This window comes from Hermetia illucens, chromosome 5, assembly GCF_905115235.1.
Source record: "Hermetia illucens chromosome 5, iHerIll2.2.curated.20191125, whole genome shotgun sequence".
Lineage (NCBI taxonomy): Eukaryota > Metazoa > Arthropoda > Insecta > Diptera > Stratiomyidae > Hermetia > Hermetia illucens.
This window is the reverse complement of record NC_051853.1, coordinates 24249201-24537558: the sequence shown is the minus strand read 5'-3', so window position 1 is coordinate 24537558 and position 288358 is coordinate 24249201. Positions and strand designations below refer to the sequence as shown.

At 43.2% G+C, this 288358-nt stretch overlaps 6 protein-coding genes across 15 annotated transcripts; 3 read left to right on the top strand and 3 right to left on the bottom strand.

Moving 5' to 3' along the window:
• The first annotated feature begins 22370 nt into the window (after nt 1–22370).
• LOC119657573 (short-chain dehydrogenase/reductase family 16C member 6) lies at nt 22371–43882 on the top strand. The gene is made up of 6 exons (XM_038064539.1): nt 22371–22639; nt 42531–42714; nt 42778–42929; nt 43076–43253; nt 43314–43496; nt 43558–43882. Exons 1-6 carry the CDS (start codon nt 22626–22628, stop codon nt 43816–43818), a joined length of 972 nt encoding a protein of 323 aa, XP_037920467.1. The 5' UTR covers nt 22371–22625; the 3' UTR covers nt 43819–43882.
• Nucleotides 43883–49463: 5581 nt separating this feature from the next.
• LOC119657319 (EF-hand calcium-binding domain-containing protein 1) lies at nt 49464–72366 on the bottom strand. The gene is made up of 5 exons (XM_038064179.1): nt 72229–72366; nt 60989–61284; nt 60791–60914; nt 49802–50161; nt 49464–49729 (listed from the first exon to the last, which is right to left on the bottom strand). Exons 2-5 carry the CDS (start codon nt 61264–61266, stop codon nt 49616–49618), a joined length of 876 nt encoding a protein of 291 aa, XP_037920107.1. The 5' UTR covers nt 61267–61284; nt 72229–72366; the 3' UTR covers nt 49464–49615.
• Nucleotides 72367–78396: 6030 nt separating this feature from the next.
• LOC119656696 (ubiquitin-conjugating enzyme E2 H) lies at nt 78397–97213 on the bottom strand. 4 transcript variants are annotated; one of them, XM_038063201.1, is made up of 3 exons: nt 90453–90693; nt 88836–88898; nt 78397–80311 (listed from the first exon to the last, which is right to left on the bottom strand). In XM_038063201.1, the coding sequence occupies exon 3, from the start codon at nt 80307–80309 to the stop codon at nt 79758–79760; it is 552 nt and encodes a 183-aa protein (XP_037919129.1). In that variant the 5' UTR covers nt 80310–80311; nt 88836–88898; nt 90453–90693; the 3' UTR covers nt 78397–79757. The 4 variants fall into 4 exon arrangements, with proteins under 4 accessions (XP_037919129.1, XP_037919130.1, XP_037919128.1 ...); XM_038063202.1 differs by lacking the exons at nt 88836–88898; nt 90453–90693 and adding an exon at nt 90129–90433; XM_038063200.1 differs by lacking the exons at nt 88836–88898; nt 90453–90693 and adding an exon at nt 96970–97213 and having other exon boundaries at nt 78399–80311.
• A 5233-nt stretch (nt 97214–102446) lies between these two features.
• LOC119656803 (putative uncharacterized protein DDB_G0285119) lies at nt 102447–224004 on the top strand. 3 transcript variants are annotated; one of them, XM_038063413.1, is made up of 7 exons: nt 102447–103522; nt 179729–179753; nt 208327–208437; nt 215341–215749; nt 215812–216367; nt 222484–222657; nt 222722–224004. In XM_038063413.1, the coding sequence occupies exons 3-7, from the start codon at nt 208389–208391 to the stop codon at nt 222830–222832; spliced, it is 1299 nt and encodes a 432-aa protein (XP_037919341.1). In that variant the 5' UTR covers nt 102447–103522; nt 179729–179753; nt 208327–208388; the 3' UTR covers nt 222833–224004. The 3 variants fall into 3 exon arrangements, with proteins under 3 accessions (XP_037919341.1, XP_037919342.1, XP_037919340.1); XM_038063414.1 differs by lacking the exon at nt 179729–179753 and adding an exon at nt 132826–132855; XM_038063412.1 differs by lacking the exon at nt 179729–179753 and having other exon boundaries at nt 102448–103522.
• LOC119656802 lies at nt 223999–239151 on the bottom strand. The gene is made up of 9 exons (XM_038063411.1): nt 238853–239151; nt 238697–238790; nt 238439–238641; nt 231503–231685; nt 231230–231439; nt 230987–231163; nt 230540–230835; nt 230336–230481; nt 223999–224427 (listed from the first exon to the last, which is right to left on the bottom strand). Exons 1-9 carry the CDS (start codon nt 238991–238993, stop codon nt 224111–224113), a joined length of 1767 nt encoding a protein of 588 aa, XP_037919339.1. The 5' UTR covers nt 238994–239151; the 3' UTR covers nt 223999–224110.
• A 5785-nt stretch (nt 239152–244936) lies between these two features.
• Nucleotides 244937–286912, top strand: LOC119658507 (nuclear pore complex protein Nup153). 5 transcript variants are annotated; one of them, XM_038065971.1, is made up of 9 exons: nt 244937–245628; nt 246109–246378; nt 255424–255737; nt 255870–259216; nt 259457–260409; nt 273167–273283; nt 273695–273772; nt 274945–275003; nt 284328–284541. In XM_038065971.1, exons 1-9 carry the CDS (start codon nt 245548–245550, stop codon nt 284404–284406), a joined length of 5298 nt encoding a protein of 1765 aa, XP_037921899.1. In that variant the 5' UTR covers nt 244937–245547; the 3' UTR covers nt 284407–284541. The 5 variants fall into 5 exon arrangements, with proteins under 5 accessions (XP_037921899.1, XP_037921900.1, XP_037921898.1 ...); XM_038065972.1 differs by lacking the exon at nt 273695–273772; XM_038065970.1 differs by lacking the exons at nt 273695–273772; nt 274945–275003 and having other exon boundaries at nt 284328–286912.
• Nucleotides 286913–288358: the final 1446 nt, after the last annotated feature.

Genomic DNA, 288358 nt, shown 5'->3' with positions numbered 1-288358 from the left:
TTGCATCCTTACGAAGGATGCTCAGATAGGGCATATAATAGACTACCCCACCACTGGTATGACTCCGGAGCTCCTGAGGAACCTCCTCCATGTGTCCTGAGTCTCGATATTCAGACATGAACTCGTTCGATTTTTGCTTGAGCTCGGAGTTTCTCATTTGCTCTCTCACTGCTTTACTAAAGGAATCTCCTAGCTTAATATCTTCCTGTCGCCAAGGGATGGGTACCACATATCGCCCATCAGCCTCCCGGTAGTGCTCAGTTTAAAACAGGTCCTGGCACCTTTCCTTCACCCTTATCTAAAGGCATGTCCCAAATGTTTCTTAAATTTTGCTCAAACTCCTCCATAGACACATAAGTAGTGGTGACCTTGGAATCTCAAATCTCTTCCGAACCGGAAATCACCCAACCGAGACGCGTGTTTTGAGCTAGGAAGTGATTTCCACTCCCTCCAAGAACAACTGTGGGAGGATGTTTGATTCCAGAACCACCGGAACATGAGCAACATGATCCGTAACCGAGCCAACACCTTACCGGCGAACAAACTATCAATTTTTCGTGGTAAGCGGGGGAAGCCCCCTTTGGTCACTCGTCTCACAACCAGTACCTTCGTTTTTACTTTCGACCCGTCCCCCAAATGCAGAGTCACAACTACAACGGAAGATACTTTACCAGCAGAAATTCCTCCTATACCTGAAACGAGTGTTGAACGTTTTCTTTTTGAGTAGCCTTAATTTCTGAACCAGATCCTCAGTTATATAACTGCTCTGGCTTCTCTGGTCTACCAAGCAACGAGCTGAGACTGACCACCCATCTCAGGTGTTATACCTTGAGTGACAGACCTGTTGCGGTGTATTGAGTGTCATTGCTGTATCCCAGTTTTGGGATGATAGGCAGGTAGGTATCAATGGCCGCTCCGAGGAGCCCAATTAGCGCTTTGGTGCGCCGTTTTGATGCCACAAACTCCTAAGACCGTGACTGTTGTTATAGGAACAGGGAAGCAGAGTCCAGCTGGCTCGGATCTTCAGAGCCAGCCCGTAGCATTCACGAAGGAAAGCAGCTCTCCGACCCTGCAGCCAGAAATCTCACTAAGGTCCCCAAAGAATGGTTTACCCAGTGTCCGCAGCCTGACTCGAGCCAGAGCCGGGCAATGCAGAGAAAGTGCATGAGGGTTTCCCTTCCTTCTCCGCAGCTTCGGCAATGCGAGTTGTAGGGTAAGCCGAGCCTAGCGGCATGGTCCCCTATGGGCCAGTGCCCCGTGCAGACCGCCGTAATCTTGAATGCATTTGCACGCGTCTGGCACAGGAGCTCTCGTGATCGGGCTATGTTATAAGCAGGCCAAATTCTCCTTGATTTGGCACAGCTTGTAAGCCTTCGCCATCTCAGGCCCGCGGCTGCTAGGTAGTGCGAGTAGACTCGGCCCCCGACAGCCGCCAGCGGAACACCGACTGTATTCGCCGAGGGACTGCCAAGAGCAGAGCCTTGCCTGGCCAATCTGTCAGCCCGCTCATTCCCCTCTATGTTCCTATGCCCGACAACCCAGAGGAGAGTGATCTTGAGCGTGCCGCCCAGATGGTTGAGCGTGTCTCTGCACTGCCCCACCAACCGGGAAGATGTCGTCGTTGAGTATAAGGCCTTGATGGCCGCTTGGCTGTCGGTCAGAATGGCTATGTTACGCTTGGGGCTAGAATCACGCTCCAGCCATCGACAGACTTCCAATATCGCCAGTACTTCCGCCTGGAATACACTGGCGAAACCTGGGAGACCATACGACTTGGATACACCGTGTGTATTCGAGAAAACCCCCGCGCCCACTCCATGGGTCATCTTTGATCCGTCCGTAAAGAATACCGTGTCATAGTCTTGCAACACGCCGCCGGTCTTCCACTTTGCCCTGGTTGGAAGGTCCAAAGTTCTCGTGAAGTTCAGCTTGCGTGTAACATAGTCCTTCATCTAGAATGTTGCTGTGGCCGTAGGACTTCGCTGCCCAGCATCCGGACTCACGTAGTCTGACGGCACTGCACGCTGCAACATATTTGATGTGGAGGTCAAGGGGGAGGAGATGCAGGAGTACATTGAGAGCATCTGCCGGGCAGGACTGCAGAGCCCCCGTAGCACCTGCACACGCGGTTCTTTGAATCCTATTAAGCTTCGTTCTATTGTATTTCTTCTTCAAAGCCTGCCACTATACAATAGATCCGTACGTCAGGATCGGACGCACTACAGCGGTGTACATCCAGAGAACCATCCTCGGCCGGAGACCCCATTTCTTGACAAAGGTTCTCTTACAGGCATAGAAAGCTATACAGGCCTTCTTAACCCTCAGTTCTATGTTCAACCTCCAAGCTTAGGATCCAGGATTACACCCAGATACTTTACATTAGAGGAAAGAACCAATCTTTGTTCATTCAGCCGTGGTAGATGGAATTCAGGTATCCTTGTCTTGGTGGTGAATAGCATCAGTTGCGTTTTGGTTGGGTTTATGCTGAGTCCGCATCTTGCGGCCCACAGGCACACCTTTCGCAACGCTCCTTCCATGATGTCGCTCATAATGGACAGAAACATCCCTGATACTAATATCACCAAGTCGTCGGCATACGCCACCACCTTCACCCCGCTGCTGTCCAATGTACGTAAAATTTTGTCCATTACTATTAACCAGAGCACCGGTGAGATAGCACCACCTTGGGGCGTGCCTCTGTTCACAGCTCTGGTCAAGTGGTTGCCTCCCAGATCGGATTGGATTATCCTGGTACTCAGCATGGATATAATCCAATGCGTGAGATACCCCTCCAATCCAATACTGGTCAAGGCTTCCTTGATGGCGTTGGTACTGACATTGTTGAAAGCTCCTTCTATATCCAAGAAGGCAGCAAGGGTATACTGCTTGTACTGCAGCGACCGCTCAACCGTGCCAATTACCTCGTGGAGGGCGGTTTCTGTGGATTTTCCTTTGAGGTAGGCATGCTGGGACTTAGAAAAAGGCGTTCTCTCCATAATCGTCCTTAAGTGAATGTCCAGGACGCGTTCTAGGGTCTTCAGCATGAAAGAGGTCAGGCTGATTGGCCGAAAGTCCTTCGCGGACTCATGACCTCGCCTGCCCGCTTTCGGTATGAAAACCGCCCGTGCGCGCCTCCAGGACTGCGGTACGTATCCTAAAGTGATGCAGCTTCGGTAAATCTCAACAAGCCACGGCATAACCCTTTCCTGCTGCTTCTGTAGCATGACTGCCATTATGCCATCTGGGCCTGGAGATTTGTATGCGGAGAAGCTGTTTATAGCCTAGCCGATCCTATCCCCGGTAATTACCGATTTGATAGTCTCGCACAGCTGGGGTTGCCGCAAACCCTCCAAGCGAGGTTCTGACTCACAGTCCTCCTCGCTGGGGGGAAAGTGCGTTTGCACCAGCAGCTCCAAGGTTTCACTAGAAGATTCCGTCCAGAAGCCTTGGACAGAATCTTATTGAGCCTCGCGGATTCACTAATGCTTTCAATGTTCTGACAATAGTCTAGCCAAGACCGCCTCTTGGCGGTCCTGACAGCCGACTTGTACTTCTTTAGGCAATCCTTGTATGGCTGCTAGTATTTTTGCCTGTAGCAGATATTGAAGATTTCTCTGGTCAGCTTCCTGAGACTAGAGAGATCTTCGTTCCACCACGGTGGCAGGGTCTTTTTGCTGTACTTAGCAGGGCACGAGACTTTGAAGGCGGTATCAAAAGCCTTCTCCAGAGCCCCGACCTTTGACTCCAGTTCGTCTGTCGTGCCAATCCTACCAATTTGCGCACCGGAGAGTTTGTTCTTAATTACCTGACCAAACTTTCTCCAGTCAATCCTCCTGGGGTCTCTAAAGGGCTTGGAGACCTCTGCGGCGAGATCTAGACTGAAGAGTATCGAACTGTGGTCAGAGAAGGATCTCTGGTCAGACACTCTCCAGTCCTCCACCCTAAGAATCCCGTTGTCGGTTATTAGGGTGATATCAAGGACCTCCTCCCAACCGTCACAGTTCTCCGAGCAGGGGAAATGAAAGGTTGGTGTACTGCCCCTGTTACACACCGATAGATTTGAAGTAATAATAAAATCAAAGAATGACTCACCTCTTTCGTTGATTTCGGAGCTGCCCCAAATCGTATGCCTTGCATTTGCGTCGCAGCCTATCAGCAGGTTGGCTTTCTTTGGTGTTATGGTGTTCGTCAGATGTTCCTCCAACAGCTCGTTGGCGGCGTCGATTGGGTCAAGGTCGTCGTCCGGTTTTGCAGAGCGGAACACTTTTACTTTGGCATTCCTGACTTCGAACCACACTTTATAATCAGCCTTTTTCAGTGCCTCCAGGCACTCCTCGTTTATGCGGAGTAGTACGGGCTGGCTGTTTATCTGAGGTTCCTCCTCCCTTATAACAACCCAGTCGTCCATGGGAATCCCGGGGTTGTGAAGGCGCAGGAAATGGACCAGCTTGTCCTTCTCCATGCGGATCTTCGGCAACCAAATGCGAGCGACCGGTCTCCTGGGAATCTCGTCGTAAGGGATAATCTTGAGCTTAACGCCCTCCCAAGCGTCGCTGATCTTAGCGACGCACGAGCCGAGAAAGTCCTTAGAGAACTGGTCCATGCAAGCTATTACGTGGAACCCACGGACCACCTGAGATGAATCAAAGTGGGGAGTGAGTCCCGGGTGTTTGCCTCCGGTTTCCACGAGATGTTCATAGACCATGCCCGACAGCCTAGCCTCAACACTGGTCCACACCTCCAGCGTTAGTTTGCCGCTAGCAGAATTGCCATCCGCCAGCGCCACACGTAAGTGACTCCTGGCCACATCGCTGAAGGGCTTCGCAGTACGTGGCCCGCCGGCTGACGGTTGCTGTACAATTTCTTCCGTATGTTGCTTGGCGTCTGCGCTCTTGCCCACTCTGCTCCGCTTCTTATCTTGTTCGACCTCGTCTTGAGATCGGTTGCATTTTAGAGCGATGGGCTTCGCCTTCTGCTCGTCAGCCCGGCGTTTGCTGTTATATTCATCAACAATCGCCTGGTATTTAGCGAGGTCTTTTTCATCCCGCTCGTCGATAGTACCGGCCTCCTTATTCTTGGCAATCTTGCCGAGAATATGCATGCCTTCTGGTACTGGCTCTTGAGCAGGACACCCGTGGACCTTCGCTTCTTAGCCGGTTTCCGGCGACCGACATTCTTGTCGGTTTTCGCTTTCGAGGGGTCCCTCGACGCTGAGGGCTTCGGGTCAGGAGTACTATGTCTGGTACTCGCTACACCCAGCCTGACGGCAGTGGGTTCCAGGCTTGAAGCCACTAGTCCGTCTGACGCTTTACTCCGGGAGGTCCCTGCGGTTGGTTTCAGCACAGTTTTGGGATACTTTCTATTTCCTGCTTGATTCTGATTGACGTTCATGCCTGGCTTCTTCAGTTTCTTGCATGTATTCGCTGTAGTCCCTTCCTGTTTTGTACGATCTATCTCAGAACTTCACTGTTGTGTTTATTGTTTTTGCTCACTATGTGTTGTAGATGTTGTTGACCTGTTTCCCTGCTGATTGTAGATGTGGTCTTTCCCGATTCCATGTTGTGTGAAATTGTGTGTTCCCTGTTTTGTTTAGTAATACTAGTGTTAGTCTCGTTTTTGTCATGTCTGGATTGTGCGTCTTGAGGATGTCTTGTCTAGTCGTTCCTATTTATGTTTATCTATTTGTTTAGTTGATGTGTGGTACAGCCTCCTAGCCTGCTCTAGAGAGTCAGGTAGTCCCTGTATGGGGTCAGTCCGGATGGATATATAGGATATATACCCACGGAATACGTTGATCCATTGGTGCCTATTTTACTCTCTGTCCATGAGCTTATTTTGACACTGGTAGAGATGAGTTTCAGGGGTACCTCTACAGTGTGCAGCTGGGAGAGTGGGCTAGATTCAACGAACCAACTTTTAGATTTGGTTGCGACGTTACCATGCTACAATGGCGCGGTCTGACCCCCATCAGCCGGACTGCTGGCTACCCATATCATCATATTGTGCGTGCGTGGCTCGCCTCAAGCACACGGACGGATCCAGGTCAGCTCAGCAGGTAGCCATCCTGGGTGAGCTGGCGACCCAATTCTGAGTACTCCCTACCCACCTTTGCCAGGCGCTTGTCTGCCGACCCCCGGCTACACGCTTACATTGGTGCCTATGCTGGGCGTTGGCCACAAAAGATGTTTTGGTCTTACGCTTCTTGCGCGCATTACAGACAGAAGAGTCTGGTGCGTCCAGGGTGGATCTCACCGGGGTTTCCGGAGACTCCGCTTCCTTGCGTCCGATTTCTCTGGCCCGTTACCGCCCCTAGCGGTACAGCCACGTCCATGTCCTCATTCCCAAGGTGCTTCATCTTCCTTCGCAGTACCTTCTTCTGTCGGAGGCTTGGGGCCTTTCCAGGTTCACGGTGTCCGGGCTGCTTGGATCCATTTCCACATACCGGCGTTAAACCAGTAACGTCCACGTTACCAGCTTCCCTTTCTTCCGCTCTTCCCGGTAAGGGTGAAGGAAAAGGTTCTGACAGGCAGGATTCAGCCTGTAGTCCCCCCTCCTTAGTGGCCGAAGTTCCCTTTTGCTGAGCCTCCTTCTTCCGTTTTCGGGAGGATTTGGTCAGTAGTAATGCGGATTCGAAGTCTGTGACTTCTTACCACTTGGAGAGTTTATATCCTTCGTTTCCATATTCATATTTTGGACACCCTTAGTGTAGTAGTAAACTACTACAGGCTCCGAAGGGGAGATGACACATTATTAGTATTATATATTCTTGAAGTCGCAGGAATATTATCGGTTTATTTTTCGGTCTTATCAATGGCGTGTGTCTATATATGGAATTGCGATAATTTGTAATAAATCATGTATTTACTGAGTTAAAACTCAATGTGCAAAGTATTATACAATAAATTCTCTCTCAATCACTTGCTCAATCTCGTTTACAGTTTCTAATCGCATTTTCAAGATCAAGTACTTTTATATGAGCAATTTTTTTCTTAATTACAACCTTCTTGCCTTATGCCTCACACAAAAAGATTTAAAATGCTCAATCACGATCACTAGCGATTCATCAGTTGCACCACAAATCAATTCTATTATTTTTATTTCCACCCAAATAACCTTCGTTGAAAATAACATAATGGAGGTATCTGCGAAGGTATAAAAAGGTAAAAGTGTTTGTTATCAAAACGTATCATCGAACCGGCATGCAATATCTGATAAGATAAGTTCGCATTGAATGTGGTTAATCGTGAGAATCGTTAAATTTATATGGCGTATCTCCAGTTCCAAGTCCGACACAGAAAGCTGTGGGTTACAGAATTTAGTAGATAACGCACTTTATTGACTCATTTTGTATTTGAACAAACCAAACTAGTGCAATCGGAATGAAAATGGTCCCACCTGCGTATGGGGGTTGATTTTAAATATTAATTAGTCATGAATGAGGTAATTGACTGAGAACTATGAGAAGTTGTCCTGTTTCCCAAGTGCGGGTTCAATGTGCTTCCAGGAACGATTGTTTTGACTGGAATGTCTGCTAACTGGCATATATTGTCCCCTATGACATGCTGTATGCTTCCAGTACGTATGAATTAACAGTAGCTATCCCTTACACGATTGTATCTTTCTGCAAGGCTGGTTAATTTCAATAACATATGGGATTTGTCTCATCTAGCTGCAGATAGCGTGTTTGGCTTCAACTAATACATGCTAGCCTTCCTTGGATCGATCGTGATTATGAATTTTTAAAATGAATCAGTCATTATCCATTATTTGACTCATATTACAGGCCAACGAGGAAAGTATAGTGAAGCATAACCAGACTTGTCTGTTGTTAGTTATTCAATTTCAAAGATACATTTGATATAAGCTCCTCCGATGCAAGTCTAGATCTATGCATATATGCAAGTGGTTCTACTTCTATTACTTAAGAACATGTGCGCTGACTATTGCGACTCGTTTATAATGAATACCATATTCAATGTTGACCCAAGGAAAACTTCACAGTATTCTGATTAGGACGGAAAATATTGCATATAAATACCATAAGCGAGGCGAGTGAGGATTCATTTTGCAAAGGACACGCGAATCGAACAACTTGTAGTTGAGGGACTTTCGTCAGTGCTAACAAGTCAGCTAGAAATGGTGTTGATTTTTTTTTGTTGGCTTAATACTAAGCTACTTTCATGACCCTAGAAGAAAAGAATTCTGACTTTATGGTTGCACAGTAGATATTTGAGATTAAGTACTTAGGAGCCCATTTTTATCGTTTTTCTCGGTGGTTACTAGCGATTTTTGCTGCAGTTAGCCTCGCATATTTTAATAATATAACAAGCCCGAGGACGGAAGCTTGACTTTTAAAGTTTTTTAGTATTGCGGTTTGTACTACGGATAATGCTGCTACTAAACTCTGTGTCTTGAAATAAATATACCACTTTGATGAAAAAGTGACCAGAATTTATTTACAAAACAAAACCTTATTAAAATCGGTTTACGGTCTGTCTGTCTGTCTTTTTTTTTGAAGAAGTGGAAATCTTCAAAAGGCACTGGCCTAGACACGCCAACATGTGGGATTCTTACCCACTAAAACCACCCCCGACTCCCCCAAGCCCCATGGAATCACCATAAGCCTCGTGGAACCACCATCATGGGGCCGAGTCAGCTCTCTTTATCTTAGTCACCATTCGTCTCTACGCGGCGTACATAACCACGCTTTTCTAGTCTGCTCTGCCTTTCACAGTTTGCTTTGGATATATGTGACCATGGAGTTGATCGCATCCCATCGCATTTTCCTGACATGCTAATATTCTTCACACCACATTTTCTGGTACGAGCACCTTTCCTAGGGTCTCCTCTAGGTCCTTCCTTTCTTCCATAAATCATCTTCTTCTTTTTTTTCAGCCTTTGTCCCGTTCACAAGCGGGGTCGGCTCGTCGTGATCGGCTTCGCCATTTGGCTCTATCGAATGCCTGATCTGGGTGCAATCTCGAGGCTTTCAAATCCCCATCCAGCGTATCAAGCCACCGTTGCTTAGGTCTGCCTTTTGGTCGTTTACCATCGACTTCGATGTTCAGACCAATCTTGGCAAGTGAATTTTCGTTTGCACGAATTGCGTGACCATACCATCGAAGACGCCTCTCTCGCAATTTTTCCGCGATCGGTGCAACCCCATAACGATCGCGGATATCCTCATTTCGGATGTGATCTAAACGTGTGACGCCACTAGTCCAACGTAGCATCTTCGTCTCCATTACCGCAAGACGCCGTTCATTGTCTTTTATGGTCGGCCAACACTCCGAACCATAGAGAGCGACTGGACGGACGACATTGCGGTAAATTTTAGATTTGAGACGTTCGTTGATACGTCGATCACAAAGGACACCAGTTGTGGAACGCCACTTCATCCAGGTTGCGTTAATGCGTGAAGCAATTTCATAACGCAGCTCTCCATTGGCTGATAGCGTTGACCCGAGGTATTTAAATCGCTCAGTTCTGGGCAGATCACTGCCGCTGACAGTGATTGTGCCTGTTTCATGGGGATCGGTCGTCAACAATTCAGTTTTGTTTAAATTCAATCTGAGACCGTGTTGCATGAGGCGATCATTCCATTTTTGAACAAGTTGCTCGAGATCATTTTTGCTATCAGATGCTAGGAAAACATCATCTGCATAAAGCAGTGTGTAGGGCGCTGGACGTTGGATATCCCGTGTGACGGTGTCCATAACAAGGACAAAGAGGAGTGGTGAGAGGGCACTTCCTTGATGAACTCCAACAGAGACACGAAGCGATTTTGATACACCCGCCAGACTTCGAAATTTACTTTTCGGATCGTGGTAGAGCAATTGAACCCAGCGCACGAGTTCTTCTGGCACGAAGTGTTGTCGTAAAGCATACCAGATGAGTTCGTGTGGTACACGGTCAAACGCTTTCTCTAGATCCAGAAAGGCAATGTAAAGAGGGCGATGCTTCTGACGGTGTTTCTCCATGAGTAACCGCGCAGCGTGTATTCCGTCAGTAGTTCCGCAGTTCTTGACAAAGCCGGCTTGATTCACGGTTATTTCAATGATTTCGCGAATACGGTTGTCAAGAATGCGTTCAAAAATCTTCATGGTATGGGAAAGTAACCGGATCGGACGGTAATTTGAATATTCTGCTGGGCTACTTTTCTTTTTCCATATTGGAACAGTGGAACTTTCTTGCCAGTCAGATGGTGTTCTTCCTTCCTGAATAACCCGGTTAAAGAATTCACTGAGCCACAGTGTTGGGTCCCAGCTCTTCGCTTTCCAGAGCTCAGATGCGATGTGGTCAGGTCCTGTTGCTTTCCCCGATTTCATTTGTTTTATTGCCTCCTCGACTTCAGTTGCGCTGACTGGTGGAACTGCTCCAAATGTGGAATGATTGTGGAAGTGGAGGATGAGCAAATTCTTCAGTTGAAATCTGCTCGAAGTATTCTCGCCATCTATCCGTTGCGGCTCGACGGTTGGTAAGCAAAGTACCGTTCTTGTCATTAACACAACAGAAGTGTTCGATATTCTGTGTGCGTTCATCACGGCTTTTAGCAAGTCGATACAGATCTCTCTCGCCATCCCGAGTGTCCAGTTTATCGTAAAGATTTTTGAAATGGTTCGCTCGGGTGACAGCGACCGCTTTCTTTGCTTCCCGGTTGGCATTCTTATAAATTTGCCAATTAGCAGGCGTTTTATCGTCGAGAAATTTGTGGTAGAGGCGTTTCTTTTCATGGACCTTCATTTCAACATCATCATTCCAAAGCCAAGTATCTCGGTTGATGTACCGCTTACCCGGCTTGGTGACCCCGAGGGTTGCAGAGGCCGCTTTGTGGATCGTGTCTTTCATTTGGTTCCATGATTCTTCCACATTCGTAATGGTTGGCAATCGTATGAGTGAGACCGTTTCTTCTTTCTCCTCACCAAACCGCCACCATTTAATGCGCGGCGGGCCAGTGCGTTCCTCACGCTGTTTTATCGGTGGCTTAATTCGCAGGACGGCAATCAACGGCCGATGTTGAGGTGCGATGGTCTCATAGGGAACGACTTTGCAATCAGTGACAGTGGTAAAATGTTGGCGTCTTATGAGAATATAGTCGATTTGCGTTTTATTGTTCTCACTATAAAATGTGGGAAGGTGAGACAATCGTTTGATGAACCATGTATTCATAAGTACAAGGTCATGGGTGTCCGCAAAATCGATTATACGCTCGCCACCTTCATTGCGCGCTCCGAACCCCTTTCCCCCATGGCACCTGTTACCGTCTGCCTTTTCACCCACATGACCATTAAGGTCGCCGGCAATGATTATGTAATCGTCAGCAGGCACGTGACAAGTCTTTTCATCGAGAAGTTGCCAGAAGGCATCTTTCTCGGCATCAGGTCGACCTGTTTGTGGTGCATACGCGGTGAAGAAGTGAATAGTGCGATCAGCTGATATAATGGTGAGCTTCATCAGCCGATCATCAAATCGTTCGACTTCTTTAATAGCATCACGGAAACCCTCTGAGATGGCAATGCCAACACCATATTGAGTGTGTGGGTTACCAAAATAGAGAAGTTTGTAGCCATTTTTACCGCGTTCGCGTTCAATGTCGCAGCTTTTGGCACCAGACCATCGGGTTTCTTGCAGAGCGCAGATGTCAATGCACCTTTTCCGAAGGGCTCTTGCAAGTTCCTCCATCTTTCCAGTTAGGGTACCAACATTTAGCGTGCAGACACGTATTTGTTTTGTTCGTTGTGTCCGGACTAACTTGCTTACGTCCTGACGCCGTCCATGCGTCAAGAACCCTTGCCCATTTCTCGACAGGACCGGGACCCGTCTTGCCGCGTCGACTGAGGTGGACGCCCTAGCATTTCTCCGAGGCTTGTGACTCAATCCGATCATCATGTTTGTAACGACATTTTATGCATTTTCTTGGTCGACCTGTCGCGGGGCCTGTCACCAAGAGAGATCAGGTAGGATTTAGCATAGTAGAATAACTCCAACTATACTCTATTTATCTCTTTCCCTGATCTTCCATAAATCATGAATTGTATATATTCGCCATCTCATCTGCCAAGATTGTCAATCGGCATCATTCCAGAGTTGATGAATGCTGCATCATCTGAAACAGTCCTGAAGGCAGAGCATTACCTCAGGGCTGTCCTCCTGTAGACTGCACTCAGTTTGTTAGTGTTAATTAACATCTGCAAAGCCTCCCTCCAAACTGGAGTGGCATAGAGCATGATTGAGGTCACCACCCTGGCTATAAGTAACCTCGAGGTATGTCGTAGCCCTCCCACGTTCGGCATCATCCTCGCCTGAGCTCCCCGTCTATCACCACCCCCAAGTATTTGATGGCCGGCTTGGAAGTGATGATATGATTCCCGATTCTAATACAGGCGTAATTTCTCTTCCGGTGCTTAGTGATGAGGACCGCTTCCGTTTTTTCCTCCGCAAGTGTCAGACCAGAGCTCTCTAGCCAACGTTTAACACCACTCATTGCCTCGCTTGAGTATAACTCATCATCTTCGAGATGCTCTGCGGCAACAACCAGCGCTATGTCGTCAGCGTAACCCACCACTGTGGCTTCCTCCAGAAGGGGAAGGTTAAGTACATCGTTGTACATAATGTTCCACAGTAGTGGGCCCAATACGGAGCCCTGCGTTAAATAACTATCGACGATAGCAGCGAGACAGGCGGGAATATCAACCTTCGCTAGGGATTTCCGTATTAGATTCCAATTGGCCGAATTGAATGCATTTTTCACGTCCAGGGTTACTTCCACGCAATATTTGCTGGTACCACACTTTCCGTGGATTGCATCTTCGACCAAGTCAGCAACCAATTTGATGGCATCAATGGTTGGTCTGGCTTTACGGAACCCATACTGCCGATCTGAAAGGCCGCCTTGGCTCTCAACAACCGGGAGTAATCTATTATAGATTACCCGCTATAACATTTTCCCCACAGTGTCCAAAAGACATATGGGTCTGTATGAGGATGGTTCACCTGGAGGTTTACCAAGCAGAAGTACCAACTTCTGCCGCTTCCATACCGCTGGAAATATTCCCTCGGACATACACGTTTCGAATAACTCAGCAAACATGTCCGGCCTGGATTTCACTGCAAGTTTAAGGGGTTTATTCGGTACTCCGTCTAGGCCTGGCGCTTTATTGACTCCTATTCTACCGCAAATCTCCAGCAGCTCGTTTCTGGTGATTGCCGTCACATTCAAAGGTGGTTGGAATGTGTTGGTGCTCCCCTCTTGCTGGGGGAATAACCCTTAGACGATTTTTAACGAGAGGGTGGGACACGTGATCTGCAGAGATGAACGGCCTCTGAATCTTCCCATCACGATTCTATAAGCACTCCCCCACGGGTTTACTGCCTTATAGGCGCACTCTTTCTGCCCCTGATCGACTCTACCTACTGTTCTCTGAGCCGCTCTTCTGGCTCGGTGGCAGGCTGATGGAAGTCCGGTCAGTTCATCATTCCACCATGGGGGTCTAGTAGTAGTTTGGCCAACAGCCGAGCCAAGGACAAGATTATCAAGCATTTCTTCGAATTCAGACAGTGTCAAACTTGGTGGGGCGTAGCAGCTGTATATATATATATACCGCTTATTTTGGCCCACACAAAGCCACTGGCTGGCTGACTTGCAGTACATTGTATAGCCATTCGACCGCAAGCCCATATTGCCCCTCCACCAGTCGAATCTGTGACTCATATATGGTGGTTATTGCGTGTTTGGCAAAAAATTATGGTATTGTGCGAAGGCACGTTATCAAGGTGCGAAATGCACGAGTTCTCTGCCCAAATATCCTTCTTTTGTTACGGATGAAAACACACAGGCTACCATTCTCCGGAGAAAATTTTCCGGTGATAGCATTTCACCTAGAGTTTCCTTTAGGTTCCTCCTTTCTTCCATGAATGTAGGACGCTCGGTCCTCTGGGACCCTGTCGCAGTTTAGACAATTAGGTGAGGTGTCCAATTTAAACGGTATTGGAGGATACCGTCAATACCTGTACAGGCCGGTGAGAAACTGGGTGAGATTATAGTTGATCTCCCCTTGCTTTCTCTCCAGCCACTCCCCGATGGAAGGGATCAGCCTGTAAGTCCAACCACCCTTTTCTGACTGGTCCCATCGCTGTTGCCATCTGCTTATTGATCTCTCCCTTTCGGTTTTTTTCACCTGCGATAAGGGAGAGATGGACCTGGTGTTATAAATGTTCATCATTTCGGTTACCAGGATGTCAATCGGCATTATTCCTGAGATGACGAACGCTGCATCGTCTGATACGGTCCTGAAGGCGGAACACACCCTTAAGGCTGTTTTTCTGTAAACCGTACTCAGTTTATGTGCATTGCCTAAAACCTGCAGCGCTTTTCCCCAAACTGGGACTGCCTACAGCATGATAGAACTCACCACCCTGGCTATGAGCAGCCTGCAAGTATGCCGCGGTCCTCCTACGTTCGGCATCATCCTTCCTAGAGCCATACTCATGGTGGATGCTTTTTTGCAAGTATGCTCTATGTGCTGCTTAAAATTGAGTTTTCCGTCTATCATCACCCCCAAGTATTTGATGACCGGCTTGGAGTGATGATACGATTCCCGATTCTAATGTAGGCGTGGCGCGGCGCTTAGTGATGAGGACCGCTTCCGTCTTTTCCTCCGCGAGTGCCAGTCCAGTAGTCTCTAACCAAGCTTAAACAACACTGATTGCTTCGCTTGAGTCCAACTCAGCATCCTCGAGATGTTTTGCGACCACAACCAGTGCTATATCATCGGCATAACCCACCACCATTGCCTCCTCCGAAACCGGAAGGTTAAGTACATGATTATACATGATGTTCCACAGTTGTGGGCCCAGTACAGAGCCCTGTATGACACCCGCGGAGACAACGTACTCCTTGGGTCCATCATCGGTATTATACCAGACTGTCCACTCTTGCAAGTACCTATCGATAATAACGGCGAGGTAGGTGGGAACACTAATCGTCGCCAGAGACTTTCATATAAGGTTTTAATTGGCCGAGTTGAATGCATTCCTCACATCCAGGGTCACCACCGCACAATATCTACTGGTACAACCCCTTCCGTGAATTGCATTTTCGACAAGGCCAGTAACCATTTTGATGGCATCAATGGTTGATCTGGCTTTACGGAACCCATACTGCCTATCTGAAAGGCCCCCTTGGCTCTGACAATTGGGAGTAATCTATTATAAACAACCCGCTCCAACATTTTCCCCATAATGTCTAGAAGACATATGGGTCTAAAGGTGGACGGTTCTCCTTGAGGTTTGCCAGCCTTGGGCAGCAGCACCAGCCTCTGTCGCTTCCATGGTGCAGGAAAGATACCCTCGGACATGCACGTTTCAAACATTTCCCCTTACTCCGCTGGATGGCGAGCTTGAGGTTCTTGCGAGCTTCCCTATAGGAATGCTCTTTTTGCCCTTGATCGATCCTACCTATTGCCCTCTGAGCCGTATGTCTGGCTCTCTGGCAAATCGATCGGAGGCTGGCAAGTTCACTATTCCACCAATAATTGGGTCTTCTAGTGGGGAATGAGCATCTCCTAGGCATTGATGTGTCATATGCTTTAAAGATGCTTTGTGTAACATGGAGAGCTCTATCCGTGGAGGTGCCTGCTTTGCTAGGCAAGTTTAGCTACACCTCCATGAATGTTTGCGCACCCATCGCTTTTGCAGACCATCCTGGTGTTCTTTTGGATTTCGGCTTCCGGGGTGCGGGTCTCCTACCTTGTGACTCCGTCCTTAGTTCAAAGGTGGTTGTCGCTGTACGTGAAGTCCTCGCTAACATGCCAGGACATGTCACGTGCTAGCGCAGGGCTGACAACAGTCAGATCTACAATTGAACCAGTTCCCCCTTTCCGATAAGTGTTTACATCGCCTTCGTTGGCTAGAACTACATCCAACCGGGCGAATGCTTCTAATGCACCTCCCCCTTGCGTTAGTCGCTTTACTGCCCCACCCAATAGGCCACGCAATAAAGTAACCGGCTATCACCTTTGGACCTCGTCCCCTTGCGTTGTGGACAAGATCGTCTAACAGGTCTTCAAATTCAGGCAGTGTGAGGCTGCTATATTATATGGTTTGGCGACGGCACGTCCATATCGCCGCTCCACCACTCGAATTTGTGACCCATACACCACCGTCAAGATTTTGTACGGTTCACTAATGATAGCAATCTCCATCGTAGATTCGTAAGTGGTCTGCGCAAGCAAATCTTGTGTGACCCTATAATGATTGAGGTTTATTTATTTTATCGATGTGGCTAGCGCTTGCCTTCGCGAAGTGTTCAAACATTAGGCATTTGAAGCACCTTTTTAAAGAGATCTGTTCCCTTCGTCGGCAAACAACTGTCCATCTGTTGTTTGTCTGTCGGTCACACGCATTTTTCTCGGAGACTGTAGCAGCGATTGATACCAAATTTAAGGGGAGGTCCCCATACATGCAAGGGGAATGTAATTTTTTTTCACCAAATATAGTCATGTTAGGTATCAAATGAAAGATCTCGGTTAGTACTTTCCAGGAATGTCGCAAAAGATAGATCGAAATGAAACGCTAATACTAAAATCTGCCCAATTAGCAGCTGTGGCAATTTAAATACTATGACAGGAGCTCTGAAGGGACTCTATCTCCAGAACTTACCGAATTTGTTAAAGGAAGTTGTTTTAAGGATCAACGAAAATATGAAAAATTATACCGAGAAAGATATGAAATAACTTATTCTGACATACGAGTGTGAAATTCGAATGATGACAAAGATATTGGCAAAATCAATTGACGGGATCAAACGAAGAGGATACTTTTACCCATCAGCCAGACAGATACTTGACGAATCCTGCACAACGCTGGACTTGAATGTGCAGCTGCAGCTAGCCGTTCCTATTGCAATTTATGCATAAAGAACACAACCCCATATCGATTATGGATGCCCTAATAACCATAGCATGCTAAGCAATTTTTCTTATGTATTATCTTCGTCTACATTACCGCGAATCGATGTTCATTGCCGTTCGCAGTCGGAAGGCTTCTGTAAATTGCGCTTTTTGATCAGTGAGAGTACCAAAATCTAGCGTACAGACATGGATTTGTCTGACTCGGATTAGTTTTCTTACTTCCTGATGGAGTACATGCGTCAAGGACCCTTGCCGTTTTCGCTTTGCTCCGTCAATTGGCGTGAATATCGTAGTATTGTACTGTTAATTAGCATGATCTGCTTTTTTAATAACGTTCAAGGACAATCAATAAAAGATATCAGATAGGATACAATATAATAGAGTAACTTCAACTACACTTTACTTATTTCTTTCCTTAAACTAAGCGTTCTGTTTCTATTTCACTAACGGTAGTACTATGTACAATAGCTGGAACCCTCCTCCCTTACAAGGGCTTGAGACCGTCAGGTTATGTAAATAACATGGAGTTTAATGTTTCAACTGATGAAATCAAGAATCTTCATGTATCTTGAATCTTCCTGAGTTTCTTCAAAAAAAAAAATTTCGTCCCCTCCGCTTAAATTTATGGGAAGTCCTCTTTAAATCAGCGAAAAACAGATTATTAGCTTTTTGAGTGGAGGCTCCGTACCAATGTCGAAGTCCGTTTCATTAGATTCAACCATTTTTGAGTAAATTGTATTTGAGAAACAAGGTTTCTGCTATAACCAAATGCTATGGAGAGCATGGTGCATGGAGCATTGGTGCTTCAAAATGAACTGGCCGAGTCTCGGAAATATAATCTCTTGGCAGCTTAGAATCATATCGAACCGGTGGTTTGGTATTTTGTGTGACGGAGGCTAAATATGTTTCAGGCCGTACCAATTATAATGTCCTCCACGTTGGGTAAGTCAGCTGGGGATGCTTCATCTGCTGCGGTTCTTGGAGCACCCATTTTACCTTTGTATTCAGTGTTTTAATTGTAAGAAGGAATTTGAGGTGGTTTCCCTACTCGACCTTTATAAGGCAAATGCCTGGAAATTTGCGAAACATTTATTTGTTGATTTATTGCTGGTGCTCACAGGCGGCAGTGAGGAAAATGGGGCAGCAACCTTGTTTGCCAAATCAAAACAAAGTGGCCGAAGAGAAACGCACCGGGAGACGCTGTATCACTTTGGTGTGGAGGTTTCTCTGCTCCAGAAGTATATGAAAGTCCTGGGGGTTTAACGTGAGTACCTGCCGTGAAGGCATAATCCCACGGTCCTCTTCGGACACGGATTGTTTTTGGGACCACAATCAGAGCCCCGCCATGCAAGCACAGCGGTCCTGGTCTATACTGATTGCAGGCTCAGCATTCATACCAGTGGATGCGAGGCTTATCTAACACCTCTGCCGCAACTAAGGGGTACGGCACTCGAGTTGTACAGCGCAACTCCGCGCTCGAGCTCCAAGGAGCTCTGCCCGCGATGTAGGCATAACCACAACCACCATGAAACTCCCACTAGGGGGCCAACCGCAAATAACCGGGCCGAGAACACATCCTCCAGGAATTCTCCTGAAGCATATGCTCTCAGAGGGCCATCCCGGTTCCCATGGTACCAGATAACTTCCGGTGAGGCTTTGTGGCAGAGCCACTTCAGATGAGTCCCTTGCAGACTCGGGTCTGATCGCCCTCCTCGAGTACGTGGGGACGGAACTCCCCAACGGGAACAGAAGTATATGAACAAACTTTCATAATTAATCAATGAATTTTTATTTCGCGTTGTCCTGCCAATTAAAAGTAATAATAATAATAATAGTTTACGGACCAAATGCTATAAATTTCAAAATCCGAACGACGAACGGTACAAAAACTGAAGAAAAAGTATTTAAAGATATGATTATTTTTATGCCAGGGCAGAAGTGAGGCAGCGTCTGACGGGTTGCCTCTGCCCTGGACGAAGCCGTTTGTCCCTATATTTTTTGATTATTTTTATATTCTGCAATTTTTTTTCTTTTTGGTGAATGAACTGCGAAATGTACATATAACAATCTAATAGAATATCCAATTGATAACAACCGGAGGTGAAAGTAACATCCGTATAATATTTACATTATTTACCTAGTTCCACCATGAGAGCAACAGCAGAGTTGAGCGCGGCCGCCGCTAATTGGCATCCCGAAGCCACCAGTACCAGTATTTCTCCTTTTCATCCTACTTAACACCGATTCTTCACGCTCTACAGTATCTCCAGTCCAATCCCCGGTGACCCGCTTATATATATGATAAATAACAGGGTTCCCAGAAGAATCAAGAACTAAACCATTCCTATCCAGATACACGAAAGCTTCGGGTGGAATGAAGCCTGTCGTTACAGTTTTTTTCAAAATACCCATCATTTGGATAGAACGGTTGCCAAACCCAAGAAGCGGATCTCACTATATGATTCCGAATCAATCTGACATACATCTAGCATACATCACCTCATTAGTTATGTACATAAGGTTCATAATTTGACGAAGCGGTCTTGTTGAGCATCATGCAAGCACGCAGACATCTCCTTTCAAACATCCTTATTTCATCCATCCGGTTAGCAATCAAGTTAAACCAAATAGGACACCCATAGGTGAGTACTGTTCTAACCAGAGTAAGGCAGCAACTGATGTTAACCTTTCAGCTTCAGTATAAAAGAGTCCTTGAAGAGCGCTTTCTAGCGCAACTTTAACGTGCTCGTTAAATTGAAGACGTTCTTCAACACGCCAGTTATTTAACGCACTTCTTGTGAGGGATGCGCTCATCCCGGTTCGCGACAATGTGGAGATTTCTCCAATTCCTTTTCAAGCTCCTACTGGCATAAGCCAAGGAATTTCGAAACGGAATCGTTTCACAATTTTGCGCGTTGATTTTCATCCGTCAGCTGTTCGTGAAGAACTCAATGTCATTGAACGTCTTCTAAAGTTCAACTTGCATTTCAGTTATCTTCTTACCAAACCGTTCTTCTTATCCAATCGTCAGCGAAGGCAACCAACGACCTCTTCAGATATTTATTAAATTCAAACAAGCTAAGTTATTCGTCGGCAAATACTGCAAAAGGTATAAGCGCAGTCACTGCTCCTTTCTGCAATCCATTCAGAACAAGAAATTCTCTATAAGTAATGAGATTTCCATCTGAGGTGATAAAGCATTTGCCGTTCAGCATTCCACACATCATCACTAGAGGGGATTGGGAAAGTCGTTTTTCAAGAGCGTCACGATCAGGCCATCAAACCAGATGGTATCAAAGTCTTTCTCCATGTCTATAAGGCAAACGCCTACGCACCCATCTTTATTAATCCGCCAGCAAATATCAGACGTTAGCTTCATTATTGCATGTATTGTTGAATGTCCAGATCGAAATCCGAATTGCACATTCGACAATAATTCCTTTCTCTTGATATGCCAGTTTGAGACTTTCAATACCAAAACCTTCCTCTAAGTCCCAGCATGCCTACCTTAAAGAAAAATCCGCAGAAACCGCCCTCCACGAGGTAATTGGCACGGTTGAACGGTCGCTGCAGTACAAGCAGTATACCCTAGCTGTCTTCTTGGATATAGAGGGCGCTTTCAACAACGTTAGTACCAACGCCAACAAGGAAGCCTTGACCGGTATCGGATTGGAGGGGTATCTTACGTACCAGGATAATCCAGTCGGATCTGGGAGGCAACCACTTGACCAGAGCTGTGAACAGAGGCACGACCCAGCGGGCTGATGGATTGGCCAGGCGAGGTTCTGTTCTTGGCAAGCCCTTCGGTGAATACAGTCAGTGTTTCGCTGGCGGCTGTCGGGGGCCGAGTTTACTCACATTACCTAGCAATCGCGGGACTAAGATGGCGAAGGCTTACGAGCTGTACCAAGTCAAGGAGAATTTGGCCTGCTTATAACATAGCCCGATCACGAGAGCTCCTGTGCCAGACGTGTGCAAATGCATTCAAGATTATGGCGGTCTGCACGGGGCACTGGCCCATAGGAGACCATGCCGCCAGGTTCGGAGAAGGAAGGGAAACCCTCAGCTCTAGCTAGAGTCAGGCTACGGATACTGGATAAACCATTCTTTGGGGACCTCACAGAGATTTCTAGCTGCAGGGTGGGAGAGCTGCTTTCCTTCGTGAATGCTACGGGCTGGCTCTGAAGATCCAAGCCGGCTAGACTCTACCTCCCGGCCACTGATATCTACCCTACCCTACCAAGTAATGCATACTAATTCTGCCCGCTGTTGTGCTGTTCTTTATATTAATACACGTCTAAGTGGTGCAAAAGATTAAGTAGGAACTGCTTTGCAGCAATATTCTTTTCTTCGAAATGTAAAATCACTCACGGGCATTAAGATTTTATCAATTGCGGTTTACGGCTTATTAATACGGTTCTCCGGCTCAAAATATTTTCAAATGAAAAATCAAGGTGACCCATGGGTCAAATATTATACTAAATAAAGATGGAGTAGGAGAAAGTAGCTACAGATAAGTCATACATTAAGCTAAGACGATTCTATTGTTGACTTTGATAAGTAGTAGAATTCCATTTTCCATACGCAAAATGCCTTCACTAAAACTGATGTTTTAGACAGATCACAATTGCTCCTAACTATTTGTAATCGTAATTCGTCACCACATCCTTCATTTCCCAGCATAGATTAGATAAGAAATTGATGATTTTTAAATCAACGTGCAACCGCTACATACTGGTGTTCTTATTTATAGTATATCCTTTTTCCACAGTACATAGAAGGCATTCCTGGATTTTTCAATTAGTGGACATCGTCTATTATATACTCTAGTTATTTTTCCCGCCCTAAAGGAGGATAGATGGCAACAAGATATAAATAAAACCACGCTCCAATAACAAATACAACTATCACGAAAGAATGTAACCTTTCTCCCAAGTCAAAGTTCTAAGATACTAATTTCCAAGTCACCGTTTCTTGTAGATTTGATTATTATCTGAAAGTACATATGTACTAATAAATATAGATTTGAATCCCCCCCTCAGTACCATTTAAAATTACAGAGATAACAGCAAAATGTTTTTTATAGATACTCAAAAAATAATGCAAACAACTTTATTTCAAGGAGATATTACGGGTAGGAATCCAAAGTTCGGAAAGCGTGAAATATTCAGATACTATAGTTGAAAACAATTGTACTTATCAAAAGAGCGTACTATAGATACGAATATTCGTGTGTGCGCACCTAGCCGAACAATCTTTTCCACCACTACATGTTCGTCTCCATATCCGTAATGATATATGCACATATAATAACTCATAACGAATTGCAGATGTCCTCGATCTTGAACTTCTGGACTCTTGGTGGTAGCAGATACACTCATAGCCTGATCCATTGATAAATCCTCAGGCCTTTGGGTGCTATCAAAGTTTGATTAGCGACACCGACTATAGTCGGACTATTATTAGTATCAGTATTGGGTCGGGTTCCGTGAAGTAGGTTCGCGCTGTTGTTGCTGCTGCTGGATTTCGTTAGATTCTAGAATTGAAAATAAATTTCAGTACATTTTACCGAGTTGACGCTAGCGGGTGCACGTTGGAAGCTAGTCCTCCGCGTTTTCGTGAGGCCGTTTTTAGTGAGTTCCGCTGTTTATGGACCATCGTGTTTTTACACGCAATAGAATATTTTGATAGTGACGCGCCCTTGTAAGGAATAAAATGGAAAATCAAGTGTAAGAAGTTTAATATTTTCTATGTTTTCCTCAGATATCGTAGCCAATGCCCCAAATTGGGTCATGTTTTACTCCAATTAATGTTTGAATTTATCCCAAACTTAAAAATAAGTTGTTGCCTGGGTGCGTTATCTGCCCGTTCAGTGTCTATAATTAGTTGCGTGATCAATCCAGAGGCCAATCGTTACTTGACCCCGGTTGCTCTCAATCGCAAATAATGTCTTCATGCGATAGTACCGAAATATCTCAAAATATTTGTTTTCCTCCATTGTTTTATATTTTGAGTGCATTTCAAATAAAACAGTTGGAAAATTGGTGGCGATAAAATTCAAATTTACTTTTGGTGGGAATGTGATTACACCGACGCCAGATACAACGAAAAAAGTACTTTACAAAATTTTGATGAAGTAATGAAGATCAAAGCGAGCACCTGTTTTAATACCCACAGAAATGGGAAGACCAATTAAAAATTTAATGAGAGATGAGTGAACACGTTTGAGTTTACGGATGTCGATGAAATGTACATATATAGCATTTGATATGGTGGATTGTGTACTCCAAAACATTGTATACTTGAAAACTAGTCAAGGACAAATTTTGGTTGGGGGGGGGGGGGATCGTTTACCCCGGTTAATAAGCCCTGATCATTTTGATATCGTAATTAGGCAATATGAGATGAACAATTTACGTTACCTAATCATTTATTCCCACAGTATTCTGCCGCCTGGGCTGTTCTCTCCTTCCACTTCCTCTTCGCTACCATTCTGGTTGTCCTTACCCTAATCTAAACTTATATTGAGCAAACAGTCTAATTGCTCAAGCTCTCGACCCTGAAGTCTAATAATGCCGGACCATACAGTGTAACATATTGTTGTTATCTCCAAAATGTGAGCCTTGATTTTTACTCAAATGGGAGTTTACTTCCGGACATATTTGGCAACCTAATTGTTCGGAATCTTGTGAAATTCTTACTGGACTGGCGCAAAGGGTATACAGCTACTGCTGAATTTTTACTTGGGATTCCCACCCCCAGCTAAGGACTAGCTTTCGGAAGTTCAGGTGGAAGAGGAGCATGTTATTCAACAAAAAAAAACTAATTTGTACATCTATACGGAGTCGTACGTTTTTCTTAGATAACTTCCAGGATTACGCCAAGGGTGAGGGTAGCCTTTATGCAATTTAGGGCCTTTCCACCAAGGAAAAATTACGTAGAGAAGAAGTTGTTGATGACTAGTATTGCAGAGTCTCCAGTACCGTAGGGAGCTATGAGTGTTTGGTTCGGATGTTGTCTGTCTGTGTGTAGGGAGCTGTAACGGTAATGCAACTTGGTTTCATCATTATTTGATCATTGTGTTCGGCAAAAGAACCATTGCCCGATTGACTATAGAGTTAACATCCAACTCAATACTTCTACCACTCCTGGTCAGATGTCAGAAAATTTGCATGAATTGCCGAGATTCGCCGTCCTCCCAACGTCCTTCAGGGCATTGAAGTTGTGGTTTGTGGAAGCTTGTCTGGCTCCTGGGGTTGGTTGGTCACTGCATAGTGCATCGCCCGTAGAAATAATGGTGTTGTTATCACGTAACCTTTTAATACCGAGATTTAGTTGGCTTGAGATGGAGTGGCCTGTTTCTGTACATACTTTCTCTTTATAACTTTAAGGAATTTCGGACACTTGCAGTAGTTGTTGGGGCAACGGCTTAGTACCTAATTTACGCATTTGGACTTTCACCATGAATCTTGCGGCATTTACCTAGCCAGTGCATGCCGTGACATTTAATATAGCGATATTGGAGATGGTAATTCGCAGTTGCATTCCCGACCAACTGGCAGTTTCTACAAAATCTGCTTATTCATAATTGATTCGAAGCAAACTAGAATGCCCTTATTCGTTTTAATTGAAATGAGCAATTTCAGTCTGGATTTTGGAATGTGCAAACGCTTCTCGACGACGGTGTCGAGGCTCCACAGCGATCCAATTTTAGCGATAGAGATTGGAGTTAAGTGAGATCAGATTCCGTTCAAGGATGAGAAACAACAGTGCAATGTTACTCACCGACGGAGAGCTCCAGTGCAAATAAGAAGGAGATTTTCTATGAGCAACTCAACGCAGTCCCTGAGAGGCGCACCTTACTCGGACTAAAATGAGGAAACACGATCTTTGATACTGTAACGATAAGATAAGAGGTTTCCGGTTTTCTCCACAATCCGCCGTCTCGTTATTGGTTGCCACCAACGTTTAAACACAGAGCCTACCATAAGGTCAATTGTCAGTAATCATATTGACCACATCGCGATAACCAGTAGATCCAGAAGTTGTTTTCTGGAGTTGGGGAGCTACCACTCCGAAACTCAACATAGTTCGTTTACGGGATGTTAGAGGAGGAAGTTCAAGGGACCATTCGCCATTCACTGCCTCCACTGCCTCTTGACTCATTTTGTCAAAAGGTTTGCCACTGATTCAGTTTGTAAAACCCAACTTGGAGGACCAATTGTTATAATTCGTTCCGTTTTTAGGCGCGGGAGATTCGCCTTCATCCTTCTTCGTCTGCAAGTTTTCATTAAGAAAGAACTTCCAGCGATCACCACGTGGAGGTGGAGATATGGTTTGGTAGTAGAGTTGTTGGTGTTGTTTCAGAAGACGTTCCTGAGGTTTTATGCTCCATCGTGGGCACCAATCCATGTTTCGCCCTGGGACCTATACTACGCTTTGCCCACCTAGCGATATTGGAGGTGGTATTTTGCAAAATTTCATAATCGTTTTATTTGAAATAAGCTGTTTCACTCTCTCCTTTCGTCAACGGTTTATCAGTGGCTTCTGTAATGTACTTCTCGACAATGGTATTAAGCTTCCTCAGAATGCTCGTTTGCTCCAACTAGAGCGAGAATTTACAGCGATACAGGCTGAACATTCTGGTGTCAAGTAGAGTAAGATAGTGGGATGCTAGGCGAGCCCTCATGTCCTGGATATCAGGCAGAATATTAGCTGCGAGAATCCGGCCTAGGAAGAGAAACATCTCAATAGTGCAGTATTATGTTTCAACGGAGACTTGCGATGTAGAAGACAGAGACAGAGCCTGCCATCCGGTCAGTTGGGTCTCAATTGGCCGACATATAATCATCATGATCAGCGACTATATCGCGATCAGCAGTAGATTTAGTAGTTGTTTTCTGGATGTGCGTAACAAGCGAGATGCTGGCATTGGCCCCGAGCGAAATTATCACTTAGTGGCCGCTCACGAATCGCGTTCGGGGGGTGGGGGGATTTTCCACCTCCGAAGCTTATCACGGTTCATTTACGGGACCCGACCTACAGAGGGAAAGTTTTTCACCAACGGAAGGAGTAAGGGAATTGTTAGTTCAAGGAACTCTTGGCCATTCGCTTCTCCGTCAGTCAAACTCAATTTTCTTCGCAATAAGAAGAACCCGAACGTAATGCGCAACACTGCCCAATCTGTCAATGTACCACGACATCTCTCTCACAGTGTTGTCCGGAGTTAGCTCCCTTGTGTATGCTCAAATTGATTACAAATGGCTTCTACTTTCTCCCGGGGAAAAAGTGTGATCGACGTCGTCCAAAACTCGATTACACAATACACAGTCAGTCGATCGTGGCTTCTCGATTTTGGCTCAGAAGCGCTAAAAGGAGAACCCTTAACGTTTGCAGTCTTGCTCACGACTGCTCGCCTAAAGCCGCTAGCTGCAGAGCTGCAATCGTGGTAATATGACATTTTGCCAGTGAGTGGAAGAAGGGCGGAGGGGATTGTCAAAACACCGGCGAAGAGTATCTGTTTTGAGTGCAACAACTGAATCCTCCTGCAGTGACCAGCGTTCGGAGTTCAAATGACTGTTTCATTTGGTATTCATCAATTTCGAGATAGCTTTCGACAGGGTGAACAGGGAGTTTATCTGGAATGTTCTATGCAGCAGGGGTATTCTTGAGAAACTAATAGCTATTGTCAGAGCGTGTTAATGACACGTGTTGCATTGAGGTAATTTGGGAATGAGGGGAATTGGAAGTTCATAGCATTCTGTCGACACTTTTCTTTTTTTAATCGGTGACTTTCTCTATGTTATCGTGTTTTGTTATGTAAAGTAGAAGACTTGAATGGGTTATGACATCCGTCTTTAACTCGACTCTAGCTTTATATTTGCAAAGAGAGGTAGGTAGAGTCGCATACAAAAGATAACTACCAACAAAACCAGTGCTCTCAGTCCAATTTGATGCCGCACTTTTCCCTTCAGCACAATCGACTAGAACATCGGCACTCTTGGTAAATTTGTCTTGGTAGCGTTGTTTTCGGCGACGATGTCACCGAGCTTGATATCACCCGACGAATTAACCGTGCCAGGTTCACCTTCACTGTTTTGTCTAAAATGTGGAAATGCAAGATATGGATCTCCTTCGCGGGATTAACGTTATGCAGACCGTAAATAATGAGTGACGTGACTTGTTTCGAAGGAAGAGTGTAGGTGAACAGCCTCCCTTGTTTCCCACAAGCAGGTTCTTTGTCACAACTTAGCCTTCTTTATGTATCAAGAGGTGTGATATGGTAAAATGGTCAAAAAAACGTTGGTTATAAACAGGGAATTTGCACTTTGTGTGAACATGAACTTTTCACTGGGCTAGAGAACCAAGATTGGAGGAAATTTGATGGTATTTACTAGCTCGCTCGGAGGTGTATGCCGCAGTTGCTGCTCCTTCATTGTTGTTGAGATTTGTTCCATTGGCTTGACTGACGAGGTGGCAGAGAATGCGATTTTCACCGTAGTGGGTTGCGGTAGTTACTGCGTATATATTATAAAAATAAGCGGTTCGAGTAATTCTGCTGATCAGTGGATGATTTCCTGCCATTGTTTTTTGATTAAATGAGGGATTAAAATTGTTTAGACTTTCATTAATAAGAACTGTCAAAGTATAGTTTAGGTGATGATTTTGAAGGTTAACTATTAGGATCACCCTATTGATGACGGTTATCTATTAAATACAAATGCCCAAGAATCGGATTTTGATCAAATTGATTATTCCGCCCTGGAAAGAAGCCTTGTTTCCTAGTACTAAATGCATGATATCCGCGAGGGAGTCAAGGCCTGGGAACAATTACCATACACTTCCTTATGCTGGTAAGATTGGCGGTAGCTAGTTAATGCACAGTTGGAGAAAATATCACATTAAAGAAAGAAGTATGAACAGATCGTCAACGTGAATTTTATTCAATGAGGATAATTCTTAAATTCTGCTATGAGCTGGTTCTAGATACTGCTTCTGAGCTTATAGTGATCATATCCATGATAGAACTTTCTATTCGAATATTATTTCAGTGAATTGGTGGTGGAGTTCTAAAAGATTCAAGGCCGCTTTTTATTGTCAGAAAGGAGTATCTTATTTTGCATAGGAACAAATTTCGATTGTTTGATAGTTTCATTGTGAGAGAGGTAGGAACTCTGGGGGAGTTGAGGATGAAGAGTTCACTCAAAATATTCCCTGCTTGTCGTAAAAGACGACTAAAAGGGATACAATTTGTGGACTACCAATCTGCAAATTTCGAAATTTTCTAGATAGTGAAACGTTATCCATACTTCGGATAAGGTCGGAGGTACCGGTAAAGACCGTCTGCTATCATGCTAGCTTTTTGGAATGCGTTTACGCTCCTCGACAACAATATCAGGGGCCGTAAGAATGCCTAGTTTTTCCAATTTAAGCAAGGGTTCTAACATTATAGGTCTTATATTCTAGGGTTAAGTGGATATAACGCAGGAACAAAGACTACAGAGTAGAAGTAGGCTTTCTATGAGCACTTGAATGCAGTCCAGAAGAGACTTCCTAAAGTTGTGATTTTGATTGCGGTGGGTAACCTTAATGCCAAGGGTTGCTCTGACAACGAATTGTTCGGTCAAGTGATGTGGAGAGATGATCTTCATGAGGGTAACAATGATGGTGAAAAGTTTGTAGACTTTTGCAATTTTAACCACTTTGTCATCGGAGAGAGGGGCTGCCACAAGGGCTTCGAAGGATCGGCTAGGAACACATAATTAGATCGGCTTTATGGATTTCGGAGTTGTCTTCTAAATATGGTTAACAAAAGAAGTGCTGACATTGGCCTCGGAAGCGATCATCGTCTAATGATAGGATGAACTTAATGAGTGGAAGGCTCGTTCGAGCTCCAGTGATCTGACGAATCTTATGAAGTTCAGCATAGCGTGCACGTTGACAAACGAAAATTTGTTATTGTGCTAGAGAGAAGTAGAAACTGAAGCAAAAAAATAAGCTGAGAACCCTATGCTGCACCACAAAAGAACTTGTACTTTAGACACAAATCTGTAGGAGTTGTTAGCACTGATGAAGGAGGGAACTAGGAGTTCCCGAAATATCGGCATTTGCAAGTTTAATAAATATTACTAGCATTTTTTTCAAATCAGTTAATCGTTAGAAACACCACGAAACTATACTTAGATATACAGTAGGTCCTAATAGGCAGATTGTGTACTTAACGTTTTGTTCTGATTTTCTTTTTTCTATGTTAGTAGTAGCATATTTGTTCAAAATTCTAACATGCGGAAACTGCCCCAAGTGACAATTTCCGTTAAATCAATCAAATAAATACTAAATTGCTTTTATTATTTTACTTTGTTTGAATTAATATTAAAAATATGTTGTTTTGCCCATCCTGTTTATATAGTTAAAAAAAAACAAAAGAAAAGACTAAAGACACTCAAGGAAAATTTACTTGATTTTTGGTTTTCTAATAATAAATATATGGAGGGGGGCATCCACGTATGTTATTGATGCTGTTATCCCCCATAATAGCAACATTGAACGAAAATACGTGGAGAAGAGGTGAACTATGAGCCTCTGGCTCGAGAAATCAAAGAAATTTGACGTCTCGAGTGGGTGGTCGAGTCCCTATAGTATTGTCAGCTACAAGTATTGTACTTAAATCCTTCACGGCTTCCCTTGATGTCCTGGGACTGTCACACAGTCTGGTTCAAATCATGCAGAAATATACCATTCTGCATACGTGCTCCTTGTTACGGGGAGTTCTCGACAGTTTTTCCCATTGACCTACCACTGGCCACCACCACCAGCGCCCCTTTATCTTTTAAGTAGGTAGGATCGTCCGAGCCTAAATGCTTGACACTCAGTGCTAGTATTAGGTAAAATCCTAGCCTACATAACGACGAAATCTATTCGCGATACCACGACCGTCTGTTTGTGGATAAAATCCCGCTCAACAGGTTGCGATTGGCGGGTCACTTAATCCGTATGGATGAGGATGATCCAGCCTCGAAAATCTATAAGGGTAATATCTACGGTAGAAAAAGAAGACTGCCTGAGATGGAGCGATGGCGTAGGTTAGGACGCCAGACAACTTTTAAGGATATCGAATTGGTGGACCTCGGCGCAAAACCGGGATATCTGGAGTTCCTTACTAAGGCAAGTCTAGACCGGATACCGGTTGTTGCGCCGTTAATGATCATGATTACGTAAAACCCGGGATCTGCCGGGATTGTGATAACTGGAAAAATATGTTTTATATTATATATGGTAAATTATAAAACAAGAAGTACTCGTAGAAACATATCTATTTTCTCCCTTCAGTGAGTATTTATAACATAACTTTTCCACACGAACAATTCTATTCGCAGATATTCTTTTGCATATCTATAGATACATAGTTTACGTATAAATTTATTTTTGGAAAACACACGTTTTATTTGAATTGCGCTTACATCAGGAGGTAGTGAATATTCACAGCATCAGAAAATAACAAAATTTATTCACTACAACTCATAATAATACGAAGATACAAAATTCTGTTGTTATTAGAAATATACGCATGCATTGCGGTTGGAACAGAAATTTTCAAAATAATAGATTCGTGCATAAATAGCTGAAGTCCAGGGAATGACAATAAAACAATCGTTTAAACAGTCATGCTCTTATGATTTCATTTGCAAATGACCCAACGTTTGTGTTTTAGTGCATGATAACTTCCATCAGTTTCCCAGCATGTATGATACTTTTGAACAAAACATTACACGTACTGGGGGTCCATTCAAGACAAAAGCCATTTATTTTTCCAACAAAGCTTTGTTGATTTCGCTATGACACGTATTCCAATTCTAAAATATAAATGCTATAGATAAGATATATGGGACAGAACTGGCCATTCATAAAACTGCCAAAACAGTTCCCCGGAAATTATATGTATGCGAAAACCTAGCGTAATGGACTTTGTCTGATTACTAGAAAATAGCAAGGAGATAGGAAAATTTATAAGAATACCGAACCCTAAAGTTGATAATTGTCAATCATGAGGACAGACATATAAGACATTTATTTAAAAAATCCTCCAGATCTTAACTATATTTCCACAGGTCACAGCAGATTGGGAGTATTTTTCAGAATTGTCCTTACATTATTGCAACAGAAACCTTGCTCACTGGTATGTTACCTATTTCGTACACCGATTTTATATAGAAATTGAAATGGTTTTGGAAGATGTTTTTATGTTTAATTCCGGTCGTTAAAATGTATCTTTGCCGATACCACCCCACCTTAGATTTTTTTCAACTTTTCATTTTTTTCTTGTTCCCCCAGGATATAGTCTATGTAAGATGGGATCAGGCTCAAACAAATTCTCATCCATGTCCATATCGTCGTCCGTGTTTACATTTTTATTTCTTCTTCTTCTTTGGTCCAAATAACTTCCTTTTGGCTGCCTTCTTCTTGGAAAGTGGAACTGGCTCCTTCTTTTCTGCAATGGCTTTCATTTCTAGAGTGTTCATAGCTGTCATACTCTTGCCGTTTTTCCTTGACTCTTGATCAGTTTTCCATTCTCCTGCTTTTGGGTAATCACGAAAATCTTCAGGAGCGAAGAAAGCGTGACTCGGACCAGCTTCTGGATCAACGGCACTAATTTCTGAATGATTTGAAGCTGCTCCTTCTTTGACTTAAGGACGGCAACAATTGGGCAACTCACTTGGCACAGTATAACCATGTGTCTTTAATGGTTGATTATCCATAGTGCCAATCGATGATCGACCACCTGGATCAGTTACATAATTCCATATGAAGTCTGCTTCGGTAATAACATGGCGATCAACTGGATGTATCCCACTTTGAATCACCAAAATTATATTGGAAGGCGTCATGGTTTTCGGATGAGCTATGCTGAGGAAAATTTATGCTGGTTTTTCAGGGTTTTGCATCATCCAAGAATCATGAGCTGCGTAATAATAATTCCTAAAAGTCCCAAAAACAGCAATATCCAACGGTTACACTTTATTGGATGAATCGGTAGGTAAAGTTAAAACTCAGCCAGATAGACAGACAGATAGACAGTGAATCGATTTTAATTAAGTTTTGTTTTACGCATAACCTTAAAAGGGGTAATTTTTTGTAACATCTTGTTGAATAGGCTTTAGTCTTTCTTACTGCTTCTTCGCGAAATAGATTCAAGTAAGTTCATTATTACATCAACCAGAGTTGTGAACTATTTGTTGGAGAGCAGCCATTAGTTCAGCTGTTTTAGAATCAAAATTCTCAAAGGTACTCAGTAAAATTCCGGTCAGGGTTTTGAGAAGGCCAGATAATAAAACAATAATACCATGTGCTTCCCCACAACGTCACAATACATTGGCGATCTCAAAACTACTTCAACTTGAATTAATGGATCAACACCATCACAAGAAAAGCACTCCCCCCCTAAATGTTGTTCGTGCCGAAAATTTCACACAAAACTAATATCATGGATGGCGATTATATCTAATTCCATCAGTACCAAACAATGACGTTCGAATGACTTCATTAAAAGCACAAGAATTGAAGCCAAGGCTGTACATGTGTTTCCTGCAGAATGGACTAGGTATAGCAGCTTAAGGGGGTCGTCCCGTTTGAAGGCCGTTTTTTTTGGCTTTTTTTAGAAATTTCTTGTGAAGAACTGTAGAAAGATACAAATACGAATTTTTCACCAACCATAGATTTATTAATATCTTGAGCGTACATGGTAATTTTTGCAGCCCGATCACATAGTTCATTTTTGAAATACAGAGCAATTTATGCACCCATCTCCAAAAAAGGTGTTTTTCTGCTGCCACGCTAGATGGCGCTGCGATCATCTTAGAAAAAAGTAAACGGCAAAATAATTATCGTTCCGATGTTTGTAGTTCTTCTAAATAAAAATAAAACTAGGTAACTTTCTCCTACTACAATATATTTTAATAGTTAGTAAATACGTATTTCGAGAGCTAGTTACTCTCTTCCTCAGTACTTAAGTATATATTGTAGTAGGAGAAAGCTACCTAGTTTTATTTTTATAAGTAAACGGCATTTTAACGTACAGACTTAACTACACTCCACAAACTAGGATTATTAAAAAATATTAAAAGCTAAATTTTTGGTGGCTTGTTAAACTTTTTTTTTTTTAAATTTGGCGTTTTTTTACGGTTTCTTCAATGAATAAAAACAAAAAACTTCTGAATGAATCGCAATTATCCTAGTTTGCGGACCGTAGAAATATGTTCTAAATAAGTCGTGAAAATTTCAAAGAATTTGGTTGGATAGATTTTGGGCTATGGTGGCAGCCGATTTTCAACATCCAGTTTCGAGAAAAATGCATTTAAAAAGTAGAATGCGATTTTTAGCCATAAAACCTTAACTGACAATTAATCTGATATACCTAGCCCATAAACCTTAGGTTTCTTGAAGAAACACATGTACGACCTTGGCTTCAATTCTTGTCCTTTTAGCGAAGTCATTCGAACGTCATTCGGACCGATAAATACGAGCTTTATTACGGCGATCGACATAAATCTAGCATGTGACTTATCACGTATTTAACACTATAATTTCCGAATGACTCCGAATATCAAAAAATCATTTTGCCCATATATTCTAAACTATATCTAGATACAATTGATGCCAAAATGATCCGTATTGCATTCCGATTGTGGCCTGCTATTCTGCTATTTCCCGTACATTTGGTCGATAAATCGCAAAATACCAAACAGTTGAAAAATACTTCAGAACTACGTACGTTGCTATTACTTACACAAAGTTTGGTGAAAAGTGGGGAACTGTGAATCCTCTTTTATGTAATGAGTAATATCGTTCTACGTGGAGTTTACGGAGGGGGCTGGGGGGAGGCCTGCATGCGACAGATGTATCGAATGAAAAGTTTCGATTAGTACTTTTTGAAGCTGACCTTAGTTCTGACATGTCATGAAAAAGGGTGGAGTACGGGTGTTGAAAATTGATTATTTCTTCCCTGCATCCATTCTCAGAAGCTATTCCCACTGTATAGTATCAAGCTCCGGAATACCCTCTATTCCAATATCTGCTCAAAGAACGCTAACATACTATTACTATATTGTTTCGAAATTGACTGCGTACCTCCTTAAGCTCACCCTGAAATCAGTGCAGTAACGTACGCTAAAGCAAGATTCTACCAAGTTTGGTGCAAACCGCACTATTTTTAACGAACAAATAATAGGGCAAAGCTGTCGTTTTTGTGCAAATTTGGTGTAATCTAAGTCTTTGAAAGTCAGTGTCACACTAAAGTGAATAATCTGACAATATATGCACAAATGGTACATTGCGACGTGGGTAGAAAAGGGGCAAATGTCACCTAAATATTCTTATATAAGAAACACACAAAATCTTTCGTTCCTAAAGCGCCGAGCTTCTGGTTTTCAGCTTGTACCAATTTGCATATGTTGTCCACTTTACAAATGATTTTTAAAAACTGAAAACTGCGTTACAAAGAACACTCGTAACTAGCTTCACTTGAACTTTATTCACTTTACTTACATTGTTGTTACTCGCATGGGAGATATTATGCAGAAACTTCCCCTTGAATTCATTAGTAACTACATACGTAATCGTGAGATCAGTATGAGGAGTCATGAAGAAAAAATGAATCTGCATAAAATAAATCTAGAAAAAATCTATTACGGCGTAATTACCAAAAACTTTATGGTTTATTGTTTCAATGCGTGTCAATGTGGACAGCAAATTACAACTAATTGGAATTAGCAAGTACAAGTACAAAATGATTCGTTTTACATGTTTACGAAATTTGCAATTCCATAATTAAAAAGTTCAAACACCCTCGCCCTTTATGCGCAGAGATATGTATAATAGTGATAATCTGGATATTTACTATGGAATATGAAACTGCAGACAATAATTACAAAATTAATTTACATTTTCTCAAAGTCATTCCATATAATTACAATATAAAGTTAGAACGATATTAATGGTTTCCCCCGCGAATTGTTTACATAATCACACTTTTTTTGTAAATTGTTTGTGCGTACGTAAACGGCGAGCTCTACAATAAGCCAGCTTCCATGTGGACCTTGATCTTCAGAGATGCTAATACTAGTTCTAGACTATAAACTACAATTTTTTTTAATTATTCTTTATTGGCTGATTGAAGAAATTGAGAGAATTTTTTCTCTTTAAATGAAATGTTCTTTGTAATTTATACTCCCTGGGATCAACATTATATTAGAACCCATAGTGTAGACTAACTACCATAACTTCGAAAAAAGTCACTTGTTGACCATTGTCTTCGCTTCTAAATGAAAACTGGGTAATAAGGTTCACTATTGCATTCAGAGGATGTTCAGTCGTTAGTCTCGATGATCTCATATCCCTCAAATTGCCCCTGGAAGGTTGACGTGCTCCCTACATGGATAAAAGTGACTACTTAAAAGATCTTTGAAATTTAGGTTACATATTTTGAATTCTTGATAAAGAATCGGGGTGCTGTGGAGTTAAAATTCACTTATTTCAGTTACTCCGGATCTTTATATCAAAGTGTAATGACTAATTGCGATGGGCGGTGGTCAAACGACCATCCTGAGTGGCCGGAGACGACCAAGAGGCGAGAGCTATTCTAAAAACCTAAAAATATAGCGAAATTGATCGTGAAGGTCCGCCCGCAAATACTGAAATTTCATCAAAGTGCTCCGTTGACACGTGCTTGAACGCTTCTATGTTAGCCAAGCTAGGGAATGTGAGGTGGTCCTTTGAGCACTTCGATCACTCTTGTGCCATTCTACCAAAATTCACGTGTCCTTTCCCGAAATTCAAAAATAAAAAATAACGGCTCGACCGCACGCATGGGGCCATAAAACTCGGATTCAATCAAGGACGAATACGATCTTAATAATACTTCATTGTTGACAAATAAGATTGTACCCATTGTAACTTTTTTGCTTGCATTGTTGTGGCACTTCCTCCGGTTAATATTTTAAATTTGTTCCTTAAGTATGCATCGCTTATGTCCTTCGGGAACATCCTCCTCGAGCAACTTGCTCCCACTCTTTATGGTCCACGGACTTCTCTTTTTGAGTTTAACACCCAACATTCAAAAAGTACAAGAGGACGAAGACGGCTACGGTTTCGTACCAGGGCAGAGGCAACTCATCAGACGCTGCCTCACCTACGTATGATATGATATGTTTCGAGTGAATTATGTTTACTTTGATAAAATACGAAGCCCTCCACGCTTCCGCAATAGCACATTCACAAGCAAAAAAAAAAAATATCGCGATTACAGTTGTTTCCTCATTAACAGCGGTTGAATAATCACCGGAATTCAAAAAGTGTCACTTCTCTCCTAATTCTAATCAATAGCCCACAGTTTTAGACCACTCCGCATTGTGAAAAATCTCCTTAGGAAAACTATTGGAAGGGCGAACCGCACAACCAAAAATTAAATCTCACGCAATCAATTTTCACGCGCGTTTCCTAAGAAACGTAATCCTCATCGTTTGCTTTTCGTCCTTAATTCACCTACCCGCATAAACCTATTAATGCATTAAACACAGACACATGCTTTCCCGAGTCCGAAAAGTATAATATTTATCTATTTCTTAGAGTGCTGCAGTCTGGAAATTTAACGATTTGCACCATCAAGAGTCCACACTTTATATTTTATCCAAACAAACATACTAATGATTTTAAATCCAACATACAGCAAAACATTCAAGTCATTCCCAATCCATTCTGGTAGAGTTTGCTACCGAACTCGACTCCGAAAGTTTCCCCTACAGTCTATAATTTCTTTTCCTTTGATCATTCCTTCACCTTTTTATTCCCTCCGCTATCAAAAATTCAACTTCCCCGGAAGACCAAAAATGATCCCTCGGTCCAGCTGTTTTGCTGTCTATCGAGCAACCGGTTTCGATAATCGTGACTGCAAAAATTCATTTTCAGTCGCCTCAACCAGAAACAAACGTTAGGCCTGCATTCCATAATATGTGACCTGAATAAGTTTAATTTCCCGTTTGATCGAACTGATAAATTTTTTAACTATATAAATGAGTTTTCGAATTTTATATATATTACATATTATTACATGCATTTCCTTTTAAGATTGTCTCCGAAAAGGGCCAATGAAATACTGTACATGTAGAATAGCTGCAGACACTACAAAAGTTGGAATTTGTTAAATATGCGTTTTATATTAATGGATGTATGTTCTCTCATCCTTTACTGATTCCTGGTTAGATCTTAGAGGTGATTCGTCCTCAATCGTTGATAAAGGTAGTGTCAAAAAATAAATCCCGGCATTGCAAGCGACAAATAAACAAAGCTCAAAGCTGATCAATTATCGTTAATTTGTGGAACTAAGTGAAATTGTTGCTGTCTCCTATCCATAGTAAACCCTATTTTTCCTGTTACCGCACATTATATGATAACGTTTAGCTTTCTCTATGTCATTGGGACAGAGAGCTTCACGAAAAAATTTAGCTATGAACAAATTCACCCACATCCCCATGTTCAATTTTCCAACTGCATTGAATAGCGTTGATTTGATTTCAACTTGTTCGATAGATTATCTCACTCTTTTGCGTATATTCGATCAATCTGTATGCCCAACACTCTTTCCATTGTTTTTGAAGACGTTGCCGACCCACATGTTCGTGCACTTCTTCAAAGATACCGCAACGTCACTACTGAGCGTAGTCTATCTTAGCTAGTTAAGAATAATGCTCAGCAACATTTCAACCTACTGGTTCTCCTATATTTTCTAAAGTGTCTCCATTATCAACGCAGAGGCTACCGGTTGCGGGGAAAGAATTCGACGAACTTCTTAAGCAGGATATTTGCAGGCCTTCAGGCAATTGTAGGTCTTCACCACATCGTATGATCCCTAAATCCAATGACCAGTGGAGATCCTGCAGCAATTACAAACGTCTAAATGCCCAGACGATTTCAGGCCGATAAACCATTCCGCTTATCCACGACTCTGCGCGCTCTATCGTAAACTGACGTATTTTCTTCACCTTGAACTTAGTCAAAGCATATCACCAAATCCCTGTAGCTCCCGAAGACATTCCAAAAACGGCAATATGCACTCCTCGGGCTCTTCGAGTTCACTAGGATGATTTTTGGCCTGTGAGGAGCTGCCAGATCTACCATCAGGCACGACCCCAGACAGCGGATAGGGGCATACCTATTTCTGACTGTGCATGGGCTGGTCTTTGCTCATCTCTGGTGCTTGGACCGAAATGGTTATGGGAAGGATACTCAAAAAATAAAACTAACATGGAAGAAGAGAGAAGAAGGAAGCAAAGCAAGACCTTGCCAAAAGTCAATCATCATCATCATCAACAGCGCAACAACCGGTATCCGGTCTAGGTCTGCCTTAATAAGGAACTCCAGACATCCCGGTTTCAAGCCGAGGTCCACCAATTTGATATCCCTTAAAGCTGTTTGGCGTCCTGGCCTACGCCATCGCTCCATCTTAGGCAGGGTCTGTCTCGTCTTCTTTTTCTACCATAGATATCCCCCTTATGGACTTTCCGGGTGGGATCATCCTCTTCCATTCGGATTAAGTCACCCGCCTACCGTAACCTATTGAGCCGGATTTTATCCACAACCTAGTGGTCAAGGTATCGCTCATAGATTTCGTAGTTATATAAGCTACAGAATCGTCCATCTTCAGGTAGTGGGCCAAAAATTCTTCGGAGCATTCTTCTCTCGAAGGCGGCTAAGAGTTCGCAATTCTTCTTTCTAAGAACCCAAGTCTCCGAGGAATACATGAGGACTGGCAAGATCATTGTCTTGTACTGTAAGAGCTTTGAGTCTATGGTGAGACGTTTCGAGCGGAACAGTTTTTGTAAGCTGAAATAGCTGTAGGCTATCAACGGTCTTAAAGTTGTAGTCTGCTATCTTTACTTTTCCCGTTTGACCAGTGCAGTTTGATATTGTTGGTTGGTTGGTTATTGGTGCCGACGTTGCCACCATATATTTTGTCTTGCCTACATTGATGCCCAAGGTCTCGCGCCAATAGCCGCCCGCTCGATCTGGATGAAGGCAGTTTGTACGTCTCGGGTCGTTCTTCCCATGATGTCGATATCGTCAACATAGGCTAGTAGTTGGGTGGACTTAAAGAGGATCGTACCTCTCGCATTTACTTCAGCATCACGGCTCACTTGTTAATGAACCACTTAGTGTAATTAGTCGCCTCCATATTTAACCAATTCGGCTGTAATTCTATCGGCTCCTGGCGACTTATGATTTTTAAGCTGATCAATTGCACGGACTGTTTCTTCTATACTTGTTGGTGGCAGCAAAATACTCAACCCATCGCTTCAATATGCTTTTTCTGTCGGAAATCAGATCTGCCTCTTCTTCTCGGCAGGATGAGTATCGAGGTGTGTAAGGCTTCATCCTGCTAACTTGTTGGTAAAACTTCCGACCCTGGTGTGGTTGCTCCCTGTACTTTTCGAGTTCACAGACCTATTAATTCTTTCAGGTTTTCTTTTTCCGTCTGCGAAGTCGCTTCTCCGCTCGACGGAGTGCGTGATAAGTCTCTGCGCGTGCCCGCGTCCTTTGAGAATGCAACATTACTCGGTATGCGACATTCTTCCGTTCCGTTGCTAGCTTACATTCATCGTCAAACCAGCCTTTCCGACTCTTTTTGCGGCTGGGGCTAAGTATCTTTGTGGCCGTAGCTATGATAACGTTCTTCAGGTGATTGTGAAGATCATTTGTGGATGCTTCATCTCCGGGATCTCTGTTGACTGCGGTTATTGCTGTGTTGTGGATGACTTCAGTATTCACTCTCATCTGATTTTCAGAGGGGATTGTGCGTAGTGTCGTAATTCGAGCTCGGAGAACCATGCCAACGAGATGTGGGTGATCCGAGTCTATATTGGCCCCCCTATATATTCGCACATTCATCAAGGTTGAGAGGTGGCGGCGTTTAATCAGCACGTGGTCAATTTGGTTGAAATTGGTCCCGCCTGGAGAGGGCCACGTATGTTCGCGGACTGCTTTCCGCGCAAACTAGGTACTTTCAACAACCATTTCGTGCGATACTGCTAACTGAATAATGCGCAGTCCGTTATCATTGATATCCCTATGTAAGCTATGGGAACTGACGTATCGCCTGAATACGAGCTTCGTGCCTACTTGACTATTGAAATCTCCAAGCATGATTTTGATATCATACTTGGGACACGCCTCGAGGGTCCACTCAACCGTAGATGATATCTTTCTCCGACTCTGCAGTCTCCTCTGTAGGGGCGTGAACGTTTATAAGGCTTATATTTCTAAACTTACCTCGCAAATGCAGAATACATAGCTTTTCGCTTATATTTTCAAAGCCGATAACAGCAGGTTTCATTTTTTGGCTGACTAAGAAACCTACTCCAAGGACATAGTTTATTGGTTTCTCCAGGAAACCGGTCCCTGTCCATCCCATCTTTTGCAACGCTGTTACATCAGCTTTATATTGGGGCAGGGTATCGACTAGCTGCTCAGCAGCATTCGGTCTGGGGGAGCGCACGTTCTATGAGAAAATGCACAAATCGTTAATCCGTTTTCGTTGCCAGATTCGTCGTTGTAGAATCCATCTTGTTTGGGGCTCCTTTTGTGGTTTCGTAACGTCGATTTTCCGTGTAGGGTTGTCAGCCCTACACAACCCCCAACCTGGAGGACCAGTTGGTAGATTTTATCCCGTTTTTAGGCGCTGGAAACTCGCGGTGGAGATAGGGTTTGGCAGTAGAGCTGTTGGTGTTTGTTCAGCAGGCGTTTCCCAGGTTTTATGCTTCATCGTGGGTACCAACCCACGTTTCGACCTGGGACTTAAACTACCCTTTGAACTACAGCTGATCTGCTAAAAGACGTGAGTTTCAATTCAAACGTACCGACACAAGAGCACACATTTTACTCGCATGGGATGACGCATCACCCCAGCTACCAACGGAAGGTTAAATATCTGCAAATCGATGATGTCTGCAAATCGATGTTTGGCTGCCATAGATTTTGTAGCCTTTCTGGTTGCCACATCAGCTCCCTTATATGATTGGTGAATCGCTTAGTAACTAACATGTTGTTTTTATCGATGTACATTTCTGAACGATATGTACAGGAGATCCTTGTAGATACCGCTCATTTGTGATAAATTTTTCGCTGGAAAGCTTGATCTTAAATTGTAATATCACACTAAATCCTTGTAATGCTTGTTAAGTGTGGTCAAATTGTTCATTTCCAGTCTACGTATTTTTTACGCAGACGGAGAACTGCGCCACGAAAGAACCTCACCTTGATGTTGGTGCTGAGATAGTTGCATTTCCAGTCCTTGGATAAAGTTGGAAGGTGAATCTAGCTTTAATATTCCGCATGGCATCGAAACAACGCTACCCAAAATTTCCAACAGTCCGTCTCCTCCGATTATCTATTCTTTGATACAGATAAGACGGAATCAGATTGGGAACCTTGATTTTATTGCTATTTATAATATCTTCACTATAGCTCTCCTTCCTTTGTTCTGAAGACAAAAACCCATCTGATTAAGATCCGTGATTCTGAAAGAGAGCAAGCAGGTGACATCAGTGTAATTGAGGTGTTTGGAGAAAGATATCAAGGGCCATGGAAATCTTCCGCGCCCTCCTGCAAAGATAGCATAAAGCTCATTGAGCAACTTCTGGACACCGAAGGCAAACACACGAGATTCAACCCCTGCTTTGATTCCTCTCATGATCGGTGGGTTGCACGTTATAGCTTTCGAGGAGCAATTCTTGAGGGACTTTCTCGGTTCGTCCGCCTCTAAAATCACTAACACTTGGGCAGACGTAAACCTCAAAGCCATCCCCTACGAGATTCCCAGGAGACCGGTCGCTCGCATCTGGTTGCCGAAGATCCACATAGATAAGGACAAGCTCATCTAATGCCTGCGTCCTCAAAACCCCAGGATTCAAATGGACGACTGGGTTGTTATCAAGGCAGGGGAACCGCAGACAAACAGCCAATCTTTTCTGTTCCGTATAAACGGGGAGTGCCTGGAAGCACTGGAAAACGTCGATTATAAAGTCCGGTTCAGAGTCAGGAACGCAAGGATGAAAGTGTCCCGCTCTGCAGATCTGGACGATCACCTGCATCCAATCAGGAGGATATATGATCAGGACAGACCTAGAGCATATATCCTCGCAAAGAAGAGTTTGCACGCTTGTGTCCAACCCTAAGTTCCAGCGACCTAGTCGTCGTCAAACAGGAGCAGCCGGGGGTAGAGAACCTATTAATAGGCTGTGACGCCAATGCAAGGCATACGCCTTGGGGCAGCTCAGAAATTAACGGGAGAGGTGATTCACTTTTTGATTTTATTATTACTGCAGATCTATCGGTGTGTAACTGAGCAGTACATTAACAGCGGTACAAAAAAGGAATAGCATGGATGACAGAAAGAAACTTTTTTGAAATCCTTTTTTGAATTTAAAATTCCTCCCAGGTTTTATGCTGATGCAGGAGCTGGCATTTATATCTCGGTGATAATAATTAGTTAGAATATCCCTCCTAGATACACTCCCGCTCCGCTAAAACCAGCAATTTCTTAAAAAATGACTAATACCAAACATTGATTCACAGACGGAGGGCACAAGCTGGCTTCGAAAATGACGTCAACAGCATGGGCGTGCGGTTATATAACTTAATAATTTTACTCGTGGACATAATTGTAGTTAATATAAAATGGATTTTATATACTATCGAATCGGTATATCACATATTTTCACCGCCGCCGGAAGTTGATGTCCGCGGTGAAATAGTACTTGTGAGTATTTGCACTTTATCGCAGTGAAGGGAACGACTGGTTGATATGCTTCCTCCTTACTAGATTACTGGAGCAGCACATGGAATTGGAAAGGAGCTAGCATTGCAATATGCTCGTCGTGGCGCAATTGTTGTATGCTGGGACATCAATGAGAAAGGAAACATTGAAACATGCGATGAGATCAAGGCCCAAGGAGGAAAAGCTTATCATTATGTGTAAGTAATCTGAGTTCATTATCATAAATTTGTCCTAGAAACGCCGGGGATGTCCGAGTAAGGTACCGAGTCAACCTCTCATCTCGCATAGTTGATTATGTCCCTGGTTTGGATCGATTCTTCAACTTAAGATATTGAACTTTCAGGTGCGATGTAACAAAGCGACAAGAGATCCTAGACGTGGCTGAAAAAGTCAAGAAAGAAGTTGGAATTGTTTCTATTCTAGTCAATAACGCCGGTATTATGCCATGTCATCCTCTTCTACAACACACAGAGAAGGAAATCACCACAATGTACCAAATTAATGTGTTGGCCCACTTCTGGGTAAGAGCCAATTAAATAAATTCCCTGGAGCTCACTTTTAAAACATCTCCAATTTTACAGATGATCCAAGCATTCCTGCCCGACATGATTGAAAAGAATCGTGGTCATATTGTTGCCCTTTCGTCCTGCGCCGGTCTATTCGGCCTTAAAAATTTGGTACCCTATTGTGGCACTAAATTCGCAGTAAGAGGATATATGCAAGCTTTGCAGGAAGAACTGAGAGCTGACTCAAGGAACCCTAATGTAAGTCTCCATGTAAATAATTTTTTATTCTCTCTCTCTATTCTCTCTTTTTTTCTTTCAGGTTAAGTTCACAACTATCTACCCATACATGGTAGACACTGGACTTTGCAAAAGGCCACATGCTAGGTTCGAGCATTTATTGAAATTAGTTAAGCCAGAGGAGGCAGCCGCATCTATTATTGAGGCCCAAAGACGTGGAATTGAAGAAGCTTCAGTTCCTAGACGTTATTACTATTTGGAGAAATATGGTAGACTGTTTCCCCGAAAAGCAATGGTGTTGGTGACTGACTTGTTAGATACTGGTGTTCATTCGGACTTGTAAAATGTTTTTGAAAAGTGTGAATTATAGTTAGGAAGAGAAACATACAATATACTTTTCTTATTGACTTCTGTTTGTTTGTTTTTAAGTAACAGAAGTGACTTCACAAATATAAAAAAGGAAACCACAGAAAGCCAATAGCTCTTTCAACCCGAGAAGTACAAAAACCAACCCCAGCACGACGCGCAATTTATGCCAACAAGTCAGTAAGATGAAACCATTTGCGACTCAATGCTTTTCTGGTCGTGACAAGAACGGAAATCAGATTTCCGACCGTATCAGCTGTTGGAGTCAGGTGTTGAGTATTTTGATAAACTGCTCAGCAAGCAGAATATCGGCGAAAATGACGGCCAAAGGCTACCACAAGCAAGCATGGAAGAAAGGGTCTGTGTAATTTATCAGCTTAAGAGTCATAAGTTCGGAGGAGCTAGTGAGGCAATAGAATTACAGCCGAACTGGTAACCAAACGATTCATCAACTTATGTTCAAGATTTGAAACAGCGAATCAATGCCAAATGCTGACTACCATCTATAAGATATTCTCCGCTATCTTGATAGGCCGGTTAGCCCAATACAGCCAAAACATCATCGGCCTATACCAAAGAGGCTTCACTCTAGCAACAGATCAGATCTTTTCTCTGCGGCGATCGATGGGAACACTTGTTATCAGTTGCACCATCTCTTCATCTCTCTAGTATTCATTCATAGCTAAGTCGACTGGTATCCGGCATCCAGTTACAATAAAAATCCCTCTGCCATCAGTGAGATTTAAACCACGACCTTCCGCTACGACGCTCTAACCACTTGAGCCATCTAAACCCTTGGCTATCGAAAACGATTTATGATTGGTTTCTGGAATATGCGCACACTTCTCGACGACCGTATCGAAGTTCCTCAGAAAGCTCGTTTGTTCCAACTCAAGCGAGAATTCCTATATTATTGGACGTTCTGGGCTTAAAGTAGGATGGTAGGACTCTGGAGAGTACTCCTTTGCTTCATGCGACAATGTGCTTCTGTACTTTGAAAAGCCAAGTGGTAGCTTTAACAAGCCGCGCTCCCTTAACCTGGAAGCCATTTTCTGTCAGGATTCTGGCTGCAAGAAACCACGGTTCAGGTTAAGGAGCGGCATCGCATCTGTTCAGTGCTATGCACCAACGGTGACTTCCAATATAGTGAGAAGGATGTTTTCTTACACGCAGTTCTGAGACTTCCTAAAGGTGACGCTGTGGTCGTAGTGGATGATCTGAATGCCAAGGTATGCTCTGACAAGATGTTTCTTGGACATGTGATGGGAAAACACTTTCTTGGCGACCGTAACGATTAGTGGGAGGTATATGGATTTCTACAGACTCTACCGCCTCATCATTGGTTGTTCGAGTACAGAGCTTGCCATAAGGTCAGTTCGGCTTGAACTGACCGACATCGGACAAGCAATCAGATTGATCACATTGCGTTCAGCCGTGGATTCAGGAGTCATCTTCTAAATTTGCGTTACAAAACATGTGCTGATATCGGTTTCGAAAGGGATTACCATTAAATGGTCGCTTGTTTCGCGAACCCTCAAGTTCAATATCGCCGGCTTATGCGATCCAGTTGTCGCTTGACGGTGGGAGAGCTATCTTGTCGATCGAACGGTAGATACCCGATTAGCAATATCGATTAGCATTGGGTCTTCTGTTCTTTTCCCGGGTTCTATGCAGGTAAAAAACTAGCTGACTGCGGAATTGTGGAAGTTATTGCGCTGGTCAGAGAAGCCCGTAGATTGCAATGGTTTCACAACTGGATATTGTCACAGGAAGGAACTTGGATGTGGTCACAAACGGTTCGATGGTCTTGTGAGTTAACTGTCGACTCTCCATCCACAATGACGAGCACTTGTGAGCATGCATGTTTCTGAGCTCCTTGCCGTCGCCAACATAATAACTAAAATAATCATGAAACGTACCAAGAAACATCTGTAAAGCATGACCGACAGAGGGCAAGTTGGTTTCCACTCCGAATCACCCTGGATTGACGACAAAACGACAAACATCCTAAGGATCATTTTGGAGCAGTGCGCAGAGTTCAGATCTTCACTTCACCTGCTCTTCATCGATTTGGAGAAGGCTTTCGGAAGCGAGAATAGGGAGTGTATCAGGAGAGCTCAACATACGCAGGAAGGATATTCCGGAGATACTAATTGGTATTATCAGAGCGACATATATCATAATGGCGCAGAACGCCACGTGATGCACCGAGGTAAATTCTCAGAGGGTTGCATCTTGTGACCGTATTATTTTTTCTTGTTATTGTTGACATTCTTCATAGTGCCTTGTCCGAAGGACGCGAAAGACTTCAATGGACCATGACATCCTTCCTTAAACACCTCACTGGGTCATGGGCCTTCGCCAATTTGCTCTAGATTTGGAAAGAGAGACTAAGTCAGTTTATCTTCGCTCTGTCTCTCGGATAGATCGCTACGATACAAGGGAGATGAAAGGCCGAAGAAGTACATTTGTTGTCGAAGCCCTGCAGCCTATTTTAATCAATTGATTGCTTCCGCCAATTTCAAAATCAGAGCAGTGATGCGCTGTCTTTGTTAAAAGAATCTACCGGTCTTCGTCCTTCTGCTCTCCCTTCGAATTTCCTTTTAAATATCCGAGTGTAGTTCATACGTTGAACGACGCCAATTCAACTTTCTTAGTTTTATTAATTTGAAGACTTCGTGGTCGTCAAATATTTGGTATAGTTGTATATGATTCTCGTTTAACTCCTATTATTCTCCTTAAGACCATCCTCTCGGAGGTATTGACCAGTTTTTTCGGAAGTTTGTTTTACAGTCGATGTTTCATATCCGTAGCAAAACACAGATCTTATTGTCGTCTTGCATAATGAGGGCTTTTTTTCCCTGTATATGCAAATAACTTTTAAAATCGGCAGGACCAAGTAAAAGGCTCTGATTTTCGCAATTTTCTCTCTCCGTCCTTGTGTTTTGTTGTATATGTTGTCTGTGGACCTCCTTTTTCTTGTTGTCAAGTGTTTCCCTCATTTTTCCGGGGCCGGTATTAACACTCAACTACTTAACATGCTGTTGTTTTCATAGCGCGTTTTAGGTCCATCCATGTGCTTCCCCGTAAGATTCTGAAAAATAGGACCTAATCGCTCTTCATTCCCCTCTCCCATAATTAAATCATTTTTAAGCATTTCCATTTTAAATTTTCGAAGTGGGTTCGTTTTTATTCTGCAGGTCTTCGAAACTCGGCACCTATAGGCGGTTTTTACCATATAGTCGTTGGAGTCACAGTTTGCTCCTCGAAATGATCTCACGTCGAGGATGATGAATGACCGCCTTTTGGTGATGAGCACGTAGTCTATCCGGTTAAAGGTAATGCCGTTAGGCGACGCCCATGCCCTTTTGTGAATGCGTTTATGAGCGACCCTTGTCAGTTGAGATATCATAGAGACTGTGTTCCCGAACGTACTTCGATGTGTCTCTCCGCTCCTAACATTTGAACTGTAATGACCGAGAAATATCTTGACTTCATTCGGAAGCAATGAGTCGCATAGTCTTTCTACGCTATCGTAAAATTGTTTTTTTTTCTGCAGTTGGGGCATGCCACATATAAAAAAACTTTGCTGGGGTGCAAAGCGAACGCGAATAAGTTTGAAGTCGATAACATTTGCTTTAAAGTCCCTATCCCCGATGACTCTAAATTCATGTTCTCTTAAAAGCTTTTCCACTTTTGGAGATTGTGTGTGACCTTTTGTTGGTGATCATGCAACAATTCCAATCTCTTTCTTGGACTCCTAAAGCCCTGGCCAAGTACTTGCTGGCCTGACCTACTTTAAGTCTGTGACACTATCATATTTATTTAGTGGTATCAATCCTCTCCGAGGCTGTTCATTCCGTTTCTGTACATGATATTTGGCTTTCTGACGGATGATGTGTTGTTGGCCCATCGCTTCGAACCTCCTATTTTTTTTCTTTCACTTTCCCTGATCATTGGGTCTTTTAGTGAGGATGATACTACTGACTCAAACCCACTTTCTTTACCCGGGGCTGGGACCACAATGATATTTACATAACATGGCGAAGGAGGTGTTCTTCGTTGTTCTTTTTGCTTCTTTTATTAAACGTGATCGTAACCGGTTGTAAAAATGAAATGCTGGCAGTTGTAGTCGCGAAGCATATCGAGGTCTTGGAGCTATGACAAAGGAAACGATTTACATCACCAAATAGCGTTCGCCAATCAGAGAAGAATGGATTTGTTGATAGTAATCAGTACATTTCCGTAGCCTACATGACGACGAAATCTATGATCGATACCATGACCGTCAGGTTGTGGATCAAATCCGGCTCAATAGGTTACTGTGGGCGGGTCACTTAATCCGTATCGATTAGGATGATCCAGCCCGGAAAGTTTATAAGGGCAATATCTAGAAAAAGAAGACGAGGCAGACCCTGCCTGAGATGGAGCGATGGCGTAGGTCAGGACGCCAGACAGCTTTTAGGGATATCGAATTGATGGACTTCGGCGCAAAACCAGGATGTCTGGAGTTCTTTATTAAGGCAGGCCTAGACCGGATACCGGTTGTTGCGCCGTTGATGATGATGATGCAGTACATTTAATATAATGTCAAAGGAATAATTCCCATTGGTCGGCTACTGATTAGGACGTACTTTCTTTAAAAAGGAACAAATCGATTGTGTGACTGAAGAAGCCACTAGATCCATACACAGACCCTGTGTTTTGTGAAACGAGGTGAACGGAAGCATGGAGACAAGTTGGTTATGGGAAATATTATATTTGCATTGCCTTGAGGGAAAAGTGTCTCGCAACTGCTATAAAAGCGTCGATATATCTAAGGATCGAAGGGCGTATACCTTTATCCAAAGTTCGTGGAGAAGAGGAAGAGGTGGCACTTTCCCAGAGGTTAGCTATCCATTTAAATGCAACACGCGAGATGCCCCAAATACTGTTTGTCCTCAGCAAGCTTACGCTGAAATGAATTTTTTATTTGGATGTGGATGGAGCCAAAAATTACTGAACCAGAAGGTACCGAGTCTGGTTTTGACCACTAAGGCTCTACTAGGAGACGGGAGAAGCAATATATTTGGAATAAACTACTAAGACCAGTGTTCTTATTCAAACAGTTGCAACTTACAATATATATTGCTTGGATATATTCATTTTCCGTGATCCACATTTACCATAAATAGGGTTTCACTTATCATCAACACAACAAAGAAACAATTGGCCTGATATGCATATTTCATTGTGATAACTGGGGGCCGCAACAGGCGATAAGCTTTAACTCTGTTGCACCCAAGGAATTCTATTGTCTTACATAAATTTAATGAAGTGCAATGGTGCATGCATGCAACCTAATGCGCTGAACTTGCACTCGATCTGCGCTTTATCGTCATAAGAATTGTGATACTTTACGCTTAGATAAATATGTTAAAAGTGGAAGATCGCTCGCAAGTTTATAAGATGACTTTATGTAACAACATGCGTTTTAGTCATTTATAGGTCACATGGTAAAGATTGGAAAAGTTTATTCATTTCCGCTGCAAAGTTTCAAGTTGAAATGGTAAACGGGACCAGTAACAAGTGATAGGGGATGAAATTAATCAACACCAACCTCTTTCGAAATAATAAACAGTTCAAACGCTATATTCAAGGAACTTTATATCCATTTTGCATCTTCTATCACAATTAGAGAAATGTATGTAGTATAACTGTATGCAAGAATCTAATAAAAAAATCTTAAAATTATGTATATATATAAATTTCTACTGGAAATGAAATTAAAATAGCTATAGCGTTGCTAAAAAGGACTGAACAGCAGTATCAGTAGGCAAACATTGTCCAAATGCCTCCATTAATAGAGGTTCCTCCCCCACGGTTTGGCAAAAATCTTGAAATGATACCTAAAAGATAGAAATCAACATATTAATTTATTCCTGGAAATTAGTTATACCTGTAGGGTACTTTTATCTTACCTTTCCGTCCTTGTCAATATCGAATTTCTTCAAAACAATTTCCACAAAGTCCTTAACGCCTTCATCGGGATCCTCGTCCTGAGGTTGCTTTATTAAACAATTACGCAACAGCGTGAACATTTCATCTTTTGTTATGAAACCATCTGAGTTCAAATCGTAGACTCGGAAGCAAAATGATGCCCGTTCAATTGGTGTGCCGCGCAGGAAAACTGAAAGTCCTATTACCCAACCCTCAAGCCGTATCGGTAGTCCTTCATGTCCTCTATCCCAACTAGTGAATATTCGTTCCATTAAAGTTTCTTCCGTAACGATGTCGAAGGTACTATGAAGTAACTCTCGGAAAACTATGCGATCAATTCCCTGGAGGAAAGTGTATGTATAATTAAAATGGGTTAGGCACTAGGTAACATTCTGTAACTATTTGATTTTCTTTAATGTATTTCGTTATCTTTTTAAGGTTTTGTTTGTAAAACAAAACCCTATTTCATTTATGTAGCTAAAAACTCATCAAATAATTCGGTTTAGTTAAAAACTGTTGAACTGCAGGAGCCATCTACGTCGTTCAATTGTTCATGGAAAAATATTCTGAAAAAGAGTGTCCTCTATACAATCCCTTCCTCTCTATAATACCTTGTCCTTGTCCTTATACTCCCTGTGAAGTATAATGATTCCTACTTTCAGAGGAGTTTTTTTTCGCGAAAGCACGACTGTGGGTTTCGTTCAGAGCAAAGGCAACTCATCAGACGCTACCTCATTCCTGCTCTAAGAGCAGTTTGACAGAAAGTGGCTACAGAAAACTTAATTATCACCAAGTTTACAAAAAAAGGCAAAAAGTTGACTGACGGTTTCGTCCAGCACAGAGCCAACTCATCAGACGCTGCCTTACCTTTGCCCTGGGAGCAGCGTGACCGAAAGTAACGATATATGGAAAATGCTCCACTTTTCCACTCGGTCCGTCACTAAGTGGGTGCGGACTTAGGACTCCAAGCATCCTCAACAAAAAATATTATTTAATGATCACCGTAATCACTTCCTTATATATACATAGTATAGCTATAAGTTCTGTCAGTCAAACAAATCTTTATTTCTCACGAAGTAATAAACCAAACCAATTAGAAAAGGGAAGCATAGAGCTTTCAAACGAAAAAAAATTAATTCAAAATGGCCACCGCTAGCACCTATATAGGCCCGTCTGTCAGGCCATGCATCGATCATTTCTCGAGCTGGACGCAAGATGCTGACCTTCAAACTCACCAAACCGATGTAAGTTCGTTTGCAAGCAGTCTCCTCTAATTTAGCCCAAAAGGCTGTAATGCAGATGATTCAAATCTGGGCTCCTTGAGGACCATTCATCCGCGGTTATGAAGTCAGGAATATGCACCGCTAACCACTGCTGAATTATTTTGGCTTTGTGAGCGGTGGCCGAGTCATGCTGGAAGCACCACGGGTTTCCAACGAATAGAGATTCACTCAATGGCTCGACTACATTGGTTTTGACACCGGCCTAGCAGAAATGAATATCAGTTACTCCGTGATATGAGACGCTCCACCATACCATGACAGAATTCGAATGGTGACAACGTTGGACTCGCGGAGCATTTTCTTCGGCTTCGTAACAATTCTGAGCTTATACTCGATCATTTGGTCGGTTGAATTTTTCCTCGACAGTAAAAAATTTTTCATCAGAAAAAAGAATTTTGCGGTATTTTTTGCCGGAAAATCGTTGCAGAAGAACAGCACACCGAGTTCGCCGTATTTATTTCAGTTTTGGGGTTAACATATGGCTAACGCACCGCCGGTACGCACCGAGACCGAGATCTTCTCGTAAAATACGACTCATACTTTGAGTTAAAACGCCCATTTCCGCCAACATTCGTTTTTGCTTGCGGAGAGGATTGCGACGAACATGCTCACGCACAGCGTGTATGATATTCGGCGCGGCCTGTTATCCCCCAGTATCGAGCTAATGTCCTAAAACGAATCGTTCGTTTACCGGCCGCTTTTTTAATAAACTATGAATCTCTTTCGGCGTATTCCCATATTGGTGCAACACAATAATTGCGATTCTTCTTTCGTAGTTACCGAACTTCATCGTGTTGTCGTTCACGCGCTACTGACATTCGGAACCTGAAATTCTGGCGGAAGTGGGGTATGGTTAGGTACTCTCCGTTCGCAGTGTTACCAGTTTCGGCGGTCTAACATTTCTCGCTATACGCGTCGATTGACAGAACTTATGGCTATACTATGTACATAATTGCGAATTCTAAGTTGGTTCGAATTATATCTAGTGTGAAAACTTCGAATTATATCTAGTGATCACAAATTAAGCTCCTTTTTGCGAAATTCTCAATATTAACGGAGATATAGGCGTTTAAAGTTTTCCCAAGATTCGTCGAAATTCCAGAAATTTTTTCGGCACACAGACCCTCTAACTAACGGGGGCGCCATTTAAATTGAAGGGATGTTTTTTTAAAAAAAATATAAATAAAAGACCAAATATTTTCAATTTTTTTACGTAGTCATTTATTTTGCTTCAGGGAGATTTGTTTTAACTACTTTTTGAAGATGATATCGCGTAAATGTTGGCCTTTGGACTTGATGGACAAATTGGTCCTTTTTTCGGCGTTTTGCATCACTTTGGCCAACGTTTCAGGCGTAATGGCGGCGATTTCGTTTCGAATGTTGTCCTTAAGTTGAGCCAGAGTCTCAGGCTTTCCAGCGTATACTTTGGATTTTAAATAGCCCCACAAATAAAAGTCCGGTGGCGTTAAATCTGGAGAGCGCGGTGGCCAGTCAAAATCACCATTTTTCGATATTATGCGACCAGGAAACAATGGGCGCAATAAATCCATTGTAGCACGAGATGTATGGCATGTGGCGTCATCTTGTTGGAACCAGAAGTCCTCCAGATCATTTTCACGAACAATCGGCATCATAAAATCGGTTATCATAGCTCGATAACGGTCGCCATTGACGGTTTCGGTAGCACCAGCACCATTTTCAAAAAAGTACGGCCCAATGATCATTGTTGCACAAATACCGCACCAAACTGTGACTTTTTGTTCGTAAAGAGGCTTTTCATGAATTATTTGTGGGTTTTCAGTGGCATAGAATCGACAATTCTGTTTATTTACACCTCCAGATAATGAGAAATGTGCCTCATCCGACATAATGATTTTTTGCCAGAAGTCACTTTGATTTCGAGCCATTTCCACAGCCCATTTGCCATAATTGACACGACGCACATAGTCGGCTGGGTTTAATTTGTGTGCCATTTGAATTTTGTACGGAAATAACTTCAAATCTATACGAATAATGCGTCTCAAAGTGGTTTCCGGGATGTTCAATTCCTTAGAACGGCGTTTGGTCGAAGTTGTTGGAGTGGCATCAACACTGGCTTGAACGAGCGCGATGTTTTCATCGGAGCGTGATGTGCGCATTCTGGACGCGTGGCTGGCATCATTAAGATTGCCGTGATCAATAAACTTCGCGTAAAAACGTCGTATGGTAACGTCAGTCGGTGCAGTTTTCACTTTCTTTATTTTTCGATATTCACGTTGTGTTTGCACAATTGAGAAGTTATTTTGAATGTATAGCTGCACAATTTCAGCACGTTCTTTTGGAGTGTATCTGTCCATGGCGAAAAATCTCCTAAGACTGACGTTTGTAACGCGGTATTTGATTAGTCGATTTGACAGTTCTGTCAAAAGTTATAGTGTTGCCAGATGCCTTCAATTTAAATGGCGCCCCCTGTATATACCATTTTGAAGCTCAGACCCTCTACCAAGATGTTCAGGTTTAACCTTGCCCAAAGTAAATTTTTACTTGAAAATTGGGGGAGTCCTGACTTCGTATCCATTTGATGACGGATTGAGATTGGGGAGTAACTTTGAGCTTTGACCCTGTGGTGAGACGTTTCGAGCGGAACAGTTGTCATAAGCTGAAATAGGCTCTGTTAGCTGACAACAACTGTGCGCGGAGTTGTAGTCTCATATCTTTATCCTTCCCGTTTGACCAGTGCGGTTTGATGTTATTGGTTGGTTGTTTTTCGGTGCTGACGTTGCCACCATATATTTTGTTTTGCCTTCAGTGATGTGCAGCCCAAGATCTCGCCCCGATTGCCGCCTGCTCGATCTGGATGAAGGCAGTTGTACAAACTCAGTCTCGGTATGGAATCCGTAAAAGTGGGTCAAATTGGTTGGCCAACATCACGGAGAATTTGGGGTTAAAGAGGAGGTCACGGTGGTAGATTTGGCAGAGGGTAGGGTGCTAGTTATCTTTGTAATCCTTGTCGAGGATGCTAAGTTATATCCATGTGCAGTAATCAACGCTGTTAAGAGCTGGTTAGAGAGATATAGACTGACATTAAAAAACCCGAAGTGGTCCTCTTTACTCAGCGCCCCGAGAAAAGTAATGACTGCATTAAAATTTGGAATCATATCATCACTTCCATGCCGACAATCACATCCTTAAGGTTAAGGTAGGTGCAAAGCTCAGTTTTAAGAAGCATGTGCAATATGCTTGTAACAAAGCATTCACCGCGAGGATGGTGCCGAATATAATAGGATGGTGAAGGGGGTCTACCGAAAACAGCCCTAAGTGTTACGTTCAAGATCGCATGAGACGATGCAGCAACTATCATTAGACTCCGAATATTGTGAGCACCTTCAGTTTTACATAAGGCTTTAACCTTGGTGGCGGCCTAGCCGAGATGGACACTTTCCCGGGATACTTTTGGGATGAAGTATGGACTGGAGAAAACAAAAACGTTAACGTTAACGACTTCGAAACAGAAAATGGTCTCCCGTTTTGCAACGCGGAAACTACTACCGCTAAAATGGCAGCAAATATGTACCATAGTAAATCCATTTTAACATCGGGAACTCCAGGTGAAAGTAACATAGGAAAAGACGTCAGATGTCTCGACCAGAAACATAAAAAAAGTCGGAAGTTCGAGGGCAGCACCAAAAGGCTATCTATATTCTTGGTCAGTACGATCGATGAGCGGGACGGTGATTGTCAATAAATACGGGGTCTGATCAAAAAGTTCGAGGACTTTCTCAATAACTCTTCATTACAAATGTTTACAATTGTTATAATTTATCTCCTTCAAAATACTTCCCTTGGGAGCGAATATACTTCTCTCATGCTGCTGATGCTGTTCAGCTGTTCTAGCGTTTTTTCTTTACTGTCCTCTATCATCTGAAACCGCTGTCCTTTCATTGGGTACTTCAGTTTTGCGAACAGTCAGAAGTTACACGTCAGGAGAATAGGGTGTAAGCAGGCGCTTTGCCGTGGTGGAAAAACCACTCACCTGTTGCCAACAATTCTGGCCTCTTCCGACGAATCTTTAGACGTAAAGTTCTCAGGGTTTCGAGGTATCGATAACGATTGATTGTCTCACCTTGTGGGAGGAATTCATAATGGATGATACCCTTCGAATCGAAGAAAACAGTGAGCATCACTTTAACGATTGATCTCACCTAGCGAGCTTTTTTGGTCTTGGTGAATTTTTTAACTTCCACTGGGACGACTGCATCTTGGTTTTCACGTCGTAGCCATAAACCCAAGCCTCATCACATGTAATTTCCAAGAGCTCCTGACAAACCTCAAGGCGATGCGTTTTTAATCTTCTGTCATCTGTCTGGCTGCAACTCTTCTCATTTCTAATTTTTGGGTCCAATTCTCTTGACATGGTCCAAATGTGCGACATATTATTTTTATCGGGTCCTCCACCGTTGATGTTCTGCCTTCCCTGAACCGTTCAAACCACTCGTGACACCGTGAACGGCTCATCACTTTATCACCAGAGGCTTGCTGCAGCATTGCTGGAACATTGTCGTGATCAAACATCACGTAAACATGTTGCTTCTCTTTCACGTCCATGGCAAAAAACGCCGAACTCGAAAAACAGGCTTCATTAAAACAGCTGAACAATCAGTTTGGAAAAGGTCAGAGCAACAAAACAAAATGGAAATTACTCAGGAAGGTTCCCACTAAAAAATAAGCGCCGAATCAGCTGTCAACGTTAATGTGAAGGTGTGCAATGTGGAAGGTCCTTTAATTTTTTCATCAGACCGTACTGTTTTGGAAGCCAGCACAACCTGAGCATAATTACCCTAAAAAACAAAGTAAGGAGCGCATGATTACGGAAACCAGGCATTCTCAACAAAAAGCGAGATGACCAGACGTCAGATATGATAGTGCTGATAGATGGAAACTCTATACGTAACTATTGACTATTGGGTACCAATTTATAACATACGAGGAACAATTCTTCTGGGACTTTTCCAACTTATGCGTCGCTAAGTGTATAAAGCTGAAGCTCATCCCGTGTGACGAGATTCCTAGGAAACCTGTTACTCAAGTCTGGCTACAGAAGGTTCATATTCACACCGACAAGTCTCGATATGTGCACCTTCGCAACCACGTGCTACCTATGGACGACTGTAGAATGTTGAAGAAGGAGGAGCCTTTGAAAAAAAATCTACCTATCCAAAAATGGAGAGTACCTAGAGGTTTTGGAACAGCGTGACATAAACTATCGCTTCAGTCGAGGCATTAAGCAACACATATCTAAGCAATCTAAACAAGTGCGTCTAGACTAACCCGCTAGTTTTCCTTAAGGAGGAAGACATCGAAATCGCCTAATATAGTAGCCCTGGATTTGAAAAAACATAAGGATAAAAGGGCTCCAAGACAAACAGTATAAAATATTCTACAGCTAAAAAGATGTCCATCGGAGGAAGCCCAAGTCCTATATTCTTGCAAGCTTCCAACGATGTCACAGTGGTTAAACTGCAACCGGTGAGAACAGAAGACTTGTATGTATCCTCGACATACATGACTTATGAGATCGCTGAAGGAGTTGTGGCAGTTCTTTCATAAATGCGGGAAATAAGTCTGCGATACCCACCAAAGGCACACCCTATGAGCAATTAAAGGAGGAGATGATGCTTGAATTGTAATTTTATTATTAATAATAACCTATCGGTAACAGGAGCAGTACACGATTTCCAACTTTACGTAATTATGGCGTCTGCCTATCACCTTATTTCCTGACAATAAGAACTTCAATTTGTAAAAACTGGTGAACGCCCACTTAGAGATCTTTCTCGGATAAAAATCTGATAACCTTTAATGTGAACCTCGTGTTATACGTTGCCAAACCAATCAGAGGCTATAGAAGGTCTGGCTGAAGAAAGTTTTTCAGGTCATTAGAGCTATCTGCTGCAAGTTTAAATACTAAGGTCTTCCTGAAATTGTACAGGAGTGTCATCAGGGCTGCAAAGAGACAGCGGCTGAATTACTGCCAAAATATTGGAAGCATCGGGGACTCGCCAAGACTCAGCTAGATTCTGGCCAAAGAACATTCTTTAAAAAATGGAACTTTTGGCAAGACGCATATTTGACTATCACTATGACTTTCTTCCATTGGAGAATATTTTGGTGTGAGTTTCCATGCGGAGTTAAATATGTTAGGAGACTAAACATAAGAGAGACGCCGGCACGATGGTCAAGGTGGTAGGCCGCCACTACCGCAATCTCGCTGCTCAGGGTTCAAATCCCAGTAGTCACCGGTCTCTGTATTCGACTTGTGTTTGTAACGCTACTGTGAGCATAGCATATCGGCCAATTGGAATCTAATACGCAAATCCCTAGCGAAGGTTGGTATTCCCGCATATCTCGCTGCTATCGTCGATAGTTACTTAACTGAAAGGAGGCTCTGGTATGACACTGATGACGGACCCCAGGAGTATGTTGTTTCCGCGGGTGTCCCACAGGGCTCCGTATTGGGCCCACTACTGTGGAACATCATGTACAACGATGTTCTTAATCTTCCCCTTCCGGAGGAAGCCACAGTGGTGGGTTGTGCTGACAACATAGCACTGGTTGTTGTCGCAAAGTATCTTGAAGATGCTGAGTTATACTCAAGTGAGGCAATCAGTGCTGTCAAATGCTGGTTGGAGAGCTCTGGTTTGACGCTTGTGGAGGAAAAAACAGAAGCGGTCCTCATCACGAAGCGCCGGAAGAGAAATTACGCCTGTGTTAGAATCGGGAATTATATCATCACTTCCAAGCCGACCATCAAATACTTGGGGGTGCTGATAGACAGGAAGCTCAGCTATAATCAACACGTACAGTATGTTTGTGATAAATCATCCACTGCTAGTATGGCCCTGGCGAGGATGATGCCGAACGTGGGAGGGCCACGGCATACCTCTAGGTTACTTATAGCCAGGGTGGTGACCTCAATCATGCTCTATGCGACCCCAGTTTGGAGCGAGGCATTGCGGATGTCAATTAGCACTAGCAAACTGAATACAGTCTACAGGAGGACAGCTCTGAGGGTATGCTGTGGCACGGCAGGATCTGCAGCATTCGAAATTTATTTCGAATGTTGCGGATGCGGACGGATAGATGGCGCGGAACTCTCCACTCACTCATTTTTGGAACGCACCAGGGGAGTGGAGAATTAGCGGTGGAAAAATGTCGTTGGTTGGGACAGTAAGCACCGCATGGAAATAAGCCGGTCTCTTCTGTTTCCAACCGCGGCGGCGTTCACACGAATGTGCAAAGATCCAATTTGGAATGCCCAAATTCAGAAAGTGATCAAGTACTGTACGCGCATCTTGTGATAAAGTTGAATAAAGTTAATTTTTTGTGTTTTAAATATACGAATTTAATTTATTGTCAAATTGGTGACCCCGACGTGATCTGAACACGCAACCTTCTGCCTTCTGGACTGTCTCAGATGATGCAGCATTCGTCATATCTGGAATGATGTCGATTGACATCTTGGCAGATGAGATGGCGAATATATACCATGCAAAGCCAATCTCTCCCTTATCGCAGACGAAGAACGCTGAGAGGGAGCGATCCATAAATAGATGGCAAGAGCGGTGGGAACGCTCGGGAAAGGGTCGGTGGACTCACAGGCTCATTCCTGCCATCAAGGAGTGGTTGGAGAGACGACACGGTGAGATTAATTATAATCTCACCCAGTTTCTCACGGGACATGGAGGATATCTTCAATACCTTCACAGGTTTAAATTGGAGACCTCACCCGACTGTCCAAATTGTCATGGAGTCCCAGAGGACCCAGAGCATGTATTCTTCCACTGTCCGAGATTTGTGGAAGAAAGGAGGAATCTAGAGGAGACTCTAGGAGAGGTGCTGATACCAGAAAATCTGGTGCGGAAAATGTTAGCACATCAAGAGAATTGGGATGCGGTCAACTCCATGGTCGCATCTATTTAAGATAAATTACGAAAGGCAGAGGAAAGGAGAAAAGCGCGGCCACGTGCCCCGCGTATAGAAGAAATGGGATTAAGCTAGAGTGAGCTGACTCCGCCCCGTGATGTAATACCTTATGGTGGTTCCGCGGGGCAGGGAGGGAGTCGGGGGTGGTTTTAGTGGATAAAAATCCCACACGCTGGTGTATCCAGACCAGTGTCTTTTGAAGATTTCCACCTCCTCAAAAAAAAAAAAAAAGACAGACAGACAGACAGACAGACACCGTCTCGATTCTAATAAGGTTTTGTTTCACACAAAACCTTAAAAAGAGCCGGAATGGGGACTTCATCCAACAAAGGTTTCTGTAGATATACGCAGCAGTAGCTCTTTCGATTTTTACCTCCTGTACTGTTGTGTGGTTGTCTGAATAGGGAGTGCAATAGGATTAAGCTTAACAGAATCCAAAGAACCACACGTGTAGATCTTCCACACACCCCTTTCCACTCAATGTCTATACTATACTATTGTATCGCGTAGACTCTGGGGATTGGGATACTGAATACCGCGGTCTTATGGCTAACGCCATCTGGAAGCTACTATCCAGAGGAATTTGCGCACATCCAACGGACTATGCTGCTAAGAGCTAGGTTTCAAAAGAAACTTCGCTCCAAGATTTCTAACTAGGTTGGGGCGGTTTAAGTTTTTACCGGCGGATCAACAATGGGTTTTTGAGTTAGAGCTGGAGTTTTCTTGAATACACGCAACATATCTTAATCGTACCGTCTTCCAGGAAATGCCAGTGTTTTTTGGCGAGGGTACTGGCCATACGCAGCGCTTGTCAGCGGATAAGGTGTGATTGGACTTCCAAGCAAAATATGATTACTTTGACCACCAGTGGAAAGATTGGACAACAGCAAAACGTTAACTTCTCAAGACTTAACACAGACACTTAAAAGTCACCTTTCAAGATTGGTCCAGGCGAAGATATAATACTTCCACTTTGATTGTAAACGAGACGCAAGATGCGGTTAGATTTCCATAAATCCGTTCTGCCCTAACTATTCCTGAATATGAAAAACTGGAAAAATCCTTAAGGCATAGACATCGATCCATTTCTTTCTAAACACTTTACTTAAAGCTTAACTGAAGCATTTTCTGAGAAGTTTACTTAAAGGGAGAACATATTCATGATGATGATTCCTTATTATTGCTAAAACTTTCACTCTCAGCTTGTTTTTCCTATCACAGAATACTTAGAAAGTTTTAACGATCGCGTGACCAATTTTGCATTTTATCGTAGAGCGAATACCACTAAGGCGCTCAATTAAAGTTTGTCCTCACTTTAATAACTTCATGCAGCTAATTTGTTGCCTTCAAAACGTTACACATATGCACTACCCCCATTAGCGCTTAATTTTTTTTTCACATTGCAAATATACACAGGATTAAGTTTAAGGACACACTAAATCACAAGAGCAGACAAATCACTATCTCCTTTTCTGTGACACTGAATTCCGCAAAAGTATCGAACTTATGAACAATATCCATATTCATGTAATCCCGCAACCACACGTTTCGTGCCAATAAATTTGCTTCGTGTGACAAACACAAATCCTTGCCGGAAAAATAACCACCTATTTCTGTTATTTCTCCCACCTCCCAACTGGTTGGTGTTAACAGGAGGAAACACTGGGAATTCCTTTGACTAAGACTCTCATGCATAATTCCGTTCACCAAACATTTCCAACCTACCTCAACCATGGCATGCGGCTTGGCTATTATAGAGCTAGGGGTGCTGGCAGCCAGGGCCCGGGATGTAAACTGACAATTTGATACCAGCTTCTTGTAGATACGGCACAAGGATTCCAGCTCATCTCTGTGGACGAAATAACAAAAGTAGTTAATATTCCTCGGAAAATCAATCAATCACTCAGTAACAACCCAACTCACTTGGAGAAATGCGTTCGCTTCTTGAGCATTTCCATCATTTTGGGGTTCAGTTTCCCAGATGCGTCCTCCATCCTGGAGCGTTTGTTAGCCTTTGACGCTCTCGTTGAACCCGTTTGTCCCTGAGTCCTAGCACCGCCCGACTTGCGATTCTGATTGGAAGCTCTTCTGCCGCTTGCCAGGAATATCGAAACACTTTTCATGATCATTGTACCCTTTTGAGGGGGAGTTTGAGCGTTCTTAGATGGGCTTCGGGTGGCATCACGTGACTTCGCGTTCATTTCTATCGCTTTTATATCCTGGGAAGTTTGTATGCAATAAAATGTTTATTTATTACAGGGTGCAGAGTTTATGGTTAGTTTATTTTTTATTAGCAAGATTCAGTGAGCTGGGCGAAATGATTTTATTTATTTGATGGGAACAGAAACCCTTAAGATTACTAGAAAAGTAAATGAGTACTATTTTTATAACTTACTGTTAAAGTCTGGGACGTTCTAACTGATTCTCGACAATTTTTAACTAACTTTACTTTCAACGTAAAGATTGTTTTACTAGAGATCTACTTAGGAATCTTTATGATATCAAAGTTTAATTTCAATGATGTGGTAAAGTTGTCCTTTTCGATGACTCTGTCCAGTGCTTGGATCTTTGAATTTACTACTCGGTCATCGCTAAGCTCTCTTTCTGACTGCGCGATGGGTTCATCAAGGCATGACAAAAACGCCAGTTAATTGGTAAATTCTAGGAAAGTTCCCTACCCGGGCGATCCCTCAGTATGTACTTTACTATCAAAATGTTAGGTCAACCCTTTGCCCAGAAAACTGACCACAGGAGATTCAACTCACAACTATTATTCGAAATTTTATAATGGAGAAAAATCATTGCGCATATTTGACCTTCTACTTCTGGATTAGTGCGCCGCCACGTGGTTCTGAGTACATGACTGCGAGCATGTGGGATTACAGGGCTGTTTATGGCTTGCCACATGGGATGCGGAGACACACTCAAGAAAACCATCTAAGCATCGTCGACACACCAGATAACCAATATATTAATCACATGGGTCATGAACCACATAGCTAACTCGTCCCTATCCCATGATTGCGCAATGATATTCCGTGCCCCTTAGCCACTTGGTTTGTTCCTCCTGTATTCAATCTTTTTGTCTTTGCGTTATCTAGGTTGATTTTATAGAATCATTCCATCTGCAACACAGGAACAAGGGTTGGTAGTGAAATATAATACAATACTAGGCTCTGAGCTCCTAAAATTCTACTTCATTTTTTGCCGCTGCGACAATTTAAGTTCACAGCCGAAAGCATCCTGATTCCGACTAATCATACCTTCCGTGTTGAATCATTTTTCCTGCCCCTGCACTCCTTTTAAATTATGTAACCTTATTTGTCTCTCCTTTTGATACCCTTTCGTTTCCGTCTCTTCCGTTTTCTCTCTGGGCCTACTTATTCTTACTTTCCATTTCTTTTTAATTATTCCTCCTTCTTCTCCCTTTTTTCCTATTTCAAAAATACTTGTTCTGCCCAGTTTTAAATGTAGCGCCCGTTTGGTTCCCTACTTCTGCCTGAATGCTATTTCTGCTAATTCCTTGAATATCCCCACATGTTACAAGCAATACTCAGCTCTCATAGCTCAATTTTTCCCATCAATCCCCACCCCCCCCCCCCCCCCTACATTTCCAATCAATCCTGTAAAATATCGGTCTACGGTTGGGGATCCAGTTCCTTTTCTCCATTCTCTAGAGTTCTTCGGGGCTCTATGTTTGCCAGTCTATTATTGCAATTTTTATCAATGATCTCCCCTCTTCTCTCATCTGCTATATTCTGGCAACCTTTAGCTATTCGTGTTTGCAATCTATCCTAGAAACTCACTTGTTATAATGTCCCGTTAATAAGTTGACACTAAATGTTAACAGATGCCACTCGACATGCTCTTTTAAATCCCTCCTCTTACTCTCGTCATACACAACATCTAGCCTCAATCTAAAAGTCGCAGGTTATTTTCGATTAGAAGGGTTGGGTTAATTTCCACCTTCTTGATATTGACAATCGTGCTCCACAAGACTCAGATTTATATTTCGTTACTCTGCATATTTTAACATAATATCCCTTAAGAGTTGTTTGAAATAATAAAAAAATTTTGAAGGCCGCGACCTGCCAGTCAATGTTATTAGCCAATAGTGAACTGCGTTATGAAATTGTTTCACGCATCAGCGCAGCTTGGATGAAACAGTGCTCAAAAGCAGTCGTTCTTTGTGTTCGACGCAATATGGTTCTAAGTGCTGACCGACTATGAAAAATAAATAAACGGCACTTCGTTCATAAAAAAATTGCGAAACAGATATCTTGGATGGTATTGAGGTGCAACTCGCGTTGCCGAGAATTCGCTTCGCAAGATGGGTTTGTATAGAGATCTCAATGGGAAATGGCCAAAGGGCCGGCAGAAACGATGGCTTGATATGCTAAATGGTGATTTGGTTCCTTCCAGATCAGGCCTTTGACTGAGTAAAATTATGCGACCCATCTTGAAGGGCCGACTCCATTTCTGAATGGGACATAGGCCCTTTCCGATTTGAGAATCTCAATGTGTGTCGATGTCGATGCTACAACGCAACACCACATGATTCCTGTGACTTTTTTTTGCCTTCCATTAAAAATGCTCTTTTATCGGATGCTACGCAGGCCGTTGGTCACTTCCCGAAGGGTTGTCATAATATCTGGCTGACTACGGAACCGTGGAAACGGACTGATAAATGGAATTGGCATGACGCGCTCGAACTCCGATACCATGCGAGCTGCAGTTCAACATAGTGTGCGCTGTGACAAAATGGAATTTGTTATTGCGCTGATCTGGGAAGCGGAGCCTTCCGTAAAACGCAATGATTTCAGAAATATATACTGCATCACGAAAGAATTTGAATGTGGTCGCAGACCTTTTGATAGTCCTATGAAGAACGTTAACAGTTGACTTCTTATCTACGAGGACGAGCAGCTGAAGAGAACACTTCACCACGGTTCTTAACCGTATCTCATCCGGTGAAGTTCCGCCTCTTGTGGATGAAATGGCAAAAAATAAATTATCTCGGCCAGCAATGAACTCAAGTCAAGTAAAACCACCGCCCGAAAGTTATTCATTGTTTCACATGCAGTTTCTGCAGATCTGCTAATTCCACTCGTATGGAAATCTTAGAAATGCCAGGACTTTCCTGGAGAGTAGAAGAAGCGGAAAATAGTTAAAATTTCAAAGAAGCGTACCCGTTTCGGGTGTGCGTGCGTGATTCCTGCCGTCGCAAAAATAATAACTCAAATAATCCTGGAACACATCAAACAAAATCTCGAAAGCTTGGTCGACGGAGAGCAGGCTGATTTTCGTTCCGAATCCTCTCCTTAGGCTCATTTTGGAACAGTGCTGAGAATTTAAATCTTTCCCTTCACCTAGTCTTCATCAATTTTAGAAGGTTTTGACATGAAAAGGGATTTTATCTGGAGTACTCTTCGTAAGAGGGACATTCCAGAGAAACTAAAAGATATTATCAGAGAGGCATATTATGGCGTAAAATGTCACGTGCTTCATCGAGGTAATACCTGAGAGGAGCTTGAGATCCACTCAGATTGCATCTTGTCGTTGATATTATTTCTTCTTGTTATCGGTGACGTCCCTAATGCTAGCTTGTCCAGTGGGCATGGAGGACTCAATGGTCTATGATAACTTTCTTCAAACACCTCTACTACGCCATGACATCTGTTTGCTCTCCTACTTGGTCAAGGACCTTGGTCAAATAGCTCTGGATTTGGAAAAAAAAGGCAAATAGAGTTGCACTATAGTCCGCATTACTAGGCAGAGCATCGAAGACACTCACGTGGTTTCTACCGATGGCGACATCGAACTATATGGCGCTCGACACGCTAACAGCGCTAGATCCGTTTTCGCTGCCTTGCCTAAAATCCGGAAAAGCAGTTATTTCAACATGAAGATTAAGTTGAGACTGTTCCGTGCTAGCGTGGCCACCCCTGTCACTCAAAGGTTCCATGCCTTCATGAACATCTGTTCACGATGTATCATCGGAATACCCTGGCCTAATACTATTTCAAACGAAGAACTTGATCGGCGCACAAAACTGTTACCCGTACGGGATGTGATCGGAAGGCGGAAGTGGCAATGGATAGGTCACACATTAAGGAGGGCGACAATTGCATTACTGGCTACGCCATGCAGCGGAGTCCACTTTCCCCAAATAGCCGACGAGTGGGTGGCCTCAAGAGCACTTGGCGCAGAGCAGTTGAATGGGAGTCTGCACTTCTCGGGAAGTCCTCGCGGAAGCTGAAGCGCATTTCAACTAATCATGAATGATGTTGTGTGGGTAACGTATATATGTACATTTCTGCTTTTCTAATGTTGAGCATTGGATAAGTTATCCAATTTCATCAAATTATTTGATTATTCCTCCCTTTTGACAAAATTAATTTTATACTAATTAATCCAGAACTATGTAAATAAAATACGGTAAAATACGGTGGGATGAGGGTTTTTTAAAACGAGTCCCTAGCAGATGTGAACCCACTCATACTTGCGCCATCCCTGTAATCGCCTCGAAGCGGCTGAGCATCCAATGTGAATAGAAACGTAGAGATCTATGTGTTGATATTGAAAATAGGTCAATGGACCTTCAAGCTGATCTATATCAAGACATCAAAGAGTAATTAAGGAAAAGAATACGCAGATAAAATATAATCCCACCCAGCTGCTCACGGCACTTGAAGGATGCAAGTACCTTCGCAGATTATTCTTTCACTATTCCTGACCTATGTACAAAGGAGAAGTCTAGTGGAAGCCCTAGTGCATTGGTGATAACAAGGAATCTAGCTCAAAGAATGCTTGCATACCAGAAAAAAAAACTAATGCCATTCACTGGCCCTGTGATTCAAAGAATTGATTAAATATGTCAAAATTTTGTAGCGCCACTACGAGATTTCGCTGCCACCCCTATATTCGCTCCCAAAGTGTCGACTAATCAGCACTATAAAAGAAATTTGCAGCATGAACTCCTTGGTAAGCGTAAATAAGTGCGGAAGTTAAATCCGCCAAAGATTGTTCAACCACGGTTAAGAAAGAAGGTGAGACGAATCGCTATATTTTGAGTGGCGTTTAGAAAAAATCGAGGACTTTGAAGAACTTGTAAATCTGGGTAGCGTTGTTGTTTTCCAACTTGCTACAAAATCTGGAAATATAGTTCCCTCGACACTAACATCAAATATTTGCTGCTAAGTGAAGGCTACACACTCTCATCGTTTGCATCGTGTCGTCGGAATATCCTGGCCCGTATACCCATCGATTTGTTTAACAGAAAACGGAAGTGGCCGTGGATAGGTAACAAAGGACGAGTATTCCCCTGCAGTTTATACCATACAACCGAACCCACTATTCCAGAGTAACCGACGAATGGGTCGCCTGAGAGCTGCTTGGCGTAGCACAGTGGAGAAAGAGGGCATACTTCTCGGAAGATCATGGGGAGTTTGATCACAATGCCTGGAACCGACAGCAGTGGCGCGTAAGTACGATCCGGGCTTTTAACTTCCCATAAGGACTTATGGCAACCATATATGTAGAGTTTTTCCAATTGGTCAAGTCCGTCATCAAGTAAACGCAGGCTCAGGTTTCCCTCAATCTAAAATCATCCCTTCCCTCAAATTTGAACGTATTTCACTTTTTCAATATGATTGTAAATAAGTTTAAATTCAATTTTATACCTTTATGTAAGCCACCCTGTTACTCACTTTCCTTCTAGTTTAATGCCAACTCGATTTCACAGGATTTCATGGAAGTTAGAAGTCCTTCATAACTTCAGTAGCAATTTTCTAACTAAACAGGGAGTAATGTGTTTAAATTAGCGCCATTTAACGCCTATTAGGAAACCGTTAAACGAACGCGTTTAGGCAAAAACTATAAACAAGGCTAGGAAGGGTTGTAAAAAAATGTTCAGTTCCCATAGTCGGGGGTAGCCTGCAGGTTATATTTTCCAGGTCTGTGCCGACATATCTCATGGCTGCATGATTTACGATTATGTTTGGTCGATTATTCATTTCATTTGTTCACTTAAAGCATAATACGAATACGATGGCTGTTAAGAATTTTTTATTTTGTGCAGAAGCCATCAATCTTTTAGTGAGTTCGATTCCTTCGCTCCGTATCAGGGATAAGGATGGTTGATGGCAAAAGGAGCAACTACACGACAGCCAAGTATACAAGGAATGCAGACAGGTGAAACTGTTGTGCGTGCATAACATGAAGTTGACTAGACAATAAACCAATTTGCTGTAAGGCTTGGGCCATATGACTTTTAGATTTGTCGCTCAGTGGAACATGCACATGTAACAAGGATAATTTATTGGTTTGCAATACATTTGGGAGAAATGTATATCGCATTCACTTCTGGTGGCTTTGCTATACCTACAATATATGTCCCAACATAACCGAATGAGCATGATTTTAGTTGGTATCTCCTCTAAAATGAAGAACTTAAACAAAATATTGGAAGAGTACATATGAGGCTGCTTAGAGTAACCAGAAGGCTTTGACCACCTTAATTAATGGTGAGTTGAGAAACTATCAGGCACACTCCATTAAGTTGCTCAAATAAATTTATTTTGAACCACACCAAGGTAACGTTCCCCAAGTTATAGCTCCTTATTACATATTTTGTCTACTTCGTCTCCTCCGTTTTGTTGGGTTTTTATTTTGGCCTTAATGACCCTCGCTCCGAATCCTGTACTTTGGCAGCAGGCCGCTGCATGATAGTGTTTAACCGACTTTGTCAAGCATAACCAAGTTTTTATCAAGGCAATATAGGCCATACACAGTCGTGACATGCCTCTGCTGTGGTTTGTAGCGTTAAACTTTTTGGTTGTCCTCAGTGGTCATCAGCGATCCTTAACGGGTCGCTTACGATATGGGAAGTGGCGTCCCCGAGGTGCCCGAGCAAGGAGTTCTGACCCCCTACCTGGCATAATACCTGCGTCCTAGGTAGTAGCCTTGAAAAAGTTTCTCGGTGAGGAGCCAACTGCTAATGACCGACACATGCCGGGACACACTGGGAATCCCTGGAGCCGTCGACAACTCCTTGTCGGCGTCGATGGGGTGATGTGAGCCTAGAACTGCCAAGGTGGTCGTTGTGGCGTGTAGCAAGAATCAGCCCCATCGGGACCGTGGTCGGGTAGTGTTCATCGAACTGGTATTAGTAGACCGCGTTGCCTCAAGGGATCGCTGATCCGTTAGTGAGTTCCGGGATCAGCTAATCGTAGGTTAGGCCTCAGGGAACTGGGGTAGGGGCTTTGTCCGCGAGGGTATACCCATTCCTGACTATTGCAGCCCGCTCCCATGCACACGATGCACTGATAAACAACTTAAATCGCGAACAAAAACAAATCAAACAAAGAGGTAATGTGAATGTAGAGTGAGCATAGCATAGCACGAAAATGAGCCGCTCGCCCCAGCGCCCAGCGAAGGACTCAATAAAGGCTGAAATACCCGATGAGACATCGGGACGCACAGACGGAGAGAAAGTACCACGCAGTGCTATAATTGCGGAAAGAGGCACAGTGGAAACGGCCGAAACTAGCCAAAGGTTTCGAAAATAAGCCGAGTGGGAGGGCTGTCAACTACTCTGGCACAAGCTGAAGAGGAAAGGCTTATGAAGAAATGCGCGGCAATTGTGCAGCGCATGCGATCTGCGACGTTTTTCCATAAAAACGTCAGCAAAGGGGTGAAAAACAGGCTAATGGAACTGGAGGAACTCCTGGACAGGATTTCATATTATAGGCGAACATAGAGAGTAAGAGAAAAGCAAAAATAACCGCGCCTCCCGACGAAAAACTACGAGTACCAAACGGATGGCAGGCAGCCCATTGCAGACCGAATTGCACTTTTCTCTATAAAAGAGTTGGAACACGTAGTCCTCTCTATGAAAAGCAAGAAGGCGCGAGGACCCCATGATATTCCAGCAGAGGTATACAAACTGGTATTCTAACACCGGCCAGACCTACTGCTCGGCGCATTCAACGATTGCCTGAAAGAGGGCACTTTCCCTGGAAGGTGGGGAGGCTTGCGCTGATCCATTAAGGGAAAGCCGACTCCGAGTTGCCGTCTTCATACCGTCCACTATGTGTGCTTGACACTGCTGGAATAGTGCTCGAAAAGCTCATCAGAAGTAGACTCACTGAAGCGATACACGCTGTCGGAGATTTATCTCCACGGCAGTTTGGTTTTAGAGCAGGGAGATCCACAGTTGATGTCATGCAAGTCGTGGATGCCGTTCGACGAGCGAAGGCACATAGCCGCCGAACTCGACGAAGAACACCCCTCATAACGCTTGACGCCAGAAACGCTTTTAATTCCGTAAGATAGAAACATATTCTAGGCACACTAGACAATACTACGGATATTGAGAAACTATCTGAGGAACCGCTCCCTGCTCTACGAAATACTAGAGGGTCAGAGGAGGATGGCATATTGATGCGACGGGTAAGCGGATGGATGACAACTTATGGTTTCAACCTTGCACTGGAAAAACCGAAGTAGTCATCCTGACCACAAAGAGAATTTCGACCCTGCGTCCCATATCGTTCGGCGAGTCGATAATCTAGTCAAAACTAGGGGTAAAGTACCTTGGGTTGACTCTTGACTCAAAAATGAGCTTTTTTGAGGAAATCAAAGCAGCAGCGAACAAGGCCGCAGCTGGAGTTTCGACGTTAAGTAGGTTAATCGCAAATATTGAGGGTCCTACGTCTTGCAGGTGACGTCTCCTGGTAAGCTCAACGCAGTCTGTCCTGCTCTACGGCGCAGAGGTATGGGCTGACGCTCTTGGCAAGGAGGTATATCGTAAGCGTCTCGCACAAGTACAGAGACAAGGAGCTTTGCGGGTGGCGTCTGCGTACCGCACTGTCTCTAAATCGGCCGTGATGGTGATTGCGGAAGTGATCGCCATTGCCCTTCTTGGCAAGGAACGTCAAGCCATATACGAATGCAAGGGAGATGAGCCAAGGGAGGTTGTTGCTCGTGAAAAACGGTAGCGCATTCTAGACGAGTGGTAGCTCTCTTGGCAAAATGAAACTAGAAACAGATGGACCACATGCGCTCTCTTGACCTGAACGCCGGTTTCTGACAGACTTCTGAATAGAAGATTACGATTCAAGTTAAGGAGCATTACAATTGTGCAGTGCTATGCACCAACGTGACTTCCAATATAGTGGAGAAGGATGCGTTCTACGAGCCTGCCACAAAGTCAGTTGGGTATCAACTAGTAAGCGAGAAACTGGTAACTTCTCCAGAATGCGCCTCTTACGTAAAGCACGCCAGATACACTTCTTGCTCAATGAAGAGCAGGTGTAAAGAAGATTTAAACTCCGCGCACTGTTTCAAAATAATCTGGAGGGTATTGATGAGGTAAATGCAGGAGTATCCGGAGCGGAAACAAGTCTGCTCTCTGTCCATTAAGCTTTCGAGATGTTCTTTAATGTGATCTAGGATTATTTTAGTTATTATCTTTTCAACGGCAGGGAACACACAGATATCCTCCCAATTGTCACACCCAAAAATGGGTGCCCTTCTTTGGAATCTTAACAATCATCCTCTTCTCCCGCTGGGGAACGTCTCGAATTCCCAAGATTTCCATATGACTGCAAGTAGTAGATCTGCAGCAATTACAGGTGCAGCGATAAATAACTCTGCGGGAAACCGTTGAGCGGCTTTACTCCGTTTGAGTGCATTGCTGGCCGGAATAATTTCTCCTCTGCTTGGAAAAACACTTCATATCTTTATGTTACGGTGGCTAGGCATTTCATCCACAAGAGTCGCAACTTCATCGGATGTGATACGGTTAAGAAGCGTGGTGAAGTGCTCTTTCAACCACTTCAGTTATTCATCGTCGTGGATGGGGAGTCGACCACATGCAAGTTCTTTCGTAATGCGGTATATAGTTCTAAAATCATTGCATTCTGCAGCATCTTCCGCTTCCCTGACCAGCGCAAGAGCAAAGTCTATCTTGTCACGGTGAACTTCACGGGATTTCGCTCGGTATCGGAGTTTGAGCACGTCACGCCCGCCATTACTCGCAGCTGCCAGTGGAGCCTTTAACCCCTTCCGATTATCGATCTGCTTTCACGACTCCGTATTTAGTCAGATCTTGATCGTGATCCCCTGGTGGCCATTGACAATGCCTCTATTGTTACGCACATATCCAGGGGACCACTTCTAAATTTATGCTGATTGCAAAGTAGTCGATCTGGTGTGGGTTAGTTGATACCCAGCTGACTTTATGGCAGGCTCGTAGAACGCATCCTTCTCCACTATATCGGGGAATCTTCGTTGGTGCATAGCACTGCACAATTGTAATGCTCCTTAACTTGGATCGTAATCTCCTAGTCAGAAATCTGTGAAAAATCGGCTTTCAGGTCAAGACAGCGCATGTAGTGGTAGCTGTCAGAAACAACCCTAAACCAGATTGGCTTTCCATAGTATAAAAGTACATTGTCACAAGAGGGGGAGGGATATTCTCCAGAGTCCCACCATCTTACTGCGTTTAGGCCTAGATTATCCAGCTTATATTGTTGGAATTCCCGCTCGAGTTGGAGAAAGTGAGTATTCTGAGGACTCTCGCTATTGTTGTCGAGAAGCGTACGCACATTCCATTGAAATTTAGAGCGTGAAGGATAATCATGTTCTGTACTTAGGTAAAATGAAATTAAGTGGTCCTAAATCCTTCTTAACAAACTGCTTGGAGTTTGCAAGTGTAGCTCTCATAATATAAATATGAAATGTCCAGCAGTTTTACATTGTAAGACATTGTGGACAGTAGCCTGAAGAAACGGCTCCAATTATAAGTGTTTCTTCCGCTAGAACACATTCTATAAGTAATAAAAAATGTATGTGACTAGAGAACCTACATCGCCATTTTTATTGACCAAACTAACTGTCGTCATCATTGCATTGACTCCACTTCTGCATACTCAGAATACTCCAGAGCGTATGCATTGCACGTAACTCTTCACCTTTCACTCATAAACCATACGCACTACAGGTATAACAAATTTCCTGTAAAGGATATGAATAAATCACATAAAACTCTCCTTCCGACGACACTTCCTTTGACCCACGCATGCTATTTCTTATGGTCTCTTACACAGGACGAGAATGCAAGATCACATTGATTATAGTGAAATGCGAGAAGGACTAACCTTGATGCCAATCGGATTATCAGCAAATTGAAGCAGCTTTTATAACGAAAAAAACTATTTTCCTGTATTTTCTATAAAAAACAACAAATTGCACACTTGTTTGGGATGCACGAAATTTGAATTTATCCTTTGACTAGGACAACGGTTGTTGATTGGCGTTGTCACAGAAACCGTTTCATTGATTTTATTTGCGAATGTGCTATTCGTATTCCAAGAGGCTTCCATTCTTTGACCTAATTATAGAGTGTTCAACTCCGAATGCAGATCTGTTTAAAACAAGTCGGAAAATCGGAAGTTTGTCGCTACAGATATAAAAGGTTTTGTGTTTTTGTGAAGCATAACGCAGTTCTCCATTGGCTGATAGCATTGGCTCGAGATATTTAAATTGCTCAGTGCTGTCAGTTTCAATAACTTGCCCAGAGCTAAGTGAATTAAATATCTCGGGTCAATTGTATCAGCCAACTCCGTTTTGAAATTGCTTCACGCATTAATGTGACCTAGATGAAATGGCATTCCACAAGTGGTGTTCTTTGTGATCGACGTATCAGTGCACGTCTCAAATCTAAAATTTACTGCAATGTCGTCCGTCTGCCGCTCTCTATAGTTCTGAGTGTTAGCCGGCCATAAAAGACAATGAACGGCGTCTTGCGATAATGGAGACGAAGATGCTGCATTGCACTGGTGGCGTGACATGTTTTGAACTGCCAATTACTAAAAATTATGGTAATGTACTATTATTAACTTTATTTGAACAGGTATCGGTATGGGGGGTATTTCGGTGCCTAGGTACCATATAGTGGCAACTTCTTGATTTTTTTCAGATTTTTCGGTTTAGTAGTTTCTGAGAATGGGTCCATTAAAGAAGTGATCACTTTCAACTTCCTGTACTCCCCACCTTTCCAACAAACTGCGTATGATGGACAGACAGGCAGACAGTAAACCGATTTTAATTCGCGCGAAATTGCTAAGTTTGAACTGCTATAACTTTGGCGTTAATGGCCAGATTTCCATTAAATTTAGCACGTATATACGAAATATTGTCCTCTATGCTGATACAATTCGGAAATCCTAGGAGGAGTTTAAGGGGAGTTTTTCAGTAAATTTCTAAAAGTTAGGAATATACTATTAGTAAGTTTATTTGAGCAGATATCGGAATGGAACATATTTTGAGGCCTAAATTTCGTATAACTTGCGGAAAGTACTAATCAATTTGATACCCTACACGACTGTATCCGGTGAAAAATTGTTTTAACCTCCCCTTTGCATATATGGGGAGCCTCTCTTTAAACTCCACCTAAATTAATGCCACTCGCTGTATGCGTGGGATTTTATAGTTCCCATCTGTCCACCAAATTTCGTTCGGATCGGTTTACCCGTTTTGAAGAAAAGTGCGTCTGGCAGACAAACAGACAGACAGTGAATCGATTTTAATAAGGTTTTATTTTGCACAAAACCTTAAAAAGGAAATGGTGAATTTAGTGCTATAATGCGCAAGGATTTCTCCGACCTTTTATATCACAGGAAATTTTATAATATCCGCATAGTAAAAATGATGCATTTCAAAGTTTAACAACAAATGTTGGTTCCAATTTTTTATATATTTTATCGTTTTCTAGTGCGAAAAAAGGATGGATGCTGGCCCAAAATGGATACCCATAAAGGCGCGAAAGTGCTTTGATGTGACAGGAGCTTAGTAGAGTATATAGCTCCATGCATTCAGGCTTATTGTTAGGCCCAATATACTATCTCCTAAAATTGCCTATTCAGTGGCCTTCCTCTAGCTGCGTTCGCAGGCTTTTGCGAATCTAAGAAGATCTTATAGAGGCAGAGAGTGCGCATATTTTCCGTACAAAAAACTTATCGAGGTATCTTCATCTTAGATCTGACGAAGTCGAACAGCAACAACATATGCAGTCCAGGGTCTCCCGTTCTCTTCCTCCCATTGGTAACCTATAGCCGATCCCGTCACTCCGTTTTTAAAGTTTTGCGTGAAAACAAATCTTATTAAAATCGATTCAATGTCTGTCTATCTGTCTGTCTGTCACACCCGATTTACTCGGCCGAACCGATTGCCACGAAATTTGGTGTAAACATGTGGTCTGCATGTCTCTTTGAGTGGCGCCATTTTGTGCTGAAATTATTTATTTATTTAATTTAATTTATATTGGACTGGAAGAGTAACCTAAGCATTGGGTAATATCCATGCTAAGAAGTAGGATAATCCTATCTGATCTGGGAGGTAGCCACTTGACCAGCACTGTGAACAGAGATACGCCCCAGGGTGGTGCCATCTCTCCTCATCACTAGTTGATAGTGATGAATGAAATTTTACGGATATTGGTCAGGAGCGAGGTGAAGCTGCTTACGTATGCCGACGACTTGGTGATATTGGTGTGTGGGAGGTTTGTTATGACTGACATTATGGAAGGAACTTTGGGAAAGCTATGCCTGTTGGCCATAAGGTATAGACTCGACATAAATGCAACCAAAACTGAACTGATGTTATTTACCACCAAAATAAGGTATCCGAATTCTACCTCCCGCGGCTAAATGAACAAAAATTGGCTGTTTCCTCCAATATAGTATCTGGGTGTAATCCTGAATCCGAAACTAAATTGAAAATTGAACTACGGTTTAAGAAGACATGTATGGCCTTCCATGCTTGCAAGAGAACCTTTGCAAAGAAATGGGGTCTTCGGCAGGCGCTGGACAAACAGTAAAATAGAACGAAACTTGATAGGATTCAAAGAACCACGTTGACAGGTGCTACCGGGGCTCTTCAGTCCTACCCGGCAGATGTTGTATTGTACTCTTACAAATCCTCTCCTTAGACCTCCATATTAGGTATGATGTAGCGTGCAGTACTGTGAGATTATCTGAGTCCGGATACCGGACAGCAAAACCTCACAGCTATAGTAACATTTTTTGTTGAGGATGCTGGGAGCACTGAGCCGCACCCACTTGGTGACGGACCGGACTACTTGGGAAGCAACTTACTTCCTCTTTCGTGGTCCACGGACTCCTCTTTTTTGGGTTAAACATCCAAGTCCAGACCTAAACTAGGCCGAAGTAAATTGAGGATGCTGGGAGTCCTGAGTCTGCACCCACTTGGTGACGGATGGGACTACTTGGGAAGCAACTTACTTCCTATTTTGTAGTCCACTCCTCTTTTCTGGGTTAAACACCCAAGTTTTCAAAAAAGAAAGAAAAAGTTGACTGACGGTTTCGTCCAGGGCAGAGGCAACTTATCAGACGCTGTCGCACCTAGTAACATCCTAGACGAAGTACCTCGGGAAATGTGGGCATTCCCCACGGATTACGCCGCACACAAGCCGAACCTGACGGGAAACTTTGCTGTGGACTTTCCAACCAGGGCGACGTGTTGCAAGACTATGACACAGTATTTTTCACCGACGTATTAAAGATTTTTTGTGGAGTCGCTGCGAGAGTTTTCTCGTATACACGGAGCGTATCCAAGTCGTACAGTCTCCCAGGATTCACAAGTGTATTTCAATCGATACTGGAAGCCTGCCGATGGCTGGGGCATGATCCGAACCCCAAGTGCAACATAGCCATTCTGATCCTCCAGGCTGACAACGCGTTGTAGAGACGCGCTGAGCAGTCTAGGCGGCACGCTCTGGGGTTCTCGGTCATAGAAACATGAAGGGGAATGAGCGGGTTGACGGACTGATCAGGTGAGGCTCTGATCCTGGCAGTCCTTCGGTGGGCATAGTTTGTGTCCTGCTGGCAACTGTTAAAGATGGAATCTATTCGCATTAATTCGCAGCCGCGGAACTCAGATGGCGAAGGGTAACGACCTATGTCAAGCCAAGGAAGATTTGGCCCGCCTATAACAAAACTCCATCACCAGAGCTCTTGCGCCAAACGTGCGCAAATGCATATAAGATTACGGTGGTCTCCATATAAAGGACCCTGCCGCCAAACTCGGCATATCCTACAGCTCGCAATGCCGAAGCTACGGAAAATCCTTCAGGCACTTTCCTTGCGATTGTCCAACTCTAGCTAGAGCCAGGCTACGGACACTAGGTAAACCATTCTTTGACGACCACAGAGAGATGTCTAACTGCAGAGTGGAAGAGCTGCTTTTCTGAATGCTACAGGCTAGCTCTGAAGATCTAAGCCAGCTGGAGACTGTCACCTTGCTCTTATCACATCAGTCATAATCTTAGGAGTTTGTAGAATTAAAACGGCGCACCACAGCGCTAATTGGGCTCATCAAAACGGCCATTGATACCTACCTTGCCTTGATAAATTAAATACGCTTGGTCCGTACGGTAATGTCTGGATACTTTAGGTTCCAAGCTAAACTAGGTTAGAAGGCATACAGCAGATAGAATTAACCAGTTGAAGTGCCGTTCCGCTGATCAAAACCCTTGTGGAATCGTAAAGGGATTGGTAGTCTTCCTACTCAGGAAACAAGTCAGAAAACCGGAAGCTGAACGCTTCAGGTATGAAAGGTTTTGTGTATTTCTTTTATGAAGAGATTTGAGTGGACCTTTGTCTTATTAGTACCAGGTAATATATGCATACATTATGTGAGAATATCCACTTTCGCGTGATATTTACATTCAAAGTTTTAAATTTGCACAGAAACGGTAATTTTGACCTGTTATAACTTTGTTAGTAATAGTGTGATTTCCACCAAACTCAGCAGAATCATGGTCCATACTATAGGCTACATTACTGCAAAATTGTGTGATTCTACAATGAACTTTAGGGGGATTTCGCAGCCAATTACTAAAAATTATAGTAACATACTATTATTAACTTTATTTAAACAGGTATCGGTACGGAGGGTATTTCGGGGCCTAGGCACCATATAGTGGCAGCATCTTGATTTTTTTTCAGATTTTTCGGTTGAGTAGTTTCTGAGAATGGGTTCGTTAAAGAAATGGCCACTTTCGACCCTTCGTACTCCCCACCTTTTCAACAAATGTTAAAACTGTCACCGGCTTCAAAAAGTACTAACCGAGAACTTTCATTTGATACCTCACGTGACTATATTTAGTGAAAAAAAATGTACACCCCCATTTTGCATGTATGGGGACCTGTGCACTCCGGGTATACAGTGCTTATCAAACAACATCAGGAGAAGGAGCATATGTACTGGCAGGGACAATCCCTATCTTGGCGAATGAAGGTCGGCGTCTGCACGACAAAATGTATACAATCGGGGAGTCTATTGTACTTCGACGGTAACTAGCACGGCGGGAATCCACCGCAAAATGGCAAAAAAAGATGGAACGAGGCACAAACTGGCCGTTGGACCTACCGTATCATTCCAAACATTCGAAGATGGATTGAAAGGAGCCATGGGGAACTTAGCTACGAGCTAACACAGTTTTTAAGTGGACATGGAGGTTATCGGGCTTGTCTACATCGATTTGGACACGACGAGTCACCATGCTGCCCAAGATGTGGTAACGTGGCTGAGAATGCGGAGCATGTTGTATTTGAGTGCCCAAGGTTTACAGCACACCGAACTAGGCTGGAGGCGATCGCAGACAGGCGCTTAACACCTGGAAATATAGTGGAGTTTATGTTGGAATCAACGGAGGCCTGGAATCAAGTGGTAATTGAGCTGAAAATGATTCATCAACAGCAAAGGTATGAAGAACTGCGAAGAAAGCAAGAAAGGGAGGGAACAATAATGAGCCGCAATTAAGAACTGATCCAGCCCCGCGATGCAATGCTTATAGCAATCCCGTGGGGAGAGGGGAAGAAGGAGGTGGTTTTAGTGAGTACATAACTGCATGGCAGGAGCCAGCAGAACCTTTCCACCTTCCAACGATTAAAAAGAAAAAAAAACGAAAAAAAGACAGACGGACAGACAGACAGTAAACCGATTTTAAACACAAAACCTTAAAAAGGACGAGGACGGGAATTACATTGAACAAACTTAGCATGAATCGAACAGTCCAGGGTGCTTATCGAAAGATATCATAAGAGGAGGAATACTCAAGGTCATAAGGCTGAGGATATCTGAAGATATTGTCTGTATAATCTCTGGAAGGAGCGAAAGGGGCAAGGTTAAAACATGTGAAAATAATGAAGACACCTCAAAATCCCAATAACGCAAAACTGCGAAAAAAGAGACGACATAAACTTTGTGCAATCCTTATCAAGTGAAGAGAGAAAAAAACAAAATCTTATTAAAATTAATTTCAAATTTTATTTCCGTTTCTTTTCCTTTCTTACTTTTTTTTCTTAATTGGTATCGAAAATAACGCCCGCTTATTTGCAATATGTAATGACATCATTAATTTTACTTATTTTTGTTTGTATTTTCTGCACCCAAAATTCTAATATTCTCTTGACTCTTAATCGATTACAAATGGTGTTTTATTCAAATGATCTGACTCATTTCGTCAATGGGTTTTGTTTGTTTGTTTTTTTTTGTTATTTTACTGAAATTCTTTACAACTGCTTTGCAATCAATGACTGGCTAACTTCAAACTTTAGTACATAACTTCATACCATCATGATTGTAACTTAAATCTTACTGTTAGTTTTACATCAACAATGCAATATCTAGTGTGGTGGATCTTGTCATTTTTTGTCAAAGCCATTCTATGTGCTTAGGTAAATGAGTAGACAATATTGGAGTTGGTTGTTCTGAGAAAGAAGGACGAGATTATTTCTCTTGCGAAATGGAAAGAGGGAAGCATTTTAGTGAAATATGCACGGCGTCCCGTTGAAACTCTTTTCAATGGAAAAGTTATTATAAATCAATCGGTAGCGGATAGCTCTACGATCTCTAATGTTAGCACAAACTTACAAATATCTGTCAAACAGATTAAACCAGCAAATATTATATTTCTTTTCAAAACTTGAATCATAGTAAAAATTTCGTATCACACAAGACGTAGATAATAAACATTTTTGGAGGACATAGAACTCGATTAGATTACATTAGTGAGGTTGTGAACGAATGAGAACTCTTGCTGCCAGCTTAGCAATGGCTAGCAACGATTGAGAGTAAAAATCTAAACGGTTAAGATTGCAACCAGTGGAAATTAGTAAACTGATGTGATCGGTCCTGCATTGTTAACTAGAGCGCATCCGTCGAAATTTCCAATGAGTAACTTTTGATTTTCATTGTATCACTTTGTGTTGATTTGAACTAATGCCTCTTGGGTGAACCTCGCAAAGTTGCCTACTCATTTCTTGCTGTCACTCCACATATCCCCCAGTTTGCGAACTTGTATAAATCAAGTGCCCCATACAGTTTTGATCTTATTACTCTGGCGAATATGAGATGTAATTAATCAAAATACCCGGTCCGTTTCTGCCTTGAGCCCTTCCGGGCCGAACAGGTCAATTCCCGTCTACACTCAACGTACGTACTCAACAGTGGACTGCGACTCGGATCAATCAATCATTAATTAGAAAAAAATATTTATATATATGCTACGAAGTAAATTACATTATTATTATTTAATATTTATATTATATATATAAAATTAAAACGACGTAAATCAAATTAAAATCGTAATTAAAAGCCGATATTATAATTCCATATCGTCAGCTTCATCTTCACTAAATTGTGACATACTCGACTCACTATCGGAACTTTCACGATCCTGTTGTGCTGCCCGAAGAGCCTTTTCTGTTGCGTACCTTTGCACATATTCCGCTACTTTCTTTTTATACTCTTCAGGTTCGTGTAAATAAAGTGCGGCGGCATCACGATTTAATGGATCTACTGGATTTGGATATGTTAAAAGTTGTGGTAGAAATGATTCGAAAATGTTTGATAGGTCATAGAGTGCAGTCCATGCTTGATTAATTACATCTAAACACACTGTCCCCGATGATTCGTCGATGTTTGGATGATAGATTTTGTTTACAAATCCTATGCTAGGTGATTTGAATGGATAGTTGTCGGGCAGATAGACACGCACTTTCCATACTCCGCCCTCATACGGTGTACCTTGTGGTCCGAAAAATTTTACATGAAATTCATTTAGTCCACCTAAGATTGTCACTTCGTGTTTACTCTCGATGAGTTTAATGACATCGTTGTCCATACGTCGCTTGCCAGCACTCGGTGAAGACATTTCTAAAATTGAAAATAGAAGAACGTGTTAGGAATCTAATAAAAGAAAGAGTGAAAATAATTTCAAAGCTCAAAGGATTACGTAAGCAAATGGCTAAGTCAAAGACTTCCGAATTGACGGTAAGAAAGTACCATTTCGACTCGGTCAAGGTACACGCATTTTCGCTTTAAGGCAGAGAGGGAAAATCTATATGCGATGCGGGGAAATTCAAAGCGAAGAAATTTGATGACACACAAGTGGATAACGAAAGATATCTAAAAGTGGAAATTAACATCAAGACTTTTACTTCAACGGGCTTTTTTTGCACCGTAAGTAAATTAGTCTAAACCACGAACATATCTGCATATTAACCGTCAGTAGACTCATTAATCAGGGGAACGAAAATTGGAAATTATGGTGCTGTACAAAAAAATTCAATGGAGTGTTGCAAAAGATACAATACAGAACTTCATCTTTCTGCTCTCCTTTGATGCCCCTCGCGCAGTTAATATGGTTTCGGCGTTGATATTTCTGAGAGTTTCTGCAAAACTGCTGAAGAACAAAGCAATTTAGTGAACGACGAGTGAACATCACTGATCCCACAACCCATTTTCACACACCCACAACTCCTTCTGATAACAGCTCAACACAAAGAGCTGTAATGTCTGCCATAATTCCGGGTGATCTCAATTGTTATGTAGGGGAAAAGGCAGATGACAGTCGAAGCTAAGAAAGTAAAGGTCTCTATACCTATGGTGTGATAGCTGGCAATTCGTCGATTTTATTAACACTCATGACCTCAAATTATTACATTTTCCAACGGTGTAGCGACAATACATTTATCATTGCTTCTGCCCTGCCTTCATCAGAAGAATATCCTACGAGATAATCTCAGCTCAAGATCGGCCAATGATTCTATACTTTGTTTGTCGAACTACCATTCGAACATGAACACATCACAACGACAAAAATAAAAAAAATGTCTAACGTGTACTGTCCATTAAAAGCATAGAAGAAACATAGGATCCAACCATGAACACGATGAAAGTTTCGCAGTCACCGATACCGGATGAACTACTAGCCTTACTGAACGTTCTGAGTTATCATACCCAAGTAGAAGACTAGTGTAAACGGGAGGATCGTTCGATAAACTGCAACAAACTCAGCCTCCTTGTGTTCATCAGATGAACTCAAACATCACCCCATCCGCCCCTTTTTTGATGACCAGTTTCAACCATGAAATGAGGCGAAATGTGGGCGGGTGATTCTGGATACGAAGATAAATGGGAACAAATACCTTGAGCAAGGCAAAAGGACACTTTTTCGCCACGAATGGAGCCGTAGGTAAGACATGGAGATTGGAACAATACATTGTAATGAACATTGAAGTGTGTAATGAACCTAAAGGAAATAGGAGGACCAGACGATCATCCTAAGTGACCGAAAACGACCTAGAGGGAAGAGCTATCTTAGAAACCTAAAAAGTTGGCGAAATTGACCGTGAAGTTCCGCCCGCAAAGACTGAAGATCGATCAAAGTGCTCGGTGGACACGTTCTTGCACGCCTGTGTGCTAGCCAGACTCGGGAATGTGGGGGAGGGAGGGTCCTTTGAGCGCTTTGATCCCTCACGTGTCATTAGTACAAAATTAATGTCTTTACCGATGCGTGGGTCCGCATTGACATCCTCAGGCCATTATTTAGAGAATGTCCCTAATAAGGTTTTCCGGGGTCAAATCCAAATAATTCATGTTTAAGTTGTCGGACCACTTCAACACAATAACTTTCGGAGTTACTGTGGAAGACGTTGACCCAATGCCTGTGCAGTCACGTGCGTCCGATGCAGGAACGTCCTGATGACTGGGGTGGGCTCTGGAACTCGTCATTTTGGACATACGGGTTTACGAGTGTTCGGGCGCCCGCAACCGAAACAAACGAATTTGCGATCCTCACAACAGTCTTCAAACAAATGTCCAATCTGCCGACAATTCATGCAGACCAAGTCTAAATCACAATCTTGAATCTCAGTCTGAGGATTTCCTGAAATGTTCTTTATGTCAACAACCTCTTCAGATTCAGCAGAATAGTTGTGTAATTGGTGAGGGAGTCTGCTTGAGAGACGCTCCTCTAAAAGTTCGCTCTGCTGCACTAATTTACGCAGCTCGCGAACCGCACTCGCCGGGAAATAGAGAAGTTGCCTCTGAACGCCGGGTCTCAGCCCATCACGTAGCAACTCTACCAACTTGTCTTCCGTTGAGGAATTTTCTAGCCTATTGGCTATCGAACGCACAGCTTTATACTAACTGTCGAAATCTTCGGATGGACCTTGTATGCGCTCTCGCATCAGTTCAAGGATATCCCAGTCATCTAGAGAATCCTTAAACTGTTGGAGAAGAACCTCACGAAAAGTGGTGCACTCGATTCGTCCGACAGAATGGTGGCAGTCCCAGTACGCCCTCTGTCCGAATAGGTTGTGTACATAAGTACATAGCAGGCCGAAATCCCCCTGTAGGGTTGTGTTGGTCAAGGCCTCCACGCGGAAGAGGACCTGGTTGATGGGCAAAGTTTTTGATGTGCCATCAAAAATCAAGTCCAAGGATGTCAAAATTTGTAAACACATTCCGCTGACATGATATTAAGCGGTCGTGCCTGGCATCCATAAGGCGAATCGTCATCATTAGAGTCGTTAAAACCGTACATATAGTCGAGTTCGGATCTGTAGTTCTCGGACCCGGACTTGTCGTCACGTTCGTAAAAATTCCCATTACGTCTATCGTCATGTCTGTAAAAATTGTTTCTATACAGTCCATCAAATGTACTGCACGAGTTGAAGCAAGCTGATGTTGAGCTGCCTGATGTACTTAGTGCGTGTTTGGGTCCAAGTCTCGAAGCGCAGAAAAATGCTCTCGAACCAATCCTTCAACCCGTATAAGGAAGGCGATAAAGACCCGTGATCTCGTTGATGAGACATAGTTTTGATATCGACAATTTGAAAATCCCGAATTCACAGGGTTCTTGTCTTCTGTGTGCCAAAAGCCGATAAAAATATATCAAAAAGTTTCGAAAGAAGGAAAATTAATTGGGAAAATTTTGACAGGAAAATATCGCTTTTTTGTGTTGAGGAGTAGATTGACTGCGAAGCATCGAAAGTAGAAAAGTTGAAAAATGTTCATGAATTGAAATCAAAAGAGAAAATTCTCGTTGGTACGAAAGGAAAAAATTTTCAGGCAACCTGTTGGTGTGATCCATTGCTAACCGTACGCTCTTCCCTCTAGGTCGTTTTCGGCCACTTAGGATGATCGTCGGATCCTCCTACTTCCTTTAGGTTCATTACAAGTAGATGATGACAAAAATGGCTATCTCGGTTGACTATGGCCTCTTAAAGAAACGTATCGAAATTTCCATCCATTGAGACACTTTGTCGGCACGTGCTTGTACGCCTGTGCTAACCAGGCTCGGGAATATAAGAAATTTTGTTGGACACTTCAATCCTACTCAGGCCATGTACAAAATCCGGTACATTGGGACCACAATAGAGTTTGAAACAGTAAGCTTGGGACAATTGTAAGCAGTTTCGAGGACGCATGTGAAGCACAAAATGGAAAACAAAAAATACTGGCTCGACTGTATGCATGGAGCCGAAACACTCGTAACTAAATGCTGCGATCGGGGAGGAAAAATTGACGATGGACCGTTTCCCCATCCGATGTCTCTCCTCCTTCAGATGTTAATGAAGTTTTTAGAGATCACCTCTCTGCCTCAGTATCTTTCAGTCATTGAAATTGAAATCTTTTCTTGCGTGTAATTGCATGAGGTGAGGCAATTGAACTGCAACTTTTGAAAACGCTATAATTATTTTATTTTTTAATCAATTTTACAGTGCCGAAGCAAAAAAAAAATGTTCAGAATTACTTGAAATTTAACAATTTATTAGTAATTTTCGAAATGTCTACTTTTGGTGCGAACAATGGCCTTAAGACGGCACATGACAGCATCACAAGCTGTCCCCAAGTGATTTGAGATAATCGATGCTTGTGTTTTTTAGTACCAACCTTCTTCTTCAAAATACCCCAGACGGAAAAGTCCAACGGATTTGCATCCGGAGAATTTGCCACCCATTCTGTGCAGGAAATGAAGTGTGGAACGTTGGTTTTTAGCCATTCTTGGTTGACGCGTGCTTTGTGAGACGGTGCCGAGTCTTGTTGAACCGACCGAAATGTTTGTCTGCCCAGGGTTTTAATACTGCCTCCAAGATAGTTACGCGATAGATTGTTGCATTTATCTTGACGCCACGGTCCAAAAATACGAGCGGAGAGCCTCAATCGGCGGTTATGGCAGCCTACACCATCACCATCGGTGCCGCCTGCTTTCTGGTGGCACTCCGAAGGAGTAAGTTTTCGAAAGATCTCTCTGATAAGTTAACTCGGTCATTTTGTTTGTTCACAAACTGCTCAATCGTTAACGGGGTTTCATCGGAAAAAAAGGAATTCGAACATTCATCACTTTCGGCCCGACGAAGCAATTTCTTGGCTCGTTCCACTCTTACTTTTGTCTGTTGGGGCTTCAGTTGAAGCACATTTTGCATTATTCTTTGCACACTTCGCGCGGATATGTTAAGCTCCGCAGCCATTTTTTTGCCACTACGATGGGGATTTCGTTCAATTCGCTTCTTCACTTTCGGAACCATTTCTGACGATGTTGCTGATTTTTTTCCCATCCCCTCCATGCCAGTGTCTTTGTAACGAGCCATGGTGCGAGATACAAATGATTTATTAGCGTTGAGGTGTTGTAGGGCTCTAAGAATAGCTACTTGTGAATTTCCAGCCAAATATAAAGCAATCAGACTATCGCGTCGGAACATACCTTCTACGAGGCAGTTGAACGGACCCTCAAAGCCTGTCCCATGATATCAAAATCATATTTGGAGATTTTAACAGTCAAGTCAATAGAGATCCTGGAGATGAAGCATCAACAAATGACGTTCACAACCACCTGAAGAACGTTATCATAAATACAGCCACAAACATTCTCGGCCCCAACTGCAAAAAGAATCGGAACTGCTGGTTCGACAATGAATGTAAGCTAGGAACGAAACGGAAGAATGATGCATACCGAGTAATGTTGCATTCTCGAAGGACGCGGGCACGCGCGGAGGCTTATCAGGAACTCCGTTGAGCGAAGAAGCAACTTCACAGACGCAAAAAGGAAGCCTGGGAGAACCAACAGGTCTGTGAACTCGAAAAGTACAGGGAGAAACCGCACCAGGCGCGCAAGTTTTACCAACAAGTCAGCAGGATGAAGCCTTACACAACTCGATGCCCATCCTGCCGAGACAAAGAGCGAAATCTTATTTCCGACAGAATAGGCATATTGGAGCGATGGGTTGAGTACTCTGATGAACTACTGAACAACCAGAACATCAGCGAGTTGGAGGCCCCACCCGCTGAAGACAACGGACAAATACTGCCACCACCAAGTGTAGAAGAAAGAGTCAGTGCAATTCATCGGCTTAAAGTCACCAGGTCACCAGGAGCCGATGGAATTGCAGCCAAATTGGTTAAATATAGAGGCGAACAATTATATCAAGCGGTTCATCAACTTATGCTCAAAGTGTGGGACAGCGAATCAATGCCTGACGACTGGCAACGAGGCATTATTAGCCCCACACATAAGAAGGGAGATATCACACAGTGCAGCAATTATAGAGATATCACGTTGCAGAGTAGCATTTATAAAATTTTATCCGCTAATTTGCTAGGTCGGATAGCAACATACGCCCAGAACATCATTGGCCCATACCAAAGAGGCTTCGCTCCAGACAAATCAGCAACAGAACAGATTTTCTCTCTGCGACAAGCGATGAAAAAACTGTTGGAATATGGACAACAGTTGCACCATCTACTCATCGAATTTAAAGCCGTCTATGATAGCATAGCCAGGGTAAAACTCGGCCATGAGAGAATTCGGTATCCCGACGAAATTAATAAGACTGACTAGGCTGACCCTGACCAATGTGCGAGGCCAGATAAAAGCAGCAGGATCTCAAGACCATTCGACATCAACAACGGTCTACGACAAGGGGATGCGCTATCATGCGTCCTCTTTAACCTGGCCCTCGAGAAAGTGATCCGTGATGCTGAGGTAAATGCAAGAGGTACGATCCTCTTTAAGTCCACCCAACTACTGGCCTATGCGGACGATATTGACATCATAGAAAGAACCACCCGAGACGTACAAACTGCCTTCATCCAGACCGAGCAGGCGGCACGAGATCTTGGGCTGCACATCAATGAAGGTAAGACAAAATATATGGTGGCGACGTCAGCACCGAAGACGAATCAACCAACATCAAACCGCACTGGTCAAACACAAACACGAAGAAGAATAAGGATAGGAGAATACAACTTTGAGACCGTTGACAATTTCTCCTATCTAGGGTCGAAAATCACCACCGATAACAGCTACGATGATGAAATCCGCGCACGGTTGTCAGCCAAGAGAGCCTATTTCAGCTTACAAAGAGTGTTCCGCTCGAAATGTCTCACCATAGGGTCAAAGCTCTTACTGTACAAGACAATGATCTTGCCAGTCCTCATGTATTCCTCGGAAACTTGGGTTCTTAACTAGAAAAATTGCGAACTCTTGGCCGCGTTCGAGAAAAGAATCCTCCGAAGAATTTTTGGCCCCCTACATGAGGGTGGACGTTTCCGTAGCCTACACAATAACGAAATCTATGAGCGATACCATGACCGTCAAGTTGTGGATAAAATCCGGCTCAATAGGTTACGGTGGGCGGGTCACTTAATCCGTATGGATGAGGATGATCCAGCCCGGAAAGTCTATAAGGACAATATATATGGCAGAAAAAGAAGACGAGACAGACCCTGTCGGAGATGGAGCGATGGCATAAGTCAGAACGCCAGACAGCTTTTGGGAATATCGAAGTGGTGGACCTCAGCGCAAAACCGGGATGTCTAGAGTTCCTTATTAAGGCAGGCCTAGACCGGATACAGGTTGTTGCACCGTTGATGATGATAGTTTCTGAAAATGGACCCGTGAAAGAAATGATCACTCCCCCCTCCCCTCACTTTTCCAACAAAGGTCAAAACTGGCCGGCTTCGGAAAGTACAAACCGAGACTATTTGGTGGAAAAAAAATTGACACTCCCCTTTTGTGTATGGTGACCTCCCTCCCCCTTGAATTCGACGAAGAATCATGTAACTCAGTTCTTTCCTTTCCTCCAAATTTGGTGTCAATCGCTACAACCATTTCCGAGAAAAAAGCATGTGATAGACAGTAAGCCGACTTTAATAAGGTTTTGTTTTACACAAAACGATAAAATAAAATCGTTACGTAGAGTGAACTACAAAAGAAATTATATTTTCGTAGACACAAAATTGAAACCCGGACAGAGCTAAAAAATCGTAATGATATGATCACTAGGTTAATAGTTCGTATGAAGATCGGTAGCTCCATATACAGCCAGTCTTCTTGATATGGATTCGACCAGACGCTGGACATATTCGGTTGGATTTTTGTTTTGATTCTGCGAGGACACATTTTATCTTGTTTTTTTTTTGACCGAAATGGGACGTTTACGAAGCCAATTGCCGTAATAATTCCACAGTATCTCAATAATATTGCAATCCGAAGAATTTTGGAGAGGTTTCGCCTATCTCCAGACGCTTCATATTCCGAATCATTGTCTTGATATATTTTGAATGTTTGACGAATACCCAATTTTTTTGCGCCAGCATGATTTTAAATACCGATGTGCATATTTGCATCAATATTTCCTTCCACGAATCATTATACTTCCATCCATATCTTTTCCGAATAGCCGGAAAAATTTTTATCGACATTGGCTTACTTTTTTTTCTTTAGCAAACGCGTGGTTCGAAATAACCGTTTTTTCTACTAAACATTAATTCCTTTTCTCACCGCACATAAACACTTTTGGAAATATTAACGCACTATTCCCACTTTATTCAGCACAGATTCAATTAGTCCTTTCACAACACTCTGTCTGTAAAGGTACGGTCGCATCTACGCTACGCGACGCGGCCACAAACTGCACTGCCTATTAAAATATCTTTTTATGATTTTGTATTCAGCAATACAGACTTGAGCGACGCTGTGCGGCGCGATATTCAACTGAGCGACGCGACCGAGTTGCTTTGCTACGGTTTTTCACTTTGGGCTGTATCCACCTGTTAAAATGTCAAAACATGTAGTTGGCTGTCGCGCTAGTGCAATATAGGCATGCCGCATCGCGACAGTTGTGCTGAATATAGTGTCGCGTCGCGTAACGTAAATGCGGTCGTACCTTAACAGGTAACACAAAGTAATGTCCACCTGATTTTTTTTGTATAACAATTGAGAGGTGCTGCATCCGCATCCACTTAATTTCGAACCGGACCAATTGGAGAACAACTTACTCCCACTTGTTAGCTGAACCTATTGATATTTCACGAATCAGTTCACCATTCCATAGATAAATCCTAAACCAATTCTTGCAATTGTATTCAACGCAAAATTTCATAACAGTACCTGGAAGTAGAAGGTCCTTGCGCGGTTACACTCCTGATTGGTGAGAACTGTTCATGGTCTTGCCTACAATAAACGCACTTATCCTTGTGAACCTATTCAAACTTCGACCATTCCATCGTCCAATGACAATTTATTCCCGGATTTGTGAATCCACCTCAGGTTTCAGGTTAAGCCTGCAAACATTTGCTAACGAATCCCGAAAATCCCTTAGCAACGGAAAACAAAGTCACCAGAAAAGTGGCAAAAAGGATTGAAGAAAATGCAGGCATTTGATATTATGGTGAAGGGGAACCTTGCGATTACTCGGTTTATATGCGAGTCCTCCCAGCTAAATTTAGGAAGGAAAAGAACGACTCGTGATAGGACCAAGCCAAATTTGAAAACTCAGGCCAACCTCAAGTGGCAAATATTTCTCAGTTGTTGGAATATTCGAAACATAAAACTCGCTTTGGATAGGTTCGATCGCTTCTGCCAATTGGAATTATTGCGTGCGGCCGCACATCTAAAGAGATGTTAATGTTGCAACTGGGTTTATTGCCTCAGACCGTCGGAGGTAAACCCGCGATTTCATTGATTATGGATTATGCTCAATGATCCACGGCTCAGCCACTTACTTTCGCTTTCTTCAGCAGCCAAATAATAGCCCCGAAAACTCGCATTTATGCGCAAACCTTTCACTTTCGATGTAGCGCTTCGATTTGGGTTCCCATAGCCGTTGAGGCGAGCTCCTTAACGGCCTACTGACCACAGGTCGGCTGCGAGTCTACCTCGCAACACAGACAGGCGGGTAACCTTCGACACGGAATCTGACGCTCGCAATTGCATCACTGAGCAAGCATCAAGTTCGGCACATGGCTTGCATGCAAATGAACTGCTGAGCGGACCGAGCTCCTCCGTGGACACCTACATGCCGTGCAAACTTATACAAAGCTCTGATTTCGCAGTTTAGAAATTTTCTTTGTTTCCACTCACGGACGGGAGTCATTCGCTAGCCATTTGCGTCGATCACTTCCTGTGCTCGCCTGCGGAATATGCGACGAATGACTGTGCCGAAGTCACATATTGACCCGAATTGATAAACAAACAACCACAAAACTGAGCGGCGTCGCCAATAAATCAGCTTTGGCCGAGCAGTCGAGAAATGTCTTCGATGATTGTCTGCTTTGAATGAAAACTGGTCGGGGGACAAGTTCATTGTCGAAATCGAGACCATAAAAACAAACAAGGCGCGGACCGCAGCCGCGAGTGGCGAGACAACGTCGAAAACATTTCCGCGAGGCGATGAAAAGTTACCTCAAAGTGTGCGAACTCTAAATGCAAATGCGAACTGAATTGCTCCGTTCCGCTGCGCTCAAGTCCCTTCGCTGCTGATAACGAGACTTCTACACATGACAAATGGTCGAATACTTGCGGGCACTTTTTCTCTTGCGTCTGATTCTGTTATTTTCGTTCTCAATCTTTCCGACGGTTGTTGACAAGTGATTCTGACAGTTCGCTGCTGTGAAATAGCGATTTTTGCCTCGACCTCGGGTCGATATTTTCTACGCAACAAAGCAGCGACGGTTCTTGTCATTTTCAGGTGGGCTCAACTCTGGGAATTATCATTTTTTTCCTTACTTGTTTCGAGATGGATGGAATATCGTCGACGAAATTACGAGTAGGTCAAAGATTAACGTTATTTTTAGCTGTGATTCTCGGCACACTTGACATAAAGTTGAAACAACGAAACACTCTCAACGGCAGCGAACGCTCGCGGAACAACGATGCAACATAAACTCGCGGAAGCAGATCTGACTTTATTTATTTCAAATTAGGAAAATTTCCAGGTGTCTTGTTCTTTGTAAGTAAATTGGCAGAAGAAATTGTCGCGAGCGAGTCAATTCGCTCTGATTGTATGGGAAGCGAATGGCAATTCACAATGGAGAAGTTGAATGAAATATAATATAACGGCGTAGACTGTCCACAGACAAAGAGGTTTTCAATTTTGTATTATGAAAAGTGCGCACTGAGCATTGAGAACATTTTGAGAATATATAATATAGAATCTCGATAATCCGGTTCCTCGGCGCTTGATACATATATACAATGGGTTCATAAGAATCAATGTATGTTTTTTTTTGAAAATTTCTTATATTCGCTGATAGAAACGCTCAATTACCTTACGGCTTACGATGACTCCCGACAGGAATAGAATGGTAGGCTGCTGCCTATAGTGCCATCGTTTTCGATAAGTTTATGATGTGCTTCGTAGAAATCTTTACCCTTGAAGTTGCAGAGCAAGGAAGAATGAAGATTGTTTAGAGCCCCTTATTTTGTAACCGTAAAAAAAAGGAAAATGAAAAGAAACAACAAACGCACGAGGTGTGTATATTAGTAAAAAAATTGAGATAGCACGCAAAAGCTAGTGTAAACAGAAAAGAAACAAGTCGGGAAACCGGAAGCGGACGCTTCAGGTATAAAAGGTTTTGTGTTTCCCTATGTGAGGAGTGTAACGTAGTTCTCCATTGGCTTATAGCATTGACCCGAGATATTGAAATTGCTCAGTTCTGGGCAGGTTACTGCCGATTTAAATATCCCGAGGGGCAGGTTACTGCCATTGCCAGAACTCAGCGATTTAAATATCTCGAGTCAATGCTATCTGCCAATGGAGAACTGCGTAATGAAATTGTTTCACACATTAACGCAACCTGAATGAAGTGGCATTCCCCAACTGGTGTTCTTTGTGATCGACGTATCAGCGCACGTCCCAAATCTAAAATTTACTGCAATGTCGTCCGTCTGTCGCTCTCTATAGTTCTGAGTGTTGGCGATTATAAAGGATAATGAACGGCGAATGGGGACGAAGATGTTGCATTGCACTGGTGGCGTTGCACGTTTTGATTACGTCTGAAATGAGAATATCCGCGATCGATATGGGTTTGCACCGATTGTGGAAAAACTGCGAGAGAGGCGTTTTCGATGGTGTGGTCACGTAATTCACGCTAACGAGAATTCAACACCCAGTATTGGTCAGAACATCGAAGTCAATGGTAAGCAACCAAAAAGCCGGCCAAAACAATGGCCGCTTGATACACTGGATGGGGATTTGACGGTGTCGTGATTACAACTTGATCAAGCATTTGATAAAATAAAATGACGAAACCGATCACGACGAGCCGACCCCGCTGGTGAACTGAAGGCTAAAGAAAAAGAAGAAGATGTGAGGAGCGATGAGCCTGACAGTTCCGTGTCACATAGTTAAAAATTCTATTGGTATCTCCTTTTTAGAAAGTAATTTAAATAAATTATTTGATGGAAAGCACTGTATTGATAATAGTCAACCTCATACGCTTCACACTCTGTATTTAATATTATTAGCAAATGCCAAGAATTTAACCAACATCGAATACAAAAAAGGGCTAGGGAGAATTCGATTCTTCTTGAATGGAATTTTAATATTTCACTCGAATGTCAATTATTCTCGTTAATTATGACGTCAGCATCTTATTTGTATGGCTTAGAATGCTGTTAATTAGCACGAAATTGATAAGTTTGACCTTCTATAACTTTGACACTAATAGTTGGATTTGCATGAAACTTGGCATGTGTATGCACGAGGCTGTCCTCTATGTCGGTGCAAAATTTAGTATACCTAGGATGAACCTAACGGGAGTTTTTTAGTCAATTTCTAAAAGTTGATAATGTACTATTAGTTAATTTATTTGAGCAGATACCGGAATGGGACATCTCTCGAAGATTAGATTTCATATAAGTGTTTTACACAAAATCTTAAAAAGGGCTGCAGATAAGTAGATTCTTCATAAATGCCACTTTAATATTTCACGCGAATGTCAATTATTCCCGCTAATTATGACGTCAGCATCTTATTTGCATGGTTTTGGAAGCAGTTAATTCGCGCGAAAGTGCTAAGTTTGAACTGCTATAACTTTGGTGTTAAGGGCTACATTTCCATGAAAGTTAGCACGTATATAGGAAATATTGTCCTCTATGCGGGTACGAAATTGATGAACTTAAGGGTGGTTTTTCAGTAAATTTCTAAAAGTTGATAATATACTATTAGTAAATTTATTTGCGCAGAATGGGACATATTTTGAGGCCTAGATTTCATTTAGGCGCACCACCCTGATTTTTTTCGGATTTTTAGGTTGGGCAGATTCCGAAAATGAGTCCTGTCTCACATTAAATGCGTACATTTTGACTCCTTACTCACGTACTTTGCAATTCAAGCCAAAACTAATGTCAGTTTCGGAAAGTACAAATCGAGACCTTTCATGTGATACCCTACACGACTAGATCCGATGAAAAAAATTTTTGAATCCCCCTTTGCATGTATGAGGAGCCCCCCTTTAAACTCCACCTAAATTTATGTCACTCGCTGTATGCGTGGGATTTCATAGTTCCCATCTGTCCACAGAATTTCGTTCGGATCGATTTAGCCGTTTTGGAGAAAAGTGCGTGTGACAGACAGACAGACAGACATTGAATCGATTTTAATAAGGTTTTGTTTTACACAAAACCTTAGAAAAGAAAGTCGGAATATCGAAAGCTGGAGCTCGGGTATAAAGGTTTTGTGTGGATCAAAGCTCTTACTGTACAAGACTAAGACCTTGCCAGTCCCGTATGTATTCCTCGGAGACTTGGGTTCTTAGCAAGAAGAATTGCGAACTCCTGGCCGCGTTCGAGAGAAGAATCCTCCGAAGAATTTTTGGCCCCGCACATGAGGATGGACGATTCTGTAGCCTACATAACAACGAAATTTATGAGCGATACCATGACCGCCAGGTTCTGGATAAAATCCGGCTTAATAGGTTGCGGTGGGCGGTTCACTTAATCCATATGGATGAGGATGATCCAGCCCGGAAAGTCTATAAGGGCAATATATATGGTAGAAAAAGAAGACGAGGCAAACCCTGCCTGAGATGGAACGACGGCGTAGGCCAACAGGATATTGAACACTTCTGTTGCGTTAGTGACAAGAACGGTACTTTGCTTATCAACCGACGGGCCGCGACGGATCGTCCTTTACTTCCACAAGCAATGCCGACATTTGGACCAATTCCATCTGTCAGCGCCACTGAATTTGAGGCAAAGCGACAGGACCTGATGACATCGCATCTAAGCTCTGGAAAGCGAGGACCTGGGACCCAACACTGGCTCAATGAATTCTTCAATCAGGTTATTCAGGAAGGTAAAACACCATCTAACTGGTAAGAAGGTACCACCGTTTCAATACCGAAAACGGGCCGTCCAGCAGAAGGTTCAAAATACCGTCCAATCCGGTTGCTGTCCCATATCATGAAGAAGCGTGTGAAGCGTATGGAATTAACTATAATCGATAGGGTACTTGGCAGAGCAAATTATTTGTGTAAAAAGCTCCTGACGGAGTTGGATTTTAAATTATTATTCAAGTCCAACTGCCACGCACTGAAAGGTCCTCACATAGGAGAGCACAAAACCTTTTATACCAGAAGCGTTCAGCTCCCGGTTTCTCGGCTTATTTATTATTATGTTGAACACTTTCCTCAACTTCTGAGTTCTTCTCACTTCTCTCTTACTCATTAAATTTATGACTGGCTCAATCACAATCGCGTACGTTAATTACACTCACCCTGCCAAAGGTTTTTCTAACTATCAAAGGTATGGGGATCCGAAGACATTCCAATGATCTGGCTGCGAATTGAGTAATGCATTTGGAACTGTGGCGGATATTGTGTTCGTGGTAACGATAGTAACAAGACATATAATGCGTTTCACATTTGCAGTGAGGCCAGCTTACAGCGAAAACTCGTTTGTTTTACCTTAGCCCTACCATACTACGGACACATAAGCGAAAATCGGCCTTATGGTAGCATATATATCCACATTATTACAAGAGTCGAAATTCCGCCTGCACAGCCCATAAAATGTGCGAGTTCATTTCATCTATACCTCTCTTATCTAGAAGATTCCCAGATATTTGACTTCTTCTGAAAGTTGAAGGGATGTCCCCCGCAATTCTGGAAAAGTGCTTTAGTCTAGCACCGACTGTATCATATCAAATCAATGGCGCGTTTTATATTTCTACACACCTTTTCGAGACCTCGACCAACAGACAGCTAACAAATCAACATCACATCAGTTTGGTCGTGTATTGGCAAATTTTGCTGTTCACATGGTAATGAGTCGATCAACATTCTTCAGAGAAGTGGCATTAGCACATCTCCTTCGAGGTAGACTTTTGTTATCGAATAGCGATTAACATCCACTTCAGGAAACTACGTTAGATCCCACTGCACTTTATTTATATCAGCTTTAACCAAAGCTAGACATTGAATATTGCTCGGGTCGTTTTCAATTCATGAAGGGGCGCTAATTCCTTCTTTCTGGTTAGTATACGAAGATATTAATTGTAAATGGACGGAGGGCACACATGTCATCAATGCAGCATTGCAGCTATTATCCCCCAATTAGCGTAACCAAACGACAAAAGGCTGACTGGACTCAGAATCCTGCTTGCATGGAAAGTTACAGGAACCATCCGGAAGCTGTCGACCTCCAGGATGGGACGAAATCGTTAAAAACTGAAATATTTCGTAGCTTGAAGATACGAAAGAACACTCTCTGACGTCATCGAAGCAGAACATTTAGCTGAGTGGGTGCGCAGTTTAGAGAAGAATTAGTCTGCGAGAGGCTTCTCTGTTAAGTACCATAGATACAGAGCGAACTACTGCAATTGCTATTCGTGCACAAAGTGAGCAGAGCTCGTGATTTGCTTAGATAGATTCGGCTGAATAGATTGATTTTTGACGGTGGACTGTTATGGAAATGATAATAAACAGTGAATTTCCATTACTTAGGATCTAATTCCTTTGCAATACTCCCTTGGGCGCTACTAAAAAGACATAACTGCAAAGATACATTTGTGAAAACCTAATTCGTAGGGGAAGAAGCAATGCGAGGCCTCACAACGAATGAGCTTCGATTTGAAAGAAGATTTCTTTGTCCTCAAATTCTCGACTAGGCAAGTCCGCAATCATAATCCAGAAATGCAACACAAAGGAGTTGGGCACAGTCAAACATGGCTTTGTTGTTCCACACACGTACGCATGGCAGGGGGTAGTTTGCAGCTAATTTTACTTTGCTACTCGCATTGATGACTTTCCCTTCTTCTGTTTTTTTTTTCTTTTTCAAAGATAAATCTATTTTCCGACCCAGGCACGTACACACGCTCTAAATTCCTTTGCATGTTCCTTATCATCGCCGCGGATGTTTGGCGGTACAGAGACAGGCTTGAGGCCATACTTAATCGGGTTTTCTGCTGATTTAGCAAATTTGGAAGTGTTGGGGGCACAAGGGTCGAAAAATTATGAAGTTGAAATTTCAAATCATATTTTATGCATCAACGGATTTGGGAACTCCAGCCACTGCGGAAATAACAGACTTTGAGCACTGTCGACGCGCGTGCGTTTGCTTTGTGTAATTTATGGAGGAATCTTTCACAGAAAATTGAACAACAAAAATCCGAGCACAACGGAGGGAAAAGCAGCAAAAAATTTGTTTATGATCTCATTAAAAGGAGGCACTGAATGAGGGGTTGGGGAAGCAGGCGTAGTAACCTTCTGCCGAGCGCCTGCCAGATAACCAGCACAAGCAGGTGAGGTGTCTTCACTTATTTACATAAACGAACGATGCAACTCGAAAGACCTTCACTGTCCATTGCACACTCAACGAAAGTGAAATTTATCCTCAGCCGACCAGGCCGCGAACACATTCCTCTCCTTTGTGCCTAAGCGACTCCCTGGCAGCCTCTGCCCTACGATCCCCGGGCAATTGATGCAAACTAACTTTTGGCAGTCACACGAGAGGAGCAAAAACTAATTTGGCTGAAGACCTTGGGCATTCAGAATTTCAAGGTTTTTGCCCACTTTTCTGAGCGACGAGCAGCCAACCCATGACGCTGTGGCCCCACGGCCCCGCCAGCCGCCCCTTGTCTTCTCGTCAACACAACCAACTTACGACACTCCAATTGATTTTGGCGCCATTTTCACTGTCATACAACTGGCGAGTGCCTGGCCAGGCAGATTGTCGCGAGATTCTTCGGGATATCGTGTCCTTGGTGAGGATTCCGACGCAATCAAGCGGGGCAGGTACTTACTCGAAAACTAGTCCGGGCGCACGAGAGCACGGGAAACGAGCGTTTGGCACAGTCCACCACGGGAAGTCTCGACTCGAGGAGTTTACACACGTCCGGATCAGCTGTACGCAGCGCGACGAGAGCCACACGACAAGTGTCGGGGACGGCCCACCGCGCCACGGAGCCGAGCTTGTGGCTGGCAGCTGTTTGTATTTGTTTATTTGCACATGCGTTTTGTAATCACTACGGGCCCACGGACAATCTCTTTGTTTGAAATCCACAGCTGGTGCTTTGTCTCGCTCGCGCGCGCGTTATCTTTGTAGGAAGTAATTTTGCAGGGTGTCTCTGTCTGGCAAGTGATTGACCCATTTCTTTTTGTGACGTCATCAACATTTGACGATGGCGACCTCGTTACCATGGAACTTTGGTGCGATGGGGTGCTGGTAGTTGCAAATTTGTCCATTCACAATAGTGAAAATAGAATAGTACTATTATGGAAACCGTTCAAAATTTAAAGTTTCCTTGTAATATGACTTATCTTCAAATTGAATCTTTAAAATCATTTTTATTTATCTATGTAATTTTTCGGATCTAATTAGGAATAATTCCGGTTCAGAGGTGAGGATGGTTTACGGTATCGTACCAGAGCAGAGGCAACCCGTCAGACGCTGCCTCATCTCTGCCCTGGGAGCAGCGTCCCCGAAGCTGCTAAGCCTGAAACGAGGGATCCGTGAGTTAAAAAAGAGGGAGTAAGTTGCTCTCCATTTTGTCTGGTCTGACAGAAAGTAGATGCAGGCTTAAGATCCCTCAGTCTTTAAATAAAAAATGGAAAAAGAAAGGTAGTCCAGCAGAATGTTCAAATTACCCCCCATACCATAATGATTTTTGATCGCATTCTTGGCAAACGTATTCGCAAAATCGTTGAAGTAACCGTGAATCAGGCCGGATTTGTCAAAAACTGCGGAACTACTGACGCAATACACCGAAACACCGTGAGAGGCATCGCCCTCTTTACATTGCATTTCTGGATCTAGAGAAAACGTTTGACCGTGTACCACATGAAACTCATCTGGTGCACTTTACGACAACACTTAGTGCCAGAAGAACTCGTGCGCTGGGTTCAATTTCTCTACCACGATCCGAAAAGTAAAGTTCGAAGTATGGCGGGTGTATCAAAACCGCTTCGTGTCGCCCTCTCACCACTCCTCTTTGTTCTTGTTATGGACACCGTCACACGAGACATCTAACGTCTAGCATCTGACAGCAAAAATGATCTCGAGCAACTTGTCCAAAAATGGAATGATCGCCGCATGCGACACGGTCTCAGATTGAATTTAAACAAAACTGAATTTGTGACGACCGATCCTCATGAAACCGGCACAATCACTGTCAGCGGCAGTGATCTGCCCAGAACTGAGCGGGTCAACGCTATCAGTTGAATGAAGAACCGCGTTATGGAATTACTTCATGCATTAACGCAACCTAGTTGAAGCGGCGTTCCACAACTGGTGTCCTTTGTGATCGACGTATGGTTCTGAGGGTTTGGCCGACTATAAAAGACAACGAACGGCGTCTTGAGACAATGGAGACGAAGATGTTGTGTTGGACTAGTGGCGTGACATATTTTGATCACACCCGAAATGAGGATATTCGCGACCGATATGGGGTTTCACCGATCGTGGAAAAATTGCAAAAGAGGCGTCTTCGATGGAATGGTCACACAATTCGCGTTAACGAGAATTCAGTTGCCAAGATTGATCTGAATATAGAAGTCGATGATAAACGACCAAAGGGCAAGTCGAAACAACGGTGGCTTGATATGCTGGATAGGGATTTAAAAACCCGGCAACGACAACGGATTAACGATTTGCGCATTTTATCATGGAACGTGCGCTCCCTGTACAGAGATAAAGCTGATGAGCAGCTAGCCGATACCCTGTCCCACTATAGGGCTGATATAACAGCGTTACAAGAGATGCGATGGACAGGGACCGGTCTCCTGGAGAAGAGCCGCTACACCATATATTATAGCGGTCATCCGGTAAACCATGTGCTCGGAGTAGGTTTCTTAGGCAGCCAAAAAAAGAAACCTGCTGTTATTGGCTTTGAAAACATAAGCGAACGGCTATGCACTCTGCGCTTGCGAGGCAAGTTTAGAAATATAAGCCTCATTAACGTTCACGCACCTACAGAGGAGACTGCAGAGTCGGAGAAGGATACCTTCTACGTGGCAGTAGAACGAAGCCTCGAAGCCTGTCCCAGATATGATATCAAAATCATACTTGGGGTTTTTAACAGCCAAGTAGGGAAGGAGCCCGTATTCAGGCGATACGTCGGCTCCCATAGGTTACACGAAAAAACAAATGGTAACGGACTGCGGATTATTCAATTAGCAGGGTCACACGAAATGGTTGTTGGAAGTACCTGGTTTGCGCGGAAAGCGGTCCACAAACATACATGGGCCTCTCCAGACTGGACCACTTTCAACCAAATCGTGTTGATCGAACGACGCCACCTCTCAGCCTTGATGAATGTCAGAACATATAGGGGGGCCAACATAGACTCGGATTACTATCTCGTTGGCATGGTGCTCCTATAAGAGGGAAATGGATGCCGCAATAACTGCAGTCAACAGAGGGCTTGGAGATGAAGCATCAACAAATGATCCTCACAATCTCCTGAAGAACGTTATCATGGATACGGCCACAAACATACTTGGCCCCAGCTGCAAAAGGAGTCGGAACGGCTGGTTCGACGATGAATGTAAGCTACCAACGGAATGGAAGAACGCCACATACCGAGTAACGTTGCATTCTCAAAGAACGCGGGCACGCGCAGAAACTTATCACGAACTCCGTCTAGCGGAGAAGCGACTTCACAGACGGGAAAAGGAAGCCTGGGAGAACCAACAAGTCTGTGTACTAGAAAAGTACAGGGAGAAACCGCACCAGGTGCGGAAGTTTTACCAACAAGTTAGCAGGATGAAGCCTTATACACCTCGATGCTCATCCTGCCGAGACAAAGAGGGAAATCTGCTTTCCGACAGAATGGGCATATTGGAGCGATGGGTTGAGTACTTTGATGAACTACTGAACAACCAGAACATCGGCGAGTTGGAGGTCCCGCCAACTGAAGACGACCGGATAAATGCTGCCACCACCAAGTATAGAAGAAGTAGTTCGTGCAATTCACCGGGTTAAAAATCATAAATCGCTAGGAGCCGATAGAATTACAGCCGAATTGGTTATAATATGGAGGCGACCAATTACACCAAGTGGTTCATCAACTGATGTTCAAGGTATGGGACAGCGAATCAATGCCTGACGACTGCCAAAGGGGCCATCTGTCTCGTACATAAAAAGGGAGATATTACACAGTGCAGCAATTACAGATGTATCACGTTGCTGGGTGCGATCTATAAGATATTCTCCGCTATCTTGCTAGGCCGGATAGCCCCATACGCTCAGAACATCATTGGCCCATACCAAAGAGGCTTTTCTCCAGGCAAATCTGCAACAGATCTGATTTTATCTCTGCGGCAAGCAATGGAAAAACTGTCGGAATATGGACAACAGTTGCACCATCTATTCATCGACTTTAAAGCGGCCTATGATAGCATAGCCAGAGTAAAACTGTACACGGCCATGAGAGAATTCGGTATCCCGACGAAATTAATAAGACTGACTAGGCTGACCCTGACCAATGTGCGAGGCCAGATAAAAGCAGCAGGATCACACTCAAGACCATTTAACATCAACCTGGCCCTCGAGAAAGTGATCCATGATGCTGAGGTAAATGTAAGAGGTACGATCTCTTTAAGTCCACCCAACTACTGGCCTATGCTGAAGATATCGAGATCATGGGAAGAACGATCCGAGACGTACAAACTGCCTTCATCCAGATTGAGCAGGCGGCGACTGGGGTGAGATCTTGGGCTGCACATCAATGAAGGCAAGACAAAATATATGGTGGCAATGTCGGCATCGAAAACCAACCAACCAACAACATCAAACCCCACTGGTCAAACGGGAAGAATAAAGATAGGAGACTACAAATTTGAGATCGTTGTTAATTTCTCCTATCTAGGGTCGAAAATCACAACCGATAACAGCTACGATGATGAAATCCGCGCACGGTTGTTGTCAGCCAACAGAGCCTATTTCAGCTTACAAAGACTGTTCCGCTCGAAACGTCTCACTATAGGGTCAAAGCTCTTACTGTACAAGACTATGATCTTGCCAGTCCTGATGTATTCCTCGGAAACTTGGGTTCTTAGCAAGAAAAATTGTGAACTCTTGGCCGCGTTCGAGAGAAGAATCCTCCGAAGAATTTTTGGCTCCCTACATGAGGATGGACGATTCCGTAGCCTACACAATGACGAAATCTATGAACGATACCATGACCGTCCGGTTGTGGATAAAATCCGGCTCAATAGGTTACGGTGGGCGGGTCACTTAATCCGTATGGATGAGGATGATCCAGTCCGGACAGTCTACAAAAGCAATATCTATGGCAGGAAAAGAAGACGAGGCATACCCTGCCTGAGATGGAGCGATGGTGTAGGTCAGGACGCCAGACAGCTTTTAGGGATATCGAATTGGTGGACCTCGGCGCAAAACCGGGATGTCTGGAGTTCCTTATTAAGGCAGGCCTAGACCGGATACCGGTTGTTGCGCCATTGATGATGATGATAGTTAATCTTATATGAAACTCCTTTGAGAAGTGATCATGGACTTTATTTTGTCATTATTTAAAACGCTTGGAAATGAGAAGTTAGAATTGGCCAAAACTTTTTATCTATAATTCTGAATTTGTACTGTAGTTTCAATTTTGATGAAACAATTCAAAAATCGATATAATCAAATATGATTATTCTTTATAAAAAACTTCTGGAACGTGAGCGAGGAATTTATTTTGCACTCAATTGTAAGAATTTGATACTTACATTTAGCTTTTACTCTAATCTTATCCAATCTGTATTTAATGAAAAACTGTAGTAATAAAAGATTTCACTGAAAAGTTTATCAATGCGACATTAATAGACAAATGTATGAACTGTCCCATATTTTATTTTAAAATATGGCAACACGAACGCACCACATAAAGCTTCAACTATTACGTCACATCCCGTCAGAAATCGTTGAGTTGTGTGAATCCAATCGGCAACGAGTTCTGTGCCTTCGCTTTGTTTTCGGTGCAAGCACTTTGTCGTCGTTTTGTTGAATGCATGCGCAGCAGCACAACGACTTCGACGATATGGAAGTCAATTTCCTCTGCTATTGTTTGTTGTTGTTCGCCTGCACATTGCTCTGGCATGGGTTCCGCCGGCACATAACAAGAATGGGTGCGCATGGCGTGCTGGAGAGCGACGGGCAGCCTTCCTCTACCTGTGCCACCACCACTGCGCTTCCAGCTCCAGTGTGGAGCCGATTTCCAGTGGCGGTGAGTACTCGCTTTGGTGGAGCCAAGCGGGTTTCGTCTTGGAGCCAGCTCCGAAGAGGCAGCCGCTGCAGCTGCAGCCCGTCAGCGTTGCATGATACAAGCTCGATTTCGTTGGTATTTCTCGACTGTCGGTCGGACGGGAGCCCGCCAAGGAGCAGGTCTCGTTTCGAAGGTCCTGGAAAGAGTAGAAGCAAGAAAACCTGGCTCCGCAGTGGAACCAGCGCCCAACGAACATTCCCAGCCGCCCCGTCGTGGCTCCGTGTGTTGTTAGTAACGTCACAGCACAACAGTGGCACTGGCACGGTTACGCTCTCCAAGTGGTTGCGTGAATTTTCCTCCAGCATCGATCAAACTCCATCCCAGCAGTAATCGTGAGCTATTCGGCCGGAGTGCAACCAGACGCCAGGTCCACGGCTGGATCAACCTCGACGTGAACTATTTGGAACTGGTCATTCGCGGACTCGGTTCTGTCCTGTGAGTGCTCCAAGCAGTGACGTGGTATCCGTGATAAGACGCGATTTGCGGCTTCCTGTCTACTCGTCTGAATCGCGACGTCCCGAAAATCGATATGGGACATGTGAAAACCTAATCGCAATCAAGTTTTTTTCCCAAAACTGCGAGTCCTCCCAGTTCGCGCCCATGCCATTCGCATCCGTTCAATTCGGTCTCGTTCGGTCCCAGAAGTGGACAAATCGATATCCAGAAAAGGAAATTTATTAATAGAATTCCATAAAAATTCCGGTCAGGTGGAGTGTGAAGTCCTCTTGCTTCTACGTTTCGTCAATATTTCGCCATTTCGCGCAACAGTGCTGGGACAATCAACAAATTAACACATCCATAACACGAGTGATTCCATTGTAAAGTGGTGGCTCATCACCTCTCGGAAGACCCCGAGAGGAGTGCAGTGCGTGTGTGAATGCTTCCAAGGGTGAAACACCCTTGGGAAGAACGACAAAGGCGGCAGACAACAATACAAAAACTACCTGAGAAACGGTCGGGCGGAATGTAGTGAAGCCTGAGAAATTCTCGAGTGGATTAAAGGAGTTCGTTCTGTGACGCGTTACAGCAACAGGAGGAGGGGCGCAGTAACTCCAGCACTTAATCGGATTCCTCGCCAGCACATTCATTCACTGTAAGTTGATTTCTGTTGTTTCTTTCGCGCTTTGCTCCGCTTATGATGGAAGACTGAGCCTTTGAAGTGTAATTGCATTAATAATGCCTGCTTCAAAGTTGACTCCCCCAAGTGCTCCCCCTCGTTATCTGTGCAAAGACACTAATTCTGTGGAAGTGTTCTATTGGAAATGCATAGGATTGAGCGACCCTAATTCCACTTTGCTTTGTGATGACTTGGACTTTTGATACCATTTAATTAGGTGTACATCTCGTTGCCTGTTTTATCTAGGATCACTTCATTAAACGTGGGAACCGTACGGCAATTCATGCTTGTCCTTTCAAAATGAGCTAGATGGGGTGCGAAGTGGTGTTAGGGACACTCAAGTGCGGGTGTTTCATTCATCGGAACCCTTTCGGCTATAATCCCATTGAATATTTTATAATGCGGTTACTTCCATTGTCCTTTTGAATTCCTAAGTAGTTGGCAGCATTAACGGGGTTATACCCCAGAGGATGTTCCTTTCTGTTGGGTTATTCATAGTGATGTGGCGCGGCAGGATTCGCGGTATTTGAAATTTATTTCGAATGTTGCGTGTTCATATCACGTCGGGGTCACCACGCGAATCCTGCCGCGCCACATCACTCCGCCCCCAGATGAAACCGAGGAGTTTCAGCGACCGAATCCGGAACTGTGTTCCCCATCAGTCCTTGAAGCGAACGCGCCGTTGTTTAGGGTTGCACATGGGCTTCAGCCTGGACAGGGAGACCGCCTTTTCGTGTCCACCGATCTCGAGCTGGAAGAAATGTTCTCTCCGTTCGAGAGCGCGGTACGGGCCTTCGTAAGGAGGCTGCAGCGGCTTCCGGACGGCATCCGTCCTGACCAGGACGTGCGTACACGTGTTCAGTTCCTTGGGCGCACAGACAGGTGCGGACGAGTGTTGGGTGGAACGAGTGGCCTTGATGCGTCGGAGATTGTCTCTCAGCAGACGCACCAACCCCGATTCTGTGAGACCCGATCTCTTGTCGAAGATCGGATCACTTGGAAGTCTCGGGTTCTCTCCGTATACCAGCTCCGCGGGGCTGGCAGCAAATTCCTCTCGGCGGGTTGTACGTAGACCGAGTAGGACGAGATGCAAGACTTGGGTCCAGGACGGATCGTCGCGTGCCATAATGACGGCTTTCAGCGTCTGGTGCCTACGTTCTAGCATCCCATTGGATTGCGGGTGGTATGCAGTAGTCCGCTGGCGTTTAAACCCTAGGAGTTTGCCTAACTCCGAGAAAAGGGTGGACTCAAATTGCATTTCCTGGTCAGTGATGACCACTGCAGGGACGCCAAAGTGAGGTATCCACTCTCGACAGAGGGCTTCGGCACATGATTGCGCCGTAATGTATTTCAGAGGTATTGCCTCAGGCCACCGCGTAAACCTGTCGATGATTGTGAGACAATACCTATAACCGTGCGAGTCTCGCAAAGGCCCTACTATGTCGAGGTGTATTGTATGGAACCGCTTGGTAGTGCGGGGGAATGAGCCCACTTCTTTCCTTACATGCCTGGAGACTTTACACTTCTGGCATGCGATGCACTCTCTGGCCCAGGAATTGACGTCCTTATTCATAGAGGGCCAGAAGTATTTCTCGGTGACTAGCCGATTTGTTGTCCTGATGCCTGGATGCGCTAAGTCGTGAACTGCGTGGAACACTTCCTTGCGAAAGGTGGGATTTGAGGCTCTGAAGTGCTGCGTCATCCTCCTGCGCCTTGGCAATAGCCGAGAAATCGAGTGAGGCCGGAATTTTAACCTCGGAGACACGAGACAAAGCGTCAGCAACTATGTTGTCCTTGCCGGACACGTGCTGGATGTCTTGACGTAAACTGCCTTATAAAGCTCAGGTGTCGAAGCTGACGAGGGGACGCTTTGTCGGGCTTCTGTTTCAAAGCATACGTGAGAGGTTTATGGTCCGTGAACACTGTGAACAGCCTGCCTTCTAGGGAGAAACGGAAGTATTTGATGCTCAAATACGCGGCGAGCAGTTCGCGATCGTAGGTACTGTAGTTCCGTTGAGCGGGGTTCAACTACTTCGAGAAGAAGCTCAACGGCTGCCAAACTTGATCCACCTTTTGGTGAAGGGCAGCACCTACTGCGATGTCAGAGGCATTAATAAAAACGGCTAGGGGTGCATCTTGCAGAGGGAATGCCAAGAGTGTAGCATCGGTCAGTTGTTGACAGGATTTTTCAAACACGCGGATAGCCTCTTCAGACCACACGATCTCTCGTGTGTCCTTAGTTTTGGGGCCAGACAAGTACGCGTTCAAAATGGACTGGTGATGGGCGGCCTTGGGCAGGAAACGACGGTAGAAATTTAGCATGCCCAAGAACCTCCTCAACTCCTTCACTGTCTTTGGACGCGGGAAGCTTGTTATCGCTTGCACCTTGTCTGGGGCTGTATTCCGTCAGGGGAAATGAAATGGCCGAGGAATCTCACCTGTTTTTGGAGAAATTTGCATTTCTCAACGTTTAGGACTAAACCGGCCTCAAGAAGACGTTGAAAAATGCACTCGAGATGGGCTAAGTGCTCAGACTCAGTGGAAGAAGCGACCAAAACATCATCCAAATATATGAAGCAGAAGTCGAGGTTTCGCAGGACCGAGTGGATGAACCTTTGAAAGGTTTGCGCCGCATTGCGCAATCCGAAAGTCATCCGGGTGAACTTGAAGAGCCCAAAAAGTGTGCATATTGCCGTCTTTGGAATGTCTTCAGGAGCTACTGTGATTTGGCGATAAAGGGGGGCGAAGTGATGTGGCGCCACAGTGATGATCCAGTTTCCACCTTTTTGGATATGTTGAGGATAATGTTCTTGTTTCGACGGTTTCAATCTCACCAAGATTGTCTAGAACCCCTTATTTCCCTAAAAGAGGTCTATACGCGCCATAACAGTGCAGCCAAAAATGAGATGGTCCAACGCTTAACCATCTCTTTCATTATAAGCATTTTATAAGCTCGGATGGTGTCTACACTATCCTGAATGCCGCACGTAAATCTCTCCGTCTCAGCAAAGAACTCTCCGAAAAGTGGAGATCAACAAATGGCTGCCAGAGACAATTACGGGTTTACCATGTACCTATGAATGGAAATCCATGGATTCATTCGTGGTCTGACTTCACCCTACTCAGAGGAATGAAAGATCGATCCTTCAAGATAAGTGGAGACAAACCACAATCTGCCTTACAAACAGCCGCAAGCAAGGTACCGCCTGATCTTTGCTATAAAAATGAGCGCGCAGCGGGTCGACTTGGCAGTGATATTGTGACGCAGCATTAACCCACCGGCAGGTTCATCCGCTTCAAGGCGTGGTGAAGCATTTGAAATTCAATCTGGACGTTTTCCAGACCGGTCTTCGTCCAAGGCGATGTTCCGAATGTACCAGGTGTACTCCTAATTAATATCCGTTTTTTTTTAGATAGATGGCGTTCTATGTTTCGTGTCGCTGTTGGTCACACATACCTGTCATTTTGTTTAGTTGCTGTCGAGTGTCTAAACTGCGTTGACGTTTCCCCAAAAAGGTCCTCCAGCAAGTTTTTATTGCACTTGAAAAATGTCGGCGCACGTACCGAACTTCGAGCATATGCGCCATGCATTGCTTTTCATGTTCAAGACAACACGCAAACGCAACGACAGCTTGCAGATACGTTGGGAGTTAAGCAGCAAACAATTCCGAAACGTCTGCCAGCCATGGGAAAAATTCAGAAATGTGGCAAGCGGGTGGCGCATGAACTGACCGAGAGACAAATGGAGAACCGAAAAATGACGTGTGAAATGCTGCTTCAACGGTACAAAAGCAAGTCCATCGTATTGTTACGGCCGACGAAAAGTGGATTTCCTTGGAGAACCAACCCTAAACGCAACAAATCGTGGGTGAGTCCAGGTGAAGCAATGACATCGACGGCACAACCAAATCGTTATGGTCGGAAAGTCATGCTTTGTCTGTGGTGCGACCAGACCGGTGTGATCTACTTTGAACTGCTGAAAACTGGTGAAACTGTGAACCCCGTTCGCTACAAACAACAAATGAAAAATTTGAGCCGAGCGATTGCGGAGAACCGACCAGAATATCAAGAAAGACAGAAGAAGGTGTTTTTGCTCCACGACAATGCACCATCGCATAAGTCGAAAGTCGTTCGCGACACGCTGGAAAAACTCAAGTGGGAGGTGCTTAACCATGCGGCTTACTCAGCAGACCGGGCCCCATTGGATTACCACCTCTTTGCGTCTTTGGACCACGCACTTTCTCAGAAGCGCTTCGACTCCTATGAAAATTTGCGGAAATGGCTCACCTCCAAAGGCAGTCAATTCTACACAATTCTCACAAATTATCAGAAAGGTGGACAAAATGTGTAGAAAGCGATGGAAAATATTTCGAATAAAATAACTATTACGGTTAACTTGGAATTATGTGTTTTATTCACAAAAAAAAAAACGGAAATTAATAGGAGTACACCTGGTATATCCCAGGGATAACTGACGCATTTACTGCGCTTATTTTGTTCTTCCTCGATAGATTCGATTTTAGCAACAACTTCCCACGTCTCAAGAATTCGTATAGCAGAGTAACCTTCAAATTACCGATCGTGGGTTCCTTGCGGAATGCCGGGAATGTGGCTTGTGTTGACCTTTGCAGTTGGTTTGGATTCGGCACTTCTCTTAACCAAATTCCATCAGAGTCTTTTTCTTTAGTCTTCGTTCTGTTCACAAGCGGGGTCGAGTCGTTGTGTTCGGTTGCACCATTTTATTTTATCCAAGTCCTAATCTGGATGTAGTGGTGAGGCCTTCAAATCACCATCAAGTCACCGTTGTTGCGGCCGGCCTTTTGGTCGTTTACCATCGATTTCGATGACCATACCATCGAAGACGCCTCTCTTGCAATTTTTCCACGATCGGTGCAACCCCATTTCGATCGGAGGTATCCTCATTTCGGATGTGGTCAAAAAGTGTCACGCCACTAGTTCAACACAACATCTTCGTCTCCATTACTCCATCCTTTATAGTCGTCCAACACTCAGAACTATAGAGGGAGACAGGACGGACGACACTGCGATAAATTTTAGATTTGAGAGCCTGTTGGTCGATTCCCATGGTCGTCCAAAATTCAGTTTTATTCACTCAGACTTTAGTGGTCCATTGTACTCGATTCCCCCATCTAATGGAATATCCCGGATTCGTTTATGTATAGCAGGATTTCCGTTAGTGGATGTGATAGTGCTGCAGTTGAAGCACATCAGCACCAAAAATCTGATGTCTGATGCGTCCATAGGCGGGGCATTCACATAGAAAATTCTCCGTGGATTCCGCTTCCTCATTACAGGATGGAGACATATCATCTTGGATAATTTCTATTTTGAACATATGCTCAGCCAGTGAATTATGGCCTGTCAGAATGCCCACAATACTCCTGCAAATCCTCCTGCTTTTCGACAGGATAAACTTTGCAGTATGTTTTTTTGGTTCTGGCAGGAAAAGTTTGTCTATTCAGCAGCATTAAGGCTTCGCCACCTGTCATTATGGGAAACTTGTTCCCAGTTTTTGATAGCAGCATCAGCCAATGCTACTGACACACCACACCAAGTTGAAGCAAGGCATCCGAGATTTCATTTCCCACTACACCACAATGACTAGATACCCAGGGTAATTCCACCGTATTGAATCTAGAAATAGAATGCAATCGGTTTCGGTCTAGGCCTGCCTTAATAAGGAATTCCAGACACCCCGGTTTTGGCCCGAGGTCCACCAATTTGCTTTCCAATCAATTCGTGCTATAAAGCACGACGACTTAGAATAGGTTGAAAGACTAAGGGAGCCCAGCTCCAAGCACTCAGGGCTTTTACTTGACCCATTGTACTATCCGCTAAAGTCGCCGTTTTATCGGCCTCTTGCCTGCAACGTTCGCTGCCTCGCTCTGAATCTGAGAACGTTTTCCAGGGCCAGAGCATACGCAGATTCTTCGCTGAAGAAAACATTTCTGGGGTAACTCCCTTAAAACCTGAAGAGGCCGGGACCTGCATGTGAAATGCTGTACCGCTTCGTTTTCTTCTGCGCATTGGAGGGATCAACGTTCCCATTTTCTCCATGTGGTAGAGCTTTCATATCTATGTACCTTATTATACGAGCGAGTCTGCCAGGTTTCTCATTACCACTGACTGGTTTGATATGGTGTTGTTATTTAGTGCTGATAACATTACTCCACTGTCGTAATAGATTTGTAAGGTGTGACCCCGCCATTTTTGTCGCAAACATTCTTCTGCTGCCAATCATTTGGCATATATATCCGTCGTTGTCTTGAAGAATCGAACGAGTTCCATAATTGAATTTTCCGGATACACCCTCGAGTCCGCGTCCACTTTTTTGGCTGATTCATCACTGAATATTACGCCTATAGTCATAAGAGATTCGGGACCATTTGTCAACCAAACCTAAGGGGGTTTCAATGAGGAACCAGACACCAGACCGGTTGGCGAAGAAGAAAGGGAGGCCCCTTAACGTTGATGCTTAAATAGTGTGAGCCTCGCTCGAGGAACTTGACAATCTTGGGCCATTATAGCGGCTTTCAGCGTCCTTTGCTATCTTTCGAGTATCCCATCGGACTGCCGGTCTGGTGACGTTCGAAGCCGGGAATTTTGCCCAACTCCGAGAAAAAGGAGGACTCAAACCGGATTCCCTGGTCGTTTATTATAACTGCCGGCACATCGAAGCATTGGACGCACTCTCGACAGATCGCTTTGGCATGAGATTCAGCAGAGATATATTTAAGAGGTAAGAGGTAAACCTATCGATGATTGTGAGGCAATGCCGTGCGAGTTACGCAAAGGACCAAATAGATCGAGATAGATTGTGTGGAAGCGCTTGGTCCTCAATCCACCAACACGCTTATCAGTTTCCTAACATGTTTTGCAGTCTCATGAAAAGCGTGAGATACTTCCTTACAGAAGTCGGCTGGCAAATATGACTTTGGTCCCTTGTCTGAAGTCTAGCAGTATATACTAAACCTTGAGCCAAAGAGAGGAAATTTCATAAATGAGTATTTGGAGACTTCCCTCGTCCTTTTGCGCCTTTACAATTACCAGAAAATCCACGGTGACGGGAATCTTGGCCTCTGCAAGACGTGACAAAGCGTCAGCAATTACGATATTCTCTCCGGAAATTTGTTGAATGTTAGAAGTGAGCTGACTGATAGAGCTCAGGTGCCGAAGTTGAGGAGCAGACGCTTTGTCGGGGTTCTGTTTCAAAGTAAAGGTGAATGGCTTATCATCCGTGAACACTGTCAACACCTTGCCTTCAAGGGAAAATACCGGAAGTATTTTGTTGTGAGCGACGTGGGTAGTACCTTATGATCATAAGTGATGTAGTTTCGTTGAGAGGGGTTCAGCTGCTTCAAGGAGAAGGGGGTTGCCAGATTTTATTGACCTAGTCATCGATGAATACGGTTTCCACTAGATGTTGTCTAGTAGTCTCAACCGCTTGGACAGCCTCCGGGGCCACGAAATCCGGCGGGAGTTCTTTAATCTTCGGCCCAGATAAGTAGGCGTTAATGACCGATTTGTGATGGGTGGCCTTGGACAAGAAATGACGGTAGAATTTTAACATGCCTAAGAACTTTTGCAGATCCTTAACTGTTTTCGGAAGCAGGAAGCTCATAATCGATTGTACTTCGACTGGGTCCCGTTGGATGATTTCAGGGGTAATTAGGTGGCTGAGAAATATAACCTGTGATTGTAGGGATTTGTATTCCCTAACCATTTGCCAAATCAAAGTCTTGACGAGGCTTCTACTTTACATAGTCTGAGATTCAATAAGTTTATGCAATTCACGTATCTCACCTTTACATGAAATTGCAACTGGCAGGGGCAGCTGAGCATGAATGTGAAAATGCTCTGGTTACAGTGGCTTCCGGAGGGCACCCGCGCCGTTTTAGCCTGCACGGACTCGGAGTCGCTGGAGGTGTTGTCCGCCATGGCCGACAAAGTTCATGAAGTGTACGCACGCCCCGTGGTCACAGAAGTCTCTAGAGACACACGCCGGGAGTTAGAGGATCTGAAGACAATGGTGACGTCACTTACGAACGCAGTTTCTAAATTTATGGCGACTGTAGGTGCTTTGCGTTCGGGTGGTAGATTTCGATCGCAGTCATGGTCGAGGTCTGCTTCCCGAAAAATGGGTTCTGGTAGTCGCAAAACGGGACCCTCATCAGCCCCGACAATTTGCTGATACCACCGCAAATTCAGAGCTAAAGCGACTAAATGTACCACCGGATGCAATTTCAATGCAACAAAAAACTTGGCTCGCTGAGTGCCTCGGCGGCGGCTATCCGAAGCGTAGTACCACGTCGCTTTACAATTTTCGACCCTTTGAGCAGGCGTTGCTTTCTGGTCGACACGTTGATATCGTAAAACTTACGACTGGTTGCCGCGAACTCCTCTCCGATCCGCACTTACGGGTACAGGCACGTGGACAGTTCACCAGGATGACTTCTGATTCTTTTGGTTTGTACAACGCTGCACAGACATTTCAAAGATTCATCGACTTTGCTCTACGAAACTTAAACATCTGCTTCGTCTACATGGACCATGTTTTGGTCGCCTCTTCTTCCGAATCTGAGCATTTCGACCATCTCGAGTGCATTTTTCAACGTCTCCTTGAGGGCGGCTCGTTCTAAACGTTGAAAAATGCAAATTCCTACATTTCTCGGCGACATGATCACCTCTGACGGATTTGAACCAGACCCAGATAAGGTTGAAGCGATGAAAATCCTTCAGGAATTGCGAGCGTTCTTGGGCATGTTAAGCTTCTATCGTCGTTTCCCAAGGTTGCTCGTTCTAAACGTGAAAAAATGCAGATTCCTACAAAAACGGGAGAAATTTGTCACCGACATGATCACCCCTGATGGAATACAACCTGATCCAGACAAGGTTGATGCGATCAAAAACTGAAGGATCTGCGAGGGTTCTTGAGCATGCTAACCTTCTATTGTCGTTTCCTGCCCAAGGTCGCTCGTCACCAAGCGATCCTCAACACTTACTTGTTTGGACCCAAAACGAAAGATTTTCGCAAGGATATTACTGAGGCTATCCAGGCGTATGAAATTGTCAAATAACAGCTTGTTGATGCTACACTACAGGCATTTCCTCAACCAGATGCACCCCTAGCCATATTTGTCGATGCCTCAGACTCAGCGGAAGACGCTGCTCTTCACCAACGGCTAAACCAAACCCGCGTCATTTCAGCTGGGGGCGGAGTGATGTGGCGGCATATTAGAGGCAAGAACCACCGACTGCATTACCGCTGGTGAACTCCCCTCCGCCGACGCACTGAATTACCACCGACACAGCTGGGGGCCTGGCACGAGGCCGGTGCGCGCGTTTCCTCCTTTTGGTTTCGACCGCCGGCAAGTGAAGATGTAGTCTACATGCAAACAGTAGTACATAATTACGTAGTAATTCTTTTCCCCCCGAAAAGTGGACTGGTGCCACGATTTTATTGTCTTCCTAGAAAACCCCTCTAGATACATACGGAAATTGAACACCTTTAACCAGAGGTAGTTACCGTGATTTAATGTTTTTTTTAGGAACTCATTTACCCCAAATAAATTTTTCATCCTTCATACAAAATGATGGTTTCTTTTCATAAACCTTCCCCACATTCATTTATAATAGATAAATCTATTAGCATTTTTGATGACGCTCACATTTTAGTATTTACAAGACAAATGGAAATGTCAATATTAAATGCATTCATGAATATCATATGTCGGCATATGTAGCTCCTCCACCGTCTCACGCAAGTTTCATCCTCAGATTCAGGAGATGGAGTCAAAGTCGTCACTGTACTCCCACAAGTTCCTTTTGTTCAGAACCTACGCATTTTACGACTGAATCATAACCATTACGTATTCAAGCATAAAAAAGATACTCGTATTGTTTCGGGGAATCCATTTCGGTCTTTATTCGCCCCTTTTTTCTGGGATCAGTTGCTCAGTCCCCATATGGAACTGCTTTGCCACACACCGTAATTGCGATACCAGGAAAAACCTGAGAAGAATCTTTAAGATGTTGATAATTTTCTGACCAATTCAAATTGTCCACCGTCAACTTGCTAAATGACCGACAGGTTACCTTGAACGTTACGTAAAAATAATAAAAAAAAAAACCAGAACTAGCCACAACGTCGTCATATTGTTGTTAGTAATGTGAATTGTGCTCATCTACTGATGTGTTGGTCCCTTTCAATATGTTGGAGCTGTTCTAGCTGCAGATTCGTGTTACTGAATCCGGGCTAAGTATCTAATTGCTTCATTTCTATTTGTTCTTAATTGGCTTAGCATCTAGGTAGGTCCCACTGAACGTGTCTGTATTTTAATTGCAAAGTAATATGAACGTAAGGCCGAGCACAAGCTCCGCTACACAATCTGGGTTGTAAACAAACGCCACGCTCTTCAAATAGGTGAATAGATGAGCAAATCTGAATGCGAAGACGTAGGGAAAACGTGACCGACATGATATCACGTAATCGATATCGACTCTACTGACATTCATTCGTTGGATAAACGTATAAATAAATATACAAAAACCCACACCCTCTTCCTTGGGTTGCTTGCATGTGATATGATGGGTCGGTGTCATTCTGCTTTCCTTGTGCCTTGCGTAACTTCCCCCTGGGGGTGGCTACGTAATATTTCGGAAGTTGCCACTAACACTTTTCTAAATGCCAAGGTGGCGTGCTGCTGAGTTATGTATCTTTTGGAGCACGCCAAAATGTGATATTTTCATGTCGCGTTAATAGTCACATTTAACATATTCATGAACTTAGCAGTGAGTTGACATAAGTTTTTGGATAACAGACTTTTTGTTTGGTCTTTCTCTCATATTAAATTTTTAGATTGTACCCTTCCGTGAGGGGGCTATCTTTAAAATCAATGAAGGTGAACTCCGGTCTCCGAGGACTTTTAAGCGTTGACTTTAAATATTTTTGATACTATAACTTTGAAGTGACATTTAAAAATTTGGTCTTTGAATTTGAATTGACAAAATTTAACTGAATGGTAGTTAGTTAGTTTAGTTAAATGGGGAGAGCCGCAGCTCCGAGCACTCAGGCCATTATTAGGCCCATTGTACTATCCCCGTAAGTTGCCTATTCAATGGCTTCCCGCCTACGGTGTTCGCAGGCTTTAGCGAACCTGAGAACATTCTCAAGAGGCAGAGAGTGTGCAGATTCTTCATTGAAGAAAACCTTGCCAAGGTGTCTTCGTCTGAGATCTGAGGATGCCGGGCAGCTGCATAAAAAGTGCAGGGCAGTTTCCTCCTCCTCCTCACATTGGCTGCACACAGCCGAAACCACTACCCCAATCTTTTCCATACGGTAGTTTAAGGGGCAGTGTCTCGTCAAAAGCCCTACTAGGGTTTTCATGTCCTACTTCTTAAGGGACAACAAAAATGCCGCTCTAGTGGCCCTAGGCTCCTTCACAAGGATTTTCGCTTGCCGGCAAGAGTTCAAATTTCTCCACTCGGTAGCGTGAATCCTTTCAATTTCACCTTTCAGAGTAGACTTGACAGTAGATGGTCGGATTCCAAGAGCTGGTCCTGGGCCCACCATTGTGGATCCAGACCCTCGGCGAGCCAGTCTATCAGCCCCCTCATTACCGGCGATGTTAGAGTGCCCCGGCACCCACATCAGGAATGTTTCATTCAGTCGGCCAAGTTTCAGCAGCACCTGATGACAACTCCACACCAACTGGCTTGATATGTTATTGCCATTTAGCGCTGATAATGCCGCCCGATTGTCGGAACAGATTCGAATAGTGCGACCCCTCCATTTCTGTCGCAGACATTCTTCTGCTGCCAATGAAATGGCATATATCTCCGCCTGGAATATGGTCGTCATTTTTCCGAGAGGTCGGGCCAGTTCTATAATCGGATTCTCCGAGAACACGCCTGCACCCGATCCATCCTCCGTGACTGACCCGTCGGTGAAGATTATTAAGTCTGTAATCTGAAAAGACTCATGGCCACTTGTCGACCATTCTTCTCTTTTGGTGATTACGACAGTGTATGTCTTTTCAAAGACGAATCTGGAAACCATATGATCGGTCGGCATCAGGGCTACCGGATGTTTTCCAAGGAATTTCCATATAGACGCATGCCCGTTGGATTGGCCGCCTTTCCACGCCCCAATGGTATCGAGCCTATATGCGTCGTTGGCCGCTTTCCGTTTCACCTCCAAGTGGATGGGGGGTAAATTTAGGATGGCTTCAAGTGCCGCAGTCGGCGTAGTACTCATTGCTCCAGTAATACTTAGGCAACCAAGTCTCTGAATCTGCGTTAGCAGCTTCCTGCTGTTAGCAAAGTTCAGTCTTGGCCACCAGACGATGCATGCATACATCAAAATGGGTTTTATTATGGATGTATACATCCAATACATCTGTTTAGGTGAAAGTCCCCAGGTCTTACCTATCGCATTCCTACAGCACCAGAGCAATCTGCAGGATTTCTGGTATTGTTCCTGGATATGATGCTTCCACGTTAACTTGGAGTCGAAATGTACTCCTAAGTACTTGACTGTTTGTGCCAGCTGGATTTCCGCCCCTGCTAAGGTGGGTAGTGTATAGCTGCCCCACCTGACGTTCTTAGTGAACATAACTGGTCCAGTCTTTCTAGCGTTCACCGTGAGTCCATTGCGGAGGCACCAGCTGTGGATTACATGCAGAGTTGCATTCAAGCGGTCACATACTGTGTCCGCAAACTTGCCGGTTATTGTTACGGCTAGATCGTCCGCAAATGCTTGCGCGAAGACTTTTTTGTCCTCCAGGAGCCACAGCAGGGTATCCATCACCAAGAGCCATAACAGTGGAGAGAGAACCCCTCCCTGTGGGCAGCCCCTCAGACATCCTGCTTCAATAGACTATTATTAACTGAATGGTAAAAACAGAATAATTTTAAAGTAATTTTTCCGTCACTGTGAAATTTGATTCTGGTCGATGCTACTATGAATTGTGCCTTTACTCCCGAGTACTTATGGCAGGCATTCACCTCTAATTAAAACCAACATAATCATCATCATCCTGGCATTACTGCCTGGATCGTTTTCCCCCTAATTATCTCGGTCACGTGACCACGTCCTCCAAACTTGGAAGCCCAGTAGTTGCTCGGCGTCCTTATATATTGTGCTCTCTCACCGTGTTCTCGGTCTTCTTCGTAGTCTCGCTCTGTTGACACGTCGTCTATTCATAACTTTTTAGGTAGGCGATCGTCACTCATTCGTTGGACATGTCCTGCTCACTGAAGGCATAGTTTAATGAATTTCGAGACTTCTAGCTCATCGTACAGTCCATACAATTCATGGTAGTACCTGATGCGCTATCCATCACGGTGGCGAACTGCTTCGAAGGACTTCCTTTCGAATGTATTTAGCAAATTTTCGGAGGCTTGAGTTAGGGTCCAGGTTTCGCACCCCTAGCATACCACTGGTCGTATGATGGTTTTGTGCACGCGGAGCTTTGTTTTTCTGTGCACATGCTTGGATTTCATTATGGGCAGGACCGAGAAGAAAATTTTAATCGTTAGCTATATCCGTTGCTTGACCTCGTCAGTTTGTTTCGCGTCTTCTGACAGGCTGCTACCCAGATATATAAAGTTATCTACGAATTCGATGTTAAGGTCCCCTATTCATTCCCCTATGCATTCTACTTTTTGATTGCATCATTATTTTCATTTTGTCCTCATTGATGCGTCCAACTTTTTTGTAGGGGTGTGAAGAGTATGCAGAAGTTCCTCTGCGTCCGTCAGTATTCGGGACATGATTTTGATGTTATCTACGTACGCTACCAACTGTCGTATGCCTACTTGAAGTCGACAAAGATTTGGTATACATCAACGTTATATTTCCAGCACATTTGCACGATTAGTTTAATGGTAAAATGCTAGTCGGTCGCCTTGGTACTCGCCAATCAGTCGTTCGGCGTATGGTCTTATTCTATTCTCCAGAATTTCTCTCTCTTTTTGTGGATGGGACAGATGATGCTCCTACGCCAGTCATCTGGGATCTCCTGATCCTCCCAGATTCTCAGCAGTAGTTGGTGTATCGCATTTAGTGGACCTGTTCCACCGGATTTTAATAGACCGTTTTGTTTTTTATGCCTTTCGAAATTCACTGTCTGAAACTTTTCTGACCCTCCGCCGAAATTGCAACTAATTCATCCTGTATTCGTTCAACTATCTGCCGCTTATTTTTCGATCAACACACTCTCCTTCAATTTGGACCACACAATTTCTATGGCTTTTCATTCGGAGAATTGCCAGAGTGGCCTGGCGAAGTGCTTGGAAATCATTGCCTTGTCCAAAGTGTATGCGGCCAAGCTCCATCCTGCATCAAACTCCTCTTCTTTGTGCCCATAAATTGAAGCATTGTGAAAACACTGCGAGGATATTTCGGCGAGGATTTGGGACAGGGAGGGGGGCGGTAGTTTGGCAGCTTCTCTTTGTAAGATCCATCCAGTCCGAACTTTCTGGCTTTGTAACAAATTGCGTAATGTTGTGAATTATACCCAACCTGGAGAACAACCTTGCTTGGTTTCGTGTCAAATTGTTTTCCATGTAATATGGTCAACCATACCTAACATGGAGGACCAGTTGGCACAGTTCCTGCTTTTAGACGTGCGAGATTCGCCTTTGTTCTTTTCCATCTCCAGTTTTTCGTTAAGAAAGAACTCTCAGAGATTACCATGTGGGGGTGGATATTGAATATCAGAACTTTGATGGTGAAAGGGTAGTTTAGGTCCCAGGGCGAAACGTGGATTGGTACCCAAAATGGAGCACAAAACCTGGGAAACGCCTGCTGAATAAGCATCAACAGCTTTACTACCTAATCCTATCTCCACCTCCATTTGATGATCGCTGGGAGTTCTTTATTAATGAAAAACTGCAGACGGAAAAAGCTGAAGACGAGTCTGCCGCGCCTAAAAGCAGAACAAATTGTACCAACTGGTCCTCTAGGTGGGGGGGTTGGGTCTGGCTGGTAACCCTGCATGGAAATCTGAAGTTACGAAACCACGAAAGGATCCTCGGACGGGATGAAGTTTACAAGGACGAACCCGGCAACTGAAACGGAATAACGATTTGCGCATTATCTCATCAAGTGTGTACTCTCTGTACAGACCGAATGCTACTCGGCATCTAGCTGATACCCTATCCCAATATAAGGCTGATGTAACAGCGTTCCAAGAGATGCGTTGGAAAGGGACCGGTTTCCTGGAGAAGTGTTACTACACCATACATTATAGCGGCCATCTAGTAAAGCAGTCATATAAGCCTCATTAACGTTCACGCCCCTACAGAGGAAACTATAGAGAAGAATACCTTCTACGAGTCAGTTGAACGGACCCTTGAGATTTTAGTAGTCAAGTTGGAACGGAGCCCGTATTCAGGTGATACGTCGGCTCCCATAGCTAACGTAAGAACACCAATCATAACGGGCTGCGGATTTTTCAGTTACCAGTGTCGTGTGTACGAAATAGTTGTTGGAAGTAGCCTCTTCAAACGGGACCACTTTCAACTAAATTGACCACGTGTTGATTAAACACCGCCACCTCTCACCCTTAATGAATGTCAGAATATATAGGGGGGCCAATATAATCTCGAATCACTACCTCGTTGGCATAGTGTTCCGGGCTCGAGTTACAACACCGCCTCTGGCAATCAGGTGAGAGTGAATACTGAAATCATTTACAAGACAACCCTCCGTAACACCTATAAAGGGGAAATGGATGCCGCAATAACCGCAGCTAACAAATGTCCTGGAGATGAAGCATCAACAAATGAACTTCACAACCACCTGAAGAGTGTTATCGTTGATATGACCGTAAACATACTTGGTCCCAACCACAAAAAAAGTCGAAACGACTGGTTTGACAATGAATGTAAACTAGCAAGGAAACGGAAGAATGCTGGATACCGGGCAATGCTGCACTCTCAAAAAATGCGGGCACGCCCAGAGGCCTATCACGAACTTTGTCGAGTGATCAAGCGATTTCATAGAGGGAAAAAGGAAGCCTGAGAGAGCCAACAAGTCTGTGAATTCGAGAAATACAGGGAGCAACCGCATCAGGCGCGGAAGTTTTACCAACAAGTCAATTGGATCAAGCGTTATACACCTCAGTGCTCATCCTGCCGAGACAAAGAGGAAAATCTGATTTCCGACAGAATCGGCGTATTGGAGCGATACATTAAGTACTTTGATGGACTACTGAACAACCAGAACATCGGCGAGTTTGAGGTCCCGCCAACTGCAGACGACGAACAAATACTGCCACGACCAAGCATAGAAGAAACAGTCGGTGCAATCTACCGGCGTGCGTGCAATTCATCGGCTTAAAAATCATAAGTCGCCAGGAGCCTATGGAATTACAGCCGATATAGTTAAATATGGAGGGGAGCAGTTACACCAAGTGGTTCATCAACTTGTGTTAGATATCAGGCAGTGCCGCAATTATAGAAGTATCACGTTGCTGAGTACCATCTATAAGATTTTCTCCGCTATCTTGCTACGCCGGGAAGCTCCATACGCCCATACCAAAGAGGCTTCACTCCAGGCAAATCAGCAACAGATCAGATTTTATCTTTGCGGCAAACGATGGAAAAACTGTTGGAATATGGACACCAGTTGCACCATCTACTCATCGACTTTAAAGCCGCCTATGATAGCATAGCCAGGGTAAAACTGTACACATGGGAGAATTCGGTGTCCCGGCGAAAATCTCTAAAATCAAAACCGATAACAGCTGAGATGATGCACGGTTGTTGTCAGCCAACAGAGCCTATTTCAGCTTACAACAAGTCGGGAAACCGGAAGCTGAACGCTTCAGGTACGAAAGGTTTTGTGTATTTCTTAGTACGTAGCACGTATATATGTATTATGTGAGAGTATCCATTTTCGGGTGATATTGACATTCATAGTCTTGAATTTGTAAAGAAACGACAACTTTGACCTATGGAAGGTATTTCGGAGCGTAGGCACCATATAGTGGCAGCCTCTTGATTTTTTTCCGATTTTTCAGTGGATTTGGTTTAATTTGGTTTTTCAACCTCCCGTACTCCCCACCTTTCCAACAAATGTCAAAATTAAGACCGGCTTCGGAAAGTACTCATCACAGCTTTTCATTTGATACAACACATGACTATATTTGGTGATCAAAAAATTTACGCGTTCCGTTTGCATGTATGGGGACCTCCCATTAAATTCGACGTAAAAGGATGTAACTTACTGTATGCGTTCACAGTTCCTACCTTTTCACCAAATTTGGTGTCAATCCTTATAACAGCCTCCGAGAAAAATGCGTGTGACGGACAGACTGACAGATGGACAGTAAACCGATTTTAATAACGTTTTCTTTTACACATTTGGCTGTTTGGCTGTTTTCGGCCATAAACGATAGTGTGTTTCTGACAACATAGGCTAAGTGCCTGCCATCAGTCCTGTTGGTATACTTCTTCTTCTTCTTTTTCTTCAGCCTTTGTCCCGTTCACAAGCGGGGTCGGCTCGTCGTGATCGGCTTCGCCATTTGGCTCTATCGAATGCCTGATCTGGGTGCAATCTCGAGGCTTTCAAATCCCCATCCAGCGTATCAAGCCACCGTTGCTTAGGTCTGCCTTTTGGTCGTTTACCATCGACTTCGATGTTCAGGCCAATCTTTGCAAGTGAATTCTCGTTTGCATGAATTGCGTGACCATACCATTGAAGACGCCTCTCTCGCAACTTTTCCACGATCGGTGCAACCCCATAACGATCGCGGATATCCTCATTTCGGATGTGATCTAAACGTGTGACGCCACTAATCCAACGTAGCATCTTCGTCTCCATTACCGCGAGACGCCGTTCATTGTCTTTTATGGTCGGCCAACACTCAGAACCATAGAGAGCGACTGGACGGACGACATTGCGGTAAATTTTAGATTTGAAACGTTCGTTGATACGTCGATCACAAAGGACACCAGTTGTGGAACGCCACTTCATCCAGGTTGCGTTAATGCGTGAAGCAATTTCATAACGCAGCTCTCCATTGGCTGATAGCGTTGACCCGAGGTATTTAAATCGCTCAGTTCTGGGCAGATCACTGCCGCTGACAGTGATTGTGCCTGTTTCATGGGGATCGGTCGTCAAAAATTCAGTTTTGTTTAAATTCAATCTGAGACAGTGTTGCATGAGGCGATCATTCCATTTTTGAACAAGTTGCTCGAGATCATTTTTGCTATCAGATGCTAGGAAAACATCATCTGCATAAAGCAGTGTGTAGGGCGCTGGACGTTGGATATTCCGTGTGACGGTGTCCATAACAAGGACAAAGAGGAGTGGTGAGAGGGCACTTCCTTGATGAACTCCAACAGAGACACGAAGGGGGTTTTGATACACCCGCCATACTTCGAACTTTACTTTTCGGATCGTGGTAGAGCAATTGAACCCAGCGCACGAGTTCTTCTGGCACCAAGTGTTGTCGTAAAGCATACCAGATGAGTTCGTGTGGTACACGGTCAAATGCTTTCTCTAGATCCAGAAAGGCAATGTAAAGAGGGCGATGCTTCTCACGGTCTTTCTCCATGAGTAACCGCGCAGCGTGTATTGCGTCAGTAGTTCCGCAGTTCTTGACAAATCCGGCTTGATTCACGGTTATTTCAACGATTTCGCGAATACGGTTGTCAAGAATGCGTTCAAAAATCTTCATGGTATGGGAAAGTAACCGGATCGGACGGTAATTTGAACATTCTGCTGGGCTACCTTTCTTTTTCCATATTGGAACAGTGGTACTTTCTTGCCAGTCAGATGGTGTTCTTCCTTCCTGAATAACCCGGTTAAAGAATTGACTGAGCCACAGTGTTGGGTCCCAGCTCTTCGCTTTCCAGAGCTCAGATGCGATGTCGTCAGGTCCTGTTGCTTTCCCCGATTTCATTTGTTTTATTGCCTCCTCGACTTCAGTTGCGCTGACTGGTGGAACTGCTCCAAATGTCGGCAATGATTGTGGAAGTGGAGGATGAGCAAATTCTTCAGTTGAAATCTGCTTGAAGTATTCTTGCCATCTATCCGTTGCGGCTCGACGGTTGGTAAGCAAAGTACCGTTCTTGTCATTAACACAACAGAAGTGTTCGATATCCTGTGTGCGTTCATCACGGCTTTTAGCAAGTCGATACAGATCTCTCTCGCCATCCCGAGTGTCCAGTTTATCGTAAAGATTCTTGAAATGGTTCGCTCGGGTGACAGCGACCGCTTTCTTTGCTTCCCGGTTGGCATTCTTATAAATTTGCCAATTAGCAGGCGTTTTATCGTCGAGAAATTTGTGGTAGAGGCGTTTCTTTTCACGGGACCTTCATTTCAACATCATCATTCCAAAGCCAAGTATCTCGGCTTGGTGACCCCGAGGGTTGCAGATGCCGCTTTGTGGATCGTGTCTTTCATTTGGTTCCATGATTCTTCCACATTCGTAATGGTTGGCAATCGTATGAGTGAGACCGTTTCTTCATTCTTCTCACCAAATCGCCACCATTTAATGCGCGACGGGCCAGTGCGTTCCTCACGCCGTTTTATCGGTGGCTTAATTCGCAGGACGGCAATCAACGGCCGATGCTGAGGTGCGGTCTCATAGGGAACGACTTTGCAATCAGTGACAGTGGTAAAATGTTGACGTCTTATGAGAATATAGTCGATTTGCGTTTTATTGTTCCCACTATAAAATGTGGGAAGATGAGACAATCGTTTGATGAACCATGTATTCATAAGTACAAGGTCATGGGTGCCCGCAAAATCGATTATACGCTCGCCACCTTCGTTGCGCGCTCCGAACCCCTTTCCCCCATGGCACCTGTTACCGTCTGCCTTTTCACCCACATGACCATTAAGGTCGCCGGCAATGATTATGTAATCGTCAGCAGGCACGTGACAAGTCTTTTCATCGAGAAGTTGCCAGAAGGCATCTTTCTCGGCATCTGGTCGACCTGTCTGTGGTGCATACGCGGTGAAGAAGTGAATAGTGCGATCAGCTGATATAATGGTGAGCTTCATCAGCCGATCATCAAATCGTTCGACTTCTTTAATGGCATCACGGAAACCCTCTGAGATGGCAATGCCAACACCATATTGAGTGTGTGGGTTACCAAAATAGAGAAGTTTGAAGCCATTTTTACCGCGTTCGCGTTCAATGTCACAGCTTTTGGAACCAGACCATCGGGTTTCTTGCAGAGCGCAGATGTCAATGCACCTTCTCCGAAGGGCTCTTGCGAGTTGCTCGGTCTTTCCAGTTAGGGTACCAACATTTAGCGTGCAGACACGTATTTGTTGTGTTCGTTGTGTGCGGACTAACTTGTTTACGTCCTGACGCCGTCCATGCGTCAAGAACCCTTGCCTATTTCTCGACAGGACCGGGGCCCGTCCTGCCGCGTCGACTGAGGTGGACGCCCTAGCATTTCTCCGAGGCCTGTGACTTAATCCGATCATCATGTTTGTAACGACATTCTATGCATTTTCTTGGTCGACCTGTCGCGGGGCCTGTCACCAAGAGAGATCAGGTAGGATTTAGCATAGTAGAATAACTCCAACTATACTCTATTTATCTCTTTCCCTGATCTCAGCATTTTATTTTTGTTTTACTGAGGATAGTACAGAGTACGTTGCCTCAAACCCTCCTCCTTTACCTGGGCTTGGGACCAGCATACTATGTTAATAGCATGGCGGAGTTCCTGTTGGTATACTACGTGGGTACTATTGGGTCTTCTGGACTGTTGGCCTGCCGGGTCCAAGCAGAGCGTTGTAACAGCAGAACGAAAGACTAAAGGTTTCGTCCGAGGCATAGACAAGTCATGAGACGCTACTTCATCTCTGTCTTGGGAGCAAGGTGACCGAAAGTGGCAACAGGTGGAAAACGCTCCTTTATATAATCTCAAAAACACGACAAGGGTGGGAATTATATTCCGGTTTAAATCGCCAATAGTTTGAGCTTCTATATATGCTCAGCATCTGATGAGTTGTCTCTGCCTTGGACGAAACCGTTAGGCTTTCTTCCCCAAACGAGGGGTTCGTGGACTCAAACACGTGTGGGTGAGTTTCTCTCCACTTGGTCCGGTCCAACATCAAATGGAAGTGGACTTAGGATCCCTCATATCGCAAGGAAAAAAAACTATAACAGCAGGTTTTATTTTGTAGATGACTAGGAAACCTAATCTGATCACATGATTTATTGGATGGCCGCTATGATAAATGGTGTCGTGGATCTTTCCCCGGAAACCGATCGCTGCCCAGCGCATGGGGTGAAGTATCAGCCACCAGCCGGGGATTTTTCGGTGAGTAGGAATTGCACGTTTTCGCTGCCGAGTCCGCCGTGGTAAGGTCCATCTAGTCCGAGTATCCTGGGTTCGTTAGAAATCGTTTCCACCTAACCCAATCCGGTGGGATCAGTATTGTTGGTGTTGGTCTAGCAGGCGTTTTCCAGACCCCTCCATGGGCGCCTTGAGGCTTATACAATTTTTGACCGCCTAATTAACACAAAAACATAAACTATGATATCACAGATGACACTTATATCGGCAATCATAACTAAAATTAAAGAAGTTTGGTACTAATTTTCGATATTTTGGGGTTGCTCATAATAGTTTAAAATAACCAGAGTTCCCTAAAATAGGAAAATTGAAATGCGGATTCAAATGCCAATGAATAATTGTTATTTTTTCCCATTACCTTAGAAGAAAAATTCGATGATCAGGAACTCCCCAATCGAACATGGCATGCTGTGTCACCCATCGGAATGATACCAATGAAATGTCAGTAATTAATCATGACTAGAATTTCAAGGAAAACAGTAGAGTTTCCGTCTCTTGTATTCTCATCTATTCTCAAATCAAATTCACCCTTGAATCCAATACCTAACATAAAATATTTATAAAATCGACCAAACAACCTGCTTGGCAAGCGGACACGAATATCACCTGAATTTATCAATCGGGTTGTGGGATTTCCTAACAAGTTACTTCACAAGACGATGAAAATGGGAACATCGCAAACGAATTCCGTTCTAATCGATATTAACACTCGAAATTTTGATAAGACTAAAGCAAACAGACGTGGTCGGCTAGAATCCACGTCATTTAGTCTTGATACCCTAGACAGTGTGACTTAACCAAGCTAAGATTAAGGCAGCTCCGCACTGTGAGCGTGATATCGTAACAATTGTAGATAATTAATAGCCAATCATGGGGTCATTCTCTACGCAGGTATTATATAAGCGGGACCCAATTCAGAAAATGTTGAAATGTTGTAATTTATATGTTTTACTTGTTTATATGATTGATACGTATCAGGAATGGTTTTTCGTGTTTCACAACTCGTTACTTTTTATGGTTCATACTACACTTTGGCCGTGGGAAGCTATCAGCGTACATTTATAGCGCAAGAAAGTAGATCAGATTCATTTCTATTGTGGCCAGAGGGTTGAGAGTAGCGAAAAACTTATGATTTTTAGCTTCCATAATTGGGGATCTTACTCTCATCCAAGAGGCAGAAACCCCAAAAAGTTGATTTTAGCAAACCAGGAAGACCGAACAAAATGATAGGCCCAGACATTCTGGTAATGTTAAAGCTAGACAGCACATTATGGTACCGTTATGCCAAAGTGGTGGTCAAAAACCCAACTTGCAATTAGATGGTTTTCTCAGCGGAATCTTGGTCGATTCTTGTTCAAAACTATAATTTTTCACGTGTACGCGAAAACCCATTAACATGATAAAGTACAAACAACATTTGAGCCACGATTTCAAGTTTGATGTTATCCGATGCACTCAGGGCGATGACCAATAACAACATTAGCGCTGGTCGTGACCAGGCCATCATCAATTGAAAACATTTACCAGCTAAGCGCACCGTGGCCAACGAGGAAAACCTTCAGAAGAACTCGTTACAGCACTTGAACTTCAAGAGCCAAGACACTCTCTTGTTCCTCCTAGAGAGGAACTCATTTTTTTTCAGTCAAGCCAGGCGAACTGAGTGTAAACAACTTGGAAAAGTGGATATGAATATCACAAGAACCAGTTGAGAGTCAAGTACTATTTAATGTTTTATGGTCACGTAATTGCATCACTTTAGTTTTGAACACAATTTCATTCAATGTTTTCAGTTTCTTTTCTTTTTACGCGTTCGAACCGAGACAAATTTTACTATTACTTCTGACTTTCTAATGGCGTGAGTTTTTGCTCATTTGAATAAATCGAGCGAGGCGGAAAGTCAATAGTAATTACATAAAAAGGGTTGGTCGTAATCGAATCTGGAGTGATACATGCTTACTGTTTACATGCGCATGAATGTAGGTGGAAAACAACAGCACTTTTACTGCAACATAATAGTCCTGGGAGCGAAAAAAAGGGGACGAAATTTCGCAAAAATCGATACTACATACAATAGATGTGTACTGACATCGAATATTCAACCTTTTTTATGCGAACATTTTTTATGGCTCTCAAAACAGCAAGATGTAGGTTGTGTGCTTTTCTTTTATCGCACTCATGTATCTTCAAGGGGGATTTGAAAATGAGTTTTCCATGAAAATGCTAAGAAAACAGTAGTTCTTTAGTCTTCACCCTCAGCTAGAACTTTGTCAATGTAAATTTTGAAAAAAATCAAATCGAAAATATCAGCTAGGTCAGTTGCCATGACACAACATCGTTTTTGGCATTAACCGAGGATATGTCTGAGTCGCTGAACTGTTGGTAATATTAACTTCATCACATAACCCACCTCCCCTTCCGTATAGGATAAGAGTTCAGTTTGTGCTAGGAAAATGATAGTGTATAGCATTAAGGGAGTAAGTAATAACTGACAATCATTTTTGGTCATGACGTTCTCAGGGCAAAGGTGAGGTCAGTGCCGAATCTTCTGCCTTATGTGTACCGTTTTAAATTTTTCTTTAAAGCTTTCTATCTGTGTGTTGTGTAAAACAAAACCTTATTAAAATCGGTTTATTGTCTGTCTGTCTGTCTTTTTTTTCGGTGTTGGAACGTGGAAAGGTGCAAAACCCACTGCTGGCTCCTGCCACGCATTTATGTGAGACTTCTACTCACTAAAACCACCTCCTTCTCATTCCACTTTCCCCACGGAACTCCCATAAAGTATTGCGACACGGGACTGGATTAGCTTTTAACTGCGACTCATTATGGTTTTCTCCCTTCCTTGTTTTCGTCGTAATTCTTCCTGCCTAAGCTGTTAGTGAATAGCATGCAGTTCCTTTACAACCTGGTTCCAAGCATCCGTTGACTCCAGCATGAACTCCACAATGCCCTGTCTGCGACCGCTTCCATTCTTGGTCGGTGCGCAATAAACCTGGGGTAATCAAATATGACATGCTCCGCATTCTCAGCCACGTTACCACATCTTGGACAACATGGTGACTTGTTGTGACCAAATAAGCACGATAACCTCCATGTCTATTTAAGAATTGCGTTAGCTCGTAGCTTAATTCCCCCTGGCTCCGTTCAAACCATATTCGAATATCCGGAATGATGCGGTTTGTTCAACGACCAGTTTGTGACTCGTCCCATCGCTTTTGCCAATCTTCGATAGATTCTCACCGTACTAGCTGCCGTCGAAATACGCTATACTCCCCAGCTGCATACGTTTTGTCGTAAAGACGCCGGAATTCATTCGCCAAGATGTCTATGGGAAAGATCCATATGCTGCTTCTCCTCATGTTGTCCGATATGCACTGTATACTCGGAGTGCACTTAGCCGATATGTCATTCCCAATTTTTGGCAGTTCAATTTGTTATCCAGAGCAGTTGCCCAAACTGGAGCTGCGTAGAATAGCACGGAGCTGACTACCCTAGAAAGTAGTAGACATTGACTTTGTCTTGGCCCACCAATGTTCGGTAGTATCCTCGAGATCTTTGCAGCGATGGAAGACGCTTTAGTTGCGGCGCACTCAATGTGTCTTTTGAAGTTGAATCTTCTGTCAATAATTACTCCCAAGTATTTGAGCGATGGTTGGGAGTAAATTGCTTGTTCGCCAACTTTGATTTTCAGATTTCTGTTTTTTTTTCTTGCTAATGAGAACTACTTCTGTTTTATGTTCAGGAAGTGAAAGGTCGAAATTTCTCAACCAGGAATTTATCTCCCATATCGCTTCATTTGCCTAGATTTCGATCTCGTCTTGGTGCTTTGCAACCACTGCTATTCCGAAATCATCGGCGAAGCCAATAGTTGTCACGTTGTGCTCCTTCATTTCCAGCAGGTTGGATTGTCTTACCACCTCTCTGTGAAGGTCATCTTTAGCAGTGGCCTTGCCCAGATCTTTAAATTGCAGTATTGTCTGGCGGATAAAACATTTGACTGTTGCCTTCTCCAAAGCACTTCCGACTCGTCTCTGCACATCCAAGGTCCGCTAATTTGCCGTCTCTTTGAGTTGGTGTAGTAGGTCGTCCTTTTGTGTCTTGCTTATTTTGATGAGGCAGCCTTTATACATCCTAACGCCGCGTGGTCCTTAACTCCTGCACCTGGTGGGAAATCTGGCACCGATCACATGGGAATGGTTAGATCTATTGACACAATATTTGGTACTAATCATATAACTGTGAACTATGGGTGATATCATTTTCTGTTGCGGTTAAGGATGGAGTGCATGTATTGAAAAAGGGGGTGTATTTTTAAATATTCCCATGAAAAAACGGGAGTGAGAGGGTTTAAAAATGCACCCTTAACTTAATAACCCATTCTGGGAAACTACCAAACCTCTCTATATAACATCTAGGTCCAAAATTTACGATCGTCCGGTATCTACTCAAAGATAATCGATAACAACAAGCTGGTGTATTTCGAACATTTACTTTAAAACTCCCTTAAGTTCATCCTAGGGGTAGAAAATAAAATAGGGGTTTAAAATAAGAAATGATATTGGAAAGTTTGGTAGAAATCCTATTATTATCAGCAAAGTTACAACAGGTCATTTGCGTTTGAATTTGCCCGCTAATACATCATATGACGTCAGCATGAAATTTGAGGGGAGAATGTAACTTTTGGTGGTTGTATCGGTAATCGTTTTTTCAGATCATTTCCCTTGCATTTGGTCCGTCGTGGCGGATAAATCAGTAACCCTAAATTTTCGAGCTAAGCTGATGTCTTGGTGGATGAATCAGGGATTTGGTGCATCTTTTTTAGAGTATCCCCAAATTAATTGTTAAGCCGAATATGAACAAGCGACCTATGCTTAATACCCGTGCGGTCTGATAGATTAGTGTCAATTTTTAAGGTTTTTATTACTTTGCTTAGCGTTTAAGGGTTCTAAAAAAGTTAAAGGTGCAAATAAGAAGTGGTTCTCCTATCAATAAGGAGTGACCACATAGTCTTTGTTTATGTAGTGCGAACAGAAATTGGCATAGTTCTAATAAGGTCTATTACGTGTATGCCCCCATGAAAGTTTATAGTAAAACTTGTACAAAATTTCGTTACGAACACAAAATTTCAAAAAAACGCTTAACAAAATTATCCAGATTGAAATTCTTTAACTATCGAAAGTGGACTTTGATTGATTTCCAAAATGTGTGCATGCTCCTCAAAGACGGGAGAGAGGGTCTTCAGAATGCTCGGTTTCTTCAACGGGAATTCCAGCGATATAAGCTGGACATTCTGGGCCTCAGCGTAGTAAGATGGTGGGACTCTGGAGAGTACTCCTTTCCTTCTTGAGGCAATGCACTTTTGTATTCTGCAGCCGTCGCAAATCCGGTGTCGAGTTGCTTCTGACTTCCACCGTAAGGTGCGCTTTTTTCACGTGAAAGCCGGTTTTTGACAGACTCTTAACTGCAAGATTTTGGTCCAGGTTAAGGAGTGTGACAATTATACAATGCTACCCACCAACGCAGACTTCCAATATAGTGGAGAAGGATGCTTTGAACGATCAATTAACCGCAGTTCAGGGGAGGCTTGCTAAAGGTGACATTATGATCATGATGAATGATCTGAATGCCAAGGTGGATTTGATAACACCTTGCTCGGATATGTGATGGAGAAACATGGTATTAGCGACTGTCCGTGTAGATTTTTGCAACTTCCCCCGCCTCATTATTGGTGACACATTGTACGAGCATAGAGCCTGCTATAGATCAGTTGGGTTTCAGCTGACCGACACCGTACGAGTAAACATATCGACCACATCGCGATCAGCAGTAGATTTAGGAGTTGTCTTCTGGAATTGGGTAACAAGCGAGGCGTTGACATCGACCTCGAAAGGGATCACCATCTGATGGTCGCTTACATTCGCTTGCGTGTTGCCTCCGTCACTTCTTGCAAAATTGGAGAGATGTGGCCCCCAGTTTTTGTTCTACAGTGGGAGAGGTATCTTGCTGATCGAACGGTAGAGTGAGTAACTCGCCTGAGAATATCAATGAGTATTGGGGCCTCATCAAAAATACTTCAGTTACTGCAAATCTGCTGCTTCCATTCATACAGAAATCTTGGAAATTCAAGACCTTTCCCAGAGAGTGGAAAGGGGGGATGATCGTCAAGATTCCAAAGAAGGGGACCCGTTTTGAATGTGACAATTGGAGGGATATCTGCGTGCTACCTGCCGTTGTAAAGATAATAGCTAAAATAAACCTGGAACGCATCAAAGAATATTTTGAAAGCTTGATTCACAGATTCACAGATCCTCCTGTATTGACTGCATCAACACTCTACCAAATATTTTCAAACAGTGCGCAGAGTTTAGATCTTTACTGCACCTTATCGATTTCGAGAAAGCTTTCAATAGCGTGAACAGGAAGTGTGTCTGAAGTGCCCTATGCAGGACGGACATTCCAGAGGATCTAATTCTATAATCAAAGCTACATATGATGGCGCAAGATGTCACGTACTACACCGAGGCAAAATCTCTGAGAATTTTGTGGTCCAATTTGTATACCTAGGAAGCATGGCTTCTGTGGAAGGTGGCACCGAATTGGAATCCATTCTTTCAAGTTGGCTGAGGAGTGGGTTGCCCCAAAAGCACTTGGCGCAGAGCAATAAAGGAGGAGTGCGGGCGCCTAGAGAAACCATGCTGGGAGTTGAAGCGCATTTGCGGTAACCTTGAGCGATGGCCCTTAGGTGTTGTTGTCGCGCTATATCCCACCAAGGGATGAATGGCAACCACATATAAGCAGATGCTAATGATACATTGACGCATATATATTGACATGTATGTGGCAATTAAGGTGGCACCAACTTAAAATATCGAAAATAATTAGTTCTGCCATGTGTGGTTCGTTTGAATTAAAAACTCCCGGTAGCTTTGATCATAGGGCAAAGATCTGTTGTTACCAGTTTTTGAGAAAGAACATCACGTAAGTAATGCTAATGCTCTGTTGTAGTCGCAGCTATCTTTGCCAGATTTAACGTTGAGTCATCAAGAAACCCTAAGTCAACGAGTTAAACCAAAATTTTGATAGGTTTATCGGGGGAATTCATCCTGTTGTTTTTAGAGCATCTCCCAAACGCTCGCTTTTTTATAGTCCAAAAGATGACAGGTAGAGTACGGAGAGTTCGGCTGAACCGTTTTATTTGTTTTTTTTTTGTTTTAAAGGATTTTTGAGCTTAAAGGATCATCCCGATGTGAGTTTCATAGGCAACAACCACAGACTTGATTTTGTATAAAATTACTTAGAGGTGCTAAATTGTCAAGGACGTACCTTATATGCCGAATGCGGGGCTTTATTTAAGTGCAGAAGAACCTGCACTGTAACTATTCAGTAATTTCCATTGTGAGGTATAGCTCTCCTCCCTTGGTGGGCTCACCGGTGTCCTTTCCTTCATTTTCCTGCACACACGTTCTTTACAAAACGGTTTCCACTGCTCACTTGCCGGGATATTCTAGTGGTTTGGACAATTATAAGGAGCTTGGTGCAGGGAGCAAGGGGTAATGATGCTGTACAAGCATAAATACAAACAACATAATTCTAGGAAAGATTCGTCCACTTGTTTGCTGCGATGATTTTTACCTGTAGGGAGGTTAGCAAATTTTATATTAGGCGCCAAAGAGGAATTCAAATTTGCTTCCTATCTATCCATACGGGCCAGGGGACATTATCTGCATTGTTGCTGTATAGGTCGATTTTGAAAATAAAACGTAAAACGTGAGAATTTCTTCATATATAGTTCATTTTATCTATTGTATGTAAAAGTAGGAAATGCGGAAATCCAAGCTGTTCCAATAAATAAATTTATATTCATACCCAATATAATTAATATTTATATTGTATTTCTATAATCCATGAACAAATTGATATGACCTTTTCAGAATTAACCTACAGCTGCATCCGGCATTAAGGTTAGTTTTGAATTCTCAAAACAGTTAAGAATTTATCATAATTTGCTTAGTTAACATATTAATGTATTCTAACTGACAATTCCCATTGTCATTTCCACAAAATATACAAACTTGAATAAATATTGTTCCCAGCCTTGATAGAGTAAGTGCAACTGGCCTTCAGTTTGACTACCTAAGGAATGTTAGAACAATCAGTTATTTAAATAAGAAACTTGTGCTACATTCGTGTATCAACATAAAAACTCAGAAAATAGGTTTCCTCAAGCTGCGAGTGTACCTATTTTGTGAGTAAACAAATAATTGCAAAAGCTGGGTCACTTCACTTGGAGGGTATACCTGTATTGTCACATTGTTAGTAATGTTTCTTTGAAGGAATATTTAATTAAAGAAAAGATAAATATCTGTTTCTATGTATGTTCAGGGTGATGTCTACCGTAACCATTACAAAATTCTTTCATAAAATCTGAAAGAAATCCACAAAAAAAGTTGGAACTTCGACAAAGAATGGTAAATAATACATAAAATATGGTCAAGAGATTGCAGTACGAGCTTTTATGAGTAACCAGATATAGCATAAAGGTACCGATGTGCATTTCGCATATTTAAATCACATCACACAAATTATTATGCTCACGTTGACTAGGTGAACTGTTATGGTTTCACATAGCATTCTAATATCTTTTTATGGTAAATACAGAAAGTCCTTAATCTATCTCTAACTATTGGTTGTTGCACATGAAATGGCCGATTTGGTACTAAAATTGGAAACGACTGTAAAGCTTACAAACATTTATTTAATTATCGAAAAAATCAAAAATTTGACTGACGGTTTCGTCCAGGGCAGAGGCAACTCATCAGACGCTGCCTCACCTCTGCCCTGGGAGCAGCGTGACTGAAAGTGCCAACAGGTGGAAAGACGCTCCCTTTTATCATCGCAAAAACACGACAAGGTTGCGAGTTATATTGGACTTAAAACGCCAGTCGTTGTAGTCTAAGCTAGACTAAGGCTAAAGCTAGGTTGTTGTTTAGGATCTGCGGGATCCTAAGTCCCCATCCGCATGATTTCAAATTTTTGATTTTTTCGATTCTTAATGCTTGGGGTGCTACGCTCCAAACTAGGGATCCATGGACTAAAAAACGTGGGAGTAAGTTGAATACTAAATTTTTGGTGCGTTTCCTCGAGTTGGACACAGTATTTCTGTGCATTTGTCGTTTCTCTAGGTGCCAAAAAAAGATTGTGGATAACCCCAGCTGTAGACCACCAAACAGTCACCATTACCTTCTTCGGATGGAGGCTCGGTTTGGGCATATTCTTCGGTGGCTCATCAGCATCCATCCATTGTGCTGATCGGCGACGATTGTCGTATAATATCCACTTTTCATCACATCTCACTGTCAACTGTTCCGCCCCCACGTACTCGAGGAGGGCGATCAGACCCGAGTCTGCAAGGGACTCATCTGAAGTGGCTTTGGCCACCAAGCCTCACCGGAGGTTATCTGGTACCATGAGAACCCTTTGAGAGCATATGCTCCAGGAGAATTCCTGGAGCATGTATGCTCCACTGGTATGAATGCTGAACCTGCACTCAGTATGAACCAGTACCGCTGTGCCAGTCATGGCGGGGCTCTGATTGCGGTCCCAAAATCAATCCGGGTCCGAAGAGGACCGTGGGATTATGCCTACACGGCAGGTACTCACGTTAAACCCCCAGGAATTTCATCACATCTCACTATTCTGTGCAAAAAGAGATCGCTTCTGTTGCGGGAGAGTAAAGAACTGAAAATTTCCATTCGAAGCGCCATGTTTTGCTCCGTAAGGGCATGCGGAACCCATTTGTCGAGCTTTTTCACCTTTCCAAGCTGTTGCAAGTGCCGGGAAATTGTCGAATAGTGTACGCCCAGTTTCTTTGCAATGTCTCTCACAGACTGACGTGTGTCGGATTCGACTAGCAAACGCAGCTCGTTGTTGTCCATCGATGATCCTGGATGTGCACGTTGCTCACTTTGAAGGTTTACGTCGTCTGACCGGAATTTTTCGAACCACCGCCTTGTGATTCGTTCGCTTACCGTATCAACTCTGAATGCACTTTTAATGTTCCTGGTCACCTCCGCTGCTTTATGATCGAGTTTGAACTCATACAGAAAAAGTATACGTTCTTGGCTCTTTTCCATCCTTTTCTCCTCTTTATTCACTGTTATTAAAGGATGGTCAAAACTGAAATGACCCCTTTTTTTTTTATATCACATTCGATTTATTCTTTCTTTACTTTGGTTGCACTAGACTTATCTCTAACAGCTTAACTTTAACTAGAGACTAACATTTGGCTTAATACTAAACTTAATTTAAAGTAATTCTAACTTATCTTAGGACTTATGCTATAGAGGGGAAAGTCAGGAAAAACCCTCTTATCTTGTTGTTTGCACGGAAGAATTATTAGGATACTTGAAAAGATGGAAGAAGGATGCCAATAGGGGACGGTGGGTTATTCGGCGATGGAGTAAATGAGGCCAGGGCGATGTCGATCGTATGGGCGGTTGAATATAATCAGCTTTTTTTAGCACATAATGTTGGACGCCTGGTTCGGTACGTCGTCGGACTACCAGCTAAACACACAGAGAGCTAGCCTGGAACCGTTTGTCACATTACTTCGGGCTAGTCCCCGAACTATCCCGCCTTGCGGAGCCTTAAAATCAGGGAATTCCTTTCACCAACGGGAGGGGAGCGGAGGAAGGGAACTGTCAGTTCAAGGAACCACCTGCCATCCGGCTCCTCCACCAGTCGAGCTCTATCTTCATAGCAACGAGAAAGGCCCGAACGTAATGGGCACCACGGCTCCACCTGTCAGCACTCCTCAGCATCTCTTCGACAATGTTGTCTGGAGAGAGGTCCCCTGTGTTTAAATAGAGCTGCTGACGAACCCCATTCCACCTTCCACAAGAAAAAACAGTGTGGTGGGCGTCGTCCACAAAACACACAATCCGGAAATCGCGCCTTTCCAATCTTGTGTAGGTAAAACTGAAAACTTCCATGTACTTAAAAATTGGGTAAGGAAATAGTCAGTCTCACCATGCTTCCGATTCAGCCACGCACCTAAGTTGCTGATGAGCCGCGCAGTCAATCTGCCTCTAATTTCATTTTGCGACGAGAGCTGCCACTCATCTAGAGTGCGTTGTCGTTCTTCGCGAGCAACCACTTGGCTTGGCTCATCTCCCTTGCGATTGTATATGGCTTGACGCTCCTTAGCAAAAAGAGCAACAGTGATCACTCCCGTGATCTCTGTACTTGCGCGAGACGTTTACGATATACCTCCTTGTTAAGAACGTCTGCCCATAACTCTGCGCCGTAGAGCAGGACAGGCTGCGTTGAACTCATCAGGAGACGTCGCCTGCTAGACGTAGGACCCTCAATGTTTGCCATTAGCCTACTTAACGCCGAAACTCCAGCTGCAGCCTAATTCGCTGCTGCTTTGATTTGCTCAAAAAAGCTTATCTTGTCAACCCGAGGTACTTTACCGCTGATTTTGACTCGATTATCGACTCGCCGAACGATATGGGACGCAGGGTCGAAATTCTCTTTTTAGTCAGTATAACTACTTCGGTTTTTTCAAGTGCAATTTTGAAACCATGAGCAGTCATCCATCCGCTTACCTGTTGCGTCAATATGTCGAGTCTGCTTTGCGCTTGTTCGACAGTGCGTCCACCAACAAGCGCTGCGACATCGTCTGCATAGCCGACCAGGCGCGACTCTTCTGGCATTTCGAGTTTAAGTAGACTGTCATAGGTAGCGTTCCAGAGGCCCGGCCATAGGATGGATCCCTGTGCTACCCCTGACATGAATATAATCAGCTTACCGGCGCGATAGCTACTATTTCGAGTGGAAAGGGTTAGGAGATCTGTAGGGAGGGAATGGTGGCGGTATGAGGGGTTCGTGTTATGGGTGCGTATGTGGGAGTCAACCTGGATGAGGTCATTTTCGTGGACTTGGCATTTAATGAAGAATTTGGTTAGTGAAGTAAGGAGGATCTGATCTATGCGGGAGCAATTTATCTCGTCATAGACGGCTTGGTTGGAGTGGAGATTGGACTGGGAAAGGGGCAGGCGGAAGAACCTTCTTTTGCGCACCTGTAGACGCTCCATTTGGGCTGAGGAGACGCGCACCATGCGACGAATCCATACGTGATTATGGGACGGATAAGCTGCTTATAGCTGAGAGAGTTTGACTTTGGGGAGGATGGCGGAGTCTTTCTTGAGGATGGGTCATAGGGTTTTTAGTCCAGCTAAGGTCTTTGAAAGGACGGAAGGAAGGAATTGGAATTTACCTGGGGCACGGGTGATAAGCGGATATTCAGGGTTATTCCCAGGCATTTCGTGGATTGGACGGAGGGAATGGTGGATGTTCCGATTTTGATACCGAGGTTGCGGGTGTTGGCTAGCATCTTGCCGGTAAAAGTGGCTCTACCACGAAAGACAATGGCTTCACATTTGCTGGAGTTGAGGGGAAGTTTCCAGGAGTGGCGGAATTTGTTGAGGGTTAGGATTGTGGTATTGATGTGGTTTTGGGAGGTTTGTATGCTACGGGAAGAGGTGTAGAGGATCAAGCCATCAGCGTATTGAATAGTTTTGACAGCTTGGGGAAGTTGGTAGGGTGCTGAATGAATAGGGTTGCTGACAGAACTGAGCCTTGCGGGATGCCTGCGGGAGGACTGAATGGATCGGTTAGGGTATCATGCATGCGGACTAGGGATTGACGATTGGAAAGGTAATTCAGAATATGTCTGCATAGTTGCGGGTGGAATTTGAATGTGTGGGAAAGTTTGTAGGTGAGGCCTCCGTAGCAGACCGCGTCGAAGGCTTTCTGGATATCGAGGAAGCAAGCGGTGGTGGGGACTCTGACATCCTCTCCCAGTTAAACAACAAAACTGGGAGAGGATGTCAGCTTCGACGACTAGGAGGGCGTGTGAGGTGCCGTGGCCACGCCTGGTGGCAAACTGGAATGGGGGAATAATGGTGTGGTCGGTGATGTGTTGGAGCATGATATCGTGGATGACGTGCTCGAAAATTTTCGATGTTACGTTGTGGAGGGAGATGCTTCGGTAGCTGCCCGGGGAAGCTGAAGGTTATTGCTTTTTTAGGATTGGGACGATGTGGGATTCTTTCCATGGAGTGGGAAAGTGTGCAGATAGGAGGCATAGGTTGAAGAGTTGAGAGAGGAAAGTGCTTAGGGTTCTGGTGTATTTTTTTAGGATGATGATAGGTATGTGGTCAGGGCCGGTTGATTTTTTATTTTTTCGGGAAACGATGATGGATTCTACTGTTTGGAGTGGGACGGTTTGTATTGGTAAGCAGTGGGGTGTTGTAGGTTGAGGTGGTGGGATCGGGAATTGGGCGTGCTAGTGAGGTTGTGGATTTATTGGCGAACCGTAGTTTCTGTGGGTGGGTCGGACAATGTCGGATGGTGTGATGTGTGGCCAGAAAGCTGCTAGCAATCAGGTCGGCGTGGGTGAAATGACTCCTTGATTAAATGTAGGACTATTTATATTTCATTATCCGACACCAACAGCGCTAACTGGTAGTGGTTTGATACAGCAAAATCACCACTAACTTCACTTAATTGCCAAATCGACCATTTCTAATATATACAAAATAATTTACTTTGGATTTCGAAACTCTGACGTTTGCATAACTTCAAGGAGATCCCAAATTGGAAAATTGATATTGCCATTTCTTTGAAAGCTATTTTATCTAACAGTCAACATTTAACCACCAACTCATTTCCCCATTTTGAAAAAAAATCTTATGCAAATTGCTCACTTAAATTTTACGTAATTTTCAGCAATTAAAAGATAATAAATTTTAGAACAATGTCTCATTTCATCTTATTTATTTCCACAGTAATTAAACATAAACTCATTCCAAAATTTCATTCTGAAAATTTAATTTCGAAAAGCAAACTCCCGTAAACTCCCGCTGTCAACATTCACTGTTTAGTATTGAAAGCAAAAGTGTCAGAAAATTATTATAATCATTTCCTCAGAAAGTTGTGATATAATATTTTATGAGTTATTAGCTTTTTATAGGTGACAAAGATATGTTGCATTAATTATGACTGACGTTGACCGTTTGCTCCAGGTTTCATAATATCAGTTGGTAATTTTCCTCTTCTGAATTGCATATGATTTGTGCGCTTGGTTTGAGTTTGACTTATCTTCCTCGGTGTCATACTCATATCTTCAGAGCAGCGCGAACCATGACATATTCATGGCTCACGAAGCATAATAAAGGTGGATATTAGCAGATACAATGGTGTCGTACTCATCAACTGTGAAATTTATGCTGAGACTATTCGCCTCGAAAGATAATGACATACACACATTTATACCGTTTTTGTGTCTCTTAAACATTATGCCTCAGAGGAAATTAGATGGAAGACGTATAATGTCAACTGTGTAATGTGAACAACAGCTTGAATAAATTACCTTCATCCGTTCTGCGGAAGGGCTGTGAAGTGGTTGCTAATATTACGCACTTTTAAAAATTGTAACTAAGTCTGTTTACCAACTATGAAGTGCTCATATTTTTTCAATTTCAAGTTTATAGGCCTCATCTCAAATAGATTCATTCATGTTCCAGAGAATATACGAATTCCATGCTGGAATTTAAAAAAAAATGAATCATCTCTTCCGTAGCTGATTGGTGAAATAAAAATTTCAGCTTGTCATATGTGTCAGCTATCATAGAAACATATAGTGCACCCTGAAGTATCATGTTCTCCTTTTCTTTTCTTTATGAAGTAAAAGACATCAACAAAAAAGTTGAAGAAGATTTCCGTTCTTGACTAAAATTACGCAAGTACTGCATTCCGGGAACCAACTGTTCCCGTCATTAATGCTCTCTTTTCTGAAATTTAAGGGTCCTTCTTCGTAAGTTAAGTACTGCACAATACAGTGGGGGTTGAATGTCTCCCCTTCTCTTCTTGGAACTGAGGACGGGAGGACGAGTTAAATGTTGACCCGTAAGTGAGTACAATTCGTCTTTAATGGGCCAACGTTCAATCAATGCCCAATTAACTCTTGCTTTGGTCATAGGTTTCGTTTACCATACATCGGTTTTTAATCTAATCTTTGGGTTCTAAGACGTATTTGATTCTACTGTTATTGAGTCTGGTAATTCTGCTCGTAACTAAGGAACAGTTGGCAATTTTTTTTTAACAAGGATGCTTTCAATAATAACCGTTTTTCCAGTCTGCTATTGTTTACCTTATCCCGTTCATGTGCCATTGAACACTTTCTAATACTTGATTCTGGGGAGTACCATTTCCACTGACTTGAGGAGGTCGATCAGACCCGAACCTGGAAAGGATTCATGTGAAGCTCCTTGTAAGCTTAAGCGCAGAGTCACGCTGCACAATTCGGCCGCCGTACCCCTCAGTTGCGACAGGCGTGTTAGATAGACCTTGCACCTCCACTAGCATATATAATGAGCCTGCACTTAGTATAAATCAGTACTCGTCACGTCAGGGATTTGAATGTAATCTCCAAATAAATCCGTATCCGAATAGGACCGTGGGTTTATGCCTACACGGTAGGTGCTTACGTTAAACCACTTGGACCTTCAATGCTTGGTTCTGAACGTTCAATTCTTAACCCTGTTTCTCGTATTAAAAGGACTTGCCTTTGATATTTCCAAATCCTCAGCATCATCATCAACGGCGCAACAACCGGTATCCGGTCTAGGCCTGCCTTAATAAAGAACTCCAGACATCCCGGTTTTGCGCCGAGGTCCACCAATTCGATATCCCTAAAAGCTGTCTGGCGTCCTGACCTACGCCATCACTCCATCTTAGGCAGAGTCTGCCTCGTCTTCTTTTTCTACCATAGATATTGCCCTTATAGACTTTCCGGGCGGGATCATCCTCATCCATACGGATTAAGTGACCCGCCCACCGTAACCTATTGAGCCGGATTTTATCCACAACCGGACGGTCATGGTATCGCTCATAGATTTCGTCATTGTGTAGGCTACGGAATCGTCCATCCTCATGTAGGGCGCCAAAAATTCTTCGGAGGATTCGTCTCTCGAACGCGGCGAAGAGTTCGCAATTTTTCTTGCTAAGAACCCAAGTTTCCGAGGAATACATGAGGACTGGCAAGATTACAGTCTTGTACAGTAAGAGCTTTGACCCTATGGTGAGACGTTTCGAGCGGAACAGTCTTTGCAAGCTGACAACAACCGTGCGCGGATTTCATCATCGTAGCTGTTATCGGTTGTGATTTTCGACCCTAGATAGGAGAAATTGCCAACGGTCTCAAAGTTGTATTCACCTATCCTTATTCTTCTTCGTGTTTGTGTTTGACCAGTGCGGTTTGATGTTGTTGGTTGATTCGTCTTCGGTGCTGACGTTGCCATCATATATTTTGTCTTGCCTTCACTGATGTGCAGCCCAAGATCTCGCAACAATCGTTGCCTGCTCGAGCTGGATGAAGGCAGTTTGTACGCCTCGGGTGGTTCTTCCCATGATGTCGATATCGTCAGCATAGGCCAATAGTTAGGTGAACTTAAAGAGGATCGTACCTCTTGCATTTACCTCAGCACCACGGATCACTTTCTCGAGGGCCAGGTTAAAGAGGACACATGATAGCGCATCCCCTTGTCGTAGACCGTTGTTGATGTCGAATGGTCTTGAGAGTGATCCTGGTGCTTTTATCTGGCCTCGCACATCGGTCAGGGTCAGCTTAGTCAGTCTTATTAATTTCGTCGGGATACCGAATTCTCCCATGGCCAAATCAGCAGGAATAAATTAAGCCTGAATATGTCAAACCAGATATATGCCGAACTTTTGTTTTTAAACTCACACATTGATATCTGAGTGTAATTACGCGGTATTTCTACGTTTTTTTGTGAAGCCTGCACTGTTCCTTTATTATTCTGCACTATGGGTTTCTAGGGCAACTCACTCGTCGGTCACTCTGGGGTAGTAGAGTTGGCGCCCTTTTTTAAAGTGGGCTTTAACCAGTGCCACTCCCGCTTTCTAATTAAAACTTCTACCAGTACTTGGCGGTACTGGCTACTACGCAGACGAAGTTCTCCGTTCGAAGTTTTGTCGGGGCGGAATACATTGATGATGCTGCGAAGCCAGGTGTTAATAGTGTTGCTCCCATATGATAACATGAACATCGGCGCGTATTCGACCGGGGATAATGATCCATTTTCCAGTCACTGAGAAATACTTCAGATTTCTAGGATTTACGCATGAGCGAAAGAAAGAACATTGTAGAGATTGCGGAAGCTGCAAAGAACAGTTCTGCAAGGAGACCATGAAGTGGGATTTTGCCAGATGATATTTGGTTGAGAACCGTGGTAAATTGTTCTCTCCACCTCATAGGCTACGTGCTGCCGTGGATGAGGAGATGACTGTTAACGTCGGACGACATCTGTAACTAGTTTTGCGATGTAGTATATAATTGTTATTATTTGGGACAGTTTCTGCCTCCCTAACCAGTGCAATATCAAATTCTTTTTTGCCATAAGGCATCCTACGTTTTCTGTAGTACCGGGGATCAAATGTGTTATGTTTGTCCCCTCTCGCAGTGGCAATAACAACCTTCAGTTTTCTACGCTCGCCGATCTCCGTTGCTTGGCAGTTAGCAAAATCTTGTGGGCCCCCTTTGCAACATGACCGACAATTTTGCTTCTGTCTGAAAAATAAGTACGTTTGATGGTGACCCAATGCTTATCAATACTTTTCGGTGGTCAGTAAGGTAGTTATCCAGTTCTGAAAAATAAGTGTGTCCCGAAAGCGGGCAATTGTTGTGGAGCTTCAGGGGATAAGGCTCCCTATCCCTGCAGGCGATGCGGATACAGCCCGGAAACTAAGGCAAGCGACCATTAAGTGATGATCCTACTCGAGGCTGATATGATCGTCTTTATTCTTTCGCACGTCCAGATGGTAACTATTTAATCTATTGCTGGTCGATCTGAATAGATGTACGTTGCTGGTCAGTTGCTATGCTTGAACATTGCCGTCATTGACGAGGTTGTGAAAGCAGCAGAAAGCCACAAACTTCGTACCGTTATCGTTCCCAAGACCCTCTTTTTAAGGTTTGGTATGAAACAAAACCTTATTAAAATCGATTCAATGACTGTCTATCCGTCTGCCTGTCTGTCTACCCGTCTGTCTGTTTGTCCGTCTGTCCGTGACATTTACTCCGAAACCGCTGAAGCTATTCTCACGAAATTTGGTAAGAATATGTGGTCAGGAAACCCCTATAGGCACAATGAGTGGCATCATTTTTTGTTGGGTTTAAGGGGAACTCCCCATATGTACTATATGCAAAAGAGGGGAGTAAATTTTTTTTCACAGAATATGGCCATGTGAGATAGGTCAAATGAAAGGTCTTTATTGGTAATTTCCGAAGTAGATATTAGTTTTGATATTGGTTGCAGATGCGGGGTTCCGAAAAGGGTCAATTGCTTCAAGGACCCGATGTCAGAAACTACCCAACCCAAAAATCTGAAAAAAATTGTGGGGGTCCCTGCACATGGGGCTGGCTTTCGATTATGCTGCAACAGAGTCAGATGAATGTCTCAGAGGACGCTTGGTAGGATCGATCAGGTGCAAAAAGAGCATGCAAGCAAGAAAGCCTGCAAAAATCTCAAGCTGGCCATTCAGCGACGCAAAAGAGAATGCTTGATGGATCTGTGCTATGAGGCGGATATAAACCCGTGGTGGAGCGCCTCTAGAGTTGTGATGGGACGATTTAGAGGCCGGGTATCTCCACTGATCAAGTGCCTTATCCTTTTATTGAAAATCATCCAGGCGTTATTCCCCCAGAAGAGAGGGCGCTGGCACCTTTCAAAGATCCCTGCATGTGACGGCAATTCGCATTGGAGATCTGCAGCAGAATAGATGAAAACAAAACTCCAAGCTTGGATGGAATACCCAATGGGGTACTTAAGTTCGCTATGAGATTTAGACCGGATATGGTCGCCAAGTTATTCGAAGCGTGTATGACTGAGGGGTATTCTCTACAGCATGAGAGCAGCAGAAGTTGGTATTGTTGTCTAAGGTTGGCAAATTTCCGGGTGAGCTATCCCCATATAGACCAATATGTCTTCTTAATCCTATGGGAAAAATGCTGAAGCGGGTAATCTATAACAGAAGGTTCCTGGTCGTTGAGACTCAAGGAGGCCCCTTGACTAGAAATACAATTCATGGAAAGGGTAGTACCAACAATGATTGCATGGTAGTAACCCTGGACGTGAAAAATACATTTTATTCGGCCAGTTGGAAATTTTTACAGAAGTCCTTGACGACGATTGCTGCCATTCTGGACAGATATTTATTAGAACGGACGCTCTGGTATGACACCGATGATGGAGCTCAGGAGAACATTGTCTATGCGAGTATCCCGCAGGGCTCCACACTAAGCTTAATACTGTGGAATATCATGTACAACAATGTTCTTAAACTTCCCATTCCGGAGAAGGTCACGGGTTACGCCGGCGACATTGGATTGTTCGTGGTTGCAAAACATCTCGGAAATGCTCGGTTGCCTACTGCTGGCCTGGCACTCGCAGAGGAAAAGACGCGATCCTCATCACCGAGTGGGAGTCATATCATAATTTCCAAGCCAATCATCAAATACTTGGGAGTGATGATAAATGCAAAAGTCAGTTTTAAGCAGCACGTGGAGTATTTTTGCGAAAAGGCATCCATCGATAGTATGGCACTAGTAAGAATGATGTCGAATGTAAGAGGTCTGCAACATACTTGTAGCCAGGGTGGTGAGTTCCATCCTGCTGTATAGGGTCTCCAAGCTGGAATCGGAGCTGCACATTTTATCTAGCGCACATACACTGATTGCAGTCGACAGAATAGCAGCCCTTAGGGTGTATTCTGCGTTCCGCGCCTTCGAGAATGTTGTTGATTGACGTCTTGGCAGATGAGATGACGAATATATATAACATCAAGTCCATCATTCCTTTATCGGAAGCAAAAAAGCCGAAAGATTGAGATTTTTAATTAGATGACAACAGCGATGGGACCACTCAAACAAGGGTCGCTGGACACACAGTTCGATTCCTAACATCAGGGAGTATCTGGAGAGAAAACATGGCGAGATTAATTATAATCTCATCCAGTTTCTCGCGGAAATTCTAAGTGGAATGCTATCACCTGAAAATGTTGCCTGGAGAAAGGAAGCTTGCTCGGAGGATTGGGGTGCGAGAACCTTCATTATCACAAAGATCCAAAGCAAAATGGGAAAATCGAAAGAAGTGAGCAAGACACAGTTACGATCGCCGCGGCTAGAACGAAAGAGATCTAGCTAAAGTAAATTAATTCTGCGCTGTGATGTAATAGTTAAAGGTAGGAGGGGTGGGAGAGGGAGGAGTTGGGGGTGGATTTAGTGAATAGAAACAACACACTTTGTCTAGGCAAGCGAAATTTTTGAGGAAAGATTTCACCGTCCATTGATGAGTTCATGTTCAATAAGAGAAAAATAGCATTTCGCTGATCAAATTCTCGCAAATTATAGCTTCCACGGCGTCAAAGGGTAGTAGTTAATTTTTCCATCGCTTGCCCCAGAGAGAAAATCTGATCTGTTGCTGATTTACCTGGAGTGAAGCCTCTTTGGTATGGGCCAATGATGTTCTGGGCGAATGGGGCTACCCGGCCTAGCAAGATGGGACTTCTGGCGACTTATGATTTTCAAGCCGATGAATTGCACGGACTGTTTCTTCTATAATTGGTGGTGGCAGTATTTGTCCGTCGTCTTCAGTTGGCGGGATCTCCAACTCGTCGATGTTTTGATTGTTCAGTAGCTCCAATATGCCCATTCTGTCGGAAATCAGATTTCCCTCTTTGTCTCGGCAGGCTGAGCATCGTGGTGTATAAGGCTTCATCCTGCTGACTTGTTGGTAAAACTTCCGCGCCTGGTGCGGTTGCTCCCTGTACTTTTCGAGTTCACAAACCTGTTGGTTCTCCCAGGCTTCCTTTTTGCGTCTTTGAAGTCGCTTCTCCGCTCGACGGAGTTCGTGATAAGTCTCTGCGCGTGCCCGCGTTTTTTGAGAATGCAACATTGCTCGGTATGTAGCATTCTTTCGTTCCATTGTTAGTTTATATTCATCGTTGAATCAGCCGTTCAAATTTTTCTTGGGGCTGGGACCAAGTATGTTTGTGGCCGTATCAATGTTAACGTTCTTCTAGTAGTTGTGGAGATCATTTGTTGATGCTTCATCTCCAGGACATCTGTTTGCTGCGGTTATTGCGGCATCCATTTCCGCCTTATAGGTGTTACGAAGGGCTGGAGATGGGGTTTGGTAGTAGAGCTGTTGGTGTTGGTTCAACAGGCGTTTCCCAGGTTTTATGCTCCATCGTGGGTACCAATCCACGTTTCGCCCTGGGACCTATACTACCCTTTGACCACACAAGTTCACGTTATGCCCGCTTTTAAGATGAGTCTCCGAAACGCAGTAAATGTTTGCTTTCAGAGAGTCAACCAGCACCTGGGAAGTGACGCGTTCGGCAGGAGTTTTAAAGATCGCGGAGTGAAAAGTTATTTAACTCCATAAGGTAAAGATGAGCCCGATGGCGGCGAATTATCGCTGCTCATTTGTGGTGGCTGAAGTGAGCGCTGCAACCAATTCACGGCACGCAGCCGGTTGGTTTGGGAGTGACGGTATTGTTGGAGGCGGAGATGGAGGAGCCACTCGGGGCGGAGAGTTTTTCGGGACCTTGGCGTAAGAGACATCTGCTTTGGCCAAACTTTGAGACAGTTGTGCTACTGCCTGTTTGGTCTGTTGTGCCTCGTTAATTTTACGGGCTTTAATCGCCTACTTCTGCGCTACCATATCTTTGTATTCCGTGGTAGCTGGTGGGATGTCCGACTTTGCCGCAGTTGCAGCATGTGAGCAGTCGCCACGCGAGTGTTTCTTCATGCATTTTACGCACCGGTGAAAGATCGTGCAATTTTGAACTACGTGCCCGAAATTCTGGCAGTTGAAACATTGCATTTGTTCCAACCGCCTGATCTTCTTGAGTGTAATCTTCTAGTAAATTATGTACTTCACTTTGAAGGCATCATTGGGCTTTTGAGGGGGCTTGAAGGTCACGATTGGGACTTAATTGGGAGCGTAGGATTCTCCTTATGGAGAGCTTAACCTGCTTGGTCAGGAAATTGACTACTGACCTTCAATTCCGAATGCTCTGCTTTGAGCTCCACAAGGATTTCCGCAGCATCGGTTGCTCGATGGAGTCCTCGAATGATGAGGGGTTGCGTTCTGAGGGATTGAGGGGTGCTGATTGTGAAGCTGAAGACTTGCTCTTTGATAAGATTGAAGATCTTGCCATGATCATCGATGAATTCGGCGAAGATGAGGGTCTTACCCGTCCTCATATTTTTCAAAGTTGCTTTGATCTCTTTTGACTTAAGGGACCCTAATAATTGGTGGACGTTTAGCGAGTAACCTGTAATTACCAATATTTTGGGCTTCTGGGCGGGGGTTAGGGTGAGATTAACCTGCGGAGTAATTTTAACATTTTTGGCGCTAACCTTAACTCTTCTCGGGTTTCGTTTTGACACGAAGTTAAACTGGGGCTCGTCCTCGTTGTCCGATGTTACCGCTTCGTTGTCGATGCCTTCTACTATCATTGCCTCGGCGAAAACAGATGTACATTCCGCGATGTCGTCTATTTCGATTGGTTGTTCTATTTGCTGTTGTAGCTGATGTTGATTTCCTCTTTTCTGTTGCTTCTCCTCTTTTTTTGCTCGGAGTTCTGCAATCTCCTCCTTCAGCATTGTGATGATTTCGAGCAGTTCTGCTCGAGTCTCGTCGCCTGGCCTCGGGCCCCCCTCTTCGTCAAAGGGGCCCCCAGTTTTCGCCTTCTTGGCGGACATGTTCCTGGTTCTGCTATTTCTACTGCTGCTGCTACCTGCAATTTGTTGTTTTCTTGTTCTGGAGATGCGATTTTCCTCCTGATTAAAGGTTTCTTATCCGTCGCGGCTGACTGCCGACCGAAGTCGGCCCCAAAAGCTGAAGATCCGGCCGATGCTTGTTCTCCTGTTAGCTCCGAAATGCCACGTCTGTTCGTGACCGCTATCCCGACTGAACTGATGACCTTGGGAGTAGGGTTTTTGCTTCCTTATATACAATTCATAATACGACATGAGTATGAATTATATTTATGGCAAAAACCACCTAGTAAACTCTGCCTTAAGCTGGCGGAGACAGATTTAAGTCTGCGTTTCAGGATGTGAAGGAGTCCTGAGCCCGTCATCCATTTTTGTAGAAATTTGGGTTCTAGCCCCGAACAGAGGGGTCCGTGGACCAGGATTAGAGGAAAAAAGTTTCTTTCCAGTTGGTCTGGTCCGCCATCAAGTGTTTTGTGGACTCAGGTCTCCCTTACATCATTAAACACAAAATAATTATTGTTTGCCAAAATAGCTGCTTCCCTGAGTAGCAAAAAATAGTAGACTAAGATTGATTTGAAATGTGTACATGGACATGGGCAAAGTGGGAGCTAGCATTCTTACAGAATTAATCTCGACTTCACAGCCATTTTCCCTGCCTTTGGGAACAATTTCAACACACTTTTGATGCTTAATGCAGCTCTAGATAGCTCCTTATCGATGAACGTTCGCGGCTTTAATTTACGAAAGATGGTTTTGATGATTTGGGGTTGCTGGGAAATACTTTGTAAGATATATCTGAATGGAACTTTCAAAAGTCAGTCTCTATGGAACCATTGAGTAATCCACAAAAAGGAGATAAAGCCATTGTTTCTCCGCCTTAGGTAAATCCAACAACGAAGACAACAGATCCAAACATAGGAAAGATACTCAGTGAACCATGCATCAGAAGACAAGAGTAACTACCGTATCGAAGCTTATTCTTCTAGGTCCCCATGCAATCAGAGACATGATGATTTCCAGTTTTCCGAATTTAACAACCGAAACAAAATATTACAGCTTGCAATTTACTATAATCTTCGTCTCCCAATTGATGTTGTGAAAATTACCTTGAACAAGATCAGATACTTTGAGTCAAGATGGCACATTATTTGTTGTTGTGGGCGCGTTATTCACAATTTCCAAGACGAATGATGATAATAACAATAATTTTCCAGTACCGTATGGAGCGCTTGTTAGCACGGTACGTGACTCATAAAGTTTTTTGCTTCCCGCTTTATTATTTCTATAAATTAGAAACGGCAAACACCTGAAACAGTCCACGGTGAGGTGGAGATGATGAGTCGTCTTTGTGTTGGTTGGGTGACGAGTGGTTTCTCATCCCCGCATCCCCAGCGGCCATTTAAACGGAGAAGCGGCTTTATTGATAGTTAATACCGTCGTCAAGAGAAGATTAAAAAATATCGAGTGTGTATATAATATTTGGATTACTAATTGATTTGTATTCCGCACAATGCACCATTACGAAAGTTTCAGTCAAAATATGGCGTGACAAGGCAATGTAAATAAAAATAAATGTGACGAATTGTCACCTATTGGGAGAAGCAGAGATAAAATTTATCGAGGCTTCTCATAAGGTAGACGTTATCTGACAGATAAGTCAGAATATGATACTTTTGAGCTGGTTTATAAGCGGATGTTGATGACTCAGTGGCAGCCAGAGTTATAAGGTTAACAGCACCCAGCTTATCTGAGGTAATCAACCTGCGTGTTTGGAAGAAGGAGTGAGAATAAACGAAGATTTCAAAAAGTTTGTATTGTTGATGAAGAGTACTGTCCAAAAGTTCAAGTTTGAGCCTTGAGAAGGCAGATAAAAGATTCAAGATTCAGCTGCCCGACCCTTTATTTTTTTTACTATTTGAATTACTGACAGATAGTCCTTGATGTGAATCTTATAATCGTAGTTCCTCAACCATTTAAAAATTCGAGGGTTGGTCTAATTTGTCATAGGTAGATCCAGTTGCATTGTCTACAACGACTGCAAGACCGAATCGCTTTGGCAAGTAGACGATGCTCTATGTCTGGTGGCAACAGAAGAGCATATTATGACCTTTGAATAATTGATTGATTTGAAAGGTTCATTGCCTGAAAAACGGTCATAATACTGAAAATCCTACAATGATCCATCATATATGGCAAAACCAGTCCGTGATGCGTTGGAAGTACTCAGCTTCGAGGTTTTACCCCATGCGGGACACTCATCGAACTTGGCTCCTTCCGATTATCACTTGTTTGCATCTATGAGTCACGTAGTAGCTGAAAAGCGCTTTAGTCCGCAGCAAGATGTGAAAAAGTGACTTGAGGGGGGAAGGTTGTTGCTGGCGTGGTGTCCATAAATTGCCCGAAAGGTGTGGAAAATGTATAACAAGCAATGGAACATACTTTGGCATTCTTCCAAAATGGACGTTTTTTTTTTTTTAAATCCGCGTTCCATAGGGGTATACCTACCTATTTATGAGTGAAGCTACTAGTTTTGAGGCACTGAAACTCTGGACTGTTATTCAGTACTTTAAGCAACATTTTTGCTGAAGACATTCTTCCTGAGGAAACTCGCTTCAATGATAACTAAATATATTAGCTCCTACGGTCGGATGGACGAGGGAGTTTGGCTTACGAATGGCGTTGGGCGTTTTGCTTGGGTAGGGGTGTGAATTATGAATAGAAGTGGTCACCTGCCTAGAAAACTATTCTATGCAGGGATTAGTTCGAACGGCTGAAAATTTTTTCGCTGATCTTAATTCATAAAGGGTTAGTCTGGTTTGAAGGACCGATTTTTTTATTTTGAATATTTCGAATCTAGATGTCATCAGTAATACGCCATATGAAGCATTTTGTGAAATAAAGTATCCTTTGTAGGTATATGGGACGTAAAGCGTATGCTTTTCGAGCGCTTTGGCAACCCGTGGATCCTCTGTCCTTTCCTTCCAAGAGTAATTTAACCTTCGAATATTGATAAACGAATAACAACATAGAGTGAGGGGTCTATAGTTTGGGCATCTCTAATCACATTTTACACTGTCATTTATATTCGTGGTACGACTTCTAGTAGAAAGATTTATAGAATTTGATCAATTTTCTTCGTTGTCCGGTAGAGATGTCACTACGTTTTCCATAGGACGATTTCCACGTTTTTCTTTTGTTCCATTTTTAAGGTTTTGTGTAAAACAATCTATCTGTGTAAAACGATTATTTCCCAAAAATGGGCTTGAATTTTCGGCTTGATATTACACAACTGCGTTAAGCCCCCGCAACTAAGGGGTTCGACTGACACCCTTCATAGAATTTTACTGTGAATCTAGTCTGGGCCTTCGTACCAGATCGTTTTTGAATAGGCTGGTAAAGTGGCCAAGGATTTGCCTGATGAAAAGGGGTGATGGTTTAGAAAATGAACCCAAAAGTCATCAGTGGTCGGATGAACTGCTCATTCGAAAAAACTAGGCTAGTATTGGAGTGGGTTTTTGGGGGGAGGGGGTGGGATTGTCATCCTTCTGAAAAGCTAGGAAACTAAAGATTGACCTAAACCTCCGGGTTAAACTATTATAGAAGATGTTGAAGATCAAAGAACAGTATAGGTTCCAAGACCATAGTGCAAATTGATATTTATGGTACAGTGCAAAATCTGGGAAAGGCTTGCTAAATCAGCATCAACAGCTCCTCCATCAAATTCTATCCTCACTTGCACCAAATCCTGTCTCCACCCTCACGTGGTTACCACTGCAAGTTCTTCCTTAACGAAAACCTTTCACAGCTGAAAATGGGACAAGGTATGTTAACTAGTCCTCCAGCATGTTAGATATCGCCTTTTGTTTGTAGTTAAGTCCAAAATTAATAGACCATTAGCTTAATCCCAACTACAATTTTATTTTATTATGTATATATATATTTCGGGAGATTAGATTTAGATTAGCTTTGTACTGATGAAGGGAGTAAGTTGCTCCCGAAATATATATATACATAATAAAATAAAATTGTAGTTGGGATTAAGCTAATGGTCTATTAATTTTAGTCCTCCAGGTTGGCGATTCGTCTAGGGTTGATACTCCTACGTGTCATGAAGGCACAAAAGGACCAGGGAGTTGAAGGTCTTAGAACTAAAGGCACCATTATATCACAATCGATAACAACTATAATGGTGAAATCCACGTACGGCTATTGTCAATCAGCAGAACCTATTTCAGCTTACAAAAAAAAATGTCTTCTAAAAACGTCTCACTATAGGTTCAGGGCTCTTACTGTACAAAACAAGGACCTTGTCGTTTCTCATATTTCCCGCAGATTTGGGTTTCCAACAACAAAAATTGGCAGTTTTTAGCCACGTTAGAGGAGAATCCTCGGAAAAATTGCTGACCCCCTACAAGAGAATGGAGGGTTTCTTAATCTATATAACGAAGAAATCTATGAGCGATAATAATAGGCTACAGTAGATGTCTCCCCCAACCCTTATAGATGAAGATGATCTAACCCGTTTTTCTTCTTTTTTAAGGTTTTGTGTAAACACAAAACCTTATTAAAATCGGTTTACTGTCTGTCTGTCTGTCCGTCACACGCATTTTTCTCGGAGACGGTTATAGCGATTGGCACCAAATTTGGTAGAAAGGTGGGAACTGTGAACGCTCATGCATATAGTGAGTTACATCCGTTTACGTCGAATTTAAGGGGGGGTCCCCATACATGCAAAAGGAGGGTGTACATTTTTTTTTCATCAAATATAGTCATGTGGGGTATCAAATTAAAGGTCTCGGTTAGTACTTTTCGAAGCCGGTGTTAGTTTTGACATTTGTTGAAAAGATGGGGAGTGCGGGGGCTTGAAAGTGAGCATTTTTTCAACGAACCCATTCTCAGAAACTACTTAATCGAAAAATCTGAAAAAATCAGGGGGCTGCCACTATATGGTGCCTAGGCTCCGAAATACTCTCCATACCGATACCTGTTCAAATAAAGTTAATAATAGTACATTGCTATAATTTTTAGTAATTGGCAGGAAAACCCCCTTAAGTTCACCCTAGAATCACAAAATTTTGCAGCAATATAGGCTATAGTATAGGGCATGATCCTGCCAAATTTGGTAAAAATCGCACTATTACTAACCAAGTTATTCTAGGTCAAAACTGTCGCTTCTTTGCAAATTCAAGACTATGAATGGAAATATCACTTGAAAGTGGATATTTTCACATAATATGTGCATATTTTACGTGCCACATGCTAATGGGACAAATGCACACACAAATCTCTTTATAAAAGAAGTACACAAAACCTTTCATACCTGAAGCGTCTAGCTTCCGGTTTCCCGACTTGTTTTGCTTTCAAGAAAACTATAATACACCTACACCTACAATAGCATTCGATGCTTCTTTTTTTCCTTCAGCTTTATATTAAAACTTGCGCTTTACATAAGGTCTCATATTTACGATGTTACTTCTTAAAATTTTATGCCTCTACTTCGGGGAAAATTCATTTTACTTTGAGAAAAGCTGTTGTGGGCCTATTGCTTTTTGCCGAATTTTTTTTTAGGCCAATCTTCACTTGAGTTTCCGCTGCATAGCGCATCGGCGAATGACAAGGATGGCGTTCACACTGAGAGTGGGACTACAATAAATTTGGTTAACGGGGTTATGTTGATTAGCACTAGAGGAGCGTCCTTTTTCGTTATAATTTTGACAAAGGTAGGGCTTTTTTGGTCATTTACGGGATGGCCTTTTTCTCCGCATTTATTGCTTTCGTCCGGCGTCGTGGAGCAAACAACTAATCTGCATGTTCCATTAAATTTGACGTAGAAATATTTGATGTGGCGGTTTTTTTTCACTGGGGGATCTGTATGTGCATTATTCGTTCGATGTGGGGTAGAGTGTTGTTCATCGCTTTCATATGGGCGAGATCTCAAAAGGAATGTTAGATAGGGAATAGAGATACATTCCCAGCGGCTTTTTTGCTTCGACATGCTTATGACGAAGTATTTTGTGTAAGTTTCTCTGGAGGTACCTTGGGTTTTTAGGTCTCAACAATTCCAAGCTCGTTGTATAGGTTATTAAGACCGCAAATCATCTGTGAAGCTGTTTTCTGTAATGGGAGAGCATAAATGAGAACCTTCGTTTTGTTTTTCGAATGAAACCTTCATGTTGCAAGGTAGTTCAATCTTCTCTTCCCGTTCCCTCGTCCCTTCTGAGGTATGCATAAGTTGGCTCAGCAGCGTGCAGAGTGTTCGGAGTAACCCCTGCTATCACCACAGGAATATGTAACTTGCAAAACCCCTTACCCTTGTACTTGCGTTAGGCTCTTGCGGTACGTCTCCTTACTGAGGGTGTAAGCCCAACAACGGAACCATAGAGAAGGACGGATTGAATGGCATCAACAGGCAACACCTACTGGATAAGAAAGCTGCGATCCTGAACATCAGCCGGCAAATTGCTCACATTCTAGCTGCAGGCTTATCTGCCCTGTTGCGATTCTACTCGGAGAATGTCATCTTCGAGTATATCATGATGTGGGCTTCATTCTGCCCTGCTCCTTGGGTCTCCTACAGCAAGGTGCGATCCTTTAAATAGTCTCTCAATATCCGCAAAATGTAGCCTGAAATATGGAAACTATTTTCCAGCGCCTTGGGTATGTGGCACTAACTCAAGAATTGAAGGCGTTTGTTATATCTAGCGCCACAAATAGTATTACTCCTTGACAATGGCGACTGTGTGCCTCAGTCAGTGCTTCCTCAATCGCATTGATTGTGAATCCCCGCGTTTTAAAATTATATTGTCTTGTTGAATAATCCCCCGTAGCGCATTTTGTATCAGCTTGATGAGCTTCTCAAGTTATTTCCTCGCTTGCCCTTGTTTACCAGCTCGAACATCGTGACCTTCCAATGGGATGGACAAGTACCCGCTGTCCAACATACGTTGAATGCGCTGAGTAGCTGTAGCATTGAGAATACTATCCTCTTCTGTGGCTTTTTCTCCTTCATGAATTAGATATCCAATTCCTTTCTAATGAAGAGTGGGTATTCCTGAGTACTCCCCTCTTCAACGACAGCGTAAGCTCGGAAGTGGAGGATAAGAAAAAGTGTCTGCATGACTTCTATCATCTTCACTGTTTCATTGGAATATTGTGATCGACGGGTACCCATCTCGAAGCCCCATGGGTCCTTGCTAACATCGCTGATTAACTCTTCCCGGAAGCGTGTTTTTTGTCTGTTGTTTTCGTACCGGAACTTCTTCTTCGCTGTCTTATATTCTGCGGAGTTAATGGTAACCTCATCTTGGACTCTGGCACGCTGAACAATTTTTTCCTGCCAAGGGAGTATCACGCGTATGTATTCTGCGGAGCTAAAGATTATTTCATCTTGGACTCTTACACGCTGAACATTTTTTTCCCGCCACGGGAATATCACGCAGATTGAAGTTTGGCATTTTTTCTCGTGGTCCTTTTTCCGACCTCGAATTCGATGAGGTCTCTCCTTTTCGATCGTCAGAACTAATATCTTCAACTGTACCACTCCCTTTCTCACTATCAGCCGCCTTCTCCGCTGGTACAATGGGCCTTCCAACCTTTACAGTAGGTGACCGTCGTATCTTCGCCTTTTTTTCAAAGTAGAATCTCCCATGTTAGCTGAAACAGTGAGCGCGGTGTAATACCGATGATAATAAAAATTTAGGCTATTGCTGATTGTGTCGTCGTAAATGTTCTTGCTATTATTGTTTATGTCGTTCTAGTACTATGGGTCCCAGCTATAAGCCGCTATCTCCGCTAGAAAATGCGATCGCCTTTAATGATACCCGTGATTATCTATGCGAGCAGTGGGTTTTGACAGAAATCCTTATGGGAGTTTGCGGTTAGAGGCGAGATCGGTCGTTAGTTAGTAGTCCCTCTCAATTGAGTCTGCACTGCCAACTTAATGGTGTCATGTCCTTAAACGTACTTACAGCCCTACTAAATGTTCTCAGCTCATGTGCAACCTATTCCGAATCGGTTGTCGAATCATAAGCTCAAGCCATGCTGCGTCGTCTTCGACATTGCCGCTCGGGTTAGTTCATCACCAGTCTGACTGGGTTTTATGAGTCGACATGGTTCGGAAATAAACCAGGATCATTGCCTTTCAGCAAATTTGCCCTCTTTGTCTGAGTTCATCCACAAGTTGAAAAGGACGTTGGTGAGGTCAATTGGGAAAGAAAATTACGGCTTTTGTATGGTTTTAAATCCCTGCTTTTCCATCTCTCTCAACAAAGGACAGCATAGCGTTCATTGCGACAAAGGGAGCCCATCACCACGTTGATCAGGGCAGCAGAAGCTACCACAATGGTAGTTTGTATCAGTGCAGAATTTGTAAGGGCGTGTGAGGGTGAAGTTTTAACTTATAATGAATTAATGGGTTGCTTCTTCTCAATAGGAGGGAAATTATCTCTGCCATCACTACGCTTCAGCGAAATGAAGACCACCGGGCGTGACGGTCTTCTTGCGAGTAATTTTGCGTACGATTAAAACCATAACTATTCGAGCTTCTGCTTCCGTCCCCCTTTATGGTTCCAAAATTATCTCAAAAACTTGGTTCAGGCCCGTTCAATTCAGCACAAACTCTAAACAATCTTATTCTCTCACTTTTAATCTAAACGTAATGACTACGCCCTATCTGTAAATTCAAGGGTTTTAACCCTGAGCCAAGTTAAACCTCCCAATGGAAGGAGAAATAGATATTGGCAGATATCAAATACGAAGTTGTATTATGAAGCCTTCACTCACAATAACCTGAATTTTTGGATAATTTTTTACAACGGGTTTCATGGAATATTCGAAAATCAACTGATATTTATTGAATTTGAAATAATTAAACAAGAAAAACCTCAATTGCCAAACATCCATCCCTAATTGATGCAAACATTTTGTAGATGAAAGCTGCACTAGTATAATACGAGTTTATTCAATGCAACCTAATTTTTTCTTTGAAAATGGCTGCTTCAACATGGAAGCCTCCAAAGCGCGAAGTAAAATAACATGGTAATAACAAAAATCTTCCCAAAAGATGTTGAAAGTAGCAACACTAGTAAGTATTTACAAAATGAGGTGTATTATATTTTCCATAATAGTAATGAATCTGCATACAAACTGCGCTTTCCTAACACACGTTTTGAAAGATCCACGAAAAAAGGTATTATCTCGCAGCAAAAAATCTAAAACAAATCTGATTAATTATTACATTATTTGCATAGAATCATCTTATTATTAAATCCAGTAAAAAGATATGAGGCGGTGTCAAAATCTACGCTAAATACTTTTGCAAAACATCCATTTTATTATTGTGTGTACGTAAATTTTTAAGCCCATAATCCTGTGATAATTTCCACACCAAATTTTTAATCTCCTCTGGTATCTGTTAGCGAATAGAAAGGCGGTTTATCCAATTTTGCCACAATTTAATGCGAAAATGTGCTTGAAATTACTTATTGAATAATATATTATCCTATTTTGGATGTATCTTAACCGGAGAAAAGTAAATGCGCATATTTTATGCATGAATGACCTTTACCGCCGTGAGAGTCAGCGTCTTCTTCGTGGAGTCGACAAAGTTTAAATTTCCAAATTTAGATGAGACAAATTAGCGGCGTGGGTTTAAGTGTCGTTTATGGTACCATATTCGGATTATATTCATTTAAGTATATTCTTCGAGGTGGGTATGGGAAAATAGATATGGCTAAGAAATCTGCGTTTAAGAATTTTAAGTTCTTCGCGAAAATAGCTACATATTTTTGCTTTGCGACCAAACTCGAGAAGATACAACTGCTTCAAAGTTAGTTGAGGTAATTCCAAATTTCTTATATAAATACGGCTTTCAAAAAATAAAGAGAGAATAACACATCATTTAACCAATTTGGATGTAGATTAGATAACTTTATACATGGTGTTAGTTCATTGACCTATCTTATCTCCTCCTGATGTAATATGTGTCAAAGATAATAACTTGAGAGTCAAATAAGCAAATGGAAAGATGACAAAATGCCAAATTTTTCAGTTTCTTCCTGGTCATTTTTCTTCTTCTTCTTTTTCTTCAGCCTTTGTCACGTTCACAAGCGGAGTCGGCTCGTCGTGATCGAATGCCTGATCTGGGTGCAATCGCGGGGCTTTTAAATTCCCCTCCAGCATATCAAGCCACCGTTGTTCCGGCCTGGCTTTTGGTCGCTTACCATCAACTTCGATGTTCAGACCAATCTTGGCAAGTGAATTCTCCTTAGTGCGAATTACGTGACCATATCATCGAGGACGCCTCTTTCGCAATTTCTCCCCGATCGGTGCAACATCATATCGATCGCGGATCCTGGTCATTTTTCCCTCAGTTCTTACTTTCATGCATTCATTTTACAACTTACTTCCGACGACTGATTCCTCTTCAGCGAATATATCTTCCATTCTCCTACTGAACCCCTCTCTGAATTCTTTCTCGACAATTTCCGACAAGTTCCGAACTCTTCCTAACAAACATAGTATCTCCCTTTTCCTTGCTATCAATTATAACCAGAATTTCTTCGAAGGTATCTTTTTTGATATGTGGAAGGCACCTCCACCTTACACGACAACGGCCCCATTGAGAGGTACCGAAATGACTGCCTTTAGTCTGTTTCGGCTACCTCGTTGTAAAGAAACAACACGGGTGCACGGCAAACTGAAAATCAAACAGCCGTCGAGATATATGTATCTCGCGTATCTTGTGTGTTTAGCAAAGCTAAAATAGGAAACAACACGGTTCGACCGCACGTACGGTGGCTTTTGAGGTTCCCACAGTGCCTTGGCATCCTCAGGTCATAACATTGGAGGATGCCCCTTATAAGCTAATGTGAGTTTCCCGGCTTTTGGAGACAGCTGCACTCTCCGACCCGCCTATCTAGGTGATCGAGTTCTTCAGTTTTTTGCGAGCACGCAATGGCTACATTATGACTTCAGGACGTTAATGGCAACAAACTTTCGCCAATCAGACGATGAATGGCTTCGGTGTTTTGCTTCACAACTACAGAAGAGATCCTGGTTGCTTCTTTCGTATAAAGCATCCGTGGTATCTACTTCGAAAAAATGACGCTTTGAATCGTGTGTCCCCACGCATTTAGGGGCAACCAAACGGCTGATTTTAAAATTATCCCCCCCCCCATTCCTGTACCTGTCAGACTGTCGATGAGGAAGATTGGCTTCATAATGTCCGCTTGCGACGCAACATTTCCACCAGTTGTACTTCTTGGGGAAATTGCTGGAGCCTGGACACATTATCACCAACGACGGAACAACCAGTATGCGATCTAGACCTGCGTTAATAAGGAACTTCAGACATCCCGGTTTTGCGTCGAGGTCCACCAATTCGATATCCCTAAAAGCTACCTGGCATTCTGGCCTACGCCATCATTCTATCTCAGGCTGGGTCTGCCTCGTCCTCTTTTTCTACCATAGCTTTTGCCCTTTCGGGCTGGCTCATTCTCATCCATCTGGACTAAGTGTCCCGCCCACCGCAACCTATTGAACCGGCTTTTATCCATAACCTGACGATCACGGTGTCGCTCATAAATTTCGCCTTTATGTAGGCTACGGAATCGTCCATTTTCATGTAGGGGGATGAAGGCAGTTTGTACGTCTCGGGTCGTTCTTCTCATGATGTCAATATCGTCAACTTAGATCAGTAGTTGGGTGCACTTGAAGAGGATAGTTTCTCTCGCATTTACGGCATCGCGCACTTTCTCCAGGGCCAGATTGAAGAGGACGCATGATAGGGCATCCCCTTGTCGTAGACCGTTGTCGATGTTGAATGACCTCGAGAGTGATTCTGTTGCTTTTATCTAGCCTCGCACATTGGTCAGGGTCAGCCTAGTCAGTCTTATCAATTTCGTCGTGATCCCGAATTCTCTCATGGCCCTGTACAGTTTTACCCTGTCTTTGCTATCATAGGCGGCCTTAAAGTCGATGAAAAGATGGTGTAGCTGACGTCCATATTCCAAGAGTTTTTCCATCGCTTACAGCACAGGGAAAATCTGATCTGTTCCTGATTTGCCTGGAATGAAGCTTCTTTGGTATGGGTCAATGGTGTTCTGGGGTATGGGGCTATCCGGCCTAGCAACGTGATACATCTATAATTGGTGCACTGCGTGATATCGCCCTTTTTATGTATAATACAGATGCCTCGTTGCCAGTCGTGAGGCATTGATTCGCTGTCCCATACTTAGACCATCAGTTTATGAACCACTTGGTGTAATTGGTTGCCTCCATATTTAACCAATTCGGCTGTAATTCCATCGGCTCCTGACGACTTATGATTTTTAAGCCGATGAATTGCGCGGACTGCTTCTTCTATGTTCGGTGGTGGTACCATTTTCCCGTCGTCTTCAGTTGGCAGGACCTCCAACTCGCCGATATTTTGGCATCGAGGTGTATAAGGCTTCAACCTGCTGACTTCTTGGTAAAACTTGCGCGCCTGGTGCGGTTGCCTCCTGTACTTTTTTAACTCACGGACTTGTTGGTTCTTCCAGGCTTCCTTGTTCCGTGTGTGAAGTTGCTTCTCCGCTCGACGGAGAATGCAACATTACTCGGTATGCAGCATTCTTCCGTTCCGTTGCTAGTTTACATTCATCGTCAAACCAGCCGTTGCGACTGGTTTTGCGGCTGGACCCAAGTATGTTTGTGGCTGTATCAATGATAACGTTGTTCAGGTGGTTGTGAAGATCATTTGTTGATGCTTTATCTCCAGGATCTCTTTTGACTGTGGTTATTGCGGCATCCATTTCTCTCTTATAGTTGCTGCGGAGGGCTGTGTTGTGAATGACTTCGGTATTTACTCTCACCTGATTGTCAGAGGGGATTGTAGGTGGTGTCGTAATTCGAGTTCGGAGCACCATGCCAACGAGATAGTGATTCGAGTCTATATTGGCCCCCCTATATGTTGTGACATTCATCAAGGCTGAGAGGTGGCGGCGTTCGATCAACACGTGGTCAATTTAGTTGAAAGTGGTCCTGTCTGGAGAGGCCCACGTATGTTTGTGGACCGCTTTTCGCGCAAACCAGGTACTTCCAATAACCATTTTGTAAGATACCGGTAACTGAATAATCAGCAGTCCGTTATCATTGGCATCCATATTTAAGCTATTAGCGCCAACGTATCGCCTGAATACGGACTCCGTCCCTGCTTGACTGTTGAAATCTCCAAGTATGATTTTGATATCATACTTGGGACAGGCTTCGAAGGTCCACTCAACTGCTTCGTAGAAGGTATCCTTCTCCGACTCTGCAGTGTCCTCTGTAGGGGCGTGAACGTTTATGAGGCTTATATTTCTAAACTTGCCTCGCAAACGCAAAGTGCATAGCTTTTCGTTTATATTTTCAAAGCCCATAACAGGAGGTTTCATTTTTTGGCTGACTAAGAAACCTATTCCGAGCACATGGTTTACTGGATGGCCGCTATAATATATGGTGTAGCGGCTCTTCTCCAGGAAACCGGTCCCTGTCCATCGCATCTTTCTCAACGCTGTTACATTAGCCCTATATTGAGACAGGGTATTGGTTAGCTGCTCAGCAGCATTCGGTCTGTACAGGGAGCGCACGTTCCATGAGAAAATGCGCAAATCGTTAATCCGTTGTCGTTGGCGGGTTCGTTGTAAAATCCATCCTGTCCGAGGCTCCTATTGTGACTTCGTAACATTTGTTTTCCGTGTAGGGTTTTCAGCCCTACCCAACCCCTAACCTGGAGGAACAGTTTATTTCCTTCCATTTTCCTAACTTTTCCCTGGAAAGAAAGAGTTTAGAGGACGCACTAATTTTGAGAAGTAACTGATTTCCACGTTTTAGTGCATCGTCCAGATTCAAAAAACAGCTAAAGGTTTCGTCGCTAGACAAAGGTAACTCTTTCTACGCTGCTTCACGTGTGCCATACGGAGAAACGTGGTTGAAAGCGGCTGCAGATGGTATTCACTCTGATTTTATTGATTCATATTCATAGTGTACCATCAAGTGAATGGTGAATCAGGAAGAACAAAAAGTTTAATAGGCATTCATACATATATCATGAGATCAATTCCAAATTATAATACAAACAATAAAAGATATCGATATTTTGTGATCATTGATGATGATATAAATGGATGAAATTAACCATTTCAAACAGTTTAATTGCCTATGGTTATGCCTTTCCAAAGGGGTAAAAACCTGACCTTCACATTTTCTTGACAGGCTTCACCCAAAAAGGCTTATAAATTTATTTTGCAATGTGCATCTCTGATAAATTGTTTGTTTGCTTTCAATTAAAACTGGAATTTCACTGCATTCTATCATTTCGAGTTACCTCCAAACGGAGGTCCATGTGCGTTGATGGTCGTTTGATTTAGATTGCGCAAAAATTAATAACGAACCCATTATAACACAAAAGCTATACATTTCATTAGATAAATGATTGCTTTCAACTCAGCACTCACAAGATATTTCAACAAATGTACATTTACACGAATGCGTAAATTGTATCTCCAAAATTTATCTATAAAAATTCGAATTTAGGATAAACAACAATTCAACACTGTCAGAAACAATAGTAAATGGATCGATTTATTCGAGGACAAAGTGAGATGAGCTGTTCCTTGTTTGCTGGTTAAATATTGGAATGGTGAATGGCGTATGCTGTCAAAGTTTTTTATTTAGCGGTATCCTCTCATGGTAACCTACAATTTATAGATGTTAAATTAAGAGTAAAGTACTAAAGTGAATTACCTTCAAAACAGACTGAATGTTTATGGTGAGTGCTTCAAATTTTATGGAAGTGCAGCTCCATCGTCAATGAAATAACAAGAATAATGAAGATATCGTTAGTGTGAGGTGTGAAAATAATGTTTATGGGTCGATGTTATTTTCGACGGAATAAGCTGGGGCAATCAATCAAAATCCAGCAAAATTATCAATGATGAAAGTATGGCTTGATCATGGGAAAAGACCATGCGAAGTCCTTTTCCATCACAACATTGGCGACTCGACCTACCTACCTTACTCTCTAGATATGGTGCTACCAGATTATCGATTGCTAATTAGACGACAATGATATATGTATATGTTTACTAGAAATTGAGTATAACAGAAATTCGGTTGATTCATGGATAGTTTCAAAGGAGTTTCCTATATTGAACTAACCTCTATCATTAGCACTAAATAGGTGGTCCCTGAAAATTCGTTGCTCGCTGCCGTTCGGTCGGGACTAACTTATCCGATGTCCTTTCATCATTACATGATTCGTTTGACGCAAATGACATTGCTTGCGTATATGCATTTAATTATCCTCATAATTGACTGCACGCATCTAGTTCTGATGTTTAAATCAAAATCACAACCATAATCCATGCACGTTGTAAGAACCTAATGAGTTCAGTGTATGTTCTGACGTCTTTTGCGAATGCAATTATTAAATGATTATATGAACATATCGCATACGTTTCATGTAAGGTTTTTGTGGTAACTTCGGGAGTACTTGATAGCCAACTCTGCCTCCGTTATATGCTCCCTAAACCTAGTGGTTACCAGCCTTTTCGGTTGTCCGATATACACCTTCCAACAATCTGAGCAAGCGGTTTTATAAATACCGCTCATCTCATCTACCGGTTTTCGGTTCGTTTCTCAAGCAAGCTGAGGTTCTAGCTTGTAGATACGACTTGATCCTTCCAGTTTTATGTCGAACCTTTTCAATGTGCGTTTTTATGTTTTGATTAGATTTGAAAAGGTGACGCTGTCTCTTTTTAATGTGGAAGAAGTCGATGGTTGGCTGTACAGTGTAGTGAGGTTACTACGTTCTATCTTTCGTGCGTGTCTCCTGATCATCGAATCTATGGTGATGCTGATGTACCCGTTCTTCCTTGCAATAGATTGTCAGAAAGCATTATCGACATTTGGAACAACTTCACTTGTCAATGCAACTAACCCGTTGGGGAGTGCCGTCCCCACGTACTCGAGGAGGGCGATCAGACCCGAGCCTGCAAGGGACTCATCTGAAGTGGCTCTGGCCACGAAGCCTCACCGGAGGTTATCTGATACCATGGGAACCGGCCCTCTGAGAGCATATGCTCCATGAGAATTCCTGGAAGATTTGCTCTCGATCCGGTTATTTGCGGTTGGCCTCCTTGTGGGTGTTCAAGGTGGTTGTGGTTATGCCTACATTGCGGGCGGAGCTCCTTGGAGTTCAAGCGTGGAGTTGCGCTGTACAATTCGGATGCCGTACCCTTTTAACATCCTGAAATATCTGTCGGTTATAGGATTGATTGGCATACTACAGTTACTAGGTGCGCTGTCACCATCAATAGACCACACTAGTTCTTTAGGACGTATGCAATTGCCTTGCAATGTAGTTAGTTAGTTTAGTTTACTGGGGGGAGCCGCACTCAGGCCATTGTTAGGCCCATTAAATGGCTTCCCACCTACGGTGTTCGCAGGCTTTAGCGAATCTGAAAACATTCTCCAGAGGCAGATAGTGTGCAGATTCTTCATTGAAGAAAACCTTACCAAGGTGTCTTCGGCTGAGCTCTGAGGAGGCCGGGCAGCTGCATTAAAAGTGCAGGGCCGTCTACTTCTCCTCCTTATATTGGCTGCACATAGCCGAAACCACCACCCCAATCTTTTCCACATGGTAGTTTAAGGAGCAGTGTTCCGTTAAAAGCCCTACAAGGGTTTTGATGTCCTACTTCGTAAGGGATAACAAAAATGCCGCGCTAGCGACCCTAGCCTCTTTCATAAACATTTTCGCCTGCCGGCAAGAGTCCAAATTTCTCCACTCGGCTGCGTGAATCCTTGCAATTTCACCTTTCAGAGTAGACTTGACAGTGGATGGCCGGATTCCAAAAGCTAGTTCTGGTCCCACCATTGTCGATCCAGATCCTCGGCGAGCCAGTCTGACAGCAAATGGTTTGCCGTTTCTTCATCGCTTTCTGTGTAACTTCCGTTCTGTAAATGGCTACGTTCTTTAACCAGAATCCGCTTCAGCTTTGCGGTTGACTCAAGAGAGTTAGTCTCTTCGCAAAAGCGTCTCCATGATGATCGTTTAGCTGATCTTATGCTCTTCTTTGGATCCTTCTGTGCCTCTTGATAGTGATTCCAGCGAGCGTCTGAATCACTCTTGAGAGCACGATTAAGGAGCATCCTTGTCATCCTCCTCCGTTTTGTCAAATCGGAGTTCCACCATGGTGTTTTACCCTTCTTTGGCATCTTCAGTGGACAGCTTTCTTCGAAAGTTTCTCTTATACTAATTGTGATCATCTGGGTTGTCTTCTCAATTCCAGCAATGGATTTGATGCGCTTCCCAGGGATCTAGTCTCGGGCACTCAATTCTATTTTATACGTCCGTGGATTCATGCCCATTACGAAATCAATGCGTCTGTGATCCGAGAGTGTTATATCGTTTGACACTCTCCACTCTCCGACCAGAGCCGCGATGCAAGGGGATGACACCGTGATGTCGATGACCTCTCGCCTGACCACGTTGAAGAAAGTGGGTTCATTATCCAAATTAAGGATCTGTAAATCGGTTCCTACTAGATACTCCAGCAGTCTCGATCCTCTTGCATTGATGTTGGAACTTCCCCAGCATATGTGATGAGCGTTGACATCTCATCCTGCTCTGATGAATGTTCCCCTGGGAAAGTCTTCTGCGTCATAGGGGAAATATGCAGAGCACGATAGTATCTTTTTTAACACTCTGTTGACTTTTTATAGTTAGTTTAGCCGATGTGGTGTCGCCATCACATAGGTCGTTAAGTAGCCTAGAAGTCTTTTGAGACTACCATGCAAGAGCGGATTCGATCACTTCCATTGGTATACACCAGGTCAGCATGTTGGAAGTTTAGGCCCCTGGCTACCCCAGCAACAACCCACGGTTCTTGTATGAGGTATATAAATGTTTCGCCGCTTTACAATGCTGCAAATTTATTTGGAAAATGTGACACCTCATCTACGTTTCAGATGAAAATGCCGAGGGCTACACGTCCCCTTCAATGGTTTTAGGAGCCGACATTTGTAACGTGACGGTCCCTAGCCCGTAGTAGAGCCGGCAGCCCGATTTTTCCCGAACCTTAACGTCGTGTTCGGGAACGCCGATAGTGAGAAAAGTTCTCGGTCTATCGGGTCTCTCTCCTGTTCTGTTGCCTAACAGTATCCAGGTGGAAGTGTTGAGTTTATTCTGCACACCAAGTTGTTCCAGAACCCCAGCACCATTCCGCTCTTCTTCTGGAAGCCCGAGGGTGCACTTTTTTAACGATGGTAGCTCAGATACTCTTTTTAGGGTTAGTCGCGCACCCTCCCACACGTCGTTGAGGGAGAAGCAGTACTTCCTGAACTATTCGTTCGTGTCTTTTTCGGCAAAATGTAGCCGTAACATTTTACGGTATATACCTACCGACTTAAAGCAAAGCTAAATGCTTTGCGAGGATGCAGCACTTACAGCTAGGAGGAGTTTCCTCCCAAGTTGTTCAGACTGCTAAGTATCCTAACCAGATAGATTAGAGTCGTCATACAGGACCCCTCCATTGGCTTCGAGAACATTGGCAACAAACGAAGACCTCGCCGTTGCCGACTGAGTCCTCTTTGCTGCCTTTTAGGTCAAAGAGTTAGGACCGTCCAAGGACCGCTTCCGCGTTGGTTTCCCCTTAGCCGCAGGTGCCCCGAACGATCCTTTCCCCTCAACCTTGGCACAGCCTTTGGGTTGTGCTTTGCCCGAAGGCGGTTTGCCCGGAAGCGGTTTGCCCGAAGACGGTTTGCCCGAAGGCTGTAAGCTGTCTATGGACAGGTGCTTTCCCATGGGCAAGATTTTAGCCTCAGCAGGTGGCGCCGATTGGAGGCTGGGGTCACGAGTGCTGACAGAAGGGGCCTGCTTCGGCTCGTCCGATAAGGACTGGGTCCCAATTAGATTGGTTCCCACCTGAGTAAGTGGCCTCAGTTTTATCGGGGAAAGTAGGTCGATCTTGGCAGAACCCTTTTTTGCCGGGACAAAGCTAGTTTATTTATTTATTTATTTATTTAATTAACGGACAACAAACAGAGGAAATTCCAATTAATTATTGTCCTCAGGAGGAGAAGAAAGCAAAAAACTTATCTTATCGAGGAAAGTTTAAAGAATGTGCATAAATCCAGATAGGATCTACGCTGTTGTAGGAAGGGAAGGTTCAGAAAGCGGAGGCGGGACGGGTAATCCACATGAGGGAAGCTTTTTTAAAGAAGAGGGAACGGGTGAATTTACGTTGCATATTTTCAAGGGCAAGATAATCACAGTAACGTGAGGGTGACCAGGTCACGGAACAGTACTCGAGAGTATTCCTCACGAGGGAATTGAAGAGAGCTAAGGAGGGTTGGATGGAGTCAAAATCAGAGGAGGAGCGAAGAATAAAGCCTGACAATTTTGCTGCTCGATTGATGACATCGAGGCAATGGGTGTCAAAGCGGAGCTTATTGTCGAAAGTGACTCCGAGGTCTTGAGTGGAATTTATGCAGGATAAGGAATGTCCGTTAAGCGAGTAGGAGAAAGAAGTGGGTGAGGATTTTAGGGAGTAGCACATAAAGTGACACTTTCTGACATTTAGCGCTAAACCATTAGTCGAGCACCAACGAACCACAGTGTCCAGGTTAGACTGAAGGGAAACACAGTCCATAGGCAACGATATAGCGGAAAACAGCTTAAGGTCGTCTGCATAGAGCAAACAGGGACAAGTAAGGAGACGAGGAAGGTCGTTAATAAAAAATAAAAATAGGAAAGGACCCAGAATAGACCCCTGTGGGACGCCAGAAAAGGGGGAGAAGGAGCGGGAAGTACAGCCGCCAAAAGAGACGCGACGGGATCGGTTGGAAAGGTAAGAGGCAACCCATAAAACAAGTGGTATGGGAACGTTTAGGGACGAGAGTTTGGATGGAAATATCTTGTGATTTACAGTGTCGAAGGCTTTCGCGAAGTCAGTGTAAATGGTATGCACTTCTTGCCGTGAATTTAGACATTTGGCGACAAAGTTGGTAAAGTCGAGCAGGTTGGAGGCAGTGGACCTACCTTTAACGAAGCCGTGTTGCTCTTTCACTATGTGTTGGTCAAAGTGGGCGGACAACCAATCGCTGACATATCTTTCCTGGATTTTGGAACAGGAGGAGAGGAGGGAAATGGGACGGTAATTCTCGGCAAGCGAACGATCGCCACTTTTGTGAATTTTAGGGAATGAGAACCATAATGAGAGCCTCTTTCCACAAGCTGGGAAAATGATTCTATTCAAGGCTTTTATTGAAAATAAGAGATAGGGGAAGGGAGATGGACTTACCAGTTTTGAGCAAAAAGAGGTTTGGAAGACCATCGTAGCCAGGTCCGACATTGACATCAAGTTTGTCAATGAGGTATTCGACAAGGATAGGGGTAAGAAGGGGAATAGTAGGTGATGCGGGGCAGGCTATATCCACTATCGGGAGGCATTCGGAAGAATGTGGGGGGGGGGGGGGGACATAGACTGAGGAAAAGTAGCGGCAGAGTAAATCACAAGATAATTGAAGGGAGTTAGCTGAGAAGCCAGAGAATTTAATGGACGGAGGGGATAACTGGGCAGGGCAGCGGGAGTTGCGAATGTGGGATCAGAAAGGTTTCAGGTTTCCGCGCTTTAGTGAGTCTTCCACGCTGGACAAATATTCGTTTCTGGACTTATGTATTAAGGATTTGACCGAGGAACGAAGGGATTTGAAAAAAACTAAGTCAGCAACGTTTCTAGAAGACAGGAACTTCTTTCTCGCAGTCTGTTTTTGACGTAGTTTTTTGTGAATTTCAGTGGTGAACCAGACGGGGTAAGAGCGTAAGCACTTAGGAGAGGAGGGAACGTAACAAGGAAGAAGATCAGATAAAATGGTATAGAAAGTGATGAGTGCTTGATGACACGTAAATGGAAAGAGGAGGGGGACCCAGTTGATTGACGCTAGGGCTGAGTTCAGACCTTCGAAGTTCGCCTTATGAAAGTTGAACTTGGTAGGCTTGCGAGCGACAGGAGAGTAGGGTCGGGATATCTGAACATCGAATTCGGGAGCAGGATGATGGGCGTCAGGGGCAACGTAAGACGGAGCATGAAGGGATTGGGAAAGATAACGTACAGGAAGGTTAGAGAGGAGAAGGTCAAGAGTGCAATCTAAGTGGTTTCTAGAAAGGTTAAATTGGAGGGCACCACAGGTGTGAAACTGGGGCTCGTCTGGTACCGAAAGTTCATCGTTTACGGCCACATCTTCACCCTTGAGACCATTCAACCCTCGGCATGGTAGTCACCCCTTGGCTTGGGGTTTTGATTACCGCTTGATTTCAGGTGTCACCTCCCATTTCCTGGAGGATCTTCTTTACTGAGCTCCGTGACTACGACAAGGTAGGTAATCGTCGAGGGAGCTGCAATGTAAATCGGAAATAATAAGTTTTTGTTTCCCATTCTGCTACCAACACCAAGTGAGAGGACTCCCTAGATTAAAACCCTCTCATTAAAGTGGCTATTCCGGTGATAGCTTTCAGAAAATAGACGGGCGATGACTGAGTTGGTTGAGCAGCTGCTCCCCGACTTCGGGCCTCGGGTTTGACTCCCGGTTATGTCATGGGTGACCTACTCTGTTCGTCTAAGTGTAGGAAGGGTGAAGATAATGAAACTGAAGCAGGTTTATTGATAATGAAGTGGGGAAAAAATAACAGTAAAAGAGAAGAAATTGTATGGATGTCTGCTCAGTGCTCCACAAAGGTGTTGATAGGAGACGTACTCGCATATTTCAGACGACGGAGTGGATTTGTTATTTTGTTCGATTATCAAAAATTGAGACCACAGACACGTATCTGCCAATTTTGAAACTACGTGGCTGTATTATAAACGGCTCTGTTCATTTCTACTTTAAAATTAGCGTTAAAGACGAAGTTCAAGCTAAAGTTGACTTCAAAATCCAAATAATGGGCTTGAAAGGCACAATCAGCTATTCTGCTAGCAATCTAACTGCACGCTCAATTTAACTGCACAGTTGAATACCACCGCAAACATATCCGCAATTTTATTTACAAATTAAATTAAACAGTTCCTAGTCGAGGGCCCCATTCTATTCATAAAACTTCAATAATTTTATTAATTGCATTTGCAGTTGTCGCTTCTTCCCGTTATGCTCAAAATGCATTGAAAATGGTTTACTCATTTGTTCATGGTTTCATGCATAGTTGAATCAACGTCAGTTTCTGATGATTGTTTCCTTAGAGAAAGTATTTCGTGTATCCATTGTTCAAGAAATATGTAGATAAATCAATTGTGCTGGGCGGTTAAGATAGTCAGATCGTATTAGGCGGAATAATCGATAATTTCAAATGCAACCTCGATTTCGGTGCGTTTGTAAAAGTTTCAACTGAATCGAATGGCATGACGTAAACTTTGCCTGCACAGATATCTAAAGGTGCTGAAAGAATATGAAGAGAAGACACATATGGACTTGTATGGGGAGGATAATCGCGGCGATTAATGGGTTTTTATTACTGAATTAAAGAAAGAAAGATAGTTTTGGGGAAATTCAAACCTTAACTAGAAGGAAATCACAATTTAATGACCAGAGTGAAAGTATGAAATGTTCTGAAAGATCCACTATTATCCCAAAAGTGTGTATAATGAAGAATTAATAAGAGTTATTGAGTTCTTCCGAAGTAATTGTTATTTACTTTGTTTTCGTAATTGGCGTTTATTGCAGGAATGTGGTACGAGGCCGCTGCCTTGTTGGATAAACGTTGCCTTTCATGTTAAATGGGAACACAATATCAGAAGGTTATACAAGTCTTTTTACTAAACACAATGTATGGCGATAATACTATGTGTAAGAAACTTACTGGAATAATGACAAGTTTACACCATATCGCGTTTGGGCGCCGTCCTTGCTGTGAAAGTAGGTTCCGCAGGCATGTGACTTGCTTACCGGTAATCGTTTCTCAATAGAAATGGCGCTTACCCAGAATAAGTGAATAATTTAATAACACTTCGTATTTATCCAAGAATTGACAAAAGTTTGTATCTTACAAGCGATAGCTGCATTCGTTATCTACTCTGCTTCCGTATAAATGGATATGTAGAACATTGGAGCGAAGTGACCTCCGCTTGGTGCACTCTCGAAATCAAGGAAAACCAGATGGAGATTTTATTTCTGTGCACTGGTTACCATGATTCATAAAATGTTGATGTAGTCGACACTAGAGAAGGCAGAGTCTAGACCGATCTGTCTTTGCCGGTGAAGCTTATTCTGTAGTGGTTGCAGGAAGCACACAAATGAACCTCGAATCATTAGATTTATTTATTTTTATTTTTCGTTTTCTACCTTGGTTAATGACTCAGTTGCATGCACCTAATTTATGAGTGGCTATACTGAATTTGTATAACACAAACTGTAAGTCTTGCATTGATGAGCTCTCAGAAAAAAGCATTAAGTTAGTTTGCTACTCTCTTCGAAAGTAACGTTGATCACGATCCCAAACCAACCAGTTTTGCGGAGCTCTTTGCTGCTTTTGTGAATATACGAGGAAGCATGTGATCAAAAGGTATGTAATCATCGGATGACAGGCTTGGTGGAAGCTGATGCTGCACGATGATTCAGAAGCACCAAAATGCCGGGTCCAAAAGGACTAAATTTGATATCTGCAGGTTTTTTGGTCACTGATTACGAATCTAAGGTATGTTTTGTTTATTATGGAATTGGATCTCCTCTTCTTTTTCTTCAACCTTTGTCCTATTCACAAACAGGGTCGGCTCGTCGCGATCGGTTTCGCCATTTGGCTCTATCGAATCCCCACCCAGCGTATTAAGCCACCACGTTGTTTCGGCTTGCCTTTTGGTCGTATACGATCGACTTCGATTTTCAGACCAATCTTGGCAAGTCAATTCTCGTTAGCACGAATTGCGTGACCATACCATCGAAGACGGTTCTCTCTCGCAATGTTTCCAGGATCGGTACAACCCCATAACAATGGCGAATATCCCCATTTCGGATGTGATCAAAACGTGTCACGTCAATAGTCCAACGCAACATCTTCGCCTCCATTATCGCAAGACGCCGTTCATTGTTTTTTATTGTCGGCCAACACTCAGAACCATAGAGAGCGACAGGACGGACGACATTACGGTAAATTTTGGATTTGAGACAATTCGTTAATACGGCGATCTCAAAGAACACCAGTTGTGGAACGCCACTTCATCCAGGTTGCGTTAATGCGTGAAGCAATTTCATAACGCATTTCTCCATTGGTTGATCTCGATGACCCGAGATATTTAAATTGCTCAGTTCTGGGCAGATTACTCCCGCTGACAGTAATTGTGCCTGTTTCGTGGGGATCGGTCGTCGAAAATTCAGTTTTTTTTTAGATTCAATCTGGGACCGTGTTGCATGAGGTGATCATTCCACTTTTGGACAAGTTGCCCCAGATCATTTTTGCTATTAGGTGCTAGGAAAACATCATCTGCATAAAGCAGTGTATAGGGCGGTTGACGTTGGATGTCCCGTGTGGCAGTGTCCATAACAAGAACAAAGAAGAGTGGTGAGAGGGCACTTACTTGATGAACACCAACGGAGACACGAAGCGGTTTTGATACACCCACCATATTTCGAACTTTGCTTTTCGGATCGTGATAGAGCAATTGAACCCAGCGCACGAGTTCTTCTGGTACCAAGTGTTGTCGTAAAGCATACCAGATGAGTTGGTGTGGCACACGGTCAAACGCTGTCTCTAGGTCCAGAAATGCGCTGCGTGGTTTGCGTCAGTAGTTCTGCAATTTTCGTCAAATCCGGCTTGATTCATGGTTATTTCAACAATTTCGCGAATACGGTTGTCAAGAATGCGTCCAAAAATCTTCATAGTGTGGGAAGTAACCGAATCGAACGAAAATTTGAACATTCTGCTGGACTACCTTTTTTTCCATATTAGATCAGTGGTACTTTCTTACTAGTCAGATGGTGTTTTTCTTTCCTGAATAACCCTATTAAAGAATTCACTGAGCCACAGTGTTGAATCCCAGCTCTTAGGTTTCCAGAGCTCAGATGCGATGTCGTCAGGTCCTGTGGCTTTCCCCGATTTTATTCGTTTATTGCCTCCTCGATTTCAGTTACGCTGACAGTGAAGCCCATAGTGTTTTACGTAGGCACCTGCCGTGAGACTTAATCCTACGGTCCTCTTAAGACGTGGATTGATTTTGTGACCACAATCAGAATCAATCTCTACCGAACTGTGGAGTACGGCACCCGTGTTGATACGCAACACCACGTCGAGGCCCGAAGGTTTCTTCTCGCTTGAGCACAACCACCATGAAACTCCCACTAGGGGGGCCAACCGCAAATAACCGAGCTGTCCTGACATACAACAAGAGTTCACCCGAAGTATGTGAGTCCAGGGGCTTTCCCGGTTCCCATGGTATCAGTATACCCCTGGTAAGGTTTCGTGACCAATTTGCCACTTCAGATGAGTCCCCGTGCAGACTCGGGTCTGATCGCCCTGATTAGGTCTTTGGAGCATTCGCCTACTGAATCACGGGCGGCAAACCAAAGTGATTACAGCGTCTCCCGGTGCCACCACTATGGAGGTTCTCCTCGACCACTTGGTTTTGGTTTGGCCGATAGGGTTGCCGCCCCATCTTCCTCGCCGCCAGCTCTGAGCACCAGTTGCGCTGACAGGTGGAACTTCTCCAAATGTCGGCAATGATTGTGGAAGTGGAGGATGAAAAAATTCTTCAGTTGAAATCTGTGGTGGTTTAATTCGCAGGATGGCAATCAAAGGCCGCTGTTGAGGTGCGATGGTCTCATAGGGAACGGCTTTGCAATCAAAGACGGTGGTAAAATGTCGGAGTCTTACGAGAATATAGTCGATTTGCGTTTTACTGTTCCCACTATAAAATGTAGGAAGATGAGGCAATCGTTTGATGAATCATGTATTGATAAGTACAAGGTCATGGGTGTCCGCAAAATTGGTTATATGCTCGCCACCCTCATTGCGAACCCCTTTCGCTTATTAAGGTTGCTGGCAATGATGATATAGTCGTTAGCAGGTACGTGACAAATCTTTTCATCGAGAAGTTGCCCGAAGGCATCTTTCTCGGCATCAGGTCGACCTGTCTATGGTGCGTATGCGGTGAAGAAGTGAATAGTGCGATTAACTGATATAATGGTGAGCTTCATCAACCGATCATCAAATCGTTCGACTTCCTTGATGGCGTCACGGAAACCCTCTGAGATGGTAATGCCAACACCATGTTGAATGTGTGGGCTACCAAAATAGAGAAGTTTATAGCTATTTTTACCGTGTTCGCGTTCAATGTCGCAGCTTTTGGAACCAGACCATCGGGTTTCTTGCAGAGCGCAGCTTTCAATACGCCTTTTTCGAAGGGCTCTTGCGAGTTACTCGGTCTTTCTTGTTTTGTTCGAACTAACTTGCTTACGTCCTGACATCTTCCATGCGTCAAGAACCCTTGCCCATTTCTCGACAAGACTGGGGCCCGTCCTGCCACGTCGACTGAGGTGGACCTTAGCATTTCTCGGGGGCTTGTGACTCAATGCGATCATCTTGTTTGTAACTATTTGTAACTATACTCTATTTATCTCATTCCCTGATCTCAGCATTTTATTTTCGTTTTACTGAAGATAGTGCAGAACACGTTGCCTCAAACCCTCCTCCTTTACCTGGCCTTGGGACCAGCATACTATGTTAATAGCATGGCGAATCCAAAGGTTGTAATCTGCCAAATATTTAGTTTGCTTTCATTCTGTTTGTCGATTCTATGGGGGTTGGTTCCCGTGATATTCCATTGGCTGAATTGATACTTGATCTGCTTTCCAGAAATCGTTTTAAGGTTTTGTGGAAAGGAAAACCTGATTTAAATCGATTCATTAGATGTTTGTTTGTCTGTATGTTTAGTATACGCATTTTTCTCAGAAATGATTATACTTATTGCTACGAAATTTGGTGCTAAGGTTGGAATTGTTAACCTGTGTGCATGTACTCAATGACAACGTTCTAGGTTAAGCTTAAGTAGGTATGTAAGTTTTTAGAGTTTTGTGTGAAAAAAACCCTTATCAAAATCGATTCAATGTCTGTCTGTCGGCTATACTCGATTTACTCGAAAACGGCTGAATCTATTGTCAAGAAATTAGGTGAGAGGGTGTGGTATATTAATCCCTTTACATATAGCAAATGGCATTATTTTGTGTTGGGTTTGAAGGAGGACTTCCCATACATGTCGGAATAGGATGTACATTTTTCTCACAACCGATGTTCGCGGTCATTAGACCAACTGAAGCGATAAAATCAAACAGGATTGAATTTACCACTTCTTCAACAAATATATTGAGCCTTCGCATCACATCCTATCAAGAGTTCAAGGCCATTTAATTCTGCATACACTATCAGACCTCTCAGTTTTTGGATCAGCGGAGGACACAAAGTATCATAGGGTAAGTAAGCAGAGACAACTATGACGTTTCTCATCTTGTCATTGAAAGTTGACCGCTACTAGGTCCTGGGAACAGAATTGTCCTAGCATGTTTGCCTCTAATAAGTGTGACATCAGGACGCAGGTATCGAACAAGCTCCTAGTCACCTTTAATGATCCAAGAAATTAAAAGAAATATATAAGGACATTCCTTGCGATTTTGACAACCTTCCTACCAGTAGATAGGAAGAGGCTTTGACATGCTGCAGGTTAATTTGACTAACCTTTACGTTTGTAAATATAAGTGTAGTCCAATATGAAAACCTCTGCTAACTGAGAAGTTGGCTACGTTTAGTGTGGATCTCATCTGGGTTGTCCTTACATTCCACCGAAAGTTAAATTTCCTTGCGTTCGATTTCTCTGGGTATCGTCACAGTTGGTGGTGTAGTAGCGGCCATGTCCTCATTCTTCAAGAAATTTCGTCTTCTTTCGCAGGGCCTTCCGTTGTTGTCGGCTGGGAGCCCTCCCAGGTTCACGGTGTCCGGGCTGCATGGACCTGTTTCCACATACCGGAATTAAACGCGAATTAAATACGTCCACATCACTAGCTTCCCTTTCTTCCGCTTTTCCTGGTAGGAGCGATAGAGAAATTTCTGATAGACAAGCCTGTAGTCCCTTCTCCTGTGTGGTTGAAGTTTCCTTTCGCCGACCCTTTCTTTCCTGTGTTTTTGGAAGAGTGAGGCACTAGTGCCAGGTTTCCAGTTCCACTCAGTCAGATCTCCAGTTCCTCTCAATAAGGTAGTTGCTGTAATATCCTTTCTGGCCGACTGCACCATAGACACAGTCCGGGTGCAACAAACAAAATTTCTGTTGATGAAAGTTTTGCCACTTAAGCCATGTGAATTGGGGTTCAAGAATACAGGAATGTAAATTCCGAAACTCAATTGCTATCAAACGCCTCGGATAAGGACTGATTTCTCAGCTAAGAGCTTTGGCTGTCGACAACGGTTAATGGTTGGTTTCTAGGATGTGTACACACTACTCAACAACGGTACCGAGATCTTCAAAATGTGCACTGTCTTTATTTCGAGCAAGAACTCCAGCGTCATAACCTTTGGGTGTATGCAAAGTACGATAGTGAAACTCTGAAGGGTGCTCCTCTCTCTCTTGCGGCACTATAGTTTTGTGTTCTAAAAAATCTAATGATAGCAGACGTGAATTCAATGTTGGAGTGTTGGTGCTGCTGGTGGCTGCCGGAATAATTGGATTTCTACTGACCGGCAACCAAGCTCTAGTAGAATTGACTATCTCCCGATCAGCAAAAGAACAGGGTTGTTCTCAGAATACTGTTGCTTTTCAAAAGCCCCACCATCAAAACAGAGCATCGATCCACGAAATTCAAAATTAATCGTCTCCGCAAACAAAAATGTTTTTTTATCTCTGATGCGACCAAGTACCAAAAAGACGATATCAGACCTGGCTGACTGTGGAATCGTGGAGGCGAATCGATGAAGCTGAGACCTCTACTAATTCCATCGAGTGAATGTGGAATTAGCAGAAGATAGAACACACATTCAGAAAGGGCGACAACTTAATTATTGTTGATACCACGCACACTATCTCAGGGAGGCGTTCTAGAAATACATTGTCCAGAACAATGGAAGTGAAAAACAGGTTTCTAAAGAAGATCTAAAAGTCAGTGAAGCCCAATCCAGCGGCGTGGTTCTGCCAAATGGAAGTATAATTCAAACCCACGGGCGTCACAACGGACACTACGCGTTTCAAGCATGCGCTCATCCGTGTCGTCGAGGAGACTATCGGGCTAGTCGCGGATGTTTTGGGTGACGAGGTGAAGAGTTCATTTACTGACAGTAAGTGAAGAGGCCAAACTGAATCATTTACTGAACGAGCTGATACTGGGGCAGCTGGGGATAAGGTCATCTCAGAACTGTTAAAGTCACTATGGATGCAGCGACTTCCAGAGGGCACCTGTGTTATCTTGGCCTGCAGGGACTCGGGGTCGCTGGGGGTGTTGTCCGCCACCGTCGATAAAATCCACAAGGTGTACGCGTGCTTCGTGGTCGGGGAAATATCCAGGGACGCACAAGAAGTGGTCGATGACTTAAAAAAACGGTGTCCTCACTCACGGTCGTAATTTCAAAACTAACGGTGACTGTGAGTTCTTTACGTTCAGGAAGTAGATTTCAATTACAGTTACCGCAAACCGCAAGGCTTGCGGCTGGCTTACGCGAATTCCTCTCCGATCTGCATTTACGGCTACAGGCAGCTGGACGTGAGTCCTAGATTGCACCGAACGTTTTCCTGGTGATTCGTTTTGACGGACCTCAGCACCCCCACTTTAAGCGCAGAGTTACTATGTCACTATGGACTGCTTGTGGACCTGCAGAAGGGCATCAGCCCATACCTCGCCGTCATAGAGCAGAACCGACTGTGTTGCTCCCACAAGGAGACGTCTAGTAAATATAGGGCACCAAACATTCGCCATTAGTCGACTCAAGGCCGCGACTCCAGTTGATTCGATTGATTTGCTCGAAGAAGCTCACCTTCGAGTCGAGCATTAAACCAAGGTATTTAATCGCTGGTTTTGATTCTATAGTCCATTCGTCGATCGATATGGAACGCAGGGTCGGGATTCTCCTTCTGGTCAAGATGACTACTTCGGTTTTTCCAGCACAAGGCTGAAACTGCGAGCAGTCATCCATCCGCTTACCCGCCGCATCAATATGCCAAGTCTACTTTTGCGCCTGTTCAACAGTGCATTCAGCGACTAGTGCCGCAACGTCATCTAACCGACCAGGCGCGACTCTTCGGGCATATCGAATCGCAGTGGACTATCGTAGGTAGCGTTCCAGAGGTCCGGCCCTAGGATAGATCCCTATGCTACTCCCGACGTGATTTTCATCCTCCTTTGGCCCTCTAGCATCTCATAGAGCAGGGAGCAGTTTTTCAGATAATTCCTCAATATCCGCAAGAGATAGCTTGGCACGTGGAATGAATTTTCTAATGTGCCTAACATATCTGTCCAGCTTACGGAATTAAAGGCATTTCTGAAATCAAGCGTTATGAGGGCCCTGTTCTGAATCCGAGCTGCCTTGGGGATAAGTCTCCGGCAGCGCGACCGCTTCAACGAGTCTGCTCCTGACGAGTTTCTCGAGCAATTTCCGGGCCGTGTCAAACATACACAGCGGTCAGTATGCAGCTCCAGTAAGGAGCTCCAGGTCTCCTTTACCCTTGCTGATCAGTGCGAATCTGGCTACTTTCCAGCGACAAGGAAAAATGCCCTTTTTCAAATAAGCGTTGAACGCCTCAAGCAGCAATTTTGGCGATTGGCGGAACACTAGTTTATAAACTTCCGCCGGGATTCCATCAGGACCTGGCGCCTTCTTGTTTTTCATAGTGAGAGTCCTCTCATTGTGATGCTTTCGGCGCTGTTGACATCAACCCATACAGAATTTCTGGGGAACAATGTCCATACAATGCGGTCCATCTAATTAGTACTTAGTATGCAGGGCCTTCGTAGGGCCCCGATTTTTCGGGTGACAAGCTTAATGTGAAGTCCCCACGGGTCCTCATTCACCTCGTTGACAAGGTTCTGCCAGCCGCGAGCTTTGCTTTTATTTATAGCGCTACGGAGTCCCCTTTTTGCTGATCTATAGTATGTATTCATGGCACGCGTCTTCTCGTTGGCGTACAAACGTTGTGGCAAAAGGCGGAGCTTATGACACTCTCTCCGTAGGTCGGCAATTTCTGCTGTCCACCAGCACATAGAAGGTTTCTCGCGGCTGGGGCTCCTCCGAGACATGGAAGCCTCATACACCGCCGTTATCAGGTTCATCACTGAATTTACGACGGTGTCAGCTGCGACACTACCAGCGCCCTCCAGCGCGACTCTGCCTTTTCCAAGACCTTCAACCATCTTCCCGATGTTCACCCTCTCGACATTCCACAGGCAGGGGGAGCTTCGGGTTGGTGCTCGCCGGCAAGTAGCTTTGAACGGAGCATATTTCAGCCCCATAGAATTAATCAAGATCTCGTCTAAAAAAAGGTCAAATTAAACTGCATTCGCAATTGTAGCTATTCTCACTGATTTCGAAATAACAGTTTTTTTTTTCTTTAGCTTTAATCCACATATTTGCATTACCTCTCAACAGGGAAGTGCGCCGATAAAAACCTTACCCCAAATTTAAATCTGAATGAATGCTTTTTACTTGTATTCCTTTCAATTAGTTTTATATAATTTGGAGATGATATAACTTCGAGTCTATTTGGATAATTCGCAAGAAATACAAATTACCGGTGGTCAAAATCTAAGAGAGATGGGGAAATTGGTTAGATTGTGCAGAAAGGTAAAGCTCATTAAAATAATGCAATAGTAGCATCGCAGTTACCATACATGCTACCAAGTTTTATGAAAACAGTTGTCTATATATTGTAATTACATATGTTGACTGAATTATAATCAAAACTAATCTCTATTTCTATCTTTTATTTCAGGTAAGCTAAAAAATGAGAGAATGTCGTAAGTATTATAAAATACATTTATCTATGTATATTGCATCCAAATCGATATTACTATCTTCAAAGAACTTTCTTTTTAAGAAGTTAAAGTTTTAGCTGTGAATGACCTTTTTTTCTATTATACAAAGTTCATTAATTTTTTCCAACTTTCAAAACTTTTGAAAATTTTTCATTGCCATTATATGGAAATTAAAATATCTTTTGGAAAAGGAAACAGTTACCCAAATCTACGAATCTAAAAATACATCCATCAAAGGTTTTTTTTCTGTCTATGAATTTATGCGCATAACTTTCAATATTTTTACCAGAAACTGCACTCTATGCTTTGAGTGCAAAGTAATAATCGGAGTTCCAAATGTTGGTCCAAAATTCGGATGGAGTCAAATTTGCATTCCTAAAAGTTTCGATTTCCTTTGCTGACATCCTTCTTCAAAAGTAAGCGGCGCCATAACTTTCATGTTTATTTTTCCCCCAGAACTCGACTTTCTTAGGAATTGAATGGAATTCTAATTTAATTTCAATTCCTAACAAATTTTGGAGATTTCGGTTTATTACTTGTATATTAGCGAAAATGGAAAGAATAAATTTACATTTTTCATTGAATTATCATTTTGCCGCAAAACTAATCAAATTCAATGTGCTGCCTTCATCTTATTGTTTTTTTTTTGGTTCGCTTTTTGCCGAAGATGTTTGCCAGAGGAAGTTGGAGTTTGCTTGCTGTAACTTTATTAATAATTATAATTCCCTCAATTTTTTCCCGGTCTACATACATACTCTCCATAATATTCCTTAAACCGACTGGGGTTGGTTTTCTGAAATAAATTTGAGCAGGCGCCTGCTTATGATAAAGTGCTTAGAGACCCTATATATGTTAATGAACTTTTCGACGCAATAGCTTTTAAAAGAAAACCAGCTTCATTTCGAACCTAGGGTACCTTCATTCTATCATACTTTGGCAAAAGTCAAAATTATTTAACAACTTTCCTGTTGCTTCCATAAGTCTCCTTTTCCTAGTGTTATTTTTTCGAACCTCGGTTTACATGATATTGTGTTTACTAGTTTTGTGCTGGTGATAAGTCTAAACCAGCAGGACCAGCACAAACACACATGTCTATGAAAGAGGTGGGGTTAAAATCAGGCGCGCGATTGAGAGAGATTTAACTACGCCTCGGCTATTGTACCGTCTTAAAAATTACTTGCTCAGCAAAATATCTGACATCAACGTCGAGCAGTATCAAGGTCAAAACCTGCCCTGTTTCCCTTTATATAATCCCTTAAATATAACGTTATTGCGAACTATATAAATCAGAAATAAAAATTCCCACAGCCAAAATAAAACTCTTCTATGTAGGCTATGCTACAATTTTGTTAAGAATGTTCAAATAATTGTTTTATAAAAAAATTAAATTTAAAAGCGAAAAATCCGTCGAAGCGAGACCAAAAATATTTCCAAAACCACACTGAATTATGCGTAATAGCATTCTTCCTAAAATTGACTATTGCTAGCTGATGGAATATATGTACTAATAAACCAAAATCTCTAGCCATGTTCACCTTCAAGGATTGGAAGTTTGGGGTATGCCATCCTTCGCGAAAAAAGTGAAACCATTTAGAAAACATACCAATCCTTTTTGAAGCTCCTGAAATTCACCCTCAGTGTATCAGGCGGAATTTTGTGCTATCATATTACTGTAGGACAACGACGGCTAGGCCATATTTAAGTTACGGTTTGTTTGTAATACTAATTACTACAACAACGACGACGCCTATCGATTTAACATATTTTAGAATATCCATCATTAATTTAACATATGAACATGATGATCGGATTAAGTCACAGGCCTCGGAGAAATGCTAGGGCGTCCACCTCAGTCGACGCGGCAGGACGGGCCCCGGTCCTGTCGAGAAATGGGCAAGGGTTCTTGACGCATGGACGGCGTCAGGACGTAAGCAAGTTAGTCCGCACACAACGAACAAAACAAATACGTGTCTGCACGCTAAATGTTGGTACCCTAACTGGAAAGACCGAGGAACTCGCAAGAGCCCTTCGGAAAAGATGCATTGACATCTGCGCTCTGCAAGAAACCCGATGGTCTGGTTCCAAAAGCTGCGACATTGAACGCGAACGCGGTAAATGGCTACAAACTTCTCTATTTTGGTAACCCACACACACAATATGGTGTTGGAATTGCCATCTCAGAGGGTTTCCGTGATGCCATTAAAGAAGTCGAACGATTTGATGATCGGCTGATGAAGCTCACCATTATATCAGCTGATCGCACTATTCACTTCTTCACCGCGTATGCACCACAGACAGGCCGACCTGATGCCGAGAAAGATGCCTTCTGGCAACTTCTCGATGAAAAGACTTGTCACGTGCCTGCTGACGATTACATAATCATTGCCGGCGACCTTAATGGTCATGTGGGTGAAAAGGCAGACGGTAACAGGTGCCATGGAGGAAAGGGGTTCGGAGCGCGCAATGAAGGTGGCGAGCGTATAATCGATTTTGCGGACACCCATGACCTTGTACTTATGAATACATGGTTCATCAAACGATTGTCTCATCTTCCCACATTTTATAGTGGGAACAATAAAACGCAAATCGACTATATTCTCATAAGACGTCAACATTTTACCACTGTCACTGATTGCAAAGTCGTTCCCTATGAGACCATCGCACCTCAACATCGGCCGTTGATTGCTGTCCTGCGAATTAAGCCACCGATAAAACGGCGTGAGGAACGCACTGGCCCGCCGCGCATTAAATGGTGGCGATTTGGTGAGAAGGAAGTAGAAACGGTCTCACTCATACGATTGCCAACCATTACGAATGTGGAAGAATCATGGAACCAAATGAAAGACACGATCCACAAAGCGGCCTCTGCAACCCTCGGGGTCACCAAGCCGGGTAAGCGGTACATCAACCGAGATACTTGGCTTTGGAATGATGATGTTGAAATGAAGGTCCGTGAAAAGAAACGCCTCTACCACAAATTTCTCGACGATAAAACGCCTGCTAATTGGCAAATTTATAAGAATGCCAACCGGGAAGCAAAGAAAGCGGTCGCTGTCACCCGAGCGAACCATTTCAAAAATCTTTACGATAAACTGGACACTCGGGATGGCGAGAGAGATTTGTACCGACTTGCTAAAAGCCGTGATGAACGCACACAGGATATCGAACACTTCTGTTGTGTTAATGACAAGAACGGAACTTTGCTTACTGATCGTCGAGCCGCCACGGATAGATGGCGAGAATACTTGGAGCAGATTTCAACTGAAGAATTTGCTCATCCTCCACTTCCACAATCATTGCCGACATTTGGAGCAGTTCCACCAGCCAGCGCAACTGAAGTCGAGGAGGCAATAAAACAAATGAAATCGGGGAAAGCAACAGGACCTGACGACATCGCATCTGAGCTCTGGAAAGCAAAGAGCTGGGACCCAACACCGTGGCTGAGTGAATTCTTTAACCGGGTTATTCAGGAAGGAAGAACACCATCTGACTGGCAAGAAAGTACCACTGTTCCAATATGGAAAAAGAAAGGTAGCCCAGCAGAATGTTCAAATTACCGTCCGATCCGGTTACTTTCCCATACCATGAAGATTTTTGAACGCATTCTTGACAACCGTATTCGCGAAATCGTTGAAATAACCGTGAATCAAGCGGGATTTGTCAAGAACTGTGGAACTACTGACGCAATACACGCTGCGCGGTTACTCATGGAGAAACACCGTGAGAAGCATCGCCCTCTTTACATTGCCTTTCTGGATCTAGAGAAAGCGTTTGACCGTGTACCACACGAACTCATCTGGTATGCTTTACGACAACACTTCGTGCCAGAAGAACTCGTGCGCTGGGTTCAATTGCTCTACCACGATCCGAAAAGTAAAGTTCGAAGTATGGCGGGTGTATCAAAACCGCTTCGTGTCTCTGTTGGAGTTCATCAAGGAAGTGCCCTCTCACCACTCCTCTTTGTCCTTGTTATGGACACCGTCACACGGGATATCCAACGTCCAGCGCCCTACACACTGCTTTATGCAGATGATGTTTTCCTAGCATCTGATAGCAAAAATGATCTCGAGCAACTTGTTCAAAAATGGAATGATCGCCTCATGCAACACGGTCTCAGATTGAATTTAAACAAAACTGAATTGTTGACGACCGATCCCCATGAAACAGGCACAATCACTGTCAGCGGCAGTGATCTGCCCAGATCTGAGCGATTTAAATACCTCGGGTCAACGCTATCAGCCAATGGAGAACTGCGTTATGAAATTGCTTCACGCATTAACGCAACCTGGATGAAGTGGCGTTCCACAACTGGTGTCCTTTGTGATCGACGTATCAACGAACGTCTCAAATCTAAAATTTACCGCAATGTTGTCCGTCCAGTCGCTCTCTATGGTTCTGAGTGTTGGCCGACCATAAAAGACAATGAACGGCGTCTCGCGGTAATGGAGACGAAGATGCTACGTTGGACTAGTGGCGTCACACGTTTAGATCACATCCGAAATGAGGATATCCGCGATCGTTATGGGGTTGCACCGATCGTGGAAAAGTTGCGAGAGAGGCGTCTTCGATGGTATGGTCACGCAATTCGTGCAAACGAGAATTCACTTGCAAAGATTGGTCTGAACATCGAAGTCGATGGTAAACGACCAAAAGGCAGACCTAAGCAACGGTGGCTTGATACGCTGGATGGGGATCTGAAAGCCTCGAGATTGCACCCAGATCAGGCATTCGATAGAGCCAAATGGCGAAGCCGATCACGACGAGCCGACCCCGCTTGTGAACGGGACAAAGGCTGAAGAAAAAGAAAAAGAAGAAGAATTTAACATATGAAAATAAAACTTCTTCTATTTGTAGTCCCCGTGCTTTCTTGATAAGGAAGCGAAGAAAATCCTTTTTTTGTAGCGTGTGTTTATGTGTTTGAGGTGGGGGAGAGGCAAAACCTTTGAGCACTCAGACCTTAGTGGTCCATTGCACTCGATTTCCCCTTCTAACGGAATATACCGGACTCGTTTATGTATCGCAGGATTTCCATTAATGGATGTGATGCTACCCACTGCAGCTGGAGCACATCAGCACCAAAAATCTGATGTCTGATGCGTCGATGGATAGGTATCATCTTAGATAATTCCTATCCTGAACATATGCCCAGCTAGTGAATTATGGCTATTCAGAATGGCCAAAATACTTCTGCAAGTCTTCCTGCTTTTCGACAGGATAAACTTTCCAGTATGTTTGTTTGGTTCTGACAGGAAAAGTTTGGTCTGTCTAGCAGCATTAAGGTTTCGCAACCTGCCATTATGGGAAACTTGTTTCCAGTTTTTGATAGCGGCATCAGTCAATGCTACTGACATCCCAACTGCTGGTTCCGGTCCGGACATGGGGAAAGTTGAAGCCTCTTTTGCTAAGGCATCCGAGATTTCATTTCCCTCTACACCACAATGACCAGGTACCAAGAGTAAATCCACCGCATTGAATCTAGAAACAGAGTTTAATCGGTTTCTACATTCCTGAACGATTTTTATCAAAGTACTACTCAACGCCCTCAATGCAACTTGACTTGATATGAGCGTTTAAAGTTTTCCCAAAAATTCGTCGAAATTTCAGAAATTTTTCTCGCACCTAGACTGCATATATAGCATTTTGAAGCTCAGACCCTCTACCTCTACCTCTAGTAGTGATCACAAATTAAGCTCCTTTTCTCGAAATTCTCAAAATTAACGGAAATATAAGCGTTTAAAGATTTCCCCACGCCACAGATTGCGATGCGCCTGCGCTTCAACCGCTCGTCAATCATCCAGGTTGCCGCCCTTAGGATTGCATACACTTCAGCCTCAAAGCCCGTTGCGTATTGTCCCAAAGGAAAAGCCCACTTCTCGTTTTTATTCGAGAGGTAGACTCCTACTCCAGAACCCTGTTCTGTTTTTGAGTCATCCGTGTAAAAGACGTCAATATATCCTGACATACGTTCTTCTGGCTCATCCCGATTTTTTCTTCGTTTCAAGATAACATCATATCTTCTACCAAACAGATGTATGGGGATCCGAGAATCGGAAGGCATTGCGAAAACTAGATTCAGTTCTTCCAATGACTCTTCCAATGCTTTGTGCCCCCCACGTCCATTGTTTTCCCATAGATCTAATCGAATTAGTCTATGAGCTGCTTTTATTTCAGTGCTTTGAATAAATATATCCAAAGGCTGCAAGTTGAGTAATGCATTCAGAGCTGCGCCGGTTGTCGTGGTCATGGCACCAGTGATACCCAGGCACACAGTTCTTTGCAGTGCGCCTAGTTTACAGTGAAAACCTTTTTGTCTTATCTTAACCCACCACACTACGGATACATATGCAAACATCAGCTTAATGATGGCAATATATATCCACATTACTACCTGAGGCCTAAGTCCCCATGTCGAGGCAAAGGTCCGCCTACACAAGTCATATGCAATGAGAGGTCGTTTCATCTTTATCTCTACATGTTTGTTCCAAAGAAGCTTCTTGTCTAGAATAACTCGCAGATATTTCACTTCTTCGGAGAGTTGAAGGGTTGTACCCCTCATCTCTGGAAGTCAAAAACCATTCAGTTTCCTCCTTTTTGTAAATAATACCATTGTGGTTTTATTTGGATTTACTAAAAGTCCATGCCTGAGACACCAACTGGCAATTAAATCAACGGCGCATTGTGTATTTCTACACACTATTCTGAGATTTTGACCAACAGCCAGCACAGTCATGTCATCCGCATAAGCTTGAACGTGTACTGGCAGATTTTCCAGTTCGCATAGTAGTGAGTTGATCAGCATACTCCACAGTAGTGGCCATAGCACACCTCCTTGAGGGCAAGCTTTCGTCGCTTCCGTAGCTATCAACACCCACTGTAGCACACAGCAATCTCTGCGTTAGCATAGCGTTGATCTACTTTATTAGAGTTTCATCGGCACCATGCTCTTGGCCGGCATCCGGGCCGATGACTGTACATGTGATGTCATATCACCAACAGCACATATTGCACTCAGCAACCGGCATTACTAAATATTATAATGCTTATCACTAAAGTGATATTTGCCTTGTATTTATCATAAAATGTTCTGCGATGCCAAGTAAAGAATGAATCTCATGCAAAATCAGATCAGAATACCGAAAGCTGGATGCTTCAGGTATAAAGATTTTGTGTTCATCTTGTGCGAAAAAAATTACTATGCACGTTTTTCCATTCATAGATAGTTAAAAATTCAAAATATTCCTTGATATATCCTACTCCGCCTTTCATATGGGTTCATGTTATATGATGATGACGTCATCCACGCCTTAGAATGCAATAAATTTATGTGAAATGCAAAAGTTTGACCTTCTTTAACTTTGTTAATAATAGTTGTACTTTTTTCAAACTTTCCAAAATTCTCTAAGATGAACTTAAGGGCGTTTTCGGGTGAATTTATAAAATATGGTAATATGCTATTATTAACTTTCTCTGAGCAGGTATTGGAATGGGATGTATTTGAGGCCTAGTTCACCATTATTCGGGGCACACATTTTGAGTTCTCACCCCCTACGTTTCTGGTAATATCGTAAATAAGATCAGTTTCGAAAAGTACTAGTCCATTCATTTGATACATGACCCACGCCATTTGATATATGTAAGGGGATTCATAGAACGCTCATTCGCACCAAATTTCGTATCAATAGCTTCAGCTGTTTTCGAATAAATCGGATGTAATAGACAGACAGATAGACATCGAATCAATTCTTATAGGGTTTTGTTTCACAAAAACCCTTAAAAAAAGGCAAAAAATATATATATGGTGTGTGATATTTTCACATCCAAAAACAGGGACTCAATATTCTTGCGAACGAATATTACTTATCACTTAGAAGTATAAGCATTTTTTACTGCGTTGCTCCTCAATTGGAATCTTTGTAGGTAGTAAACAACACATATTCGAAATGATTTTTCCATACCAAAAGTAGCTAAAGAGAAACGGGCAACATGGTAGGCATCGGCTCGGCACTCGACAACCGCTATCACTACTTGTACTAAGGATACAGTATTATAATACTATGTGTCATGTGGTATCACATCAGCATTTACATTAAGACCATTACTTATGACAAAAGTAATATCTTCATTACTCCTCTACTGGATGGTGATGCGGTGATGTTGTGATGTTTGGTAATGTTTGAATCGCGCTCGGTGATAGTTATGTGGTATTACACTTTAAGGTGATATCACCTTTGTGATTTTTTTTATGAATTAACGTGTGATCCGCTGGGCTTGATTTACCGAAATAGTAATAGGGATCATCCCTGTTAACACACACCCTTCTTGGGGGGGGGGGGGGGGGGGGCGACTTCCCCCTCCAACCTCCTCGCAATCGCTGGGATAATTGCCTTACTAATAACCTTTTTAATAATATTATAATACCTTTTTTGAGGCCTCATTACTTTTTAAAGAGGAGGTATCCCCCATGAATTTTCATCGGGGTTGAAGGTTAGGCCTCCCCTTCGCATCTACTCACTTCTATCCAATTGTTAAACAAAAAAGAATTGCTAAATACAATTAATCGTTCAAGAGATTCAACTACCACCAATAGGTACTCTCTGCCCATTAACCTAGCACAACGTGGTTCGCCCTGTTGCCCTCTCTGTATTCTAGTGAAAAAAGAATGAACATCGCCTCGCGACGAAGGATGTGAAAATCTTGCGTTGAATCGGCGGTGCAATCAGGTCCAAGATGGGGGCATTTTCAATGCAAAGGATTCCATCGTCATTCAGATGATAGCTGTGAACATCCTATATAGTTGATGGGAAGCAGCCCAAAACCAACCAAAAGGCTTGGTGGTGTGTTCCGACAATAACCCTTTCTACTATTTGTCATCTTTCGTAGGTTATTCCTTTATACAATGCGATGAGTACACACTTGATCCGTTTAACTTTAATGTATAAATGCCATTCCTGTAACAATTGCATTTTCCGAATCAAACCACAATGAACCACTTCCAACAAAACGTGCGACATATCACGACTTTGTTCCTCATCATCTTCATTGTAAAAACGGCGATAATTCACCATTACGTACATTCATTTGTATTTTATGTTTATATTGCACTTTACGTGTCGAGCATCCATCTTTCCTGCAGTTAGTACTCCGTAGCTATAACCTTAATCTAGGAAACAATAATGACGACTTAATCAGCGCGAAACATCTCTATATTCACTTTCCCTCGTGCACTAATCACACGATGACACGGTGGTATCTCGTTGCCTTTTTAATTATGAGAAAAAATAGCTTTTCCAATTGTCTTTAGGCGCTACTAAATGCCTGCATAGCCTGATTTTTCCTCTGTAGCCTTTCGTGCGTTTCATGGTTTTCAATTCAATGGAAAGTGCAAAAAGACGTAGGTTTTTTTTATTACGGTTAAGACTGTAATGAAGCGGCTTGTGCAAAGTTTTGCATTGTTTTCAGTTAGAATTTGCAATTTGCCGGAAAAGACCTTGAAAATTACACCAGAACGACATACGCTCGTTTTCATAATAAGCTTCTCAGATATTCAAATGATGGCTGGAAAACAGCTGCCTTTATATTGTTATTATACTAAGGAGAGAAAAAAGTAATTTGGTATGGATTATTGTTATTGTTTATAAGAATCTGAAAGTTGCTGTCGTGGTTAGATCTCGCTTGATATTAAAAAAGAAAGGAAAATGTTCTTGAAAACGAAAACGTACTTTGAGCGTCCATTTTCCATATAACATAAACAAAGATGAATCCATTGCTTGGACTGAAATTTTATGTTGATTAGAAGATTTAATGGTGACTATTTATGTGAATATTTATTTTTAAGTGAATACTTTTACTTTGTTCTTTGTACTTTGCCTTGGTAATTATTATTCCATTATTTGATTATCGTCTTCTCCGAAGAAATTTTAAGGCCAAATAATAATAACGGCTCCAAATAAATTTAGAAAATTTAGTGGAAATTCTAAGAAATTTCTAACTTTTCAGTCAACATCTATCGTGAATTTTGTGGTGTTTATTATAGTTAGGCTTTATGTAGGGAAATACCTCCCTAATGTACACCAGATGCATTTTCTCCAAAGCATACTTTGTAACTTTCCTGTTGGGATTAACAGAATGATTCGAAAATACGATATTTTTCCCGTTTGTATCGTAGGCGGTAGGGTTCCTCAGAATTGACTATTGTCAACACGTGCACTGAATTATTATAAAAACACAAAAAGTGATCCGAGATAAATAAACCCCTAAACTCAGCGTAAGCAGGTGATTTTTCTTAAGCAAATTAAGGGAGGGAGTGGTAGTCAATCACGGGCAATCGCAATGCTGACCTGACCACATTGACTCTTACAGGGTACTGTACTGTGATACTGTGTACCATTACGGCCTTGAATGAAGTGCTCTAACACACTTCAAGGCTCGGATCCAACTGGATGCTCGCGCCGACGATTTTTATTCCCGAGTTGTCACAATCTTGGCATATGCCGGACTTTACCTAATACTAGCACGGAGTGCCAAGCATTTAGGCTCGGACGATCCTACCTACTTAAAAATTAAAGGTGGTGGTCGCCGGATGAAGGTCAATGGGAGGATCCATCGAGAACTCCCCACAACACGAACGCGTATGCAGAATGGTATATTTTTGCATGGTTTGAACCAGACTGTGTGAGAATCCCAGGACATCAAGGGAACGCGCAAGGGATTTTGGTACAAAGCTGACAATATTACATGACTTCCTTGAGATGCCAATTTTTAAGGTTTTGTGTAAAACAAAACCTTATTAAAATCGGTTTACTGTCTGTCTGTCCGTCTGTTTGTCTTTCTTTTCGACTTTGGAAGGTGGAAAGGTTCAAAACCTACTGCTGGGTCCTACCATGCAGTTATGTGAGACTTCTACTCACTAAAACCACCTCCTCTCATTCCACTCTACCCAAAGAACTCCTATAAAATATTGCGTCGCGGGGCTGGATCAACTTTTAACTGCGGCTCATCATGGCTCTCTCCCTTCCTTGTTGTCTTCGTAGTTCTTCCTGCCTAAGCTGTTGGTGAATAGCTTGTCGTTCCTTTAAAACCGGATTCCAAGCATCCGTTGACTCCAGCAGGAACTCCACAATGTTTTCGAGTGCTAAGCGAATGCCCTGCAACCGCTTCCATTTTTGTTCGGTGGTCGGTGAATATAACGATAACCTCCATATCCGCTTAAGAATTGCGTTAACTCGTAGGTTAATTCCGCATGGCTTCGTTCAAATCATCTCCGAATGACGCGCTATATCCAACAGCAAGTTTGTGACTCGTCCCATCTCTTCTGCCACTTTTCGATAGATTCCCACCATGCCAGCTGCCGTCGAAATAAGCTAGACTCCCCAGCTGCATACGTTTTGTGGTATAATCGCTGGCCTCCATTCGCCAAGATGTCTATGGGGAGCATCCCTGCTAGTACATATACTGCTTCTCCTGATGTTGCCCGATACGCACTGCATACCCAGAGTACATTTAGCCGATACGTCATTCCCAATTTTTGGCAGTTCACTTTGTTATCCAGAATAGTTGCCCAAGCTGGAGCTGCGTAGAGTAGCACGGAGCTGACTATCACTGGCGAAGCGAATAGTTGCCTCATTGTCCGGGAGGCGTCGGGTCAACACTCCATCGTACATAACTAGCCACAGCAAGGGACTTGTAGCACCCCGCAATTTGTCGGGAATATTTTTAGCTCATTGTCCGAGTCGCCGTAAAGTCTTCTCCCAAGGAGAAACTCAACAGCAATGCGTAAATGTATTTCGGAGCCGGTAGCTTGTCGAATGCCTCGACGATTTTTTTCCATTTTGAACTATTAAACGCATTTTTTACGTCGAGGGTTATTATCGCGCAGCATTTTCCTTCTTGCATTGCAGCCTGAGCCAAACTAGTCACCATGCTGATTGCGTCGACAGTTTATTTCGCCCTACGAACTTCAAATTGTTTGTCGAAAAGGCCTACCTACATTCGAAATGAGTATGAGCTGTTGTAGCTTCCATTGCTCGGGGAATTCTCCTTCCCTAAGGTATGCCGTGAAAACTTTGGCAAACATACCTGGCGGCTACTTTCAGGGCAATATTAAGGATTCCATCCGGTCCTGGAGTCTTTTCGCTGCGTCTAGAACCTCCTCATTTACCACTACCGGAACTTCGTCGGGATTTAAATGTACTGCTGGAAGACTTGTACAGTTCACATTTATTGGGAAGAAATTGTGCACTATATTCTGCAACAACTCTGGACAAGTAATCGGTGGGGAACGCTCGCCTTTTACTGATGACATCACCGACCTGCATGCGCCACCCCATGGGTCAGCTTCAGTACACACCCGCTTGAAAGGTTCGGATTTGCTCTTTGTGATAGCTACTTGCAATTTTTTCCTCGCATTTTTATATTGCACGTGTTGCTCCTCAAACTCAAGTCTTCTGCGCTGGGAGCGTCTCCTAGCGTTGAGGCATTTCTTCCGGCATTCCTTAATTTCTGAATTCCTCCAGAAATCAAGATTTCGTCTTCGGAAAATGCTATGCCGTGGCATAGAGGCATCGCATGTCCGCTGTAATTTTTCCACGACCTGTGAAATTTTGTTTTTGTACGCTTCCCGATAGCAACGTATCTTCCAGAAGTACCTAATTGAACATTTCTGTGTCAAATTCCTTGGTTACCCAGCTGATCGTTATTCGTTTTAATGGTTTCATAATATTCCTTTGCGGGGTTTGAAAGATGATAGCCTGATGATCGCTGTGTGTGTATTCCTCGCTGACACGCCATTGCAAGTTTCTGAATAGAGTATCACTGACGAAAGTGAGGTCTACCACCGATTGAGATTCTCCCCTACGAAATGTGTTGGCTCCCCCAGAGTTGGCAAGTACCACGTTCACCCGCCCTCTGGATGTTTTTTCGCATCTTCTATAGCTTGATTTCCGCAGCTCCATATCGCCACCTTACTGTTTTTATCTACTATCCACACTCTCCTATGCAGATTCTCGTATTGTTCGGATACAATGACAACGCCTATTTGTCCGGCTGTCTGTCCGTCATACGCATTTTTCCCGGAGGCGATTATAGCCATTGACACCAAATTTGGTAGGAGGGTGGGCACTAACCCCCAAAGTCGCTTCCGTCACCGAAAACTCTACTGTCTGGACGCTCTGTTGGGATTCGTTAAGTGATCTGGAAAAGCTTCTCGCGTACACGTCTGTAGTAGCTTTCACCATATCGTCGCAACAGACTGCATACGAAAGAAAAGTTCTGCTTTAGTGAAATTTCAACTACCCTGTTTTTCATTGGGGATAGCATAGTTCCTATAAACCCTCTGCACGTTATTTTTTGCCCATCTGCTGGCATTTCCAGTGCTGATTTGAATCAGCCTAGCAATCTCCAGCTTTAGTGGATCCGCCGTTGTTCTAGACGATGGTGGATCTCTTCGGTCACTCAAACTACTAATGCGAAAACGAATCTTGTGATCGTGCAATCTGATAGCCGTAACTGCATCACAATACACAAGTGATTATAGTTGCAGCAGCAACATATCAGCACACAGTTGAGATGCAATCTCATCATTGATTAGAGATAGAATTCTCGGAGTTACTGGAGATGCATAGAGCTTGGGAATACCTGGTCTATATAAAGCATCCCTTTCTGAGAGTTTTATACACGCTCTTTGGAATTCGTCTCGAACCCAGTGGAGAGTTCAGCTCGACGGTAGAGAAGCGTGCTTCAGCAAATACTGAAACCGTTGCATGCAGTGTGGCGTGGTGTTGTTGTGTTGTGTTGCCGTTGCCTCTGCTCCCATCGACTCTCAGTCACCAGTTCCCACGATGACCTCAAGTCGAACACGCTCCCTGATGATGGCCGTGATTATGCCGCTGTAATAAAACGGTACTGATTTGCGACTTGCCACACAGTTATGTGCGCGAATTGCGGAAAACGCCCGATGCAACAAGGGGTGGTAAGATGTTGTATTCGCTTTCGCCGTTATTTCGTAATAGGAACGGATGAATGAATCATTTCCTTAGTCTACTGCATTCGCTGCCTACGCGAATCTGCTGAAATGGTCGCCGCAGATTGTGGCGAAACAGCTGCAGCAGGCGAAGCAATGCTCCTGGTCATCGAGGCACCTAATTTGGGAGCAACTTACTCTCATTTTCTGTGGACCTGTTGGGGTAATACTCTATATTTAAAAAAAAGGCTACTTGCGCTTTTGCCTAGTGCAGAGGTAAATGGGGGTAGGTGAAACAATGTCTGAGCGTCTGTACAGGATGAAACCGCAAATCGTCATATTCTAAACCCTGCACAACATAATTGAAAAAATATACTTGAAGCGCCGAGCTTCCGGTTTTCGATTGGCTCACCTCTGAAGATGAGTTTGTCTACACAAAAGAATTCCGTGACTGATTCAGGAAATAGGGGCCACAATCTTCTTTGATATGTTAGAAGTCACAATCTGAATCTGATTATCAGTGCCGTATCTCTCCAGGTATTCTTACAGTAATGTTACTACTTTGGAATACCACAATGTAGAGCATCCGAAAACGAAGTCAGTATTTCGGTGGTGGCTTTTGCCTACAAATTCTGCCCAGCAAGCCATGTAGAAAGCATTTCACGGTACACCACAAGACGATTATTCTCTTTCGATCTTTCGGTCCTTGATATGCTACTGAAGGTGATATTCCGACAGCTGCCTAGTAACTCTTTACCGCCTGGAGGCATCGAGGTCTTTCATTTGATATATGTTACTATTTCTGCTGTTAACTAACCTCGGCTTCTATGCTGAAGGTTTGTCCAGGCTCGTTGAGAGAGGAGGGGAGGATCGGAGAAAAGGGGGATTCTCTTCGGGTCCGGAATAATGTTGGGGGCTCAGAGTAGAGAACATTTAATAAAATTAAAATCCAGACCCTATCTAGTACTTTTTGCCACCATTAGGTCCCTAAATTCGGTTGGCATGAAGGAACTTAACGTAACCTCCATAGAATGGGTGATAGGGACCATCATAAATAACTGGGCCAAAAGGGAAATTTGGAAAAGAAAAACTGGCTTTCAGGAGCTATGGTGATTCCTACCAGCCCCATACAAGTGAAAGAAAGAAAGGATTTTAGCAACGAATGGTACCTTGATGATTTTACTGCAAATTTCTTTTCGATGTCTCTGCATGAACAATTAATTACCAGTAGGACGAGCAAATGTACAAAATTTCTGTTACTATTTAAGATGATTCGAGGAACTCGGAACTTACAAGTCTGCGAAGAGGTGACATGGGGTAGGAAGGAAAATAAGTCATTTCATCTGATGCCTGCATTTCAATTTTTTGTAACCGAAAAACCCAACAACTACATTTTGTGAAGGTAATGAAACCACTTTCTTAAACCGCACGTAACATCTTATGGGTGCAATAGAAAGCAAAATCGGAGAAATTGTGTTCCTGGATTTGGTTTTGCACATTTTAACTCAAAAATGTATAGAAATAAACCTCAAAATATTTCTATTCTTGCTTGAATCCATAACAACTGAAACACCAAAACTGAGCTCCATTACTACAAGAAAAGAAAGTCTGCATTGCAGCCGATATTCAGGAAATTTGTGGTATCTTGTATCTCTACAATCACACCTAAGAACTTTGAGAATTCGAATTATTATAACGGTCATCTTTAAAACTCCAATCAATTGAAAAGTACATGCTATATTCCTGTCAATTGTTCAGAATACGGTTCTTATAATTTCATCGACATTTTCGATAATTTTCTCGCGCACTAATTCTGCAAGATCGATTAATCTTTCCATTTTCAAGAGTTAATCGATTCATGCTCAAAATAGAACACATCTTGGTCTTCCATTTCTCATCTATGGAATGATAATTGATGCAGGAACATACTCTGAATTTGAACGGGAGCTCTCGTTTTAAGATCCAAACTAAAGTCATTAATTCACTGACACAATGTAGCTCACAAATCTATCTTTCATCTTTCAAGTGATTGAGAAAGATTGTAATGCAATTATCTGGATGTTGTGTACAATTTTATGTTCTTTAGATGTAGACGGAAGATTTAGATAGATGATCCATTGAGTCGAGGAAAGGAAACATGATGCCGACGAAAACCATGTCAGGCCTGCTTGCTATGGGTGAATATGAGAGTCTGGTGGAAAGAAGATGTGCGGTAGACCACAGCATTCAAATATGGGTCTTGTAGCGTTGCCTGCATTGAACAGAAGGCTGGAAGAAGCCATGGAGAGCTGCTATAAATATGCATCATAAGTAGTTTTGTTTTCATGTCATTTACACTGAATTAACTCCGATGAGAACAGTTTTTCTGGTGTTATATTTTCAGAGCAGCATATGTGCATATGCATGTGCGAAAATACTATACTAGTTGCAGCAGAACTGTAATCCGAGCAAAATGCGCACCACTTGAAAATGGAGGTTTTAAATTGTGTATCATGTTAAGAGTATTATTTTCAAGCGTTCATAATTCGCAGTGAACAAGATACGAACATGTCTTACGTGTATTTAACTATCTGTTGAGTTTGTCTGCACGTTCCCGTTCTACTCTAGTTACTAGAATTTGTTGCGGATTATTTACGGAAAATCTCTGTTAGAATATTGCGGAATATTATGAACTTCGCGACCTGAATCAATTGAAATGTGGGTAGTCAAACCTCGGAGAATCTGTACTAAAACTGGTGGATTAGATATTATTAGATATCAACAGATTGATCGGCGGGGAAATCATTCGTTCATAGAAGATACTGCATCCTACAAAGGCTGAAGTAATTATTCACATCAAGACTCCCCATATTATCTCTATTTTGAGGAAGTATGGAAATTTGGTTAGAAATTGTCGAATGGGAGTCTATTAGACGGTAGCTGAGCCTGTTTTTGTGGATGACCATAGCTGGAATAATGCTTCCACTGGGTATCGGCCACAAAAAACTACCCCATTAGCAAGTCAGATATTGAATAAACCTCGAAAAATTCCAAAGAAAAGTACCGTCTTCAAACCCGATAAAAACTCGTGGTGGTCACCCCTCCTTTAAAAAGTAATGGCCCCTCAAAATGGGGCTTTTTGAATATGGTCATATTAAAATTTAAATTTACACCTTCACCTCGTGAGGGGGAGACGCTGTAGAAGATATGCAAAAGGAAAAAGAAGGTCCCTCTTTCTAGTCTCGTCAAAGAGTTATAGTGATCATCCCCCATTAAAAAGCCATGGCGTCTCCAAAGGGCCTACTTTTATGTCAACATGGTCGAGTTTAACTTTGAAACCCATCCTCCGCAGGCGGAAGGGAGAAGGAGGAGATTCTCTCCCCCACACCCCGTTGAAAAATTGCGGTGGTCGACCCTCCCCTCTTCCTCTTTAAAAAGTTATAGTCTTTCAAATGAGAGACCTTTTGATATCGTCATGGTGAAGCTTGATTTAGGAAAAAAGAAGAGTATGGAGGAGGATGAAAAAGATCCCCTCGTGAAAAGTTACGGCGCTCCGAAAAGGGGTCATTTTCATATCATTAATAAACTTATTGGTAGGGCAATGATGGTCGCGTTGTGCAAGGGGGGTTAGAGAGGGAGCTGTACAAGGGGGTGTCCTTCATTCCCGTCCCACTCGCGCGAATGCGGGAAAGGAGCAGATGATTATTCTATTTCGGACCTACGTAACTTTTTAAGGAGTGATGACGGCTATTAGTTTTTAGCTGGGGTAGAAGGGCGAGGTCTTTTTCTTCTTCTTTCCCATGATGACGTCAAAATATTCCAGAAGGGCCATAATTGTTTAAAAGGGGTTTGGAAGAGAGGGGCTCTCCGGCTTCTTCCTTCATACCCACTTTATCAATGCTGGGATAGGATGAAGAACTAGACCTCACCGCTTTGACATGAAAGTAAGCCCATGCTTAAAGCGACTTGGCTTTTTGACGAGAGAGGGTTGAAAATCTAAATTTTGCAAAGATGGACCCCACTTGAACGACCATAACTTTCCAAGCGCGGTGACCGCCACGAATTTTCGCCGGGTTGAAAGGGGGACACCTCTCTCTTTCCCCTTCATAAACTTTCCAACCATTCCGGGGATGGGGTTGAAATTTCAACCTTTACCTTCCATGGTTCCTCATGCCTCAGGCGAAGATACCTCGGTGATATTTTCTTCAACGAAAAATCTGCTGACACTACTTCTTTTGGGAGACGTTCTCAGATTCCCTAAAAACCTACGATGGTCGCAAGCAGGTCGCATTCCGAACAGATATGTCAGGGGTAGTAAAATGACAGGAGGCGTGACTGTTTCGAGCTGCGATTTCCTTATTTCTTTAAACTAAGCAAGGTGGTGCCCTAATCAGCAAACGTCCTGGTCTTACCAAGAGATACCACTCCTCCAATTAGCTCAAATAGTATTGGATTTCAAAAGACTTGCCTGATTTTTAGAAAACAAACGAAAAAAATCCGGGGCGTCGCAAACCTCATCCTTCATAATGATCTTGGAAACAATCTTGCATCTGATGATAGTATCCTGCTTGTTCCTTTATGTCCTTCTCCGGCCCTAAGGATTTCTATATTTGAGCTGCGGCCCTTAGGACTTCTATATTTGACCTGATCTTTCAAGAAAAACTTGAACTTTATTGGAATCCAATGGTGGAAGAGAGATTGTAACATTAGCTTACCATTGGTTGGACAACTCCAACTGTAAGTATTAGGAGCAACAAAAGTAGCTCAAATTATGATACCTTACGATACACATGTCACTGAAGCAATGCGAAAAGGCATGAACCAAAAATCTTAGCCAAGGATTTTAACACTCGAGCTATGGTTTTAGTAACCAAGCAACGAATGTCAGGGCATAACAGCATTAGATTATCATCGAGTACATACGATGCAATCTCATATACGATCAACAAAGGGCAACCGAGCTCCAAAATGAGCTCGCGCGAAATGATGTTTAGACTGTTCGGATAGACACAAAAGAGGACACGTTTTCCGAAGCGTTCGCGACCCATGTATCCTGAACGGTGCGAATGTGTCAGAGCAAGCAATTTGAGTGACAAATGCACAATATGGCAAACGATCTAGAAAGAGTTGACCATGACTTCTGAAAAGAAAAAAATATTTTTGGCAGCCACCAAGGAGTTAAGGGCATGGGGGCCTTGTGGCAATTACAGACGTGTAAATGCCCAGACGTTTTCAGACCAATACCCCACTGCATTTATCCACGATTCTGCGCACTCTGTCGCAGACCGTTGTATATGCAATATGCACACCTCTCGCACTCTAGTTACCTAGGATGACTTTGGAAATATGCAATGCGGCGCAAACCTTTCAGAGATTCGTTCAATCTGTGCTACGAAACCTCCACTTTTGTTTCATTTATTTGGAATATTCTGGTCGTCTATTCCTCTAAGTCCGAGGATTTGGAACACCCTGTGTGTAACTTCAGCCATATTCATCCATGCTTCAGACAATGCCGTAGGTGATGCCCTTCACCGAAAGTTTAATCAAATCTGCCAGCCGTTTAGCTCCTTCTCCAAGCAATTGAGCCCCGTTCAACCAAATACACAATAAGGGAGCTTCCTATCTTTGACTCAACGTCTAATATATTCTGTGAAACTTCAGATAAAAGGCCAAGGCCATATATTCCGGCCGATTTCCGTAAGGAAGTATTTCACATCCTTCACGATCTAGCGTACCCAGGCATCCGAATAACAAATCGGCTAATGATTGCAAAATATCTTTGACCTTTCATAAACAAGGACATTGATTCTTGGGCTAAACAATGCAATGCATGCCAGAAGTGCAAGACTATACAACATGTGAGGAAAGAGGCAGGTGTGTTACCTCGGTCCACCAAGCATTTGCACACAATCTATCTCGATTTAAGTGCCCTTAACGAGATTCGCATGGTTTCAGACATTGCCCCACAATCATCGATAGGTTCACATGCTGGTCTGAGACCATACCACTGAAAGATATTTCTGCTCAATCTTGTGCTGAGGCCTTCTGCCGAGAGTGGATTCAACGCTTTGGTGTACCGGCAATTATAATCAGCGACCAGGGAGTGCAGTTTGAGTCCCTTCCCTTATCTCAGAATTGGGCAAACTTTTCGACTTCAAGCGCCCGCAGTCCAATAGGATGTTCGAAAGATGGCACAGGACGCTGAAGGCCGATATATTGGCCCAAGACGAACCTTTTTGATTCCAAGCCCTACCACTCGTTCTATTTGGCTTCCGGACAGCCAATCGCTGAAAATTTGCAAATCCTGTAAATCCTGCGGTGCTGGCATACGGGGAGAACCTGAGACTTGCCAGTGACCCTTTATTCGATATTAGGTTGGGGCTTAACCCTACCGGTTTACTGCGTCTGCTCAATGATGCAGTGCGAAAGCCACCACCACCCGCCAACCACGCGGAAAACTTGGCCATCGTGCTCAGAGACCTCGAATCCTACACACATGCCCTAATTATGACGGACACGTCCAGGTGGTCACTGCCTCTTCGATGTTTTCGACTAAAGTCCACATCATTTGAGCCTCAACGTCGGAGGCATGATCAAGAGGTTCTCCCTGGCTCGGTTAAAGCTTTTCTAACAGGAAGAAGGTGGAGCCCAAAAAAGAGGCAATCGACGCGTCCATTTTGGTTTGCATCCGCTGGGTGTCGTGCTGTGCCGTGCCGTGCCGTGCGTTTCCTTGCTGAAACATTGTTTGGTTTCAGCTGGTGGCAAAATGTTGTGGCAGAGGAGACAACTTGGGTGTCGAATGCACGCAATTGTGATCAAGTCTGAAAGTTTGACAGCAAAAATTATTATATTTTTCGAAGTTAGAAAGTGAAAAAAAGTCAGTTCAGAGCAGAAGACCTCAAAATCCCAGTCCCACCCTAGTCATCAGACCAAAGAGATAATCTACTAGCTGCACTTTATTAAACCTTTCTTTGTGGCTCGCTATTTTCGAGGTGATTTTATCGTAAGGTTACGGGGTAGTCCAATATGTGGAAGGCTGCCTCGTCCTCCTATCGTGTGCAGATATTTCTACATACACAGGAGAGGGATCGGTTATTAGACCTATCATTGCCTTCATTCTTGGTTTATCTAGTTTTAGGTTTTCGGCTGTTTTCAGGGGGTTTCAGTGAGGGGTCGGTTATTTTGGCAAAGCGAGCAACTTCCGTGTCGAAAGATCAAGACGAATTGAATTCAAACAGTGAGAAAAATCGAGAAGAGAAGGCAAGCATCTACTGCAGCCCATCATCGAAAAGGTCTATGTTAGCACCAAGAAGGCTTTCAGCCCCTCGGTTTCATGCGGATTCAATAAGCATCGTGGTGAACATGACAAGAAACGCGGTCTGTTCAGGTGACTAGCGTGCTTCTTTGATATTGACCAAAATGCATTCAACTCCACTAACTGGGGCTAAATTAAAACGCATTGGCTGAAATAGGTGTTCTTGGATACTTCATGAACACGGTGGAGAACTGCTTTTTGAAGAAGGCTGTCTGGTATGAGGCTGATGAGGGCCTAAAAATGCACTTCGTCACAACGGGTGTGTGCATAAGATTCGACACTGAGCGCTTGGCTGTGGAATGCGATGTATAAAGGGATACTCGTACTTTCCGTCCTAGAAGGATCTTAATCATGAACTGTAGAAAAAACCTCTGTCAAAGTGGAAGTCGGTGAACATGCCTTTGAGCTGGCTATCAAATACCTGAGCTGGTGTTCGGCTTTAGAAAAATGTTTTTTTGTGAAATAGCAAGTGAGGAACCAAAAATGGCAACGCCCTTCTTCTTCTATCTCTGTAGCTAGCACACCGGAGTATAAGCACATGAAGAGGTTCAACTCTGTGCCATTTAGACGGGGGATGACCCTGAGCAGTTTGCTTCGCTTTTGTGACTAAAAACAATTAACTAGGGACGGCCATTCGCTTGGTTACAAAACATTGATCTGGACTCAGGTTTCTTTGAAATCACTAAGGGTTTCTGAGGATGAGGTAAGGTTTGGACCCTACCTCCTATTGTGAGAGGTAAAGAGAGAGTAATCATGGAGTAGCTTCTTGCTACATATTTTCACATGAGCTCCAGTATAAAAAAATTTACCAATATTGTATGTGTAACCTATATGCAGGTTTCTTGCCCCCTACTTATGTTTCGGCTCATGATGAATCTTGGAATGACCACTACGGTATGGCGGAGTACTATCCATAAAGTTCCATGTTGCAACCATTGAACCGAATCCACGCGGGTCTCTAATTTGGCTCATGCAACCAAATTACCGAAATACTTAAAGAATGGCTTAAAATAATTCATTCCATTCCCTCAATTACAACCAATCCCATTAGTTTACAAGCCAAACAAACAAAGACAGTAAATAGCAACCACATGCCAAGACCAACAATAGAATTTATTATCAAAGAATTACCAAGGCGTGTTGGGTCAAATTATCCATTGTTTTATTGTCGACCCATCCATTCCGTACGATTTTCATCATATCCGGAGACAATTGTGAGATCTAGTGCCTTCCACCATATTGTACTAATCATTAACCACTAGCCAGGGTACGTTCCATCCAGCATTGTTGCCTGTGCAGAAAAAGTGGCGAAAAATTACTGACCAGCTTTCATTGAAGCGGCTAGTCTTCCCCATATGTTGTTGATAAATATATCTGCAGACAAAACACAGCATCTGACCGGACTGAAATGGTAAACTTCGTATTGTCGGATAGCTGCAGGTGCCCATTGGTTACCCGGTAACCGAAACAAGCTCTTGGACTTGATTCAAAATACAAAACGTTGCAGAATAGATGGATGTGCCGGTCCACTGATATTCGTCATTTGGCTTTCAGTCGACTGGTTTGCTGTAAGAGGAAATTAATTATGAAGTTCGACTAATTGCTTCCTGGGGCTCTTTTGTTGACATATGGACCCACGATGCTTGTAGAGACAGCATAGACAGCAGATACAGCGACTGGCTCGATAAAACATTAAATCCTTTGGAAAATGTCAAGGAGACTTGATATTAAAATTATCAACTAACTATGAAGTTGGATACTGGTGCATTCAGACTTAAATGCAATTCAGTCGTTTTAAGTTCTCTTCATTGAATGCATTAAACAAAGCAATCCAAGACACGAGACGCTGGAAATTCAGATGGTGATACCAGTTGGAAGTCTGGGGTTGCCAATAATTCGTAAGACAGCTCCCAAATGAAGTAGTATATTGGTGATGAAGGCTTAATGATCTCTTTGTTAAAGGTAGAAAGTACTTTACTAAATACCTCAGAGAACTCAGAAAAAGCTTTATTATTCGATTAAACCGCTAAGCCCTTTAACATTTTCAATATAGGCAACAGATATTTCTGTTATGAGATCCTATCTCACGAAAAATTCAGGATAGATTGGTTAAGCTCTGTGATTTCTGTGTAACTAAGGATTTGTCAGATGTTTGACTATTTCATTAATTTTTAGGAACTTTCCAAGTCATTCATCGGTTTGGATTTGCCGCGTCTACATTCCCAAGTTTCCCGTCAACCAGTACCCACCCTAGCCCCCTAAATAACTTGCCTGAGCACAGAAAAACATTGGTCGCCACTGGACTATTGTGTTTTTTCTCCGACGAAGTTTCTTTTTAAAATTTTAATTGACAGTGGTGATCACTTTTCATGTGATATTCCCGTATAGCAATACAGGAAGAACATTAGCAGAACTGCCTCAACTGGATCTTGGTGTTGAGATGACTGCGTCTTCCGTTCAACTCTACTGGATTCTCTTTCTAAATCTAGAGCCATGATCCGGTGAGAGAGCAAACAGACGCCATCGGCGTAGTCGAGGTGTTTAAGGAAAGAGATCATAGCCCATTGAATTCCTTCACGTCTTCCGGACTAGGCAGCTTCCTTCGAGATTTTGCCTCGGTGCAGCACGTGACATTTTACGCCATCATATTTAATTCTGATAACGACTATTAATTTCTCCCGAATGTCCCTCCTGCGTAGAGAACTCCAGATGCACTCTTGGTCAAAAACTTTTTCACAATCGGTGAAGAGCACGTGCAGAGATGATCTAAACCCCACGGACTGCTTCAAAATGATCTGTAAGGTGTTAATATGGTCAATGCAAGAGGAATCGGAGTGGAAAGCCGCCTTTCTATCTGTCGATCAAACCTTCGAGATGTTCTTTGATGCGTTTCAGGACTCTTGTTTTTCTTCAGCCTTTATCCCGTTCACAAGCGGGGTCGGTTCGTCGTGATCGGTTTCACCATTTGGCTCTATCGAATGCCTGATCTGGGTGCTATCTCGAGACTTTTAAATCCCCATCCAGCGTATCAAGCCACCGTTGTTTCGGTCTGCGTTTACCATCGACTTCGATGTTCAGACCAATCTTGACAAGTGAATTCTCGTTAGCACGAATTGCGTGACCATACCATCGAAGACGACTCTCTCGCAATTTTTCCACGATCGGTGCAACTCCATAACGATCGCAGATATCCTCATTTCGGATGTGATCACAACGTGTCACGCCAGTAGTCCAACGCAAGATCTTCGTCTCCATTACCACAAGACGCCGTTCATTGTCTTTTATAGTCGGCCAACACTCAGAACCATAGAGGGCGACAAGACGGACGACATTGGGATGAATTTTAGATTTGAGACGTTCGTTGATACATCGATCACAAAGGACACGAGTTGTGGAACGCCACTTCATCCAAGTTGCGTTAAGGCCTGAAGCAATTTCATAACGCAGTTCTCCATTGGCTGATAGCGTTGACCCGAGGTATTTAAATCGCTCAGTTCTGAGCAGATCACTGCCGCTGACCATGATTGTGCCTGTTTGATGGGGATCGGTCGTCAAAAATTCGGTTTTGTTTAGATTCGATCTGAGACAGTGTTGCATGAGGCGATCATTCCATTTTTGAACAAGTTGCTCGAGACCATTTTTGCTATTAGACGCTAGGAAAACATCATCTGCATAAAGCAGTGCGTAGGGCGCTGGACGTTGGATATCCCGTATCCCGTATCCCGCGTATCCCGACGGTGTCCATAACAAGAACAAAGGGGAGTGGTAAGAGGGTTCTTTCTTGATGAACACCAACAGAGACACGAAACGGTTTTGATACACCCGCCATACTTCGAACTTTACTTTTCGGAACCCAGCGCACGAGTTCTTCTTATTTCAACGATTTCGCGAAAATGGTTGTCAAGAATGCGTTCAAAAATCTTCATGGTATGAGAAAGTAACCGGATCGGACGGTAATTTGAACATTCTGCTGGATTACCTTTCTTTTTCCATATTGGAACTGTGGTACTTTGTTGCCAGTCAGATGGTGTTCTTCCTTCCAGAATAACCCGATTAAAGAATTCACTGAGTCACAGCGCTCTTCGATTTCCAGAGCTCAGACGCGGTGTCGTCAGGTCCTCTGGCTTTCCTCGATTTCATTCGTTTTATTGCCTCCTCGACTTCAGTTGCGCTGACAGTTAAGTTCTTGAGGGTTTAACGTGAGCACCTGTCTGGACACGGATTGATTTTATGACCACAATCAGAGCCCCGCTGAGACAGCAACAACGGTACCAGTCTATACCAAGTGCATGGCTTAGCATTCATACTGGTGGATGTAAGACCTACCTAAATCTCTACCGAACTAAGGAGTACGGCACTCGTCTTGAAACGCAACACCACGCCGAGGCCCGAAGGTCTCTTCTCGCTTGAGCATAACCACAGCCCCCATGAAACTCCCACTAGGAGGGCCAACCGCAAATAACCGAGCTGTACTCACATACAACGGGAGTTCACCCGAAGTATGTGAGTCCAGGAGCTATCTCGGTTCCATGGTACCAGTATACCCTGGTGAGGTTTCGTGGCCAATTACCGCTTCAGATGAGTCCCCGTGCAGACTCGGGTCTGATCGCCCTGATTAGGTCTTTGGAGCATTCGCCTACTGCATCACGGCCGGCAAGCCAAAGTGAGTACAGCGTCTCCCGGTGCTCACTTGAGCCACCACTATGGAAATTCTCCTCGGCCACTTGGTTTTAGTTTGGCCGACAGGGTTGGTTCCTCACCGCCACCTCTGAGCACCAGTTGCGCTGACAGATGGAACTGCTCCAAATATCGGAAATGATTGTGGAAGTGGAGGATAAGCAAATTTTTCAGTTGAAATCTGCTCGAAGTATTGTCGCCATCTATCCGTTGCGACTCGATGGTTGGTAAGCAAAGTACTGTTTTTGTCATTAACGCAACAAAAGTGTTCGATATCCTGTGTACGTTCGTTACGGCTTTTAGCAAGTCCATCCAGATCTCTCTCGCCATCCCGAGTGTCCAGTTTATCGTAAAGACTTTTGTAATTGTCCGCTCGGGTGACAGTGACTGCTTTCTTTGCTTCTCGGTTGGCATTCTTATAAATTTGCCGATTGGCCGGTGTTTTATCGTCGAGAGATTTGTGGTAGAAGCGTTTCTTTTCACGGACCTTCATTTCAACATCATCATTCCAAAGCCAAATATCTCGGTTGATGTACCGCTTACCCGGCTTGGTGACCCCGAGGATTGCAGGGGCCGCTTTATGGATCGTGTCTTTTAATGCTAATTACCAGACAGGCATGGCAAAAAGCTGCAGCCGCTAATGCATTGGATTCGTTCAAACATACGTATAGTACTCTTCCCAAGGATGTTTTGGATGCCATCACGTCCATCTATGGAGATCTGAGTAAAGATGCCCTCCTGTAACGATGTGTCGGAGGCTCTACGCAGAACAACAATGAGAGTTTGATCCAACTTATTTGGAAAATCTCACCAAAACACTTGGGTGGATTCTTGGGTTGCAGCTTATGTGGCAGTCTATGTCTTCAATGAAGGTACTTATGCTTATCTAACCTTCATGCAAAACATGGGAATCAGTACTCCATGCGTATAGGCCCAACAGAGGAGGAAGGCTAAAAAACAAACAAAAGAAGGCAGGATTCAGCCTAGGCAGAACAAAAAGATGCTTTAGACACCATGGATGATTGCGACATTCTTTCTGGACCTGGCAACGATGATTCAGTGTGAGGTAAACCGATAGAACTCGCTTATGAACGTTTAATCCCAAATTTTTTAGTGTTCAAAACTTTAAAGCGTTTTTCCCACAACTCACGTTTCCCCTCATAACTTCAAAACTACTGCACCAATCGTTTTGAAATTTTGAACACTATTTCTGGACATAATTTTGAACACTATTTCTGGACATAATACATAGGCATATAGGATATTGAATGAATGGTGTCGAAGCAAGTCTGAATTTTGACATCAGTTAAAAGGGAAGAAGTGTGGGAGGTCGAAAATTGATTAAAAATTTCAAGGGCCCATTCTCAGAAATTTTCGAGCTGAAGATTTGAAAAAACACATACACACATATATGGCATCTAGAGCGGCTCAAAATATTGTTCGAATGAAATTAGCAGTAGTATATTATTATTATATATTTTGGAGATTACAACCTTCCTTCTCCTTAGAGATCGTAATGCCACACAATTTCAAAATAATATACGTAGGGCATAATATGAAAAGTTTGGTGGAAATCTTACTATTATTGATAAAGTTATAGTAGGTCAAAATTATCTCTGGAATTAATGCGCTTAAAGAAATAAAATGCAAATGCCAGATTAAAGTGAATAGTCAGGCATACTCAATTAATGTACGCTAGGAACAATGTACAAATGAGACTACTGAATATCCTTACATAAAAAATGCACTAGACCTTTTGTATCTGAAGCGGCGAACTCCCGATTTTGCCAGTTGTTTCTATTAATATGCCTTAATAATTTAGTTGCGTTACCTTAATAATATAATAGGCTCCGATTACGGTTATGTGACCGTCTGAAAGTTAAAGAATATGCGAAATAGACAGATTTTTAATATTTCGTAAGTGAGCTGATACTTGGGATCTGTGTGCGCTCAAATTAGGCATTAAGAGAAAATGAAAGGGAAAAATATAATTCAATTATTACCAACAATATAACCAAGCTTCAAGCCGCCCTTTTTATAGCATTGTGTCCATTATAGTTATTTTTCCTCAGTAATTGCCTTGGTACAAGCGTTTAAATTTGTAAAAATTCGTAGCGTAAAGTAATTTCGCTTGGAACCTAAACGGGCAATTAGCTCTTTGATATACTATATTTTCCACGAGTTCAGGAGGAAAGCGTTCCAAGCATTGGTATTCATAAAACCTTAATTACATATTAACAAGTTGTGTAATTTATAAAATTGAGTTGCAGTGCCCTCCCTGCAGCCCTCCCTGCTGCAGCTGAACTAAATGCATTATTTTGAAAGCTTTTTAATTCACCTGTGTGCAGTCTAGTATTAATTATTATTGGCTGCTTGAAACCGACAATTAGCGTGAATGAGTCATTAACTAGGAATGCTTGATGGCTTCAACGTTAAAGATAAAAACAAACTCGCAAGCAAAACCTTTTTCGTATTTAATTCGCTCCAATTGGTAAGTTATGAGAGCCAGCCGATACCATCGATAATTAGTCGTTATAGATAGATATTACGAGACCATAATTGGCTTATCAGTACTCTCCTATATTGTTATCAGAATGTCATACTAACTTTTTTTCTCTTGGTTGCAGGGCAATAAAGAACGTCGTAAATAATTTAGGAAGATTAGAGGATTCAATATTAGTCAACAATCATGACCTTGTACTGGTGGACGCATTGGTTTTGGATAACAGTTTTCTCGAGTGAGTATTGCAAGTTTGTGTAATTATTTCAAAATAAAATCCTGTGATTTAGTATTAAGATGGTCTTCCAGCGGAGGGAAAGTGCTCCTGATGGATACATTTAAAATGCCGTCCCAACAATAGAGCGTGGAATGAGTGGTAGCAATTTGGAAGCTCCCATTAGCAGGATTTTGTGTGTTTCGACGTTTTCAATATTCTGTTTAATGTTGACGATAATCAGTCAAGCTGAACACATCGATTTTGTTATTATTCTCTTCGCTTACTCTCTGCTATTCAGTATTATTTGGCTGAAGTCCAAGTTCCAATGGGAAAGCACGTAGGCAAATAGACGGCATAATTGAATTGCTTGTCGAAAAATACAGCTTTCCTGTAAAGTCCTATAGCTAAGTTTCTTGGAATTTTATTTCGATACAGGACAAAATTATTCATAGAACCCCTAATTGTGAATACATACGTATCCTGAACGTTTAAGGGTATTAGGTTTAAGGTATTAGCACCTTTTTCGCGGGAATATCCTTTTTGAACTCCCTTGCAGGAATGATCTAGTTCCAATAAATTCCCCCCTGTCATTAATTCGGAGAAGTCCTTACAGCTGTTTTTTAGCACGTAGCTAGTATTCGTCGCAGAGTTATTCAGCATTCTAGTTTTTGTTATCTATTAGGATCCGGGAATGAAATACCCTAAATCACTTCAAGGCCTTGATTAGACTGTTCTCTCAAATCACACTGGTAAAAGTGTTTCTTATGACTACCGTGTCCACTTAACAGCAGGTCGTTAGCGATAACCTTATTAGTCCACTAATTCTTTTAGTCTGATCCTTTGTTGTCTGCCAGGTACATAGATACCGCCATCGTTCCGTCTATTTGATTGATTGCACTTCATTGCGTCTATTCGTAGATACGATGGGTTCAATTGATAAGTAACTTTTATTTATTTTTCATTCGGTTCAATATTTGTGCGTCATATTCAACCATTACTTTCTTGTCTTTGATTATATGTAATGATATGGAATGAATAATTTTCTTCAGTTTGAGGACTCTCTCTCTCTCTCCATGCATTTTAATTCCCTATTAACCTTACAGTAAAGGGATATCTCTATATTCTGTGGCCAGAAGACGCTGAGGCAAGGTAAAACACCAGAGACCGCGACTGCGACATGAGGCAAAAGGAACATTGGATATTGGGGTGATCCTTCGTAGATCTTCCATCCTCGATCGTGCCACTCCCATGTTTTCTGGCCCCATGTCCGGTTGAGCTGCAAATGTTGCTTCATGCGAAGTTTTGTACATGAGGTGTGAGGCAATAAAGTGCCCAAAAGGAATCCCCCCTCTTTCGAGCTTACAACAAAGATTTATAAACGTGGGTCGACGAAAGGCTTCAGTGGAACTGCACTCAGGTGCTGGTAGACATGCTCAGTCACTTTTCGTTACTTCTTCTCTCATCACTTTAGTTGCAGCCTGTCAACAACGTATCCAATAAGTTGGTAAAAGAAAAGACATGGAGCCAATATCAATGGCATCACAGTAACTTCTGTTTCATTGAGCTACTGTGAAAATGGACCCCACTTTGCGTGATAGGACTTTTCGGCTTTATTTTCGAATCGAGTTCATCTACACGTCAACAAGGTTTTTGTAGAAGTTACTGATGGTAACTCATCAGGAACACAGAACAATAAAACGGAAAAATATCCTTAAGGAAAATTGGTACTTCGCACAGTTCACCCATTCACCTCTTTGACTAATCATGCTCAGCTTATTACACTGGAATACTCGTTTCAGTTCGAACAGCTACAATGGTCAAAACTTACAGAAAAGAGCAAACAGAAGAGGTTCGTGAAAAGAGGGCATGAATAATGCGGTGCCTGCTAAGATGCGAGAAAGGTTAGATGCAGAACAGAGGCAAGGAATTACTTCAATTATAAAAAAATCAAGGTTCCGTTAGGCTCTAAAGATCCAATGTTGAACAATAATAGAACAGCTATTACTGTTGGATCTGCATAGTACCCATATGCAAAGTATTGATCTAGAGAATAAAGTTCGTTATTATTCTCTGCCCTTATTCTTCACTGGCTTTAGGTCGCTGACATTGCTTATATGACACCGTCGATTATCTATTATTATCATCAAAGTGCTTGGCTACGCAGCAACCTGGGAATGGTTGTTACAGTCCCGCAAAATGCTGGGAGTTTTGAAAAGGTTTTCATGATCCGACATTTTTCTTTGACAATAACTTCGCTCCTTCACAGACAGATATCCCACAAGCCAAAAGTGGTGAACACTAGATGAAAAGCTTCAAGCTCAATAGCATATGATACGTCCACTGCAATGCCCAACTGCGACTAAATATATATCGCCGAAAATATTGTACAAGACCATATTCCAAAGATCGGCACAAATGACAGGGAAAGTGGATAGGATAAGGCTTCCTATTTAAGTATTTCCAGTCTTATAAGCCTTTATTTTCAACAGTTATTTTTATCCTTCAATGCTTAGCTCAAACGCAATAGTTGTAGTTATTTGCGCTCCCCCTCGATTTGATTGGCTCTGAGCAGCTCATAATAAACTTCACCCAGCTCTTCCTATTAAGGGGTTAATTCCACTTATGACTGCGAAAAAAATGATTTTTTATTACATTTTTAAAGTATAACTATCTGAGAATAAGTCCTTCAAATTTCAAGAATCGATTCGAATAGAATTCACTGAGATATGATCGTTGAAAGAGAAGAATTCATACCGTAAACGACGTGAAATTGAAACCTTAAACGCTTTTTTTCTACAATTGACATGTATGAAACCGGCGACCAAAATTACTCAAGAATCACTAAACCGATCTTTTTGAAACTTTGCTGGCTTATTCAATACATAAAATTGTAGTGTTTGATTGTTCGATTTTTTTCGATACAAAATGGCCGTTTTTTATCCAAAAACGACGAAATGAAACCATTAACTTTGAATGTCCGCCATTTTGTGGAAAATGCATATTTTTTTTTTTAATTCTTCGATAGAACACTAATTTTTAAGGTTTTGCGTAAAACGAAATCTCATTAAAATCGATTCACTGTCTTTTTGGAAATCTTCCAAAGACACTGGTACACATGTTCCAGCGTGTGTAATTTCTACCCACTAAAACCACCCCCTAACTCCTGTCCTCTTCCCCGCGGAACCACCACAAAGTGTTTCGCCGCGGGGTAGACATGGCTTTAGCCTCTCCCTTCGCCCATCGATTGCATTCGCAACCCCGCTTTTCTCACCTCCTCTGCCTCTTTTAATCTGCACTGAATCTGCCCTACCATGTCGTTCATTGCATTCAAGTTCTCTGGGTATGCAAGCATTTTTCCGATTATATTTTCCGTTGCTAGCGTTCCCCCCAATGTCTTCCCTAGACTCTTCCTTTCCTCAGCGAATCTAGGACAATCGAAGAAAACATGCTCCAGGTCCTTCGGAATATCGTCGCAGCTGGGACAGTTGGGTCAGTTGTTCAGTTTAAACCTATAATGTATTTACGGTAGCCGCCATGTCCCGTGAGAACCTGCGTGAAACCATAGTTTATCTCACCATGCTTTCTCTGCGTCCACACCTTGATGCTGGGAACCAATTTATGGGTCCATCGCCTCTTTTTCTCCTGTTCCCACCGTTGCTGCCCTCTGCTTGACGATTCCTCCCTTTCGGCGTTTTTCATTTGCTGATCAGAGGAAGAATCGCGTCCATCATAGCTACGTGCCATCTCATCGGCCAAAATGTCTATCGGCATCATTCCGGCTACTGCATAGGCCGCTTTGTCTGAGACGGACGCCTTGGTGCAAACATTTGGTAAGTGCTGGTTGAAATTCAGCTTCGCATCTATCATCACTCCAAGGTATTTAATTGTTGGCTTTGAAGCGGTGATATGCATCCGGGCAGTAGTAGAGCACCGCCTCTGTTTTATCCTTTTATCCTCCGCGAGTTCAAGACCTGTTTCTTTCAGCCATATCTTTATAGCAATGATTGCTTCAGATGAATATAATTCGACATCTGCCAGATATTTTGAAACAACCATCACCGCTATGTCATCGACGTAACCAACTATAGTGGCCTCGCTAGCAACTGGGACGTTGAGGACATCATTATACATGATGTTCCACAACAACGGTCTCAATACAGAGCCCTGTGGAACACCCACAGGTTCCAACTGGCAGAGTTGAACGCATTTTGCATGTCAAGAACAATCAGAGTACAAGAACAATCAATGTCCAATAGACATATAGGCCGGTAGGAAGGTGGTTCATCAGGAGGCTTACCAGGTTTAGACAGCAACACTAACCTTTGTTTTTTCCATGCCTCAGGAAAGATCCCATCCGTCAAACATGCTTCAAGCAACTCTACGAATATGTCTGGTCTCGACTTAACGGCCAGCTTAAGGGCTTTGTTTGGTATGCCATCGAGGCCGGGCGCTTTGCTGTCTCCCAGCCTACCGCAAATCTCCAACACTTCTTCCGTCGTTACTGGGAGTATTACATCTACATCTAAAGATGTCTGTAGACTGTAACCCCTTGTGTTCTCCTGAGGGAACAAACCCTGAACGATTTTCAGTAGAAGATCGGGACATGTAATTTGTGAAGCTGCCTGAACTCAGTATGGAAAAAAAATTACCGTCCGATCCGGTTACTTTCATATACCAGAAGATTTTTGAACGCATTTTTGACAACCGTATTCGCGAAATCGTTGAAATAACCGTGAATCAGGACGGATTTGTCAAGAACTGCGGAACTACTCTGCGTCGTATATATTGCGTATATACGCTGCGCGGTTACTCATGAAGGAACACCGTGAGAAGCATCGCCTTCTTTACACTGCATTTCTGAATCTAGAGAAAGTGTTTGACCATGTGGTGCATGAACTCATCTCGTATATTCTACGACAACACTCTAAAAGTAAAGTTCGCAGTGTGGTGTATCATAATTGCTTCGTGTCTTTGTCGGTGGTCATCAAAGAAGCGCACTCTCACCACTCCTCTCTGTTCTTATTATGGACACTCAGATGGAACAACCAACGTCCAGCGCCCTATATACTGCGTTATGTAGACTATGTTTTCCTGGCGTCTCATAGCAAAAATGATCTCAAGTAACTTGTCCAAAAATGGAATGATCGTCTCATGCAACACGGTCTCAGATTGAATCTGAATAAAACTGAATTTTTGACAACCGATCTCCATGAAACAGCCACAATCACTGTCAGCGGCAGTGACCTACCGAGAACTGAGTGATTTAAATATTTAGGGTCAATGCTATCAGCCAATGGAGAACTGCGTTAGGAAATTGCTTCAGGCATTAACGCAACCATAACTGGCGTTCATTGTAATTCGCGTGTCAAATAACGTCTCAAATCTAAAATTTACTGCAATGGCGTCCGTCCTGTTGCTCTTTATAGTTCTGAGTGTTGGCCGACTATAAAGGACAATGAACAGTGTCTTGGGATAATGGAGACGAAGATGTTGCGTTGGACAGATGGCGTGACACGTTTTGATCACATCCGAAATGAGGATATCCGCGATTGTTATGGAGTTGCACCGATCGTGGAGAAACTGCGAGTGAGGCGTCTTTGATGGTATGGTCACGTAATTCACGCCAACGAGAATTCACTTGCCAATATTGGTTTGAACATTGAAGTCGATGTTAAGTGATCAAGAGGCAGACCGAAACAACGGTGGCTTGATACTCTGGATGGGAATTTAAAAGCCTCCCGATTGCATCTAGACCAGGCATTTGATAGGGGCAAATGGTGAGACCTATCACGACGAGCAGACCCCGCTTGTGAACGGGATAGAGGCTGAAGAAAAACAAGTTCGCTTTCTTCAAAATATTGGCGTTGTCCAACGACAAATGGTGTTCCTTCTCTATTATATGTCTGGCAACCATAGACTTTATGTGTGGGTTATTTTTATTTTTAGCGGATTCGGCCTCCTTTATGTGTTCTAACACCCTGGTGTGGACTAGCTGTTTTGTTTGCCCTACGTAAATCTTGTCGCAGTCTGTGCAGGAAGTCTTATAAATGCCGCTTTTTTCAGTACACTTTTTTTTGTTCTTGACTACTAGACACGGAATAGAAAAATGTTTGCATTGTAACGGGGTCCTAAGTAGGTATCGTCTGTTGGTCAGGGTGACCCAGAATCTACGTTTATGTAGCCGCCTTTTGATGTTCTGCATCCGACCCGAGTAGGTTACTTCCTGGAGGATCCGATTTTCGATGAGGTTCCTGTTGTATTCGTTTTTCTTGACTGTTTTCAGGATGTAGTTTCTTTCTTTATTTATTCTCTCCTCATTGAGCGGTGTTGGGACCATTCTCTAATTCATAAAATTGTATGCCGTCATCGTATGGCGGAAATCGTGGTTTGAGGTCGGGGTGCGAGGGTTCGTCGTGCCTGGGTCGGTTTGCTGTAGATGTCGAATTCAATATCCCCTCTTTCCCGGATTATTTTTAAATCTAGGAACGGTACCTCTCCTATATTTTTGATCTCCATGGTGAATTCAATGTTTCTGTGTGTCCGGTTGAGTTTCTCGGGGTTTTTTCCTGCTTTTTCCCCTTTGATGATTGCTAATACATCGTCCACGTATCTGATCCAAAATCTCAGAAGTGCCCCAACCTCCTCGAGTTCATTCTCCAGGTTCTTCATAAATACCTCGCATATCAGTGGTAAAAGGCGGTTACCCATTGCTGCCCCGGAGGTTGTTTTATAAAAATTTATTCCTGAATGTGAAATAGGATTCACTCATGTATGTGAAGACCAGTTTTTTATACAGTTTAGTCTTCTTCCTCCATTGGGATGCCTCCGTTATAATGTTAAATTAAGACAGACACTACGTCTTCATCAATTCTTATACAAATTTAGTTTTTTCAAATAATTCAATTTTCATGTTTTTCCTTACAGTCTTTCATCTATTGGACAGCACTCACTTTGTCGGGACATATCCATTGAATTCGCCCTACGGCAATAAGGATTACAGTAAAGATGAACCATTGACATTCCCACTGGCAGCGCAGACCGATGTCGATGATGTATTCAGTACGGATGAGATGATACTCAGCAGTATTTTTCGAAACAGTAAAGTGATTCGACAAAAGGACACTTTACAAAAAACAAGTAGCAGCAGTAGTGCCAAGATAAAGGATAATATTGTTATGCCACCGCTACCGCCACCGAGTGCTCTTGGTGAAGCTCAACCACAGCAACAGATGAAATCAAAGAATTATACTGCTTCGACCGGAGTAGACGATAAAATCAATAGGACCAAAGCAGTAGATGTGAATTTAGTTAATAGTAGTAATTCTAGTTTAAGGTGAGTGGGATCCAGGAGGTGGTATGAGGAATGGTTCTAACTGGGTTAATTGATTTTTGCAGCACACATTCATCGATTGAGGTTACTCTGTTTGAAGCTGATGGGGGAACTGATTCTCCAGAACATTTGCCAAATCCGGTGAACACAAACGGTAATAATAGCAACACAACAATCGACTACGAAAACAGCAATAACAACAATAACAGCGCCGAATCATCAGAGAGGCCGACCCACAGCAAAAGCAGGTTGTCCCCTAATTCCTCCTCATCAATAGCGTCACCGTCCTCGTCCCAACCGTCATCACCATCATCTTCACTATTGTTGTCATCATCGGCTGCATCCATAGATATCGCAGACAATTCCAATCCATTCCTAAAATCTTTTCATTTCGAGAACATAACAAAAGAAGAGGAAATCATACGAGCGGAAATTGCTCGACAACTGGACGGTGAACGGGCACGAAAATCAAAAGTTTTAGCTGAATATCGACAAGAATTGAAATTTAATTTTTCCGCCGATTCGAAAAATCTTCTGGCACGCTCAGCGGCCATTTCCTTGGATGATTTCCATCAGGAACAAGACGAAGGCAACATATCGTCGGAAGCACTTTCAATACAGGTACGTCGAGAGTAACCCAAAGTACCAAAAAATGGTGAATATGGTTATATCAAATATCATTAAGTTTTTTTTATTTTCATTTCACCGTTTTTTTATAGCTAAGGAAATGAATATTATTCACTCATGTTGCGATGCGATTTTAATTTACTAAAAAAAAATCGCTAAACCTGCTTTCACCTGATAATGGTCTTGGTACACGCTAAGGAGGCGAGTGATGTAACCTCCATTCAAAGATAATTTCCATTTGAGTGATAGACTCTGAGTTTCAGTTTATTTATCATCAGTTATAATAGTAATGCTAATTGGGATGAAATATTGGTAGTTTTACAACTGCTACTGAAGCTCTTATTACAAATGTCTTAATCAGATTTATTTTAACAATTATTTTCGCAAATTATTGAAATTATTTCCAGTTTTTGAATGACCTTTGTTAATTATATTACATTCAAAATCAGATAATATCTTGAATCTTTTCTCATTGGTTACTGATTGACAGAAAAACATTAGTAGATCGATCATTTATTTCATCGACAACCTTAATTAATGGTTTTGTTGACGAACGCATCACATGGCCGGTGAAATATCATTAAGATTGATCAACGGCTTGTGCAAATTATCTATTATATAATTTCATTAACTATTTTGAGCAGCAATCTGTTAGATTGTTGCCTTATGTGCATAGTATAATAAATACAAGAAGTTAAGGAGTGATTAGCATTCCTTATATTCATCTCTTCAGAGGCTTTGGTCTTGGCATGATATATGGTAGCTTATCTCACTTTTCTGAACAAAAGAGACTCAGAAGTCAACATGAAAATAAAAGAAAAATAAATACCAAGCCTCAGTATTCATCACAATGAATCTTGATACAGATGCAATATCATTTACAATTCTGACCCTTAAAAGAATGAGCGGATGATTGATCTGAATCTATTATCTCGTAGACTTGTTCCATGTGCGTTACTAGAGATCATATAACTCTGACCTATCCATGCCTTGGATGATACAGCACACTCATTTCTTTCGACAGAATGTCGATTAGAATCATGCCCGCCAACAAAAATCTCCAGAGCCTCAGTTGGTAGGCTTTTTCTTCTGAGAGTTTGCAACATTTGATAACATTTTTACAAATGTCGCAGTAACACTAGCTGCCTTTTGACATGCATACTCTTTTCTTATCCGCCAGCGCAGACTTTATCACTCTGATTGTCTCCGTCGCATAGACCTTCCCATCCTCTGGGTGCTTTAATGTACCAGCTACTGTAGGCCGGCATCGTAGTATCTATGCACGGGCAAAGAGTCCTGTGATACCGCGGCTATGATGACGTACTCTTTGGGGCCCTCATCCATCCCGTACCAGAGTGTCCTCTCTGCGAGTTAATTTTCGACCAGACTCGCCAATTATCCAAAAACACTTATGCCAACTAACGGCCCTTTAATTCGGTTCCAATTGGCAGAGCTGAATGCATTTTTTATATCCAATACCGATACGGTCCAGTAGCCAACAAAACTCAGCATGTCCACACCATTGCTACTTTCGACTCCGAGTAACATTTTAATGTCGATGATTATCTCCATCATCTTCCCCATTGTTCCAACAATCAGATAGGGTGATATTATGCTGGCTCTCCAGGTGGCTTATTACTACTACTACCAAACCCTATCTCCGCCCCCACGTGATGATCGCCAGGAGTTTTTTCTTAATGAAAAACTGCAGACGAAGAAGAATGAAGGCGAGTGTCCCGCGCCTAAAAGCGGGACAAATTGTACCAATTGGTCCTCCAGGTTGGGGTTTGGGTTGGGCTGACAACCCTACAGGGAAAACCAACGTTACGAAACCACAAAAGGAGCTTCGGACAGGATAGACTTTAAAACGACCAACCCGGCAACGTCAACGGAATAACGATTTGCGCATTTTCTCATGGAACGTGCGCTCCCTGTACAGAAATGGAGCTGCCAAACAGCTATCCGATACCTTGTTCTAATATAGGGCTGATGTAACATCATTGGAGGAGATGCGTGGGACAGGGGCCGGTTTCCTGGAAAAACCACTACACTATATATTATAGCGGCCATCCAGTGAACCATGTGCTCGGAGTAGGTGTCTTAGTCAGCCAAAAAATTAAACCTGCTGTTATCGGCCTTGAAAATATAAGCGAAAGGCTATGCACCCTGCGTTTGCGAGGCAAATTTAGAAATATAAGCCTCACAAAAATTCACGCCCATACAGGGATGAGCAGAGTCGGAGAGAGCAGAGTGAGCAGACACCTTCCACGAGGCAGTTGAGCGGACCCTCGAAGCCTGTCCCAAGTATTATATCAAAATCGTACTTGGAGATTTCAACAGTCAAGTAGGGACGAAACCCGTGTTCAGACGATACGGCGGCCCCATAACTTACATCAGGATACCAATGATAACGGACTGCGGATTATTCAGTTAGCAGTATCGCACGAAATGTTTGTTGGAAGTACTTGGTGTGCGCGGAAAGCGGTCCACAAACATATATGGGCCCCTCCAGACGGGATCACTTTTAACCAAATTAACCACGTGCCGATTGAACGCTGCCGCCTCTCAGCCTTGATGAATGTCAGAACATATACTCGGATCTCTATCTCCTTGGCATGGTACTCCTGGCTCGAATTACAACACCACCTGCAATCCCCTCTGACAATCAGGGAAGAGTAAATACTGAAACCATTCACAACACAGACCTCCATATTACCTATAAAGGGGAAATGGATGCCGCAATAACCACAATCTGCGAGTTGGAGTTCCTGCCAGCTGAAGACGATGGACAAATGCTGCCACCACCAAGCGTAGAAGAAACTGCACGGGCTAAAAACCATAAGTTGCCAGGAGCCGATGGAATTACATCCCAATTGGTTAAATATGGAGGCGGCAAACTACACCAAGTGGTTCATCAACTGATGGTCAAGGTGTGGGACAGCAAATCAATGCCTGACAATTAGCAACGAGGCATTATCTGTCCCGTACATAAAAAGGGGAATATCACGCAGTGCAGGAATTATAGATGTAACAAGTTGCTGAGAACATCAGTTGCAGAACATCATTGACCCATACCAAAGAGGCTTCACTCCAGGTAAATCACCAACAGCTCAGATTTTCTCTCTGCGGCAAGCGATGGGAAAACTGCTGGAATATGGCCATCATTTGCACCATCTTTCCATCGACTTTAAAGTCGCCTATGACGAAGCCTACATAACGATGAAATCTATGAGCAATATCATGATGCGGATAAAATCCGGCACAATAGGCTTGTGTGGGCGGGTCACTTAATCCGTATGGATGTGGATGATCCAGCCCGAAAAGTCTATAAGGGCAATATCTATGGAAGAAAAAGAAGACGAGGCAAACCCTGCCTGAGATGGAGCGATGGCGTAGGTCAGGACGCCAAACACCTTTCAAGGATATCGAATTAGTGGACTTTGGCGCAAAACCGGAGTGTCTGGAGTTCCTTATTAAGGCATGCCTAGACCGGATACCGGTTGTTGCGCCGTGTATGATGATAATTATTGGGTTTGGAAAGCAGCACCAGCTTTTGTGTTCGGATGGCCCAAGTAGTTAGAGCGCTGGGCTGTGGTGGCGGAAGGTCGCAGTTCAAATCTCACTGGTGGCAATGGGATTTGTTATCGTGACTGGATGTCGGATACTACTCGATTCAGCTGTGAATAAGTACCTGAGTCATATCAGGGTAATAATCTCGGACAAGCGCATCGCTGACCACATTGCCTCCTACAGTGTACTGTACTGTACCGTTACGGTCTTGAATGAAGTGCTCTAACACACTTCAAGCCCCTGATCCAATCTGGATTGTTGCGTCAACGATTATTATTAAGGATTTCCTCCTCTAGGAACACCTTGGCGGTATTAGCAAAAAGGGTCGGGCCTAGTCTTCATTGTCATTCAAAGCTCAATTAGGGATGTCATCCAAACACGGCGTCTTTTTGTCGTCGATCCTACTACATATTCCCTCCTCCCTCGGTAACTGAAGCTATCACAGAGTCGTTGAGCTGGACTACCGTTTGCCTTCGGCTGTTCTGGTAATGAAAAAACAGAGTGGCAGCAATTTATTTCAGAAGACCGTTATCTTTGCACCCTATAAGCCCCACCCCTACGGTTTAAATCATCAAACTCGCCCAATTGTTTGAAACAGTTGTTTTTGCTCCTTCGAATGACCTGTTTTGAGCTGCCCGCCAGCCTGCCTAAGCCTCTGTAAAACTCTCTTGCTCGGAAACACGCGGCTTGCAAAGTTATGATTTTGTCGTTTCACCCATAGTTGGGGTAAACTGTCGTCTCTGGGCATAGTAACATCGCATGATTCCATTACCCATTGGGTGATATGGGTAGGATATGTCGAGTTTAAGTGCCGTGTAAAACGTGTCCGCTTAGAAAGCTTTCGCAGTCCATCCGGCTTTCTATGCGGGTTGCCTAGTGGTTACTGTGAATATAATCCTCATTGATTTGCCAAGCAACTCTTCTCGCTAAAGCGGCGTTCATGAATGTCAGGCTCCTTACTCTGAAATTCTATATAGTTTCGACATTCGCGAGTACCAAGTCTACCTTCCCAAATGCTTTGAGCAAAACACATTCACATTTGTTATACAACTACCCCAATTCAAGAGCTTATGCGAACTCCCTGCTATGATTTTCTGCCAACGCCCTGTGACGTCCAGAAGCAAAGCGCTCAGCATCTGCTCATACTCGGCAAGTATAGCGCTGTATGGAGCATAACAGCTATATATATAGATTCCTTTCACTGGTGTATTGCCCGCCTTACATAGTTATGTTTGTGTTGAGAGACTCGCCACCTCGCTACAATGGTAGAGCTGATCAATCGTGAGGCCAAATAAGCCACATTCTCCCCCCTCCCCTGGCCCGGTTTAATTACGATTAGGTTGCTGGGACTCAGCTCCGGACACAGAAAAGTGTACAGCCTCTTCCTGATTAGCTGAGACGCACCCCAAGTGTTGCAGGTTTATCTGCGCTGCCTTCAACATCTGCTTGCTTAATGGGTCGGTTCTTGTCAGACCATCGATCTTCATTCCGTCCGAGATCTCGTTGACAATGTCAGCTGGTTGGTTTGGTTTTTGCGTTCCTGATTCAGAACCGCACGCTATAGTCCACCTTTTTTTCAATTCCTTCAAGCACTTTCCATTTATACAGAATAGGAAAGGTTGATAACCACCCATGTCCTTATCTATGCGGATTTTCGATAACCAGGTAACTGATCTTTTGTGAACCTCACCGTAAACGGCAATCTTCAGTTCCACGCCCTCTAAAGCATCGTTGATCTTAGCGAGCCCTTACAAAATTTGCTGCTCTTGCTCTCCTGTTCCACGTCATCCTGAGATCGATTTCTTTTGAAGGCGGTAAATTTTGCTTCTTGCTGGTCTTCCAAGCGTTTATTATTAAATTCCTTTAAAATCGCCAATAGCCTCTCGTTTTTTAAAAATATTAGGCGTAGACGGCTTTACGGTTTCTTACCAGGGCAGAGGCAAATCATCAGACGCTGCCTTACTTCTGCCCTGGGAGCAGCGTGATCGAAGTGGCTCGCAGATGTTGAATGCTCTTTCATATAATTCATAGAGCGCAACATGACAGCGAATTATATTGAGCGTAAATCAGCCCATACTTTGCGCCAAAGCTTAGCCAAAGCTGAACATATTTTGTTTAAGGATTGAGGGGTCCTAAGTCCATATCCACTTGACGTCTCCTCAATCCTTAAACAAAATATCTTCCGTTTTTCTTTGTGTCCCGGCATTTGGCATTCTTGTTGGTCTTCGTTCCTGAAGGACCTCCGATGTTGGCGGTTTTGAAGCTACGGCGACGGTGGTCTTTGCTGTTGCTGCCAGCTTGGGTAAATACTGCCGCATCCATAATTTTTTCATTGACTATAATGCGTCTATCTGAAAATGCATTCGAAGGGATATATTCGAAGAATAATACCTTTATGAAACAACCGGGGCACATAACTGAAAGCTCCATCCTTATGCAAGTGCGCATGCCATTTCAATAACAACAAATTATTTGTAGAGTTTCATTTAATTTATGTCAAGGCAACATTATAAAGTAAGTTTATAATATTACTCTTCCAGAGAGCTTACATATTGGACGCAGGAGCCATATCAGGGATATGTTTTGCAGTTGTCGGACTATTTTCAGGAGTCGCATTAGCTGGCATAGTACTGTACCGTCGAAGATACTTAAACAAGCCACAGGCTCTGAGTGAGCCTGACTCAAGTGGATACATTGATGATAGTACAATACGAGTGCGTACTCTCTCATTAAATCCCACTCTCATTAGTTTCTGATAAATATTTTTTTCACTTTCAGGATAACTCTGACGAGATGTACAGTTTGGATAACGATTCGTTCCTTAATTCTCTGGAAGCAATGACAATACAAAACTATTGGACGGACACAGTGAAACATACAAAACTTTAACAATACGTTTGTAGATTGTCCTTTATTTTGACATATTCATAATTTAATTACTAATAGAATTAATTAGACAAGTATAAACCACTTACAGCTACCTGGCAATCAATGAAATTAACTATTTGCTAATTTTTGTGATATTTAACAACTGTTTCTGTTTTTATTTCCCTTTTTACACATGCAAACTATACATCAAATGTATATTTATTTTATTAATTATTATTTTACTAAGTGTTGTTATGAAGGAAACGTGATACGGGATTCGGATAGTTGTAATTTTACTTAACGAAAAATCTTCCACAAAAAATGTAAATTAGTTTATTGTTTGTGACACATTTATGAATGCAACCCTCTACCTTTAAGATTTCTAGAGTATGAGTAGCGAGACCAGCAGGGTTTGAACTGCTGCAAACATTCAATTATAACTTTAAAGGCGATCAGGTTACTAAAATGAATTTCAGATGCGTTTTGCCAAGAAGTCATTAGGGCGCACGCCTTCAACTGTATAAATTACCGAGTCATCTTAAATAAACGATAATATCCTGGAAAACAACTTCAAAATTCAAATTCCGACACACCCATGATATTAGATTTGATTTCCTACATCAATACTTATTGTCATTTCCTTACTTTTAAGTGCTCCAGTTCGCTTTTCTGCTTTTGACTCCATTGAAAAAACGCATCTAGCACTTAAGCAGTTTTTATGCAGATTTTAAAGTTTTAGGCTACATATGCACTTTGTAGTAGATAACGCAAGAAAAGACAACCGCAATTCTCCCAGCGTATTTATTGAACTTCGTTAGAATGTTTTAAGTATGAATTCTGAGCTGTTTAGTTATATCATAAGAACAGTTAATGAGATAGTCGTTATTTGCCGCCAGAAAACCAATGCAGATTGCGATAATGCATTTGCTTCGATAGAGACGGGTAAGAAAGAATATGCGTTTGTAACAAAAAAATGGCGCAACCAAACGACTTATAGCAAGTTAACTTATTGCTAAGAAATGCGTTCAGCAACCACCTGCAGATATCATAAATTAAAACGGAGAATTTAAGAAATTACGTCCATTTCGTAGTGAACAGAGCATAGCCTAAATCTCATCTCTCAAGACGACAGAACCTTACACCGATGTAAATGTAAAAAAATTACGGAAATAAATATCATTCAATCATTTAAATTTGTAAAATTTTTTTACTCCCAAATTGGATAAAATAAAATATTTACAGATAAAAGCACAACTGATTTACAATTTACCCAACTACGTCCACATTCCGAACAAGAAGTCAATCTTCATCCATCGAATCAGAGGCCGATTCTGGACCATTTACGTCGAGCAACGTGGGGGCAATCCTGGTCTTTTCTCTTTTGCTGAATATTAACTCATCCGAAAGACTTTGTTTTATGTTAATGCAAATTTGATTCATTTTAATGCATGTGTCCATGAAGTAGTTAATCCGCTGAGAATTGAGTTTCTTAGCCACTTCTGCAGCCACTTGCAGGCTCAGCTTGACTTGTTCTAGCTTCCGCTGCATGATGTTGGATTTACAAATTTCCAGGGCACCAAGGAACTTCCATAAATAGTTTTGGCACATTTCGGCTTCTGTGAAGATAAAGGTTTGTATATTTTTATTTGATTTTAATTATTATGTCCATCCTTCAAATAGGGGAGGAAGAAACCACATATGCCTTTTATATATAGTTTGATACGAAAATGATGGTCCGGGTGCCAACCGTTCTGACGGTGTAACCCGGAGGTCTGGTTTCGCCAGGCAAAGTTCGAGCTCGCGGGCGTCACTACAGACGTCACACGATTTAATCATCAGAAGTCGATTGGATTCGTCGTCGACGTGATCGAGGAGTATTCCTAAACGGAGTTGAAGGGCATCCTCATCAAGCGACTATCGGTAAGTGAGTCAGCAAAACTGACGCTGACGGAGCTCACCTTAGGCGACCATTCCCCAAGCCAACTGCTGCGTGAGATAAAGCAGTTGGACGGAGACAAGTTCAGGGTAGAGCTTCTGAAGTTGCTGTAGTTACAGCGACTCTTGGAGAACACGCAGGCCATCTTGACCTGTGCGGACTCCGGGCCTTTGGAAGTATTAGTGAACACCACTGCTAAGATCTACGAGATGCATGCACTACCCGTCGCCCGGCTAGCTTACCGGGGACCTCCGGAATCACAAGTTGATTCCGCAACAACTCAAACTAGCGGCGGCAAAATCCTCAACCATATACACTTACGGCTACAGGCAAGTGGACGTAAGTAGAGACCGTCACGTAACAAGTGTCGGCTGCTAAAACCATTGAAGGGGACGTGCAGCCCTCGGCATCTTCATCTGAAGCGTAGATGAGGTACCACATTTCCCAAATAAATTTACAACATAGTAAAGCGGCGACTGTATTTATCAGTCGTTGGATCAATAGCTGCAAGACATTTAAATACCTCATACAAGAACCGTGGGTAGTCAGGGGCCTAAACTTCCAACATGCTGACCTGTTGTGTGCCAATGGAAGTGATCGACCTCGTTCCTGCATGGTAGTCTCAAAAGACTTCCAGACTATGTGATGGCGACACCAAATCGGCTAAATTAACCATAAAAAGTCATCAGGGCTATGGTGCCCTGTCTATTTCCCCTATGACGCAAAAGACGTTCCCAGTGGAACATACATCAAAGCTATCCAATATGCCAAAAGTAAAGGCATGGGAGTAATAACAGGATGTTATGTCAAGGATCACCACATATGCTGGGCAAGTTCCAACATCAATGCAATAAGATCGAGACTACTGGAGCATCTAGTAGGAACCGATTTGCAGATCCTTAATTTGGGTAATGAACCCACTTTCTTCAACGTGGTCAGGCGAGAGGTCATCGACATCACGGTGGCATCCCCTGACATCGCGGCTCTGGTCGGAGAGTGGAGAGTATCAAACGATATCACACTCTCGGATCACAGACGCATTGATTTCGTAATGGGAATGGATCCACCTTCACCCACTCCGTTTCGGAATCCGCAGAAGACAGATTGGGTGATGTATAAAATAGAATTGAGCGCCCGAGTCACGATCCCTAGGAAGCGCATCAGATCCATTGCTGGAATTGAGAAAATAACCCAGATGATCACAACTAGCATGAGAGAAGCCTCCGAAGAAAACTGTATACTCAAGATGCCAAAGAAGGGTAAAAGACCATGCTGGAACTCGGATTTGGCAAAACAGAGTAGAGCGACAAGGATGCTCCTCAATCGTGCCCTGATGTGTGATTTAGACGCTAACTGGAATCACTATAAAGAGGCACAGAAGGCTCTAAAGAAGTGCATAAGATCGGCTAAACGATCATCATGGAAACGCTTTTACAAAGAGACTAACTCTCTTGAGGCAACCTTAAAGCTGAAGCGGATTCTGGTTAAATAACGTAACCAGAAACTGGGTTATTTACGTTTACAAGACGGAGGTACACAAAGCGATGAAGAAACGGCAAATCATTCGCTTGAAGTGCACTTCCCAGGCAGCATCCAAAATCTAATCTTGGAGCCAACAGGTGCATATTGCCCTCAACCGAGGGACTGGAATCTGGCATGTAAAGTAGTATCATTGGAGCGAGTAAAATGGGCATTTAGCTCGTTCCATAGACACAAGTCTGCAGGTCCGGATGGCATCATTCCTGCGCTAGTAATAGAAGGAATGGATGCTCTGGGTCTACAAATTCGGAATATATATCGGCATTCCTAGCATACGCTTATATTCCAATTAACTGGCGTGATGTGAAGGTGTTATTCATTCCCAAACCAGCGCAACCCACCTACTAAAAGGACTAACAAGACTAGAAGCCGCTTCACCATAGGCAACACGCCTACCAGGAAAACAAATCCACGGAGACAGCACTCCATGAACTCACGGCAAAAATTGAAAAGGCGATGTCCGAAAACGAATACGCTTTAAGCGCATTCATGGACACCGAAGGTGCCTTCAATTATGCCTCATTCGCAGCAATTTGTGATGCGGCAGAACAGCATGGAATCGAACCGCTGCTAATCAGTTGAATCCTTCACATGCTAGAATGCAGAAAAATTCACATATTGGTCAGCCAGAAGTCTATTAAGGCAGGATGTCTTAGGGGCTGCCCACAGGGAGGGGTTGTCTTTCCGCTGTTATGACTCTTGGTAATGGATACCCTGCTGTGGCTCCTGGAGGACAAAAAAGTCTTAGCGCAAGAATTTGCGGCCGACCTAGCCGTAATAATTACCGGCAAGTTTGCGGACACTGTGTGTGATCGCTTGAATGCAACTCTGCATGAAATCCACAGTTGGTGCCTCCACAATGGACTCACGGTGAACGTTAGGAAGACTGGATTAGTTATGTTCACTAGGAACGTTAGGTGGGGCAGCTATATGCTACCGACTGCTATGTGCCGACTGCGGCACTTGAAGCTATCCTAAATCTACACCCCATTCACTTGGAGATGAAACGGAAAGCAGCCAATGACGCATATAGACTCGATACCATGGAAGCGTGGAAAGGCACACGGTCATGCTTCTATCTGGAAATTCCTTAACAAACATCCGGTAGATCTGATGACGACCGATCATATGGTTTCCAGATTCGTCTTTGAAAAGACATACTCAAATAATTGCTGGTCTTCTCCACTATACATGGTCCCAAAACCCAATGGGGAATGGAGACCATGTGCCGATTACAGATGTCTAAATGCTCAGACTGTACAGAGCGCTACTCCATACCACTCATCCACGACTCTGCGCACAACTTCGCTAACTGCTGTGTTTTCACGACCTTAAACGGTGGCCTGAGGTAATAGATCTAGCGGACATTTCCACACAATCGTCCGTCGAGGCCGTTTGTTGGGAATGGATTTCACAATTTGGAGTTCCAGCCGAAGTCATTACTGACCAAGGAATGAGGATCGATCTTCGCCCCTAGAACTGGCGGACTAGGAGTTGAGTTTTGTCGCTTAAACCCAGTATCAGCTGGGGGTGTGGTAGTGTGGAGGGGCTACAGTGTGTGAGCCGCTTAGCGGAGATTCACCGGGGCTCTACCATACATGATAAGTCTCGTAATAGTAATGCTTACCACGCGGGTGAGAGTTCGTGAAAACAAATTGAGGAGGCGAATCAGATACAACCATGAGTTATACCAAATATTTGACGACCTTTAAGCTCCAAATTAATTAAACTTGGGAAGTTCCAACTGCCACCATGAAGTATAGAAGAAACAGTCCGTGCAACTCATCGGCTTAAAAATCATAAGTCGCCAGGAGCCGATGGAATTTCAGCCGAATTGATTATATATGCAGGCGGCCAACTACACCAAGCGATTCATCAACTTATGCGCAATATTTAGGACAGCGAATGAATTCCTGACGATTGACAACGATGCATTATCTATCCCATACATAAAAAGGCAGATATCATACAGTGCAGCAAATATAGAGGTATCACGTTGCTGAGTACTATCTATAAGATATTCTTTGGCCTATACCAAAGAGGCTTCACTCCCGGCAAATCAGCAACAGATCAGATTTGCTCTCTGCGGGAAGCGATGGAAAAACTGTTGGACTATGGACATCAGTTGCACCATCTATTCTTCAACATTAAAGCCGCCTATGGTAGCATAACCAGGATAAAACTGTATACGGCCATGAGAGAATTCGGTATCCTGACGAAGTTGGTTAGACTGACTAGGCTGATCCTGACCAATGTGCGAGGCCAGATAAAAGCAGCAGGATCACTCTCAAGACAATTCGACATCAACAACGGTATACGACAAGAGGATGCCCTATCATGCCCCCTATTAAACCTGACCCTGGAGAAAGTGATCTCTGATGTTGAGGTAAATGCGAGGGGTACGATCCTCTTTAAGTCCACCCAACTACTGGCCTATGCTGACGATATCGACATCATGGGAAGAATCACCCGAGACGTACAAACTGACCTCATCCAGATCGAGCAGGCGGCACGAGATCGTGGGGTGCACATCAATGAAGGCAAGACAAAATATATGGTGGCAGCACCGAAAACCAACCAACCAACAATATCAAACCAAACTGGTCAAACGGGAAGAATAAGGATAGGAGACTACAACTTTGAGACTGTTGATAGTTTCTCCTATCTAGGGTCGGAAATCACAACCGATAACGGAGACTTGGGTTCTTACCAAGAAAAATTGCGAACTCTTGGCCGCGTTCGAGAGAAGAATCCTCTGAAGAATTGTTGGCCCCCTACATGAGAGTGGACGATTCCATAGCCTACATAACGACGAAATCTATGAGCGAGGCAGTGACTGTCAGGTTGTGAATAAAATCCGGCTCAATAGGTTACGGTGGGCGGGTCACTTAATCCGTATGGATGAGGATGATCCAGCTCGGAAAGTCTATAAGGTCAGACCTTGCCTGAGATGGAATGATGGCGTAGGTCAGGGCGCCAGATAGCTTTTAGGGATAACGAATTGGTAAGGCTCGGCGCGAACCCGGGATGTCTGAAGTTCTTTATTAAGCAGTCTTAGACCGGTTGTTGCGCCGTTGATGATGATGATGAAAACCAATAATGCCCGTTGAATGGTTGGAGCTGAACTATGGTCACACGCCTCTGATAAGTTGCTTTGCTTATTACCCTTCGATTTGCTCTCCTAGGATTGCTGCCAAGGAATAAGAGAGCTATCTTCACAAGTGTTCAATTCTTCGTTTTCCTGAGGTACCTACATTGTACATCGGGACGCTACTCCTAAAGCTACTTGTTGTTTTGCCTTTGCTAAGCCCGTGCAATACATATCCATAATGAGAACGCCAGTCCATATTTTAGAACCCTGAAAAAGGATGTTTGTGCAAGTAGTCACTGGCAGTGTAATGTTCCAATAACTTCCACCGTTGCACTGATGGCATTAATTACTCCATAGTAAAGGCCACGCTCGGGAATAAAGGCCTCGCAACCAAGATGTGGAAACGCCATAATGAGACCGGTATTTAAGACGATGAATCCCGTTCTGGTGGCTATCTTTAAAATTCATATACGACGGGAGTATCGAACTCTCATTCGCATATTTTTAATCTCTTACCCTGAAAGGCAAACGTAAGTGGTGCAAGGTTAATGCTGAAAAATGTTATTCCCGCAAAGCGAATCCAGGGAAGCCTTCTTTCCGACTATGGTCTTACATGCATAAATTGCCGATGTTGCGAACCCAGATAGTTTTTTTTTTCTCAGGGGGTCTTTTTTGGACTTAGGACCTGTCAATCCTCAAGCAAAAAATCTAGCTCCGATCAAGCTAAGGTCGAACTACGCTGGTTATAATTCCCACTCATGTTGTGCTTCGGTCACACTGCTCTCAGAAGTGAGGCAGCGTCCGATAAGTTACCCCTGCTCTGGGCAAAACCATAAAGTTTCAACTAAAGCTAGCATTTAGTAGTGTGAGTACTACAGATATTGTTGCGAAAGATGGATACATGTTACTGAATTTATTGGAATTGTGGTTTTAAAATCTCTACGCAAAATCAACCCACCATCCATAACCTTTTTCGACAGAGCCCTCGATTCATCAAATTTACTCTGGGTCATATGATTCTTCGCAAGCTCATGGAAGATATAACACTTTTCGATAGGAAACTTAGCATATGGTAGCCGACTTTCGAGTTTTGTTGTCCTTTTTCTATAAATAGAAGGTTATTTAAATCACCTCCAACTGCAACAAAACTAATCAACCTCACTTGTAAGCCATATAGACGTAATCAGGAGCGTCCGGTTCTTGATAGGTTGACTTATCACCAAAAATGTACTTTACATCAGGATCCTTATCTTTTTCCTTAGGGATGCTCATTAGTACGAAAAGACGTTCCTCGGCTGGATGCAACATCAGGTTTGATGGAACTGTAAGTCGGTCTGCGTAAGCCAATCCCAAAATGTTATAGATATCATTCGTGAATTGAAATTTGCGTGGTAGAACTCGAAGGGTTTTGGTCTCAACATAGCTCCCCATCGCATTTTCGATGTAGTCGGCCAATTTCTTGAAATGAAATATTAACAGATAACTACCATTAAAATATTTAGATATTTTCAAAGAGTTGTCCCCAACTGAAGGTACAAAATCAACCCTTCAAATTCTATCAAAATTTGTGGAATCTGTAAGTCTTTTAGAGGTTAAAGTGTATAGTTACGTTGACTTTGCCTTGCGTTCGTAACTTCTTCACATTTTCCAAAATATTGAACATATCTCTCCGAGTCTGATATTGAACACGATACAGGTGGTCTTCCCTTATCTTGGCTGCCAGTTTTTGATTCGGACACATTTTATAGCGCTTTGTATAGAGAGGACTTCGCGCTTGAAGCATTTTCTACAATAACCAATGGATAATGCTGAAATTATGATTTTTACCGAGAAAAGAAATTCATTGTATTACCAAGAATTCATAAACAGTATCGTATTGGGCTTTCGTTAACTCCGCAAGGAATGGAGTACTTTTCTTGGTTTGCGGTAGTAGAAGCCTCTTATCAGTCATCAGTTCTTTCAAGAAAGATACATCAATCCATCCTTTCAGAAAATACACTTGCAGGAACACCCGATAATATTGATTAAGCTGAGCCTGTTCTCTGATGTGGAGTTTCTTTGCCTGGAATGTATTCGGGGTTTGGAGAAGAATCCCAAACTCTACAACGAAATATTATTGCTTTACCTCCTCCAACAGAACGCTTAGAATATCACATTTCCCTTCATCTCTTAAAACCTTCCACATTGGGCGAGGATCCTTGGTCTTACGCCGGTTTACTTCTTCAACTATTTTGTCAAGTTTTTTGCTGTGCTTCTTCAGAAAAATACCAACATTCTCACCGAGTGTGTCCAAGAAATTTTGTTCAACCTTGCATTGAAAGACAAAAATATTACTACAGGAGCAACAGCACGTCTGGTCGACTGACGACTATCAAAGCTTATTAGCCATTTCTACTTTTCTAGATTTGTTTAGAATAGACTCCCCGTCTTATTTTCACTAATGGCGGAAAAAAAAAATCGTCAAAATTAATTTCCCGCGTGAAATGACAAGGGGGACGATGAAATGTTATTAAGATTTTCTGAAGAAGTGGATCGCCATCGTCCGACGGAATCCAATTTCTTTGGAGTCAGGTTTATGTTGTGAGGATCACTTCAATGTGAGTTAACATTTTTTAAACTTTAACTTCAATCTTAATTGATAATATATGATTGCGTTAGATTTTGTGCAACTATTCAAATCAAGTCACAAGAGAAGAAATACCGAACAATATTCAACATGCCCAAGATTCGGATTCCGCTCAGTGTAAACCCTTTTTTTTTGCGGCCCGTCAATCTTTCAGAAACGTACATTTTATTACCGTTCAGGTAAAAATGTCAGAATTTGCTATATACCTTTTTACCATCACTGCCGAAACGTAAAGTAACTTGAAGGATTGTCCCATTCACGCATCAATTTCCCACTTTCCTGTTAAAAACTGATTCTTCTTCTTTTTCTGCAGCCTTTGTCCCGATCACAAGTAACTGATTGACTACTTGAAAAGTTTCAGATTTTTCGGTTGGATGGGTTCTGAGAATGAGACCTGTTACACTTTTTGATGGTCATATTTTGCGCCCTCGCTCCCCTATGTTTACCCGATATCAAATATGGAACCAGTTTCGAAAAGTACTAATTGAGCCCTTTTATTTGATATCGCCCTCCCTTAAACTTAACACAAAATGGCGCCACCTGCTGCATGTAAAGGGAACAACAGATCACAGGTCTGTAATGTCATCGCTGAAAGGCAAGCACTCCCCACCGATTACTTGTCCGAAATTACTTCAAAACATAGTGGACACTCTCTTCCCAGAGGATGCGAACAACACAAATCTGCCTAAAGTCCATGTAAACCCCGACGAAATTCCTGTAGTGGTAGAAGAGGAAATTTGATTTGATGATTTGATGCAGCAAGGAAATTCGCTGAAAATAAGACTCCAGGGCCAGATGGAATCCCGAATATCGCCCTGAAAGTGGAAGCCAGGTCAGCACCAGGTATGTTTGTCAAAGTTTTTACGGCATGCCTTAGAGAAGGAGAATTCCACGATACTTATTCCGAAGCCAGGTAAACCATTGGGTGACCCCTCCTCACATCGACCAATATCAATACCATTGGTAAACTATTTGAACGAGTATTATACAACAGGCTGCTCGCTGTTACGGAGAAAGAAGGAGGCGTATCCGACAAGCAATTCGGGTTTCGTAAGGGGAGATCAACCGTCAATGCAATCAACATGGTGACTGGCCTGGCTCGCGCTGCAATACGAGATGAGAAATGCTGCGCAGTGGTGACAACACTCGTTGTAAAAAATACATTCAACACTGCAAAGTGGACGAAAATCGTAGAGGCTCTAATCAAACTACAGGCTCCGAAGTACATTGTACGCATCGTTGTTGTATTTCTTCTAGAAAGAAGATTATATTGCGACTCGGACGATGGACTGAAATTATTCCCAATGACGTGCGGCGTACCACTGGGGTCTGTCTTAGGTCCTTACTGAGGTTAATTATGTACAATGGAGTGCTGACGGTACGCCTTCCTAACGGCGTGACAACCATTGGCTTTGCGGACGATATGGGGGTAACAGTAGTTACAAAACGGTTAGACGAGATCGAAATCTACGCAAATGAAGCGATATGGGAGATCAATTCCTGGTTGAAAAAGTCCGGTCTATCATTTGCTCAACATAGAACGGAACTCGCACTAATCAGCAAAAGAAGGAAGGACACAACCGTGAAAATTAAAGTTGGGTAACAAACAATTTACTCCCAAGAGTCGCTTAAATATTCGTAATGATTGACAAAAGGCTCAACTTTGAAAAACCCATTAAGTGCGCTGCATATAAAGAGACGTTGTAACGATCTCGAGGATACTACCGAACATTGGTAGATCAAGACAACGTCGTTGTCGGTTTATTTCAAGGGTAGTTAGTTCCGTGCTACTCTAAGCAGTTTGGGCAACCGTTCTGGAAAACAAATCAAACGGCGGAAAACTAGGAATGGCGTATCGACTAAGTGCACTCCGGGTATGCAGTGCTTATCGTACAACATCAGGAGAAGCAGCATATGTACTGACAGGGACAATCCCCATCTTGACGAATGACGGTCGGCGTCTCTACGACAAAATGTATGCAATCGGGGAGTCTATTGTACTTCGACGGCAACTAACACGGCCGGAATCCATCGCAGAATGGCAAAATAGATGGAACGAGGAACAAACTGGCCGTTGTGCCTACCGTATCATTCCACAATGATTCATCAACAGCAAAGGCATGAAGAACTGCGAAAAAAGCAAGAAGGGGAAAGAACAGTAATGAGCCGCAGTTAAGAACTGATCCAGCCCCGATGCAATGCTTACAGAAGTCCCGTGCGGAGAGTGGAAGAAGAAGGATTTGGTTTTAGTAAGTAGGAGTCTCACATCACCGCATGGCAAGAGCCAGCAGTAGTTTTTGAGCCTTTCCACCTTCCAACGATGCAAAAAAAGTTGACTGACGGTTTCGTCCAGGGCAGAGGTAACTCATCAGACGCTGCCTCACCTCTGCTCTAGAAGCAGAGTGACCGAAATCGATGACAGGTGGTAATCGGTCACGCTGCTCCCAGGGTTCCATCATATTTCGGTGTAGTTGCAGGGTGCCTTCCTTGAAAGCTTCTCCGCTGTAAAATAAATATTAATCATCTGATTCGCTTCTTTCATTTGATTGGTGAATTTGATGAACCTTACTTTTCGAAGCTAACCTACTATCATGGGGTAATAATTTACATTAAATTAAATATTTTAAATATCATCATATGAACCGAATATTTGCAGTTTCCTGCAATCGGCCAGTCGGCCAGCTTCTTTCGTGATATTGTTAAATTTTCGCTAAGGTTTTAAAAAAAGTGACGCCAACCAAAAAGAAAACTTAGCAGGAAAGTCCTGCAAAGTTTTTCGATATGCAGGACTGTAAAGAGAAAATCTGGACCCGGGGTGAAAATTATGCGGAAAAACCAGGTCCGGCATCAAAATTGCACGAAAACCCTTATTATCCCCTTTATCTACTGAAATTTATATTCCAGGCCTTGCAAAAATGACCGGTCCTTCCCGTCAGGCCTACCGATATGGGTATAATTGTATACTTCACTTGCCAAGAGACGCATGGGGGTAATAGCAGGATGTGATGTCAACGCTCACCATATATGCTGGGGAAGTTCGAACATCAATGCAAGAGGATCGAGACTATTGGAGTATCTAGTAGGAACCGATTTGCAGATCCTAAATGTGGGTAATGAACCCACTTTCTTCGACGTGGTCAGGCGAGAGGTCATCGACATCACGGTGGCATCCCCTGACATCGCGGCTCTGATCGGAGAGTGGAGAGTATCAAACGATATCACACTCTCGGATCACAGACGCATTGATTTCGTTATGGGCATGGATCCATCTCCACCCGCTCCATTTCGGATTCCGAGGAAGACAGATTGGGTAATGTATCAAACAGAATTGAGCGCCCGAATCACGATCCCTGGGAAGCGCATCAAATCCATTACTGGAATTGAGAAGACAACCCAGATGATCACAACTAGCATGAGAGAAGCTTTCGAAGAAAGCTGTCCACTCAAGATGCCAAAGAAGGGTAAAACACCATGGTGGAACTCGGATTTGGCAAAACAGAGGAGAACGACAAGGATGCTCCTCAATCGTGCTCTGTATGGTGAATCAAGCACTAGCTGGAATCGCTATAAAGAGGCACAGAAGGCTCTAAAGAAGAGCATAAGATCGGCCAAACGATCATCTTGGAGACGCTTTTGCGAAGAGACTAACTCTCTAGAGGCAACCTCAAAGCTGAAGCGGATTCTGGTTAAAGAACGTAGCCAGAAACTGGGTTATTTACGTTTACAGAATGGGAAGTACACAGAAAGCGATGAAGAAACGGCAAATCATTTGCTTGAAGTGCACTTCCCAGGCAGCATCCAAAATCTAATCTCGGGGCCAACAGGTGCATACAGCCCTCAACCGAGAGACTGGAATCTGGCATGCAAAGTAGTATCACTGGAGCGAGTGAAATGGGCATTTAACTCGTTCCATAGATACAAGTCTGCAGGTCCGGATGGCATCATCCTTGCGCTAGTAATAGAAGGAATGGATGCCATGGGTCTACATATTCGGAATATATATCGCGCATGCCTAGCACACGCTTATATTCCAATTAAATGGCGTGATGTGAAGGTGTTGTTCATTCCCAAACCAGGAAAACCCACCTACACAGACGCAAAAAGCTTTCGACCGATCAGCCTAACGTCCTTTCTGCTAAAAAGACTTGAAAGACTAGTAGATCGGTTCACAAGGGACACACACATTCCTAAGTGGCCACTTCACCATAGGCAACACGCCTACCAGAAAGGCAAATCCACGGAGACAGCACTCCATGATCTTACGGCAAAAATTGAAAAGGCGATGTCCGAAAAAGAATACGCCTTAGGCGCATTCATGGACATCGAAGGTGCCTTCAATTATGCCTCATTCGCGGCAATTTGTGATGCGGCAAGACAGCATGGAATCGAACCGCTGCTAATCAGTTGGATCTTCACATGCTAGAGTGGAGAAAAATCCACATATCGGTCGGCCAGAAGTCTATTGAAGCAGGATGTCTCAGGGGCTGCCCACAGGGAGGGGTTCTCCCTCCACTGTTATGGCTCTTGGTAATGGATACCCTGCTGTGGTTCCTGGAGGACAAAAAAGTCTTCGCGCAAGCATTTGCGGACGACCTAGCCATAATAATTACCGGCAAGTTTGCGGACACAGTATGTGACCGCTTGAATGCAACTCTGCATGTAATCCACAGCTGGTGCCTTCGCAATGGACTCACGGTGAACGCTAGGAAGACTGGACTAGTTATGTTCACTAGGAACGTCAGGTGGGGTAGCTATACGCTACCCACCTTAGCGGGGGCGGAAATCCAGCTGGCACAAACAGTCAAGTACTTAGGAGTACATTTCGACTCCAAGTTAACGTGGAAGCATCATATCCAGGAACAATATCAAAAATCCTGCAGATTGCTCCGGTGCTGTAGGAATGCGATAGGTAAGACCTGGGGACTTTCACCTAAACGGATACACTGGATGTATACATCCATAATAAAACCCATTTTGATGTATGCATGCATCGTCTGGTGGCCAAGACTGAACTTTGCTAACAGCAGGAAGCTGCTAACGCAGATTCAGAGACTTGTTTGCCTAAGTATTACTGGAGCAATGAGTACTACGCCGACTGCGGCACTTGAAGCTATCCTAAATTTACCCCCAATTCACTTGGAGGTGAAACGGAAAGCGGCCAACGACGCATATAGGCTCGATACCATTGGGGCGTGGAAAGGTGGCCAATCCAACGGGCATGCGTCTATCTGGAAATTCCTTGAAAAACATCCGGTAGCCCTGATGCCGACCGATCATATGGTTTCCAGATTCGTCTTTGAAAAGACATATACTGTCGTAATCACCGAAAGAGAAGAATGGTCGACAAGTGGCCATGAGTCTTTTCAGATTACAGACCTAATAATCTTCACCGACGGGTCAGTCATGGAGGATGGATCAGGTGCAGGGGTGTTCTCGGAGAATCCGATTATAGAACTGGCCCGACCTCTCGGAAAAATGACGACCATATTCCAGGCGGAGATATATGCCATTTCATTGGCAGCAGAAGAATGTCTGCGACAGAAATGGAGGGGTCGCACCATTCGAATCTGTTCCGACAGTCGGGCGGCATTATCAGCGCTAAATGGCAATAACATATCAAGCAAGTTGGTGTGGAGTTGTCATCAGGTGCTGCTGAAACTTGGCCGACTGAACGAAACATTCCTGATGTGGGTGCCGGGGCACTCTAACATCGCCGGCAATGAGGAGGCTGACAGACTAGCTCGCCGAGGGTTTGGATCCACAATGGTGGGGCCAGAACCAGCTCTTGGAATCCGACCATCTACTGTCAAGTCTACTCTGAAGAGTGAAATTGCAAGGATTCACGCAACCGAGTGGAAAAATTTGGACTCTTGCCGGCAAGCGAAAATCCTTGTGAAGGAGCCTAGAGCCACTAGAGCGGCATTTTTGTTGTCTCTTAAGAAGTCGGACATGAAAACCCTAGTAGGGCTTTTGACGGCACACTGCCCCTTAAACTACCATATGGAAAAGATTGGGGTAGTGGAGGAGGAGGAGACGGCCCTGCACTTTTTATGCAGCTGCCCGGCATCCTCAGATCTCAGACGAAGACACCTTGGCAAGGTTTTCTTCAATGAAGAATCTGCACACTCTCTGCCTCTGGAGAATGTTCTCAGATTCGCTAAAGCCTGCGAACACCGTAGGCGGGAAGCCATTGAATAGGCAACTATGGGGATAGTACAATGGGCCTAATAATGGCCTGAGTGCTCGGCGCTGCGGCTCCCCCCAGTTAACTAAACTAACTAACTAACTAACTGCCAAGAGACGTGAGGTGACAAATGAAATTAACATAGGATCAGATAACGCTAGCCCCTATGAGGATTTCGAAAAAATAACCCCTGCCCAAGGATTTAGCCCGATTTACCAAGAAATTTGAAGCCGTCGCTGAACTTAACTTACAACGTCAAGCCGATCCAAAAATGGTCTTTCTTTATGACCCACAAACTTTCCTGGCTTTGTCTTAATTCCGTGATAGTTCTCCTGTTTCCATACAAACTTCCTTGACTTATTCGATAATTCGACCTTAGTTTGCTCGAATTCGTTCATATGATACAACGCATCGCACACTTGCAGGTTTACCGGATGATTATCGTCATTGAGTGCTAAAAAGGGAGCCATATTTTCAATAGTCAAATAAACAGCTTTTGGATAACCCACCTAGTGCAGCCACGGCATCATCCAAGGCACTAACGCACTTTGCCACATCATCTTTGCATAAACTTCGATTCAACAACGCTCTGACATCATTTTCCTAGGTAGGACCAGAAAGGGGGATTGAATTAATAAGGGGGGTAAGGACTACAGCAAATTTACCTTTATATCCAAGGATTTGGTGTAATACTTTGCAGCGTTCTCATATTGTTGCTTGAAACTATAATTTATGCCCCAGTCCCGGTAAATAGTTTGTTGATGTTCGAGACTCCATGTAATAACTTCCCATGGCTTGGCAGCCATTTTTAGAAGTTTTAATAAAGTTTCAAATATTTATGAGATCAGTTTTGGTTTCTTGCTTCCGAAAGTGCCTTAATTCCAATTTTAAAAATTTAATGCAAGGAGTGATCGATTTATTATCGATTGTATTAATTTGAAATGATTGATTATATTTGATAACTCAAAAATGCCTACTAGTACCGAAATTCCAGCCTAGCAGCATCTTTGTTTGTCTATTGGGTGGTATTATAGTCTTGTCACAATTAGCTCCCAATGGTCTCGCCTACGTTTTAATTATTTCTATTAGCGATTTTTTTATTTAATTTATTTAATGAGGGCAATACACAGAAAGCAAATTTCTTATTACATATTGTCCTCAGAGGGAGGAGCAAGTAAACGGCATATTTTGCGCTTAAAGCTAGAGAGGGACATTGAGTCAAAGGAACCAAGCTGTAGGGCATTGTAGGACCGGCAAAACCTCGGAATCGGAGAGTGAAAGTAAATCTCGAGCTCGGCGAAGGGTACATCAAAAATGGCCGCATTACGTGTGTTATGAGACGAGGCGATACGGAAAGTAATATCCGAGTTGGCGGAGCAGTCCATCAGACCATTGCAGAGTTTGAAAAGAGTACACATATCAAGAAAGATAAGCCGTTGCTGTAGGGAGGGGAGATTGAGGGTGCGGAGTCGTGACGGATAATCAACCCGTGGAAGGTTCTTTTTATAAAAGAGGGTCCGGGTGAATTTGCGTTGTACAGCTTCAAGAGCGCAGCCGTCACGAATGCGGTAGGGGGACCAGACTACACAGCAATATTCAAGGATGTTTTTGACAAGGGAATTGAAGAGTGTTAAGGAGGGTTGGATTGAGGTAAAGTCGGAGGAGGAACGTAGGATAAAACCAGACATTTTGGAAGCTCTATTGATGATGTCAACGAAGTGGGAATTGAAACGAAGTTTATCGTCGAAAATTACACCCAGGTCTTTGAAGGAGGTCAGTAGTGAAAGGGGTTGACCACTGAGAGAATAGGAAAAGGATGATGGGGAGGGTTTAAGGGAATAGCGCACCGAGTGGCATTTGTTGACATTCAGTGTTAGCTTGTTGACCGAACACCAACGGGCTAAATTATCAAGGTTGTATTGTAAGAGAGCACAGTCCAATAGAGACGAAACAGAGGCAAACAATTTAAGGTCGTCTGCGTAAAGCAAATACGGACAGGTGAGGACGGAGGCGAGGTCATTGATAAAAAACAGGAAGAGTAGGGGGCCAAGTGTAGAGCCTTGGGGAACACCAGAGGAAGGAGAGAAGGAACCATATGAGTGACCATGAAAAGAAACTTTGCAGGAACGGTATGAGAGATAGGAGGAAAGCCAGGAGAGGACTGAGGGAGGGAAGTCTAGCGATGAAAGTTTAGAGAGGAGAATGTTATGGTCAACGGTGTCAAAGGCTTTGGAGAAATCAGTATAAACAGCATGTACCTCCTGTCGTGAATTCAAGCGTTTAGCAAGAAAGTTGGTAAAGACCAGAAGATTTGAAGCCGTTAATCTATGTTTCACGAAACCATGCTGCTCTTTGACAATGAGGTGACCGAAGTGTGCGGTCAACCAGTCGTTGACGTATCTTTCTAGGATTTTGGAGCAAGAGGAGAGAAGAGAAATGGGGCGGTAGTTCACAGCAAGGGAAGGATCTCCGCTCTTGAGGATAGGAATGATAAGGGCCTCTTTCCAGAGGCGGGGAAAATAGCATTCATCTAGACTTTTGTTGTAGATTATACACAGGGGGAGGGAAATGTGTTTTCTACAGTTAAGGAGGAAGAGATTAGGAAGCCCATCGGGGCCAGGTCCGACATTGGGGTCAAGGTTACCAATGAGGAACTCAACCAAGGAAGGCGTAAGGAGAGGAATGGCTAGTGATTCGGAGGAGTCTGTGGTTATGAAAGGTGTAGAGGGTGAAGGGCTCGAGCGATACTGATTTTGTTCTGAAATGAGAATAGTAGAAACTCTGCTGCATAGAAGAAAAGTTATACAGAAGTGCTTCGTTGCTAGCCACTTCGGGGGATGTCAATGAAGTTTCCGACCTACCTCAAATAGTGAAGAAACAGAAGGGAAGATCAGTCTGAAATTCGCAGGCAAGTCTGTATAACGTTGTCCCCATCCAGCGTATCAAGCCACCGTTATTTTGACCTGCTGATTAAAACGTATCACGCCACTTGTACAACGCAACATCTTCGTCTCCATTACCGCAAGACGCCGTTCGTTGTTTTTTATAGTCGGCCAAAACTCAGAACCATAGAGGGTGACAGGGCGGACGGACATTGCATTAAATTTTTGATTTGAGACCTTGCTTGATACACCGATCACAAACAACACCAGTTGTGGAACGCCACTTCAGTTGCGCTGTCTATCTGGTCGGTAAGCAAAATTCCATTCTTGTCATTAACGCAACAGAAGTGTTCGATATCCTGTGTGCTTTGGTGTCGGCTTTAAACAAGTAGATACAGATCCCTCTCGTCATCTCGAGTGTCCAGTTTATCGAAATGATTTTTGTAGTCGTTCACTCGGGTGACAGCGACCGCTTTCTTTGCTTCCCGGTTGGCATTCTTATAAATTTGTCAATTAGCAGGCATTTTATCGTTGAGAAATTTGTGGTAGAGGCGTTTCTTTTCACTGACCTTCATTTCAACATCGTCATTCTAAAACCGAGAGTCTCGGTTGATGAATCGCTTACCTGGCTTGGAGACCCCGAGGATTGCATTGGCCGCTTTGTGAATCGTGTCTTTCATTTGGTTCCACGATTCTTCCACATTCGTAATGGTTGGTAATCGTATGAGTAAGATCGTTTCTTCTTTGTTCTCACGAAATCGCCACCATTTAATGCGCCGCAAGTCGGTGCGTTCCTCACGCTGTTTTATCGGTGTCTTAATTCGCAGGACGGCGATCAACGGCCGATGTTGAGGTGCGATGGTCTCGTGGGAACGGCTTTGCAATCAGTAACGGTGGTAAAATGTCGGCGCCTTATGAGAATATAGTCGATTTGCGTTTTACTATTCCCACTATAAAATGTAGGAAGATAAGACAATCGTTTGATGAACCATCTATTCATAAGTACAAGGTCATGGGTGTCATCAGCAGGCACGTTGCAGGTCTTTGCATCAAGAAGTTGCCAGAAGGCATCTTTTTCAGCATCAAGTCGACCTGCCTGTGAAGAAATGAATAGTGCAATCAGCTGATATAATGGTAAGCTTCATCAGCCGGGCATCAAATCGTCCGACTTCTTTAATGGCTTCACGGAAAAACTGTATTGACTGTGTGGGCTGATTTCAGAACAGTTTAAAGGCATCACGTGAAAGCTTACATGTGGTCGCAATCTTTTCGATTATCCTGCGAAGATTGTTGATGACAGTTCTTAACCGTATCATATCCTGGGAAGTTCCGCCTTTTGTAGATGATATAGTTAGTCATTGTAACATACCGATATGGCCATCAATGCACTTTAACGGAGTAAAGCCTCTGATCTAGACATCTCCCCGTAAAGTGATTTATCACTGCTTCTGCAGTTTCTGCAGATCTGCTATTTGTACTCATACGAAAATGCAGGGAATCCTAGACAATTGCATTGCTGCGCAGTGGAACCCACTTTCCCAAGATGGTCGACGAGTTGGTCGCACTAAGGAAAATTTACCGAGAATGAGGAGGACAGAGTATATCTGTTTCTCAAAATTCATTTCCCGGGGTCCTAGATCGCGGTGGTAGGCGACAACATTTTGCCTGACACTCCAACAACGAATAAAAGGGGAAGAAAGGAGAACTGGAAACTAGTAGAGGTATGCTCGGAAGATAGGTTAAGGTGGGCAGTGGGAACTTTTAAACCACTGAAATCACCCGGAGTAGATTGCATTTTCGCATCACTAATCCAGAGAGGCCTAGAAATCATCTTAGAGTCTCTTCTGATGGTAGGAAGGGGCAGCATAGCCCTGGGATATATACCAAGGGCATAGAGGCGGACAAAAGTGGTCTTTATTCTGAAAGCGGGTAAAAAGGATCCATTTCACCCTAAATCTTTCAAACCAGTTTGCCTACCATCGTTCCATCTACACATACAGATGCAGGCAAGGAGGGCAATCTTCGGGATGGTCGGGAGTATTAGTCAGGCCAGGAGCTGCCTAAATCGGAGGAAGATTGATATTCTTTCTAGGTATTCCGAGTTATTGATACCAACGGGTAACATGACAACGAGGTTTCACTTCAATAATAAGTTTGAAACACGTTGGAGTAACAAGGCAAACTGGGACATACGACTTAAACCAGCAACTGATTACTTGGTACACTGACGGATCTCTCACAGCAAAGGGAGCGGATGTCAGGGCCATTGGTACAAGGAAAATGTTCTTGGAGACAATGGGTGAGCACACATAGCCAGATGTGCCTCCTTTAATATCCAAAGAATCAAGGCTCTTGATCGTTGCTTGGCTGTCGGTGAGAATAGCAATGTTCTGCCCCCTGTAGTTCCTTTGGAGAGGAAGCACATCTGTCTATGGCGTATATTTCTGCCTGAAATATGCTAGTGTACCTAACCATTGACTTCAGGTACATTTTCCTTGGACCAATGGCACCGGCACTCGCTCCCTCTGGTGTGAGAGATCCATCAGTGTACCACGTAATCAGTTGCTGATATAAGCCGTCCAACCAGGTGAAATCTAAACTGGTATGGGAATGCCTTGAGAGACTGAATACGCTCGGCTCGTTCAACAAGGTCTGGATATTCTAGGTTCCAGACCATGTTGGGTTGGAAGGCAATGAGACAGCGGACTAATTAGCCAAGAAGGGAGCAGGGACGCTTTTACACGAGCCAGAACCTTTCTGTGGAATCGGAAACGGATTCATGACATTAAAAAATGAAGAGGAACGGTTGAGGGAACTATACTAGGCGGGCCTACCAGGAATAGAGCAGTTCAGGGTGCTTATTGGGGGATAGAACCCAAGCGCACTCTTCACCAAAAAGAACCTCCGAATCATAGTATGGATTTTCACTGGTCACTGCCGACTAAACTATCACCTAGGGAAGCGAGGGATATCAACGAACACTGCCTGTAGGTTCTGTGCGGAGTGTGATGAAACCTCTACAAAAGTTCTGGGACAGTGTCTGACACGTGTGCAAAGTAGGTCGGGGCATCTGGGAGAACACTTAATAGCAGATGCAAAGTTGAAAGATTTGGAAGTATGGAATATACTAAAATTGTTAACGGTTATAGGCTCGCTTGAGATACTATAGTTAATAGCTACAATACAACCAGTAAAAAGGGCTCAATAGTTCTTTAAAAACGCGGTGCGACTTCCCCTTAACAGAATATTAATAATTATGTCAAAGAAAGTGAACGGATTTGCAAGTTGGCATGTTGCCATTTTGTTTTCAGAATATTATAAAACCTTCCCCATGGATTTTATTTCCACTTTTGAATGCATACATAATCTTATCAGACTCTGCCCTGAAAGCAGCATAATCGAAGGCAGTTTGATCGGACCGATTTACTATTAGTTCTAAAACATTTTTTTTTTTTAATTTTTCGAATGATAATAAATTTCTAAAAATAGCACTTCGTTTGTTGCAAACCCTTTTAGAAAGGTTGATATAAATTAAAAATCTTTATAAATTTGAATAGAATGCCCGAAAAGTAAGGATGTTAAATGCTTTTGTCGGCGATTTTCCTAGCAGCGTGGGTAACTTATAATAACAGAAATTGTCAAGAGGGGACGAACTGCGTCCTAAAAGAACTAGTGTGCCCCGGGTAGGTTTTAAATTGTTGTCTTTTCCTGTTAATGCGGCCGATTCATAAGTTGCTTATATACAATTGATAAAAGTGCAAAAAGATGACATGGTACATACTTTAGGATTTCTATTAATTTTTAATAAAAAAAGGAAACTAGATCGATTCAGGATAATAATTGAAAATATGAATTTCGAATGCCCGCTCGGCTAGTTCCTACGCCATCTACCGATCACTGGCGTTTCATTCCACAATCCACCACTCCGAAAAGAACCTATCAAAATCTGAAACTCCACTCCGAAACGAATTTTATTACACACAACTTCAAGTCCGCCATTTCTTTACGCAAAAGTGTGGTCCGCGTTTTCACATCTATCAACTTTTTCCAGAATTGTACGCGTAACCGCAAGACTATCCGGGAAATTTCGAATGAATGTCGGCATACAAGTTTTCCGGGCGTGTAATCGTACGTGAACGTAGTGGCGCCGCGTCGTTACAGTCGTGAAAATCGCATGAGAAAATTCCTTAGTGGCGTAGACTTGACTGAGACGAGTGAAGAGTGTGTGGAATCGCATCGTAAATGGTCCTTGCCTGCGTTTCGATTGCGCTTTGAGTAGAAGACTCCCCGCCGAGGGAATCGTGCACTTTTGACAGCACTTCCAGGCCTCCGAGACGGAGTTTCCTTTTCGCGTGGAAAACCCATTAGTTTTTTATGCCCGTGAGAATTGATGCGAACGCGAGCCGCACGGCCTTCACGTTATTCATATGAGTCGCTAGGAGGGAGAGCAGTGTGTCCATTTGTGTGAATTTATAATTATGTCGGAAGATGCAAGTCCCACTGGGGGACGACAAACGCCGCCGCCGCTTGGCCAGGATACCGCCACGGACCAGAACGATGTAAGTAGGGATTGCGGCAGGTCGCTGGTGGGAAAGCGCGCCCCGAATCGGACGGCGGGTCGCAGCAGGCCCGGGAAAATGGCCAGACGGTCGGAAACCTCACGGCGACAGATATTCGCACGGTCGTCCGCGTGTCTGACAGCAGCGCGACCGTGCTCCCGGCGCTTCGACATCACACGCTCTTGTGGTTGTCAAATCGCAAAGAAATTGCGTGCGGCCGCGGGCGTCTGTTTTCGCGACCGAGCCATTTACGGGTTTTTGTAAATTCCGGGCCCCCGGAATCGCATGAAGACCATTCGCTTCGCGCTATTTTGCATGCCGACCCCCTGTTCGGGCTAAACTTGACCCGACTCTCGCCACAATTGACAACTGGAACTTTATTGACCGAAAATGGTTTAGTTTCGATTTTTCTCGACAATTATTTTGTTGATGGCGTGTGGTTGGTGTTGCACTCATATTTCCTTAATTTTTTTCTTGCAGTCATTAATTGAGAAAGTGCGTTCGCGAGTGGGAAAAATGATTCCATTCAGCAAATGGTTCTCTCCAACGACCAGTGGTGCGCTTTCACCGATTTCAGGCGACCAGGGCAGCCGGAACGGCGGCGTTCGGAGGTGGCGCGACGATACCGTGATCGGCGAACAGACCGTTTGCCAGGACCCTGGCGATTTGGAGGACAGTGAGGCCGAGGACTTGGATGAGGAGGAAGATATCGCGCCGCCTACGAAAAGGAGCAGACTTAACGTGGCGGAGGTTTGTATTGGAAATTCGATGTTGATTTATTTCAGTTTAGGATGTAATGTTTCGGTTTTATTGGTCAAGCTGGTGTCTAGGACTCCTTAATGAGTGGATTTCTTTAATTCTATGTGAAAACGAACGGAGAGGATCATATTGCGACAATATTGTGAGTCACTTCCTAGTCCTTAAAGTGATTCTGATGGAATGTCATAATGACTGCATGGGTCGAAACTGTTCTTATTGGTTGGGATGGAAGGTACGCTCCTGTATGCGTGGCGATAAAATTAATGTAATCATCTTGCAGCATAATGGCCTTCTTAGATTCCTTTGACCTCATGCAACATGGTCTCAGATTCAATCTAAACAAAACTGAATTTTTGACGACCGATCCCCATGAAACAGGCACAATCACTATCGGCGGCAGTGCTGCCCCGAACTGAGCGATTTAAATACCTCGGGTCAACGCTATCAGCCAATGGAGAACTGCGCTATGAAATTCCTTCAAGCATTAACGCAACCTGGATAAAGTGGCAAGTGGGAACATCTTAAATCTAAAATTTACCGCAATGTCGTCTGTCCTGTCGCCCTCTATGGTTCTGAGTGTTGGCCAACTATAAAAGACAAAAAGACAATGAACGGCGTCTTGTAGTAATGGAGACGAAGATGTTGCGTTGGACTAGTGGCGTGACATGTTTTGACTACATCCGAAATGAGGATATTCGCGATCGTTATGGGTTTGCACCGATAGTGGAAGAATTGCGAGAGATGCGTTTTCGATGGTATGGTCACGCAATTCACTTGCCAAGATTGGTCTGAACATCGAAATCGATGGTAAACGACCAAACGGCAGACCTAAAGAACGGTGGCTTTAGATTGCACCGAGATCAGGCATTCGATAGAGTTAAATGGAGAAATCGATCACGACGACCCGACTCCGCTTGTGAACAGGACAAAGGTTGAGGAAAAAGAGAACACCTTGCCAAGACATGGAATTATATGAAGCAGCGTTTGAAGCTGACAGTTTTCCTTCAATTGTTTCAACGGATTCCAAGAAGACTTCTTGAAAATAAAAAGAAATCTAACCCGAAGTGACCCACAATTATCAATATTGTCGGTCGAGGTAATAATGTTCAATCCACCTTTGGAAACTTGTTTCAAATGAATATATCCCAATACAGTAGCAGCTCGAAAATTGGAACTTGTAGAGATTAGAAAAGCTTCGGAATTAGAGCGAACAATTTATCTACATGTGTCGCTCTGGAATTGGAATAAATGGTTCTAATTTTCAAACTTACAATTCCATTTTCCGTTTGCATATTTTCTTGTTTTCCCCTTTTTTCTCATGTGCTCGTTTTTTAGGTAGGGCATGTTTATTACTAATTCTTGGACTACCGTAATTGTCAGGCAATTAAATACCTTCCGTATTTTGTACTAATCTCGCCTTAGGGAACCTGCAAGTCAGAGCATTTGATCCATAAAAGGCAAGGCATGCGAGGAAATTGCTAGTTCAAGAAACCTGGCATCCAGTCCCTCCATCAAATCTCCGCAACAACTGTTATCCGGAGAGAGCCCCCTGTAGGTAGGTAGGTATCAGTGGCCGCTCCGAGGAGCCAAATTAGCGCTGTGGTGCGCCGTTTTGATGCCACAAACTGCTAGAATCGTGACTGCTGTTATGAGAGCAGAGAGGCAGAGTCCAGCCGACTCGGATCTTCAGAGCCCGCCCGTAGCATTCACGAAGGAAAGTAGCTTTCCCACCCTGAACTAAAAATCTTTTTGGGGGTCCCCAAAGAATGGTTTACCTAGTGTCTGTCGCCTGACTCTCGCCAGAGCTGGGCAATCGCAGAGAAGCAGCTTCGGCAACGCGAATTGCAGAGTATGCGGAGCCTGGTGGCATGGTTCCCTATGGGCCAGTGCCCCGTGCAGACCGCCGAAATCTTGAACGCATTTGCACGCATCTAGGACAGGAGCTCCCGTGATCGGGCTATGTTATAAGCGAGCCAACTCCTCCTTGACTTGGCACATCTGGTAAGCCCTTGTCAATAGAGGCTCGCGGCTGCTAAGTAGTGCGAGTAAACTCCGCCCTCAACAGCCGCCAGCGAGACACCGACCGTACCCGCCGAAGGGCTGCCAAGAGCAGTGTCCCGCCTGGACAATCCCTCAGCCCGCTCATTCCCCTTTATGTTCCTGGGGATCCAGAGGAGGGTGACCTTGAGCGTGCAGCCGGGAATGTTAAGCACGTTTCCGCACTGGAAGATCTCTTCGCTGAGGACAAGGCCTTAATGGCCGCTTGGCTGTCAGTTAGAATGGCTATGTTACGCTTGGGGCACTGTGTGTATTCGAGAAAATTCCTGCGTCCTTCTCCACAGACCATCTATGATCCATCCGTGAAAAATACTGTGTCATAACCTTGCAACACGCCACCGAACTTCCACTCTGCCCTGCAGAGCCTCAGTACCACCTGCACAAGCTGTTCTTCGAATTCTATTAAGCTTCGTTCTATTGTATTTTTTGCTCAAAGCCTGCCACCATACAATAGAGCTGTACGCTAGGATTTGACGCACCACGGCTGTGTATGTCCAGAGAACCATCCTCGGCCGGAGACTGCATTTCTTTGCAAAGTTTCTCTTGCAGGCATAGAAGTCTATACATGCCTTCATAATCCTCAGTTCTATGTTCAATCTCCAATTTAGTTTTGGATCCAGGATTACACCCAGATACTTTACATTGGAGGAAAGAATCAATCTTTACTCATTCAGCCGTGGTAGGTGGAATTCAGGTATCCTAGTCTTGGTGGTGAATAGCATCAGTTCCTTTTTGGTTGAGTTTATACCGAGTCCGCATCTCGCGGTCGACAGGGATACCTTTCGCAACGCTCCTTCTATGATGTCCCTCATAATGGACGGAAACATCCTTGATATTATCAAGTCGTCGGCATACGCCACTACTTTCACCCCGCTGCTGTCCATCATTTGTAAAATTTCGTCCATCACTATTAGCCAGAGTACCGGAGAGATGGCGCCACCCTAGGGCGTGCCTCTGTTTACAGCTCTGGTCAACTGGTTGCCTTCCAGATTCGACTGGATTATCGTGGTAAATAGCATGGATATAATCCAATGCGTATGATACCCCTTCAATCCAATATTGGGCAAGGCTTCCTTGATGGCGTTGGTACTAACGTTGTTGAAAGCTCCCTCTATATCCAAGAAGGCAGATAGGTAGGGTATACTGCTTGTACTGCAGTGACCGCTCAACCGTGCCAATTACCTCGTGGAGAGCGGTGTTTGTGGATTTTCCTTTGAGATAGGCATGCTGGGACTTAGAGAAAGGTGTTCTCTCCATAATTGTCCTTAAGTGGATGTCCAGGACGCGCTCTAGGGGCTTCTGTACGAAGTAGATGAGGCTGATTGGTCGTAAGTCCTTCGCGGATTCCTGGCGGCGTCTGCCCGCATTCGGAATGAAAGTCACTCGTGCGCGTCTCCAGGTCTGTCGTACGTATCCTAACAACCCTTTCCTGCTGCTTTTGTAACAGTATGACTGGCATTATGCCATCTGGGCTCGGAGATTTATATGCAGAGAAGCTGTTTATAGCCCAGCCGGTCTTATCCTCGGTAGTTACCGATTTGGTAGTCTCGCACGGCTCGGGAGGCCGTAAACGCTCCAAGCAAGACTCTGACTCACAGTCCTTCTCGCTGGCGGGAAAGTGCGTCTGAAGCAGCCCCCTGTATCTCCATAATTTCTCTTACAAATATCAACCCAAGTTTCACAAGAAACGGGTGTGATCGGCATTGTCCACCACCTCATTGCAGAACCGACAGTCAGGGAATCGTGTTTTACCACTGTTGTGCAGGTAACACTGAGTTGAGGACAAGCCGTACTCTTTGACAGATAAATAAGAACAGATTTGTGTGACAAAGTTCAAATGAAGGTCCGTGAAGAGAAAGCGTCTCTACCACAGTTTTTAGTTTAGTTTAGTTAACTGGGGGGAGCCGCAGCTCCGAGCACTCAGGCCATTGTTAGGCCCATTGTACTATCCCCGTAAGTTGCCTATTCAATGGCTTCCCGCCTACGGTGTTCGCAGGCTTTAGCGAATCTTAGAACATTCTCCAGATGCAGAGAGTGTGCAGATTCTTCATTGAAGGAAATCTTGCCATGGTGTCTTCGTCTGAGATCTGAGGATGCCGAGCAGCTGCATAAAAAGTGCAGGGCCGTCTCCTCCTCCTCACATTGGCTGCACACAGCCGAAACCACTACCCCAATCTTTTCCATATGACCTCTACCACAAGTTTCTCGATGATATGACGCAAATTTACAAGAATGCCAACCGGGAAGCAAAGCAAGCGATCGCTGGTCGTGATCTGAGTGGTCTATTACAAAGATCTTTAGAATAAATTGGACATTCGGGACGGCAAGAGAGATCTGTATCGACTTGTCAAAAGCTGATACCAACGCTTACAGGACATCGAACACTTCTGTTACTTTAATAACAATAGCGTATCGATCGACGAGCCGCGTAGAATAGATGGCGAGAATATTTCGAGCACATTTCAACGGAAGAATTTATTCATCCTCCACTTCTATAAGCATTGCCAACATGTGGAGCAACTCCACCTATCAGCGCGACTGAAGTCGAGGAAGCAATAAAACGAATGAAATCAGGGAAAGCAACAGGTCTTTACGACATTGTATCTAAGCTCTGGAAAGCGAACAGCAGAGACCCGACACTGTGACTTTCGTTAATTATAACGTCAGCATCTTATTTGCATGGCTTAGGATACGGTAAATTCGTAAGGAATTGATAGGTTTAAACTGCTATAACTTTAACAGTAACAGTTTAATTTTCATGAAACTTGAACTGTCCTCTATGTCGGTGCACAATTTAGTAATTTAGTAGCATGAACTTAAAGGGAGTTTTTCAGTCAATTTCTAAATGTTGTTAATATGCTATTAGTAAGTTTATTTGAGCAGATATCAGAATGGGGCATATTTTGAGGCCTAGATTTCTAAGCGCACCTTCATGATGTCTTTCCGATTTTTGGGTTAGGCAGTTTCCGAAAATGACTCCTATCTCACTTTAAGTGTGCCCATTTTGACTCCTTACTCACGTATTTTCGTAGTTTCGGGAAGTACTAATCTAGATCTTTCATTTGACGCCCTGCATGATTATAATCGGTGAAAATAAAATTTGACATCTCCCCTCGGCATATGTGGGGAGCCCCCCTTTACACTCCACGCAAATTTATGTTACTCACTGTATGGGTTTTGGATAAAAGTGCATGTGACAGACAGACAGTGAATTGATTTTAATAACCTTAAAAAGGAAAGTAGTCCAGCAGAATGTGCAAATTACCGCCCGATCCGGTTGTTTTCCTATACCATGAAGATTTTTAAAGGTATTCTTGGCAACCGTATTCGCGAAATGGTTAAAATAACCATGAATCAAGCCGGATTTGTCAAGAACTGCGGAACTACTGACACAATACATGCTGAGCAGTTACTCATGGAGTAGCATAGCTATGTGCCACACGAACTCATCTGGTATTCTCTGCGGCAATACCTAGTGCCAGAAGAACTCAGGTTCTATAACGATCCGAAAAGTAAATTCCGAAGTATGGCGGGTGTATCAAAACCGCTCCGTGTCTCTTTTGGTATTCCTCAAGAAGGTGCTCTTTCACCACACCTCTTCTTGTTATGAACACCGTAACACAGGACATCCAGCGTCCAGCGCCCTATACACTACTTTATGTAGATGTTTTCCTGGCGTCTAATAGCAGAAAGGATCGCGAGCAACTTGTCCAAAAGCCTCGTGCAACACGGTCTCAGATTGAATCTGAATAAAACCGAATTTTTGTTCACCGATCCCTATGAATTAGGCCCAATCGTTGACAGGGTCATTGATCTGCTCAGAACTGAACGATTAAAGTAGTATACTATTATTAACTTTATCGGTATGAAAGGTATTTCGGAGCCCAAGCAACATATAGTGCAGCCTCCTGATTTTTTTCAGATTTTTCGATTGTCTAGTTTCTGAGAATGGATCTGTTAAAGAAATTATCACTTTCCACCCCCTGCATTCCCCACCTCTCCAGTAAATGACTAAAGGCATGCTGAATGAAACTAAGACCTTTCATTTGATATCCCACATGACTATATTTGGTGAAAGAAAATTCACCCTCCTTTTTTGAATGTATGGGGACGTAAAAGGACCAAGGACCACCAAATTTGGTGTCAATCTCTGCAACAGTCTCCGAGAAAAATGCGTGTGACGGATAGACAGACAGTAAACCGATTTTAATAAGATTTTGTTTGTTTCACTTGATGGCACTTCTTACGGAAAAATGGACTCATTGTCTTCATAACCACGGCGAAGCCAAAGTTGTTGCCCTTGATGTTTCGAAGACTTTTGACAAAATTATGGCACCCTGCACGCCTAGCCAAACTTCGCGCATTTGGTTTTGATGACAAGCTCGTCAAATGGATTGACAGCTTCCTCAATGGCCGTTTCATTGGAGTTGTATTCGACGGTTTTGAATCAAAACCTCATACCCAAAATGCCGGAGTATCCCAAGGTACTGTTCTGTCTGGGTATTATTATCTCTAGTAAGCTCAGCTTGGACCAACCACATCTTCGGCATTGCTAAAAATGCGGTGAAATGTTTGGGGTATCTGAATCGGTCCAACAAATATTAGGTTGTTGCAAATGAAATGTCGGATATTTGAGTAAAATTTCAAAAAACTATAACTTTTATGAAAATTAATTTTATTAGTCAAAATAAGAACCAGCAGCTTCAGTGCACTTCTCCCAACGAGATACAAGGGCATTTATTCCAGTTTCGTAAAAGTCTGGGTTTCTAGAGCTAAGAAATTTTTCAAAGGCACTTTTGACAGCTACTTCATTGCTGAATTGTTTCACCGCCAAAAAGTGATCCAAATGCTTAAAAAAGTGGTAGTCGGTTGGCGAGAGGTCGGGTGAATATGGTGGATGAGGAAGAGTCTCATATCGTAATTCATTTAATTTTTGGACCGTCATTCTGGAAACATGAGGTCGGGCGTTATCATGGAGCAGTATCACTCCATCTCTGTTGACCAATCTAGGCCGCTGAACACGTAATTTCTCGTGCATTTCATCAAGTTGGACACAATATTTCTCTGCATTAATTGTTTCACCGCGCTCCAAAAACGAATAATGAATAATTCCAGATGCAGACCACCAAACAGTTACCATTACCTTCTTCGGGTGAAGGCTCGGTTTTGGCATGTGTTGTGGAGGCTGATCGGCATCTAGCCATTGCGCTGATCTGCGACGGTTGTCGTACAATATCCACTTTTCATCGCATGTCACTATTCTGCGCAAAAAGGGATTGTTCCTGTTGCGGTTGAGTAGAGAACTGGATATTTCCATTCGCAGCGCCATGTTTTGCTCGTTGAGTTCATGCGGAACCCACTTATCAAGCTTCTTCACCTTTCCAAGCTGTTGTAAGTGCCGAGATACTGTCGAATAGTGTACGCCTATTTTCTCTGCAATGTCACGAATCGATGATCGGGGATCAGATTCCACTATCAAAAGCAACTCGTCGTTGTCGATCGATGGTCCTGGGTGTCCACGAGGTTCACTTTGGAGGGTCATGTCGCCTGATCGGAATTTTTCGAACCACCGTTGTGTCGTTCGTTCGTTTGCTGCGTCAGCTCCAAATGCTCTGCAAATGTTTCTGGTTGCCTCCGCTGCGTTGTGACCAAGTTTAAATTCATATAGAAAAAGTAGACGTTTTTGACTCCCTTCCATGCTTTTTTCTTTGAGTTTTACTTGGAACTTCAATGACGATTGAAACTGAAATGACTCCTTGATCGAACGAACGACTATTTATACTCAATTATCCCATACCACCAGAGTCACCTTGCGGCAGTTTTAAACAATAAAATCATAACTAACTTCACTTCATTGAAAAATCCGACATTTCATTTGCAACAACCTAATACTTTTCACCATTCGACCTAGCGCAGATCTACAAGACTCACGTTAGACTTAGACTCGAATACAACTCTCACATTTGGTCGGGTGCATGTATAACTGCACTATCTGCTCTTGATAAAGTTCGACGAAGAGTGTTTAAACCCATCGGTGATGTGAGCATTATATCACAAATTGAGCCCCTTGAGCACAGACGAAATGGTGGATGTCTTTCTCTCCTCTATGGTTATTATAACGGTCACTTCTCCCAGGAAATATCAGGTATTATCCTCTGTAGAGCCTCTCACAAACGCAACACTCGGCTAAGCAGCCGCTCCCATTCCCATACTCTAAGGGTGATTGCTAGTTGCACCATGAAATATCACGTATCCTTCTTATCTCGAACTATACGAGTGTGGAACAGACTACCATCTTCTATCTTCCCGTCTGACTGCAACATGCAGATGTTTAGGCAAGGAGTCCATCGCCACTGTCTTCTCGTCTTTCGCACAGTCTTCAAACCATGCAGAAGTACACCATTCTGAATACGTGCTCGATGTTGCGGGGGGTACTCGAAGGATTCTCCTATTGACCTTCCGCCAGTGCCCCTTTGGTTTTTAAGTAGGTAGGATCGTCCGAGCCCAAATGCTTGGCACTTAGTGCTGGTATTAAGTAAAATCCGACATCTGCCGAGATTGTGATAACTCGGAAAAAACTGTGTAGTGGCCCTTATACTCCGCAAAGTGGTGAACAGAAGACAATCGAGGTGAAACTAGACGAGAATCAGTTCTGAGAAAGATATCGAGGACTTTCTCGAATTCGTATCTAATGCGTGAAAGTTTACAGTGAATTCCTGCCATGCCTAATCTGACTGCCCTTTTTGGACACGGTTTCGCTTGTTGACTACAATCAGGCTTTTTTTACCACCTCATGCACATCCTCAAGGATTTTCATGTCATCAGACAATTTTAGATCTTCAGGTGCAGTCCCTTAGGAATATATTGACAAGAAAACATCAGACTAGTTGGCCAATGTGAAACATTTGTCTTGATTCATTGATTTTAAAATTTCATCATAAATAAGAATATTTAAAAGGATTTCTTCCTTCATTTCAGGACCATTCGCCAATAGACTTTCCAATTTCAAATGCAAAGATAGTAGACCTTTTATCATCAACTCCAACTTCAGGTGTTGGTAGTAGAAAACATTTGGGTTTAAAATCCATCAATCAGCCATTACACAGTACTATTAGTAATATTACAACAACCAGATCAGTAACAACTAAATCAATAGTGTCCCGAAGCATACCAGAACGGGGTGCAATAGAAGATGATGATGCCGGAAATGCAGACGACGTCTTCGAGGTTATTCCTGAAAATATTAATGTAAATAATCCATTGCCGCAACCATGGGATACAGTTAATAGAAGGTAAGCAGATGATGTTAATCTTTTACAGAAATTGACCAGTATCTCGCAAGTCTAATAATTTTATTCATCTAATAGAAAAATTAATCGTAAGACTTCCAATGGACACTCATTACAAGTAAAATTTATTTCCAGTTCGATTTCCGGACGCAGTTCGGGCATCAGAGAGCTGAAACTTCCTACCAGACGTCGATCAATACGTACTGTTCGCGATTATGCATCATTAAGGCCGTCTATGCACTATTCCCTTTTCGACCCAACCCAGGATGAGGACGATATCGCATATGAGGGTCAATCGCCACCCAAAATCCTTACAAATGGCATAAGACCATCCCCAAATCCATTGTCAGTTGATACAGCATCAGAAAGCGGGGAAAGCCAAACGTCTAGTGTCCAAAAGGCAAAATTGTCGGAAGGATTGCACAGATCGGGAGTTAAACGATTTCGAAATTCAGCTAGCAGTGGGTTGAATTACGTCGCTCATCTACAAGGCAAAAAGTCGTTGTTCGGAGATAAAAACATGCCTAGCCATTTGAATAATTCAACAACTTCTCTGACCAGCTTGAATCGCCGCCAAAGCTTCAATGCGTCCTTGTATGGGAGCACTTCGGCATTGAGCGACAGCCGACTTTTGAATACATATTCTCCCTTCTATAAAGGCTATACGACATTCGGCGGGGCATCTGCCTACAGTAAATATTCTCAGAATGCCCGTCGCATCAATCCAACACCCACACTTATTCGACCATCGTCAAGTTTGTCCACGGCATCGTCAACGCCCTCATTGGCGAATACGCATGATTCTTCAACAACCATTTCGAATACAGCAAAACGCATTCTGGAACTAATGAACCAGTTCACAACGCCACTGGCCGATGTAAAGAAAATGGCAAATAATACAAAAGTTCCAGCGCTAACGGCCCACAGACAGCGTTTTGGCGATGCTGACCGGAGTATAAATCGAGGCATTCGAATGACTGTTCCAAAGACACCGTACAGCAGACCTAGTGTAGCGCAACCAAATCAGTGCAGGGATCAACCGGGGCCGCCGCTTACCGAACTTCATGTCCCATCTATGTCACAACTCCTTCAAATGAAAAAATTACAGAGCAACACAGAGAGAGCTCGTGAAATTACAAGGACGAACCAATCAAAATTATCAATTGCTACGGAAAATGAGTCTACGGAGAGAGAGTACAGGTTGCCACCCACAGCAACCAGTGAAAGTTATGAAAAAGGTGCGACCTCATCCACAAAACATGTAAATAAAATTAAAAATAAATTAACAAGTACAAGAAGTAGTGCAAAAGATATCGAGAAAGAGAGTTCAACACCGGCAGTCGTTCTACCAGATATCCCGTTGCCCTTAAAGGATTCGGCAGTTCCTAAACTCGACATCAACATTGTGAAACCCTTTGAGGTGCCCACTGTAGGTCTTAGTTCCACACCTAAAGTGACTCGAACAACGGAACAATCCAATGGGAAAGTGTCACTCTCCGTCTTTGAAAATAAAGACGTTACTAAGCCTAAACCCGTCAGCAGTGCATTCACCTTCGGCAGTTCCACGAATAAATCTAGTGAGCTTAAGCAACCTGCGAAAGAACCTGCCAACGGCAGTAGCACTGCACAAGCAAAAAAATCCGAAAAATTAGCGAATGGCGGTCAGGAGTTCACTTTCTCTGTTCCAATTGAGGTAACATCGCCGTCATTGCCTCTTACAGACACCGTGCCCGCTAGCAATTTTAAGTTTAGTGAACCTGTTCCTGTTGAAACTTCATTGAAATTAAGCGACAATTTTGGTTATCAGTCAAGTGGCACTTGTAATAAACCTAAACCGATTGCCACGACCCCTCAAGCTAACATACCTGCAGTGGCTACACAACTGAAAACTTCCGGAAGTGTTCTGGATGCCTTCAAGAAGCCAACACCGGCCGAGGCCACATCGACCTCTGTTTCGTCTTCGTCTGTTCCATTTGGTGCTCAATTCAAAATGACCAGCGATAAGTGGGAATGTTCTATTTGTATGGTCCGAAATGAGAAAACGGTCGATAAATGTGTGTCATGTTCAAATAGTAGGAAAGCGGCAGAACCTGCTAAAGTAACGTTCGATGCTGCTCCAGTTAACAAGATCGTTTCAGGTCCAGAAACTGTTAAGCCTGCTGAACCGCTTAAAAATTCATTTGGCGATAAGTTCAAACCGAGCGCAGACACATGGGAGTGTTCGGCGTGTTTTGTTAGAAATAAAAAGGATGTATCGAAATGTGTAGCATGTAATACAGAAAAACCTGGTGGGAAGCCGTCGGTGTCAGTACCAGCAGCGGCACCATCATTAGTGTCTTCATCATCATCAGTGCCAAATAAGTTATCGGATTCCAGCTTCAAAAGCATTGTCGCTTCACAGTCAGCTAAATGGGAATGCTCAGCGTGTATGACACGCAACGAGCCTGCACGAAATAAATGCGCTTGCTGCGAACAAGCCAAGCCGGGCACCGTAAGCGATAGCGTACCAGAATTTTCATTTGGAACGTCAGCGTCAACAGCAGCATCAAAATTCACATTTGGCTTTGCTGCTAAGTCAGAAACGGAATTAAAGAGTGACAGTAACTCTCAAGTGAAAACTTCAGGAGAGGTTAAGCAAAGTTTTTCGTTTGGAGTGCCGTCAACAGCTGCGGCGCCCGCTCCTGCAGCTGCGGCTACATCATTCTCGTTTGGTTTCAAACCAGCTTCAAGCACTGCAAGTTCTGCAGCCTCAAGTGGTGCGAACAAGGATGAACCAGATAAGCCAGCTGCGCCGAAATTCTCCTTTGGAAACGTTAGTCAGCCTGCCACGACGGAGTCCCCGAAGGCAAGTAATGCTCCTGAAAAATCACTTGGCACAATAGCTAAAACAGAATCGAGTAACACAGCGACAACTAGTTCGCTGTTCAAATTCGGTACATCCACTTCAGCGTTTTCATCGTCCACGTTCACAGCTACTTCGAGCAGTAAAGAAAGCGATTCGAAAACACCAGCGACATCCGGAGCAACGTCATCAACTAGCATTTTCAAACCAATCGGAAGCATGGCTTTTAGTCCAAGCACAGAGAAAAAAGCTAGTGAACCGGTCAAGACGACTACCATTAATTTTGGCAGTAGTACAAGTACAAGTAAAGCCGTTACAACAGAAGCTAAAAGTGCGCCAACTGGAATCGGGAGCTTTACAAGTTTGGCAGGCGGTTCGCAGCAAAAAGTGGAAACAACATCATCAACTGAAAGTAGCAACAGCGGAGGTTCAAAGTTATTTAGTTTTGGTGTTGCTTCTGCAACGAAACCTGCTGAAAGTAATAGTGCAACTGAAACTAAACCTGCAACCGGATTCAGTTTTGGATCGCCTTCTTCAATTACCGGCACGTCCGTTTTTAAGTCTCCGCTGACACAGAAAACAGACTTAACTTCATCGGCAGCAACAAGCGGCACAAGTAGCTCAGCCACTTTTGTTTTTGGTGAGTTGCAAATTAATTAAAGTCCAATTATCATTTTATTGTTAAGATTGTTTCGAAAAATGTAGCTTTGTTTTGAGTGTATTGACTTGAACTATGTATTAGAAAATTATAAAAGCAAAATTGAGGAATATTGTGGTTGTCCGATCTCGAAAATGGTTAACTCTATCCGTGGCACGCGGAAATTTTTTGCCAAGCAGTTTAAACAAATTCCTTATTTCGATTTTTGTTTTAAATTTTCAGGAAAACCATCGACACCCGCCTCCGTTACACCTACATTCGGTGCAATTAGCAGTAATGTGATAACATCATCGAATCCTACCGGGCCAGTGTCGACTTCAGCCCCATCATTTGGCGGACTATCTTCATCAGCCGTCACCCCTTCGACGGCATCTTCTTTCCAAACTCCTGCAACACAACCATTGGTATCCGCATCTGCATTTGGCGGCAATGCTACCGGTGCAACTATATCGTCACTTTTTGGTAGTAACAGTTTCAGTAGTGCCTCAAGCAGTAGCGGAGCAACAGAAAATAAAAATGCTGTTGGCAATCTATTTCAATTTGGCTCAGGAAACAAGCCTGCAGATACAGCAACAACTGCGGCAACACCATCTTTTGGAAATGTTTCATCAACTACAAGTGGTCGCTTCAGCTTCGGATCAAGTAATTCTATCCCTACCGCTGCTCCGGCGCAAGCGGCAACACCTTTTGTTTTTGGTGGCGCCAGTAGTACTGAAAAGGCAAACGAATCCGCTGGAAGTAGTCTTTTTGGATCGGCAGCAGCCGCTGCACCAAATAGGGCAGTGGCAGCTCCAACACTACCAGCATTCGGTAGCTTTTCGTCACCTTTGCAGCAATCACAGCAACAGCCACAACAACCGCCACAGCAAACACAAACTCCCTTATTTGGACAATCGTCTACATTATCGAGTCCATTCGGTTCGAATTTAACTTCAAATAATACTGCGACTTTTGGTTCTGCACCAGCTGCAGCTCCGGCGGCTCCAGTTGTTCCTTTTGGTAGTTCCGGTACAAGTTTTGGAGCAAGTGGAACTTCAGCATTTGGAAGTCCTGCAGCGAAACAACCTCTTTTCGGGAATGGATTCGGTTCAACTCCAGCGCAGAGTAGTGACGAACCGCCTTCGAAGAAATCGTCCGGTGCTTTCAACTTTGGAGCACCAGCCCAAGCACCATCGGTATGTATTTTCTATTATTATTTTGAATTCAAAGTTAAAATTAGAGTTAGAAGTCAATAGCCTTGAAGGGTTGCTTTTTACAGTGACTAGCACGAAGTAAGGGGACCTCGTGCTGCTTCAGGCTTATTCAGATTTACAGTGAGTCCACTTCGTGGAGATCATATTCTTTAGGTAAAACTTCTCTTCATAGAATTTCTTTTCCGTATAATTAGCGAATCAAAGTAGTTTGTGTCAGGCACAAGCGATAGAACTGAAACTTATACAATATTAGCAGGGGATGAAAAAAGCGAACAGGCGGAAGTAAAAAAGTTCACAAGCTATTATCAGAAGATGAAAATCAACATGAAGGCCCAGGGGTAGGCACGGAAACGAATTGATTTGGAGAGCGTGGTCGTGAATGGCACTGGTTTATACTGAACCTAGGCTCAGCATTCATTCCAAAAGATGTGAGGTCTATATAAAACTGCCAACAAGACTTGCTAGCACTGGTGAAGGGAACAAGTGGTTCCCGAAATATCGCTATTTGCAAAATAAAAGTCAACACTAGCGAATAGAAAAAACTAGTTTTATTATTTCCAATGTTTTAGTTCAAAATATTAAACCAGCTCTATTTTAAGGGGGTCATCCCGTGTGAAGGCTTTTTTTTTTTGCCTTTTTTTGAAAAATTATTTTGGAGGACTGGATAGAGATAGAAACGTGATTTTTTTACCATATGTTTATTGATATCTCTAGTATATACGATAAATTTTTTAGCTTGATATCATAGCTTGTTTTTGGAATACATGTCAATTTATGCACCCATGTCCAAAAAAAGGTGTTTTTCTGCTGCCACGCTGGAGGGCGCTGTGTTCATCTGATGAAAAAAAAACTAAACGGCATTTTAATGTGGACAAAATTCTACGGTCCGCAAACTAGGATAATTAGAAAATATTAAAAGGTAAATTTTTGGTGAGCTTTTAAACTTAATTTTTTGGTTTTTGGTGTTTTTTTACGGCTTTTTTATGAATAAAAAAAAACGACCCGTCCGATTGCAATTATCCTAGTTTGCAGACCGCAGAAATATGTATTAAAGAAGACGTGAAAATTTCACTAGGATTTTGAGAATGCCATTGAATCCTTCATTGAAAATAATTATAGCCAGAAAAGTGGCTACTTCTACGACCTTGGCCCCAGAATGAAAATGTTTAGGAGCGAAAGTCCAGATCAATGCATTTAACGACTCATTGTTATTCTAGGTCTCTGCTCCTAAACATCTGTTTAAGAGATCATCTCGTGATAAATCTTCGTAGATTGGTTTGAGGACTGTTTGAACTTCTTCAGTCAAAGGTGCCTTCTCGTGGTGGAAACTATCCAGTTCTCCTTTAGCTTCCGCTTTGCGCCATTTGCACCAACTGTTCTCGCCTGCTGGACAATTTTGATGCTGAGGATTTTCGTCTGTAGAACATTTATGGAAGAAAGTTACCCAAATTTCTTGCTTCATTCCTTCTATCGAATTTGCATGTCGACGAATAGCTAGCCCAAAAAATGTAGTGAGGCCGTTAATAACCTTATCAGTAAGTTTTCCAGCCCCTTTTCCACCAATGCCTTTGTGATTCTTCTTTGCATTTCTAAGCCGCGTTCCATTTCTTTTCTCGACATGTCCTACGCATTCCTTTTTTACCCCTACGTATATTTTATTATTTGAAGAAATTTCCGGAAATACCGGAGAAAACTCCAGCAAAATCCAATATACAATATACAAAACTTGTCGCAATTGGAACATCCATGTTCATGTTTGCTAAAAGTTTCTTTGCTAATCTTGATGCGAAGTCCTTTTTCTTCTTTGATAAGTATCAATTCCCATGAAATACTCGTTTTTTTAGTGCGAGCATGACGTTGAACATTAAAGCGATCTCCCTTCGTACGATCCATTTAAAAAAATCACTGAACACACAAACAGCACAATACTTACAACAAAATATAACTGAGTATAGCTTGAAAGCCTTTCAGTTCTCACTCTAGACTAGATTATCCTTTTTATTCCAAACAGCAGATAAGTTTAGACAATTGATTTCATTTTTTCATTTTAAAATCATTTATTTAAAAGCCAGTGACTTACATTAAATACATAGCGTTTGTTTCTTATTACTAGCCTAAATGTAGCTTATGTGTCATAATTAAAAAAAAAACGGGTGGCTATTACAATGTTCGGCCTGCCCGACCTTCTCTGACATTACTTTTTTCGGTGTATTTACTTTAAACAGAGATCTTGACAATTCATGATTAAAAAACTGGACATATATTTGAAAAAAACTGCGCCTGCACCTAGAGCGCGAGAAGGCTTATTTACTTACTTATTCTAACTTAATCTAATCTAATTAATAATATCATACTTAAATTTAATTCTTATAACTAATGTTTTTATAGCGCTCACAATTTCGCGCTTAACCTCTGTGCACCCCTACCAGGCAAGGAGTGTCGAAGAGAGAGACAATGGCGGGTTTTAATGCAGAGCTCACAATTTGGCAAGGCCTTAAGAATGTGGCCAATGGGGTGGAGTTACCCTCCAGATAAAGTTGCCTCATGAGTGGATTGGGGTGATTCTCCGTTCTTTCGAAGAATCTTTCTAACAGGTTGAGAGCGAACTCTCGAAGAGGTTTAACTTTTGCTCGCCTGTACACTTCGGCGTTGCGGCCGCACTTCTTGGTTTTCCAATTGTACGACAAGCCGACGCAATGTCTCAAAATTTTGCGCTCGAAGGACTCGCACTTCTTCATAGCTTTAGTCGAGCAAGAGATCCATGTAGGGGCTCCGTAGCAAAGAATCGGTCTTATGAGGACTTTGTATAGGGTCAGTTTAGATTTAGTGCAAAGTCCTACTCTTTTACGAAGAATAGAGTAGATTTTACTTAGTGCACCGCGTGCTCTGCTGAGAGCAAGATTAAGGTGGGGGTCGAATCGTAGGTGTTCATGAAATAGCATTCCCAGGTATTTCATTTGTTGTGAACTGTTTACTACGGTATTCCCGACGCGTAGCTTTAAGCGTTTAGCTTTTCTGTGGATAGATCTAGATCCCAAGTATCTGGATTTTCTCCGAAGAGTAATAACCTGTGTTTTAGCCTCGTTGATTTTTATCCCCCACGTCTGGTAGTACTTGCAGAGATTTGTTAAGTATTTCTCTATAGCATTAGCTGCCTTACCGGGTCGGAGGCTCGACGAGAAGATAAGCGTGTCGTCAGCGAACTGTAATAGTTCTGTGCCGCTCTCTGGGATTGGAGCGTCGGCCGTGAAAATGTTGTAGAGTGTAGGTCCTGAAATGGATCCCTGCAGTACTCCAGAAGTGACCGGTAGGAGATCGGAATAATCATTTCTCACGCTGACGTAAAAATGCCTATCTTCGAAGAAACTTAATATAAGTCTGATCACCGGGATAGGGAAATTAAGGCTGATTAATTTGAAGATAAGTCCGTTGACCCATACTTTTTCGAAGAGCTTGCCCAAGTTGGAGAGGAGAGAGACGGGTCTGAAGTTTTGTGGTTCGTGGGAGCCGCCTTTTTTTTTAATGGCGATTATCTTTGCTACTTTCCAAGTAGTGGGAAAGTAACCATTATTGATGCAGTTGTTGAAGACTGCAAGAAGGAACTTCATTGATGCCCTAGGGAGGTTTTTGATGACAATATTAGCTATGTCATCTGGTCCAGTTGATTTTTTGCCGTTAAGGCTTTTAGTGATGGCTGCGAGCTGTGATAAGCTCAAAAGGGTCATTTGGTTTGCAGGATGAGTTAAAGGTGGAGAAGGTAGTTAGTTTGAGTGAATGCTCATGAAGAAAGTCTTTGATTGTCGTGTCTACAGTTTAGTTGATTTAGGAAAGACTCCGCGAGTATTTGAGCTTTCCTAGCGTCACTGCCAATGTTTTCATTGTTCTTGGTAAGAACGAAGTTTTTGGATCTGTTGTGGCTTGTCAGCCTATTTATATGTACAAACATATTAGATCCGGGTTTCACATCTGCTAGCTTGCGAGTGAGTTCCTTGCTACGGAATTGTTCCACCATTTGACGGATTAATGTACTAAGGCAGTTAATCCGCGAATTTAACACTTTATATTCCGTGTTAGTTCTGTTGCCATTTTTGTGGAAGTTTTGTTTGAGATTTCTGCGCCAGATTTTTCTGACTTTCAGGTGTTTCATTATCTCGTGCGGCAGTTTATTGAACTGAATCTCATCGATTTTGAGGAGCTTTGTGTTTCTGCGTGTAGCAGAGTTGATGGCATCAGTAGCCAAGATGATGGCCTCATCGATTTCTTTGTCCGTTAGGTTTTGCGAGACAGTGGTTTTTTTCAGGTTTAGCTGTGGTGCTAATTCTGCCCTGAATTTATCCCAGTTAGTATGGGCGAATGATCTTATTGCGCTGGGTACTCGCTTTTGCAGTTGAGAGTTTAGGGAAAGTATAAGTTCAACTGCGAAGTGATCGGACATCCCTGGTAAAGTTTTGCACGTTAACACCTGCAGTGTGAGAGTGGTGTCTGCGGACATTAGAAAATAGTTAAGTATTGACTGACTTGCAGGCCTTGTGGGTGTGTCTGGCAAGATCATCTCAAGCTGGTTTAATGGACTTTGATTATGGATCCATTTTTCGAGGGCAACCCCATTTCGGTTTTTTGCCAAATCACCCCAGGAAGTGTGCCGTGAGTTAAAGTCCCCACCAAAAATTAGGTATTTAGATTTAGACTGGAGGTCGCTCAAGATTTATAAGTCTTGGCCCAGTTGTTCAGAGGGAGAGTTACATTTTATGTAGACTGCAGCTATTAAGATGCGTCTATTGTCGTTAGTTTTAACTAAGGCCGCTGCCGCGGAACAGGTCTGCAGGTTTTTGATGAAGGCTTCCTCAAATGCATAGTCTTTTCTGACTAAAAGGGCGGAACCGCTGTTGGTGTCGTCCCGGATAATGTTATATCCGGTAAAATTAACGTTGTGCCTGCTTTTTAAATGTGTCTCTGAAACACAGAAGAAGTCTGCTTTCAGGGAATCGACCAACTCTTGTGCGGTGGCACGTTGGGCGTGTGAGACCAAGGACGCGGAGTTAAATGTGACGACCTTTAACTCCATAAACTCCATAGCGGCTAATTGTCGCTGTTCATTTGTTTGGGCCGAAGCGAGAGTTTCGACCAAGTTTTGGAAGGCCAATTTGTTGCCTTGAGAGACTTGAGGGGCTGTAGCTCTGGGAATAGTGTTCCTAGTTGTTTGGGTAAGAGGAGTTTGGGGGGCTGTAGCTCTAGGGAGAGTATTCCTAGCTGCTTGAGCGTAAGAAACGCCCGGTTTGGCCAAGCTTTGTGACATCTGAGTCACCGCCTGTTTGGCTTTCATGGTCTCGGCATTTTTTTTCGCCCTGCCAGCTTCCCTTCTGGCAACCATGTCCTTGTATGCCGGGCATCCGCGGTAGTTGGCGGGGTGTCCGACCTGGCTACAATTGCAACAAGTTGGTTTGTCTGCGGTGGGATTTGAGCATTCACCTCGCACATGGGTTTTCGTGCACCTCACGCACCGGTGTACGATGGAGCAATTGATGGCGATATGCCCGAAGTTTTGGCAGTTGTAGCACTGCACTTCTTGAAACGGCTTGACTTTCTCAAGCGAAATTTTGTGGTGAAGGATATATTTCACCTTAAATGCTTCGTTTAGATCTTGTTCTGGCTCGAAAGTAGCCATGAACAGCCCCGATTGCGACTTCAATGGAAGCGCCGGGTTCAGGCTGTGGGCCAGTTTGTCGGCTCGTGTGACTAGATTTGAAACACTTTTCAACTTTCGCGCATTATGTCAGCCGGCTCAGTCTCTCTATGAAGACCACGGATGACCAAGGACTGAGTCCTTAAAGCCGGAGAGGTACTAGTGGTGGCATGCAGTCCCTTTTCCTTAATAAGGTTGAAGATCGCTGCATGATCTTCAAGACTTTGAGTAAAAATGGGGTTCCTATCGGCCCTCGTATTTTTTAGGGTTGCTTTTAACCCTTTCTCTTTTAATATCCTCAAGAATTGAGGAACATTAATTTTATACCCAGTGATGGGCGGAATTTTTGCCTTTTTTGGGCGGGTAGCCTGGGGGGAGGGTGCCTGAGGGTTTGCCGGAGGGGCATTAACTCTACTTACATTCACCTTTTCTTTGTTTCTCTTTTTCCTCCGCTGGACGAAGTTGAACTCGTCGCCTTCCTCTTCTTGGATGACGACGCACATCTCTCCATCTTGATGATGTTGTTGATCCTTCAGTTGTTGCTCGTGTTGTTGTTGTTCATGTTGATGTTGTTCACGATGATGTTGTCGTTGCTGCTGCTCCGACGTTGCGATTGGCATCCTCCCTTCGAGGGATGCCAAGCGATCCTCTAGCCGCTTTATAATTTTTAGCTGCTGGACCATCGCAGCCTTTTCTTGTTTTAGCCCCTCGATTTTTTCGAGGAGGGTCGCGTTCATTGCTTGCAGCTCTGGGGAGCTGCCTTCTTCTTCCGATGACATCTCCTCGGGGTGTATCATCTTACACCTCTTGGCGGACATCCTGTCCCCAAGCCCGTATTTGCTGTTGTGTGCAGCAGCTCTAGAATGTGACAATATTTTTTTAATTTAATGTTCTTATAATAGTTACCCTTTTTCGGACGTGAATGGCACCACTGTCCAGAACGTATACTTCCTTCTGGATTCTTGTTCAGCTCTGCTCTTAACGACCGTTCGCTTCGAGAGCTCATAGCGAACTGAGACAATTGATTGGTTTTCCATCTTTTTATATTTATACCTGTGTTCGAATTTATAAGGCGCAGGTAAAAAAAGATTTGATGCTCCTTTCTTATCGAGTACTCTAGCCGCGGTTGCAAACTCCTTACCTGTTTAAGACTGTCATTTCTGAACGACTCGGAATATCGGAAAATCCCTTTGCCCACATATTCTCCACTATACAATTCATGCAAAAAAAAAATCGATTTCTCCAACCCGACACACGGGATGACCCCCTTAAACAAGAAGTAGGTGCAAAGATGAAATTCTTTCCAGGTTCGAAAAAATATGTTTCTTGTTAGATGAAGTTTGAATTAATAACAAAATATAGATCGTAAGATGGTGAATTTTTACATAATTCTGTTAATAATTTTTAGTAAAGGAAGGCAACCTTTTAAATGATAAATATTTAAGCTCCAAGCATTTGGATAATCACCAATTTCCTTTCATAAAATGGAAGTTATCAAAGATATGCGTCATCATATTTGTAGTGTCTTTAGTGATATCTCGACGAAGAGCGATAACCACAGATAATTGATTTGGTAGGGACAACATTTTGTAATCGTTCGAAGATCAGACGTCAGCATAGTGAATTATTTTTACTTTATTATTTGTTTTTTATGCTTCAATATAAGAAAATATTGATAGGGGTATGTTTATGATCGACTGTTGCGCCCCTTTACATCACAAGTGGTTTTGGTCAAAGAGAAACATGAAATCTGAAAAATAACCTGAAGCGGAGCATATCCCTGAATATAACAAGACAATCAGCTGCATGGAAGCGAAGTATTCTATAAAAGAACTGAGGAAACTTTTACTTTAGGAAAAACATAAAATGTATCCAACAGATTATCGATCACGGCAGGGCAAGAATTTTTGGCTATCGATATTGGTCAAGCGCATGTTTTCTAAGTATTTATTTATTTTATTTTATTATTATTTCCGAGTTATCACAATCTCGGCAGATGCCGGATTTTACCTAATACTAGCACTAAGTGCCAAGCATTTAGGCTCGGACGATTCTACCTACTTAAAAACTAAAGGGGCACTGGTGGTGGTGGCCGGTGGTAGGTCAGTGGGAGAATCCGTCGAGTACTCCCCGCAACATCGAGCACGTATGCAGAATGGTGTACTTTTGCATGGTTTGAACCAGACTGTGCGAAAGGCCCAGGACATCAAGGGAAGCCGTTAGGGATTTAGGTACAATACCTGTAGCTGACAATATTATGGGAACTACAACCACCCGCTCGAGACGCCAAATTTCTTTGATTTCTCGAGCCAATGGCTCATAGTTCACCTTCTTCTCCACGTATTTCCGTTCAATGTTGCTATTATGGGGGATAGCAACATCAATAATATACGCGGAGCGAGTCGTCTTGTCAACTAACAGTACGTCAGGCTTGTTGTGTGCGGTATGGCGATCAGTCAGAACTTGCCGGTCCCAATACATGCTGTAAGCAGAACTATCAAGTACTGCTTGCGGCTCATATCGGTAAACCGGACATGTTCCCGCGATCAGCCCATGCTTATATGCAAGGTTTTGATGGATAACCTTACATACAGCATTATGCCTGGTGATGTATTCCACCGGTGCCATAACAGTACAGCCAGAAATGAGATGGTCCAACGTCTCTAACGCCGAACCACACATTCTGCACTGGTCGTTCTCCACCCGTTCTTTCATGATGAGCTTTTTATAAGTTCGGGTGGCGACCACGCCATCCTGGATGGCCCACATGAACCCCTCCGTCTCAGCAAAGAGCTCCCCAGCACACAGCCATCTGTTCGACAGACGCAAATCGACAAATGGCTGCCAAAGACAATTTACGTGTTTACCGTGCATTGCCTTCGACTTCCATTCATCGATCCGCTCTTGGTCCGACTTCACCCCACTCAGAGGATTGAAAGATCGATCCTTCAAGTTAAGTGGAGTCAGTCCACAGTCTGCCTTACAGACAGCCGCATGCAAGGGGCTCGCCTGCTCTTTGCTATAAAAATAAGCGCACAGCGAGTCGACTTGGCGATGATGTTGTGCCGCCACGTCAACCACGCCCCTACCTCCGATGTCACGAGGGAGGTTCATCCGCTCCACGGCAGACTTTGGGTGATGCATTCGGAATTTGGACATAGTTGTCCGTATCCGCCGCTGGACGTTTTCCAGGTCGGTCTTCGTCCACGGTAATATTCCGAATGTATAAGCCAGTGAAGGGATAGCGAATACATTCAACGCGCTTATTTTATTCTTCCCCGAGAGATGCGATTTCAGCACCAGCTGTACACGTCGCAGGAATTCGGACAGCAGAGCTTCCTTCAGATCATCAACTCGAGCATGGGTTCCTTGCAGAATTCCTAGGTACTTGTAGAAGTCTGTCTCGGTCATAGCTTCGATGTGGAGGTCACCAATGCTATGTCCGGCATACGGCTCGTGATGACCTTTGCGGATGGCTTGGATTATATTATATTATTTATTTTATTTTCTAAGTATGTATCTATGAATCTTCCAATTCATTGAAAGATATTCTGGTAAAATTTATGCCTGTCGGCGTATAGCTTTATTTTATCTGCATATAAGATTAATGGGGGAATTAAACAAATTTTGTTTGCAAAATTCAGCTGTGTATCAAGAATAATCAATATTGGATTCGTCAAAAAAGTAAATGGTTCTAGTCATCCAGCCGAACGCGCGTGCAACGGAAGAAGGAAAGTGGAAACAGCAAAATGGACTGGCTATGTCAGTCACCAGATGCCAATTCAATGCAAGTTAGTAGGCGGCACCTTACCAACTTGAACCTTATCCTTATTGCAACAAAAAAGCCGAAATGAAGGCGGTAAAGTGATTTTGCAGCAGAATCACACCCTAGTCCACTCAACGTCTTTAATGGAAACACTTTTTCCGCCTTTGGGAACTGCTTCCTCGCCCGTCCCAGGATGAATTTTCGCGTGGTGAAGCACTCCGCCTACCAGTATTGAAGCAACTTCTTGAAAATAATTAAATATCGCCGAAGATCTGCTAATTGATGCACGAACTTAACCAACAAGAAGTTCATTGCGACATTTCAGGTCCTAAAGTTTTTGACCCCTATCGCTTCGCAGGAAAGTTTACAAGTTATTTCACAATATGTTATATTCCAGCGGCCGAAATACCAATAAAACGATAGCCCAATGCCAAATCCAATTGTTGGCCAGGGTTGTCCTCCAAACCGATATTACTTTATTTGAAAGGGGTCGAACAATTTCTGAAATTATTTTTTGCTAATTTTTCGCTAAAAAATTCGTTGAGATCACGAAATCACTGCGCTGCATTGACACCCTTTGTGAACTAATGCGAATATGATTTTCAAAGCGCAATTTTATCAACTACATAGGGATTAATATTTTCATAAAAAGTGAAGGACAATGCCAAATGAGTAGTGTGCGCCGTGACGAAAAGGAATTTGCTATTGCGCTGGTCAGGGAAGCGGAAGATGTCACATCAACTGAAGAGATTTTTTTTTTGGGAGTAGGGTATGTGATTGCGTATACGTACAGTGTTGGACTCCCGCAACAGTACGCTGTCGGACTACCAACTAAACACCACCCCTGTCATCAGAGAACTAACCTGGAACCGATTGAGACATTACTTCGGACTAGCCTTCCCGCTCTCCCGGTTTCGAGAGCCTTCAAGTCAGGAAATCTCTTTCATCAACGAGAAGGGAAGGAAGGTAGGGTTCGGAAACAGTGCGATAAACAGACACCACTCGCAAAGCCCCCGTCTCTGAACTTGAGCAAGGCGCTTACAATGCACCGACTGTGTTGCTTCCACAAGGAGACGTGCCCCAGTAGATATAGGGCCGGCAACATTTGCCATTAGCTGATTCAAGGCCGCGGCTCCAGATGCAGCCCTGTCCGCTGCTGCTTTGATTTGCTCGAAGAAGCTCATCTTCGAGTCGAGCATTAAACCAAGGTATTTAACCGCTGATTTTGACTCTATAATCAACTCGCCGATCGATATGGGACGCAGGGTCAGGATTCTCCTTCTGGTCAAGATGACTACTTCGCTTTTTTTTTTCAGTGCAAGACTGAAACCGTGATCAATCACCCATCCGCTTACCCGTCGCATCAATATGCCAAGTCTGCTTTGCGCCTCTTCAACAATGCATCCGGCAACAAGTGCCACAACGTCGTCTGCATAATTGACCAGGCGCGACTCTTCGGGAATATCTAGTCTCAGCAGTCTATCGTAGGAAGGGTTCCATAGGTCCGGCCCTACGATGGCCCTCGTCTGGCCCTCTAGCGTCTCATAGAGCAGAGTGCGATCTTTCAGATAATCTCTCAATATCCGCAAAAGATAGCACATGGAAAGAGTTTTCTAATGTGCCTAGCATATCTGCCCATTTTACGGGATTGAACGGTCTTTCAGGCTGAAGTGTATGCAATCCTAAAGGCTGCAACCTGGATGATTGACGAGCGTTTGAAGGGCAGGCGCATCGCAATCTGTAGCGATAGTCAAGCTGCATTGAGGGGGTTAAGTAGTACTTTGATCACTTCAAAAATCGTTCAGGAATGTAGAAATCGAGTGAATTGCTTCCAGATTCAATATGGTGGATTTACTTTGGGTACCTGCTCATTGTGGTGTAGAGGGAAATGAAATCTCTTTCCCCATGCCCGGACCGGAACCAGCAAGGGGTGTCGGTAGCTTTGGCTGATGTCGCTATCAAAAACTGGGAACAAGCTTCCCAGAATGATAGGTGACGAAGTCTTAATGCTGTTAGACAGACCAAATTCTTCCTGTCAGAACGAAACAAACATATTGTAAAGTTTATACTGTCGAAATGCAGGAGGACTTGCAAAAGTATTGTGGGCATTCTGGTTGGCCATAATTCACTAGCTGGACATATGTTCAGAATAGGAATTATCCAAGATGATACGTGTCCATCCTGTAATGAGGAAGCGGACACATCAGATCAGATAACGGAAATCCTGCGATACATAAACGAATCCGGGGTGTTCCGTTAGACGGGGGAATCGAGTACAATGGACCACTAAGGTCTGAGTGCTCAGAGGTTTTGCCTCTCCCCCACCTCAAATACACACACACATACGCGATTGAAAGCATTTCTGACATCAAGCGTTATGCGACCTCCATAATAGCATCCACTTTGGATCTTCCCGTTCTGAATCCTCCTCCTCGACGCTTTCCGCGCTGCCCGTACAATGCGATCCATCTGATCGGTAGTTAGTATGCAGGGCCTCCGCAGAGCCCCGATTTTCCGGGTGACAAGCTTATAGCCAAGTCCCCACGGGTCCCCAATCACCCCGTTGACAAGATTCTGCCAGCCGCGAGCTTTGCTTTTATTTATAGCGCTGCAGAGTCTCCTTCTTGCTGATCTATACTTTATGGCGCATGCCTCCTCGTGGCGTGCAAACGTTGTTCCAACCGGCTTATCAACTGAAGAGATGGAGAGAACACTGACGTACGTGTAGAGTTTAGATCTTCGCTTCACCTGTTCTTCATCTATTTTGAAAAAACTTTCGATAATGTGAACCGAGAATATATCTGGCGCGCTCTGCGCGGAAGGGACATTCCGGAAAAATTAATAGCCATTATCAAAGCGACCTGTGATGGCGCAAAATGTCACATGTCGCATCAGGCAGAGAATTTTGAAGTTGAAAGCGGAATACACCAGGGTTGCATCTTGTGGCACTGAACTGAATGCTCGTTAGAATCGCCTTTGCGGCCTTGTTCAAAATGTGAAAATGTAGTTATCTCGATACCAAGATCCGTGCTAGTGTTCTTTCTGTGTTGCTATATGGGAGTTACACATGGAAAGGGGAAAGGGGCTCGAAGGCTCTAAGCCTTTGTGAACACCTGTCTGCATCGTATGATCGGAGTACGCTGGCCTGATATTTTCCGGAAACCTTTCTCTTGAACCTCAAAAAGTCATTCTTTTGTTAGCTATGTATTTTCGTTTTATTCGATATATACTTTATTCTGAATGGAATTCACGAAGTATTTACATTCATTCGTTTTTTTTTTCTCTTCCAGAGCGGCTTCTCGTTTGGCGCAAGCAACATGAACAGTATCAATAATAACAACAACAAACAACCATTCACATTTACAGCCAGCACAACACCATCATTTAATTTTACAGGAAGTTCAGAGGTGAGTTTTGTACCTATTTATCTATTTTAAAAAATGCATTCGAGGCAATACCAATTTTGCTGAAAATAAGCTTCTCGGCTTACTTTCTATAAATCTTACGGTACGGTTTTTATAATATATCTTAAGCGTTAAACGGTCAATAGAGTTAATTTTATAAAATATTTCCTAAAAACTAGAGAGTTAAGATCAGATGACATATTTATCTACTTTTTTCCTCTCTTTTTCTCTTTTGCGCGCTCCTCCAATCTCGATGTTTACGGTTGCTTGTTTTCGTGTCTCTTTCCTGGTGAATACAAAAATTTCAATTTGATGCACATCTTATATTCCCTTCTATTTACGTGTGAATGTGTGATAAATGCAAAATAAAATATCTTTTTCCTGGAATGGTGAATGAAATGAATATAAATTCAGGCAACAAATTCATCGCAACCCTTTCAATTTGGAGCACCACAAATAACTCCAGCTGCTTTTAATTTTAGTGGTATTGAGGTAATGTATATATATATACAATATTATATGCATTTTTTGGATTTGATCTTATTGATTGCTACATTAACTGTTGGAAATTTCGTTCAACTTTTTTTTTTATCAATTCTCGTTTGTACTTTGGAGAATAATCACTTGAAGTTCTATTTTCATTTTTTTAACCGCTTTTTTTGGAATATTTGAATTTTTAACTGCATCTAGATAAAAAGCATTTTCAGTCTTCAATTAAATTGATGAAATTGTGTGATTCGTTGACTGAATAAAGGCAAATTGAAGAAAAGTGATTGGCCTTGCGTTGTATTTCAGTGACAAAAAAGGAATACAAACTGGCTGGCCAATATTTGCGTGTTCAGTATCTAAGGAAAGCTTGCTGTTTAATGTAAACCTTTTTGCTCATTGACTTAGTAACGTAACGCCAATAGTCCAATAGTTTTTGCCGTCATTCGTACTTAATTACAAAAAGCGCTTTCTCACGTTCAGACTATGTTACCAAATATATTTCTTTATGCAGTAGCTATTCTCTCAATATGTATCTTTCTATCATTGAATATACATCCAACTTCCTAGAATTACTATCCACATTATTACTTCAGAAATACACTTTGAAAAGGCTCCATTTTTTCTATCAATTTCTTCTATCCAAGGCGATTCAAAATCAAGTGGATATCTAAGTCCACAATCATTCGTTCGTCCATAATTTATTTGCATTTACTGTGTTATCTGTTAAACTTACAACAAAACCATTAAAAATATATTTTCATTTGGCACATTGAGAGTGTGAAAGCTGCTAATGTTTGCAAGTAATGGAACGTCTCATTCAATAACAGTTTGTTTTGTTAACTGCCCCTGCATATTATAAATTGGCAACTCCCAGATGATGGCATCGAAATGAATTTATGGATTGCAAGCTCATTCGTTCATGTCTGCTTGACTTATCGAGAAATTCAAGTTTTTGTGTTCATTTTCTTTTTTTTTTTATTTATTTATTTTGTCAAAATTGAAACACGTTAATTATTTGTTTCGCTTCTTATTTCTAATCTGCTCTTACGAATAAATCCATTTTTGTATCCAAATGATCGTGGTCAAAACAGAAAAATTGTTAAAGCACTTTTTCTAATCGGAAAAACAGCCAAGACATAGTTTTTTGAACGAGAAATCACAATTTCTTCTTGCAGACTGCTTCGAATGCGCCTTTTCAATTCAACGCTGCATCGGCAGCTAACAATATTTTTGCGTAAGTACTAATGTGTTTATTTTTTAATTTCATTTTTTGTACATTAAACTGTTTTATGTATATTTTCTGTTCGATATGTAATTAATGGACTTAGTGTAACATACATATGTGAAATCGTTTTGTTTTCATTCTGTGTATATTGCGTTGCAGGAGTGAGTGCATGTATATATTTTGTATATAATTTTTATTTTCATAGTCAAGTTTGAAAAGCATCAAATACTTTTTAGTTGTCATTCAAATGAAGCTGAGTCACAATTATTTAGATGTTAGCAGTGTCCTTGGTAACTCATTCATGACTAAAATATGGTCAGAAAGTACTTCAGAATATTTAGAATAAACATTTAGCAGTTGATTGTTGTGTGAACTACCAGACAGAAGTATTGTAAATGGAGAATTGGCTGCCTAAGGACGGCGGAATTTTATTCAATCTTATAATAAAGACCATCAACATGAGCTTGCGTTACGTCTGGCTAAAAATTTCGCCTTTTCTGCGCCTCAGATTAATTCCCTAACATAGCATTTTTTTATTTTTTTCACCGAGAAATTTGAGGAGAATTGAAAGAAATCACCGTAATAACCACAAGACACTAAAGTTAATAAATTAAATTAGATGCAAGACCCTTGTGACTTGATTACCTTCTCGGAATTGTTTTGCCATAAAATACAAATGACCAAAACTAACATTAACAAAGATAAAACCGACTCACCTCTTGATGACCATTGGTGGTGGTAACGATAACGCCGCGGTCCACTCATATTCTTTCTCTGCCGGTGTGCATATGAAGACAGAACAAACCAAGATTTTCTCAGAGTTTATCTTTGATCTGTGTTCGGACAACTAAGTGGTTAGAGCATAAGGCTGTCGTACGAAAGGTCGCGTTTGAAATTTCATTGGTGGCAGCGGGATTTGTATCGTGGTTTGACGTCGGATACCAGTCGACTCAGCTGTGAATGAGTCGAATCAAACCATGGTAATAATCTCGGGCGATCGCAATGCTGACAACATTGCCTTCTACAGGGTACTGTAATCCTGTGATGTACCGTTACGGTCTTGAATAAAGTGCTCTAACACACTTCAAGGCCCTGATCCAATATGGATTGTTGTGCCAACGATTATTATTATTATTTCCGAGTTATCACAATCTCGGCAGATGCCGGATTTTGCCTAATACTAGCACTAAGTGCCAAACATTTAGGCTCGGACGATCCTCCCTACTTAAAAACTAAAGGGGCGCTTGTGGTGGTGGCCGGTGTTAGGTCAGGGGGAGAATCCGTCGAGTACTCCCCGCAACATCGAGCACGTATGCAGAATGTTATACTTCTGCATGGTTTGAACCAGACTGTGGGAAAGTCCCAGGACATCAACGGAAGCCGTGAAGGATTTAGGTACAATACCTGTAGCTGACAATATTATGGGAACTACAACCGCTCGAGACGCCAAATTTCTTTGAGTTACCGAGCCAATGGGTCATAGTTCATCTTCTTCTACACGTATTTCCGTTCAATGTTGCTATTATGGGTGACAGCAACACCAATTATATACGCGGAGCGACCGTTTTGTCAACTAACAGTATGTAAGGCTTGTTGTGTAGAGTATGGCGGTCAGTCAGAACTTGCCGGTCCCAATACATGCTGTAAGCAGAACTATCAAGTACTGTTTGCGGCTCATATCGGTAAACCGGACATATTCCCGTGATCAGCCCATGCTTGTATGGAAGGTTTTGATGGATAACCTTACATACAGCATTATGCCTGGTGATGTATTGCACCGGTGCCATAACAGTACAGCCAGAAATGAGATGGTCCAACGACTCTAACGCCGAACCACACATTCTGCACTGGTCGTTCTCCACCCGTTCTTTCATGATGAGCTTTTTATAAGCGACGCCGTCCTGAATGGCACACATGAAGTCCTCTGTCTCAGCAAAGAGCTCCCCAACACACAGCCATCTGTTCGACAAATGCAAATCGACAAATGGCTGCCAAAGACAAGTCACGTATTTACCGTGCATTGCCTTCACCCCACTCAGAGGATTTTGAAAGATCGATCCTTTAAGTTAAGTTGAGTCAGTCCACAGTCTGCCTTACAGACAGCCGCATGCAAGGGACTCGCCTGTTCTTTGCTGTAAAAATAAGCGCGCAGCGAGGCGACTTGGCGATGATGTTGTGCCGCCACGTCAACCGCGTCCCTACCTCCGATGTCGCGAGGCAAGTTCATCCGCTCCACGGCAGACTTTGGATTCAGAATTTGGACATAGTTGTCCGTATCCGCCGCTGGACGTTTTCCAGATCGGTCTTCGTCCACGGCAATATTCCGAATGCATAAGCCAGTGTCCGGATAGCTCAGTGGTTAGAGCACTAGGTTGTCATACGGAAGGTCGCGGTTCAAATCTCACTGGTGGCAGTGGAATTTGCATCGTGATTTGACGTCGGATACCAGTCGACTCAGCTGTGAATGAGTACCTGAGTCAAATCAGGGTAATAATCTCGGGCGAGCGCAATGCTGACCACATTGCCTCCTAGTGTACCGTTACGGTCTTGAATGAAGTGCTCTAACACACTTCAAGGCCCTGATCCAATATGGATTGTTGCGCCAACGATTATTATTATTATAAGCCAGTGAAGGGATAGCGAATACATTCAACGCGCTTATCTTATTCTTCCCCGAGAGATGCGATTTCGACACCGGCTTTACACGTCGCAGGAATTCGAACAGCAGAACATCCTTCAGATCACCAATTCGAGCATGGGTTCATTGCAGAATTCCTAGGTACTTGTAGAAGTCTGTCTCTCATAACTTCAATGTGAAAGTGCTATGTCCGGTATGCAGCTCGTGATGACCTTTGCGGATGGCTTGGATTCGACACTTGTCTAATCTTTGAACTGACTTTCCTCCATTTTTCGAATCTAAAATTGTTTGGCCAAGATTCATAATTCATTTGAAAGAGTCGACAGGTACCATCTGGGTGATTGATGTATTTGAAAAATGATCCATTGCACACCTACATGTCCTGCAAGCAAGGCAGATTAAAGTACGTCACAAATCACCAGAGCTTAGCTTGTCCCTCTGATTCCGTGCACCATTACTAACGGTTCACTCAAACATTAAATTCGCACTGGAAGACGACAATTGGAATCTGCTTCAATGTGATCGTCGTAGCTACTTTTAAAGTTTTTTTAATTTTTGGGAACAAAACGAAGTCCACTGTTGCCAGATCGGAACTGTATGGCCGGTGGGGCAGCGTTGCCACATCTATTTTGGCCAACAACTCTGAGACAATTAGCGCAATGTGGGTTGGCACGTTTTTATGGTGCGATCTCCGTTGTGCAAAACTTTTTATTCACTGTTGTGTTCCTAGCAGCACAAATTCACTGTGAACCACATCTTTTCGATCAAAGAACACAATGAGCACCGTCGTGATTCTTGGCTTTTCGGTCGAAGAGATTACTTAGTGTGCCCACTTTCGCTGCTATGCTTTGATTCAGGATTATACTCATCGGGAGCTGGACGTTTCAGGTATGAAAGGTTTTGTGTATTTCTTTTATAAAAACATTTGAGTGGACCTTTGTTTTATTAGTACCAGGTAATATATGCATACATTATGTGAGAATATTCACTTTCGCGTAATACTGACATTTAAAGTGTTGAATTTGCACAGAAGCGACAAACTTGATCTATTATAACTTTGTTAGTAATAGTGCGATCTCCACCAAACTTGCTAGGACTATACTCTGTTATAGTCTGCATTACTGCTTCATTATTCTACGATGAACAATCAATAACTAAATATTATTATTAATTTTATTTGAACAGATATCGATATGGAGGGTATTTCGGAGCCTAGGCACCATATAATGATAGCTTCTTTGATTTTTTTTCAGATTTTTCGGTTGGGTAATTTCTGAGAATAGATTTGTTAAAGAAATTATCACTTTCGACCACCCGCACTCCCCACCTTTCTAACAAATGTCAGAATAGCTTCGGAAAGTACCCCACCTGACTATATTTGATGAAAAAATTTACACCCGCCTCCCCAAATTCGACGTAGAATGATGTAACTCACTGTATGCGTGAGTGTTTACAGTTACCACCCCAATCCCAATCCGCGATAACCATTTCCCAGAAAAATGCATGTGACCGATGGACAGGCAAACAGTAAGTCGATTTTGATAAGGTTTTGTTTTACACAACAACTCGTCTATCCAATAATTCTGGATCCGTCCCCTAGCGTTCATGAAATTCCTGATACTCCAATAAACACTGCTCCTTCATCTCACTTCTCAGGACTCTCGCTGTCATTTTCGCGCAGACTTGTCATCTACAAAATATTATTCCGAGAACTTTTGAAATAAACCTTGTAACACCCATTGAACAGGACAAGGGTCAACACAGGGGGGAGGGGGGCACTATCGCACGAACTGATGTTTGCCTATCTGCCTACATTTATGATTTCAGTGAGATAGTAAAAAGGAAGAAATATGAGATTCTGCGACCCTTCAACATTATTTTCTTTTCTAAATTTTCATCAATTGTTCACGTGCTTTGGCAACCAGGGCGAGCTCTATCATTAAATTTTTCTCGGTTTTCTTGGAAAAGGTTATATCATTTCGAAACAGACAGCAAGTTCCAGACCGAAATCTTCTAGCGAAGACTTTATCGTCCAAATCGTTTCGCTTCTACTCATTTCTTCTTCGATGATGCGATGTTATGATTACACCGATGTCATCTGCGAATCCGAAGATGACGGCTTGCCTAGGTGGGAGCCGTAAAAGGCTACCGTATATTATGTTCCATATCAGAACGAAGAACAGACTCTTGTGGAACACCTGCCGACCTCTCATCTGAAGTGTAGAACAGATTTTGTTATTAGAAATTTTGTAAGATTATATTTATAAGTGTAAAGTTAGAAGTCCTCGGTCTGATCCAGGAATATCATTTCAATCCACGAAAATTTATGTTTCCTGCTTGAGTGCGCATATCTTTAATGCGTATGGCAATTTTTAACTTATCTTCTCAAGTACGAGGGAAACTGAGTCGTTAACCAATTGCGCACAAAGAGTTTATGTTCAGTCACGTTTTTGCTTTTATTGGTGTAGTTTCTTGTTTTTCAGACTTGATTCAGACTTGTACACTACAGTACCCTGTAGGAGATACGGTGGTTAGCTATGCGCTCGCCCGTGATTATTACCCTGATTTGACTGAGGTACTCATCCACAGCTGAGTCGACTGGTATCTAACGTCAAGTCACGATGCAGATCCCACTGCCACCAGTGAAATTTGAACCGTGATCTTCCACTACGACAGCCCAGCGCTCTAACCACTTGAGCCATCCGGAGACATGTCATAGGACTGAAAAAACCTTCTGTTTGTTCAGTATAACGTGTCAATAACCTCTGACAAATTCCCAAACGGGCGTTTTTTTTATCAAGAGTGAAAGGCCAAGGAACCCATTGTGCTCAGATCTTTGAGTTTCTCTCTGATGGGATGTACACTCCCCTACTGAAGAAACAATTTCGTCTACGATGAAGCGCCGGTCTTTCCTCAAGGCTACCTAACTTCACAGATGTTTTCGTCGGTGATGGAAGTTCGTGGGCGTCGAATATGACTCTTGATTTCATTTCGCGTCCTTCAGAAAAACATTTATGCCATTCGTACACATGGTTTTTTGGAGAGAGTTTCAGCTGAATTGCGCACGTAAATTTGTTGAAACTTCTGAATGTCGCGTAAAAAACTTTATAATAATTCGTTGTGCAACAGAAAGGCAAATCACTTGCTCATTCTTTGCTCTAATATAGGCGGAATAGGAATAATATTGGAAGTGGAGTAACGTTTGATAATCAAATTCCCGCTTATATTTGTCTAACCTCCGCGGTTTGTTTACACGAATATTACCAGTGTTTTTCGTTAAAATGGATAAACTTAAATAACATGCGGTCATATTTTTTTGTTTTTTGTTTTGGATGGGTTGACCCCTAAGGAAATTAATCCGAAGTTGACAAGGGTTTACGGGGACTACTCCTTCAATGTTAACTTACGGCATGGGCAGTGGAATTGAAATTCGACCGCACGTCTGCCGAAAATGATCCACATGAGGAATGACCAGTAACCGCAACCACGCCGAAAACCATTAAAAAAGGGATATCATTGAAGGATTTCCTGGCTTGATCAGAGGCCACTTAAGTTGTATCAACCGCAGACCGAACCTTTCGAAAGCCAAACTGTTCAAATAACCACGACTATCGGAGACACTCGATTATAAACTATCTGCTCAAGAATCTTGCCTACTCTATTCAGAAAACAGATGGATCTATTCAGATTCGGCATAAATCTCACCAAAACGGAACAGATGTTACTTTTCTACACACCAAGGCAAGGGTACCCGCGGTTAACTGAACAAATATTGGTTCTTTCCTCCAATGTAAAGTATCTAGGTGTAATCCCGGATCTAATCTAAGTTGGAGATTGAACATAGAATTGAGGATTAAAAAGGCCTGTATAGCCCTTTATGGCTGCAAGGTCTCGGGACGAAAATGGTTCTCTGTACACAGCCTAACATACGGTCTTATTGTGTGGTGGCAGGCACTAAGAAAAAGTACAATAAAACCTCTCATTAAATGCGTGTAGCGTCCAGTGCTGTCAGCCTACGTGAGTCCGGATGCGGCCATTGTAACATCCTAGACGAAGTACCTCGGACATTTCCCACGGACTACGCCACCTGAGAAACTAATCAAGACAGACTGGAAGATCTGTGGTATGTTACAAAACTATGACACAGTATCCTTCACCATCGGATTAAAGATGGTCAGTGGAGCCGGTGCGGAAATTTTCCCGGATAGACACAGTGTATTCGAGTCTATTTACAAACCAGGCCCTAGGCTTCGGTATGCGGAAGTACTGACGATACTGACTATGATCTAAATCCCAAGCGTAACATAGCTATTCTGGCCGACAGCCAAGCGGCGATTGAGACCTTATATTCGGCGGCAACATCATCCAAGCTGGTGGAGCAGCGCAGAAGCGCACTGAGCAGTTTGAACGGAACGCTTACGATCACTTTCCTCTGGGTTTCCGATCATTGGAACATAGTGGGAAAAAAAGGGCCGATGGATTGGTCAGGCTTTACTATTGACAGTTCTTCGGTCGGCACAGTCTGTGTCCCTCTGGCGAATTCTAAGCCTGGGATCTCACTACTTAGCAGTCGCGGACAATAGATTGCGAAGGCGCGCCACCAGTGCCATCAAGGATGACTTGGCCCACTTTTAACAAAATTCGATCGCGAGAGCCCTTGTGTCAGATGCGTGCATATACATACAAGTCTGGAAAGGGCATTGACCTAAAGAGGACCATGTCGCCAGGCTCGGCATACCGACGATTCGCATTGCCGAAGCTGCGGAGAAGAGAGAGAGAAACCTTCAGGCCAGGCTGCAGACACTAGGTAATCATTTTTTTTTTTTTTTTGAAGACCTAGCTGCAGGGTGGGAGACCTTCTTCCCTTCGTGAACGTTACGGGCTAGCTCTAGATGTCAGCCGGCTGGACTCTGCCCCTTGTTCTTACCGCAGCACTCGTGGTTTTAAAAAGGTTGTGGCATCAAAACGGCTCACCACTAATTGGATTGCTCGGAGCGGCCACTGCTACCTACCTACCTATCTACCACCTATCAGCTTACCCGACTCAGCACAAGTTTTCACCATTTCCGTGCACTGAAATATGGGAGTCAGTTGCTGCTCAAAATAAGTGCGCCGCCGCCAAGTAGATGAGAACGTAGGGCCAATTACACCTTCAAACACCAAAAAAAATACTTGTTTAGGCTTAGCCAACCTAAGGCCAGCATTTGATGGCTTTGCTCGCAATGCTTCATACTGACGTCATGCTTATGAATTAATATATTTAGGGCAAATATATGAAGCCGCTTGGAGTCACGTTGCTTCGCAGGACCTGCGCCTGGTGCGGTTGCTCCCTGTACTTTTCTAGTTCACAGACGGCGTTCGAGCAACACCGTCTGGAGAGGCCTACGTATGTTTGTGGATCGCTTTCCTCGCAAACCAGGTACTTCCAACAACCATTTCGTGTGACACTGCTAATTGAATAATTCGGAGTCAGTTATCATTTGTATTTTGATGTAATCTATAGGAGCCAACGTATCGCCTGAATAAGGCCTCCTTCCCTACTTGGCTGTTAAAATCCCAAATTATGATTTTGATATCATATCTGGGACAGGCTTTGAGGGTTCGTTCTACCGCCTCGTAGAAGGTATCCTTCTCCGACTCTGCAGTCTCATCTGTAGGGGCGTGAACGTAAATGAGACTTATATTTCTAAACTTGCCTCGCAAGCGCAGAGTGCATAGCCGTTCGCTTATGTTTTCAAAGCCGATAACAGCAGGTTTCATTTTTTGTCTGACTAAGAAACCTACTCCGATGGCCACTATAATATATAGTATAGTGACTCTTTTCCAGGAAACCGGTCCCTGTCCAACGTATCTCCTGTAGCGCTGTTATATCAGCCCTATATTAGGACAGGGTATCGGCTAGCTGCTCAGCAGCTTCATCTCTCTACAGGGAGGGCACGTTCCATGAGAAAATGTGCAAATCGTTATTCATTTGTCGTTGCCGGGTTCGTCGTTGTATTATCCGTCCAGTCCGAGGCTCCTGTAGTGGCTCCGTAACTTCGGTTTTCCGTGTAGGGTTTTCAGCACTACCCAACCCCCAACCTGGAGGACCAGTTGGGCCAATTTGTCTCGTTTTTAGGCGCGGGAGATTCGCCTTCATCCTCCGACTGCAGCTTTTCGTTAAGAAAGAACTCCCAGCGGTCACCACGTGGAGGTGGAGATAGGGTTTGGTAGTAGAGTTGTTATTGCTGGTTCAGCAGGCGTTTGCCAGGTTTTATGCTCCATCGTGGGTACCAATCCACGTTTCGTCCTGGGACCTATACTACCCTTTGACCACCACTTACGTTTGTTGTGATATTAGCCATAAAGGAGGAGGAATTTACTCCTCAATATATCGATTTAGATCACAAGTTGTGGCAAGCGCCTTTTATTTTGCAAAGATCAGTTCTGGTTTTCCATTTGTAAAGTTTATGTGTTGAGCAAGAGTTTTTAAAAAGTTATTTTACTTTCATTGTATTTGGTGCTGGTAAAAATATATTTCTTTTTGGCGTGTTTATTTCTTCTAAAAGTATGCACGCAGGCTATAATCACAGCATCAAATCTCTGTAAATTTGAACTTAGTCATAAAACAGTTTAATGATACATTCCGTAAAATAACAACATAATTTCGAATAGATTTCATTAAATATTTTCTTTATTTTTCTTTCCAAATAAAGGGCAACACCAACGCCCTCATCAGCGCAGTCAATTCAACGTCGGAAAGGAAGGATAGTAACAAAACGAACGCAGCGGTAGGTCATCATCAGATAAAGCGTTGGCTTAAGGCCAAAACTTCAGATAACAGCATTCGGACGACGACAAAGACAACAATGACGATCAAAAAGTCTGACTCACAAGACCGAGCGGTTTGCACGAACAGTAGTAATGAATTACGTATTTTATCCGGACCATACAATCAGACTGACCACAATAGCAAGGACAACAATGCAGGTAAAGGAGATATCACATCATCATCATCAGTAGACGGAAATCGACACAGTCAACATCTAACGAAACAATCTACTGGGCATGGCTTAAATGCATTTAGCAATGATGATGGGTCACAAACAAGTTCCAATAGTACCGAAACTATGCCCATTAACGCAACTTCTGCTGCAACCACTTCCATTCAAACAGATCCAAACAAATCACCAACAAAACCGAAGGAAATACCGCCGTGCAAAACTGTGGATACGACGACAGAGACGTCTACGCCGACGACGCCACGTAAATCATTAATTAGCTTACGCAGTAGGAAATTATTTACATTGAATAAACAACTAAAAACAACTGTGTCAAAAGCAACAGCTACTCAACGAAAGTTATACTACGTGAATCGAGTTCGTGTGCATACAAACAATAACGCTATTCGCGATAAAAGTCGTTATACATTCGTAAGGAAGAGGGTGCCGTCGTCTTCAGACGGCCAAGAGGATAATGGTGGAAACACTAAAAATGAGGCATATGAGAAAGATAATGGGCAGCAGCACTATCCTTCCTCGCAAACTCCATCGCTCCCGAGTCCTATTCGAACGAGATCGAAGCCAAAAGATTTTAAATCGCAAACCTATCGAAATTCTAACGTGAAATTTATCCAGAAGAAGTATAATCCCGCTAAGTTTAGATATGTGAAGCCAAATGATTAGTTTTGTTTTTGCTTTCTATGAGGATGGCCATGAAGAGAGTTTATTTTTGTAGAATATTTTTAGTTCAATTTCTTTTAGATGCATATTCGGATTAGATGCATAAATTTCGGGGCTGAGGGTGTAGATTTTTGCCCTAACCAACGGGATTCGCGGTATCGGAAATATTGAAATTTACATTTAGGTTAGTTGCAGCTTAATTTTGAGGCAATGAACTGAATTTTGTGTAGTGATTTTTCAAGCTGCATCCGATATTTTGAGTGTACCATGGAAGCGGAGGGAAAAGCTATCTATTTTTGAAATACTCATTGCAATATCGCTTCCATGGCCAAATTGAAGTTTTTAGGGAGTCGTAGGTTTGTATACACGTGTGAAGGATGCAAATAAATATTCGCGCTGTTTGTGTTATTTTGAATATTTGACTCGCATAAAATAGATTAATCCACGCGCGTTTGTGAAAATATTGTTCGAATGAGGAGCCACAATTATTTAGGAAAGTTTGTGAGATGGATTTGCTGCAAAAAAAGTCAGGACCCAGCGTTTATCTTCAGCCTGTTGGATGGTTATTCTCGGTTTCTAATATTACGTCAGGATTTCTCCTTTATAGTCTAAATTTTGACAAACATCAAGTCAGTTGTTCACAGTCCGTTTGGCTTGTGAATCATCCCACTTGAGTTCCACCCAAGATATCGGCAGTGCTGTTTGTCCACCGCTCTGTTCTTAGCCAATTCAGTCCTAGGTCGACTCATACAATCCTGGCGGTTAGGTTTTCAATTCGAGACCATTACTAAGGTGGGAACTATTTCTGTAGCATCGAAGTGATTTATATATACATATATGGCTCAAATTTTTCATCCAATGATACAGTTGGAGCTTGGTGATAAGACATCGTGATTTCTATCGATCGAAACATCAAATCGCACATTTAACACAATTCATATACTGCAAAAGTTGTAGGAAAAATGGTCTCCGGAATACAGACTATTTCCAAAATTGTCCAATGGACTACATTAGAATTTCTCTTCAATTACACATTATGTTTGATTGGAGTCTTACTGTGCCTAAGAGCAGCAAATTAAAGTGAATTCACTTCCAAAGGAATAAACATACAAAGAATGAATTTTGTTTGATGCTAACTGATCTTAAAAAAAAGAAACTTGTTTAAATTTTACAGAAAATAACAAAAAAAAGAAAATGTAACAAACACATCAGCATATTGAAACTTTCTTTGAGTAGTGTGTATGTAATGGTTGGTTAGAATATACGACTTTATTCTAAGAGAATACGATTTAAGTGAAAAAGTCACTCGTGTAAAGGACGAGAGAATGAGTGCGAAAGAGAGAGAATGAAATAAAAACAATCCCCCTACACATTGAAATGCAAGTTGAGGAAAAAATACTTCAATTGAATATTTGTAAAAAAATTGTTCAATCCTTTGTTTTAAATATTATTCTGTTCTAAATTCTTAAGTAAATGGATATGAAATATGACACAGACGATTACTTGCTTCTATATATAATTATTATTGTATAATTTTTATTATATTTTGATTATTCATTAGTACCATCTCTCAATTGTGGTTATTAAGTTGTATCAATAAAAAGGAAAATTTGTCAATATTGAAAGCATTTTTTTGGTTTATATCATATCCTGTTGGCTCGTTTGTACAATGTGGGACATCCACAGTCTCTTCGTCCATGTTTAATTAAACTGCTTCAGTTTCTCGGTTCTCGGTTCGGCTTTATTCATGATCTTAACCTTCTATACAATAGCAGAACTTATGGCTGTAGATACCAGACTCATCTTTACTCTACAAAACTAAAATTTGCATCGCAAATAAATAAATTCGTTCTATGGTATGAATTACCCAAGGAAAAGTGCAAAAAACCTTGTTCAAAATTACTAGATCTACTTAACCTACTTAACTTAACTTGAACTACCTTAACCTAGAATTTATGACGAGCATAGGATATTTATTAGAGGGTTGCCAACAGTTCTACAGTTGTTCATAAATCTGACGGAGTTCGATAAGCATAAATCTTCAACATATTTGACTTTTGCCTCATTGTGCAGTTTTTCAGTTGAAAAGTCAAACGATTTGCTTAAAATTACTTGGAGGATTTTATTTTGCGCACGCTGAACTTTAAGTTTATGTGTTCTTGCACGTTGAGACCAAACCGGAGCACAGTATGAAATAATTGGTTGGATAACCATTCTAAACATAATCAATTTATTGTCTACCGATAGTTTAGAATTTCTGTGTAGCAGCGAGTAAAGCGAGCAAAATGATTTAGATATCTTCGAACAAATTGAATCAGTATGATCTTTAAATGTAAGTTTTTTATCCAAGACGACTCCTAAATATGTTAAGCTATTACACCACTTAATACTCTCCCCAAGAAAATTTATGTCTCTGCTTGGCAGCTTAGCTTTGCATCTCTTTTTCGTAAAGAACACAGCTTGTGTTTTAGAAGGGTTCACTTTAATCTTCCACCTGAAATAAAATTGATACAGAGAATCCAGCTGGTTCTCAAGAGATGACATAATTGTTGAAGGATCGTTAGAGGAAGAAATAATGCCAACATCATCGGCAAATGCAGCTAGTTTACACCCTGGGGCAGTTGGAATGTCCGAGGTGTAGATATTAAAGAGAATAGGGCTTAGTGGAGAACCTTGAGGAACCCCCGCTGGAATCGATCGATTTGAGGATTGTTTGCTACCTACTTTTACTGTAAACCTTCTTCCAGTTAAAAATGATAGTAAAAGCTTGACCAGATATATTGGAAACCTGAACAGTAATAGCTTGTATACCAACCCATAGTGCCAAACAGAGTCGAACGCTTTGTGAATATCTAAAGTGAGAAATCCTAAGGACTCTTTATCTTTGAAAATTTTTTGGATTTCTCTGGTCACCCGAAACACTTGATGTGAAGTTGAATGTTTAGGTCTGAAGCCAAACTGAAAATCAGGTAATAAATTCGTTTGATTTAGAATCTTATTAACACGAGCTAGAATAACTCTCTCAAAAATATTGCTGAGACTAGAAATTAAACTAACAGGCCTGT

Coding starts and splice junctions, on each gene's coding strand:
- LOC119657319 (XM_038064179.1), bottom strand. CDS start 61,266: ATGAACGCGAAGTCACGTGATGCCACCCGAAGCCCATCTAAGAACGCT. Junction 50,162..60,790: donor AGCCGCATGCCATGGTTGAG/GTAGGTTGGAAA, acceptor ACTTTCCTCCAG/GGAATTGATCGCATAGTTTT. Junction 49,730..49,801: donor ATATTGACAAGGACGGAAAG/GTAAGATAAAAG, acceptor TCTATCTTTTAG/GTATCATTTCAAGATTTTTG.
- LOC119658507 (XM_038065970.1), top strand. CDS start 245,548: ATGTCGGAAGATGCAAGTCCCACTGGGGGACGACAAACGCCGCCGCCG. Junction 246,379..255,423: donor GCAGACTTAACGTGGCGGAG/GTTTGTATTGGA, acceptor CCTTCATTTCAG/GACCATTCGCCAATAGACTT. Junction 260,410..273,166: donor CACCAGCCCAAGCACCATCG/GTATGTATTTTC, acceptor TTTCTCTTCCAG/AGCGGCTTCTCGTTTGGCGC.
- LOC119656696 (XM_038063200.1), bottom strand. CDS start 80,309: ATGTCTTCACCGAGTGCTGGCAAGCGACGTATGGACAACGATGTCATT.
- LOC119656803 (XM_038063413.1), top strand. CDS start 208,389: ATGACCTTGTACTGGTGGACGCATTGGTTTTGGATAACAGTTTTCTCG. Junction 208,438..215,340: donor TTGGATAACAGTTTTCTCGA/GTGAGTATTGCA, acceptor TTTTCCTTACAG/TCTTTCATCTATTGGACAGC. Junction 222,658..222,721: donor TTGATGATAGTACAATACGA/GTGCGTACTCTC, acceptor TTTCACTTTCAG/GATAACTCTGACGAGATGTA.
- LOC119657573 (XM_038064539.1), top strand. Junction 42,930..43,075: donor GGAAAAGCTTATCATTATGT/GTAAGTAATCTG, acceptor TTGAACTTTCAG/GTGCGATGTAACAAAGCGAC. Junction 43,254..43,313: donor ATGTGTTGGCCCACTTCTGG/GTAAGAGCCAAT, acceptor CCAATTTTACAG/ATGATCCAAGCATTCCTGCC.
- LOC119656802 (XM_038063411.1), bottom strand. CDS start 238,993: ATGGCTGCCAAGCCATGGGAAGTTATTACATGGAGTCTCGAACATCAA. Junction 231,164..231,229: donor ATACTGTTTATGAATTCTTG/GTAATACAATGA, acceptor TGGTTATTGTAG/AAAATGCTTCAAGCGCGAAG. Junction 230,482..230,539: donor TACGTCTATATGGCTTACAA/GTGAGGTTGATT, acceptor TTCTATTTATAG/AAAAAGGACAACAAAACTCG.